The sequence below is a fragment of the Harpia harpyja genome, chromosome 5 (assembly GCF_026419915.1).
Source record: "Harpia harpyja isolate bHarHar1 chromosome 5, bHarHar1 primary haplotype, whole genome shotgun sequence".
NCBI classification, from domain to species: domain Eukaryota; kingdom Metazoa; phylum Chordata; class Aves; order Accipitriformes; family Accipitridae; genus Harpia; species Harpia harpyja.
Window position 1 is genome coordinate 78,422,715 of NC_068944.1, and position 267,984 is coordinate 78,690,698.

At 55.6% G+C, this 267,984-nt stretch overlaps 32 protein-coding genes and 2 pseudogenes across 56 annotated transcripts in view; 18 read left to right on the plus strand and 16 right to left on the minus strand.

Moving 5' to 3' along the window:
- The first annotated feature begins 2,433 nt into the window (after nucleotides 1–2,433).
- Nucleotides 2,434–21,849, plus strand: LOC128142129 (1-phosphatidylinositol 4,5-bisphosphate phosphodiesterase gamma-1-like). The gene is made up of 32 exons (XM_052787851.1): nucleotides 2,434–3,356; nucleotides 9,349–9,498; nucleotides 9,609–9,702; nucleotides 9,787–9,834; nucleotides 10,469–10,553; nucleotides 10,686–10,766; nucleotides 10,858–10,892; nucleotides 11,829–11,901; nucleotides 12,014–12,115; nucleotides 12,195–12,313; nucleotides 12,411–12,496; nucleotides 12,692–12,812; nucleotides 12,912–13,080; nucleotides 13,328–13,447; nucleotides 13,658–13,765; nucleotides 13,868–14,055; nucleotides 14,279–14,479; nucleotides 14,613–14,732; nucleotides 15,043–15,226; nucleotides 15,544–15,621; nucleotides 16,573–16,676; nucleotides 16,896–16,992; nucleotides 17,342–17,408; nucleotides 17,861–18,024; nucleotides 18,147–18,243; nucleotides 18,384–18,608; nucleotides 18,923–19,071; nucleotides 19,646–19,760; nucleotides 19,983–20,144; nucleotides 20,343–20,431; nucleotides 20,553–20,737; nucleotides 20,817–21,849. The coding sequence occupies exons 1-32, from the start codon at nucleotides 3,137–3,139 to the stop codon at nucleotides 20,866–20,868; spliced, it is 3,888 nt and encodes a 1,295-aa protein (XP_052643811.1). The 5' UTR covers nucleotides 2,434–3,136; the 3' UTR covers nucleotides 20,869–21,849.
- Nucleotides 21,850–23,734: 1,885 nt separating this feature from the next.
- LOC128142128 (ubiquitin carboxyl-terminal hydrolase CYLD-like) lies at nucleotides 23,735–38,837 on the plus strand. The gene is made up of 15 exons (XM_052787850.1): nucleotides 23,735–23,820; nucleotides 26,366–26,831; nucleotides 26,911–27,192; nucleotides 27,405–27,474; nucleotides 28,303–28,523; nucleotides 29,550–29,679; nucleotides 31,082–31,220; nucleotides 31,864–31,974; nucleotides 33,284–33,375; nucleotides 34,456–34,522; nucleotides 35,611–35,743; nucleotides 36,066–36,174; nucleotides 36,377–36,495; nucleotides 36,956–37,175; nucleotides 37,630–38,837. The coding sequence occupies exons 2-15, from the start codon at nucleotides 26,370–26,372 to the stop codon at nucleotides 37,812–37,814; spliced, it is 2,340 nt and encodes a 779-aa protein (XP_052643810.1). The 5' UTR covers nucleotides 23,735–23,820; nucleotides 26,366–26,369; the 3' UTR covers nucleotides 37,815–38,837.
- Nucleotides 38,838–40,791: 1,954 nt separating this feature from the next.
- On the minus strand, nucleotides 40,792–47,140 carry NAPRT (nicotinate phosphoribosyltransferase). Its single transcript, XM_052787852.1, is given in 14 exon segments — nucleotides 40,792–41,629; nucleotides 41,804–41,911; nucleotides 42,205–42,362; nucleotides 42,450–42,552; nucleotides 43,866–43,946; nucleotides 44,269–44,353; nucleotides 44,541–44,681; nucleotides 44,907–44,989; nucleotides 44,991–45,101; nucleotides 45,212–45,327; nucleotides 45,405–45,535; nucleotides 45,732–45,814; nucleotides 45,920–46,047; nucleotides 46,918–47,140. Coding segments are annotated over 14 exon segments (1,575 nt in total). The 5' UTR covers nucleotides 47,105–47,140; the 3' UTR covers nucleotides 40,792–41,569.
- Nucleotides 47,141–50,315: 3,175 nt separating this feature from the next.
- Nucleotides 50,316–76,259, minus strand: EEF1D (eukaryotic translation elongation factor 1 delta). Of its 11 annotated transcripts, none has more exons than XM_052787854.1 (10): nucleotides 66,190–67,463; nucleotides 63,376–63,499; nucleotides 62,736–62,768; nucleotides 61,454–61,525; nucleotides 54,930–54,992; nucleotides 53,616–53,712; nucleotides 53,258–53,361; nucleotides 52,105–52,353; nucleotides 51,238–51,432; nucleotides 50,316–50,413 (listed from the first exon to the last, which is right to left on the minus strand). In XM_052787854.1, the coding sequence occupies exons 1-10, from the start codon at nucleotides 67,446–67,448 to the stop codon at nucleotides 50,375–50,377; spliced, it is 2,235 nt and encodes a 744-aa protein (XP_052643814.1). In that variant the 5' UTR covers nucleotides 67,449–67,463; the 3' UTR covers nucleotides 50,316–50,374. The 11 variants fall into 11 exon arrangements, with proteins under 11 accessions (XP_052643814.1, XP_052643813.1, XP_052643816.1 ...); XM_052787853.1 differs by having other exon boundaries at nucleotides 54,930–54,995; XM_052787856.1 differs by lacking the exon at nucleotides 62,736–62,768.
- Nucleotides 76,260–76,598: 339 nt separating this feature from the next.
- On the plus strand, nucleotides 76,599–79,688 carry TIGD5 (tigger transposable element derived 5). Its single transcript, XM_052788320.1, is given in 2 exon segments — nucleotides 76,599–77,689; nucleotides 77,691–79,688. Coding segments are annotated over 2 exon segments (1,830 nt in total). The 5' UTR covers nucleotides 76,599–76,673; the 3' UTR covers nucleotides 78,505–79,688.
- Nucleotides 79,689–83,385: 3,697 nt separating this feature from the next.
- Nucleotides 83,386–85,943, minus strand: PYCR3 (pyrroline-5-carboxylate reductase 3). The gene is made up of 6 exons (XM_052788321.1): nucleotides 85,834–85,943; nucleotides 85,256–85,320; nucleotides 84,795–84,974; nucleotides 84,353–84,565; nucleotides 84,123–84,215; nucleotides 83,386–83,765 (listed from the first exon to the last, which is right to left on the minus strand). Exons 1-6 carry the CDS (start codon nucleotides 85,913–85,915, stop codon nucleotides 83,583–83,585), a joined length of 816 nt encoding a protein of 271 aa, XP_052644281.1. The 5' UTR covers nucleotides 85,916–85,943; the 3' UTR covers nucleotides 83,386–83,582.
- A 404-nt stretch (nucleotides 85,944–86,347) lies between these two features.
- On the plus strand, nucleotides 86,348–87,124 carry LOC128142486 (protein brambleberry-like). The gene is made up of 2 exons (XM_052788605.1): nucleotides 86,348–86,566; nucleotides 86,825–87,124. Exons 1-2 carry the CDS (start codon nucleotides 86,351–86,353, stop codon nucleotides 87,119–87,121), a joined length of 513 nt encoding a protein of 170 aa, XP_052644565.1. The 5' UTR covers nucleotides 86,348–86,350; the 3' UTR covers nucleotides 87,122–87,124.
- Nucleotides 87,125–87,331: 207 nt separating this feature from the next.
- Nucleotides 87,332–90,111, plus strand: LOC128142437 (protein brambleberry-like). The gene is made up of 9 exons (XM_052788514.1): nucleotides 87,332–87,529; nucleotides 87,611–87,718; nucleotides 87,835–88,002; nucleotides 88,081–88,263; nucleotides 88,373–88,472; nucleotides 88,791–88,852; nucleotides 89,091–89,200; nucleotides 89,530–89,612; nucleotides 89,754–90,111. Exons 1-9 carry the CDS (start codon nucleotides 87,505–87,507, stop codon nucleotides 89,863–89,865), a joined length of 951 nt encoding a protein of 316 aa, XP_052644474.1. The 5' UTR covers nucleotides 87,332–87,504; the 3' UTR covers nucleotides 89,866–90,111.
- A 117-nt stretch (nucleotides 90,112–90,228) lies between these two features.
- GFUS (GDP-L-fucose synthase) lies at nucleotides 90,229–95,962 on the minus strand. Of its 4 annotated transcripts, none has more exons than XM_052788511.1 (11): nucleotides 95,550–95,948; nucleotides 93,164–93,325; nucleotides 92,964–93,078; nucleotides 92,622–92,750; nucleotides 92,465–92,538; nucleotides 92,098–92,231; nucleotides 91,877–91,941; nucleotides 91,601–91,739; nucleotides 91,441–91,520; nucleotides 91,123–91,222; nucleotides 90,229–90,659 (listed from the first exon to the last, which is right to left on the minus strand). In XM_052788511.1, exons 2-11 carry the CDS (start codon nucleotides 93,313–93,315, stop codon nucleotides 90,604–90,606), a joined length of 1,044 nt encoding a protein of 347 aa, XP_052644471.1. In that variant the 5' UTR covers nucleotides 93,316–93,325; nucleotides 95,550–95,948; the 3' UTR covers nucleotides 90,229–90,603. The 4 variants fall into 4 exon arrangements, 3 of the variants coding, with proteins under 3 accessions (XP_052644471.1, XP_052644473.1, XP_052644472.1); XM_052788513.1 differs by having other exon boundaries at nucleotides 91,601–91,667; nucleotides 95,550–95,933; XM_052788512.1 differs by lacking the exon at nucleotides 95,550–95,948 and adding an exon at nucleotides 93,490–93,507.
- Nucleotides 95,963–103,942: 7,980 nt separating this feature from the next.
- LOC128141980 (feather keratin 1-like) lies at nucleotides 103,943–104,606 on the minus strand. 2 transcript variants are annotated; one of them, XM_052787477.1, is made up of 2 exons: nucleotides 104,459–104,606; nucleotides 103,943–104,259 (listed from the first exon to the last, which is right to left on the minus strand). In XM_052787477.1, the coding sequence occupies exons 1-2, from the start codon at nucleotides 104,604–104,606 to the stop codon at nucleotides 103,943–103,945; spliced, it is 465 nt and encodes a 154-aa protein (XP_052643437.1). The 2 variants fall into 2 exon arrangements, with proteins under 2 accessions (XP_052643437.1, XP_052643438.1); XM_052787478.1 differs by having other exon boundaries at nucleotides 104,468–104,519.
- Nucleotides 104,607–109,353: 4,747 nt separating this feature from the next.
- On the minus strand, nucleotides 109,354–110,039 carry LOC128142434 (feather keratin 1-like). 2 transcript variants are annotated; one of them, XM_052788508.1, is made up of 2 exons: nucleotides 109,879–110,039; nucleotides 109,354–109,670 (listed from the first exon to the last, which is right to left on the minus strand). In XM_052788508.1, the coding sequence occupies exons 1-2, from the start codon at nucleotides 110,015–110,017 to the stop codon at nucleotides 109,354–109,356; spliced, it is 456 nt and encodes a 151-aa protein (XP_052644468.1). In that variant the 5' UTR covers nucleotides 110,018–110,039. The 2 variants fall into 2 exon arrangements, with proteins under 2 accessions (XP_052644468.1, XP_052644467.1); XM_052788507.1 differs by having other exon boundaries at nucleotides 109,870–110,039.
- Nucleotides 110,040–114,785: 4,746 nt separating this feature from the next.
- On the minus strand, nucleotides 114,786–115,449 carry LOC128142435 (feather keratin 1-like). 2 transcript variants are annotated; one of them, XM_052788509.1, is made up of 2 exons: nucleotides 115,302–115,449; nucleotides 114,786–115,102 (listed from the first exon to the last, which is right to left on the minus strand). In XM_052788509.1, exons 1-2 carry the CDS (start codon nucleotides 115,447–115,449, stop codon nucleotides 114,786–114,788), a joined length of 465 nt encoding a protein of 154 aa, XP_052644469.1. The 2 variants fall into 2 exon arrangements, with proteins under 2 accessions (XP_052644469.1, XP_052644470.1); XM_052788510.1 differs by having other exon boundaries at nucleotides 115,311–115,353.
- Nucleotides 115,450–120,212: 4,763 nt separating this feature from the next.
- On the minus strand, nucleotides 120,213–120,898 carry LOC128142430 (feather keratin 1-like). 2 transcript variants are annotated; one of them, XM_052788501.1, is made up of 2 exons: nucleotides 120,738–120,898; nucleotides 120,213–120,529 (listed from the first exon to the last, which is right to left on the minus strand). In XM_052788501.1, the coding sequence occupies exons 1-2, from the start codon at nucleotides 120,874–120,876 to the stop codon at nucleotides 120,213–120,215; spliced, it is 456 nt and encodes a 151-aa protein (XP_052644461.1). In that variant the 5' UTR covers nucleotides 120,877–120,898. The 2 variants fall into 2 exon arrangements, with proteins under 2 accessions (XP_052644461.1, XP_052644460.1); XM_052788500.1 differs by having other exon boundaries at nucleotides 120,729–120,898.
- A 4,740-nt stretch (nucleotides 120,899–125,638) lies between these two features.
- On the minus strand, nucleotides 125,639–126,324 carry LOC128142431 (feather keratin 1-like). Of its 2 annotated transcripts, none has more exons than XM_052788503.1 (2): nucleotides 126,164–126,324; nucleotides 125,639–125,955 (listed from the first exon to the last, which is right to left on the minus strand). In XM_052788503.1, the coding sequence occupies exons 1-2, from the start codon at nucleotides 126,300–126,302 to the stop codon at nucleotides 125,639–125,641; spliced, it is 456 nt and encodes a 151-aa protein (XP_052644463.1). In that variant the 5' UTR covers nucleotides 126,303–126,324. The 2 variants fall into 2 exon arrangements, with proteins under 2 accessions (XP_052644463.1, XP_052644462.1); XM_052788502.1 differs by having other exon boundaries at nucleotides 126,155–126,324.
- A 4,740-nt stretch (nucleotides 126,325–131,064) lies between these two features.
- LOC128142000 (feather keratin 1-like) lies at nucleotides 131,065–131,774 on the minus strand. The gene is made up of 2 exons (XM_052787541.1): nucleotides 131,605–131,774; nucleotides 131,065–131,405 (listed from the first exon to the last, which is right to left on the minus strand). Exons 1-2 carry the CDS (start codon nucleotides 131,750–131,752, stop codon nucleotides 131,065–131,067), a joined length of 489 nt encoding a protein of 162 aa, XP_052643501.1. The 5' UTR covers nucleotides 131,753–131,774.
- A 4,743-nt stretch (nucleotides 131,775–136,517) lies between these two features.
- LOC128141999 (feather keratin 1-like) lies at nucleotides 136,518–137,203 on the minus strand. Of its 2 annotated transcripts, none has more exons than XM_052787540.1 (2): nucleotides 137,043–137,203; nucleotides 136,518–136,834 (listed from the first exon to the last, which is right to left on the minus strand). In XM_052787540.1, the coding sequence occupies exons 1-2, from the start codon at nucleotides 137,179–137,181 to the stop codon at nucleotides 136,518–136,520; spliced, it is 456 nt and encodes a 151-aa protein (XP_052643500.1). In that variant the 5' UTR covers nucleotides 137,182–137,203. The 2 variants fall into 2 exon arrangements, with proteins under 2 accessions (XP_052643500.1, XP_052643499.1); XM_052787539.1 differs by having other exon boundaries at nucleotides 137,034–137,203.
- A 4,743-nt stretch (nucleotides 137,204–141,946) lies between these two features.
- On the minus strand, nucleotides 141,947–142,632 carry LOC128142003 (feather keratin 1-like). 2 transcript variants are annotated; one of them, XM_052787554.1, is made up of 2 exons: nucleotides 142,472–142,632; nucleotides 141,947–142,263 (listed from the first exon to the last, which is right to left on the minus strand). In XM_052787554.1, the coding sequence occupies exons 1-2, from the start codon at nucleotides 142,608–142,610 to the stop codon at nucleotides 141,947–141,949; spliced, it is 456 nt and encodes a 151-aa protein (XP_052643514.1). In that variant the 5' UTR covers nucleotides 142,611–142,632. The 2 variants fall into 2 exon arrangements, with proteins under 2 accessions (XP_052643514.1, XP_052643512.1); XM_052787552.1 differs by having other exon boundaries at nucleotides 142,463–142,632.
- A 4,743-nt stretch (nucleotides 142,633–147,375) lies between these two features.
- On the minus strand, nucleotides 147,376–148,061 carry LOC128142013 (feather keratin 1-like). 2 transcript variants are annotated; one of them, XM_052787567.1, is made up of 2 exons: nucleotides 147,901–148,061; nucleotides 147,376–147,692 (listed from the first exon to the last, which is right to left on the minus strand). In XM_052787567.1, exons 1-2 carry the CDS (start codon nucleotides 148,037–148,039, stop codon nucleotides 147,376–147,378), a joined length of 456 nt encoding a protein of 151 aa, XP_052643527.1. In that variant the 5' UTR covers nucleotides 148,040–148,061. The 2 variants fall into 2 exon arrangements, with proteins under 2 accessions (XP_052643527.1, XP_052643526.1); XM_052787566.1 differs by having other exon boundaries at nucleotides 147,892–148,061.
- A 4,743-nt stretch (nucleotides 148,062–152,804) lies between these two features.
- LOC128142010 (feather keratin 1-like) lies at nucleotides 152,805–153,490 on the minus strand. Of its 2 annotated transcripts, none has more exons than XM_052787563.1 (2): nucleotides 153,330–153,490; nucleotides 152,805–153,121 (listed from the first exon to the last, which is right to left on the minus strand). In XM_052787563.1, exons 1-2 carry the CDS (start codon nucleotides 153,466–153,468, stop codon nucleotides 152,805–152,807), a joined length of 456 nt encoding a protein of 151 aa, XP_052643523.1. In that variant the 5' UTR covers nucleotides 153,469–153,490. The 2 variants fall into 2 exon arrangements, with proteins under 2 accessions (XP_052643523.1, XP_052643522.1); XM_052787562.1 differs by having other exon boundaries at nucleotides 153,321–153,490.
- A 4,730-nt stretch (nucleotides 153,491–158,220) lies between these two features.
- LOC128142024 (feather keratin 1-like) lies at nucleotides 158,221–158,906 on the minus strand. Of its 2 annotated transcripts, none has more exons than XM_052787593.1 (2): nucleotides 158,746–158,906; nucleotides 158,221–158,537 (listed from the first exon to the last, which is right to left on the minus strand). In XM_052787593.1, exons 1-2 carry the CDS (start codon nucleotides 158,882–158,884, stop codon nucleotides 158,221–158,223), a joined length of 456 nt encoding a protein of 151 aa, XP_052643553.1. In that variant the 5' UTR covers nucleotides 158,885–158,906. The 2 variants fall into 2 exon arrangements, with proteins under 2 accessions (XP_052643553.1, XP_052643552.1); XM_052787592.1 differs by having other exon boundaries at nucleotides 158,737–158,906.
- A 4,729-nt stretch (nucleotides 158,907–163,635) lies between these two features.
- On the minus strand, nucleotides 163,636–164,299 carry LOC128142015 (feather keratin 1-like). Of its 2 annotated transcripts, none has more exons than XM_052787570.1 (2): nucleotides 164,152–164,299; nucleotides 163,636–163,952 (listed from the first exon to the last, which is right to left on the minus strand). In XM_052787570.1, exons 1-2 carry the CDS (start codon nucleotides 164,297–164,299, stop codon nucleotides 163,636–163,638), a joined length of 465 nt encoding a protein of 154 aa, XP_052643530.1. The 2 variants fall into 2 exon arrangements, with proteins under 2 accessions (XP_052643530.1, XP_052643531.1); XM_052787571.1 differs by having other exon boundaries at nucleotides 164,161–164,206.
- A 924-nt stretch (nucleotides 164,300–165,223) lies between these two features.
- Nucleotides 165,224–165,824, plus strand: LOC128142049 (feather keratin 1-like). Its single transcript, XM_052787647.1, has 2 exons — nucleotides 165,224–165,275; nucleotides 165,484–165,824. Exon 2 carries the CDS (start codon nucleotides 165,504–165,506, stop codon nucleotides 165,822–165,824), a length of 321 nt encoding a protein of 106 aa, XP_052643607.1. The 5' UTR covers nucleotides 165,224–165,275; nucleotides 165,484–165,503.
- Nucleotides 165,825–171,947: 6,123 nt separating this feature from the next.
- Nucleotides 171,948–172,277, plus strand: LOC128142243 (feather keratin 1-like). Its single transcript, XM_052788189.1, has one exon. The coding sequence runs from the start codon at nucleotides 171,957–171,959 to the stop codon at nucleotides 172,275–172,277; it is 321 nt and encodes a 106-aa protein (XP_052644149.1). The 5' UTR covers nucleotides 171,948–171,956.
- A 5,370-nt stretch (nucleotides 172,278–177,647) lies between these two features.
- On the plus strand, nucleotides 177,648–177,988 carry LOC128142012 (feather keratin 1-like). Its single transcript, XM_052787565.1, has one exon. The coding sequence runs from the start codon at nucleotides 177,668–177,670 to the stop codon at nucleotides 177,986–177,988; it is 321 nt and encodes a 106-aa protein (XP_052643525.1). The 5' UTR covers nucleotides 177,648–177,667.
- A 5,384-nt stretch (nucleotides 177,989–183,372) lies between these two features.
- On the plus strand, nucleotides 183,373–183,702 carry LOC128142011 (feather keratin 1-like). The gene has a single exon (XM_052787564.1). The coding sequence runs from the start codon at nucleotides 183,382–183,384 to the stop codon at nucleotides 183,700–183,702; it is 321 nt and encodes a 106-aa protein (XP_052643524.1). The 5' UTR covers nucleotides 183,373–183,381.
- Nucleotides 183,703–188,824: 5,122 nt separating this feature from the next.
- Nucleotides 188,825–189,416, plus strand: LOC128142235 (feather keratin 1-like). The gene is made up of 2 exons (XM_052788178.1): nucleotides 188,825–188,876; nucleotides 189,076–189,416. The coding sequence occupies exon 2, from the start codon at nucleotides 189,096–189,098 to the stop codon at nucleotides 189,414–189,416; it is 321 nt and encodes a 106-aa protein (XP_052644138.1). The 5' UTR covers nucleotides 188,825–188,876; nucleotides 189,076–189,095.
- Nucleotides 189,417–194,212: 4,796 nt separating this feature from the next.
- LOC128141740 (feather keratin 1-like) lies at nucleotides 194,213–194,874 on the plus strand (annotated as a pseudogene).
- A 5,120-nt stretch (nucleotides 194,875–199,994) lies between these two features.
- LOC128142023 (feather keratin 1-like) lies at nucleotides 199,995–200,329 on the plus strand. Its single transcript, XM_052787591.1, has one exon. It carries the CDS (start codon nucleotides 200,009–200,011, stop codon nucleotides 200,327–200,329), a length of 321 nt encoding a protein of 106 aa, XP_052643551.1. The 5' UTR covers nucleotides 199,995–200,008.
- A 5,124-nt stretch (nucleotides 200,330–205,453) lies between these two features.
- Nucleotides 205,454–205,783, plus strand: LOC128142006 (feather keratin 1-like). The gene has a single exon (XM_052787558.1). The coding sequence runs from the start codon at nucleotides 205,463–205,465 to the stop codon at nucleotides 205,781–205,783; it is 321 nt and encodes a 106-aa protein (XP_052643518.1). The 5' UTR covers nucleotides 205,454–205,462.
- Nucleotides 205,784–211,164: 5,381 nt separating this feature from the next.
- On the plus strand, nucleotides 211,165–211,494 carry LOC128142007 (feather keratin 1-like). The gene has a single exon (XM_052787559.1). The coding sequence runs from the start codon at nucleotides 211,174–211,176 to the stop codon at nucleotides 211,492–211,494; it is 321 nt and encodes a 106-aa protein (XP_052643519.1). The 5' UTR covers nucleotides 211,165–211,173.
- A 3,938-nt stretch (nucleotides 211,495–215,432) lies between these two features.
- Nucleotides 215,433–215,769, plus strand: LOC128141992 (feather keratin 1-like). The gene has a single exon (XM_052787530.1). It carries the CDS (start codon nucleotides 215,449–215,451, stop codon nucleotides 215,767–215,769), a length of 321 nt encoding a protein of 106 aa, XP_052643490.1. The 5' UTR covers nucleotides 215,433–215,448.
- A 5,375-nt stretch (nucleotides 215,770–221,144) lies between these two features.
- LOC128141991 (feather keratin 1-like) lies at nucleotides 221,145–227,181 on the plus strand. Its single transcript, XM_052787528.1, has 2 exons — nucleotides 221,145–221,430; nucleotides 227,097–227,181. The coding sequence occupies exons 1-2, from the start codon at nucleotides 221,159–221,161 to the stop codon at nucleotides 227,179–227,181; spliced, it is 357 nt and encodes a 118-aa protein (XP_052643488.1). The 5' UTR covers nucleotides 221,145–221,158.
- Nucleotides 227,182–229,585: 2,404 nt separating this feature from the next.
- Nucleotides 229,586–232,889, plus strand: LOC128141741 (feather keratin-like; annotated as a pseudogene).
- A 13,877-nt stretch (nucleotides 232,890–246,766) lies between these two features.
- ARHGAP39 (Rho GTPase activating protein 39) overlaps nucleotides 246,767–267,984 on the plus strand; it is a 148,003-nt gene continuing 126,785 nt past the window's right edge. The window contains exon 1 of the mRNA XM_052787879.1: nucleotides 246,767–246,871. Within this exon, the coding sequence (XP_052643839.1) occupies nucleotides 246,861–246,871 (11 nt within the window). The 5' untranslated portion in view covers nucleotides 246,767–246,860. The remainder of the gene's footprint in view (nucleotides 246,872–267,984) is intronic.

Here is a 267,984-nt window from a genome sequence, read left to right on the forward strand (position 1 = left end):
GCCACTGCCAGGTGGTGCAAAGCTGCTCCCCGGACGTCCAGCCCCGCTGAAGGCATAGAATCCCAGAATCCCAGAATGGTTTGGGTTGGAAAGGACCATTGACGGTCACTTAGTCCAAATCCCCTGCCGTAGACAGGGACATCTCCCACTAGATCAGGTTGCTCAAAGCCCCATCCAACCTGACTCTGAACACTTCCAGTGATGGAACATCCACAGCTTCTCTGGTCAACCTCTCACCACCCTCATCGTAAAGAATTTCTTCCTTACGTCCTATCTAAACCTACCCTCGTGTCGTGGTTTAACCCCAGCCAGCAACTAAACACCACGCAGCCACTCACTCACTCCCCCTTCAGTTTAAAACAATTGCCCCTTGTCTTACCTTTTGAGGCACTGGTAAAAAGCCTCTCTTCATCTCCCTTATGAACCCCCTTTATATATTTAAAGACCACAATAAGGTCTTCCTGCAGCCTTCTCCAGGCTGAACAACCCCAAATCTCTCAGCCCTTCTTCATGGGAGAGGTGTTCCAGCCCTGTGATCACTTTTCGTGGCCCTACTCTGGACCTGCTCCAACAGGTCCATGTGTCTTGTGCTGGAGACCCCAGAGCTGGACACAATGCTCCAGAAGGGTCTCACCAGAGCAGCGTAGAGGGGGAGAATTCCCTCCCTTGACCTGCTGGTCACACTGCTTTTGATGCAGCCCAGGATAGGGTTGACCTTCTGGGCTGTGAGTGCACATTGCTGGCTCTTGTCTAGTTTTTCACCCACCAGTACCCCCAAGTGCTTCTCCACAGGGCTGCTCTCAATCCATCCATCCCCCAGTCCGTATTGACAAGGGGGGTTGCCCCATCCCGGGTGCAGGACCTTGCACTTGGCCTCGTTGAACTTCATGAGGTTCGTATGGGTCAAGTCCTGCTAGGGCTGCCAAAATTTCTGTCCCTGCAGAGGCAACTGGAGAGAGCACCAGCAAAACCCGGTGAGACGGTGCTTTGCTCCAAAGTACCAGTCCCACCATTGTATTTTTGGAGGGGTGAAGGTATAAACTGCTTTAATTTGCAGGCCCTCATATGTGTGAGCATCAAGATGTTTTGACACACCCCATGCCATGACGCTGGGGACCCCAGTAGTTTCCAGTGGGTCCATAGGTGCCACCACCATAGGGTGCTGCTCCTCAGCTCTTGTTGCTGGAATCCAGATGGGTGTGCACACAGACGGAACATTTCTCCTGACCCTAAATCCTCCCTGATACTGGGACATGTCCTTTGCTTGCTGGCCAATGCTGCGCTGCTCCTGCTTTGCTGCAGGGCTCTGGGCTCCTCTGGGATGAGAAGATCAGATATGACTGGCAGAGAGGGAGGGGAAAGGTGGTGTTTCCAGTAAGATGAGTGTTAAAATAAAGGTAAGACTTCTTCTCTGTGGAGGAGAGAAATTAATGGTTCCTATAAGCAGGGAGTGAACCTGCAAGCCAGGAGGACCTTGGCAGCCTCTGGGGAAGGACTAAGGATTTTGGAGGGCTCAAACCAACTCTAAACATGTCCCATATTTAATGAGTAAAATGATTTTTCAGGTATTTTAGGCCTGAAACAGTCTGCACAGCTCCCCACTCACAGCAGATGCTGTGTCCTCTCTCCCACAAGGGCTGGTGGCAAGCCCTGGTTCTGCTGAGCCTCCATCACCAGGACCACTATATGCTCCAGGAGTCTCAGAGCCCCAGCACCACAAGATGCCCTCCTGGTCCAAATCCCCAAAGTGTGGGGCTGGGGAGGAAGCCCCTGCCCACCCCCTGCACCCTTGGTCCCACCTCGCACCCCTGCCTCCCCCAAAACCCCCGCACAAAGCATCTGCCCTGTAGCACTGTCTTTGCCCATCCAGCACCCATCAAAGGGACAAAACAGGGGCTGTGACACCAAGCCCTGTCCCCTGCTGCCTTCCCCCCTCTCTCCGGCTGTGTTTCTTTCCCCCCGCTGCAGTCCCCAGCCTCTTTCTTCCCATATATTTGAGGCAGGACAAAACTCGTAACAGCAGTGACTCCGGTCCTGGTCATTCGTGCGACTTCAGTCCCCGACCAGCGTCGCAGCGGGGACAGCCAGGAGCTAAAGCCACAGCAGCCGCTTTCTTTATCTTTAACCCTTTTTTGCCAAACAACCACTTTTCCACCCAGGCAACCCCATCCCTGTCCCAGGGTGCCCCCCAGCCAGTGTCAGGGCCTGGGGCACCCCACAAAGCTGGTCCCCATCTTGAGTTCCTCTAGATGTCACCCTCAGCCGTCTTTTTCCCTCCCTTGGATTTTCCTTTCTCCAAGATCCTGCTTCTTTTTTTTTTTTTTTTTTTTTTTTTTTTTTTTTTAAATTCCTTTCTGATCTCTTTCCGGCCATGTGTGATTGCAGTTTCCTCTGGGCGTCCATTTCATCAGCCCGAAATTAAGGAGCGGAGGAGAGGGGCGGCGGGCAGCCAGCGGGAGCAACCACCACCCCCCCCCCCATCACCTCCCCCTCCCCACCCACCGCCACCCCCAACCCCGCATCCCCCATCCCACCCCACCCGGGACCTCGCTACTCCCCAGGCTGGCCGAGCACCCCTCGGCACCCCTTTGCCTCACCCCTCTCCCAACCTTGGCCCGGAGGCCGGGGTGGGGGGGACACGGAATCCGTCGCCTCAACGCAGGCACCATCAGTTTTGGGGGTGACTTTGCTTTTTTCTTTTTTTTTTTTTTTTTTTTTTTGGCTGGGTTTTCCCCCCTCCCACGCCACCTTCTTCACCCTCAAAGGTGCCCCCCCCACCCCGCCATCCTGCGGTGACCGGATGGTTTTCGTCCCCTCTGGTTCTGAACCGCAAGGCCATCGCCGCCGGCGTTGCCTATCTTCTCCCACCACCGTTGGATGCCAACGCCGGGGCCGGATTCAGCCTCGGCGAGAAGGTCACGGTACCTCCAGCCCACCCTTTTCCTCCCCGCTGCCGCCAAGCCCGGCTCTGTACCGTGGCCGTGGTGTGGCGGAGGGGACGTCGGCCGTAGAGGAAACCCACGCCCGGGGCGAACAGAGAAAATCCCCGGGGAGGTTTCAGCTCTTTGGTTCGTCCTCTCCTGCATGAGACAACCCCGGCTCTGCGGCTCCGCCGGACGATGGCCGAGCAGTGAAGATGTCCGTGGCCAGGCTCAACAGCGTCAATGGCTTTCTGGAGGACAGCAGGATGGAGGCAGGGGACATGGGCAGGATCCTCCGCTGCCTGGAGATGGGCACCGTCCTCACCTTGTTCTATCAGAAGAAGTCACAGAGGCCGGAGCGAAGGACCTTCCAGGTGAAGTTGGAGACCCGGCAGATCATCTGGAGCCGGACGCCCGAGAAGGTGGAAGGGGACAGTGAGTATCGGTGGCAGCGGCACTGTGGGCTGGGGATGTCCTGGTGGGGAGTCTGGCCATGGTGGGGTGCCTGGCTGTGGTTGGATGTCCTGCCGTGGTGGGGTGACTGGTTGTGGGGTGCCTGGCTATGGTGGGATGTCCTGCCGTGGTGGGGTGACTGGTTGTGGGGTGCCTGGCTATGGTGGGATGTCCTGCCGTGGTGGGGTGACTGGTTGTGGGGTGCCTGGCTGTGGTGGGATGTCCTACTGTGGTGGGGTGACTGGTTGTGGGATGCCTGGCTATGGTGGGATGTCCTACTGTGGTGGGGTGACTGGTTGTGGGGTGCCTGGCCGTGGTGGGATGTCCTGCCATGGTTGGGTGACTGGTTGTGGGGTGCCTGGCTGTGGTTGGATGTCCTACCATGGTGGGGTGACTGGTTGTGGGGTGCCTGGCCGTGGTGGGATGTCCTGCCATGGTTGGGTGACTGGTTGTGGGGTGCCTGGCTGTGGTTGGATGTCCTACCATGGTGGGGTGACTGGTTGTGGGGTGCCTGGCCATGGTGGGATGTCCTGCCGGGGTGGGGTGACTGGTTATGGGGTGCCTGGCTATGGTGGGATGTCCTGTCGTGGTGGGGTGACTGGCTGTAGGGTGACTGGCCATGGTGGGATGTCCTACCATGGTGGGGTGCCTGGCAGTGGGGTGCCTGGCCATGGTGGGGTGCTCTACTATGGTGAGATGCCTGGCTGCAGTGGTATGCCCAGCCACAGTGGGGTGGCTGGCTGTGGTAGGATGCCTGCTGTAATGGGGTGCCTAGACATAGTGGGGTGCCTGGCCACGGTGGAGTGCCCAGCTGTGGTGGAGTGCCTGCCACAGTTGGACGCCTGGCCTTGGTGGGATGCCTGGCCATGATGAGGTGTCTGGTTGTGGTAGGGTGCCCAGCTGTGGTGGGGTGCCTGGAAATAATGGGGTGACTGGCCATGGTGGGGTGCCTGCCTGCAGTGGGGTGCCAGGCCACAGTGGGATGTCTGGCCATGGTGGGTAGCCTGGTCATAGTGGGGTTCTGGCCATATTTGGGTGCCCTACCTCGGTGGGGTCTCTGACCATGGTGGGGTGCCTGGATGCAATGGGGTGCCCTGCCACGGTGGGATGCCCTGCCACGGTGGGATGCCCAGCCGTGGTGGGATGCCCTACCGTGGTGGGGTGCCTGGCCATGGTGGGATGCCCACAGGCACAAATGCAGGAGCTGCTGGGATGAGCAACCCTCACCTCCCCTCCAACCCAGCTCATGTGGTCCATAAGTTGCCGTGGGGCTCAAGCTGCTGCCATGTCATCCCTGGGGTTTTATACCCTCCCTGGCAAGGAGGTAAAGGAGCCCGCCACCACCTTGCCTACTCACAGTGCTTTTAACCCTAAAAACGGAGTGCTCAGGCTTCCAGTGCAGGCAGCAGCATGGGGTGGAACACGGTGGTGGCCCCACGCAGCCCAGGGAGGACTTGGCAGGGTGGGCTCTGCCCCACATGCATTAGTGATGTCAATGCAAAGTTTGGACTGGTGGCATTGGCGTCCGGCACAGGAGATGCTCCCACTGGAGCATCCATAAAAATCACCCTTACTGGTGGATTCACTGGTGGCCAGTAGGCTGTTGGGGCATACTCCCACCGCCAGGCATCAGTGGGGCTCCATGCCTTGGTGCTCGTTACCTGGTTGCTCCTTACCTCAAGGCTTGTACCTCCTCTTTAACTGAGCTAAAAAGAGCCAGTGGATGAAAACACGGGGTTGGGGTGGCATGGAATTATACCATCACCTCATGCCACATCCCCATGTGGGGAGGAACCCAGTTTTGGGGGGGTCATCTCACCCAGACAATGGCAAAGCCTACCCTGGGAGGTTTGGGAGGTGACAGCTGCCTTTTCCCTAGGAGGGCTCAGGGGGTATCCTTAAAATTACCCAATTACCCATCTCAAAAATCACCACCCATCGCTAATTTTGCACGAGGTGGAGCAAAATCCCCAGGAGGATTCAGCTTTTGCTTGGAGGGGCCGACTCAGAGCCAGGCTGCCAGCCATAGAGAGGTTTGAGCCAGGAAGAAGGGTGGCACCTGGAGATAAACATCGGCACGAGCAGGATCCATGCTTGTCCGGACCTGCTGGGTGAGGGAGATGAACTCACCACCAGCCCTTGGGGGGGAGCAGATTTGTGGGAGGAGGAGGAGGAGGGATGAGCGAGGGGAGGAAAGGCCCCCATTTTTGGAGAAGTGGTTTTGGTCCTCACAGGGAAGAGCTCATTCTCCGCTCGCTGAAATAATGCGTTTCTGGATCCTTGGTTTTCTCTGGGAGCACCATGTGCCACCGTGTCGGGCTCCCAATGCCCTGCCTCAGTTTCCCCACCAGTGCCTTGGAATCTGGCTTCTCCCATGTGACTGCCCAAAACCCCCCAATGGGAATGAGTGGGCATCCTCCGAGGCCATCCAGAAGGGGGAAAAAAAAGGAAAATCCCTCTGGAAATAGTACAATCCTGCCACCCAGTCCCACCGCTTGCTTTCCTCAGTCCAGAGTGGGAGCAATCCCTGTCTTGGTGCTGAGCTGGAGCATCTTCACTCCCTGGTCCAGCCCTGCTCCATGCTCACACATCCTCCCGCTCGCCGTGATGTTACGGAAGCGCCGGGATCTCCTATTCATCCCTGGGATCTCACTCCCACCCTGCGCCCGACCTCACGCCTGCCCGGGCCATTTTAAATCCCCCCCTTCAACCAGGCAACCCGCTTGCACAGGGATTAGGAGGGACGACCAACAGCGCTGATGTCTCTGTTACGGACTGGCAGGGCGAGGACGCAGATCCTGGCTCTCCCCTAGACACCCCACACCATGCAGGCTAATTACACGCTTCGTTAAGCAGCCGATGGACACGTGTCCATGCTGATGGGGTCGCCTGTAGCATCACTTCCAAAATTAACCTCATCCTGGAGGGTTTTCCAGCTCATTGCCCTCGGCAGACCCCGGTCCCAAGTGCAAGGATGAAATCTAGCAGAAAACAGCCCAAAAGGGATCTTTGCAAGAAATTAAAAGAAATAGGGGTGCAGGGAGCTTGGCAAACCCAAGAGCATTTCAGAGGAGTGGTTTGCCACGACGACAGCTAATTGGGATCACACCTCCAGCCCTCGCTAACCCCAAATAATTAGAAATAGGACCGTTTGAGGAGGAGAAAATCCAGATGGGGTTTAACACGGCCAGACCAGGAGGAAATCTTTTGTTTCAGGTTTTAAATCAGCTTCACAACACCGCAGGGAGCCCTGAGGGATGCGGTCACCCAATCCCCCCCTGTACAGGAGGGTCTGAGCTGCCACATGTCCTGCAAGAAGGGATGACCGAGGCAAACAGGAGGTGACATGGCTCGTGCCACTGCAGCGCTGCCCAGGGCAGTGGGATTTCCCAGCACAACCATTCCCTCCAGCTGCTTTGCTTTGCTTTTCTCCTAACGCATTAAGAAAACTCCCAGGCTCTCAGCATCCCTAAAAGCCACCAGGCAGAACCTGGTCCTACACCATCTTCCCACCATTTAAAAATCTTCTTTGCACCACGCTGCTTGCTTTGCATTAGAAGAGAAAAGGGATTTTCGCAGCTGGAACCGACTTCCAGAGTGTTTTAATCGCCCAGGACCCCTGAGACAATGTGGGGAGGAGTTTGGAGACATAGTTCTGACATGATCGCTGCAAATCCGCTGCAGATGTGGTTTCCAGGAAGCCGCCGGCTGCATTGCATTGTGCAGCCCCGCGCCGCTCCCTCTTCCCTTGGCTCTTCATGGGGCCGTGACGTTTGCCCTGCGGAGGACTTGGGAGTACCGGTGGATGAAAAGCTGGACATGAGCCGGCAACGTGCAGTCGCAGCCCAGAAAGCCAACCATATCCTGGGCTGCATCCAGAGCAGCGTGGCCAGCAGGTCCAGGGAGGGGATTGTCCCCCTCTACTCTGCTCTGGTGAGACCCCCCTGGAGCACTGCGTCCAGCTCTGGGGTCCCCAGCACGAGACAGACATGGACCTGTTGGAGCGGGTCCAGAGGAGGGACACGGGAATGGTCCGAGGGCTGGAACACGTCTGCTGTGGAGAAAGACAGATTTGGGGTTGTTCAGCCTGGAGAAGAGAAGGCTCCGGGGAGACCTTCTTGCGGCCTTTCAATACTTAAAGGGGACTTTATAAGAAAGATGGCAACAGACTTTTTAATACGGACCATAGCGTTAGGACAAGGGGTAATGGTTTTAAACTCAAAGAGGGGAGATTCAGACTAAATATAAGGAAGAAATTTGTTGCGGTGAGGGTGGTGAAACCAGGTTGCCCAGAGACCAGGTTGCCCAGAGAGGTGGTCGATGCCCCATCCCTGGAAACATTCCAGGTCAGGTTGGACGGGGCTCTGAGCAACCTGATTTAGTTGAAGATGTCCCTGCTTATTGCAGGGGGATTGGACTGGATGACCTTTAAACGTCCCTTCCAACCCAAACTATTCTATGATTCTCTGATTATTGGCAGTGCCCGGAGATCGGGTCCGAGGCCGGATCCTGGAGGCGTTGAACTGGGGGGATGGCTACATTGCGACTTGTTGGTGGAGCCTAGTCAGCCACTGGCTTCTTGCCCCTCTCTGGTGCCCTGTGGATGGGCAGGTTCAGGGATGAGCAGCTGGTTTTTAACCTATAAACCCATTTTTACCCCCAAATATCTGCCTGTTTTTACCAAACAGGGTTTGCTCTGAGCCATGGGGGCTGCATGGAGACAGCAACAGGGTTTCATTTCTTGAGATCTAGTCCCAAAACAAAGCACGTGCAGGGTGCAGACCTCCTGTGTGTCACTTGTGCTAAAATCCCACCCCGATCCATGAAATTTGGCTTGCAGTCATCCAGCGAGAGAAGGCTGGATAAAGCCTCCAGTGTTTTCTGAAGCTTTTCCGCCAAGAAAAACTATTCTGCACCTCTTTTCTTGCTTAATCAGCCCAATTTCTCCCCCATCCCTTATTCCTCCCCGCATTCGGCTTTTCTTTCCCCGCTTTGGATTAGGCTGACGATTTCCATCAAGGCACCAGCACGCCTGCACCCTTCCCCACTGCCGCATCGGAAACGCAGCTGGGCTGGAAATTCTCCGGGAAATGACCGATTTCCTCGGCAGGACAATACCCCGACGTGGAGGTCCGGCTGCCCTCAGCCCTACAAAGCCCTTTCCAGTGCCAGCGACTCAGCCGCAGAGTGCAAAGCTGCCTGGGGGGGTGATACTTGGGGGTGATCCTTGTGGTATCGAGAACAATTTTGGGTGTTATTACTAATATCATCATATTATTATTCTGCTCCTGGTGGGACGAGTCCACTCAGCAAAACCAGGGGTTGGAAATCTATCCCGGCGGCACAGCCGTGAGGAAGACCGCAGTCCGGAAACCCAGCCCTCCCGCCGCCAGCCGGGCTTTATATAGCGAGATAATAAGAGAGCAGCACAGCAGGAAAGAAACGCCCTGTGGTCCAGACTGCTGGGGCTCCAAATTGCCACCTTTGGGCAGATGTCTTCAATTAAAAGATGAGCTCAGCCTACCCCTGAGCAGGGTCTGTCTTGGGGAGGAGAAGGCAGGGGAGAGGTGGCTGGAGATGCGCTGGTTGGGATGGGGCAAGCTAAGCCTGGAGGACACGTGGCACCCACAAAGCCGGGAAGCCAGTGGGCAGCACCGTCGGGATGCCACATTCTGGGGACGCGAGTCCCTGGAGGACACACAGGAGTGGGGTGCCATCACACACCTGGAGGCAGTGCTGCAGGGACACCCTGTCCTGGGGACATGGTTCCCTCGAGGACACATGGCCACAGCACCCACAATACCATCACACACCCGTGGGCAGTGTCGTGGGGATGCCCCATCCTGGAGACATGGCTCCCCAGAGCCACATGGTCTCCTGGCAGTCCCACCTCCTGCATCTTCCCCGAGCCCCACACATGGGTCTGTCGTGGCAGGGTGTCAGAGGACAGTCCCATGTTCCTCTCTTCCCGCAGTCGATATTCGAGAGATCAAGGAGATCCGCCTGGGGAAGAACTCACGGGACTTTGAGCGCTACCCCGAGGATGCTCGCAAGCTCGACTTCACCATGTGCTTCATCATCCTCTACGGGATGGACTTCAGGCTGCGGACGCTCAGCGTGGCTGGTGCGTGGGCTCCCTCTCCGCTCTCTCCCAGCCACCCTTGGGCTCTCACCCCCTCCCCAGCATCCCATCTCCCCTATCCCAACCTCACCACCCTCCTCTCCCTCCTCCAGCTTTCTGCGAGGAGGACATCAACCTGTGGATAACGGGCCTCAACTGGCTGGTGGCGGACACCCAAAAAGCCCAGACCCCGCTGCAGATTGAGAGGTGAGGAAGGACCAGCAGGTCACATTTCTGGTCCCCATCTGGGGGGACCAAACCCTCACCATCTGTCCATCCTTTCCTTCCCAGGTGGCTGCGGAAACAGTTTGATGGGATGGACCGGTCGCGGGAAGGCAGGTGAGCACCAGCACAGCCCCATGCCAGGAAGCAGCCGGTGGGTTCAGCTGGACAGGGCTGTCTCCCCCCATTTGCACCCCAAATCTGGAGGCTGAACCAGGCTGGGGGTGAGGTTTTTGGGGCAAGGTAGTACCAGGTTATATCTGGGGTGCTCTAAGGCATCAAAAATCAGACTCGAGTGCAGGTGCTGTAAGGACCGTGGGGAACCCGATGCCCCCATGCCTGCTGCTGCATTTCCACCAGTGCCAGGAGGGGCTGGGCCATTAATGCAGCCCCTAAATATCTCCCCAAGGCAGGCAAAACCCCAAATCAAGTGAATTTGGACTTAAATGATTATGGGGATGGGCATCATCTCCAGATGGGATGATGGCTTAGAGCCCCTGGCTGGTTCTTGTATGTGCTCCCACTCCCTGACCCTCTGCTCATCGTCATGCCAGACCCCAGGTAATTAGGGGTCCTGTGCCACTGCGGGGGTCCACAGTCCGGTAGGGTTAGAGCCCCATGCCAGAGACCACGCTGGCACCAGGATTTGGGCTGGGACCCTTGGTGGTGTCGGGAGCTGAGACCCATCCAGGGGTTATCCATCCTCTGTGGGGTCTGGCCAGCGCCCTGACACCGGCTCGCCCTCCCGCAGCATCACGGTGAAGGACCTGAAGGCCATGCTGCCCCAGGTGAACTACCGCGTCCCCAACATGAGGTTCCTGCGGGACAAGCTCGTGGTAAGGACCCACCGGCCAGCCCAGCTATGCAAGGAGATGGTCTTCGAGCCCCCACAGCCAGACTGGAGCTGGCCCCAGTGTCACTGGCCCCGGTCAGGTGGCCCCACTCTCATGTAGCACCATCTCCCACAGGAGGTGGAAGCCAGGAATGAGATGACTTTCTCCCACTTCATCCAGTTCTACAAAAACCTGATGTTTGATGCACAGAAGTCGGTAAGAGCCACGGCTTGTCCTCCCAAGCATCTCCCGCCCGGTGTGGCATGTCCCCCACCAGCTAAGCCTGGTCCCCTCCTTTGCCTTGCAGGTCATTGAGCAGCTGGAGCTCTCCTTCCCATTGCGGTGAGTACCCCGGAGCCCCGCGGCTCCCATCCCGGCCAAGCCGCCAAGGGTCGGATCCATCGGGTGGGCAATGCAGCCGGGCTGCGGGGCAGAGCAGGGGATGGGAGCGGGGATGGGAGCAGGGATGGGAGTAGGGATGGGAGAGGGGATGGGAAAGGGGGTGGGAGAGGGATGGGAAAAGGGATGGGAGCAGGGATGGAACCAGGGATTGGAGAGGGGATGGGAGCAGGAATGGGAGTAGGGATGGGAGAGGGGGTGGGAGCAGGGATGAGCAGCGATGGGAGTGGAGATGGGAGTGGGGATGGGAGCGGGGATGAGCAGGGATGGGAGAGTGGATATGAGAGGGGATGGGAGAGGGGATGGGAGTGGGGATGGGAGCAGGGATGGGAGCGGGGGCTGAGAGCAGGGACAGGAACAGGGATGGGAGCAGGGATGAGCAGAGATGGGAGTGGGGATGAGAGCGGAGATGAGCAGGGATGGGAGCAGGGATGGAAGAGGGGATGGGAGAGGGGATGGGAGCAGGAATGGGAGCAGGGATGGGAGAGGAGATGGGAGAGGAGATGGGAGCAGGGATGAGCAGAGGTGGGAGTGGAGATGGGAGCAGGGATGGGTGCCAGTGATGTAGGGGCACGTCACCCTGCCCTCCTTCCCATATCCACGGGCAATGTTGCACACTCCGGCTGTGTGCCCGCCTCTCCCAGGTCACAGGGTGACACTGGGAGTGTTTGCTCTAGCAGCACCCAACAGCTTGAGGTTCTCCTTGCACCCCCGTGGCCTGCACTTTCCGCAAGCCCCTTGCCACCTGGCAAGGAGTGGGGCAGGAATGGGGGCATAGGGAGGTTGAGCTGCAGGTGGACGCTGGCGGCCTCGACTCTCCCATGGGGTCTACCCCTACTCCTGCTCCTGGTCCTCACTGATGGCCGCTCCGTGTCCCAGGAATGTGGACCGCCCCGAGCTGTGCCAAGTCTCCCTCTATGACTTCCAGAAGTTCCTGCTGCACGACCAGAAGGTGGGTGCTCTTAGAGGCCCCTGCGGCATCCTTCTCAGCCCCAACCTAGGGGACCTCCATGGGATGCCCCAGCCCGGTTATCCCCGTAACAACAGCCACGTTTACACCCCAGGAATCCTGGGCCAGCGACGTGGGCATGGTGCGGGACTACATGTGCACCTACCTCAAGGAGGGCTCCAGTGAGGCGGTGGACCCCTCCTTCCAGCTGGATGAGGTGGGTGGCCCCACACAGCACCCACCCAGGGGTGTCTCCCCAGCCCCATCAGGCTCTGACCTCTCTGCTTTCCTCCCAGTTCCTCACGTACCTCTTCTCCAAGGAGAATATGGTGATGGATGCCAAGTATGAGCGCGTGGTGCCTGAGGAGATGAACCACCCCCTGTCCCAGTACTGGATCTCCTCTTCCCACAACACGTAAGGACAGGGTGGGCTCTACCTGGGGACCTCCGTGAGCATCCCATCACCCCAGCTGGGGCAGCACTGGCTGCTGATGGTCCCTCTCTCTCTGCAGGTACCTGACAGGGGACCAGTTCTCCAGCGAGTCCTCCCTGGAGGCGTACGCCCGCTGCCTGCGCATGGGCTGCCGCTGTATCGAGCGTGAGTCCCCACAGCACTTCGCAGAGATGCTGAGCCCCCCCCAGCACCTTGGGTCACATCAGACAGACCGTCCCCTGCACCCATCCCACAGCACTGGGGTGGGGGGTCTTCCATACCCTTTGGGGGCTCAAAAACATGGTCCCCAGTGCACAGTTGGTGACCAGCATGTGTTAACCAAGGTGTCTCCCCCCTCAGTGGACTGCTGGGATGGCCCAGATGATCTCCCCATCATCTACCATGGCCACACGCTCACCTCCAAGATCAAGTTCCTGGATGTGCTGCACACCATCAAAGAGCATGCGTTCGTCACCTCTGAGTAAGCCCCAGCCCCCCAGTGACACCCCAGTTCTGGGCCGGGCAAGCAACATCTCCTTCACCTTCGTCCGAAGCCACCATTCCCACCTGCTTCCTCCAGGTTCCCCATCATCCTTTCTATCGAAGACCACTGCAGCATTGTCCAGCAGAGGAACATGGCCTCCCACTTCAAGAAGGTCTTTGGGGACATGCTGCTCACCAAGCCAGTGGACATCAATGCCGATGAGTTGCCCTCACCCACCCAGCTCAAGAAGAAGATCCTAATTAAGGTGTGGACAAGGACTGTTTTGGGCTGGGAGGGATGGTGATTCTCTCAAATCTTGGGACTCAAGAGTGATATCCCTCTGTGCACAAGTAGGACATCTCTCCAATATTCTTCTGCAAGAGACGGTCAAGGGGAACAGGGGGTGGTGGAAAGGGACCTGCAGAAGCCCGAGCATGGCCTGAGGGCTGGGAGCTCAGTGTGATGGGGACATCATGCCCACCACTGAGCTCCCCTCCCTGGGCTGTCCCCAGCACAAGAAGCTGGTCGAAGGGAACCTGTACGAGGAGGTCTCCACCGCCAGTTACTCGGAGAACGACATCAGCAACTCCATCAAGAACGGCATCCTCTACCTTGAAGACCCCATTGACCACGTAAGGGTCTCCCTGCCGATGGCAGCCAGGTGCCAAGCAGGGTCTGTCAGATGGGGATGAGCATTGGGTTTGGGCTGAGCATGGGGCATGGGCTCACTAGACCATTGCAATGCTGTGGGGGACGGGAGGGGGCAGAAACAGGCATCCCAAAGCCCTGTCCATCCATGCCATCATCCTCCCCACACCAGTGATGCTCTTCCTCCCTCCCAGACCTGGAGCCCCCATTATTTTGTCCTGACGAGCAACAAGATCTACTACTCAGAGGAGACATCCCGCTACCAGTTCAATGAGGATGAAGAGGAGGTGGAGCAGAAGGAGGTGTGTGAGGGTCAGGATGCATCCAGGGAGCAGGGGGATTTAGGGAGGACTTTGTGGGGAAGGCGAGAGAGTGGCAATGCCCGTTTTGGGGTGAACTTGCAGGAGTTCAACAACAACGAGCTGCACTTCACGGAGAAGTGGTTCCACGGGAAGCTGGGAGGTGGCCGCGACGGGCGACAGATCGCCGAGAAGCTGCTGCACGAGTACTGCACCGAGACGGGCGGCAAAGACGGCACCTTCCTGGTGCGCGAGAGCGAGACCTTCGTGGGCGACTACACCCTCTCCTTCTGGTAGGAGCCCCAGCGGGGAGACAGGATCCCACCCTCCCCGAGCCGGTCTGGGCATCCCACCGGGGATTGACCCTCCAGCTGATCCCTGGGCTGGTGGTGGGAATGGCTTTTTTGGGGGGGAAACGCCACATTTTTGTGCAGCACGCAGACCCCCCGAGCGTGGGATGGTGGGGTCGTGGACCTGAATTGACTCACCCCTGCCTTTCCCCCACCACCATGGCAGGAGGTCCAGCCGGGTGCAGCACTGCCGGATCCACTCGAGGCAGGAGGCCGGCGCCACCAAGTTCTACCTGACGGACAACCTGGTCTTCGACAGCCTCTACAGCCTCATCTGCCACTACCGCGAGGTGCCGCTCCGCTGCAACGAGTTCGAGATGCGCCTCACCGACCCTGTCCCCCAACCCAATGCCCACGAGAGCAAAGAGTGAGGATGGTCCCCATCCCCTCGGTCCCTTGGGTCCACCAGCCTCCTCCATCCCCGGCGTCAGGTCTTGGGTGCCCCCCGGGGTGTGGAGATGCTGGTACCAGCCCACCACCTCCATGCTCTGCCCGGCCAGGTGGTACCACGCCAGTTTGACGCGCCTGCAGGCCGAGCACATGCTGATGCGGGTCCCGCGGGACGGAGCCTTCCTAGTGCGCAAGCGCAGTGAACCCAGCTCCTACGCCATCTCCTTCCGGTAAGCGCGGACATCCCGGTTCCCGGAAGCCGGTTGGGCTCGGCCACGGTGCCCACGTTGCCAGCCAAGCTGAGAACTGCCTGGCTGGTGTCTGTTGTGACTCCATCCTGGGTGGCAGGGGTTTGTGCTGAGTCAGCGGGGTGACGTGGTGGGACGCACGATACTGTCCGGTGATGGGAGAGCCACGTCCTCAGGGCGGTCACCCCGGTGGCATCCCTGCTGGGGCAGGGCATCACCTCCTGCCCGTCCCCTTCATGGAGCCAAGGTCCGGCCAGCCCTCACATATCCCCCCTGGCTCTCTTGGCCCCAGGGCAGAGGGGAAGATCAAGCACTGCCGCATCCAGCAGGAAGGTCGGCTTTTCATGCTGGGCAGCTCGGCCGAGTTTGAGAGCCTCGTGGACCTCATCAGCTACTACGAGAAGCACCCGCTCTACCGCAAGATGAAGCTGCGTTACCCCATCAACGAGGAGACCCTGGAGAAGATGGGCACCACCGTGAGTGCTCCCAGGGTTGGGGATGGTGGGGATGGGGACCCAGTGCCATGGGCAACCAAATTCCATCCCCAGCTCCACCATGGTGGGAAGGTCTCCTCCAGCCTCGTGGTGGAAGCCCAACCAGAACTGGCCAAGCTCGTTCCGCAGCCATTGCCCATGGTTATAGCTGCACTGTAATTCCCTTCCAACAAGTTGCAAAGGGATACTAGGTCTCTCTCAACCTCCTCTCGATCCCATGTGGTAGTCCAGCTCCCACCACATCCCCTTGTAGCCCCTGCCCACATCTGGGTGACCCACTCAGGCATTTCTCCTTGCAGGAGCTGGACTATGGAGCTCTGTACGAGGTGCGGACCCCCCACTTCTATGTAGAGGCCAACAAGATGCCAATGGCCAGGGTAAGGGGCTGAGCTGGTGTCCCTGGGAGGTGGAGGGTGGTGGGACATGACAATTCAAGTGCTGGGGCTCCTGGGTGGTTCCACCCCCAGACCCACCACATCCCCCACCACTGACCTGAGAAGTGGTGATGTTTTGCTGCGGTTTTCTGACCCTCAAGTGATGCTGGAGCTGGACCCTTCCCACATCACCATCATTTGGGGACAGTCTGAGCTCCAGTGACAGCATTGTCACAGCATGGGGGGACGGACGGGTCTGGAGAGAGTCCAGTCTGGAGCAAGGACTTGACACAAGTTTGCCCCAAAAGCAGGGAAACCCCCATGGATCCCTTTGCACTGGGGAACCCCCAAAAAGCAGGTTTAGGGTCAGTTCCCAGGTTGTGCAGCCTCCATCCTCAGAGGTTTTTGGGACAGGCTGGTCTCAGAGCTGACCCAATCTCCATCCTTTGAGGTTTTTGGGACTGGGCTGGTCTTGGAACTGACCCTGGAGGAGGTTGGACTGGAGCTCCAAGGTTCCTTCCCTGTGATCCTACAATCCCATGGTCCAGCACTGCTCTGCCTTAAAGGTCCCTTTGCAGCAGAGGAACTCTCAGGCTAAGACCAAACATGGGAAAGCTTAACCCAAAGGGTTTTTTTCCAGAAAGTGTGGTAATATCAGGGGATTAACCCCTTCAGTGCACCAGGAGAAACCATTGGGGGACCCAGAAGAGGAACCCGCTTTGTGCTGAACGGGGTGGTCCTACAGGACCACAGGCACCTCCAGCCCTCTTGTCCCCTCTGACACGTCTCACTGCTGGTGTGAGCAATTTGGGGGCATCATTTGGGGTGTTGGACCTTCAGGAGCCCCCATGCTCCACCATGGGGGCTTGAGGAGCTGGGCTGAGTGGGGCACGCTGTCCACCAGCGTCCCCGGGCACCGGCTGGTGACACGTGTCCCTCTCCCCTGTGGTCCAGTGCACGGTGAAGGCTCTCTACGACTACAAAGCACAGCGGGAGGATGAGCTGTCGTTCTGCAAACAGGCCATCATCCACAACGTCGACAAGCAGGACGGCGGCTGGTGAGGGCGGTTGGGTGGCCCTGGGTGGACATTGCCGTGGGTGGGAGGTGGAGGGGACACCCTGGGTTTTCCCGTGGGTCGTCCCGCGGTGGGTTTTAATTGCCTCCTTTTCTGTCCCCCCACCCTTTCTCCGACTGCTTCCCTACATTGCATGCAGCATGAACACCCCTTTCCCCCCCCAAATCAGTCCGCTTGCCTTGATCCTCTCACCCCTTGCAGGTGGCGGGGGGACTACGGGGGCAAGAAGCAATTGTGGTTCCCGGCCAACTACGTGGAGGAGATCGTCAGCACACAAGCACAGGAGCAGGATGAGGCTGTGAGTGCCATGTCCCCACGCACCCGGGACCGAGGCCACCTGAGATGCCTCCAGCCCCGTTCCAGCCCAGACCCGTATCCAGAGGCTGGAGGATGCTCCTGGTCCCACTCCAGCTTGGACCCTTTTCTGGAAGCTGGAGGATGCTCCCAGCACCATGCCAGCCCAGACCCTTATCCAGAGGCTGGGGGATTCTCAACAGAGAACACATGCCAAGAGGGTGGTTTTTTTCTCTGCTTTTGCTCAGACTTGGCCGATTCAGAGGGCTGGAGGGAGGCTGCCAAATGGAGTGGGCACCAGGCTCGGCCCCGCATGCCTCCCCCACCACCCCCTCTCCCTTCCTCTCTTGCAGTCATCGGAAAACAGCCCCCTGGGGAACTTCTTGAAGGGCTTCATCGATGTGCCATCCTGCCATGTCGGTGAGTGTCCCCACCACGTCCCCGTGGTGGCTGCGGGAGCCCGCCGGGATGGCGTGCACCCAGTGCTGAAGCTCAGTGCCGTGAGCTGAGGCTCCCCAAACTCATCACGCAACTGCCAGCAGGGCTTGTGCTTGGCACAATGTGCCGGGAGCAACATGGGGCTGGGTTCGGAGGGATTTGGCTGATTTGGGGGGAATATGGAGGAATTCAGAGGTCCAAATGATTCAGGGGATGTTTACCCCTGGCTCAAAGGACAATGCATTTCAGTGTGGAAAGCTGAAACCATACATTAGAAAAATGGGATCCTCGCAGGAGGAGGACCCCGATGGCTGGTGGGGTGCCAGGAGGGGCTGGTGGGGGCCCGGGAGCGGGACCGCTGAGGTTTCGTTTGCTCCACAGAGCCATCCTTTGGGAATGTCTTCGAGTAAAGCCCCCCTCTGATGTCCTTATAGTTATCTCCAAAGACGGGAGGAGCTCCAAACCATTTGTCTTCACCATCCATTCCCAGCAGATGTCCCACGCAGCCCAGTCGCTGGATGTGGCCGCGGACACGCAGGAGGAACTCAGCGAGTGGGTGGCCAAGATCCGAGAGGCCACGCAGAACGCCGACGCCAGGGTGAGGGGCACCGGGGTACAGAGGATGGGGGTGGACGGTCCCGTCCCCCAGCGGATGGTCCCCAAAGTCTCCGAAGGAGGAGGCTGGAGGGAGACTTTCAGCTCCTGTTTTCCCTTGTGCAGATGCAAGAGGGGAAGATCATGGAGCGGAGGAAGAAGATTGCGCTGGAGCTCTCCGAGCTGGTTGTGTATTGCCGCCCGGTGCCGTTTGATGAGGACAGTAAGAGCTGGAGAAGGGGGTTGATGGGATGAGCATGGGAAGAGATGGGTTGGGGGGGGAACCAAGCAGTCACAGTGGGCCACTCCCAGGCCACCAGAGAGCCCCATGTCCTCCACTGATGGTCACCTTGGTGCTTTCAGAGATTGGCACGGACAAGGCATGCTACCGGGACATGTCCTCCTTCCCGGAGACCAAGGCGGAGAAGTATGCCAACCGCAGCAAGGGCAAGAAGTTCCTGCAGTACAACCGGCGCCAGCTCAGCCGCATCTACCCCAAAGGGCAACGCCTGGACTCCTCCAACTACGACCCGTTGCCCATGTGGATCTGTGGTAGCCAGCTCGTGGCCCTCAACTTCCAGACGCCTGGTAAATCCTGCTCCTGGGGTGGTTGCTGGGCTCATCCCCACAGGTCACCCCAAAATCCCCATCCCCAGTGGCTCTGCCCTGGCCCCTGTTGCTGGAGGTGGTTTGGATGATCTCTCCAACCTTTGTCCTCATCCTGATGGGGACATCTCCAGGCAATTCTTGGGTGCTCCATGCAAAACCCAGCTGCATCCCTTCTGCAACCAGGGTTGGGGGCTCTTAGCAGGGGATTTGCCAGGGCACGACCTTCTGCCCGAGGACCTCAGGGAGGTCCCTGAGCCCCATGGCTCAGAGCTCCTCCGTCCCCATGGCCACAGACAAGCCGATGCAGCTGAACCAGGCACTCTTCATGCTCGGTGGCCGCAGCGGCTACGTTCTGCAGCCTGACATCATGAGGGATGAGACTTTCGACCCCTTCGACAAGAACAGCCTGAAGGTCGTGGAGCCCATTACGGTCCAGTTGCAGGCAAGTGGGCAAGGACAGCAAGTCCACCTTGAGGTGGTCACCATCAAGATGGCGACTTGCTTCTGCCTCGTTTTTGGGTCAACTGGGGGTGGTTTTTACATGTTTCAGCCACCAATTTGCTCCATGGAGTTTGTTACCCCATGATCTCTTGGATTTGTTGGTCTTTCTCTGCATGTGGCATCATTTTTCTGGGGGGACAACCCCACAATTGCACAGAGCTGAGCCTAACTTGAGTGAGAGCAAGGTGGAGGGTAAAGTAGATAAAACAAGCCCAGAAGCACCTTACTCAACCCTTGGGTAATTTCGGTGTTAGAGCAGGGACAGGTTGGTTCGTAGGCACCTGACTCTTGAGCACGGCATGAATCCAGCAAAAGTTTTTAAAATAATTTCATGGATACAGCTAAAATCAAGCTAAAACCAGTCAAAAATCATAAAGAAGTTGTGGTGTGGCTAATTATAGCCATGAAGCTTTTGGCAAGCCCAAACCAACTGAGCCATGGGGCTGGCTTGAGGAACACTTCCTTGCTGAGCATGGCCAGACCTTACCCTCCTCTTCCTCCTCTTCCTCCCACAGATCCTCGGCGCCCGGCACCTGCCCAAGAACGGGAGGAGCATCGTGTGTCCCTTCGTGGAGGTGGAGGTGTGCGGCTCCGAGTATGACAACAGCAAGAACAAGACGGATGTCGTAGGTGAGGGTCCACATGGGTGACATTCCCACCCAGCCCCAGGGATAGGCAGGGATGCTGGGACAACCGTAACCGTGCCCTTTGGGGTTCTCTTGGACTTGTGGGTGATGGGGCTGGGTTTCGTGAAGAGGACAGGCATCTCCCACCAACGTGCTGGTGCCATGCCCGTGATGTTCATGCGTCTAACCCCGCTCTGACCCTCCCTGCTCTCTCCTTGCCCCATAGCTGACAACGGCTTCAACCCTGTCTGGCTCTTCAAGCAGTTCGTCTTCGACATCAACAACCCTGAGTTTGCCTTCCTCCGCTTTGTGGTGTATGAGGAGGACATGTTCAGCGACCCCAACTTCTTGGCACAAGCCACCTTCCCCGTTAAGGGCCTCAAAACAGGTACGGTCCTTCTACCCGCACCACCATCATCATCATCATCATCAAATCATAGAATCATAGAATGGTTTAGGTTGGAAGAGACGTTTAAAAGTCATCTAGTTCCCTGCAACCCCCCTGCAATCATCATCATCATCATCATCATCATCTCCTCGAGGATCTGGCCATGGGTCTGAGCTTTTGTCATGGTGTTGTGTCCAGGCTACCGGTCGGTGCCATTGAAGAACAGCTACACCGAGGACCTGGAGCTCGCCTCCCTCCTCATCCACATCGAGATCATCAACGCCAAGGCAGGTGGCCCAGGCGGCTTGGGGAACCCCGTGCCTCAGTTTCCCCAGCCAGAGCAAGGGCGAACAGCACCCTGGGGTGTCCTGTCCACCCCACCAGCATCATACCCTTTTGTCGGAGCAGGAGGAAGACGAGGAGAACCTCTACTCATCCATCCAGCAACTACGGGACCGCGCCAGCGAGCTCTCCAGCCAGGTCTCCAGCTACGAGCGCACCAACGGCTGTGACTCCCGCTACCAGCAACGCCTCGACGAGCTACGGGCAGCCCAGGAGCGGCTCATGGAGCTCACCGAAGTCCGCAACCGCAAGTGAGTGTGTCCCCTCCCCGTGACTTTGGGAGGTCCCTCTTGGGAGGGTCCTTAAGGCCACCACCCTGCTCCCCACCAGGTTGATGGAGAAGAAGAAGAGGGACCGGCAGATGGTCACCAAACGCAGCTGAGCTGGATGGACACGAGCCTGCCAACCCGCTGCGGACCTCCCCTGCCACCTCCTCTCCCGCTGCAAAGGGAGGTGGGGTGGCTGGATCTGGACCCCCACACACGCCCGGGGCTGGGTGACAGCAACGTGACAAATTTGGGGACGAAAGGGGACTTCGGGTAGTTCTGCCTGCGATGTTTCTCTGTCGGGGCGAGGCGGGAGGCGGGATGCTCTGGTGTAAATCCCGGGTGCCTCTGGCTTCGTCCCATGTCCCCTGGAGCTCGTGGCCATGTCCCTGTCCCCGCAGGGTGGCCACCCCAGCTCTTCTTCACCCTGCATCCTCCGTGTCCCACCACCCCATGGCAGGGAGGGGGGCGATGAGCCCTGTGACCGATGGGGAAACTGAGGCATGGGTGCCCAGCCGGCACAGGATGGGGCAGGACCGGCCACCTCCATCCTGGGGACAGGACCGGCTGGCAGCAAGGCACCAGGATGGGGACACAGGGGACACTTTGGGGGGGGGGGTAGGGGGGACATTTTGCCCCCCCGCTATAAATATCTGTATTTTCTTCTTTTATCCAGCGTGTACATACGGCACGGGAGCGGGGGGTGGGGGGTGTCTGTACCAGCCACAGTATTAGGGCACAGGGGGGACCCCAAAATGTCCGGAGATGCCCTCGGCATGGGCGTGAGGGAGCGGGGGACCAGGTCTGGGGGTGCCCCATGGGGCCAGGGTGGCCGGTGACAGGGTGCCCTGAGCAGGCACCGGGCAGATGCAGGCACCAAGGTGGCCCCAAAGGGGACAGGGATGTCCCCAAAGTGACGCCAGCGTTAGCACCAAACCCTGGGAATGGGGACGGATCCTGCTGGTAAAGCCCATGGAGGTGGTGCCCAACGGGACGGTGGCTGGGGACATCTCGGGGTGTCCCCCAGGGTCGGGGCGTCCCGGTGGGGGGATCTGTGTATTCTTTGTATGAAAATAAATCTATTTAGCCAATATTTATACCCCGTTGCCGTGGTCTGGTGTCCCCCGCCCCATCCCAGCGCCGATGTCCCTGGGGTGGGTGATGTCCCCAGGGTGGTGGCTTAGTGGTCCCGGATCCGGTGTGTCACCCTTGTCCCTGTGAGGTGTCCCGGCAGCGGTGGGGACACTCTGGCAGCGCGTGGGTCTGTGCTGCGGTGGGCAGGGCCACCCGGGGAGGGGATGTGGGACAAGGGGACATGGGGAGCAGGACGTGGGATACAGGGCACAGGGCATGGGGGACACAGGGTACAGAGGTGCGGTGACACAGGGACAATGGATACAGAGCCGTGGGGATGCAGGACACAGGGTCATGGGGACACAGGGCTCTGGGGACACACAACTGTGGGGACGCAGGGACTATGGGGGGAGACAGCTATGGGGACACAGGGACTATGGGGACATGGGACACTGGGACATAGGGACATGGGACACAGGGCTCCGGGGACACACAGCTGTGGGGACACAGGGACTATGGGGACATGGGACACTGGGCCATGGGGACACAGAGCTATGGGGACATGGGGACACGGGGACACTGGGCCATGGGGACACACAGCTATGGGGACACAGGGACTATGGGGACATGGGACACTGGGCCATGGGGACACACAGCTATGGGGACACAGGGACTATGGGGACATGGGACACTGGGCCATGGGGACACACAGCTATGGGGACACAGGGACTATGGGGACATGGGACACTGGGCTATGGGGACACAGGGCTCTGGGGACACAGGGACCATGGGGATATGGGGACACAGAGCCATGGGGACACACAGCTATGGGGACACAGGGACACCGGGCCATGGGGACACCGGGCCATGGGGACACAGGGACTATGGGGACATGGGACACTGGGCCATGGGGACACCGGGCCATGGGGACACAGAGCTATGGGGATGCAGGGACTATGGGGACATGGGACACTGGGCCATGGGGACACAGGGACTATGGGGACATGGGACACTGGGCTATGGGGACACAGGGCTCTGGGGACACAGGGACCATGGGGATATGGGGACACAGAGCCATGGGGACACACAGCTATGGGGACACAGGGACACAGGGCCATGGGGACACCGGGCCATGGGGACACAGGGACTATGGGGACATGGGACACTGGGCCATGGGGACACTGGGCCATGGGGACACAGAGCTATGAGGATGCAGGGTCTATGGGGACATGGGACACTGGGCCATGGGGACACAGGGACTATGGGGACATGGGGACCCTGGGCCATGGGGACACACAGCTATGGGGACACAGGGACTATGGGGACATGGGACACTGGGCTATGGGGACACACAGCTATGGGGACACAGGGACTATGGGGACATGGGACACTGGGCCATGGGGACACAGGGACTATGGGGACATGGGGACACTGGGCTCTGGGGACACACAGCTATGGGGACACAGGGACTATGGGGACATGGGACACTGGGCTATGGGGACACACAGCTATGGGGACACAGGGACTATGGGGACATGGGACACTGGGCCGTGGGGACACAGGGACTATGGGGACATGGGGACACTGGGCTCTGGGGACACAGGGACTATGGGGATATGGGGACACAGAGCCATGGGGACACACAGCTATGGGGACACAGGGACACTGGGCCATGGGGACACAGGGACTATGGGGACACGGGGACATGGGGACACCGCGGACCGCCCTCCGCCCGCCGGGCCCCGCCGGCCCCGCCTCAGGTCCAGCAGAGGGCGGGGCGTGGCAGCCGCGAGACCCGCCCTCCGGCAGCCCTGCCACCGCCCCCCTCTCCTTCATTGGCTACCTGGCCTATCCCTCCCCCCCCACGCCACTTCCCATTGGCTAGCAAACCGGTGGCTGAGGGGCGGGCCGGAAGTCCGCGCTCCCCGCGGCTCTGTGGTAACGTCCCCTGAGGCGGAAGAGCGGGGCTGTGGCGGCGGCGGCGGCGGGAGACGGTGAGAGCCGGGGGGTCGGGGGGGGGCTCCCCTCCTCGGCCATCGCCCCTCAGCGGGGTCTTCCCCCGCTGACCCCCGGCCCTGGAGCCCCCCCGGTCCCCCTGTGGGCCCCTCTCAGCTCCCCCCCCCCCCCCAGGTACCTCAGGGTCAGGTCCGTGGAGAGCCTTCCTCCAGCCCAGCCTCAATTTACTGCTTTAATTTGGCTTTATTTTTAATTATCCGGCGCTTCCCAGGTTCCCCTCAGCGCAATCCGTCAGGTTTCAGCGCCGTTTGAAACACCACAAGCCCAAATATCGCACACCGGTCTGGGTGTGCTTTTATTTCTGTTAACCTGGGAGGGAATTGTGCATATTCGGTTGTTAAAGAGGTGCTTTATTCTTGGGTTTTGGTGAGGGAAACGGTTTATTCTTGGGTTTTGGTGAGGGAAACGGTTTATTCTTGGGTTTTGGTGAGGGAAATGGTTTATTCTTGGGTTTTGGTGAGGGAAACGGTTTGTTCTGGTTTTCCTCTTTTTGGCAGCATTTAAAGCATGCTGGGGTTTATTGTATTCCTTATGGAGAGAGAACTTTTTTTAAAAAAAAGTAAAATAAATCCAAAGTCCTGAAAACGGAAGATTGAATATGGGGGAGGGGGAGTTGGGACACAGCATCTTATTCTTTAATTCCTTCCTTTTAAAAAATCACAGAATTTCAAGCCTTTGCTCTGCCGGCAGAGTGATAAAATGTCAGCAGAGAGTTGCGTGGATGGGAAATAAGGGAACTGCTGCACGCCACGGGATTTCTTCCACTTCCACCGCCTGCCGTCGCCTCCCAACGCAGTTATTGCAAAGGAGGGGGTCTTGCCCTGGCACGGCTGTGTACCCCCGTAGTGCCCCGTGACTTCAAGGTGGTCATCCCAGAGTGAATCCTGCTGGGTTCCCTCGGCAGAAAGAGGGAAGAGCGCGAGTGTGGTTTGCACCGCTGTGGCAGGGCAGGTTCGGTTGTCGAATCTCTGGCTACGTGGATAACGTGTATCTGCTATACATGTGAAATTAGCTCCAGTGGCAGACCCAAGCAGATGCTACTTTAGGAGACCCATAGCTTTCTGCGGGGGTTATTCCGTTCTGAGACCAGATCTTCAGCCGCAGCAAACGAGCGTTGCCCAAAAGCAGTACAGCAGCATTTGGATCAGGTCTCCGAGCCATCCTTCTGCCCGCAAAGGTTAAAAAATAAGAGTGAAAGGGAGACAGCTCCTGTAGGAAGCTGCCACGATGAGCCCAAACACAAGGAAAGCTCCAGGATCTGATCAGGCACTGGGTGACTTTTTTTTTTTTTCCAACACGAGCAGTGATTTATCTTTTCCTAATACTTTAAAAAATGAGCTCTCTCGATATTAGTCTCCCGTGAAGTCCCCAGTAACGCTGCCTTCCTCCTTGCTGAGCTCTGTGCAGCTTTTCTGTTCAAGCTCTGCCTACGTTTTCCTCCCAACCCACCCGTTTATTGTTCTTGTGAGCAGCTGCATTCGTGCTTCCTGCCACAATGCCCCGAGTGAGTTTCTACTTCCCTTAATTGCATCTGCTCAATTCCTCCTCTCTCCATTTTGAACTTTTAAGAAACTTCTACCAGGTAGCCCATCGTGGAGACATCTTTTTTCCTTCCTTAATTTCCTCCATGGCCTAGAAATGGGCACGTCTCTTATTTTCTCTATATTGGCCAAGTTGGGCCAACCAGTTCTATCCACCTGCAGGAAGAAGTTTCTATATTCATCCCTTTTTTATGTTGTAACAAAAAGTCTGGGTCCTGGCTGTGTGTGGTATCATCAGAAGTGAGATGTGGAGGGGTAAACTGCATGAGAATTTAACTAGAATTTAACTAAAATTTAAGCGCAAAAATGTACTTCTGATTGCAGATATTTGAATTTCTTTTAATGTATTTGTTTTGAAAGGTGGTGATCTTTAGTGCTTCAGCATAGTAATGCAGTAGGTGCTGTGCTTTGCGTATGTTTTGAATATTAACGTGCTTTAACACAACATCGAAGAGCTGTAGTCACAGACTAGAACTCCCTTTTTAGAGGATTTTTAAAAGGCAGAATTTAGCCTTTGCTCCACTCCTGCAATTAAGTATGAAAAGAAAGCAGGAGGTGGAATTTAATGAGGCTGTTCTGGCAGTGCAGCATTGTAGAGAACAGGCCAGACGAGGAGATGCTGCTCTGTGCGACTTCTTATTGGAAGGGTTTAGTAGAGAAGACGGAGCCAGACTCGTCCCATGGATGCATGGTGAGGGGACAAGAGGCAACGGGGACAAGCAGGAACGTGGGAAACCTTGGTTAGATGGAATTTTCTCTTTTTCACCATGAGGGTGATCAAACACTGGAACAAGGGACCAGGGAGGCTGTGGGATCATTCTCGTTGGAGATGCTCAAAACTCAGCTGGGTGGGGTTTTAAGCAACCTGCTTTGAGCATGGGGTTGGGCTCGAGACCTCTTCCAACCTGAATTCTTCTGAGATCTTCTGCGATAACATGCATGTATCTTCGCTGGTGTGACTCTCTCGTTTCTCACAATCCAGGGGAATGACGATGACCAGCCTTCTGCCTTCAGCAGGGGACGGAAACTGCTATTACATCCTGACAGAAGACTGTGCCTATGGCAGCAAGTACTTCCAAGCTGGGAACATGTGCTTCTGCAGCGAGAGAAGTTACCTGCGCAACTTCTCTGATGACAGGCCCCCGGCTTGCTTCTTGAAAGTCATCATGCTGGATGACAGCTCCACCGTCACGATAAATGTAGAAATCCTTCAGCCTGTGCGCGAGGAGGCGGCTGTCTTCCTTCTGGCCATCAGCAGTCACAACGAACGCTTGAACTACTTCTTGGAGAGGCTGGGCCTTGAAGCAGCTCTGCGGGCCGTGCCGGGCCAAAAAGTGATGGTGGAGGTTGACCGGCAACATCTCCCTGGTATCATCCGCTACATCGGGAGCATTTACAAAAACACTTCGGCTGCGCTGTCTCCGTTCTTCTTCGGGGTGGAGTTACAGGTAAAGCGGCCAAGAAATTAAGTTGCTTATTTTCCCTTTGTGTTTGTGTATGTAACGTGCCTTTCTGGTGTGTTTTCAGGGTGAGGGAGAAAACAGAGGGCGTAGCGATGGATCTTATCATGGCACCGAGTATTTTAAGTGTAAGCGGAACTGCGGGATCTTCCTGCCGTTTAGCAGAGTCCAGTTTACTCCCATGCCAGACGACGACTACGTGAAACAGAAGCCAAAACCGGACATGGAGGAGGAGGTTCCTGTGAAAGTGGGAGATGCTGTTAGCTTCTATGTGGATGAGGTCCTCACAAAAGGAATAGCGATGGCAGTTTACAGGGAAGGAACCCAATGGTTCGTTAAAGTTTGTCCGGTAAGAGCAGCCTTTCCGCCTTTTCTTGGTTTTGGGGGATTTTTTGAAAAACTATGTTATGGCGAGACATTAAAGAGAAGTGGAAGGAATGTCCAAAAGGGACATAAGGTTACATGCAAACTTTCCAGGCCTGTTTGAAAAACTGGTTCATATTCCAGGAATGCCCTATGTCTGATAAAGCATTTAGCTGATAGATTTTTTGCTCCTTTCAGGAAGAAGAAGGAACAACTGACATTTTCAGAGAAATCCCTATGGACTCTGTTGTGAAGGAAAGCTTGCAAAGTAGGTTATCATCAGATGTGTCTGCCCTGTGTACGTTCCTGGGGATTTAGCATTTATTTCTTCTCTGCAGGCTACTGATGAGCTGAAAGTCCAACAAAAGCTTCAGCTAGTCCCAACTTAGTTGATCAGGAGGCAGAGAAGGTCCATGGAAAAGTCTCAAGTTCTGGACAAAATTCTTTGCATTAGGCAACTAAAGCTGAGTCTTCCTATTTGTCAGGAAGAAGAGAGAGTGTGATTGCAGTGCAGAAGTAATTCCTAGGGGAATTACTGGTTAAAGAGTCTTTAATTTAGCTGTAGAAGATGGAGCAGGAGCCTCATCCTGATGCCAGACAAACTCAGAGATGCACAGGTGCCAGCAGCGATGGTGTGCCTCATTGGACAGGACAAGAAATTAGTGGAATCTCTCTGTTGCCATCAAAAGACACCGTGCAGCTGTCAGGGCTGGCCCTAGGGGAGCCATCATTAGACTCTTCACCGAATTGATTCATCTCACTAAAGGCAGAAAAATAATTTGGAAGTAACCCCCCTGCTGCCGTTTCAGTAGTCCAGAATGGCTCTGTGAAGGGCTGCGTTAGCTCCAGGGCCAGCGAGAGGCTGGAGCGTGCAGCCTTGAGCGGGGAAGCAAGGAGCAGGATCATCCCCTCTCAGCCTGTTAGACCAGCTTGGCCATATCACTGGGAATTACACCTTGTGTCTCTGTTGCTCAGCTTCATGCTTGGGTGTGTGGTCTGTAATTTCAAAATAGACCTGGTATTAGATGAGATCCAGAGGTGTCTGTCATTAGGTGTTGACTTCCTACCTCACCTGACATTTTGTATTGCCCACTAGGTTTATTTTCACCGTTCGAGTCCGACATGGGCTTGGGACACCCAAACCAAATGAAACGAGAGATAAGCGAGAGTGGTGAGGAGTGCGAAAGTGGGAATTCATCCCTGGAGGTGAACTCCATGGTCCAGATCACCTTGGACAAGGGAAACCAGGTTTCGGGAATCATCCGCTGGTTGGGCTACCTGCCCCAAATTAAGCACAAAATGGCAGGAGTTGAACTGGTAAGGAGCAAAATATTTCCTGCTGTGAGATTGTATATCAGAACAGGCAGGTCTTGGTTGCTCTTCTCTTTTAAGACCTTCAGCTTGTGGCTGTGTATCTCACAGCCTGACCTGGGCCTCTGTCATGGTTTAACCCCAGCCAGCAACTAAGCACCACACAGTTGCTCACCCACTTCCCCCCTCACCCAGTGGGGTGGGGGAGAGAATCGGGAAAAAAAAACCCTAAAGCTCATGGGTTGAGATAAGAACAGTTTAATAGAACAGAAAAGAAGAAACTAATAATAATAACAATAGTAAAATGACAATAATAATAATAAAAGGATTGGAATATACAAGTGATGCACAATGCAATTGCTTGCCACCCACTGACCGATGCCCAGTTAGTCCCTGAGCTGCAATCCCCCCAACCCGCTTCCCCCAGTTTATATACTGGGCATGATGTCACATGGTATAGAATACCCCTTTGGCCAGTTTGGGTCAGCTGCCCTGGCTGTGTTCCCTCCCAACTTCTTGTGTCCCTCCAGCCTTCTTGCTGGCTGGGCATGAGAAGCTGAAAAATCCTTGACTTAGTATAAACACCACTCAGCAACAACTGAAAACATCAGTGTGTTATCAACATTCTTCTCATACTGAACCCAAAACATAGCACTATACCAGCTACTAGAGAGAAAATTAACTCTATCCCAGCCGAAACCAGGACAGCCTCTGATGTGTCAGAGTGTGAACTGTGAGGGCAACGACACAATTATGCCCCTCCTTAGGCTGGGGAGGAGAGCCAGCGGCATGATTATGAGGGTTGGTTTGCTCTCTTCAAGAGCAGTGTTACTGGTATGTGGGATGGAATAATCATGAATCCTACAAGCAGCATCAATAGGTTCAAAACATAACCAGAATAAATGAAAACAGTCAACAAAACGGGACGAAACGTGTATACAGCTCTTAAGATATTAAATGGCCATATGGGGGATCACGGAAATTTTTGTGGAAAGCCTGCTCTCATGCTATTCCTCAATGCTTTTTCCCCAGGATGAAGATAAGGGGGTCACTGCTGGCGAATGGCTGGGCAAATACTACTTCCACTGCGCTCCAAAGCGTGGCCTCTTCGTGAGGCTGCAGTCCTGCCAGCCCGACGTTCGCTTCCAGTGTTCGCGCAACAGTGAGCTGAGCTTCATGGATTTTACTAAGTTCTCTGGGGAGAGGGGAGACGGGGCTGTGCTGGGACAAGGCACGCTACAGAGAAGCTTCATGCACAGTGTCTTAATCAGCAGTTTAATATTCTTCACTTTCTTTGAGCGTTCCCAAAGATGTCAGTTTTAAGGATGCTGAAGTTGCCATGATGGTATTTATAGGGAATGCCCCACAAGTGAGAGAGATGGTAAGCAATTTATTACAGGGATAATGTAGACTAGGACATTGAATATAGGGCAACATATTGTGAGTGGCTCTAAAAATGAGGCCTTGGTGGCACGGATGCGTTGGAGAAGGGGAAGCTGGCAGGAAGTGTTGGGGGGTAACAAGAGGATAGAAGTCCAGAGCAACAGTCTTTGCAAGGCATCATGAATGCTGCAAGCAAGACAGGGCTCTTCTGCCTGTGGTTTTCAGGGCAGAAGAAAAGGTCTTGTGTAACTGAGACTGGAATATGGACAAGTGTTTTAGCTATAGGGTCTGGCATAGCTACTGTACGTTAAATGTAGACCGCACATGTGGCTCTGGAGAATTGGAGCAGGAGCTCAGGCCCATGGCCAAGATGTCAGGTGATAATGGTGTTGCACCTGGGGACTGAGAAATAAGAGGGAGCTTGGAAAGGGAGAGAGGATGAAATAAATTTTAACGTAGAGCTTGTTGCAATGATAAGACATTCACAAGAAGATGTGGGGAAGAACAGGCCAGTATTTTCATTTGAACAGGAAGAAATTCCTCCAGCGCAGAGAAGACAGTGTGAACTAGCCGTTTAGAAACTGTAAATGAGATCACTGTAAACGAGAAGACAGGATTCCTGTAGGGACTGTCCAAAAACTGGGAGAAGGGACAAGACAGAATGTCTTAAGGACATGCTGAAGAGAGGGGATTGAATTACAAGTGGAGAATGCTGAAGAAACCAGGAAGGACCAGATTGAGAAAGCCACCTTTGAGGCTTAAGGACATGACAGGCCAGCGGGATGAGGCTATCAAAGCACAGTTGCCTGTTTGTCCCCTTGCTACTGGGGTCACAGGTCTCTCAACAGAGAGATCCCAAGCTTGCATATAACACAACACCAGCTTGTTTGTAGCTCTTTTGGTCTTCATTATACTTGGCATAACGATGGCAGAGGCGGTATGGATTGCTAGGGCAGGTCTGTGCTGAAGAAGAGATGGTTTGGTTTTGTCTCCTTTTCCAGTAGATGAATTGCTGGAGACAAATCTTCATCTCAGCATGGCTGAGTCCCAGCAGAAGCAGTGCAGAAGAGTGTGGTGTTGACTTCTGAGCAGAGCAGACCTCTGGGGCATTGGGGAAAGGCAGAGCTGACTCAGACGAGGTGGGAAGCTAAAGAGAGTTGCTTTTGTTGCTTCTCTTGCAGGAGGGCAAGAAGTTCTTCCGCAGACTCCAGACAGTTTTCCTCCCCTCAGGAACGAGGCAGCAGTGCGTGTTCTGCGAGGGCGGATGAAGGGGATCCAAGGCCATTGTAATTCCTGCTATATGGACGCAGCTCTCTTCAGGTAAGGACCTGGCTGAGTGGTGCCGTTCCATTAAATGAATGCTTTTTCAGTTGGGCAAAGCCCTAAACCACAGCATTTCCTTGGATTTCTGAGGTGGCTGGAAATTAACCCAGTATAGAGCAGAATGTGTGGAGACGCAGCCTCGATGCTTGCTGCTTTTTGATCTCCTTCCTAATCTGGTAGGTTCTCAGGCCCTGAAGTACCCCTCAGGAGTACCTGAGGTACCTGTGTGTCTGTCATGCAGGGCAGTGAGAGATTGTAGCTCTCTGGACTTGGACCGTGTTGACTCTGTTACTGGAGGTAATGTCTGGAAGTATTTCAAAGAAACCGCCTGGGAGGTCCCAGCTTCACTGTGCAGCACTGTCTGGAGAGGAAAAGACTCGGTGGTGCCCCCCCCATGAGCAGTTTTGGCTGCAAAGTACAAGATTTCATTCTCTCTGAGCTGCTTCCTTGCTTACTACCAGTGTTCATTAAATAAGATGTGGTTTATCTCACTCTGGAAACGCACCGTCACTCACCTTTCTGTAATTGCATGCATGGACTGTTGAAAGCAAAAGCCACCGACTGTCACCAGGCACAACGGTTTGGTTCTAACTATCGCTGCAAACCCATCAGACTTACACCCATCACACTCTTTTCACAGCCTCTTCTCCTGTACGTCCGTGCTGGACTCCATGCTCTTCAAGCCCTTCCCGCTGTGTGACAGGAACGTCCAGAGCATTCTGCGGGATGAGATTGTTAATCCCCTCCGAAAGTGAGTATGCTGTGTGGGAATCCTGGAAGTGGTCCATCTGCCTTCACACCTTCTCTGCTGCCCTACCAGATGGTACCTATCACTGAGGGAAAGGGTTACCTGGAGGGTTTCTCCTGCCAGCCACATCCAAAGGTCTTCATACTGGGTTGCTCTTCCATTTGTTCCTTTCCCTGGATTGTAAGGCTGTCACAACTCCTGCTGCATGTGCATGAGTATATCCTGCTCGGAAGGAAGCCTTGTGAGCTGACTTCTCAGTGAAAGGAAGAAAGGGGGATTCCTGGGGTTCAGACCACCTCTTGGGAGAACCCTGGTGTTGATGAAGCAGTGGCATTGCCTTCATCAGCAGTTAGTCCCAAAGGCAGGGTGCAATGCCAGGCTGGATGAAGGTAGACCGTGGCATGAGAGCTAAATTCTCTGGAATTTATATCAAAGAGACCAGGTTCTTTCCTCATCCTCCCTAGAGGGGTGTGGAGGAGAGGCATGGAGAGCTGATCGAACATGAGATATTAGCATCTTCCTTGAGGGCCAGTGTCCTGGCACTGGCTGCAGAAATACAACCCTGGGGCATTCTGTGATTCTCTCAATCAAAGCAGAGAAGGACTTGGGGATGAAAAGTTGGACATGAGCCAGCAGCGTGCGCTCGCAGCTCAGAAAACCAACTGTATCCTGGGCTGCATCCAAAGCAGCGTAGCCAGCAGGTCCAGGGAGGGGATTCTCCCCCTCTGCTCCGCTCTGGTGAGACCCTCCCCCTGGAGCACTGCGTCCAGCTCTGGGGTCCCCAGTACAAGACAGACATGGACCTGTTGGAGCGGGTCCAGAGGAGGGCCAGGAAAACGATCAGCGTGCTGGAACACCTCTGCTATGGAGAAAGGCTGAGAGAGTTGGGGTTGTTCAGCCTGGAGAAGAGAAGGCTCCGGGGAGACCTTCTTGTGGCCTTTCAATATAGAAAGGGGGCTTCTAAGAAAGACAGAGAATTTTTAGCAGGGCTTGTAGTGACCAGATAAGGGGTAATGGTTTTAAACTGAAAGGTTAGATTTAGATTGGCTGTAAAGAAGAAATTTGTTAAGATGGGGGTGGTGAGACTCTGGACCAGGTTGCCCAGAGAAGTTGTGGATGCCCCATCCCTGGCAGTGTTCAAGGCCAGGTTGGATGGGGCTTTGAGCAACCTGATCTAGTGAAAGATGTCCCTGCCCATGGCAGGGGGGTTGGACTAGATGATCTTTAAAAGTCCCTTCCAACCCAAACCAATCAATGATTCTATGATTTAAATATACTGGAGAGTTCATCTGCGGCTGCTGTTTGTTTCTAGGACTGGCTTCGTCAGGGCTAGGAGTGTGATGCACCTTAGGGAGCAGCTAACTGAAAAGGGCCAGTGTTCAAGTTTTACCAACGCTGAGAAAGGTAACGTGCTCTCTGGGGCCTTCCCCGGGCTGCTTTGCTGTGCGCTGCCTCATCCAGGCAGCAGGCTGACAACTTAATTGTGTGCTTCTTCCAAGCACGTACATTAATATGCCTGCTGTGCTGTTTGTTGATGTAAAAATGCAAATGTAAAACACTTTCAGCTTTTAAAACTCTACAGGCTTTTCAACTGAAATTTGTCCTGAAGTCTGATGGAAGGATGGGAATTGCTGGGTCTCTATCTGATGGCAGCTGTTGCCAGGAGGGGAGAAGAAGATCTGTGTGAACAGAATTTAAACGAGGGAAATTTCCTTGACCTTTATACTTTGAGTTATACCCTGATAAGTCCATCCCTGATGTCCCTGCTAGAATCCAGCTTGATTTGTCATTTTGCCAAGATCAACATGTCTTTGAGTTCTGGCAAGTTATTTGAGGTTCCTCGAAGACCGTAGTCTGATTTAAAATAAGACAGAAAACACCTACAGCTGAAACCCACCAATCTCTGGTTGCAGTCACCACGTTCCCATCCACGCACAACAAGGCCCTATGTAGTTTACAACAAAGAAACGGATTACACCAATGCCAAACATCACTGCAACAACCTCTAAGTACCTGGATACTAAACAAGTGGCATTGATTCTTCCAGAAACAGCAGGTATCTTGTCAGTGAACAGCACTTGTGTTTTGTACTATTGTATATTTATTTTAGCCAGGGATAGTTTAGCTGTTCACTTTCTTGAATTTCCACAGCTGTCCCTGATTTTACTTTGAGTTTATACTTTCGGTGTTAGCAGTAACTGCCAGTTAAGGTCTCTGAGATAATGTTGCTGTGATGGCCTGGCTTGTAAGAGTGCGGTGTCTGAAGGCTGGTTTGCTTTTTTCATGCCCACCTTAGGATTTGTGCATTAACCAAGTGCTCTCAGCTTTTAGCCCAACCGTCCCCTTACCTAGAGTAAAAGAGGAGATTCCGGGTTCACAAAATTGCTGGCTCATGTTTATCTGGCAGCTTTTGCCATCTGGATGCAGTGGGGCAAGGCAGCGTTCCTGGTGTGTTGTGACCCATGCTTTTCTCTCACCTTCCAGATCCTGAGGAATTCCTCAATCTCATAATGCATCAGATCCTGGGAATAGAGCCACTCTTGAAACTGCAGTAAGTTTCCATATCTAAGCAATACAATTTACCCAGGCCAGGCTTGTTAGTTATCCATCTCACTGTCACCGGGTGTTACTTGCACCTTTTCATCGAGGGTTTGGAGGCACAGCTCACTGAGTTGTGTGCAGCTCCTCTCTGCTGTCCATGTGATCCTATTTGTTGTGATCTTGTCCCAGGTGACGCATCCAGGAAAAAAACACTTCTAAACTCTCCCTGGAGGTGCTGCCTTCAGAAAATGATAAAAACCTTGTCTCATCCTTAGGGAGAGCCAGCAGTGGTTTGAGAAGCATAGTGTCCAACTTCAGTGCAGAGCCAGCACTAGCTGACAGCCTTTGGATGCGTTTGGGATGTGTCCGGACTGTCAGGCTGGCTCTGGTCCTGCAGCCTCTCAAACAGGGAGTCCATGGATGCAGTCCCAGTTTTTCAGGACTCTACAAAGAGGATGAGAGGCTGAAGGAAGCCAAAAATAACTGTGCTGTTCAGGAGCATAGAAGGGGATTGTTCGGTTTCTGTGCTCCTTTGTTGAGACGTCAGTCAAGCCATAGATTGTGGAGTAGTCGGAAAGGCTGAGCACAAAGACGACTCTGTACTGCAGCTCCCCTGCAGAGGGTCATCTGAAGGAAATCCTTTCTCTGCTGGCTCAGGGATGTAGGGGTTGTGGGAGATCTTCTGCACACAACTCACCTTTTGAATGCACCAAGTTTTGCTCTGTGGCTTTTGTATATGCAGTTATAAATAGATCTTTCATCTGAGAAGGGAGTTTGCCGATTGTGCCATGGTGCAGTTGATTTAAAAAATATTGAAGTCTCTTAATATTTACATCAATGAGGGGAAATTGAGTTTTGCTTATAGGAGCAGGATGTGGTGCTATGGAGGCCTAATGAGACTGAACGTGGTACTTGTATCCTCTTCTCACGGCACATATTTAGTATTTCTGGGTGGAAAAACTGCTTCGTGTCAGTGTTGCACCAAGCAGCCCTTGGTGCCTTGGGCCCAGAACTCTTGCGGGACAAAACCGGTATGTCCTCTGGGAGCTCAGATGTTTGTGGCACCGTGTAAACAAGCCCCGTGACCACTCCTTGCAGGTCAGGAGGCCAGAAGGAGCAGGACTGTTACTGTTACCAGATATTTATGGACAAACAGGAGGATCTGGTGGTTCCCGACGTGCAGCAGTTAGTGGAACACTCCTTCCTGTCCTCTGATCTGAAGCTAGTGGAGGTGAGCCCAGCTACCTTCCGCCTACGCTGCTATCTGCTGCCTCTTTCTTGCTTCCTCCAATGTACCTGTGCCTGCCAGTGAGTGTGCAGTGGGTCTAGTATGTCCTATATCCAACAATGCAAAGAAGCAGGATACAGCCACAAGAGAGAGGTCTTGGAGAATCTGAGCATGACCTGGGAAGAGGGCTATGCTTTCCCTGTTGCCGTTTTGCCTTGTAAATAACTGGAGCAGAAAGCCTTTACTCCCAGCAGCAATATGGAGAGAAGAGTCTCTGGGGCTTGTCTCTTCTGGCAGGGTGACTCCTTTGCCTTTCTTTTCCCAGATCCCATCTTGCTTCATTATCCAAATGCCGCGGTTTGGGAAGGAATATAAAATGTTCAGCAAAATCATTCCTTCCTTGGAGCTGGATATAACAGATCTGCTGCTTGACAGTAAGTTGTTGGGCAGTGGTAAAGCTGCCAGCTGGGACTGCGAGCAACCAAGTGACAGGTCTTGCCTCTTTGGGTTGTGAGCAGATTTATGGTGGGATCATGGTGTGATTCTTCTTTCCTGAACACCAGTTTTAGCGGGACAAGTTGGATTTCAGGTGAGATCAGGAGAAGACACATCCTCTCACCCCTGTTGCCCCCACAGGTCCCAGGGAGTGCTGCATGTGTGGTGACGTTGCCACCCTGGAGTGTTCGGATTGTTTCAAGGACAAGGTATTCGCAGCTACAGGCTTGAAGCAGTTCTGCAGTTCCTGCTCCAGACAGGTATTCAGTTTCTTTGGCTGCTCACAAAATCTGCCTTGATGGCTGACAGCAGATCGAACCCCCCAAAATACCTGTGTTTCCCCTGCAGCCATTCAGGTTGGGCACAGAGGGTCCCCTTCCTGAGCATCAGTCCCACTGCCCACATCAGCTGCATGAGCGGGGTTAGGTGCTGCACATTATTGAATCCTCTGCTTACATAGAGCCTAAATAAGGACTGATCCTGCACAGACGGAGTGCTGGGCCCTCCACGCTGTCTGGCCTTTCTTGGAGGGTGGCAGACTCCCGTCTCAGCTTCTTGCTGCCAGGCTGTTGACACAATGCCATTCCCTGGCATGCAGAGACCATGGGAGTCAGATCAGTGGGGAACAAACTGGGGGTCTGACCCCTGCACGCTCCTCTTTCTGGCAGGCCAAGTTCAGTTCTGCCCGCTCAGCAGTGCCACCCCATCATCTCTCCTCAGGTTCACTCCCACTACCGACGCAAAACGCACAAGCCAACTAGGCTGCATGTCCCAGAAGAGTTTCACAGCCGGAGCACCCGGGGCAGCCAGCAGGTCCCTCGTGAGAAGATGGAGCTTTTTGCAGTGCTCTGCATCGAGACCAGTCATTACGTCTCCTTTGTGAAATACGGCCCCGAGAACGAACACTGGATGTTCTTCGACAGCATGGCTGACAGGCACGGTGAGGACATGGTGGTGGGCTCGGAGCTTTGATCGCAGCCGGGCGCTGCACGGTGGGCAGCTGTGAGGGTCTGCAACGCTCGTTGCGTAGATGCTGGTCAGTCTATCTTTTCCTCTGAAGCCCCTTACACGATTTAGGCTCTCTCTAGACCCTGTTTCCAACAGTGACCATTTAAGTAGACCCCAGAGAAGAGTATGGCCAGGCCAAGCACGTGTGAGTTCCTCCTAGTGCTTTCATCCTCTGGCTGTGTTCAGACAAGGGACTTGTCGAGCCAGCTGGAACTGGCTGCCATGTGGGCGAGGACCATTCTCCTGTCCTTCCCCACTTTGTTGTTGGCCTCCAGATCTCTCAGCTGAGGCACTATATTGCTGTTGAGCGTGATGGTATCTGCATGAGCTGTAGGTACTCATGCCTTGGGACCTGGTTTGGACTTTTCTCCTTCTTTCTGGGTTAGGTGATGAAAACGGCTTCAACATTCCCACGGTAACGCTGTGCCCTGAAATTGCCAAATACCTAGACTTGCCACTGGCTGTGCTGGCCCTGGAGCAACCTCGAGACATGGATGGAGTGGCCAAGCGGCTCTTCTGCGATGCCTACATGTACATGTACCAGAGCAAGAAGATGGCACTTTACAAATGACACTGCCTTGGGCTGGTGCCGCAGAGGAGCGAGGCGTTGGAAACGTGAGCTTGGATCAACTCTGCAGCTCGTAATCGGTGAAAGCAGCCGAGACTGGGCGCACCGAGCTTACGCTTCTGCCTCTTCTTACCTCTTCCAGTGTCTGGTATCAAGCTGTCCACGTCAGCCTGTCTGGGTTTGTTAAATCCTGTACCTGGCCTTATGGAGCGATAGTTTGTACTTCCACCAGACCTGGACTCTGAATTATTTACACTGAAATTCATTCTCATTTCCTACCTTCCCTTTCCACCCTCCTTCCTCTCCAGGCACTCCGCAGCTCTGCCCTACCTCAAAGTCCTCCCCAACATCCTTTTCTCCTTTCCAGCCCTTCCCTCCAAAGCCGAAGACCAGCATCTAATCCAAACATGGCCAGTTATCCTCAGGTTTGCAAAGAGCACAAGAAAACCACAGCCTCACCCTCTATAAGACATCCTCACGTGGACTTGCGGAATGAGAAAACCAGGAGGTGTGAGCTGCACCAGTGTGGTTAAGAGAGGGGTCAGGACGAGGGTTTTTCTTGAGGTCTGGGATGTGACCCCACACCTAAAGCTGGGTCCCTGAATTGTCTGCACTTCCCTTATCCAGCACTAATACTCTGGTACTTTCACCCACTATCCCTTATTTTCAACCACGAGATTAACTGGGTGTCTTGAGCTGTAAATATGCTTTAAAAATATGTATTTTTGTAAGAACAAAACTGGAAGAAAGATGGAGCAGAGGAACAGCATGTGAGCTCGTTATGCTCCCTCTTTTTTGCAAAGTCTGCACTATTGCTACATGGTTGGGTGGTTTAACCTCACTTTTAGCACTTTCTGTCTCATCTTTGCATCCAATTCCGAGATCTGTGCCAAAGCCCAATAACTATTCCAAGGGCAAAAATGGAAAAAAAAAGAGCACTCTTGGATTTTCTGCTGTGACTGCAGTAAGGTTTAGGGTCTCTGAGTGGGAACTGGTATTCCTTAAATTAAATAACTTAAATTTGCATATTCCTTAAGTTAAATAACTTAAATTTGCAAAGTGGGGGTTCTCTGCCATTAAACACATGCTGTTGTGGGAGCAGGAAGCTGTTAGAGGAGTCAGTGCTATGAACTGTGTTGCCCACATTCCGGATTGCACTGTCAGGACACCAAAACCTTGAGGAATGCATCCAGGAGCCCCAGATGTGCATCTGTAACCTTCCTCCTCTTCTTTTTTCCTCTTTAATGCAGGGTGCAGTAAGTAATATGTAGCCTGTATCTTTATATCAGTCCTGTCGGCTTGGGCCATGCACTACATGTGGTTTAGGATCTTTTTTTGCTGACAGCAGGGTTGTGATGCTAATGGGGACCTCAACAGCTTGATGGCTGTATTTGGCTTTCTGGTGTGTCCCTTATTTCTCTCTGTGGTGGCTACAAAGGATGGCTGGTGTGTAATGACCCCAGATTGTTAATGCACAGTTAATGTTTTGAGAGCATTGCTGTCCAATTCAGCTTCCAAATGTCCTCGCTGAGCCTTTGGGGCTCAACACCAAGTTGACCACAAGGCAGCAATGTGTCTTCATGGTAGAGAAGGCGAACAATGGTTCTGGGCTGCACTCATAAAGTGTTGCCAGTAGGTCAAAGGAGGGGATCCTTCCCATCTGCCTGGAGTACTGGATCCAGATTGAGCTCCCCAGTACAAGAGAGATGAAGACAGTCCAATGAAGGGCCACAAAGATGGTGAAGGGACTGGAGTATCTCTCCCGTGAGAATTGCGACTCTCAGCCTCTGTTCAGCCTGGAGAAGAGAAGGCTTGGGGGAACCTTAGCAATGTCTATAAACACCTGAAGGGAAGGTGCAAAGAGGACGGTGCCGGGATCTTCTCTGTGGTGCCCAGTGACAGGACAAGAGGCCCTGGGCACAAACTGAAACACGGGAGGTTCCCCTGAACATCAGGAAACACTTCTTCACCTTGAGGGTGATGAGGGCTAGCACAGGTTGCCCAGAGAAGTTGTGGAGTCACCATCCATGGAGATAGTCAAAATGGTCCCAGGCAAAGCCAAAGCACCGGCGGTTGAAGAGTCTGTCTAGGGGCAGGAGAGGTGGTGGCAGATCTAGCAACGGATCATCCTGAGGATGGGTTTACCCTGCTCCCGCTCATGAGCTGACTGACTTAGTGATCTCTGGCTGATCCTCTGTGGCCGTGGAGAGGGCTGAGGGGCTGCAGGGTGCTGCTGTCTTGCTGTCTGTTTACTTAAAGTTGTTCTTCATTCCTTCTCTCCTAAGAACTCAGGACAAGTTCTACTCAGGTACGCTGGGGGTTGGGGTCTTGTATCTCTGGTGCTTCTGCTCTAAAAATGTAAGTTTTAATAGCAAACTGCTCTTGGTTTTCCTGGAGTTTTTTCCTCTGTTAAAATGCTAAGAAGTGTGATACAGTGCCCACAGCTGGAGCATTGCAACAGGGACCTCCAGCCTCTTGGATTTTTTTAGAAACAAAAGGCCATCAGTCCATGCTTTGTTAAGCTCTTTTCATTTTTTTATTCCCCATCAATATGTGTTGCAAAGATCTAAACCACTGCTGTTCCTGGGAGGCTGTGCAACACAGCCGCGGGGTTGGTGCCTGGGGATGTGCAGGTGCACCTCACCTGGGATTTCCCTCTTCCTCTCCCTCACCACACCTTTCTGATGGGTGGCTCAGTTCCAGTTCTGTGCATTCTACAGGCTCAGGGGAAAATGATTTACTATCTCCCTGTTACAGATTTGGGCAGGATTAAGAGAAAATACACCTGTCTCAGAGAAGATTCAGTCTGTGCAGGTTTTTTTCCCATTCCATGCAACAACTTTTCTTGACCCTGTTTTGATAAAGTCTTCAAACCACCATTGCTTGGGCATGAGACCTACCCCCAATGGAGCTAACAAAGGGGTTTTCACTGGAATTAGGGTCATTAGGGCCACCCCCAGATCCTCTCATGGGTCAACGCTTTCTTTTTCATTCCAACTTTATTCAGTCATAAACCATGAAGTGAAGTGAAGGGCGTTGAATTAAACATGGTATGGCTGTAGCCATAGTGGCTAAAGGCCTTTATTTTTGTGGGGTTTTTGCTTAGGATGAAGCTAGTTGCGGGGATTAGTGCCACGCTGCTTCTATGAACATAAGGTTAGAGAGCGTAGGCATCAGCCTGGAGCCGGCCTCTGTGCCCCAGGGAATGCCTACAAAATGGAAAGAGATGAAATGTGGCCAGAGAGCCAAAGCCTAAACTAGGAAGGGCAAAGTCCATCTGCCACAGGTGTCCCATAGGACATGGGTTGGGGGATAGGCTCCATGGTAGGCACCTTCTTGTGCATTCAAGACTTGGTCTCTATTGCCACCAAGGAGCTTCAGCATGGGCTGCCACCAGTGAAGGTGCAGGGCTGGCAGGGCCACCGAGGCAGGCAGTGCTGCCACAGCAGAAGGCACAGGGTTGGCAGGGCCACCGAGGCAGACAGGGAAGGACCGTTGCTTCCAGAGGACGCGGGGACAGCTGCCTCCCAGCTCTGCCTGCCCCATCCCTCTGTGCCCAGCTTTGCTACTGGGACCGCAGGGTGCTCTTCCAGTTCCTGCAGGGTCCTCGGATTAGCACCACGCAGCAGCAACGTCATTAGAACCATTAATTCCCAATCAGTCACTTGGTCTTCAAAAGAGCGCGGAAGAAGAGGTGGCCCCAAGCAGGGCTGTGCCCAGTGTGGGCTAGCGCAGTGCGGGGGGCAACGGGGACCACCTCACTGGGTGGCCTGCCGCAGCTCGGTGAGGAGGTTGTGCAGCCTCTCTGTCACGGCCACCTGGCACCGGAGAGAGAAGGGACGGTGAGCGTGCGCTCCCCGGGGGGACTGCAGCCCCATATCCGCGCACCGCTGCAGCTCCGTGGTGGAGCCACGCTGGCTTTGCTCAGGCCACCGGAGCCGGGCAAGGTTCCCAGGTGTGTACCGATGGTGCCTGGCAAGCGGCGGACATACCGGGTAGGGCTGTGGCTCATGGAGTCGGCGGTGAGCGGGGCTGAGCAGGCTGAGGGACACCTGCGCGTGGCTCCTCACTTCTGGCAAGCTGGGCAGCGGCTCACACACCTGCAGGGATGGAGATGCGTGACTATGTCCCATGTGGGGAGCCGGCCACCCAGCCCCAATCCCCAACGAGCCAGCTCCAGGCTGGACTCCAATGCCACCGCGTCCGGGGTGGCACTTGAGTTGTTCGGGCAGGGAACAGCTCAGATGCAAGGAAACACTGGGGTTTAACCCTTTGATCCTGACATTACTGCCAAGACACCACCACCCTGGCTTGGTCCTTCACCCATGGCTTGGTCCTTCACGCAACATGGGAGGAGGACACACCAGCACCAGACGGCAGAGCCACCCCTGACCTGGCCATCTCTGAAGTACGTGCGATGGAGGGGCTCCACAGTGGTGGGAACAACCTTGCCGGTCTCACCAAGCCGCCCCAGGACACGGATCGCCAGCTCCTGTCCTGCGCTGGGCGAGGGCTCCTCCTCCAGGGCCATGAGGTCCATGAAGGGGTGACCTGCAGGGGTGCCAGGTTAAGGGCCAGCGGGGGACAGGGGGATGCAGGTCAACAGGGCAGGACCATGGCAAGGGTCTCCCAACTCACCAGCAGCATCATAGAGCCGATAGATTGTCTTAGTCCCTGGGATTGTCATCTTCTCCTCATCTTCTGTGAGCTTCATGCATGGGGAGCCATTGACCTCCACCAGCTGTAGGAGAAAGAAGTGAAGAGGATGGGCACCTTATTTTTGTCACATGCACAAGCTCATGCTAGTGCTGAAGACCATGCTGAGCTCTGTGTCCTCTATGTGTGGCCCCATGTGCTGGGAAGACCACTGATGCAAACCAACTGAATAAATCATTAAAAAAAAAAAAACAAAAAACCTCAACACCCCCCCCCATAGTTGGACATCCTGCCTCCTCCTGCCTGCAAGCTTCTTGTTACAGTGGTCTCACGAACATTATTTGCAAGGAGCCCATAGCTGGTGGGATTGAGTGCCCCCTCAGCAAATTTGCAGATGACACCAGCCGAGTGGTGCAGTTGATTCCCTTGAGGGAAGGAATGCCATCCAGAAGGACCTTGACAAGCTGGAGAACAGGGCCCTCGTGAAGTTCAAGAAGGCCAAGTGCAAGGTCCTGCACCTGGGTTGGCACAATCCCCAGTATCAACGCAGGCTGGGGATTGAGGGATTGAGAGCAGCCCTGCAAAGGAGGACCTGGGGGTACTGAGGGGTGAAAAATAGGACATGAGCCAGCAATGTGCGCTCACAGCCAAGAAAGCCAACCGTATCCTGGGCTGCATCCAAAGCAGCGTGGCCAGCAGGTCCAGGGAGGGGATTCTCCCCCTCTGCTCCGCTCTGGTGAGACCCCCCTGGAGCACTGCGTCCAGCTCTGGGGTCCCCAGCAAGAGACAGACACGGACCTGTTGGAGCGGGTCCAGAGGAGGGCCAGGAAAATCAGCGTGCTGGAACACCTCTGCTATGAGGAAAGGCTGAGAGAGTTGGGGTTGTTCAGCCTGGAGAAGAGAAGGCTCCGGGGAGACCTTCTTGTGGCCTTTCAATATAGAAAGGGGGCTTCTAAGAAAGACAGAGAATTTTTAGCAAGGCTTGTAGTGACTGGATAAGGGGTAATGGTTTTAAACTGAAAGGTTAGATTTAGATTGGCTGTAAAGAAGAAATTTGTTAAGATGAGGGTGGTGAGGCACTGGACCAGGTTGCCCAGAGAAGTTGTGGATGCCCCATCCCTGGCAGTGTTCAAGGCCAGGTTGGATGGGGCTTTGAGCAACCTGGTCTAGTGAAAGATGTCCTTGTCCATGCATGGCAGGGAGGTTGGACGGGATGATCTTCAAAGGTCCCTTCAGACCCTAACCATTCAATGATTTGATGATATTGGCCTCGCAGTGTTGTCCCTTAGGGCTGGATCCCCCTTTGCTGCGCAGCCCCAGCCATGCAAAGCCTGGGAGAAGCCAAGGAGCCCCGTGCCCCACAAGCCAAGCAGGGCAGAGAGCTGCTGCCACCACTACCTTGTAAACACAGCCCAGCGATGGCTGCAGGGGACATGTCACCAGGTTCGTCCCGACGCCGATCATATCAATCTCGCTCCCCTGGTGCAGCAGAGAAGACAGCGGCCATCAACAGCCCAGCCCTAACGCTCGTTTTTAAGCCCAGGCCAAAACCAGAGCCACAGGGCAGGTCAGAGGATGCTCTGCCCAAAGGTGCCCGGTGTCTGTCTGTCCATCTGTCCCACCCAAAAGCCTTTTTTTTTTTTTTTTAAATTTTTTTTTTTTTTCCCCAGCCTGGAAACTCTTCTCTGTTCTCAGCCAGGGAGAAAGTCCCAGGTGACTCTCACATCCACCCCACACCCCCCAAACCTCAGCAGCGCCAGCAAAAGCCAAGGTAACGTCTCAGACACAACAGCTACCTCACCTCCCGGCTGAACTCCTCCAGGCTCTGCTCGCTGATGTCGTTGCTGACGGCGATGGGGATGGTCTCAAACCAGGGCACCTGGAAGCTGGCGAGGGGCAGGAGAGTGAGCAAGGGAGAGGGCGCAGGGTTTTGGGGGGGGACACCCATGACTCCACAGCATCCCCCCCCCGAGCCACGAGGGCTCCCACCCCAGCAGGAGGAGGTGCTGGGTGCCCAAGGTAGGGAAGCCAGGGACCGGTGGCAGCCAAGCCAGGCTTGGTGGGGGAACTCACTGAGCACCGCAGGCTCGGAGCACTCGGCGGATCTCCTTGGACTGCTGGGCCAGGTCCCCGCTGTCCAGGCGTACCCCGATGGCCCGGTACCCCAGTTGGTGCAGGGCCAGCGCCACGGCACAGAAGTTCGGCAAGCCGCTCCTGGCACGGGCGAGGAGAGGGTTAGCGTCCCTTGTCTGGTGGGACGGGGACCCAGGGCGGATCCGGCAGCGGGTCCAAGCCCTGCGTCAGGCAACAGCAAAGCACGGGAATGCTGCCGGGGGAAACGTCCCTGCTTCAAAGCCACCACGCGAGGAGGGATGCATCCCTCCCCCTCCGCCACGGTGGCAAAGCCGCCCCGGGGGGCGGACGACCTGGTGTTCTCACCTCCTGACGCAGTACGTGTCCAGCAGCCCCTGGAAGTCATGCGGGAAGGAGATGGCGTAGGACACGAAGGCGGCCAGCTCACCCCGGTTCGTTTTCTCAGGGGGGGGTCTGCAGCAGCTCGCACACCCACTGCAGCAACGACTTGGCCAGGGCTGGGAGATCCACCGGCTCTCCTCCTGCCAGCGGCAGCAGCTCCTGCCCAAAGGACATGGGCTTTGCACACCCCGTGGCATCCTCCACGGCGCCGGGAGCACGGCCACGGGCAGAGCATCCCATCCCCATCCCCTGCCCGCGGTAACGCTCACCCGGGGCTGCACCTCCTCCAGCGAGGTGAAGGACATAATGAAGGAGTGGGCGATAGTGCCGCGTACCGGGATGCCGTAGAGCTTCCCCGCCAGGACGTTGCTGGTGCAGTCGAAGCCTGCGAGGAGGGACGGGGGACACATACGGCTGATGGCGCGGCCGCGGTGCCGTGGGGCACCACGGGGCAGCACTCACCCCCAATGTAGGAGTACTTGGAGGCCGAAAGGGCACCGTCCGGCCCCTGAGCGCGACGGAGCCCGATCTCCATCAGCTTCATATCCGGACCGGCAAGGAGTCGGAAGCGGGCGGCGTTCGTGGCCACCAGGCTGGGGGAGGAAGGGACAGGTCACATCAAGCTGGGCTGAGCGTGGAGCCAGCACACAGCTAAGGGTAGGGGGGGCTCCGGGACCCTCTCCGCTCGACCGCAGCCGACGTGCGGGATCGTGGCAGGGACCACCGTGGGACTTGGAGAGTTTGGCACAGTGGAGACCGATGGGGGACCAGAGCAGGATGTGTCCCTACCTGGCGTAGTTGACCAGGCACAGCAACATGGTCTCCAGCAGCTGCACCACCAGCAGCGGCCCCTTCACCTGCAGGAACGGCACCTGTGGGGACAGCCAGGCGGTGACATCCCCGTCCTCCCCAGGGACATGGGAGCCGACAGTCCCGCAGCCCCTCCAAAGCAGGGGAGGGTACCGAGCGCGTCCCACCCTGGCGAAGACGACAGAGCCCTCCGGCACGGCAGAGACGGTCACCTCCGAGGCGTCCAGGGTGGCCAGGTAATCGAAGAAGGCGTCCTCCGTGGTGCTGGGCAGGACGGAGCGCAGGTAGGCGACGTCTGCAAGGGCAGAGCTCAGTGGGCACTGGGGCCGGTGGTCCGCCTGTGACACAGGTCGGGCTGGAGGGACCGAACCCCCCATGCTGGGGACAGGTGACGGCTTGCAGGTGGGGGGCTCCTCACATCACCCTCCACCCCAGAGAGAGAGACGGGGTGAGGTAGGGGCTACCCTAGCCCTGGGAAGGTACCGTGGTCCCCTCTGAGGATCTGTCTGTGGGAGCACTGTCCTGGAGGGTGTCCCCCAAGTTACCCTGAGGGTCCGTCCATGGGAGCACTGTCCTGGAGGGCGTCCCCCAAGTTTCCCAGAGGGCTGGCCATGGGAGCACTGTCTTCCCGGAGCGTGTCCCCGAAGTCCCGAGGGTCTGTCTGTTGGAGCACTGTCCTGGAGGGTGTCCCCCAAGTTTCTCTGAGGGCTGGCCATGGGAACACTGTCTTCCTGGAGCATGTCCCCCAAGTCCCCTCTGAGGGTCCGTCCATGGGAGCACTGTCCTGGAGGGCGTCCCCCAAGTTTCCCTGAGGGTCTGTCCGTGGGAGCACTGTCCTCCTGAAGGGTGTCCCCCAAGTCCCCTCTGAGGGTCTGTCCGTGGGAGCACTGTCCTGGAGGGTGTCCCCCAAGTTACCCTGAGGGTCCGTCCGTGAGAGCACTGTCCTCCTGGAGAGTGTCCCCCAAGTTTCCCTGAGGGCTGGCCATGTCCCCCCCTCCCTCCATCCCCTCTCAGAGATCTCCCTGTCCCCCTTCGGGGGGTTCCCTTGTCCCCCAGGTCCCCCCCAAGGGCTGTCTCTCCCCCCCCCCCCCCCCCCCAAGGTCCCCTCGAAGGACTCCCGGGGGTGCCCTCCCCGCGTCCCCCCCCCCCCTCCACGCACACCCACCGGCGGCGGAGAAGCGGAAGGCACGAAGGCAGCGCAGCCCTTCGGCCAGGCCGGCCCCCAAGGCGAAGGCTCCGCGGAAGGGACCGCGGCGAAAGAAGAGCTCGGCGGCGGCGGGGAGGCGATGCCGCCCGGCCCGCCAGTGCCCGTAGGCCATGGTCAGTTGGTAAAAGTCTGTCAGCGGCGCCATGGCCCCGCCGAACCGCCGCGGGGCAGCCTGGGAGAGGCGGCGGGGGGGGGGGGGGGGGACGGGACACGGACACGGACGGACACGGGGCGGGGAGGAGGCGGGACGGGGCGGGGAGTGGGGGGGGGCTGCAAGGCGGGTGTGAGGGACGCGGGGATGGCGGGACACGGGGAACACGGGACACGCGGGGACGGCAGCACACGGGGGACACAGGACACACGGGGACGGCAGCACACGGGGGACAGGGATGGTGGGACACGGGACACGCGGAGATGGCAGCACACGGGGGGCACGGGGCACGGGACACAGGGATGACGGGACACAGGGGACAAAGGACACACGGGGATGGCAGCACACGGGGGACACAGGACACACAGGGATGGCAGCACACGGGGGACAAAGGACACACAGGGATGACGGGACACAGGGGACACAGGGATGGCAGCACACGGGGGACAAAGGACACACGGGGATGACGGGACACAGGGGACACAGGGATGGCAGCACACGGGGGACAAAGGACACACGGGGATGGCAGCACACGGGGGACAAAGGACACGGGAATGGCAGCACACAGGGGACACAGGACACACGGGGATGGCAGCACACGGGACACGGGGCACAGGACACATGGGGATGGCAGCACACAGGGGACACAGGACACACGGGGATGGCAGCACACGGGGGACAAAGGACACACGGGGATGACGGGACACAGGACACACAGGGATGGCAGCACACGGGGGACAAAGGACACACGGGGATGGCGGGACACGGGGGACAAAGGACACACGGGGATGGCGGGACATGGGGGACAAAGGGCACGGGGATGGCAGCACACAGGGGACAAAGGACACGCGGGGATGGCAGCACACGGGACACAGGGCACAGGGATGGCGGGACACGGGACAAAGGACACATGGGGATGGCAGCACACGGGGGACACAGGACACACGGGGATGGCAGCACACGGGGGACAAAGGACACACGGGGATGGCGGGACACAGGGGACACAGGGATGGCAGCACACGGGGGACAAAGGACACACGGGGATGGCAGCACACGGGGGACAAAGGACACACGGGGATGGCGGGACACAGGGGACACAGGGATGGCAGCACACGGGGGACAAAGGACACACGGGGATGGCAGCACACGGGGGACAAAGGACACACGGGGATGGCAGCACACAGGGGACACGGGGCACAGGTATGGTGGGATACAGGACACACGGGGATGGCAGCACATGGGGCACAGGGATGGTGGGACACAGGACAAAGGACACACGGGGATGGCGACACACAGGGATGGCAGCACACAGGGGACAAAGGACACCAGGGCACACATGGCACCAAGGATGGCACCACACAGGGGCCACATGGCACTGTTATCAATTAATATGTGTAATATGATTGAAAGAACCAGGGAGCTGCTAAAGTCATGTGTACAGCCTGCATCAGTTAATATCTAAACTAGGGAAACAATAACTAGACATGATTTGGGGTTTAGGAACTATTAGACAATGGCACTTTATGTTTATGTCAGAAAAGGTAATGGATTGTGGGCTGGTCAATAAACCTTGAAGAAACACTTGCAACTGCCTAGATTAGGAAAGTAGGTAAAAGGTAATTCTTACAGGGCGATATCGGACCACCGACTCATTGACCACCTACTCAAATGATAATACCTACTCGAAAGAAGACAATGAAGGACGAAGAACAGTCTGCGCACTAATCTACATGAGGGGCGAAGAAGAAAGAACCAATCATTGAGGAAAATAACAATGAATATGTATTAGTTAAGTGTATAAATGTGAGAATTTTTGAGACAAGGGTGTGCTGCCTTGAGACAGGCACCTGTTCACACGCATCAATGAAATTAATTTGAAAATACCTCAACTCTGTGTGTTACTGGCTTGCACACTGGGTAAACAAACCCCATTTGTGGGACAAGAGCACCGGGGATGGCAGCACAAAGGGGACACAGGGACAGCAGCGTACAGGGGACACAGAGGGATGGCAGCATACAGCACACAGTAGCACTCATATGGGACACGGCACAGCCAGCACCAGGCACACATGGCCACAGCTGTGACAGCACCCAGGACACCAGGGACTCTGGGGATGACAACGCATGGGACACCAGGCGCATGGGACACTGGATACCCAGGACACTGGACACACAGGACACCTAGCATCCCCAGTACCAGGCAGATGGCACACTGGGCACATGTGGCAGCAGGCACTTGGGACATTGGTGGCTTAAGGGACACATGGCACAGGGGGAACAGCACACAGGATGACACCAAGACACAGGAGACACAGACCAGAGAAAGGCGAGGGGCGCACAGGACACCAGGCACGTGGTGTACTGGGCACGGGCACGGGTGGTACAAGGGACACACCAACACCGGGGCAAGAGACAGCGTGCACAGCAGGAACCATGTGCAGCAACCCCAAAGGGGACACCAGGCACAGGGCAGCCAGGCCCTAGACATACCTGCACCAGGCACTGCACGTGCAGGGCACCACTTAACACCAGGTTCCCTGGGCACCCGCGCGTCACGCACAGGGCACTGCGCGCAGCCACGAAAGCTGGTGCTGGAGTCATCGTCGTTCGGCTGCTGCGTACTGCCCAGGCCGGGCGCTGCTGCGGCTTCGTCCAGTGCTTGTAGCACAACCCCGGGGCGCTTCCCGTTCGCTCAGTGTTGGCCCTGTGGGACTCGAGCCCGGAGCTCAGGCTCTGGCACTGCGACAGACCACGTGTGCCTACAGTTAGAAATGCCACCTCCCCCTTTCCACAGACCACGCTCAGAACAGGCCTGGCTCCTAACGAACCAAATGATCAGCTGAAATGACCTGTGCAGGACATCAAGAGCAGCAAGGGAAAAAGGGGGAAGAAATTCAGCCCCAAACCTGCAATTTCTGGATGCTTCCCAGTGATTCATCCTGGGGTTTTTTTTGTTTTGTTTTGTTTTTTTTTTGTAGAGACTGACTGGGGTCTCTACCTTGGGAAAGGTGATGGCAAACACCCTTAGCACAGGCTACTCAGACAGGATGCCACCCAGACCTTCAATTCCAACCCAGAAATGCAGGTCACCCCTGTCTCAAGGCCTTTCCTTTTATGAAGGGAACAAGGAAGGGAAATATCCCAAAGTCTCACAACAAATCACTCTGGAGAAGTTGCACTTGGCAGAGAAAAACATCATCCAATCTGCACTCTCAGTCTTGATCTTTATTAATTAACAGTTTCAGAGGGGATACAGTTTTGCTTCTAGATCTTGTTGAAAGCAGCAATATCAACGCTCTGCACCTGAAAGAGAACAAAAGCAGCAGCTAAAGGTCACCAAGGTGCTTTCAGACATTCACCATGAAGAAAGCACTCGCATCGGGGATTTCTTCACAGCATGCACTAGCGATACTCAAACAGATCAAGCATGGCCCAGGTCTCTTAGGCCAGCTCCCCGGCTGTGGTAAGATGACCTTTAAGGACGTATTAACGTTCCTCACGACAGGACATTGTGCTGTGCTAGTTACAGCACAAATCTTTAGACAGTCCAGCCTACGAAGAACATGATACTAAGAGTTTCTAGCAACATTAAAGTTCCTGATTTACCCTAAATATAAGCAAAAGAGTAGGCAAAGAAGAACAATAAAAGCAGGTTATCTGGCCTGCTGCTCTCCCAACAGCAAGACTGGGAGCGTTACTGAGCCTGCGTATCACCTGGCACAGGGCTGGAGCTCCTGCTACCATTTCCATGGAAGGAGGAAGGATGGGGATGGAGACATCTCCTCCAGCCCCAGCCACCAAGGTTAAACACTGCGTGTCTGCTCTGGTGCTGCCCAGAGCAGTGTAAAAGCAGGGGTTCCCCAAAGTAACAGTCAGTGGGAGCTGGATGAGCAGCAAGAGCCTGCAAAATGGCTCTAAAAATGTGTGCGAGGTATCTGGATCAGCCAGCCTTTAAAAAAAAAAAAAAAATTAAAATATTCAAGTGTCTCAGCAGGCAAACACCATCAATTCCATGCGGTTTTCTTTTAAAAATCCAAGTTTGCCAAAATCTGCAAAGGAACATTAGTTACAAATGACCCTGTGGGTCAGGCACCACCCAGCATTACACAGCTCGCCGAAAGACTTACATAGTCTTCAAACTTGGTGATCTCCTCCTCCAGGATGTCTGTCCCAACTTTGTCATCTTCCACTACACACTGGATTTGGAGCTTCTTAATGCCATAGCCTACTGGGACCAGCTTGGAGGCTCCCCACACCAACCCATCCATGTGGATGGACCGAACGCACTCCTCCATCTTTGCCATGTCAGTCTCATCATCCCACTGCAAAAGCATGAAGTATGAACTTTAGTGTTTTTCTAGAGATCACCATTAGCCCCAAGAGGTACCCAGTGACTTAAAATTCAACACTACTCCTTCTCAGTACCTTTCAGCTGATCCAGGCCACCCTTTCTTGGCTACTATTTTCACCAGAATTAGCTGATGGGTCAAGCCAAGCTAAATCTGACTTTGCAGCAATGCCGCACAGCATGTTGTTTCGATTCTACCTACAGGCACTGCACATACAAGGGGGATTCTTCCTGCAGCAACACAACCACTTTAGAGTGCTCACTTTAAAGTGATTGTTACCAAGGGCATCTCTGAGCACTACCCGCAGCCCAGAGTTTTTTGTTCTACCATGACAATTTGACAAAGACAGGTTTATTCCCATCTTCAGGACATTATTATCTGTCCTTTCTTCAAAGAAAAGGGCTAGTCCTGGTCAGGGGAACCTCAGATTACAGCCTGCACTTGCCACAGTGCAAGGAGCAGGGCAGCAGCGCAAGGGCTACAGATCCCAGCTGCAATATCCCACCTCACTCCGACCCCTTGTTTGGAAATCTGCAGGTCCTATCTTCACCAGTCCACCCAGATGTGCAAGTGAGATGATTTACAGCCTCCTGCAGCACAAGACATACAGCCTCAGTCGGGAGCTCCCCCACTTCAGTTACTCACTGGCTTCACATCCAGAAGGATAGAAGACTTGGCAATAAGACCGGGTTTCTTGGCCTTCTTCTCCGCGTACTGACGCAGTCTCTCCTCCCGGACTTTGGCAGCCTCTTGGTCTTCCTCTTCATCATCACTACCAAAAAGGTCAATGTCATCATCATCATCTTCTTCTGCAGCAGCTGGCTCGGCTTTCTTTGCCGGTGAAGCAGATGGGAGCTCCACTTTCTTGGAGGGAACACTGAATGGTTCCACTTTCTTCATTGGGGTGACATGCATTCAAGTTTGCATAAAGGAAAAAGGGGAGAAGATTAACCTGAAGTTGAATCAGAGCAGCACTCAAGAGAAGCTCAGGAACAAAAGTCTGCATTGCTCACAACAGTGAACATGGCTCACACCACGTGATTTGTGTGAAGAATCAGCTATTGGCCATCAAAATAGGACATTTGACCAGCTGGACCTTTGAACTGGCCCAGCATGGCCATACTTCATTCCTAGAGCAAAAAACACCATGTACCCAAGAGCTGATCCTTCTCCTAAGGGCTCAGGATATCTATACCATAAGAGTCTGAGTGGGACAGCAGTTGGGAATGCAACCAAGCGTCTTCCCCTAGCATGAAGAGGGGCCTATGCACTCTGTAGGCTTACTGCAGAGACCACCAGCACCACCGGTAACACGTCTTCCAAGCTACGACAAGAATCGATCAAATCGGTGTCATGCATTCAGCTCCCACAGAGCTTTCTCTTAAATTAAATTGAATACATTCTTATATGGGACATTTGTTAAAAAAAGTGTCACCAATTCGGCTTATCTATTGTAACGAAGTGGCATTTTATTTGATATGTGCTAAGAAACTCACAGCACCATGGGCTAAATGCTAATCAAGTACATCTTAACTCCAACTTGCATAGATCTCCACCAGTTCTCCCTAGCTGAAATCTTTAACGTGGCTTCTTTGCTGGTTTTAGGGCAGAACACTCCTCTCTACATGTACTATTCAGGAAAGATGATGAGGCAGCTGCCAAAACTGCTGAAAAAGCTGCAAACTCATCTTAACTATGAGCATCTCTCCATCCTCAGCAGACAGCCAGGAGACCTCCGAAGTAGCTTGGCACTTTGTGACTATGAAGCATTCAAGAACAGCACTTTGTCAAGGCTCACCTGGGTTGGAGGAACTGGCGAGGGCTGGTGGGAGGTAGATGACTTTTCCAGAGCATTCAGGCGGCTTTCCAACTTGAAGATGGCCATCTGAAGGTCTGCAACAACTGCGAGGAGAGGAGGAGAGGGGGAAAGAACCTTATCTTGTAGGCCCTGCATCAGCTCTCAAGTCAGGACAAATTTGCTTCTGCTCAAAGGGAGCTTTAAAATCACCAGTTGCCTCAGTCAGAGGGAAGCCTGCAAAGCTCTGATCAAGACACTGGCATGTGCTCACCTGGCGACAAAGTCTGTAAGGGATACACCCCACAGAAGCAGGACCCCATCCAGTTTTGCTTTCATGCCAGAAGATTCTCCTACTTACCACTGCGAAGGTTTTGATTTTCTACCTCCAGGTGAGAAATTCTGGAAAGGAGTTCATTTTGGTCACCAGCAGGCCCAGAAGAGGTTGTGCTTGCACTCTGCAACAAGGAAAACCGAGATGAATCAATCTGTCGACCTAGTCCCAAACTCAGTGGTTCAGTGAAGCAAAGCAGAGTCATGCCTTCAGGGAAGAAGAAAATTTAGAGCTAATCTAAGAACAAGGACATTTTCTCTAAAGGCTTTATAAAAAGAATATACTAGCCTTATAGAATGAAGCATGGAACATGTCTGAAGAAATTTCAGTGGGCACTGATGAGCAAAGGATAAAGTCATTCTTTGCAGTCTCAGATCACAGACTGCCACTAAACACACAAAAAGTTTTGAAAGTTTCACACTAAACCCCTTAAATGGGGCAGCTGGTCTTGTCTTACAGACAAAATTGAGGCACAGAGCACAGAAGTGACTCGCCTAACGTCACACAGCGAGTCACTGTGAAAGCTGGAAAGAGATCCCGGCACTTCTATACTCCCACCTTCCCCGGTCCAGCCTTTAATTCCTCTCAAAACAACTTAAACCTACTTTAACACATCCTGAGGGAGCAATTATACTGAGCCAGCTTCAAAAGTATTTAACAGCAAAAAAAGAGCTTTCATTATTTTTAAGGAGACCCTTATCTATAAATTCAAATCAGCAAAGGGAAAGAAAGTAACAGGCCTTCGCGCTTTGCTTTGTGTCATTTATAATTGAATACAACAATAGAGGAAGTAATTTATACTCTCTAAAGTGCACCCTGCATATAATTATAACATGGTTCTTGGCTGCAGTTGACATGCGTCTGAGGTCTCAGCAGTCACTTAAGATGAAGAGCGGGGAATACGGGGGTTAAGATGAACAGAGAGGAATATGGGGCACATAGAAAGCAGGTCTCAGGATGCCCAGCCCGGGAGACACATGGAACTGTGTGAGCTGCTCCTAGCAGGAAGGTCAAAGAGACCCTTCTCCACCCACCCAAAAAGGGGCAGGGGCCAGAGGTCAAAAGCACCATGAACTCAGTCTCCGACGCAGCCTTTGCAGTAGATGCAGGCTCAGGAACGTGAGTGCAGATCTGCAGTCCCCCGACACCAAGCTGGGAGACCTAAATGCCCTGGTAGAAGATCCTATGACATAGGGTGAGCTACGAGCACGTGCCAAAGGACAAATGCTTCTCATCATAAGGAAGGAGAACTTAGTCCATCTCTCCGAGGCAGGGCCGTCCTTGCCCTACAACGTCCTCTCAAATCACACAACCAGATCCATCCATGCGCAGGTGACTTACAGTTGAGCGGCCTGACTGCCTCTTGTGACGGGCAGAAGGAGCTTCTTTACTACGAACTGTCTTCTGCTGCAAAGGGCAAAAGGTTTGGGGGACGTTTGGTTCAAAACGGAAGATAGAAAAGGATTTCACTCATGCTGGAAGAGGCAGTTCAAGTGCAGGAAGCAGATCCACATGCAGGACAAATCGTCAAGCAACGAGATACAGCCTCACACCAACTACACACTGAACAAAGCCTGCACAGAAACATTTATCCATGAACTCTGCCATCTTCTTGTTAAACATCTCAGTGCCAGCAGAAAGGTCACGCAGCTGGGTGGCAAAACTAGACTGAGATGTCTAGAGCATGGTCTCAGTCATCTCCCCATCTGTAAAATCAGAGGTGAAGCAGGTGCATGCATTACTGTGGCACACACCACAGTCTCAGCTGGTTCTCCTGTCATTAGATAAAATCTAATACCTGACAGATGCAGAAACACACATGAAGTTACCAAGACTCTTAGTAAGTCCGCAATTACCACTAATGCATCTCTCCTAGAGAGGAGTAAAGCAACACACCACCCATCTGCACTAACAATTTGATGAGACCCCTGCATGGGCTTCCATCCTCACATGCACCACCAAGAACAGAGGCTGCTAGCCACAATGGGCTAATCACACCAGGCTAGCCCTTAGCCTTATGCACCAAGGACAAAAATTAAAGCTCCGATGAACTCGTTGCCTGACCTCTTCCTGTTCTAGTTACATCATCAGGGCCAAGGTCTAAGTTAATTCAGTGAAAAAGTGAATTCTGGCAATAGTCACATCCACCCCTGCTCCTTGAAAAAGCGCTTCTTGCTTTGACTCAAGATCAAACACAGGAGCTGCGTCACCTGCAAAGACATGCACAGCTGGGTTTTTTTCCATAAGCAGCCTGCTGATTCAGCTAAGCAGCAAGCACCACAGGTATTTGGCAGTTTGAAGCCCTAGTCACATTTTCAAGCCAAATGCTGAGGTGTTTCAGCAGGCTCTGCGCTCGCCCTGACAACTGGCTATCCTGTGCACGACCATGGACATTCAAGACGCTGCAAGATGGTTATGCCTATTCGGTGCTGCAGAACAGCCTGCTTTTAAACCCTGGCTCTCAGGTTTAGTGGAAGCATTTGCCACAGAAGCCAGCTGTGCCTCCACATTTCTCCTCCCTGTTAGTAATAACCCCTCAAAGATGAGAAATCTAAATTGAGGCAGTACCATCTACCTTCACGCTCACCAGCTGCCATCCTGGACTCGCACACAGAATAGGTCAGCACTGCTCCTCCCTGTAGTCCTGCACGAAAAACATCTACAGCTTGGCAGGAGGCCTCCAGCTCAAGAAGAACCTGCCAGCCTTGTGTGGTTATGTCATTTAGGGGAAGAGTTTGAGAAAATCACGGTCATTTTCCCCAAAAAGGCTGTAGCTATGGCTTGCAAGAGCGAGGTGAGAGGACTTTGAAATACTTTGCTCTGCATGAAGCTGTTCTCAACATGGAAGAGCATGGAAAAATGACATTTTGTTATTTCAACAGACCTTTTGAGTAGTAGAAAATACCAGGATACAAATCTAGCTGTATATGCTGTCAAGTGCTGTTTGTAAAGCTTTGTGTAGTACCCAGGGAATTGCACAGAGCAAGGCAGAGCTCTACAATGCACAAATTCCTTCCCTTTGCACCCTTCCTTTGCCAGCAATACCCACAAAATTCATGTGCATAGTTCAGCGTTATGCACCTGGCCAAACAGATTCAGCATATTACATGTGCTAAGCTAATCTTAAACCCAGATTCACTTGCTCCTCCATGCTGTATTTTTCACACCTGTTTAAAAGAAAGGTTTACAACAAGGCAGGGGCTCACAGTGCTCACAGACATGGCACACAGCATTTAAATCAACACCCTGTGCAATTCAGACATTACTTGTTAGTCCTGGGCAACCCCAGGGCAGGGTGAGCCTGAGCACAGCCATCTCTTGCTGGCAAGAAGAGAAGGGTTGCCTGCCCCAAGCTCAAGCAAACAAGAGATTAAAGGTCTTCACAAACCAGGCCAGCCATCGTTTGGGAACCTGTAACCTGTGTAAAGCACAGTATAAGAGGCACAACGCTGAACCAAGTTCTCAATTCTGGCAGGTGGTCAAGCCACACTTTCAAAAATTGTGGAAAAGTTGCCTTTATGAGACTGTGGGCTTTCCTCCAAGGTAAGGATTTTTCAAGCTTTTAGAGATGTGGTCACCAACCTAAGCTACACACTACCTACAGTGTGTTTTTTCCTCTGCACAGCCAAGCACCATTTCCTCTTCTGTCTCAACTATGCCAAGAGGAAGCTTGACACAGTGTTTGTGAATTTTATCAAGGACAGTAATTCAAAATTCCAAAGGTGGGGAGTTCCAGAGCATCAGTTTAGTCACTTCCTGCGCATTGTCTCACAGATGGAGCTCTTAAAACCTTTGTTTTTTCTAAGCTTAAGCCACAGTTTTTGTGCTGAACCCACATTAGTGATACACTGACCTGTGCTGCAACCTATTCAAAGTATTTTGCATAGCAGAAGCACTCAGCAAGCCTGGAACCATACCAAGGACTGCATATAAAGTTAATCATCTAAGCAAATTAAACCCCTGGGACTTCTTGCTTACAAAGGGTAGAAAATAGAACCTAGCCTCAGCCCCAAAGTGCTTTCAACATCTGGCCCTCTCTATAGTTTGACTCTCTAAAACATACCTTAAAAAAAAAAAATCAGAGACGAGAACACTGACTAATGAAGAAAAAGTTGGCCAAGGTTACGTTTTTACATATCAGCTGAAAGAAATCTGTCTGGAAAACTACAGCTAAGAACTCTTCCCTTGGTATATCAGGCCTAACTAACGGACACAGCTGGAAAGCTGGCACTTCCCTTACTACAGGAAGCATCTGGAGGTATCAACCGTTTTCCCTTAATTTGAGTTAACCAGATACAAAGAACAGCACGCAGATTTTACAAGCGCTGTTACAGATCTGATGTGTAGGTTTTCCAGTCTAGAGCTCACAAAGCACTCACAGCTTCATCCTAAAAATAAACTTATTTCACACATGCAGAGATACAACACCCTTCCCTTCAGGTCGGTCTACCTGAGCTCTGGGAACATGGAAAGTTTAGCCATGGTCAGATACACAAAACTGAACTGTGGGGAAATGATGCTGAAGAACTAGAAGAGGCTTTCCGCTGCCTAAGACCAGCAGGATGCATCCTGGCTGGTTTCCTACAGAAGGTGTGACCATTCCCTGCACACAGATGTGTTTCTGAATGTGGCCTCCGAACACTTCAGCAAGATCAGAGGTTTTCTGGGAGCTTTTCTTCTTTGAAACCCACACGCAGGAAACGGACTAATACAGACGCTTTGTAAGAGGGAGCTTGGGTAGAGAAGGGAATAACAGAGCTTCAGACTCCCACACCAGCCACCTACCCAATGACATCCCTTTCATTACAGCCCCCAGGGAGAGTGTAGGAAGTGAGAGTTCAATCACCCGCTGTTGGACTTGCTTATGATCTCAGGCAAGTCAATCATTTCCATGTCTCAGGTCCCCAGCTGTAAGATCTCTCACCACCTGTGGTCTCAGTGCCACCAGCTGCAGTACTGCACATGTTAACAACTTTACATCTAGGAAAGCATTAGCGATCAGGCAGATGTCAACTGGAGAGATTGTTTAAAGCAGAGATGACCATGCAAAGCGGGATGAAAGGTATGTGCAAACAAATGTTTCCAGCATCAGAGCTTTGTACCCTCCTTTGGGAGGTACAAACCACTGCCTCTACCCTTCTAATGCTCATTCACACATTTCAGAACACCACTATCCAGCTGAAGCAGATCTGAAATCAGCCTTGGCTGAATTTCACAGCAGAAGAGACACACTGATCTTCCATCTTCCCATCTTATAAGAGCCAACTCTTCACTTGCTCCCTCTTTAGACTCCTGACAATAACTCCTCTGCATGTTCAGGTGGAAGGAAAGACTAAATCCTGACTGTAAAAACATGCTTCACTATTGTTCTGTAGATCAGACAGTACAAATTTGGCTTTCTGAAACATAAAAACAAAGTTTAAGCATGTTCTAAAGTCAAGCCTGCTTTATGCCATGGCTGTCCAAGACTAATGATGATCCTTCAGAAATGAAGCTACAAAAGCTGATGTTTCAGACTTGTTTCTCAGCAGCTCAAGTCTTTCTAACCCACACACGAATGCAGAAGATCTGACCATGGTTCACCACGTCAGGTTCCAGGACAGAGATGTAGCAATGTGTGGAAAAACTGGAAAGGTGAGCTCTCTGGGATATGGTACAAGCCGGGCTAAGGCACGATCAGTTAAACGGGATTACAAAACAGAAAGGAGGAGGAGTTCACTGTTGCCATGTGCTCTGCTTGTCCAAGCCACTGTGTATTTCGGGAGCAAAGTGGCAGCTCTAGGTTAGATAAATTATGGAGTGCCCCTGACCGCAACGCAGATTAGGGTGCGCAATCCTCCCCCTAACAGAGTCACACAGTAACACAATGCTTTTCCTTCAAGCCTTCAATGGAGAGTCCCAGTCCACTTTTTGTGATGCCCCAGATTCCAGTTTTAAGGCCCTATGGCTAAGTCCTGACCTTAAATCCTCAAGCCCGCCAAGATTTCTTCACAGCAAGAAAAAAAAAAAAAAAATCAGCAGATGAATTGTATTCAGCGCTAACCCCAAAAAGTGCCATAGGGGTGCAAAGGACTTCATATTCTCAAATTTCTGTTCTGGCTTTGGTCTGGTGCTTTGCCAGTTCTCCCAATCTTCCCCATGACAGGACCTGGACAATCCAAACTTACATGCTTCTCACACAAAGAAGCTAACAGGAGTCACAGGCCAGGGCAAGAAACTCCTCATCTTTGGCAAACCACAGACAATTCTGCAAAATGAGAATATGCCTTCAGGGCAAACCAGCAGCACTGCCAGGTGATTTTTATTTAGGTTTCCTGTCCCTACTCACCACATCCAGCCTCTGATCCTGAAGGAGGCAGGTCTTGGAGGAAGCAGCTGATGCTAGACCTTGCCCAGTTTGAAAAGGTCTTTCCAAAGGCATTTAACACTGTGCAAAAAGTTCTCCAAGCCTGTCTGGGATGGGGGCTCATTTCCCCGCATATTTGCCTTACTGAAGTCCAAACTAAAAGTCTTTGACAGGGGCTGATAATCTCTACTGAAAGCCCAAACACATTATTTCAGATCAGAACTTAAATGAGCCAGTTCAGGGAAATATTCTCTATGCTGTTGGCTGAAATAACTAGCATTAGAAAACTTCCAAGTATTTTCTTCCCTAACATGTTTTGGTTTGTTTTTAATATTACTAAGATGTTCCAACTTTCCATTGATTCCCATGCTGTATTCAGGGCTACTGGATCTAACCAAAGCAAATTTAATCCTTTCCCACCATTCTTTTGTCAAATTTGCCCCATTCTTCCTGCATCCAATTCCACATTTCTACTGCAGTACTGAGCATCTTGGATCACTCACATGAGCGGCTGGTGGCAGAAGCTGCTTTTGTACTGTTGAGTTCAACAGGCACAGTGAGACCACCATGGGGAAAGCAATTAGCCTAACTTCTTCTTCACATTCACCTTACATGTATGGGTCCTTTCTGCTTATGTTAAGGAGGAATATGAAATATTCCCCTTGAGAAAGGCTCGATTCCCTGTTATTGTACTGATCTAGCTAGAAACTGAGGTTGCCAAATACCCTAAGAGGGAGTTATGAGGCCAAATCAATATAGATAAAGGATGGATACCCTCAGATGGAAGATATGTGCAGGTGTGTAGCAGTCCCACTCCAGAGGTAAGAAATTGAGGCTGTATTTTGTGAATTTTCTTCACCCATGAAACCAGTCCGCTCATTAATTTAAGATCTCAGCTTCCTCTTTAAAAGTTAAAGAGTTTTAACAGTGCTGTCTGTACATATCAGCACAAAAACACCTCCAGAAAGGATGTTACTGAACTTGTACAGGATGGTGCAGACTTAGAGCTAGTAGCCAAGCTGAATTCCCTAGGTGCAGCAGATGGAAGATACCATTTTTTTGCACATACCCTAACTGAAAGCAAAACAGGAAAGAGAAGGTGGCAGCTCAGCATACCCCAAGAGAGACATACATACTCCCGCTGGCAGCTTGGTGCTTTGCTATCCAGCAAGGTTATTTTAACAGTGACTCCTAACTTGTTAGATAAGACTTGTTGGAACATTCCACCAGGAGAAAAAAGAAATGCACAGTTGAAGAATTTTAACGCAAATCCAGTTAGTTTTAAAAAGCACTGCAGGCTAGCAAGCAGGTAAGCAGCATGCACTCTAGTAGTAACGGTGCTCTTGATTGGATGGAGCTATGCTGGTAGTACACAGCGCTGCACACCTTAGTCTTCTCCTCTAACTTAAAAATAAGAAGCCACACAATCTATGAAGTGGTCACAACGGAGTTCTGTGAGATGCACCACAGCTAAAAATGGTTGCGGGTAGCCAGCTGGTGAGAGAGCTTGGGTACTCACTCCGGCCAGCGATTTCTGGATATTCTCCCTGGCTCTGGCAATGTCGCGTAGGATCGTGCTGGCTCCGTTCTCCTGCAAACAGTGCAGAAAGAACCAAGATTTTTTTTTTAAAAAATATGAAACATTGGAAACTGGTCAGGGAAGTTAAAAAAAAAAAAGGGGGGGGGGTCATAGTCGGGGAGGGTTCCTTCCAATGATTCAGCAAGTATTGCAAAATTAGCTGCAAGAAGGATTGGTTCTAAATCAAGCAGCACCGACTGCAATCCCTGGTCACATCAGGCCACGTGTCCAGAAGATCATCCAGTCAAGAGCTTTTAAATTCTCTATTGTTACCCTGAACGGTTTGGACAGCTGCCAGCCAGGCAGAGGCTTGGATTCGCTTCAGTACTCCTTACAGATCTATCGTTAGGCAGCCCTTTATTTGTAGTATTACCTGTCACTGTATTCAGGCAAGAAGTGACAGCCCTAACTGAAGTCTTCTATCCAGAGAGGTATGACCCAGAGTATGGCAGTAAAAGTGGTTTTTTCCCCCATGCTCCTGCTGCCATGCCTTAGCCTGGATTTGAAGATTCCCTTCGCAGGGCACAAATTCAGTTTCCATGATCCATTCACTCCTTGCCTCTTCCAGACTGCAACCCCCTCCAAGGAAGATGAGAGACATGAAACCACCCACAAGCCCAAAACCCCATGTCAAATAGACCATAGAAGAGCAATAGCCTGGACACATTCACGTGGATACCACTTCCAGGTTGCAGGAAGGCTTTAAGGAGCATGGATCGTTTTCCTCAGCAGAGAAGTGGTTGATAAACTGTTGCAGAATCTCCCCCAGAGCCTTCCCACCACCTCTCAAAGGCAGAACTTCTTCACTGGAAGCTCCTTACGTGGCATGAAATAGTCTAACTGTTCTTCTAAGAGCACTGCAGAGGTTCGCAGTTTAACATCTACTTTAAGCGCTTATCTATAGCTTCTAATTTTTATGCAGGTGTCCTAGGTGCTGTGCCACCTCTATACTAGCATGGGCAACAGGAATGGACAGTGTGCCTAGAAGCTATTCCTTAAGCAAAAAGCTTCCCCTTAAACACTTGCAAGACAGCCATTTAGAACTCTAAGCAGCTTTCTACATAATCAACCAAATGCATAAGCAGTTAACAGCTCTTTACATAGCAGGAAGAGGTTACGATAGCTCTGTACCTTTAAACAGTAATAATTTTGGGCTAATATTTAAGCTTGAACTACTTCAGCTCAGCTGTGCTGCAGCAGCACAATGCTTCCCCCAACTCACCAGTACTGTGATGCAGTCTTCTGTAGGAGCACACTGAATATTTCAGGGGGTACAAAGAAAGGAACATAATTCTGTGGTTTTTGCAGCCATGGTGCCTCTCTTCAAACATCATGCCTTATATACCCATTATATCCCTTGCCAAGGAAAGCTTAGTTGCTACAAAATGGCAGCAAAACCGCCTTTTCCCTTGCTGAAGGGGACAGGTCAATTCTTTGCCCAGCATACCGCCCAGCCCAGTCAACAGAACCACAGCTCTCGGGGCTTACAGCTCAAGCTGTGCACCCATCAGATCACAGCTAGCACCCGTGCCCTGCCATAGCAGCCTGAAAAGATTAAGAGTAGCTGCTGCAACCTATAACTGGTCCGCCTGTTGTCGCAAGGGCATCTGATCTCCTGGTACACTGGGAGAAATTCTTCACAGGCCACAGAAGATGGTCTTTCCAAAGACAAAAGGGGTTATAACTAGGGGGAGGCTTAGAGAGCTCCAGAGAAGACTGTCACACTTGGAAAAAGCAGCATCAAGAGTGGAAATAATACAAAAGTGCACATCCAGGTGGATTGTGTCCTTTTGCCTGCTCTGTACTAGCTCTTAAAGCTCCAGCACTCTGTTAAACCCCATCAGAGAACAAGGATTACCTACCTGCTGGTGTGAAGAGCTGCTAACTGGCCCGTTCATCTGCTCATAGTATCTTCTCTCAGCATCGTCATACTTGTATTTCTCAAACCAGATCTTCTCATGCAAAAAGTAGTCGACTGCCATTTTTCTGCAGAAAGGAAACAAAAAAAACCAAAATGAGTTCCTAAAAGTACTTAAGGTTAGCAGCTTGCAGTGAGCTTGTCAGAAGAGCATTTTCTTCCCCCATAGAGCTGTGCCTGCAGGTCTCTGCTTGGCCGTTTCCCCACCAGTGGAAAGCTTTAAGTAAACAGGATCCTATTAAGAAAGCAGGGCAGTCTAATCACCCACCTGTCTGCCTGGCCTGACCTGCATTTAGTGACAGAACACCAAGTGGGGACAGAATAAATCAGCTGATCTGTACCTTTTTCCACAAAACAGCTTTCAGAGCAGGATTTTCTGGATCATGGTAGACACATGGGAATCTGCTGCTAAGAAAGATGTCTTGTGTATGAAAATCAGAAAGGGAATAATGCTTTTAATTCTTAGGATGCCTGGCCACAGTGAAACCAAAAAGACCGAAGAACACGCAGCTTCAAGCAGCACGTGCCACACTACAGCGTGCCAACAAGGGAGCACTCTGTATGTGACAGGCAACTCCTGACACTACAGCTCTCAAATTTAAACGCATTTCAGTCTTCCTCGAACACAACTCAACTGCGTTGACAGCAACTGTTGGCTGTCTTAGGCTAGTACATGTCTCTATCTGGTCACGCCATGCTTCACTAGGTGCACCACCGAATCCTCCAGGTAAGGAACAGCCCAGCGCAGCACACCGCCTGACACCGACAGCGACCAGCCTCCAGGAATCCAGATACACACACAATTTACAACAGCACCACAGGTAACTGCACACATGCCCTTTTGGAAGCTGCTGCAACTGTTTAGAAATTAAGATCATCAGCAATGCAACACTTGCAAGGGACAGACGCTTATCACTACACAGAGGAACAGCATAAAACATCCTAACACTGCTGCGAAATGGTGTTATTTTTCTTCAGTGCAGCAGCTTCCAAAGGTTGTTTAATTTCTTAACTTGAAGGCAAATGATGGAGCCCTTGCAACAGTAGAAGAGGCTGTGCCCTTATTTCAAGCCAGAGGACAGCTACAGAGCCAACATCAGTTTGAGGAGGTGGTGAGAGCAGAGATAGAGCATCACAACAAAACCACACCATTACCGGGTTCCACCACACAACACGGAGAGAGCAAATAATAGCAACCCGCAAACCCTTTCGTTATCAGCTCAAAACCCCGCAAGCTCTCCAGTAAAACACTTCCACGGAAGCCTTTTTTGTAAAACAAGCACCCTTCTCACCTACACATTCAGAAGAGACCAGAGGCCACCGTACCATACAGGTCCTCTACACCGAAGCCATTCCCAGCACTCAAATCTCCAAGACCCTGCTTGAGCTGCCAACCAGTATTATTAATAGAGAATCCCAGTTACAGAAAAACTTATGCCACATTATTTTACAATGGCACATGGACTTCCCTGGGGAAAGGAGAAAGGCATGACCAAATATCTAGTTCTGTCCAACTAAAGAGAAAATTATCCCAAATAGAACAGGGTGAAAGGCATGTGTGCTCTAAACCTTGTCTGTAACCCCCTATATCACTTGATGTAAGGATCTTAGAACCTTTACAACAAATCCTAACAAACTCAAGGATCAGAAGTAAGGACTGAAGCTCCAAGAGCCTTTTTTCCAAGAGCATCAGTCTGTATCCTAGCACTGCAAAGTAACATCTAAGCACTGGCCTTCAGACAGGCTCCCAGGGCATTACAGCCATCTGTGCAGCAGACTTCAGGGTTCAGCCAGCCACATGTAAAAGCACGTATTTAACACAGAAAGCACAGTATCATACTGCACCTCATTCAGAACTTTAAAAGGAAGTCTTTAAACGTTTCTGGCTGTAAGCTGTTTTATAACTGCACTTTAAACTATGAAGGTCATCTACAATCTGAGAATTAAATCTTCCTGCCCAGCTACATACATGCACATCAAACGAACTGCAATCCAGCTAGCCCTGTCCCAAAATTAACAGCAGCTTCCAGACTGAATAGTCTAACAACCTCCTCCGTCAATGAAACAAATACAGCATGTGCTCCCACTAGACTGATGCCCTAAATTGTATTTCACTGTCATCCCCAAGCCTTCTTCAAGCTGGATACTGGTAGTGATGCTCAAATGTAGTCACCTCTCACATGGAGCTCAACGACTAGCCTACATGCTCTGCGGGAGAATTGGGGATAACTGCTTCTCTGAAGGAGCTTGTGGCATTTTAACAGAAATACACAGCAAATAGCCACCATTTTAACTTCGCAAATTCAGAGACGAAACACTGCATTTTCTGCCACCTCAGAAGGCCTGTTTAAACCATGTGATTACTCTCTCCAACTTCCCACTTTTATGACATTTTGTACGTAATAGGAATACGGAAAGGGGCATGGCCTCAGGTTCCCCCCCATGTAAAGAAGGGGTCAAACCTTAGCTTGCTTACCAGCCCTGACTTTAAATGCTTAACCTCTGGCACCACACAAATACTACCTTTAGCCACCAGTATTCATCAGGAGAAGGGGGTTCCCTGAAGGAGTTTCCCCCAGTTCCCCTGCCCACAAACAGGCTCCCTGGCTCAGGAGCAGCATCTCCCTACAGCGGCATGCACGCTCGGTCCTGCAGACACAAAGGACGCCCGTCTTCTACACATGCAAATTCTTTCAGCTCAATCCTGACCCGGCAGTTTTGCATGTGTGAGTGTTACCCCAGAATAAACTTCTCCTACTTCGTTTCTGGCGCAGGTACGCTTGAAGCGTAAGCAGCTGGTTGGGAGGGTTTTACTACTGCGGGTTCCTGCATCCCCGTACTCTCTCCCGTTCTCGACATTTTCAGAGTCTCGGCTGCATAGTATCGTGACTCAGCACTGTCATATGTCGGCTTATTAAGCCACACAGTTTCGCTGTCCTCATGCAGAAAAAAGCGGGTAGGTGGAGGTTGCTCAGCATCACGGGGAAGCAGAGAGTCGGTGGCGATCTCCACTTGTTTGACGCCCGTTTGCTTTCCAACACTGTGGTTCTTCCTGTCCTCGTGGTGGTGGTTCAATGCTTCGGGGCAGCCACGTTGCTGCTGCCTGACTTTGCCTGATGGATGACCATCAAACATGTTCTCGTAGAAGCTCTTCTCAGCATCATCATAGAGGGGTTTCTCTAACCACACCTCTGACATGAGGGCCTGCAAGCTTGAAATCTGCGGCTTACCATTTACCGTCTGGTGTACAGAGTCAGGCAAACTGGTAACGAAGGAAGCAGCAGAATCAGCAACGGTCTCTGGAGCTAAGCTTGGTGTAGCAGGAGTAGGCAGGGCTGTAGCATAGCCCTCATCCGGCGTTCTCAGCCCAATGTTGCCAGCGTTTGACCACGCAGATGGGATGGTTAGGACATTTGGAGGAACAAAGAATTGAGATTTTTCAACAAACACCTCCTCAGCCTTATCAAAGTCAAACTTGTTGACCCAGACATCCTGAACAACATGGTGACACGCAGACAGACTACCATGGAAGCAGGGCAGGGCTGCTGAAAGCATCCTTGGCTTCGGAACATCTTGGACAGCTTTTGACCTGGCCACTAAAGGGGACTGCTCAGCAGTTACTGCAGCCTCAGGTGCCTCCTGGCTCTGACAATCCACTATTTTTTTTCTGTACACGTTCTCGGCATGATCATACAAAGGCTTGTCAAACCACACATGGTCAGCTAACAAACCAGTCAGAATAGAGTCTAACTTGGAGGTCACATTTTTGGGTTTTGGAGAACGCTTCCGTTTCCTTTGTTTCTTTCCATTCCTTGCTCTCTTCAGGTCTCCCTTGAACTCACTTTCAACAGAGTCATCATTGCAGACTCCATTTACAGCCTCTACCTCCTGGCACTCCTCCGGGGCCGCAGCAGCTAGCATCGCTTCTCTTTCATAATGCAGTCTCTCTGCTTCATCATATTTGTGCTTGTCTACCCACACTTTTTCTACTGGGCAGGGAGGCTTCCTTGTCCTCATCTTCCAAAGAGTGGCAGCATTAAAAGATAAGCATAACAATGTAGTTGCAGCAAAACTAAATAAAGCAAGGGCATGCATCAGACTTTAGTAATTTCTTAAGTAATACAAGAGTGTCACAAGCTATCATGCCATTATTATTCACGTCAAAGAGCCTAAGCATTTAGTTCGATTCTTCCTTTGTTACAAATTTTAATTCCAAGAAATTAAACTGCCTAAACACGTCCAGTTTCTGATGTCAAAATAACCTTCCTCCTAAAACACTTCTGTTGTTCTGACAACTATTCTGCACACTACTATTTAAAAATAAAGGCACTGGCTGAAAGCACCTCACTTTTGAAGACAACTGGCAGGAAAAAACAACAAAGTTTTGTTCAAATCCCTGGTAATGTAGACGATATTTTTCCAAGTTAGTAGATTAGCCCTGAATTACTTGTTAGGTATTCCCAACTAGGCACAGATTTAGGAAGACAGGCTAAAAAAAGATGTCCCAATTCTTGAGTATCTTTACACTTACACATGTTTTGCTACTAGAAAGCCAGCAGAGGGAGCTGACTGAAAAACTATGACTCAGTTTTGGTTTAAAACCCCAGCTGCTGGCAAATTAAAACTGATCAAGAGCTAGAGATCTCATGATTAATTTAATTTACCAAAAAAAAATCTTCTGTTGAAATGAAGAATATTGCATCTACTTTGTGCTTTCCTGCCCTAGTCATACTTTACTACAGAAAAAAAAATCAAGCAGAAAAAAAAAAAATCAAACAGCTCCTAGTATGTGTAGATTATTGGAAGTGGTATAGGAAATACCTTTCCAAGTACAAAATTTACTGTACTGCTCAAATATCTAATGAGTAGGTAACCACCTCTTCGCCAAACACTACATGGTCAGATCCCTAGAGTTAAAAAAAAAAAGGTCCAAAATGAAGTACCTGTAAGCCAGCTCTCTCCCTAGCTACCGAGAGCTGCAAGTTTTATAGCTACAAATTTAACTGTGACAGGTTGCCAAATGAAAGTCACTTACAGCTGAAATATCCTCCAGACTTCAGTCAATGGCTTGCAGTTCCAACTGTTCCTGGAAGATTTTACAAGCCCCAAGTCCGGGGCCTGACAGACCAGTAAAACCAATAAGCTATTATTACAAGTAAACACTTTCGCCTTTTTAAGCTTTCAATTTAAATTTATATAGTTTAAAATATTAAAGTAATGTCATACTGTATTTCCATTATAAAAATTACCAGGAAAAGCAAAAGTAGATCTTGCTTTTTCTTACTGGAGTTGTAAAACTGCTCCTCCACCAGCTGCTGAAAACACTGTGATACAGCTAAAAAAGCATTTAAAAACCCCCTAAACTGAAACTTATTTTGAAGTCTTCATTTTACTTTATGCTCTTCTCTTGCATTTTACACCAGCTATGGAGCAATAAAACACTTCTTACTACAGACAGCTAGAAACAAACCAGTGCTTTGAATAAACATTAATCTACTTGTTACCATCAACATCAAAAACAGCCCAGCTGGAAGCACACACACTGCAAGGTAGGAGCAATGCTACAAGCAAGCAGTAACTTGGGTTTGCTCCTCAGGATAAGCTGTTACTACAGCTTCCACGGCATTATCATCAAGCAGTGAAAAATGACATCACAGATGTCATGCAGACTGAAGCCATGCCAGTGCTGCTAAAGTGCCTGCACAAGTTACTTTGAGGTACAAGGATATGTTCCTGCGATAAAGAAAAAAAAAATCATCAAGGCAGCCTCATACTCCTGATCATTTCAGCTGCTGGACAAATAATTGTAGATATTTTTATATTCTTAAGTAGCAAAAGCATATCCCTTAAAAAAATCATCTTTACAGGAGACGTCGATTTAAACGGGATTCTTGGAGGGTAACATCAAGAGGAGGCAAAGTCTGCTAGAGCAATGCCTGGATTTCAGTCAATTGGCAGACTGGAAAAGGATGAAATGATGCAAAGTAAGTGTGTTGTGCACAAAGGCCCTGCTTTGTAGTGCAGATGTTCTACAATAGCAGCCATCCGGATCTAGTGCAGTAACCTGCCAGCACAAAATCCGTGGGGAAAGCAAAATGCATAACTGAAACTGCATGGGTAGGACAATATGTTTGAATTTTTAGGTTACTTAGGTCTATAAGGACTCCTAAAGAGAACATCAGATTTCTGCATTTGCCCGATATGCTCTGCTTGGCTCTACATTCACATTCATTTGAGTTATCCCAAGGAAAAATCATAGTCTATAGCCTTCAAGTAGATCCTTTATTGAGAATAATTCATTAACCCAATGCAGATGTTGTTATACTCAGAGGTTACAACTTAAACTATTTCAGGAAGAATCTCTCATGGGTGTAACAAGAAACTCGAACGTGACTCAACACAGCTCAAACTGTCACACTTTTAAATATTTAATTTGCATTACAGCCATTAACATTCCATATAGAAAGGGCATGACCATTTGACAAAAACAAAACTAAAATTTGGGGTTTGTTTGTTTTCTTAATTATAGGTGATTTTGCTCAAGTCCTTAAGCAAACAGCATCAAGCACTGGAGTTGCAGCCCCCAGGACGCTCATCTCAAGGGTAAGGTGCATTATTGAGGACTCCAATTATTAGGGGGTTCTCTCAAATCAAAGAACTGTCTTGAATCAAAGTGAGACACAGCTGAATTTAATAAAAGAGCCTATAAAGGTACACTTATTTCCAGTGGAAATCAGATAACTGTGCAATAATCTGTCCAGAAAGAAGTATCAGATCAGAGCCTATATTCCCCTGATTTTCCAGAAAGTAGAAAGTGCAAAAACCACACGACAACTAGAGAGTACTTACTTTTTTAGCTCCTATGATAGCATTAAGAGAAAAGATAAAGTTAGAGAAAGTTTCAAGTTCTAGACATGCAGCAGCTAGTCAGCAAGGACAAAGAATGACAAAAGCCAAATGTATTATCATATAGTTACCTCCCCCCATACATAACACATTTAATTAAACTTGCAGCTGGTTTACTCTCCAGAACTACATTATCTTCATGAACCAACCCCACAGACACTCAGTTACTTTTGGTTTTAAATAACAACCCATAAAGATATACATATCCAAAAGGATCTACCCATCACAACAGGGAACCAGCCAGAAAGGCTCCCAACCTGCCACATCAACACTGTCAGGTGGTGCAAAAGTGAAGCTCAGGTCCCCCAGCTTCAGGTAACTAATCACCAATAGCAAATACTTTAAAGAATTCTGAAAATGTAACAATTATAATGTCAAATAATGAATTCAACATGATTGTAGTTATTTCTACCGAAGTTAGCGATCTGTACAACATTCTATGAACGAGATAGAAATAAAAAACTAGCACCAATGCTCAGCCTACTAATTTTTCAGGAAAAGCATCAACATGACATGTGAAAGCTTGTAGTAGAATTTAAGACTTACACAGATCTGTACCTATGAGGCTACACCTATGAAGCCTGATAAGACACAGCTTCTCATGTCACCAATTCCACATTATATGTAAAAAGGTTATTTCTGCAAGGAAGTAACACAAACCCCAAAGCCAAAGTGACCACAAATGTTCCCCATCAAATCTGGCTCACAGGCATTCAAGTGTTGTTTTTACAAAGATTATTACCAGGGAAAATCTTCATAAAGGGAATTTACCACAACAAGTGGCAATATAATTTTCCAAAAACAAGTCAAAGATACTTGCAGCACCTATTTGTTTCCATGAGGGGCCAAACCTTAGGTTTAGTTACGCTAAAGACCAGATTTTCAATGAAGTAAAGTCTACAAACACAAGCAAAAATTGAAAAAAAAAAAAAGTCACTTCTCTTCTGTGCTCCTAAGTTTTCCCAGAGGAACCTGGGAAAAGGCATATACAAGGATTTTAATTACACAAACCATCGCCTGAGCTGGTGCAGACAGCCTGATGAGATGAGCCCTTTATACCAGACCAGAGCACTACCAGTTCTCCCAGCATATAAATTTACTCCAGACAAGATAAGAGCTCACAATCCTACTTCAGCCAAGTCTGCCAAAGAACAATACAATGATTGAAGGGAGTATACCTGATCTGACAAAGTCTGGAGGGACAAACTTACCTCTTCAAAGGTTTTGGAAGAAATTTAAACTGACTTGGACTTCTTAAGAGCCTGCACCGTACGCCATGCTGCTCGCAGTCAGGTCTGAAGCAACTAAGATTTACCACCGCACCAAACCACAGCCTGTGCAGTTGTTTCAATGCTTTCCGCCTGGTATTCTCAACTGCTCACTTCACCTCCTCAAACAGAAAAGTTTTATAATTAAAAGAACATGCTATAGTTTCATGACCCCTTTCCACTGGCAAAAATCAGAGAACAGAAACTAGAGCTGAATTAGACACCCATCAGTCTGCGCTTAAAGTGAAGCAAGGTGACGTGAACACAGCTACACTCAGAAGGTCTCTCCCTCAAAACACTCCTGAGACCACATTCATCCACTGCCTAGTAACATTTTTCAGAAGTGAAGCAGTTTTTCATTTAACTAGCATTTTTTTAGCACAAAAAGAAATTGTTTGAGACAGAGACAGCAAACTTTATGAAACGTGTTTAAGAAACACAAATCTGTGAGTGGACTAGAAAAATGTAAGAAGGGCTCTTACTGCACACAGCAGAGACCGGCTCCTGTGTACCCAGGACAATTTTGCTTTTCCAGTGACAGTGCAGACAATCTATCAGGTGTTTTACAAAGCATAAAGCTACCAGAAAGGCAAATGCTATTATTGGTATTTATTGACACCAAATAGTCAAATACTCCTGAGTAACAAAAAAAATCACAGGTCAATGTTTAGGCCTCCCATGGACCATCAAAGAGGGCTTACAAAAACATGAAAGAAGAATTTTTAATCAGAGCTTTGAGCTTGCTGTTGTTTTGTCACCACGTCCTGGGTATTTCAAGCCAGAACAAATCCGTGCTGTACTTCCAGCGCTGCAGGGAAATGCATAAAAGTTAAAAATAGGCAATGAAAAGGTCTCCATTGTTGTTCTGTAAACCCAAAATAAGCTTTGGACTTCAGCTATTTGGCTGCATTATCCCCTTAAGTCTGTCTACTTTTTAAAAAGTCAGTAAAACAAAAGCGCACAATACATTACCCTAAGGCTATGGCCAAAAAAAGAAAGTTAAGTCAACTCTGTTTATTGGTTTAATGAAAGCCACTCTTTCTTTTCTGTCCATGAGAAAGTTGCATTTCTCCTGAATTGAGAGGCCTATAAAATAAACATGGGGTTTTGGGGGGAGTCAGGTTACAAATATGTTTGTCACAGCCTCCCAGAGACCTAAATTCCATCAGGCCCTGCACAATTTCTTGCACTGGAACTGAACGGCAATTTCAACCTCAGCTGTGTGCCAGGCTGACCTGTCAGCTCCCAGCAAGGCACAGCAAGTCAGGCAGCACTGTGATTTGAAAGCAGCATTCCCAGAAATAATTTAAGTTTAATGTGGCTTAAAATATTCCTGATAGCCTTGAAAAGTCTCTTCAGATGCGTGAGAGCAGATCTCATCCGTCACTGATTTCTGGAGGGATGCGACAGCTACTTTCTGCAAGCCATAACCAAGAGGGCAGGATTACAGTCACAGTTCGACCAACTCCCTTCTTCAGAAAAGACATCAAAAAATGGGCATCAGGTGGCACCGGGGGACATGGGATGATGGAGACACGGGACAGGTTGCTGTGGTTTGACCCCCAAACCACCCCATGGACACAGCCCCAAAGGCTAGGCAGGAAAGTCCTGATTTCTGCAGGTCTAAGCAGCAATCAAGCCAACACCAGGCGCTCTTCCCCCAGCCCAACACTGACAGGTTCTCACTACAGGAGATTCCATCACGATCCTCCATCTGCATATTTGCTTACATGCCCTGGCACAGCTGATTTTCACCAAGCCAACATGATTATATATTTAGTGCTCCTGTCCTATCGCATGTCACACCACCCTCCCCACCAGAAGCTGCTGAACACTCATCCCAGCAGCAGCCAGAAAAATATATGTCAGAAAACCCAGAAAGGGTCCATTTGATGTCAGGGACAGAGCAGAGAGAGGAGCAAGAAGGTCCACAGGCACCAGGCTGTTCCTTTCTACAGCCTCAGACCAGCATCTGGGCTACACCACACTCAAGACATCTGCACTGCCCAGGCCTTCCTAGGGAAATGCTTCTCCTCTTCCTAAAACTGCTACTGCTGCAGTCCTGCACAAAAGCAAGAGCCCGTTCAGCTAGGAATTTAGGCACCAGTTAAGACACGGCTGCCCCGTACCTACCTGCTCCACAGCAAAGGAAAGGCATCAACCCTGCCCTGCTTCCTGCTTTTTCTTTTTCGTGATTCAGAATTAAAAGAACTGAGACTGATTTCACACCAGAGGGTCTGATGGCCTCTTGCAGCTGAAGGGAGCAAATCCACCCCCTCCTCAACACTGGTGCTGGCACTGAGTCAATACAGGCAGCTAAAGCAAAAGAAAATATTAACGCTTGTGTAGTATTGCTCTTCTGCTGGTTTAACTCCCTAAATTGGCTGTCCCCCAACTCATGAGCAGCAGAGCTGGCAGCTCAAAGCAGCAGGACACAAGAGTCAGGAGCGGGACCACCTTCATCACCTTTGCTATAATACAAAGCTTCACACTAACTTTTAGCCAGGGAAATAACAATGACTCCCAACCTTGATCACCTAAAAACGCGACTCTTCACTCCAAGCAACAACGCTGCCAATTGGTAATGAAGATATAATCAAGGACATGGCAAATCAGCAGTAGGGAAAGACAGGAAAGCAGTAACCTTCACAAGAAAAAGCAAAGTAGTTGAAAACACAGCTTCAGTTAAGAGAAAAAAAGCATACCTGCAAGGTCAGGGAGAAAGAGGGCACACCTAGAAAAGGAGAGGAAAGAATTACAACTATACAGCCAAGCAAAGTTATTTTCTCCTCCATACTGAGCACGACAGGATTGTGAACATCAGATTACAATTAATTCCAAAACATCAATGATCTAGACGTGAAAGAACAAATCCATATTGATTTCGGTGAACACCAGGAGGGGAGGAGGGGAGGAATGACAGGCCAAAGCAGCCTCAGCAACTTTAGCTACCGCTGTAATCCTCCACAAACCCCCAGAGAGCACACTGGCAGCCTCCACACAACCGCTCCTCCCCGGCTCTGCCCATTCCCCAGATATAATTTTGAAATGGATCCCTCCCGAGTGAGCTGTCGTTGAAACAAAAACAAAAAGCAGAAAGAGCAGGACAGGCTGCCGGAGGCACCACCAAGGTTACGGAGGAGTTGGGAACACCACGACATGGAGAGGGAGAGGCAAGATGAGCAGAGCCCAGGTCCACCCACAGAGCAAGGGCAGGACGACGGCAAGGCCTGACATGACAGGGCTCCCAGCTCCAAACCAAGTTTGGAGAGGCAGCTAAGGGTGCTGGGCCACAAACTGGATCAGCCCACTGCTTCAGTTAGAGAGCTGCCAGCTGCTCTGTGCCAGGACAGGGCAGCAGCTCGAGTTTCCCTTTGCAGCAGGTGACTCGACAAGAAACCCTTGCCAAGTTGGGGAATGGGAAGAAGAGCAAACCCCCAAGGCACTTGGAGCTGCTGGGGACAGGGGGTCCCCTAAACACCCCTCCCTACCAGGGCAGGAATAGCACTGATCCCCCCAGACTTGAAAAGGTGAGGCTCCACATAGCAGGGGTATCCCCACAATCAGCACCCCAAAAAGAGAAGGAACCTGCCCCCCTCCCAAAAGGTGCACAGGTTTAGGGAGACCTCCAGCATCAGCCCACCCAGCCCTTACACCCGTAACGGGGTGCCCTTGCAACCACCTACCTAGAGCCTGAGAAGGGGAAGAGACCCCACAAGACAGAGGAAGACTCTACAACCCCCCTTCCCTAAGTCTGGGAGGAGAAATGGGATCTCCCAGATAACAAGGGGCCCTCCGCATCTTCCTTTTTAGGTGTGTGAGGGAAGAAAAGACCCCACAGGGAATGGGAGGGGGCTCCCACAACCCCCTTCCCAGAACAGTTAAGAGGAAAGGGACCTAAGAGGTTGGGGGGGGGCACAGGGGGTGTGCCACCCCGCTATTGCCTGGGACTTTGAGTGGGGAAAAGTAATCCCAAAGACCAAGGGCACCCTAAGCCTTCTCCCTCAGGACTTGGAGGGGGGAGGAAGGAACCCCACAGATAATTAGGGGGGGACCACCCCCATTCCCAAGGTTGGAAAGAGGAAGGGACCACACAGATGATGGGGGAACCCCGCAACCTCCCTTCTGAAACTCTAATAGGGGAACAGACTCTCACATGAGGGTCCCCCACAAATTCCCCCTTCCCGCCCCTGTGAGGTACCCCCAAAACCCCCTTCCCCTGCCCTATGAGCGGGAAAGGACCCCACAGCTAACAGAAAAGTGATCATAACCTCCTTCCTGGAGACTGTGACAGGAGAAAGGGACCCCACGGATCGTGAGGAGCCCCCACAACCCCGGAGCAGGAAAAAACTCCACAGATCATGAGGGGCTCCCCCTCCCCCCCCTCCCCAGGGCTATGAGGGGACCTTAGAGACCCCCAAAACTCCCATTCCCGAGGCCCACGGGGGGGGGTGTGTGTGAAAGAGCTCAAGGAGCGGGGAGCCCAGCCGGTGGAAGGGAGGAGCAGGGCCGAGGGGGACGGCTGCACTCACCGGCAGCGCTGGGCCCGGGCAGGCCGCAGGCGGCTCCGCTCCGCTCGGCCTCCACCAGGCAAAGGGAGACGCCGCGCGGCGCGCGGGGGGTTGTGGGGGCGGCGCGCACCACGCGCGGCGGGGGCGTGGGGGGGGGCGGCGGAAAACGTGTGCGCGGAGGGAGACAACGCGCCGCATTCAGACCGCGGCTCTCCTTCCTTCCCACCCCCCTTCTCCCTCCCCGCGGTGGAACAGCCGAGCAGGGCAAGGCGGGGCGGGGTGGGGGGGGGAGAGAAGCGGAGCAGCGCGTTCCCCCCCCCCTTCTCTCAGAGTGGTACAACCCACAGAGCGGTGAGCGGAGCTGCGAGGAAGAGTCCAAGGGGGCGAAGGGGGGGGGGCGCGCATGCGCGCTGCGTCCCTCCCCGCCTTACCGGCCGGCTCGGAACCGGAGCGGAGACAAAGGCGCGCCGCCCCCCCCCCCCCCCCCCATTCCCGCCCCGGTTATAACGCGCCCCCCCCCCGGTATCGCGCCGTCTCATGGCTGCGGGGGCGGCTTCATGCCCGGGGGGGAGCTGGAACCGGAGACGGGTGGGAGTCCGGGCGATATGGCGGGAGGGCGTCGGGGGGGCGGCGGCAGCGGCAGCGGTAGTAGTAGTAGTAGCGGCGGTAGCGCAGGCGGTGGGGTTTCGGTGAAGATGGCGCTGCGCCGGGCTTACTCCATCAAGGACAAGTTGCAGGCCATCGAGCGGGTGAAGAAGGGCGAACGGCAGGCGTCGGTGTGTCGGGCCTTCGGGGTGCCGGGGGGCACGCTGAGGGGTTGGCTGAAGGACGAGGCCAAGCTGCGGTGGTTCCTGGAGCAGCTGGGGGGTGAGGTGGGCACCCAACGCAAGAAGATGCGGCTGGCCAACGAGGAGGAGATCGACCGCGCCGTCTACGCCTGGTTCCTCGCCCTCCGCCAGCATGGCGTCCCCCTCTCCGGCCCCCTCATCCAAGCCCAAGCCGAGGCCTTCGCCCGGCAGATCTACGGTCCCGAGTGCACCTTCAAGGCCAGCCACGGGTGGTTTTGGCGCTGGCAGAAGCGTCACGGCATCTCCAGCCAGCGTATCTACGGCGAGGGCGGCCTCCCCACCGAAGCCGAGAGGGCTCCCGCCGCCTGCCCCGAGGCCCCGCCGGTGCCGGCTGCCGACGCCGGGGGTTACGGCGACGAGCAGATCTACAACGCCAACGTCACCGGGCTCTACTGGAAGCTGCTGCCGGGGCAGACCGGCGGGACGACGACGGCGGCGCGGCGGCGGCCAGCTCCCCGCGAGCGGGTCACCGTGCTGCTGGCCGCCAATTTGACCGGCTCCCACAAGCTCAAGCCGCTGGTGGTCGGGGGCCTTCGCGATCCCCCCAGCCTCCGCCATCACAACCAGGACAAATTCCCCGCTTGCTACCGCTACAGCCCAGAGGCCAGGCTGGGGCCGGCCCTTCTCCGGGCTTGGTTCTTTGAGGACTTTGTGCCGGGTGTCAAACGTTACCTGCGCCGGAGCTGCCTGCAGCAGAAGGCCGTGCTGCTGCTCAGCTCGCCGCCACCCCCCCTCCGGGACGGGGCCCGAGGATTCCCCCCCACTGCAGACGCCCGACGGCTCCATCCGCGCCCTCTTCCTCTCCAAGGGCCCTGCCGGGAGCGGCTCGGCTGGAGGAGGAGGCCGAATCCCGGCCCCGCTGGAGCAGGGGGTGGTATCCGCCTTCAAGCAGCTCTACAAGCGGGAATTGCTGCGCCTGGCCGTCTCGTGCGCGGCCGGCGGCGGCGGCTCGGGTGGCCCCATGGACTTTGTGCGGTCCTTCCTCCTCAAGGACATGTTGTACCTGGCCGGCCTCTCCTGGGACCTCCTCCCTCCTGGCTCCATCGAGAAGTGCTGGCTGCTGGGGCTGCGCGCCGCTTTCGAGCCCCAGCCCGGGGAGGAAGAGCACGGAGATCCCCCACGCGGGGAGGAAGGCGGTGGGGACAGCAAACTCTTTAGCGACCTGACCCACCTGGCCGCGTTGGCCTACAAGCGCTTGGCTCCCGAGGAGGTGGCCGACTGGTTGCACTTGGATGACGCGGCCCCGGGTACGGAGGAGGACGATGGGGAAGAGGATGCTGAGGAGGAAGGTCCCGGGGGCTGTGGGGGAGAGGAGGATGAGGAAGAGGCAGCTGCCGGAGATGGGGGTGGCAGAAGGGGTGGGGAAGGAGGGGATGCCTTGCTACCCACGGCTCGGGAAGCCATCAAAGGTCTGGAGACAGCGCTGCGCTGGCTGGAGGGTCAGGACCCCCGGCAAGTGGGGCCGCTGAAGCTGGTGCAGCTCCGCTCCCTCATCAGCATGGCCCAGCGGCTGCACCGCGGCGGCAGCCCCCATTCCTAGGGCAGGGTGAACCGCGACCTCTCGGCTACCAACCGCCCCGCTTGGGGTGGGGGGCACGGGGCTGGGGACATCCCGGTTGTCCCAGGGGGCTGGCGGTGGAGGTGCCAGCTCCCCTCACCCCTCCGTCACGGGCAGTCCCTGGTGCTCAGGAGGCTCGAACGCCCTTGGGTTACCACGGCTATGGCGGGGGGGGTTACAATTTAGGGCTAACGGGGGTTTTTGTGCAACAACTCCTCTGTACGTTGCGTATTCGAGGGTTGTTCCTCACCCTAAGTATATTTAGGAGGTGCTATTTTTTTAAATCTCATGAGATTGAGCGGGGGTGGCCCCCTGGTCACCGGCACTGCTAGAAGGGGGTGGATGCCCTCCGTGCTGCCCGGTCCCCCCGACCCCGTGGGGAGAAGGGCTGAGGGAGGGTTCTGCTCGGTGTCACCGCAAGGAGCTGGGACGATGGGGGAAGTTACGCTAAGTAATTCCCCCCATCTCGGAGCGGAGCTGAGGTGGGCACAGCTGGCTGGACAGGGACCACTCCTGGTGTGCCACAAGGCAAACGTTCTGCCCTGAAAGAGGCTGGTGACGCCTTCCCGCTGCCAAAACGGAGTCCTGTTAAACTGGGGAGGTTTGGGGCTGGTTTAAGACAACTTTCTTCATGCACTGGATCAGGACAGGGACAGTTGGGTGGCATCCGAGAAGCTGTGGCTCCCCGGAGAGGGTAACCTCCATCATTCCCATGACAGCCCCACACCCGGGAACGTTAGGACCACGGAGACCTGCTGAAACAGGTATCATCATCTGAGCATCCTCGCGAAGCTGAAGGCTCCAGGGATGGGGGTTGAGGTGTCCCCCCGCCGGGGTTTGCAGGGCGGCTGGGGCTGGAGGACGCATCTCGCGGTGCAGGGGAGACGGCTGCCGGTGTGACGTGCATCGCGAATTGAGATGGGAGCGGGGAGAGCTCCCGGCACTGCCTTGAAATACCAGAGGCATCAGATGTGAATTTAGCAGCTCTTGACCTGATTTGGATGATATTTTAGCCTGCTTAGACAAATTATTGAAACGACGAAAACAAACCCAACTCATCAGTGCTGCTGTGCCCCATGTCAGCAGGCAGCGTGGGTGTTTTTACTTGTCGGGTCTTTGTCTCATAACTTCAGAGTTTATGGAAATTAAATGGATTTTTATTCCCACTTTGGGGTTTCCTTCTGTATAACGGTCATGCGGAGCCATCCTAGCGGGATGGGGGGGTGGCAGAAGCGGGACCTGCGTGCAGTTGTGTCCTCTTGCTGTGGTCTTCTCCATCGTGTTCCCCACCTCTCTGCAGCCCGTTTAACGTGGCAGGGCCAGACAGGCGCCCAAGCTGCTGTGGTTGCTCCCTAAATTGAGTTTTTTACTTTATTAGTAGCATTAACTTGCTGATAAATGAGTTTGCCAAGGAATATAGGGAGCAGCAAGAAAAAAAAAAAAACCACACAAAAAGTCAAATTTGGAGCTGAGGTTTGTCCTTTCAGATCATGAAACTCCACTGCAGAACCAATGTCAAGAAAAGCTTTGGATTAGGGGAGAAGTGCACTTTTTTTTTCCCCCCAAACCCAACTGACCTCGATTTCTGCTGTTTGGATGCTGCCAAGTTCACAGCCAGCATGCTGCGTGGTGTCTCACCCATTTCATGCTTCTCCCTTAGCTTTGGTTTTCTAATGGTATGTATGTGGGGCTTGATGCTGCTGTGCTTGAATGCAGACTTCTATCCACCAACGGGATATAATAATGTAAAATCATGTTTCAATTTATTTTTATAATCTTTTGCACCAAAAAAAAAAAACCATGAAAACATTTTAAAGGTTGGGATGTGGCTCACTTCAAGCAGTAGTTTGTGAATTAAACAAGTCTTCAGTTGGTTGACAAGAATGTTGCCAAGCTCAGAAAGTACCGGGCTGGAGGTCTTTGCTTCTCGTGTAGGTCAGCCTGGGTGCAGTCACTGCACCGTTTGGCCTGGTTTGGGAGGTGAGAACATCGAACCATTGAATGGTTTGGGTTGAAAGGGACCTTCAAAGAACATCTAATCGAACCCTCCTGCCTTGGGCCGGGACATCTTCCACTGATCAGGTTGCTCACAGCCCCATCCAACCTGACCTTGAACACTTCCAAGGACGGGGCATCCACAGCTTCTCTGCGCAATCTGGTCCAGGGTCTCACCACCCTCCTCGTGAAAAATTTCTCCCTTATGTCCAGTCTAAACCTACCCTCTCTCAGTTTAAAACCATTGCTCTGTCTTTCTTATTGAAAGGCCACAAGAAGATCTCCCCGGAGCCTTCTCTTCTCCAGGCTGAACAACCCCAACTCTCTCAGCCTTTCCTCATAGCAGAGGAGTTCCATCCATCGAACCGTATCTGTGTCCCTCCTCTGGACCCGCTCCAACAGGTCCGTGTCTGTCTCTTGCTGGGGACCCCAGAGCTGGACGCAGTGCTCCAGGGGGGTCTCACCAGAGCAGAGCAGAGGGGGAGAATCCCCTCCCTGGACCTGCTGGCCACGCTGCTCTGGATGCAGCCCAGGATACGGTTGGCTTTCTGCGCTGTGAGCGCACATTGCCGGCTCATGTCCTATTTTTCACCCCTCAATACCCCCAGGTCCTCCTTTGCAGGGCTGCTCTCAATCCCTCGATCCCCAGCCTGCGTTGATACTGGGGACTGTGCCAACCCAGGTGCAGGACCTTGCACTTGGCCTCGCTGAACCTCAGGAGGTTTGTGTGAGCCCGTTCCTCCAGCCTGTCCAGGTCCCTCTGGATGGCATCCCTTCCCTCAAGCAAATCAGCTGCACTACTCACCTTTGTGTCATCTGCAAACTTGTCGAGGGGGCACTCAGTCCCACCATGTATGTCATTGATGAAGACATTTAATAGTATTGGTCCCAGTACAGACTCATTGACAACGTTTGTTACTGCTTTCCACTTGGACATTGACTGTAACTCTGGTCATGGCCATCCAGCTGATCCATCTAAGAGTCCATCCATCAAACCCATCTCTCTCCAGTTTAGCGGCAGGAATGTTGCATGGGACCGGATCAGAGACCTTACAGAAGTCCAGGTAGATGACATCCGTAGCTATTCCCTTGTCCACCAATGCAGTCACTCCATCGTAGAAGGCCACGATGTCGTGTGGCACAATTTGCCCTTGGTGAAGCCATGTTGGCTGTCTCTATAATCACCTCCTTACCTTCCATATGTTTCAACGTGTCTTCCAGGAGGATCTGCTCCTTGATCTTACAGGGCAGGGTGAGGTGCCTCTCCTGAAGGCAGGAGTATTAGCAGTAAGGTAGTGGCAATAATTTACTTGCAGTGAGTGCTGGCTTTTTTAATAAAATTAATGGAATTTAAGCTGGTTTTGTTAAAACTAGCGCTTAGCAAAATCGTGAAGGTCATCAGCATCCTGGCTTTGGGACTGAACGTGCCACTTCTCTGAAAGACACCCTGAAAACCCAAAAGCCTTTCGGAGGACACGTGGAGATGGGGAAGGGGCAGGGGCTAGGGTCAGCCACGTCACAAGCGGTGGGGCTGGATTTGGCCATGGCTTTTTGGCCAGATACGTTAAAGAGTGCTGTGGAGGACACAGAAGAGATGGAGATGCCCAAGAATGAAATCATAAGGCTGCATATTTCAGAGATACCGGCAGAATCGCCTTGGAGGGGACCTGGGGACAGGGCAGGGATAAAAGCAGGCAGAAGGACAAAGGAGCTACCAAGTGGCTCCGAAACCTTGAGGACCGCTGTTTCTTTGCACCGTGTAGGTGCCATGAGCCCCTTCCCTGGCTACACAGCGAAGCAGAGAGATGGGCAGGCTCAAGCTCCATCTCCAGCTTTTGTGTAGCTTTGCTAATTAATTAGGTGCCTCGAGAAGGTGCCCAGGGAAGTCATGCCTTGGCATGAACCGGCAGCGCCGTAGGGCTGCCGTGTCTCTCTTGGCTTGGTGCAACTGGCATCTGGGGTGACGGCATCCCTGGGGACAGGGTCAAAACCACGGGAGCTGGAGGCTCAGCATCCAGCTGTTTCACCAGCGATGTTTTGCCCAGAAAAAGCCTTTCATCTTCAAAGCGGTTTGCAAATCATCACTAATTGCATCCGTGCAGGTGCCAGGAGGCAAACAAAGCTTAATTAGGGCATGCAGAAGGCTCAGATCCTCTCCAGATAGGCAAGCTTTGAGTTTCTCTTCCCTTCATGTGCAGCACCCCAGGGCAGAGAGCAGGTCTGGACTTCCATCCCACCGCCTCGCTGCCGGAGAGGGACCTGTCTGCAGGACCGTGGTGCAATACTGGTGCCTGGCTGGGCTGGGAGGTGGAGGTTTTTCAGCTGGTTGACTTCTCGCCCGTGGTTCTGGAATGTGGGTAGCAGCTCCATGTTCATGCCCGCATCTCCGGAGCCGAGCAGAGGAGGAGGCATCGGTGCCCATGTGTAACCCCAACACCGAGCACCCCTGCTTGGCATTGATTTGGGAAATCAAAGCCTTTCTCTGTGCTCGCCCCCAGAGCATCATCCTGCCAGTTCCCCACTTCTCAAGGTCCCTTAGCATCCTCACGGCACCTGCGATGGTCCTTGCTTTCTGCCGCAGCGATGTGGCCGCTCTGCCCAGGCCCGGCAGGCTTCACTTGGGATCACCCTGTCCCCAAAAACCCCATCCTCATCCCTGTCCCCAGTGACATACATCACGGCACAGCGCCAGCGAGCATAGAGCCAGCATGGCATCAGCTGCATCCCTGACGAGCACAGAGCCAGCATGGCATCAGCTCCTTCCCTGCTGGCTCAGGGACCCGTGGCTGTCACCTCCCCGTGGAGGTGACCTCATGCTGGGTGCAGTAGCCCACCCAGGACTGAAGCGACCAGAAAGAGCCAAGCCTGTCATCATGCTGCCCGTGTTTATTTGGTCCCAGCCCTGCAGAAGTAGCACGTGGCACGAACGTGGGTCCACGCCATCTCCCACCTCCAGCCAGAGTCTCCCAGGGGTGTCGGGGTCCCTGAAGGGGTTCGGTCTGATCCCCATTGCCCCTCTTGCCCCGTGGGGGACGGGATGGAGGGGCTCCTCCCCAGCCAGGCCGCTAGTCCTTGGCCATGTCACGAGCCCGGTTGGTGGCCGCCTCCACGGCGTTCATGACGGTGGCCCGTAGCGCGCCCTTCTCCAGCTGGTGCAGCGCGTGGATGGTGGTACCCCCAGGCGTGCAGACATCTCCTCGCAGCTTCGCTGGGTGCTCCCCCGACTCCAGCATCATCTTCGCTGCACCCTACGGGAGACCAGGGTGGGTCAGAGAGAAGGGGACCTCCCAAATCCCGTTATCCTTGCCCAGGGATTGGACGGCAGCATCCTTCCATCGCCCACACCTCGTGGCGGAGGACGAGGTGCCAAAGCATCTCTCCCACCACCGTGCCCTTCGCTGTCTCCTGGTGGCCTCATCTTTGGTTTCAAGAGGGGAAACTGAGGCAAGAGGCCATCCAGTGCCTCCTCCCTCGCTCTGCCACCCTGCTGGGTGCTGCAGAGCCCAGGGCAGCGATGGAGATGGGGTGCCCGAGCCGGGCGGGAGCTGCGGGGCAGGAGAGAGAGGAGCAATGCCGGGTGTCCCCAAGTGACAGCACCGACTTACCAGCAGCGTCTGAGCCGCGATCCTGCTGGCTAAGCTGCCCGGCATGCCCATCTTCACCGCTCCCTCGGCCAAAGCTTCGGCAAACAGGTAGACCTGGGGGAGAAGAGCATCGAGGGTGAGTGCAGCAAAAGGTGGGACCCCAAGCCCCAACTCCGCACGGGTGGGATTTCTGCCGGCATCCTGTGTCCTGCCGGTGAGCCGGTCAGTGCCCACCGAGCACGGGTGCTTACGTAGGCGACCCCGCTGCCGCTGAGGCCGGTGTGGATGTTGATGTAGGATTCGGGGACCTCCTCGCAGAGCCCGCAGGAGGACAGCAGGCTCTTCAGCAGGGCGGCTTCCCCATCACTGGCACCACTGCCCCGGGCGAAGACCATCGCCCCTGCCTGCACCACACACGGCAGGTTGGGCATGAGCCGCAGCACCTTGGTCCCGGCAGGGAGAAGCTGAGGAGAGATGGGGATGGGAGGAGAGGTGCCAGCTCCGGGCAGCACCCAAAGGTGCCCTGAGACACCGGTGGGTATCACCCATTGGGACTGTCGGAGAAGCACGGTCCATGGGGAAGGACCTGGGGATGCAACCCGGGTGGGGACAGAGCTACAGCGGCGTGTCCTTCTCCACGGGCCTGGGTGCAAATGGAAGGAGGAGGAGGAGGAGAAGGAGGAGAAGGCTCACCCGCTGCAGTGTCTGGAGGGTGACGCCAGCCACCAGTGAGACAACGATGTGGTGGGATCCCACAGCAGGACGGATCTCCTGCAGGACGCCCGGCAGGACGTGGGGTTTGGTGGCCAGGAAGACCAGGGTGCTCTCCTGCAGCACCTCCAGGTTGCAGTGCGTGGTCCGGCAGCCCGACTCCTGCCAGCGGGCAGGGGGAGATGTCACAGCCCGGCACCCCCCACTCCCGGCACCCCCCATGGGCAAGGCACGTTTTCATGCAGGGACACAGCTTGGGGACCCGTTCCAGCCACAAAGCCACCGAGGCTTTGCCTGGATTTCACCCAGATCTGAGAAGGATGAGCCAAAGCCCTGCATGGGGGGAAAGGGTGCCCCGAAATCGTGACAAGGGACACCCCAACATGCCTCCCACTGCCGCGGCCACCAAGTGGGGTAGCTTGTCATCCTGCATCCCCACTTACCCGCCAGGCATCCAGATTTTTGTCCGAGGGAGCGCTGGCCAGGATGCTGCTGGCTGGTACCTTCCCTTGGGGAACACGGGGACCGGGGTGAGCAGCCGGGGTGGCCCCAGGGTGGTGGGGACACCCCAGCGCAGCCCGGGCACCTTGATCTCAGCCGGGGTGTGCTCCTCTCCTCCAAAACCAGCCTGATCAGCCTGGGAGACATGGAGCAAAGGGGGCCGGGGCCGGATCCTGCCAGTCCAGCATAAATCCCGCATGGGTCAGCACGGGCACCCCACGGGGACGGCTGTGGGCACCTCGTTGTGCCACAGTGCAGTGACAAGGGAGGTGACCCCAAAAGCAGGGACCATCTCCCAGCTTCTGAGTATGGTCAGGGCTGTCCCCACACTGCGCTATGGGGCAGGGACAACCAAGGACACCCAGGGAGGAGGGACAGGGCTGTGTCCCTGCTATCTGTGGGGCAGGGACCCCCGGGGAGGGCAGGGACCCCGGGGAGGGGGACAGGACAGGGCTGTCCCCTTGTCCCCACATCTCTCTATGGGGCAGGGACCCCCGGCCCGCCCCCCCCTTGCCCGTACCTGCCCGCAGCAGCCCCCGGGCCAGGCCGCCCGCCATCCGCCCGGCACCCACGAATCCCACCCGCAGCTCCGCCGCCTCCATCCCGCCGGCCGCCGCGCGGGCACGCCCCGCCCCCTTCAGGCCACGCCACGCCCACCCCGAACCGCCATTGGCAGAGTTCTGCCCGCCCCTACCCGCCCATTGGCGGCGCCTGGCTATAAGAGGCGGAGCCTGAGAAGAGGGGCGGGGAGCTGCGCATGTGCTACGTGGGGGCGGTGGCGGTGTCCGGGGTGGAGCCGCTCAGCGTCACGCGTGGGGACACCCCCCCCCTTCCCCGTGGAAAAGGGGGGACACGACACGGTCCCCAGCCCTTCCCACCCCCCCGGGACTGGGGTCAACGCCACTGGTACAGCTGGGTGTATTGGGAAGGGGGGGGTGTCCCCCAAACCTCTCCTTGGATTTGGGGGGCTGCTCCCGGCTTCGGGGTGCCACCCACCCCTTTTCTCCCCCGCAGGATCTCCCCCCCCCCCCCCCGCCATGTTGTCCCGGAGTTGCTGGGCTTTGCTGTTTCTCTGTGCTGCTGCTGGGTTTTTTGGGTGGCTGGGCCTCGGCACCCCCCCAGAGGAGTTGGGGACTCCCCCGGAGCTGGGGATCCCCCCCCACATCCCCTTCGAGATGATCACGGGTGACGAGCGGTTCCAGGCTGAAGCCACGAGCTGCGAGCTGTCACCTCTGGACTCCTGCCACTGTCAGGTGTGGCCGTGGGGCTCGTTCCTGGGAAACGGGGGTCCCCAGGACCCCCCCACCCTGGGCAACTGCTTTGCCTGGTGTGGAGTGCCCTGTGCTGGCATGGGATGGTTTGGGGGGGGGGGGGTGAAGGCCAAGTGCTGGGATGGGCTCACACCTTTCTCCTTATTTCACACCCAAAACCAACCCCTCTGTACCCCCACCCTGGCCGTGCCGGGAGCACCCATGGGTGCTGAGCTCTGCTGACACCAGTGCTGCCGCCAGGTCATGGTGCGGCTCCGCTCGCCCTGTGCTGACCTGAGTGAGGAGGAGGAGGAGGACGCAGCCAAGCTGGGGGTGGACTTGGTCAACTGCCCGGCCAGCGCCGAGGGTCTCCGGACGTACCCCTGCATGCCAGACACGGTAAAGTGCCAGGACAGGGCACCCCAAATCCTATTTTCTCCAATTCCACCCCAAATCCAATGCCATTTGCCACCCCCCCAAATCCCAAACTTTGCAGCCGCAGAGCCCGAGCTGCACCCAGCCGCCTCTACTCAGCCCCTCATCCTCATTTTGGGGTAAAACCAGCCCTGTTTAGCCCATTTCCCTTGTGGCAGGTGGGGGTTTCCACTCCTGATCCCCCTCCCGCCCCCTCGCTTCTGAAGGCTTTTCCGAACCCTCTTTCCCCAGCGCCGTGGGATGGAGGTTAAACACTGGGGTCTCGTTTTGGAACGCTGAGGGAGTGCCCATGGGGAGACCCAGCATCCACCTCCTTCGGTGGTGGTGGGCATCGCCATGGGGGGCTGTGGGGCCACCCCCCATCACCAGCACCCCAATATTCACCCCAGGAGGGGCAGGAGGAACGGCTGCGGCAGAGACTGGAGACCCCCATCCACCCCAGCCTGCAACGGCCGGCACTGGGTGAGACCCTCATCACCGGCGGGCAGCACTGGCTGGCCCAGCTCATGGAGGACATCACCCAGCGGATGGGTAAGAGCCACCAGCCGGAATGCTGCTACATCCCCATGTCCCACCTTGGGGACCGACCCAACCTCTTTTGCCTCCCTACAGGGAACGTGAGCAGCCGGGAGGCTGCGGGGCTCCGGGAAAGGCACCGGGTTGTCCTGTCTGACATCCACCACGCACATGAAAAAGATCAGGACGTCTATTCCCAACTAGGTGGGCACGCAGCAAACCCTGTTCCCGTCTCTTTTTTTGCACCAGGACACCTCTGGGTGCAGCTCTCCCAGCGGAGAGTCTCATCCTGATGCCGTATCTGTCTCCTCCATGTGCAGAGAGCGACCTGGCCCTTCTCCTGGCCCAGCTGCGCCGGGTAGAGGAGGTGATGGAGAAGCTGCGGCAGGTCAACCAGAGCTTGGGGCTGATGCTGGTGACCATGGAGGATGCACGGAGCCGGCTGGAGAACCATCTGCAGCACCTCCACGCCGTCATCGACCCAGCCAGTGAGCTGGGGATGGGTGCTGGAGGGTGGATGGGTGCCAGTGGGTGCCAACGCCAGGCTCTTGCTCCCTGTCCCGCAGGCTGGAGCCCAAGTGCCATCTCCACCTGCATCCTACACGGCTCCTACTTTGTGCTGCTGGTCGCACTACTGGTGCCCATGCTGCCCCGTGCCATCCTCCTCCTCTTCTTCCTCGCCTCCAGCGCCCTCGGCGAGCTCCTCGGCATCCCGGCACTCTCCGCTCTCCTGGCCCTTGCTGTGGCAGGTGGGGACGGGGGGGGGGACACCTGACTGGGGACACGCTGCCCTGGGGGTGCTATGGGGGTGGACTGGGGGGGTGCTCTGCCCTCTCCCACCCTCTCGCTTCCCTGCAGGGCAGTGGCTGGTGGCGGCTGCCCGCTGTGGTGCTGGGGGAGCCTGGCTGGTGCTTCCCCGCAAGGACCCCCATCACCGGCTCACCTCTACCCCGGATAGGTAGGAGATGGTTGTGGGGGGAGGATGTGCGTGGTACCCTTGGGAACTGCTAGGACCCAGCCTTGGGCACCCATCCTGGATGTTCCATCCTGCTGCCATCTGGCAGAGGTCCCCAGGGTGGGCTGCTGGTCCCCAAGAGGGGGCAGGACACATCTTGATGGCTTGCCTGCAACTTTTGGGCACCTCGTCCCAGCTCCCTGCCCTATTTCAGCCTTGGAGGAGGGTGTGGGGAGGCTGGAGAGGGGGCTGCCATCATCATGGAGGTGAGGAAGGAGCCACCAAGGCGGTGCAGCTCCAGGTTTCCTTCTTCCCATGCAGGGAGCATGAAATGGAGCTGTTGCAGGAGGAGCGGGAGGGGATGGAGATGAGCTGCCTGGAAGGTGAGAGCTGGCCAGGCAGGGGGACACGGGAGAGATGACCATGAGGTGGGAGGTGTGGTGGCTGTAGGACAGGGGTCTGAAGCCCCAGCATATCCCCATCCTGTGCTGGAGCATGTGCGTTACCCCAGAGTGTCCCCAGGCTATTCTAGGGCATGCGCACCACCTCAGGCTGTCCCCATCCAACACCTGGGGACAGCAGGTCTGGGAGTGTGTCACCACCCGTGCCATGTTCTTGCAGAGCCCTCGTGCCTGGAGCAGCCCCCAGGGATGGCAGGGGACACCCCTTGCTTAGCAGGGTGGGTGTCACCCGTCCACGGTGCCTGGAGGACAAAGCTGAGCTCGTGTGGGGTAAGCCTGAGCTGGGAGGAGATGTCCCCAGGTTGGGCCAGACCTTTCTCCTGGGGGCCAGCTGGGTCTCCCTGAGGGTCAGTTCCTCTAGGGCTGGGGTGTCCTCATCATGACTGCACCTCTGGGTGCTGGACACCCTGGTGAGAGAGGGGCCGGGGCTGGGGACTTGACGCCTAAAGAGGACTTTTGGGTGGAGGGGTATGTCCTCCAAGGATGGCCAAGGCACCCATTCTGTGTGACCCACATGTCCCCTGGGTACAACTCCTGCAGCACAGGACCGTCACTAGGGATGGAGGATGCTCCATCTAAACCCTTTCTTCCCCAACCAGGTGATGCTGGAGCCGGCCCTGGGTACTGGGAGGCGCTGGGAGCCCAAACCCTGCAACCCGAGCCAGTCTCTGGCCAGCAACTTGTGAGTACCAACCACAGAGGACATCCCTTCTCCAGGGACACCAGGGGCTGGCGTCACCTTGGGCTGCAGCCAGTGACCTGCCACTGGGGGGACAGCCCCGTTGGGGGCTTCCTGGGTTGCTGATGGGTCTCTCCTCTGTAGGTCCTTGCTGTCCCCACGGTCCCCATGCCAGGGGCTCACCAAGGCTGGGCAGCGATGCCGGAAGAAAGCCATCCCCGGGCAGGACTTCTGCCATGTCCACAGCACCGGTTGAGCCTCGTGCAGCAGCCTGGCCGTGGACGCATCCCCCCCATGTTTGACCCTCTACCCCCTCCCAGAGGGGTTTTAAATCCTTTTTTTGGCTCTTCCAGATCCTGGTGGAGAACACGTGGTGGTGCTCAGGACCCTAAGGGTGCTGTTCAACGTGGGTACGGGACCGTGCTGCAGGGCAGATGATCCTCACCCCACCAGTTTTATGCTATTTGTATATATTTTAATAAATGTCATATTTACAGCTCTAGCCTTCCCCGTTCTGGTTCCCCCCACCCCCATCCTGATGCTGGGGCAGGGGTGGCTTTGCTGGGGTCTTCAGGACCATCCCCACGCACCGAAAGCAACAGCAAATGCCTGGCTGCCATTCCTGTACCAGAGGAACCCTGATCACCTTCCCTTTATTACAGCCTAATTACAGGTAATTAGCCTCTTGGACATGGCCAAGGAAGTGGTGGTGACTCCAGTTGGCTGCTACCACCTGGTCTGGGGTCCCAGTGACTTTGGGGTGCCCCGACCTTCCTCCCCCCTGCCCTGGGCGTCCTGCACCGCTCCCAGCAGCAGGCAGGAACACAGGGTCTGCTCGCTGGGCTCTGGCCCCCTTTTACTTTGGAAATGTCACTGTCACAACCCCCCCCGCCCCCCCCAAGCCCCGTTCTTCTGCCCCACCAAAGGACAACCCTGAGTTGAAGAGGATGATGCCGGTGCCAGGTGATGCCGGTCCCAGTGTCGCGTTGGCCCATCACTTCCTGGCGTTGGCATAGTTGGTGCTGAACCAGGTGCAGGTCTCCTTCACGGCTGGGGAAGGAGAAGATGGGATGGGTTTTGGGATTGGGAATGCAGTTTGTTCATTGAATCGTCGAATGGTTTGGGTTGGAAGGGACCTTTAAAGGTCATCTAGTCCAACCCCCCTGCCATGAGCAGGGACATCTTCAACTAAATCAGGTTGCTCAGAGCCCCGTCCAACCTGACCTGGAATGTTTCCAGGGATGGGGCATCAACCACCTCTCTGGGCAACCTGGGCCAGTGTTTCACCACCCTCATTGTAACAAATTTCTTCCTTGGATCTAGTCTGAATCTCCCCTCTTTTAGTTTAAAACCATTACCCCTTGTCCTATCACTACAGGCCCTACTAAAAAGTCTGTTGCCATCTTTCTTATAAAGCACCCTTTAGGTACTGAAACGATGGACCGCCCTGATGCCACCAAGGCTAATTGCAGTGGGTAGGACCTCTGTTTCGTGGACCCCCCCCCCACCTCACCTTGCCTGAAGGGTGTGAACTGGAAGCTGGGCAGGTAGCGCCGTAGCTTGGCGTTGCTGGCCGTCTTCTTGAACTGCCCATCTGCTTTGGTGGTGTCAAACTGGGGTGGGAGGGATTAAGGGAAACCAAAGAGGGGGGAAAACCAGGTCTCGCTTGGCCCCACCATGTCCTGGCTGGGGCAGCGGGTGGGATGCTCAAGGTGCTACTCTGGACCATGCCATCTCCCCTGGAGCTCTACAGCTACTGGTGGCAAGTGGGGTGCCCCCCATGCTGCAGCAGCCCTGCAAACGAGGGGGGCTAGCTTGCAGTGAAGGATACAACAAGCTCTCCCCTGAAATCCATGGCTTCCACAATTGCCTCTGCTGCCTCTCTGATGGAGACTTCATCTTCTTCTCCCACTGTGGAGAAGGGCATGATTGTGGCTGTTCCCCCATCCTCTTGAAAAGGGGCTGGAGGGTGGGGGGCGGACAGGGCTTACCTGACAAAATGATGGGCTCCACCTCATCATATTCCCGCAGGACCCAAAGGAAGAGCCGGGCCAGGTCCTGCGGAGGGGCAGATGGCTCTTGGGGGGTGGCTGCTGTCCCCCAGCCCTCCCATCGCAAGGGGACCCAACCCTGAGGATGGCCAATGCTGCCCAGGACAACCCAGGTGGGCTCAGACCTTACTGGGGTCCAGGCACCAGCCCTTCCCAGACCCATACCCTGCCCTCCCCAGGCCATGGGAGGCGAGTGCTCCCCGAGGCCACGCATACCAGGGAGTAGATGAACTGTCTCCTGGGCTTGCCTGTGCCCCAGACGGTCAGAGCAGAGCCAGTCTCTGCAAGAGGAAGGAGAGCATGTCCATAAACATCGGAGCCACCTCCATCCATCTTGGCTACCCTGCAGAGCAGCTCATGGAGCAAGCAAGGGGAAAAAAAAAACCTGAAACCAACCCTCCCCAAAAAAAAGCCATAAGAAGTCTTGCCACACTCACGTTTGGCCAGGTAGACCTTGTGGATGAGTCCTGGCAAGACGTGGCCATCCTCGATGTTGAAGTTGTCGTGTGGCCCGAAGACATTGGTGGGGATGACAGCGGTGAAGCGGCAGCCGTGCTGCTCGAAGTAGCCCCTGAGTGAGAGCGGTGGGGGGGGGGTGCGGGTGGGTTGTCCATCAGCTACAGTCATCCACCCCTCTGGTACAGAGCTGTCCCCAGAAGACCCCAGCCAGCAGCATCTCCATCTGCTGAGCCCAGGTATCTCCCCAGCTCTGTTTAATTCTTGGGAGTCCCAGGGGATTCCCCTTGCCCTGATAATCAGTGGGTGCTCGAAGCCTGCAAGGGCTCTCCCATGTCCCCCCCGCACCTATTCTGGATGTCGATCATCCTCTTGGCGTAGGAGTAGCCAAAATTGGAGCTGTGAGGTGGCCCGTTGTGAATCTGGACACAAAAGAGCAGAGAGTTAAGAGTTAAGCAGGGCAGGGACCCCTCCCTGGACTGTGCACGGGGACGGAGATGCTCACCATAGTCTCGTCGATGGGGTACGTCGTCTTGTCTGGGAAGATGCAGGTGGAGAGGCAGGAGACCACCTTCTGCACTCCCGTCTCGTAGGCCAAGTGTAGGACGTTGTCGTTGATATGGATGTTTCTCCTCTGGAGATGAAGAGATTTGTCAGATCTGTGGGGTGGGGACCCCCAAAACCCTCATTAATAACTCATTAATAACTCTAGAAACCAGACGAGCTCTGGTTTGGCCCTGGGAGCAGAGCAAGCCAAGTCCCTGTGTCCCCATGTCCCGGCTTGGGGAGAGCATGGGGTTGTAGCATCCTCAGGGACCCCGATACCGCCCGTTTGCTGGGCGCTCACCCAAAAATCCAGGTTGTAGCGGATGTTTTTGAAGAGGCCCCCAACCATGGCAGCCAGATGGATGACGTGGGTGGGCTTGTGCTGCTCGAACAGGGCTTTGGTCTCCGCGGCATTCCTGGGATGGGAAATTTTGGGGTTGAGCGGTGTCGAGGGAGCAGACCGGGGGGGTTCCCAAGCAAAAACCCACGCCGTCAACTCACATCAAGTCGGCGTCTCTGGAGGACACGAAGATCCACTCCTCATCCGGCCGCCCCTCTCCATCAGCCACCACCTTCTCGATGGCTTTCCCCACCAAGCCAGTGCCACCCGTCACCAGGATGCGCTTGGGCACCAGCCCCGCCGCCTCCGTCATGGCCAAAACCCTGCGGGGAATGGGGGGGCTAAGCTGAGGTCACCTCAGGGTGCACCCCGCTACGGACCACCGAGCTCACCCCCACCCTGGCATAGGCACCCACGAGCATCAGCCATGAATATCAGCCACGCGCCAGGTCAATGGGATCATTTTTTTGGGGGTGGGGGGGTTTACCCGCTTCCACCAGCAAAAGAGAAAAGGAAAGTGGAAGCGGTGTGTTTGGCGGTGACGTGGCCAGGCCAGCAGAAACTTGTAATTGCTAACTAATGAAACTGGCCGGTGGCCCGTGGGCTCCCAGTTTGCAGGTGGCACCTGGGCTGGGGCCAGACCCTGCCACGCGGCACTGCACGGCACTGCAAGGCCTCCAGAAATGGAGGCTCACCCCACACCTTCACCGAGTCCCAGGTCTGCACCCCAAATCTCCCCCTGCACCCCAGGTTTGCACCCCAGATCTCCTCCTGCACCCCGAGTCCCAGGTCTGCACCCCAAATCTCCCCCTGCACCCCAGGTTTGCACCCCAGATCTCCTCCTGCACCCCGAGTCCCAGGTCTGCACCCCAAATCTCCCCCTGCACCCCAGGTTTGCACCCCAGATCTCCTCCTGTTCCCCGAGTCCCAGGTCTGCACCCCAAATCTCCCCCTGCACCCCAGGTTTGCACCCCAGATCTCCTCCTGCACCCCGAGTCCCAGGTCTGCACCCCAAATCTCCCCCTGCACCCCAGGTTTGCACCCCAGATCTCCTCCTGCTCCCCGAGTCCCAGGTCTGCACCCCAAATCTCCCCCTGCACCCCAGGTTTGCACCCCAGACCTCCTCCTGCACCCCGAGTCCCAGGTCTGCACCCCAAATCTCCCCCTGCACCCCAGGTTTGCACCCCAGACCTCCTCCTGCACCCCGAGTCCCAGGTCTGCACCCCAAATCTCCCCCTGCACCCCAGGTTTGCACCCCAAATCCCAGGTCTGCACCCCAAATCTCTCCCTGCACCCCAGACCTCCTCCTGCACCCCGAGTCCCAGGTCAGCACCCCAAATCTCCCCCTGCACCCCAGGTTTGCACCCCAGATCTCCTGCACCCCGAGTCCCAGGTCTGCACCCCAAATCTCCCCCTGCACCCCAGACCTCCTCCTGCACCCCAAATCCTAGGTCAGCACCCCAAATCTCCCCCCGCACCCCAGGTTTACACCCCAGATCTCCTCTTGCACCCCAAATCCCAGGTCTGCACCCCAAATGTCCCCCTGCACCCCAGGTTTGCACCCCAAATCCCAGGTCTGCACCCCAAATCTCTCCCTGCACCCCAGACCTCCTCCTGCACCCCGAGTCCCAGGTCAGCACCCCAAATCTCTCCCTGCACCCCAGACCTCCTCCTGCACCCCGAGTCCCAGGTCAGTACCCCAGATCTCCCCCTGCACCCCAGGTTTGCACCCCAGATCTCCTGCACCCCGAGTCCCAGGTCTGCACCCCAAATCTCCCCCTGCACCCCAGGTTTGCACCCCAAATCCCAGGTCAGCACCCCAAATCTCCCCCTGCACCCCAGGTTTACACCCCAGCTCTCCTCCTGCACCCCAAATCCCAGGTCTGCACCCCAAATGTCCCCCTGCACCCCAGGTTTGCACCCCAAATCCCAGGTCTGCACCCCAAATCTCTCCCTGCAACCCAGACCTCCTCCTGCACCCCGAGTCCCAGGTCAGCACCCCAAATCTCTCCCTGCACCCCAGACCTCCTCCTGCACCCCGAGTCCCAGGTCTGCACCCCAAATCTCCCCCTGCACCCCAGGTTTGCACCCCAAATCCCAGGTCAGCACCCCAAATCTCCCCCTGCACCCCAGGTTTACACCCCAGCTCTCCTCCTGCACCCCAAATCCCAGGTCTACACCCCAAATCTACCCCTGCACCCCAGATCTCCTCCTGCACCCCAGATCCCAGGTCTGCACCCAGGTCTGCACCCCATGCCTCCCCCTAAACCCCGAGTCCGAGGTCTGTACCCCACATCTCCCCTGCACCCCAAACCCCAGCCCTGCACCCCACTCCTCCCTGCTCCCCCCCCCCCATTCCACCCCACCTCCACCACCTCCCACCGCGGGGGCCCCCCTAGTCGCCTCATACCCCCCCGAGGCTCTCCCCTCCGTACTGTCCCCCTCCCACCCCACTCCCCCCCCCCTCGAGCACCCTTGCGTGGGGGGAGGCTGTCCCCCCAAACGCTCTCTGATGGAGCTGGGGCGAGGGGGGGGGTCCCGTCTCACCCCGACACGGGGTTCGGCTCGGCTCGGCGGGGTTCGGCTCGGCTCGGCGGGGTTCGGCTCAGCTCGGCTCGGCCCGGCGGCGCTCGGCTCAGCGGGGCTCGGCTGGATTCGGCTCAGCCCGGCGGGGCTCGGCTGGATTCGGCTCGGCCCGGCGGGGTTCGGCTCAGCTCGGCTCGGCCCGGCGGCGCTCGGCTCAGCGGGGCTCGGCTGGATTCGGCTCAGCCCGGCGGGGCTCGGCTCGGCTCGGCTGCGTTCGGCCGCGCTTCCTGCCGCCCCGCCGCCATCACAGGGCGCCGCCGCTCGGCTCCTCGGGAAATGGAGTCCGCGGTCACCGGCACCGGGAGCTGCCGCAGCGCCCGGGGGACACCGGCACCATCACCCGTCACTTGCATAGCGGTGCTGGTGCAAGCCCAGGCGCTCGGATGCCTGCAGACAGCAGGCAGCGGTGCAGGGGAAGGGGGTGCACAGGTTCCCTCCCCTCCTCCCTCACACAAAGGGCTCGTCAAAAGGGGATTTTGGTGAGAAAAGGCTTAATCATCTTTAATGTGCTTAAACTGAGATTAAAAATGAGCAGAGCTTTGCAGTGGGTGAGGGGTGGTTTCAAAGACACACCCCCCACCCCCCCCAGCTGGCTTTTCCTTTGGGATTTCTGTGAGGCAAAGGGGATCGCACCGCTCAAAATTAAAATGTTGAAAAATGGGATTAAGGGAGACCCACCCAGGAATTCCCCACTTTTCCCCCAAAAGAGATATGTCGAGAAGCAGTAGGATATCACGGATTTTTCACTCCCTCTTCTCCCTCCTCCTTTCTCCTGGTTGAGACCTGGAATGGGAACATGCCCTTTTCCTTTGGGAAAGTCTGAAGAAAAGCTGAATCCTTGGGGACACCCTTCCAGGAGGGGGACATTTTTTCCCGCTGCACATTGAAATACATCACCTTGTGCTCATGTGTCCAGCCGCGTCCCATGGAAATGCCCAACCCCTCTCCCAGCTGGGTGAGTCCCAGCATGTTCCCAGGGCCTTCCCAACTCCAAAATTCCACTCCCATGAGCGACTCCAGTCCTGGTTCCATTTCCTCGCCCCATGATACAGGATGCCCTGGCTGATCTCACATGTGGAGCCAGGGATGAAGCACTGAAGCGCCTTATCCATGCCAGCTAATCCCACGTCTGCCCTGCAAACAGCATCACCTCTTTCATCTTCTGTGAGACACCAAGGTTTGGCAAGAAGAAACCTCCTGTTGATGTTTCCTGCATGTCCCACTCCACCTGCACCGGCTCAAGGCGGGGGATGAATCACAACTACCCCACATCCAGGTGCATCTGCGCTTCCAGCTTGCCGCATGGTAAAATTATAGAATAGAATGGTTTAGGTTGGAAAAAACATTTAAAGATCATCTAGTCCAACGCCCCTGCCGTGGGCAGGGACATCTCCCACTAGATCAGGTTGCTCAAAGCCCCATCCAACATGACCTTGAACACTTCCAGGCATGGGGCATCCATTAGACAAGCCAGGGAAACGCAAAAGGCCAAGGAAGATTTTCCATGTGCTGGTGGGAGGATAAGAGCTTCCTGCTGCATCCTGCGAACCTCGGAGACTAATTAGGGGTAACCCCTGTTTCGGCCGAGGAATCGCTGGGAGGTCGCGCAGCCAGAGCTGCTGGGGCAGCAGCTGAATAACCATGGTGCTGGATTTAAATATGGTAATTCCAAAGCTAATTACCAAAGCAATGTTAGAGCATGAGGGAAGATCGCAGGGGAGAGGTGTAAACTTGCGGTGACCGCGTGGGGTAGAGCAGGGCTCTTTTGTTAATGAAATAACTAGCAGGATCTTGTGAGTTAAGGATGAAAGCTTGGAGGACACCCATTTCAACTGGGCAAGTCTTCTGTGTGACACAAACCAGCAGACAGCCCAGGACCTTGCAGCAGGCAGGATAAAGCTTGGGTGGCTTGGTCAGATCCCATCGCCGTCAGAGAACCGCTGCTTCATCTGACGCGTTGTTTCCATAACGAAACTTCCTTGTGGGTGACCTCTTTCTCTTGAACTGGCCTGGTTTCGGCTCCAGCCCCACTCCTTGCTCCGCCCTCCCCATTCCTCTGAGGAAAGTGGGGCAGATGGGTACGAGCTGCCTGGATGCAGCCCATCCCGGCATGGAAGCCAGCTCACGATGATGCTGTATGGCTGCGGCCAAGCTCCAGGAGTGCAGGTGAGACGCACCAGCTCTAAGCATCCCTTTCCCACTTGGCTTTCAGTTTTGTGGCTCTTTTTTATGCTTTTAGGTAGACAGCACACCAGAAGTGAGCCCCTTTCCAGGGGATGTCCTGCAGTACAGCCTGTGCCTCCCTCCTTGCGTGATTACAGCCAGCTGAAGTCCATTTTGTCCCAAGGAGCCCAGGTCCCACCAGTTTCCATAGGGGTTGGGGGTTGCTCCCACCAACGTGCAGCCCCTTGGCAATGAGAGAGTTTCCAAAAGCATGAGATAGTCTTGCAGAGCCACAGAGGAGGGAGGCTGGGATGGGAATGGGAGCAACAGCCACGGCTTTTCCTAGACCCCTTTGCTCTTGCTAATGATGGGTGGTTTCTCATCATAGGAAATATGAACCAGGAGCAGTTTGAATGGAAAACTTCTGACTTGGGGTGGGACAGGAACGAATCGGACTCCTCGCAGACTCCTGGTTCGTGGGATTGGGAAGAGCTGCTGCGCAGTAATGTCCTTGCCGTCATCGCTTTGCATTTGGCCCTGCTGAGTCCAGTCCTCTTGAAGGAGGGAGACAAGGGAAAAGGCCATGCATGGCTGCAAGCTGCGACCGCTCCACGATGGGGTTTGGTGCTGATCTGAGATGGGTGTCCTGGCTGGGTGGCTGAGAGTCCCATTGGGAATCAGACACTGGGACAAGTGCCACCTGTTTCATGTGCATCTCTGGAGCGTGCCCTCCAGCATGTCCCTCCTACTGCATGCCTGGCTTGGGGTCTTCTAAGGATGGGATGCAGAGAACTGGGCTGGGGGCAACCAAAGGGACCTGGCTTCCCCAGGTTGGATGGGAGAGAGGCATGTGCTGGTCCGTCCACCCTCTGGGCGGAGGGCAATGTGGCTATGAGTCTCCTCCCAGTGCTCCCTTGAACCCGTCTGAGCTGACTCTGCCCAAAATGAGCGGCTCTGGAGCAAGTTTGGGCTGAGACACGCTCTGAAGCATGAGACAGACATCCCGCCGGGCCTGGGTGCTCAGGCACGTCGCAGGGCTGCGGGGAGGGGAGATCCTGCACCCGTTTCAGTCCAAAGGTTGATGTCAAGCTGGCTGAACTCCAAGGTGAACAACTATCGCTCATAAAAGCAGGTATTACTTGAGTTTGTATTCTATTGATTAGACATTACTTTAAGATGAGCTGAGGTAAGCCCCTCAAGGCTAACAAAGCATGTCTGCAGGGGAAATGCGCTATTTACACTAAATCACCAGATAAAAAGGCCAAACGGATCCAAACCCATTCCCCCTCTCCTTGCCCGGCTCTGAGGCAGGTGATGTTTGGTTTTGATTTTAGGAAAGGGCTTTGTTCCTAGGCAAAAGCTTCCTCCTTGAAACGAGGCCGACTCCAGCTGTGCACAGAGCTCTCCGGCACTCTGGACTCCAGCTGCTCTAGAGACGGTCTCTTAATTTGCTTTTGATGAATATTTCAGTGCTGCCAATAGCCCTGGAGACTGCAACTTCATGTCTCAGCCCAGAGCTCACCTGTTTTGCAGGACCCTTTTTACAGAGAGTGAAAAATAAAAACACGAAAGGCGAAGAAAGAGTGACTGGCACTGGTGATAAGTGATTTGGGGGGAACCACAGATCTTTGGTACCTAAAGATGTGGGTTTGAGTGCCTGAGTTGGGAGACAGAGAGGTAGGAGGGTGGCACAAGGGAATATGCCCACCCCGGCAGCTCCTTGGCCGTGCAGCCCTGCAGGAGCCCCCTCTTCACAGCAAAGCAGCGTCACAGGCTTGTTCCTGTACCTGGTCCTCAGTGCCCCATGCTGTGCCTCAGGGACCCCACACTGAGGAGGATGGTGACCTCATACTGGGGGCTTTCTGTGTGACCTCAGAGCAGAGGGATGGTGGCTTGCGGTCTCTTGCCACAGGTGGTCCAGGGACCCTGCAGCAGGGACGATGGTAGTCCGGAGACCCCCTGCATGGGTCACTGTGGGACCCTGCAGTGAAGAGGAGATGGCGGCCTGGGGTTTCCCCCCAAGGGATCAGTTGGGGACCCTGTAGCAAGGTGACACCATGCTGTAGGGACTCCCACGTAGGTGGAATGGGGACCATGCAGCCAGGCGGACAGTACAACAAGCACCCACCCTCGGGTCAGCTGGGGACCCCCCAGCAAGGGGCTGGTGACCTGGGCACAGGTTGCCGACGGTCCTCGCAGCAAGAGGGGATGAGTACAAGGGACTGTGTGTGGGTGGCCCTGGGATCGCACCGTGAGAGAAGGTGGTGTCATGGAGACAGCCAGGCAGTTGGGCTGGGGACCACAGCAAGGAGGGCACCGTGATGGGACCCAGGGTGTCCCTGGCACCCTGCAGCACGGACAAGAAGTGCAGGGTCTTTTGACATTATTTATTGATCGCAGCTCTTTTTGGGGGGGGGGGGGTGTTATTTAATCAGGGCATTTTCCCGCCCTCTTACCCCTCAGAGTCCCCTAACTACTTTCTTGTGAGGTGTTCGGTTTGGTTTTCGGTGGCATTTCTACTCATTCATTCCCTCGTTCACCCCCCACCCCTCCCAGCAGTTGTTTTGGGGGCCATTTGGTGAAAATTATCCATTTATTGTACCGGAGTTGTTGTTTCTGGGGTCCTGACAGGAGCCTTCCGGAAGCTTCCAGGGGCTTCTCCGGCAGCTGGAGGCTGTCAGCCGCCCCCGATTGTCAGGTTGTTAGCCGCCCCCTGATTGGCAGGTTGTTAGCTGCCCCTTGACTGTCAGGATGTTAGCTGCCTCCTGGTTGGCTGGTCGCTGAGGGGGGGGGTTGAGGGAGTGCCTGGCTGCGCTGAGGGAAGGCTGCGCTGAGGGAAGGCTGCGGCTGCCGGGCTGAGGCTGGTGAGCTCTGGGAGAGCTGGTGAGGCTGGTGAGAGGCCCAAGGGAGTGGGAGCAGCAGACGGGGAGGCTGGTGAGTGACTGCCTTTGGTGTCTTAATTTAGGGTGAGCACCGAGGGGTGAGGCCACTTCCCTGGGCAGTGGGGCCGGAGTGGGACTGGGTGTAGCGGAGTGGGAATGGGAGGCGTGTGTGCTGCATGAGGCTGTGCACCTGAGAACCTCGAGGTGTTTGCATGCTGAAGGGTTGATGAAGCACAATAGATTAGACTTGATTAGACTTGAAGAGGACTAGACTAGACTAGAGTAGAATAGTCCAGTTGGAAGGGACCTACAAGGAACATCTAGTTCAACTGCCAGACCGCTTCAGGGCTGAACAAAAGTTAAAGCATGTTATTAAGGGCACTGTCCTCAGGTGCTCCTCATATGACATGCCTTCCAGCCTTTCCACCAGCTTTCTTGACCTCCTCGGGACGCATTCGCAGACCTTAACATCCTTCTTCAATTGTGGGGCCCAGAAATGCACAAAATATTCAAGGTGAGGCCACACCAACGCTGAACACAGTGGGACGATCACCTCTTTTGACCAGCTGGATCTACTGTGTTTGATGCGCCCCAAAATGCAGTTTGCCCTCTTAGCTGCCAGGTCACAATGCTGACTCATATTGAGCCTGCTGTCAGCCAGCACCCCTAGATCCCTTTCTACAGGGCTGCTCTCCAGCCACACCTTTCCCAGCCCGTACTTGTGTGCAGAATTGGTCCGTCCTAGGTGCAGAATGCGGCATTTGTTCTTGTTAAATTTCATCGTGTTCATCATTGCCCAATGCTCCACTGTATGTAGATCCCTCTGCTAGGCCTCTTGTCCCTCAAGAGAGTCAACAGCACCTCCCAGTTTGGTATTGTCAGCGAATTTGCTAATGGTGCAATCAACTCCTGCATCCAGACAACTGATAAAAATCTGGAAGAGAACTGGCCCTAGAATGGAGCCCTGAGGAACACCGCTGGTGGCCGGTCGCCAGCCAGATGTAGCCCCGCTCACTGCAACCCTTTGAGCCCTGCCCTTCAGCCAGTTCTTCCCCCAGCGCGCCGCCTACCTGCTCATCTCACGGTCAGACAACTTGTCCGGAAGGATGCCGTGGTGTGGGACAGTATCGAAAGTCTTACTAAAACCCAGAAAAACTACATGCACCACCTTGCCTTCATCCACAAGGCAGGTGACCTTATCATAGAAGGGTATCAAATTAGTCAGGCAGGACTTACCCTTTGTGAAACTGTGTTGACTGTGCCTGATGACTGCATTGTCCTTTATATGACTTTCGGAAGCACCCAGTGGGATCTTCTCCCTAATTTTTCCAGGTACGGAGGTTAGACTGACAGGTCTGCAGTTTCCTGGGTCTATGCTCATGCCCTTTTAATAAATCTGAATAAGGTTGGCCAGCATCCAGTCAGCAAGGAGCTGCCCAGACTCCCAAGAGCTGCCCACATTCAGTGAAGGCGTCTTGAGGGTTGTTCACTGTGCGAGCAGTGCTTGTTGGCGAGGAAGATGAGGTGAGGTGGGAAGGGTATGTGCGCTTCTGTGTTGATGGGTGCTGGAGTGCCTGGCAGGCAAGAGGCACGCTGGGCCAATGCAGGGCTGGGCTGGGGGTGCCAGTGAGTGAGGTGGACTCACGGCTGCCCCCGAGAAAAGGGGGTTGTGTGACTGGCTGGGCAAAAGTCCGTGGGGAAAGATGGTTGGAAGCCACAAATGCTGAGGGAGCGACCGGCTTTCCTTGCGCTGGACATAGCGGAATCTCCTGGAGTTCAGCAAGGGGAGATGCAAAGTGCTGTTTCTGGGGAGGAGTCAGCCCAGGTAGCCAGAATGTCTGGGGGCCAGCTGGATAGAAAGCAGCTTAGCAGAGAAGGACCTTGTGGTCCTGGTAAAGGACAAATGGGCCGTGAGGAGGGAAAGCACCCTTGCTGCAAAATGGGGCCACCAGTCTCCAAGGTGACATTAGGAGAAGCACTGCCAGAAGGTAGGGGGAGGTGACCCTTCCTGTCTCGTCAGCACTGTTGAGGTCCCACGTGAGGTGCTGTGTGCAGTTCTGGGCTCCCCAGAGGAAGAAGGACATGGAGTTAGTTGAGCGAGAGCGGTGCAGGCCAGCAAGATGCTGAAGGGGCTGGAGCGTCCTTCCTATGAGGAGAGGCTGCGAGAGCTGGGACTGTTGAGCCAGGAGATAAGGAAGCGCAGGGAGGATGCCCTAAAAGCGCCTAAATGCCGGACGGGAGGGAATGAAGTCGAGGGAGCCCGGCTCTTTGAAGTAGTGCGCGCTAGTGGGACAAGAGGCTGTGGGCACAAGTGAAAACGGGTGGAATTGCATGGGCAAAGGCGGCAAGCCTTTTTCAGTGCGAGGGTGGTCAAAGAGTGGAAGAGGTGATGGAATCTCTTTCCACGGAGGTACTGAAACCCCTCCAGGCTATGGTCCCGGACAACCTGCTCTAGCTGGCCCTGCTTGAGCTGGGGGGGTTGAAGCACACACTCTCCAAAGTTCTTGCGAAACTAAACGATTCTGTGATTCTCTTTGCACGGAGAGCCAGAGAGTCATGCTGGGGAAGAGAGTTAGTCAAGCGTGTGCTGTCACGGGGAGACTTTGTCAGAGACGTGCGCTGCGGACTCTTGTTGCGCCAAACGTTTGAGGCCGTGATGGGCTTGTGTCCCATTCTGGAAGTCCCCCAGGTGCCAGACTGTGTAGCTAGTGGTAGTGGTGGTGACCACTTCCTAGGAGAGTTCTTGTGGCCCTTTTGCAGCCAGCCTGCTGGCCTCTTGAGGCCTGGCTTTGTGCTGGGTGAGGTTGGAAGAGCCATGGGAGAAGAAAGGAAGAGGAGGCGTCTCAGGCTGGGTTGCAGGAGAACTTTATTGAGAGACAAAAAAAAAGAGCGAAAAGTCAGGAGCGGCAAACGGAAGGGAGCCAGTCTCAGGGGCGAGGAGGGCGAGCGTGAGCCGAGGTCCCTTGTGTGAGCCAGGTCTCGTCAGAGCAGCCAGATCTTCCTGCCCCGCAGTGGGAGCAGCACGCTGGAGTTCGCCCGGTGGTCTTTGGCTTGTGAGAAGTTGGTTGCAGCGGAGCCGCATGGCCGAAGGGGCGATGCAAAGAGGGAAGTGGGAGAAGAGGAGGAGGTACGTGAGCCGTGTTTCCAGGCAGGCCAGGCTGGCCCGCTTCCCTGCTTGCTTTGTGCCTGGAGAGGAAGAGCCGTGGATGGCGGGCCCCCGTGGCAGCAACATCCCGGAGGTGTGTCCTCAATCCATGCCGTGGCTTCGAGGGTGTGGGTGGCTGGTGTCAGGGGTGGTGGCGAGGGCCCTTAGCAGGGGTAGCAGCCTCTTGCGCCGCCGAAGCAGCCCAGGCCTCCGAAGCCGAAGCCACCGGAGGAGACGGGCACTCCCTGGGAGCTGAGGATGTTGCCCACGGCAGCCGATGAGGAGGATCCGACGGCGGTGTTCTGGGGGAAGGAGCTGAGGATGGGTCCTGGCAGGGTGACCACCACGGTAGAAGGCTGGATGACGACGCGGGAGTCCTCGCACTGCCTGACACAGGGCTCGTTGCAGCTGTTAGCCAGCGGGGTGGGTCCGCAGGGGCGGCAGAAGTCGTAGCAGGCCATGTCTGTGGTGTGGAGGGGCCCTGGAAGAGAGGGTGTTGAGGAAGCGGAGGGGCGTGGGGATGCGAGGGGCGGTGTTGCAGGAGGGCGAGGGAGTGGGGAGGCCCGTTGTGGGTCTGGGGGAAGCGTGGCGGTCAGGGCTGCTGAGGCTGGGGGCAGAGCGTGGTGGAAGAGACGGTGCAGGTGGGGCAGGAGAAGGAGGGGAAGGGGGTTGAGGCTCACCTTGTTGACCGTGGAGGAGAAGGCGTCGGGAGAAGTGTGTGAGAGAGAGAGGTGCTGGGCTGCTTTTATGCCGGTCCTTGAGCGCCCGAGGGGGTGGGGCAGCCTTTGCGCATGACAGCATTTTGCAGCAAGCATGCTGCCTTTGCATGCCACAGCTTCACGAGTAATGAGGCGAGGAGTGTTTTCCTTCCCGCAACGCTCCCTTTTCATGTCCTCCTCTTGAGGATGTGTGCGTCTGACCCTGGCAGCGGCAGCAGCTTTTAAGTGAAAGTAGGTCTTTGGGAGGATTTGCGTGGAAGGTGTGTGTCAGGGCATTGGGCAGACGCGGCCAAAGGGTAGGAGAGGTGGGGTGTCATCAGTGAGGTCATCCCGTGGCAGTCGTGTGGTTTGCGGGTGCGTTGTGAAGAGTGGGCCCCGTTTCCTCAGAGCCCTGGCAGGCTGGTCTGGTCTTTGGAGGTGTGCCAGGCGTGAGACGCTGCCCCTTCCATCGCGTTTGGTCCCCGTCTGCCTTGCTCCCCGCTCGCTAAGGCTGTCTTTGGGCCTGGCCTTTCCCATTGGGTGTGCTCTGTGGGAGTCTCGGTGCCCCTCTTGCTGGTAGGGCTGTGGCTGGGAGAAGGGAGGCTGCCTGTGTGGGCTCGTGGCCCCTTGGTGCCGTCGCTGGGGCTGGGGCTGGGGCTGGCAGTGCAAGGGGGCAGAGGAGGTCTGTTTGCAAGAGCAGGCCGTTGTCCTGGCAGCCCTGGTTCAGAGCTGGCAAGCCCTGTGCTGTGGGGAGCCCTGCCAGGCTCCCCAAAGGCTTGTGTTGGCCCCTCCGTAGCGCTCCCCTTAGCTGGGGCCGGCAAGTTTGCAGCCTGGGCTCTGGCGTGACACAGTGCTTGGGCAGTGGCGTGATGCGCCCAAGGAAGTGCAGCGAAGCTGGTGAAGGCTGTAGAGAAGAAGACTTCCGAGGAGCGGCTGAGGGAGCTGGGGGCGTTTAGTCTGGAGAAAAGGAGGCCTCGGAGAGACGTTATCGCTCTCTACAGCTACCTGAAAGGAGGTTGTAGCGAGGTGGGTGTCAGTCTCTTTTCCCTAGTAACAAGCGATAGGACGAGAGGAAAGGGCCTGGGGTTGTGCCAGGGAAGGTGTCACGACCCAGACTGGACAGACCAGGGAGTCGTGTTTAATTCGAAATTCCCTCCGGCTAAATTAAGGTGAAACGCCACCAAACGATCATTTAAAGATTTTATTCATGACAGAAGCAAAGTGAACTGGGGAGGCGTGGTAGTAGGTGGCAGGGTTTCTCACAGCAGGAATTGGCATAAGACTACTTCTGTAAACCGTGTAACCATATACATCAATTCAGGGAATAAGGAGATCCCTCGCGTTGAGTCACGAGGTTCCGAGCAGACCCCCTTGCTTTCCAGACTCCTCCTCAGGGAAGGGCCCAGGGACGGCTGGATCCACTCTGAGTCTCAGACTTGGTCCACGGTTTATATCTTGAAACGGATGAGGTGTAGGGATTGTGGAATGGAAAAGGAAAGAGAGAAGAAGACAGAGAGAGAAAAAGGAAGAGAGAAAGATTTCAGCGGTCCTGGGTCCAGCGTTGGTTCAGTGAGCCGAGGGGTCCAGTCCCGGTGGGCTTGCGCACCCGGGGCTTCAGTTTGTGTCCTTTTATCATCCTTGGCCCTCCTTCGGGCGGGCACCCAAAGTCGTCAGGTTAACGAGCAGTTTGTGAGCCTTTGGGCTTGGGGGTCCTTTGGGGAGTAACTTCTCCTTCCCTGCAGACACTGCCATTGTTTGATGTTTGTATCAGAACAGCTTAGCAGAACAGGGAGCTGCGCACCCTCCAGCACGCCCTCCCCCTCCTGTTGCTGATGTCTGAGCTGATGGGCTTTTCACCTTGGTTCCTTGCTGTGCAGGGTTTGTCTTTAAGCAGAACTTGCCCCACCACAATGTTTGAGACATTAACTCTTTCAGTCTTTCGCAGATGGTTTAGACTGGCTATTAGGAACAACTTCTTTCCGGAAGGGTTATCAAGCACTGGAACCGGTGGTGGAGTCACCATCCCGGGAGGTTTTGAAAAGCCATGTGGACGTGGCTCTTAGGGATCTGGTTTAGTGGTGGACTTGGTAAATGTCAGGTCAGTGGTTGACTCGATACCGTTAAGGGTCTTTTCCAAACTGAGTGAGTGTGTGATTGTCTGTGGGGCCCCCTGGAAGGGCAGGTGGGTTTCTGGAGAGCCCGTGAATGCGGCGAGAGGCAGAGGGGGAGTGGGAGCGGCAGGCAGGGGAGGTGGTGAGCCAGGGCCTTTGGGGTCTGTAGTTGGGGTGAGCGCCGAGGGGTGAGGCCGTTTCTCTGCAGGGCGTGTGACGGGCAGAAAGAGAATTTGGAGATCGCCAAGGGGAGTTGGAGGCGAGCACGCAGCACGCGTCTGCAGAGCCGAGGCCCTGGAGGTGGTGGACGCGTGCTGAAGGGTTGATGAATGGCAAGGCCTGCCCCGGTTGAGCGGAGGTGAGTGTTTTGCAGGCAGTTTGTCCGGCGAGCAGTGCTCGTTGCTGAGGAAGAGGAAGGGAGGTAGGAAGGAGTGCTGTGCGCCTGGGTGTAGGTAAGTCCACGGGGCGTGACGGGTTGCACCCAGGAATGGCGAGGGAGCTGGCCGATGTCCTTGGGAGGCCCCTCTCCATCCTCTTTGGTAGGTCATGGTGCCTGGGAGCAGTTCCTGATGTCTGGAAGGGAGCTCACAGCCCTCCTATCCTGGGGAATATGAGGAAGGAAGATCTGGGAAAGCAGAGGCTGGTAAGCCTGACGGTGTTCCCAGGGGAGGTGATGGAGAAGATCCTCCCGGAAAGCACTGTTGAGCCCAAGAAGGACAAGAAGGTGATGGGGGAGTGGTCGGCGTGGATTTACGAAGGGGAAATGGTGCTTGACCGACTTCTGTGTCTTCTCTGTGGAAGTGACTAGCTTTGCGGACGAGGAGAGAGCCGTGGCTGGTGTTTACCTGGACTTTTTAGTGACGCCTTTGATGATTTCTCCCCTTGCATGGTCCTAGACCAGCTGAGAAAGTATGGGTTTTGTAAGTGGACGACAGTGAGGCGGACTGCAAAGTGGCTGACGGTCTTTGCCCAGAGGGTTGTGCTCAGTGGACCAAAGTGCAGACGGAGGCAAGTCTCAAGTGGTGTAGCCAAGGGCTCTGGTCTCGGGCCCGCACTGTTCAATGTCCTCATCAATGACCTGGGCACTGGGACGGAGTGTCCCCTCTGGAAGGTGGCAGATGATGCAAAATCCGGCGGAGTAGCTGAGGCACCGGCTGGCTGTGGCACGATTCACAGGGCCCTGGAGAGGCTGGAGAGCAGGGCAGGGAGGAATCTCCTGAGGTTGAATAGGGGGAAATGCAAAGTCCTGCATCTGAGGAGGAATAGCGCTGGGCCCCAGGCCATGCTGGGGTCTGACAGCTTTGCTGACCGTGATCTTGTGGTGCTGGTGGAGAACAAGCTGCCCGCGAGGCAGCAATGCACCCTTGCGTCAAGAGAGGCCAAGAGTCTCCAGGGCGGTGTTGGGCAGAGCGTTGCCAGCAGGTGAGTGGAGGCGATCATGCTCTCTCTTCGGCGCTGGTGAGGCCCCGTGTGGAGTCCTGTGTCCAGCGGAGGGCTCCCCGGTGGAAGAAGGACATGGCCTTAGCGGGGCGAGTCGCGTGGAGGCAGGGCCACCAAGACGCTGAAGGGACTGGAGCACCTTTGCTCTGAGGAGAAGTGGAGAGAGCTGGGAGGCTTTTCAGCCAGCAGGCAAGGCCACGCAGGGGACATGTCATCAACGTGTCTAAATCCCGGATCGGGGGGCCAGCGAGGACAGGGGAGTCAGACTCTTCTCATCGGTGCCCAAGGCCAGGGCGAATCGAGAAAGCTCGACAAGACGTGCCATTTCCTTGGCAGAGAAGGCAGCCCTTTTTCAGTGTGAGGGTGGTGAAACAGTGGAAGCGGTTGCGCAGAGAGGTGTTGGCGTCTCCGTCCTTGGAGATACTGAAAACCTGAGTGGACGTGGTCGTGGACAGCCTGCTGGAGCTGACCCCGCTTGAGCAGGCTGGTTTGGACTAGCTGATGTCCAGAGGTTCCTGGCGCACTAAATGGTTCTGTGTGCTGTGCTTCCGCTTGGTGTGTTGCCCAGAGGGTCGTGCTGGGGAAGAGGGTTGGTGTAGTGCGTGCTGCCCTAGGGAGCTTGCGTCAGAGGCATGGGTGGAAGTGCGTTAGCGTGTCCAAGCCTTTGTTTGGGCAAGTGAAGGGCTTGTGTCAGGGGCTGGGAGCCCCGCTGTGGCAGTCTGCGTGGATGTTGCTGGGGACACGGTTCCTAAGAGAGGTCTTGTAGGCCCTTTGCAGCCAGCCCGCTGGCCTCTTGAGGCCTGGCTTTGTGCTGGGTGAGGTTGGAAGAGCCATGGGAGAAGAAAGGAAGAGGAGGCGTCTCAGGCTGGGATGCAGGAGAACTTTATTGAGAGACAAAAAAAAAGAGCGAAAAGTCAGGAGCGGCAAACGGAAGGGAGCCGGTCTCAGGGGCGAGGAGGGCGAGCGTGAGCCGAGGTCCCTTGTGTGAGCCAGGTCTCGTCAGAGCAGCCAGATCTTCCTGCCCCGCAGTGGGAGCAGCACGCTGGAGTTCGCCCGGTGGTCTTTGGCTTGTGAGAAGTTGGTTGCAGCGGAGCCGCACGGCCGAAGGGGCGATGCAAAGAGGGAAGTGGGAGAAGAGGAGGAGGTACGTGAGCCGTGTTTCCAGGCAGGCCAGGCTGGCCCGCTTCCCTGCTTGCTTTGTGCCTGGAGAGGAAGAGCCGTGGATGGCGGGCCCCCGTGGCAGCAACATCCCGGAGGTGTGTCCTCAATCCATGCCGTGGCTTCGAGGGTGTGGGTGGCTGGTGTCAGGGGTGGTGGCGAGGGCCCTTAGCAGGGGTAGCAGCCTCTTGCGCCGCCGAAGCAGCCCAGGCCTCCGAAGCCGAAGCCACCGGAGGAGACGGGCACTCCCTGGGAGCTGAGGATGTTGCCCACGGCAGCTGATGAGGAGGATCCGACGGCGGTGTTCTGGGGGAAGGAGCTGAGGATGGGTCCTGGCAGGGTGACCACCACGGTAGAAGGCTGGATGACGACGCGGGAGTCCTCGCACTGCCTGACACAGGGCTCGTTGCAGCTGTTAGCCAGCGGGGTGGGTCCGCAGGGGCGGCAGAAGTCGTAGCAGGCCATGTCTGTGGTGTGGAGGGGCCCTGGAAGAGAGGGTGTTGAGGAAGCGGAGGGGCGTGGGGATGCGAGGGGCGGTGTTGCAGGAGGGCGAGGGAGTGGGGAGGCCCGTTGTGGGTCTGGGGGGAGTGTGGCGGTCAGGGCTGCTGAGGCTGGGGGCAGAGCGTGGTGGAAGAGACGGTGCAGGTGGGGCAGGAGAAGGAGGGGAAGGGGGTTGAGGCTCACCTTGTTGACCGTGGAGGAGAAGGCGTCGGGAGAAGTGTGTGAGGGAGAGAGGTGCTGGGCTGCTTTTATGCCGGTCCTTGAGCGCCCGAGGGGGTGGGGCAGCCTTTGCGCATGACAGCATTTTGCAGCAAGCATGCTGCCTTTGCATGCCACAGCTTCACGAGTAATGAGGCGAGGAGTGTTTTCCTTCCCGCAACGCTCCCTTTTCATGTCCTCCTCTTGAGGATGTGTGCGTCTGACCCTGGCAGCGGCGGCAGCTTTTAAGTGAAAGTAGGTCTTTGGGAGGATTTGCGTGGAAGGTGTGTGTCAGGGCATTGGGCAGACGCGGCCAAAGGGTAGGAGAGGTGGGGTGTCATCAGTGAGGTCATCCCGTGGCAGTCGTGTGGTGTGGTTTGCGGGTGCGTTGTGAAGAGTGGGCCCCGTTTCCTCAGAGCCCTGGCAGGCTGGTCTGGTCTTTGGAGGTGTGCCAGGCGTGAGACGCTGCCCCTTCCATCGCGTTTGGTCCCCGTCTGCCTTGCTCCCCGCTCGCTAAGGCTGTCTTCAGGCCTGGCCTTTCCCATTGGGTGTGCTCTGTGGGAGTCTCGGTGCCCCTCTTGCTGGTAGGGCTGTGGCTGGGAGAAGGGAGGCTGCCTGTGTGGGCTCGTGGCCCCTTGGTGCCGTCGCTGGGGCTGGGGCTGGGGCTGGCAGTGCAAGGGGGCAGAGGAGGTCTGTTTGCAAGAGCAGGCCGTTGTCCTGGCAGCCCTGGTTCAGAGCTGGCAAGCCCTGTGCTGTGGGGAGCCCTGCCAGGCTCCCCAAAGGCTTGTGTTGGCCCCTCCGTAGCGCTCCCCTTAGCTGGGGCCGGCAAGTTTGCAGCCTGGGCTCTGGCGTGACACAGTGCTTGGGCAGTGGCGTGATGCGCCCAAGGAAGTGCAGCGAAGCTGGTGAAGGCTGTAGAGAAGAAGACTTCCGAGGAGCGGCTGAGGGAGCTGGGGGCGTTTAGTCTGGAGAAAAGGAGGCCTCGGAGAGACGTTATCGCTCTCTACAGCTACCTGAAAGGAGGTTGTAGCGAGGTGGGTGTCAGTCTCTTTTCCCTAGTAACAAGCGATAGGACGAGAGGAAAGGGCCTGGGGTTGTGCCAGGGAAGGTGTCACGACCCAGACTGGACAGACCAGGGAGTCGTGTTTAATTCGAAATTCCCTCCGGCTAAATTAAGGTGAAACGCCACCAAACGATCATTTAAAGATTTTATTCATGACAGAAGCAAAGTGAACTGGGGAGGCGTGGTAGTAGGTGGCAGGGTTTCTCACAGCAGGAATTGGCATAAGACTACTTCTGTAAACCGTGTAACCATATACATCAATTCAGGGAATAAGGAGATCCCTCGCGTTGAGTCACGAGGTTCCGAGCAGACCCCCTTGCTTTCCAGACTCCTCCTCAGGGAAGGGCCCAGGGACGGCTGGATCCACTCTGAGTCTCAGACTTGGTCCACGGTTTATATCTTGAAACGGATGAGGTGTAGGGATTGTGGAATGGAAAAGGAAAGAGAGAAGAAGACAGAGAGAGAAAAAGGAAGAGAGAAAGATTTCAGCGGTCCTGGGTCCAGCGTTGGTTCAGTGAGCCGAGGGGTCCAGTCCCGGTGGGCTTGCGCACCCGGGGCTTCAGTTTGTGTCCTTTTATCATCCTTGGCCCTCCTTCGGGCGGGCACCCAAAGTCGTCAGGTTAACGAGCAGTTTGTGAGCCTTTGGGCTTGGGGGTCCTTTGGGGAGTAACTTCTCCTTCCCTGCAGACACTGCCATTGTTTGATGTTTGTATCAGAACAGCTTAGCAGAACAGGGAGCTGCGCACCCTCCAGCACGCCCTCCCCCTCCTGTTGCTGATGTCTGAGCTGATGGGCTTTTCACCTTGGTTCCTTGCTGTGCAGGGTTTGTCTTTAAGCAGAACTTGCCCCACCACAATGTTTGAGACATTAACTCTTTCAGTCTTTCGCAGATGGTTTAGACTATTGGCTATTAGGAACAGCTTCTTTCCGGAAGGGTTATCAAGCACTGGAACCGGCTGCCCAGGGAAGTGGTGGAGTCACCATCCCGGGAGGTTTTGAAAAGCCATGTGGACGTGGCTCTTAGGGATCTGGTGTAGTGGTGGACTTGGTAAATGTCAGGTCAGTGGTTGACTCGATACCGTTAAGGGTCTTTTCCAAACTGAGTGAGTGTGTGATTGTCTGTGGGGCCCCCTGGAAGGGCAGGTGGGTTTCTGGAGAGCCCGTGAATGCGGCGAGAGGCAGAGGGGGAGTGGGAGCGGCAGGCAGGGGAGGTGGTGAGCCAGGGCCTTTGGGGTCTGTAGTTGGGGTGAGCGCCGAGGGGTGAGGCCGTTTCTCTGCAGGGCGTGTGACGGGCAGAAGGAGAATTTGGAGATCGCCAAGGGGAGTTGGAGGCGAGCACGCAGCACGCGTCTGCAGAGCCGAGGCCCTGGTGGTGGTGGACGCGTGCCGAAGGGTTGATGAATGGCAAGGCCTGCCCCGGTTGAGCGGAGGTGAGTGTTTTGCAGGCAGTTTGTCCGGCGAGCAGTGCTCGTTGCTGAGGAAGAGGAAGGGAGGTAGGAAGGAGTGCTGTGCGCCTGGGTGTAGGTAAGTCCACGGGGCGTGACGGGTTGCACCCAGGAATGGCGAGGGAGCTGGCCGATGTCCTTGGGAGGCCCCTCTCCATCCTCTTTGGTAGGTCATGGTGCCTGGGAGCAGTTCCTGATGTCTGGAAGGGAGCTCACAGCCCTCCTATCCTGGGGAATATGAGGAAGGAAGATCTGGGAAAGCAGAGGCTGGTAAGCCTGACGGTGTTCCCAGGGGAGGTGATGGAGAAGATCCTCCCGGAAAGCACTGTTGAGCCCAAGAAGGACAAGAAGGTGATGGGGGAGTGGTCGGCGTGGATTTACGAAGGGGAAATGGTGCTTGACCGACTTCTGTGTCTTCTCTGTGGAAGTGACTAGCTTTGTGGACGAGGAGAGAGCCGTGGCTGGTGTTTACCTGGACTTTTTAGTGACGCCTTTGATGATTTCTCCCCTTGCATGGTCCTAGACCAGCTGAGAAAGTATGGGTTTTGTAAGTGGACGACAGTGAGGCGGACTGCAAAGTGGCTGACGGTCTTTGCCCAGAGGGTTGTGCTCAGTGGACCAAAGTGCAGACGGAGGCAAGTCTCAAGTGGTGTAGCCAAGGGCTCTGGTCTCGGGCCCGCACTGTTCAATGTCCTCATCAATGACCTGGGCACTGGGACGGAGTGTCCCCTCTGGAAGGTGGCAGATGATGCAAAATCCGGCGGAGTAGCTGAGGCACCGGCTGGCTGTGGCACGATTCACAGGGCCCTGGAGTGGCTGGAGAGCAGGGCAGGGAGGAATCTCCTGAGGTTGAATAGGGGGAAATGCAAAGTCCTGCATCTGAGGAGGAATAGCGCTGGGCCCCAGGCCATGCTGGGGTCTGACAGCTTTGCTGACCGTGATCTTGTGGTGCTGGTGGAGAACAAGCTGCCCGCGAGGCAGCAATGCACCCTTGCGTCAAGAGAGGCCAAGAGTCTCCAGGGCGGTGTTGGGCAGAGCGTTGCCAGCAGGTGAGTGGAGGCGATCATGCTCTCTCTTCGGCGCTGGTGAGGCCCCGTGTGGAGTCCTGTGTCCAGCGGAGGGCTCCCCGGTGGAAGAAGGACATGGCCTTAGCGGGGCGAGTCGCGTGGAGGCAGGGCCACCAAGACGCTGAAGGGACTGGAGCACCTTTGCTCTGAGGAGAAGTGGAGAGAGCTGGGAGGCTTTTCAGCCAGCAGGCAAGGCCACGCAGGGGACATGTCATCAACGTGTCTAAATCCCGGATCGGGGGGCCAGCGAGGACAGGGGAGTCAGACTCTTCTCATCGGTGCCCAAGGCCAGGGCGAATCGAGAAAGCTCGACAAGACGTGCCATTTCCTTGGCAGAGAAGGCAGCCCTTTTTCAGTGTGAGGGTGGTGAAACAGTGGAAGCGGTTGCGCAGAGAGGTGTTGGCGTCTCCGTCCTTGGAGATACTGAAAACCTGAGTGGACGTGGTCGTGGACAGCCTGCTGGAGCTGACCCCGCTTGAGCAGGCTGGTTTGGACTAGCTGATGTCCAGAGGTTCCTGGCGCACTAAATGGTTCTGTGTGCTGTGCTTCCGCTTGGTGTGTTGCCCAGAGGGTCGTGCTGGGGAAGAGGGTTGGTGTAGTGCGTGCTGCCCTAGGGAGCTTGCGTCAGAGGCATGGGTGGAAGTGCGTTAGCGTGTCCAAGCCTTTGTTTGGGCAAGTGAAGGGCTTGTGTCAGGGGCTGGGAGCCCCGCTGTGGCAGTCTGCGTGGATGTTGCTGGGGACACGGTTCCTAAGAGAGGTCTTGTAGGCCCTTTGCAGCCAGCCCGCTGGCCTCTTGAGGCCTGGCTTTGTGCTGGGTGAGGTTGGAAGAGCCATGGGAGAAGAAAGGAAGAGGAGGCGTCTCAGGCTGGGATGCAGGAGAACTTTATTGAGAGACAAAAAAAAAGAGCGAAAAGTCAGGAGCGGCAAATGGAAGGGAGCCGGTCTCAGGGGCGAGGAGGGCGAGCGTGAGCCGAGGTCCCTTGTGTGAGCCAGGTCTCGTCAGAGCAGCCAGATCTTCCTGCCCCGCAGTGGGAGCAGCACGCTGGAGTTCGCCCGGTGGTCTTTGGCTTGTGAGAAGTTGGTTGCAGCGGAGCCGCATGGCCGAAGGGGCGATGCAAAGAGGGAAGTGGGAGAAGAGGAGGAGGTACGTGAGCCGTGTTTCCAGGCAGGCCAGGCTGGCCCGCTTCCCTGCTTGCTTTGTGCCTGGAGAGGAAGAGCCGTGGATGGCGGGCCCCCGTGGCAGCAACATCCCGGAGGTGTGTCCTCAATCCATGCCGTGGCTTCGAGGGTGTGGGTGGCTGGTGTCAGGGGTGGTGGCGAGGGCCCTTAGCAGGGGTAGCAGCCTCTTGCGCCGCCGAAGCAGCCCAGGCCTCCGAAGCCAAAGCCACCGGAGGAGACGGGCACTCCCTGGGAGCTGAGGATGTTGCCCACGGCAGCCGATGAGGAGGATCCGACGGCGGTGTTCTGGGGGAAGGAGCTGAGGATGGGTCCTGGCAGGGTGACCACCACGGTAGAAGGCTGGATGACGACGCGGGAGTCCTCGCACTGCCTGACACAGGGCTCGTTGCAGCTGTTAGCCAGCGGGGTGGGTCCGCAGGGGCGGCAGAGGTCGTAGCAGGCCATGTCTGTGGTGTGGAGGGGCCCTGGAAGAGAGGGTGTTGAGGAAGCGGAGGGGCGTGGGGATGCGAGGGGCGGTGTTGCAGGAGGGCGAGGGAGTGGGGAGGCCTGTTGTGGGTCTGGGGGGAGTGTGGCGGTCAGGGCTGCTGAGGCTGGGGGCAGAGCGTGGTGGAAGAGACGGTGCAGGTGGGGCAGGAGAAGGAGGGGAAGGGGGTTGAGGCTCACCTTGTTGACCGTGGAGGAGAAGGCGTCGGGAGAAGTGTGTGAGGGAGAGAGGTGCTGGGCTGCTTTTATGCCGGTCCTTGAGCGCCCGAGGGGGTGGGGCAGCCTTTGCGCATGACAGCATTTTGCAGCAAGCATGCTGCCTTTGCATGCCACAGCTTCACGAGTAATGAGGCGAGGCGTGTTTTCCTTCCCGCAACGCTCCCTTTTCATGTCCTCCTCTTGAGGATGTGTGCGTCTGACCCTGGCAGTGGCGGCAGCTTTTAAGTGAAAGTAGGTCTTTGGGAGGATTTGCGTGGAAGGTGTGTGTCAGGGCATTGGGCAGACGCGGCCAAAGGGTAGGAGAGGTGGGGTGTCATCAGTGAGGTCATCCCGTGGCAGTCGTGTGGTTTGCGGGTGGGTTGTGAAGAGTGGGCCCCGTTTCCTCAGAGCCCTGGCAGGCTGGTCTGGTCTTTGGAGGTGTGCCAGGCGTGAGACGCTGCCCCTTCCATTGCGTTTGGTCCCTCTCTGCCTTGCTCCCCGCTCGCTAAGGCTGTCTTCAGGCCTGGCCTTTCTCATTGGGTGTGCTCTGTGGGAGTCTCGGTGCCCCTCTTGCTGGTAGGGCTGCGGCTGGGAGAAGGGAGGCTGCCTGTGTGGGCTCGTGGCCCCTTGGTGCCGTCGCTGGGGCTGGGGCTGGGGCTGGCAGTGCAAGGGGGCAGAGGAGGTCTGTTTGCAAGAGCAGGCCGTTGTCCTGGCAGCCCTGGTTCAGAGCTGGCAAGCCCTGTGCTGTGGGGAGCCCTGCCAGGCTCCCCAAAGGCTTGTGTTGGCCCCTCCGTAGCGCTCCCCTTAGCTGGGGCCGGCAAGTTTGCAGCCTGGGCTCTGGCGTGACACAGTGCTTGGGCAGTGGCGTGATGCGCCCAAGGAAGTGCAGCGAAGCTGGTGAAGGCTGTAGAGAAGAAGACTTCCGAGGAGCGGCTGAGGGAGCTGGGGGCGTTTAGTCTGGAGAAAAGGAGGCCTCGGAGAGACGTTATCGCTCTCTACAGCTACCTGAAAGGAGGTTGTAGCGAGGTGGGTGTCAGTCTCTTTTCCCTAGTAACAAGCGATAGGACGAGAGGAAAGGGCCTGGGGTTGTGCCAGGGAAGGTGTCACGACCCAGACTGGACAGACCAGGGAGTCGTGTTTAATTCGAAATTCCCTCCGGCTAAATTAAGGTGAAACGCCACCAAACGATCGTTTAAAGATTTTATTCATGACAGAAGCAAAGTGAACTGGGGAGGCGTGGTAGTAGGTGGCAGGGTTTCTCACAGCAGGAATTGGCATAAGACTACTTCTGTAAACCGTGTAACCATATACATCAATTCAGGGAATAAGGAGATCCCTCGCGTTGAGTCACGAGGTTCCGAGCAGACCCCCTTGCTTTCCAGACTCCTCCTCAGGGAAGGGCCCAGGGACGGCTGGATCCACTCTGAGTCTCAGACTTGGTCCACGGTTTATATCTTGAAACGGATGAGGTGTAGGGATTGTGGAATGGAAAAGGAAAGAGAGAAGAAGACAGAGAGAGAAAAAGGAAGAGAGAAAGATTTCAGCGGTCCTGGGTCCAGCGTTGGTTCAGTGAGCCGAGGGGTCCAGTCCCGGTGGGCTTGCGCACCCGGGGCTTCAGTTTGTGTCCTTTTATCATCCTTGGCCCTCCTTCGGGCGGGCACCCAAAGTCGTCAGGTTAACGAGCAGTTTGTGAGCCTTTGGGCTTGGGGGTCCTTTGGGGAGTAACTTCTCCTTCCCTGCAGACACTGCCATTGTTTGATGTTTGTATCAGAACAGCTTAGCAGAACAGGGAGCTGCGCACCCTCCAGCACGCCCTCCCCCTCCTGTTGCTGATGTCTGAGCTGATGGGCTTTTCACCTTGGTTCCTTGCTGTGCAGGGTTTGTCTTTAAGCAGAACTTGCCCCACCACAATGTTTGAGACATTAACTCTTTCAGTCTTTCGCAGATGGTTTAGACTATTGGCTATTAGGAACAGCTTCTTTCCGGAAGGGTTATCAAGCACTGGAACCGGCTGCCCAGGGAAGTGGTGGAGTCACCATCCCGGGAGGTTTTGAAAAGCCATGTGGACGTGGCTCTTAGGGATCTGGTGTAGTGGTGGACTTGGTAAATGTCAGGTCAGTGGTTGACTCGATACCATTAAGGGTCTTTTCCAAACTGAGTGAGTGTGTGATTGTCTGTGGGGCCCCCTGGAAGGGCAGGTGGGTTTCTGGAGAGCCCGTGAATGCGGCGAGAGGCAGAGGGGGAGTGGGAGCGGCAGGCAGGGGAGGTGGTGAGCCAGGGCCTTTGGGGTCTGTAGTTGGGGTGAGCGCCGAGGGGTGAGGCCGTTTCTCTGCAGGGCGTGTGACGGGCAGAAGGAGAATTTGGAGATCGCCAAGGGGAGTTGGAGGCGAGCACGCAGCACGCGTCTGCAGAGCCGAGGCCCTGGTGGTGGTGGACGCGTGCCGAAGGGTTGATGAATGGCAAGGCCTGCCCCGGTTGAGCGGAGGTGAGTGTTTTGCAGGCAGTTTGTCCGGCGAGCAGTGCTCGTTGCTGAGGAAGAGGAAGGGAGGTAGGAAGGAGTGCTGTGCGCCTGGGTGTAGGTAAGTCCACGGGGCGTGACGGGTTGCACCCAGGAATGGCGAGGGAGCTGGCCGATGTCCTTGGGAGGCCCCTCTCCATCCTCTTTGGTAGGTCATGGTGCCTGGGAGCAGTTCCTGATGTCTGGAAGGGAGCTCACAGCCCTCCTATCCTGGGGAATATGAGGAAGGAAGATCTGGGAAAGCAGAGGCTGGTAAGCCTGACGGTGTTCCCAGGGGAGGTGATGGAGAAGATCCTCCCGGAAAGCACTGTTGAGCCCAAGAAGGACAAGAAGGTGATGGGGGAGTGGTCGGCGTGGATTTACGAAGGGGAAATGGTGCTTGACCGACTTCTGTGTCTTCTCTGTGGAAGTGACTAGCTTTGTGGACGAGGAGAGAGCCGTGGCTGGTGTTTACCTGGACTTTTTAGTGACGCCTTTGATGATTTCTCCCCTTGCATGGTCCTAGACCAGCTGAGAAAGTATGGGTTTTGTAAGTGGACGACAGTGAGGCGGACTGCAAAGTGGCTGACGGTCTTTGCCCAGAGGGTTGTGCTCAGTGGACCAAAGTGCAGACGGAGGCAAGTCTCAAGTGGTGTAGCCAAGGGCTCTGGTCTCGGGCCCGCACTGTTCAATGTCCTCATCAATGACCTGGGCACTGGGACGGAGTGTCCCCTCTGGAAGGTGGCAGATGATGCAAAATCCGGCGGAGTAGCTGAGGCACCGGCTGGCTGTGGCACGATTCACAGGGCCCTGGAGTGGCTGGAGAGCAGGGCAGGGAGGAATCTCCTGAGGTTGAATAGGGGGAAATGCAAAGTCCTGCATCTGAGGAGGAATAGCGCTGGGCCCCAGGCCATGCTGGGGTCTGACAGCTTTGCTGACCGTGATCTTGTGGTGCTGGTGGAGAACAAGCTGCCCGCGAGGCAGCAATGCACCCTTGCGTCAAGAGAGGCCAAGAGTCTCCAGGGCGGTGTTGGGCAGAGCGTTGCCAGCAGGTGAGTGGAGGCGATCATGCTCTCTCTTCGGCGCTGGTGAGGCCCCGTGTGGAGTCCTGTGTCCAGCGGAGGGCTCCCCGGTGGAAGAAGGACATGGCCTTAGCGGGGCGAGTCGCGTGGAGGCAGGGCCACCAAGACGCTGAAGGGACTGGAGCACCTTTGCTCTGAGGAGAAGTGGAGAGAGCTGGGAGGCTTTTCAGCCAGCAGGCAAGGCCACGCAGGGGACATGTCATCAACGTGTCTAAATCCCGGATCGGGGGGCCAGCGAGGACAGGGGAGTCAGACTCTTCTCATCGGTGCCCAAGGCCAGGGCGAATCGAGAAAGCTCGACAAGACGTGCCATTTCCTTGGCAGAGAAGGCAGCCCTTTTTCAGTGTGAGGGTGGTGAAACAGTGGAAGCGGTTGCGCAGAGAGGTGTTGGCGTCTCCGTCCTTGGAGATACTGAAAACCTGAGTGGACGTGGTCGTGGACAGCCTGCTGGAGCTGACCCCGCTTGAGCAGGCTGGTTTGGACTAGCTGATGTCCAGAGGTTCCTGGCGCACTAAATGGTTCTGTGTGCTGTGCTTCCGCTTGGTGTGTTGCCCAGAGGGTCGTGCTGGGGAAGAGGGTTGGTGTAGTGCGTGCTGCCCTAGGGAGCTTGCGTCAGAGGCATGGGTGGAAGTGCGTTAGCGTGTCCAAGCCTTTGTTTGGGCAAGTGAAGGGCTTGTGTCAGGGGCTGGGAGCCCCGCTGTGGCAGTCTGCGTGGATGTTGCTGGGGACACGGTTCCTAAGAGAGGTCTTGTAGGCCCTTTGCAGCCAGCCCGCTGGCCTCTTGAGGCCTGGCTTTGTGCTGGGTGAGGTTGGAAGAGCCATGGGAGAAGAAAGGAAGAGGAGGCGTCTCAGGCTGGGATGCAGGAGAACTTTATTGAGAGACAAAAAAAAAGAGCGAAAAGTCAGGAGCGGCAAACGGAAGGGAGCCGGTCTCAGGGGCGAGGAGGGCGAGCGTGAGCCGAGGTCCCTTGTGTGAGCCAGGTCTCGTCAGAGCAGCCAGATCTTCCTGCCCCGCAGTGGGAGCAGCACGCTGGAGTTCGCCCGGTGGTCTTTGGCTTGTGAGAAGTTGGTTGCAGCGGAGCCGCACGGCCGAAGGGGCGATGCAAAGAGGGAAGTGGGAGAAGAGGAGGAGGTACGTGAGCCGTGTTTCCAGGCAGGCCAGGCTGGCCCGCTTCCCTGCTTGCTTTGTGCCTGGAGAGGAAGAGCCGTGGATGGCGGGCCCCCGTGGCAGCAACATCCCGGAGGTGTGTCCTCAATCCATGCCGTGGCTTCGAGGGTGTGGGTGGCTGGTGTCAGGGGTGGTGGCGAGGGCCCTTAGCAGGGGTAGCAGCCTCTTGCGCCGCCGAAGCAGCCCAGGCCTCCGAAGCCGAAGCCACCGGAGGAGACGGGCACTCCCTGGGAGCTGAGGATGTTGCCCACGGCAGCCGATGAGGAGGATCCGACGGCGGTGTTCTGGGGGAAGGAGCTGAGGATGGGTCCTGGCAGGGTGACCACCACGGTAGAAGGCTGGATGACGACGCGGGAGTCCTCGCACTGCCTGACACAGGGCTCGTTGCAGCTGTTAGCCAGCGGGGTGGGTCCGCAGGGGCGGCAGAGGTCGTAGCAGGCCATGTCTGTGGTGTGGAGGGGCCCTGGAAGAGAGGGTGTTGAGGAAGCGGAGGGGCGTGGGGATGCGAGGGGCGGTGTTGCAGGAGGGCGAGGGAGTGGGGAGGCCTGTTGTGGGTCTGGGGGGAGTGTGGCGGTCAGGGCTGCTGAGGCTGGGGGCAGAGCGTGGTGGAAGAGACGGTGCAGGTGGGGCAGGAGAAGGAGGGGAAGGGGGTTGAGGCTCACCTTGTTGACCGTGGAGGAGAAGGCGTCGGGAGAAGTGTGTGAGGGAGAGAGGTGCTGGGCTGCTTTTATGCCGGTCCTTGAGCGCCCGAGGGGGTGGGGCAGCCTTTGCGCATGACAGCATTTTGCAGCAAGCATGCTGCCTTTGCATGCCACAGCTTCACGAGTAATGAGGCGAGGAGTGTTTTCCTTCCCGCAACGCTCCCTTTTCATGTCCTCCTCTTGAGGATGTGTGCGTCTGACCCTGGCAGCGGCGGCAGCTTTTAAGTGAAAGTAGGTCTTTGGGAGGATTTGCGTGGAAGGTGTGTGTCAGGGCATTGGGCAGACGCGGCCAAAGGGTAGGAGAGGTGGGGTGTCATCAGTGAGGTCATCCCGTGGCAGTCGTGTGGTGTGGTTTGCGGGTGCGTTGTGAAGAGTGGGCCCCGTTTCCTCAGAGCCCTGGCAGGCTGGTCTGGTCTTTGGAGGTGTGCCAGGCGTGAGACGCTGCCCCTTCCATCGCGTTTGGTCCCCATCTGCCTTGCTCCCCGCTCGCTAAGGCTGTCTTCAGGCCTGGCCTTTCCCATTGGGTGTGCTCTGTGGGAGTCTCGGTGCCCCTCTTGCTGGTAGGGCTGTGGCTGGGAGAAGGGAGGCTGCCTGTGTGGGCTCGTGGCCCCTTGGTGCCGTCGCTGGGGCTGGGGCTGGCAGTGCAAGGGGGCAGAGGAGGTCTGTTTGCAAGAGCAGGCCGTTGTCCTGGCAGCCCTGGTTCAGAGCTGGCAAGCCCTGTGCTGTGGGGAGCCCTGCCAGGCTCCCCAAAGGCTTGTGTTGGCCCCTCCGTAGCGCTCCCCTTAGCTGGGGCCGGCAAGTTTGCAGCCTGGGCTCTGGCGTGACACAGTGCTTGGGCAGTGGCGTGATGCGCCCAAGGAAGTGCAGCGAAGCTGGTGAAGGCTGTAGAGAAGAAGACTTCCGAGGAGCGGCTGAGGGAGCTGGGGGCGTTTAGTCTGGAGAAAAGGAGGCCTCGGAGAGACGTTATCGCTCTCTACAGCTACCTGAAAGGAGGTTGTAGCGAGGTGGGTGTCAGTCTCTTTTCCCTAGTAACAAGCGATAGGACGAGAGGAAAGGGCCTGGGGTTGTGCCAGGGAAGGTGTCACGACCCAGACTGGACAGACCAGGGAGTCGTGTTTAATTCGAAATTCCCTCCGGCTAAATTAAGGTGAAACGCCACCAAACGATCATTTAAAGATTTTATTCATGACAGAAGCAAAGTGAACTGGGGAGGCGTGGTAGTAGGTGGCAGGGTTTCTCACAGCAGGAATTGGCATAAGACTACTTCTGTAAACCGTGTAACCATATACATCAATTCAGGGAATAAGGAGATCCCTCGCGTTGAGTCACGAGGTTCCGAGCAGACCCCCTTGCTTTCCAGACTCCTCCTCAGGGAAGGGCCCAGGGACGGCTGGATCCACTCTGAGTCTCAGACTTGGTCCACGGTTTATATCTTGAAACGGATGAGGTGTAGGGATTGTGGAATGGAAAAGGAAAGAGAGAAGAAGACAGAGAGAGAAAAAGGAAGAGAGAAAGATTTCAGCGGTCCTGGGTCCAGCGTTGGTTCAGTGAGCCGAGGGGTCCAGTCCCGGTGGGCTTGCGCACCCGGGGCTTCAGTTTGTGTCCTTTTATCATCCTTGGCCCTCCTTCGGGCGGGCACCCAAAGTCGTCAGGTTAACGAGCAGTTTGTGAGCCTTTGGGCTTGGGGGTCCTTTGGGGAGTAACTTCTCCTTCCCTGCAGACACTGCCATTGTTTGATGTTTGTATCAGAACAGCTTAGCAGAACAGGGAGCTGCGCACCCTCCAGCACGCCCTCCCCCTCCTGTTGCTGATGTCTGAGCTGATGGGCTTTTCACCTTGGTTCCTTGCTGTGCAGGGTTTGTCTTTAAGCAGAACTTGCCCCACCACAATGTTTGAGACATTAACTCTTTCAGTCTTTCGCAGATGGTTTAGACTATTGGCTATTAGGAACAGCTTCTTTCCGGAAGGGTTATCAAGCACTGGAACCGGCTGCCCAGGGAAGTGGTGGAGTCACCATCCCGGGAGGTTTTGAAAAGCCATGTGGACGTGGCTCTTAGGGATCTGGTGTAGTGGTGGACTTGGTAAATGTCAGGTCAGTGGTTGACTCGATACCATTAAGGGTCTTTTCCAAACTGAGTGAGTGTGTGATTGTCTGTGGGGCCCCCTGGAAGGGCAGGTGGGTTTCTGGAGAGCCCGTGAATGCGGCGAGAGGCAGAGGGGGAGTGGGAGCGGCAGGCAGGGGAGGTGGTGAGCCAGGGCCTTTGGGGTCTGTAGTTGGGGTGAGCGCCGAGGGGTGAGGCCGTTTCTCTGCAGGGCGTGTGACGGGCAGAAGGAGAATTTGGAGATCGCCAAGGGGAGTTGGAGGCGAGCACGCAGCACGCGTCTGCAGAGCCGAGGCCCTGGTGGTGGTGGACGCGTGCCGAAGGGTTGATGAATGGCAAGGCCTGCCCCGGTTGAGCGGAGGTGAGTGTTTTGCAGGCAGTTTGTCCGGCGAGCAGTGCTCGTTGCTGAGGAAGAGGAAGGGAGGTAGGAAGGAGTGCTGTGCGCCTGGGTGTAGGTAAGTCCACGGGGCGTGACGGGTTGCACCCAGGAATGGCGAGGGAGCTGGCCGATGTCCTTGGGAGGCCCCTCTCCATCCTCTTTGGTAGGTCATGGTGCCTGGGAGCAGTTCCTGATGTCTGGAAGGGAGCTCACAGCCCTCCTATCCTGGGGAATATGAGGAAGGAAGATCTGGGAAAGCAGAGGCTGGTAAGCCTGACGGTGTTCCCAGGGGAGGTGATGGAGAAGATCCTCCCGGAAAGCACTGTTGAGCCCAAGAAGGACAAGAAGGTGATGGGGGAGTGGTCGGCGTGGATTTACGAAGGGGAAATGGTGCTTGACCGACTTCTGTGTCTTCTCTGTGGAAGTGACTAGCTTTGCGGACGAGGAGAGAGCCGTGGCTGGTGTTTACCTGGACTTTTTAGTGACGCCTTTGATGATTTCTCCCCTTGCATGGTCCTAGACCAGCTGAGAAAGTATGGGTTTTGTAAGTGGACGACAGTGAGGCGGACTGCAAAGTGGCTGACGGTCTTTGCCCAGAGGGTTGTGCTCAGTGGACCAAAGTGCAGACGGAGGCAAGTCTCAAGTGGTGTAGCCAAGGGCTCTGGTCTCGGGCCCGCACTGTTCAATGTCCTCATCAATGACCTGGGCACTGGGACGGAGTGTCCCCTCTGGAAGGTGGCAGATGATGCAAAATCCGGCGGAGTAGCTGAGGCACCGGCTGGCTGTGGCACGATTCACAGGGCCCTGGAGTGGCTGGAGAGCAGGGCAGGGAGGAATCTCCTGAGGTTGAATAGGGGGAAATGCAAAGTCCTGCATCTGAGGAGGAATAGCGCTGGGCCCCAGGCCATGCTGGGGTCTGACAGCTTTGCTGACCGTGATCTTGTGGTGCTGGTGGAGAACAAGCTGCCCGCGAGGCAGCAATGCACCCTTGCGTCAAGAGAGGCCAAGAGTCTCCAGGGCGGTGTTGGGCAGAGCGTTGCCAGCAGGTGAGTGGAGGCGATCATGCTCTCTCTTCGGCGCTGGTGAGGCCCCGTGTGGAGTCCTGTGTCCAGCGGAGGGCTCCCCGGTGGAAGAAGGACATGGCCTTAGCGGGGCGAGTCGCGTGGAGGCAGGGCCACCAAGACGCTGAAGGGACTGGAGCACCTTTGCTCTGAGGAGAAGTGGAGAGAGCTGGGAGGCTTTTCAGCCAGCAGGCAAGGCCACGCAGGGGACATGTCATCAACGTGTCTAAATCCCGGATCGGGGGGCCAGCGAGGACAGGGGAGTCAGACTCTTCTCATCGGTGCCCAAGGCCAGGGCGAATCGAGAAAGCTCGACAAGACGTGCCATTTCCTTGGCAGAGAAGGCAGCCCTTTTTCAGTGTGAGGGTGGTGAAACAGTGGAAGCGGTTGCGCAGAGAGGTGTTGGCGTCTCCGTCCTTGGAGATACTGAAAACCTGAGTGGACGTGGTTGTGGACAGCCTGCTGGAGCTGACCCCGCTTGAGCAGGCTGGTTTGGACTAGCTGATGTCCAGAGGTTCCTGGCGCACTAAATGGTTCTGTGTGCTGTGCTTCCGCTTGGTGTGTTGCCCAGAGGGTCGTGCTGGGGAAGAGGGTTGGTGTAGTGCGTGCTGCCCTAGGGAGCTTGCGTCAGAGGCATGGGTGGAAGTGCGTTAGCGTGTCCAAGCCTTTGTTTGGGCAAGTGAAGGGCTTGTGTCAGGGGCTGGGAGCCCCGCTGTGGCAGTCTGCGTGGATGTTGCTGGGGACACGGTTCCTAAGAGAGGTCTTGTAGGCCCTTTGCAGCCAGCCCGCTGGCCTCTTGAGGCCTGGCTTTGTGCTGGGTGAGGTTGGAAGAGCCATGGGAGAAGAAAGGAAGAGGAGGCGTCTCAGGCTGGGATGCAGGAGAACTTTATTGAGAGACAAAAAAAAAGAGCGAAAAGTCAGGAGCGGCAAACGGAAGGGAGCCGGTCTCAGGGGCGAGGAGGGCGAGCGTGAGCCGAGGTCCCTTGTGTGAGCCAGGTCTCGTCAGAGCAGCCAGATCTTCCTGCCCCGCAGTGGGAGCAGCACGCTGGAGTTCGCCCGGTGGTCTTTGGCTTGTGAGAAGTTGGTTGCAGCGGAGCCGCACGGCCGAAGGGGCGATGCAAAGAGGGAAGTGGGAGAAGAGGAGGAGGTACGTGAGCCGTGTTTCCAGGCAGGCCAGGCTGGCCCGCTTCCCTGCTTGCTTTGTGCCTGGAGAGGAAGAGCCGTGGATGGCGGGCCCCCGTGGCAGCAACATCCCGGAGGTGTGTCCTCAATCCATGCCGTGGCTTCGAGGGTGTGGGTGGCTGGTGTCAGGGGTGGTGGCGAGGGCCCTTAGCAGGGGTAGCAGCCTCTTGCGCCGCCGAAGCAGCCCAGGCCTCCGAAGCCGAAGCCACCGGAGGAGACGGGCACTCCCTGGGAGCTGAGGATGTTGCCCACGGCAGCCGATGAGGAGGATCCGACGGCGGTGTTCTGGGGGAAGGAGCTGAGGATGGGTCCTGGCAGGGTGACCACCACGGTAGAAGGCTGGATGACGACGCGGGAGTCCTCGCACTGCCTGACACAGGGCTCGTTGCAGCTGTTAGCCAGCGGGGTGGGTCCGCAGGGGCGGCAGAGGTCGTAGCAGGCCATGTCTGTGGTGTGGAGGGGCCCTGGAAGAGAGGGTGTTGAGGAAGCGGAGGGGCGTGGGGATGCGAGGGGCGGTGTTGCAGGAGGGCGAGGGAGTGGGGAGGCCTGTTGTGGGTCTGGGGGGAGTGTGGCGGTCAGGGCTGCTGAGGCTGGGGGCAGAGCGTGGTGGAAGAGACGGTGCAGGTGGGGCAGGAGAAGGAGGGGAAGGGGGTTGAGGCTCACCTTGTTGACCGTGGAGGAGAAGGCGTCGGGAGAAGTGTGTGAGGGAGAGAGGTGCTGGGCTGCTTTTATGCCGGTCCTTGAGCGCCCGAGGGGGTGGGGCAGCCTTTGCGCATGACAGCATTTTGCAGCAAGCATGCTGCCTTTGCATGCCACAGCTTCACGAGTAATGAGGCGAGGAGTGTTTTCCTTCCCGCAACGCTCCCTTTTCATGTCCTCCTCTTGAGGATGTGTGCGTCTGACCCTGGCAGCGGCGGCAGCTTTTAAGTGAAAGTAGGTCTTTGGGAGGATTTGCGTGGAAGGTGTGTGTCAGGGCATTGGGCAGACGCGGCCAAAGGGTAGGAGAGGTGGGGTGTCATCAGTGAGGTCATCCCGTGGCAGTCGTGTGGTGTGGTTTGCGGGTGCGTTGTGAAGAGTGGGCCCCGTTTCCTCAGAGCCCTGGCAGGCTGGTCTGGTCTTTGGAGGTGTGCCAGGCGTGAGACGCTGCCCCTTCCATCGCGTTTGGTCCCCATCTGCCTTGCTCCCCGCTCGCTAAGGCTGTCTTCAGGCCTGGCCTTTCCCATTGGGTGTGCTCTGTGGGAGTCTCGGTGCCCCTCTTGCTGGTAGGGCTGTGGCTGGGAGAAGGGAGGCTGCCTGTGTGGGCTCGTGGCCCCTTGGTGCCGTCGCTGGGGCTGGGGCTGGCAGTGCAAGGGGGCAGAGGAGGTCTGTTTGCAAGAGCAGGCCGTTGTCCTGGCAGCCCTGGTTCAGAGCTGGCAAGCCCTGTGCTGTGGGGAGCCCTGCCAGGCTCCCCAAAGGCTTGTGTTGGCCCCTCCGTAGCGCTCCCCTTAGCTGGGGCCGGCAAGTTTGCAGCCTGGGCTCTGGCGTGACACAGTGCTTGGGCAGTGGCGTGATGCGCCCAAGGAAGTGCAGCGAAGCTGGTGAAGGCTGTAGAGAAGAAGACTTCCGAGGAGCGGCTGAGGGAGCTGGGGGCGTTTAGTCTGGAGAAAAGGAGGCCTCGGAGAGACGTTATCGCTCTCTACAGCTACCTGAAAGGAGGTTGTAGCGAGGTGGGTGTCAGTCTCTTTTCCCTAGTAACAAGCGATAGGACGAGAGGAAAGGGCCTGGGGTTGTGCCAGGGAAGGTGTCACGACCCAGACTGGACAGACCAGGGAGTCGTGTTTAATTCGAAATTCCCTCCGGCTAAATTAAGGTGAAACGCCACCAAACGATCATTTAAAGATTTTATTCATGACAGAAGCAAAGTGAACTGGGGAGGCGTGGTAGTAGGTGGCAGGGTTTCTCACAGCAGGAATTGGCATAAGACTACTTCTGTAAACCGTGTAACCATATACATCAATTCAGGGAATAAGGAGATCCCTCGCGTTGAGTCACGAGGTTCCGAGCAGACCCCCTTGCTTTCCAGACTCCTCCTCAGGGAAGGGCCCAGGGACGGCTGGATCCACTCTGAGTCTCAGACTTGGTCCACGGTTTATATCTTGAAACGGATGAGGTGTAGGGATTGTGGAATGGAAAAGGAAAGAGAGAAGAAGACAGAGAGAGAAAAAGGAAGAGAGAAAGATTTCAGCGGTCCTGGGTCCAGCGTTGGTTCAGTGAGCCGAGGGGTCCAGTCCCGGTGGGCTTGCGCACCCGGGGCTTCAGTTTGTGTCCTTTTATCATCCTTGGCCCTCCTTCGGGCGGGCACCCAAAGTCGTCAGGTTAACGAGCAGTTTGTGAGCCTTTGGGCTTGGGGGTCCTTTGGGGAGTAACTTCTCCTTCCCTGCAGACACTGCCATTGTTTGATGTTTGTATCAGAACAGCTTAGCAGAACAGGGAGCTGCGCACCCTCCAGCACGCCCTCCCCCTCCTGTTGCTGATGTCTGAGCTGATGGGCTTTTCACCTTGGTTCCTTGCTGTGCAGGGTTTGTCTTTAAGCAGAACTTGCCCCACCACAATGTTTGAGACATTAACTCTTTCAGTCTTTCGCAGATGGTTTAGACTATTGGCTATTAGGAACAGCTTCTTTCCGGAAGGGTTATCAAGCACTGGAACCGGCTGCCCAGGGAAGTGGTGGAGTCACCATCCCGGGAGGTTTTGAAAAGCCATGTGGACGTGGCTCTTAGGGATCTGGTGTAGTGGTGGACTTGGTAAATGTCAGGTCAGTGGTTGACTCGATACCATTAAGGGTCTTTTCCAAACTGAGTGAGTGTGTGATTGTCTGTGGGGCCCCCTGGAAGGGCAGGTGGGTTTCTGGAGAGCCCGTGAATGCGGCGAGAGGCAGAGGGGGAGTGGGAGCGGCAGGCAGGGGAGGTGGTGAGCCAGGGCCTTTGGGGTCTGTAGTTGGGGTGAGCGCCGAGGGGTGAGGCCGTTTCTCTGCAGGGCGTGTGACGGGCAGAAGGAGAATTTGGAGATCGCCAAGGGGAGTTGGAGGCGAGCACGCAGCACGCGTCTGCAGAGCCGAGGCCCTGGTGGTGGTGGACGCGTGCCGAAGGGTTGATGAATGGCAAGGCCTGCCCCGGTTGAGCGGAGGTGAGTGTTTTGCAGGCAGTTTGTCCGGCGAGCAGTGCTCGTTGCTGAGGAAGAGGAAGGGAGGTAGGAAGGAGTGCTGTGCGCCTGGGTGTAGGTAAGTCCACGGGGCGTGACGGGTTGCACCCAGGAATGGCGAGGGAGCTGGCCGATGTCCTTGGGAGGCCCCTCTCCATCCTCTTTGGTAGGTCATGGTGCCTGGGAGCAGTTCCTGATGTCTGGAAGGGAGCTCACAGCCCTCCTATCCTGGGGAATATGAGGAAGGAAGATCTGGGAAAGCAGAGGCTGGTAAGCCTGACGGTGTTCCTAGGGGAGGTGATGGAGAAGATCCTCCCGGAAAGCACTGTTGAGCCCAAGAAGGACAAGAAGGTGATGGGGGAGTGGTCGGCGTGGATTTACGAAGGGGAAATGGTGCTTGACCGACTTCTGTGTCTTCTCTGTGGAAGTGACTAGCTTTGCGGACGAGGAGAGAGCCGTGGCTGGTGTTTACCTGGACTTTTTAGTGACGCCTTTGATGATTTCTCCCCTTGCATGGTCCTAGACCAGCTGAGAAAGTATGGGTTTTGTAAGTGGACGACAGTGAGGCGGACTGCAAAGTGGCTGACGGTCTTTGCCCAGAGGGTTGTGCTCAGTGGACCAAAGTGCAGACGGAGGCAAGTCTCAAGTGGTGTAGCCAAGGGCTCTGGTCTCGGGCCCGCACTGTTCAATGTCCTCATCAATGACCTGGGCACTGGGACGGAGTGTCCCCTCTGGAAGGTGGCAGATGATGCAAAATCCGGCGGAGTAGCTGAGGCACCGGCTGGCTGTGGCACGATTCACAGGGCCCTGGAGTGGCTGGAGAGCAGGGCAGGGAGGAATCTCCTGAGGTTGAATAGGGGGAAATGCAAAGTCCTGCATCTGAGGAGGAATAGCGCTGGGCCCCAGGCCATGCTGGGGTCTGACAGCTTTGCTGACCGTGATCTTGTGGTGCTGGTGGAGAACAAGCTGCCCGCGAGGCAGCAATGCACCCTTGCGTCAAGAGAGGCCAAGAGTCTCCAGGGCGGTGTTGGGCAGAGCGTTGCCAGCAGGTGAGTGGAGGCGATCATGCTCTCTCTTCGGCGCTGGTGAGGCCCCGTGTGGAGTCCTGTGTCCAGCGGAGGGCTCCCCGGTGGAAGAAGGACATGGCCTTAGCGGGGCGAGTCGCGTGGAGGCAGGGCCACCAAGACGCTGAAGGGACTGGAGCACCTTTGCTCTGAGGAGAAGTGGAGAGAGCTGGGAGGCTTTTCAGCCAGCAGGCAAGGCCACGCAGGGGACATGTCATCAACGTGTCTAAATCCCGGATCGGGGGGCCAGCGAGGACAGGGGAGTCAGACTCTTCTCATCGGTGCCCAAGGCCAGGGCGAATCGAGAAAGCTCGACAAGACGTGCCATTTCCTTGGCAGAGAAGGCAGCCCTTTTTCAGTGTGAGGGTGGTGAAACAGTGGAAGCGGTTGCGCAGAGAGGTGTTGGCGTCTCCGTCCTTGGAGATACTGAAAACCTGAGTGGACGTGGTTGTGGACAGCCTGCTGGAGCTGACCCCGCTTGAGCAGGCTGGTTTGGACTAGCTGATGTCCAGAGGTTCCTGGCGCACTAAATGGTTCTGTGTGCTGTGCTTCCGCTTGGTGTGTTGCCCAGAGGGTCGTGCTGGGGAAGAGGGTTGGTGTAGTGCGTGCTGCCCTAGGGAGCTTGCGTCAGAGGCATGGGTGGAAGTGCGTTAGCGTGTCCAAGCCTTTGTTTGGGCAAGTGAAGGGCTTGTGTCAGGGGCTGGGAGCCCCGCTGTGGCAGTCTGCGTGGATGTTGCTGGGGACACGGTTCCTAAGAGAGGTCTTGTAGGCCCTTTGCAGCCAGCCCGCTGGCCTCTTGAGGCCTGGCTTTGTGCTGGGTGAGGTTGGAAGAGCCATGGGAGAAGAAAGGAAGAGGAGGCGTCTCAGGCTGGGATGCAGGAGAACTTTATTGAGAGACAAAAAAAAAGAGCGAAAAGTCAGGAGCGGCAAACGGAAGGGAGCCGGTCTCAGGGGCGAGGAGGGCGAGCGTGAGCCGAGGTCCCTTGTGTGAGCCAGGTCTCGTCAGAGCAGCCAGATCTTCCTGCCCCGCAGTGGGAGCAGCACGCTGGAGTTCGCCCGGTGGTCTTTGGCTTGTGAGAAGTTGGTTGCAGCGGAGCCGCACGGCCGAAGGGGCGATGCAAAGAGGGAAGTGGGAGAAGAGGAGGAGGTACGTGAGCCGTGTTTCCAGGCAGGCCAGGCTGGCCCGCTTCCCTGCTTGCTTTGTGCCTGGAGAGGAAGAGCCGTGGATGGCGGGCCCCCGTGGCAGCAACATCCCGGAGGTGTGTCCTCAATCCATGCCGTGGCTTCGAGGGTGTGGGTGGCTGGTGTCAGGGGTGGTGGCGAGGGCCCTTAGCAGGGGTAGCAGCCTCTTCTGCCGCCGAAGCAGCCCAGGCCTCCGAAGCCGTAGCCGCCCAGGCCTCCGAAGCCGAAGCCACCGGAGGAGACGGGCACTCCCTGGGAGCTGAGGATGTTGCCCACGGCAGCCGATGAGGAGGATCCGACGGCGGTGTTCTGGGGGAAGGAGCTGAGGATGGGTCCTGGCAGGGTGACCACCACGGTAGAAGGCTGGATGACGACGCGGGAGTCCTCGCACTGCCTGACACAGGGCTCGTTGCAGCTGTTAGCCAGCGGGGTGGGTCCGCAGGGGCGGCAGAGGTCGTAGCAGGCCATGTCTGTGGTGTGGAGGGGCCCTGGAAGAGAGGGTGTTGAGGAAGCGGAGGGGCGTGGGGATGCGAGGGGCGGTGTTGCAGGAGGGCGAGGGAGTGGGGAGGCCTGTTGTGGGTCTGGGGGGAGTGTGGCGGTCAGGGCTGCTGAGGCTGGGGGCAGAGCGTGGTGGAAGAGACGGTGCAGGTGGGGCAGGAGAAGGAGGGGAAGGGGGTTGAGGCTCACCTTGTTGACCGTGGAGGAGAAGGCGTCGGGAGAAGTGTGTGAGGGAGAGAGGTGCTGGGCTGCTTTTATGCCGGTCCTTGAGCGCCCGAGGGGGTGGGGCAGCCTTTGCGCATGACAGCATTTTGCAGCAAGCATGCTGCCTTTGCATGCCACAGCTTCACGAGTAATGAGGCGAGGAGTGTTTTCCTTCCCGCAACGCTCCCTTTTCATGTCCTCCTCTTGAGGATGTGTGCGTCTGACCCTGGCAGCGGCGGCAGCTTTTAAGTGAAAGTAGGTCTTTGGGAGGATTTGCGTGGAAGGTGTGTGTCAGGGCATTGGGCAGACGCGGCCAAAGGGTAGGAGAGGTGGGGTGTCATCAGTGAGGTCATCCCGTGGCAGTCGTGTGGTGTGGTTTGCGGGTGCGTTGTGAAGAGTGGGCCCCGTTTCCTCAGAGCCCTGGCAGGCTGGTCTGGTCTTTGGAGGTGTGCCAGGCGTGAGACGCTGCCCCTTCCATCGCGTTTGGTCCCCGTCTGCCTTGCTCCCCGCTCGCTAAGGCTGTCTTCAGGCCTGGCCTTTCCCATTGGGTGTGCTCTGTGGGAGTCTCGGTGCCCCTCTTGCTGGTAGGGCTGTGGCTGGGAGAAGGGAGGCTGCCTGTGTGGGCTCGTGGCCCCTTGGTGCCGTCGCTGGGGCTGGGGCTGGGGCTGGCAGTGCAAGGGGGCAGAGGAGGTCTGTTTGCAAGAGCAGGCCGTTGTCCTGGCAGCCCTGGTTCAGAGCTGGCAAGCCCTGTGCTGTGGGGAGCCCTGCCAGGCTCCCCAAAGGCTTGTGTTGGCCCCTCCGTAGCGCTCCCCTTAGCTGGGGCCGGCAAGTTTGCAGCCTGGGCTCTGGCGTGACACAGTGCTTGGGCAGTGGCGTGATGCGCCCAAGGAAGTGCAGCGAAGCTGGTGAAGGCTGTAGAGAAGAAGACTTCCGAGGAGCGGCTGAGGGAGCTGGGGGCGTTTAGTCTGGAGAAAAGGAGGCCTCGGAGAGACGTTATCGCTCTCTACAGCTACCTGAAAGGAGGTTGTAGCGAGGTGGGTGTCAGTCTCTTTTCCCTAGTAACAAGCGATAGGACGAGAGGAAAGGGCCTGGGGTTGTGCCAGGGAAGGTGTCACGACCCAGACTGGACAGACCAGGGAGTCGTGTTTAATTCGAAATTCCCTCCGGCTAAATTAAGGTGAAACGCCACCAAACGATCGTTTAAAGATTTTATTCATGACAGAAGCAAAGTGAACTGGGGAGGCGTGGTAGTAGGTGGCAGGGTTTCTCACAGCAGGAATTGGCATAAGACTACTTCTGTAAACCGTGTAACCATATACATCAATTCAGGGAATAAGGAGATCCCTCGCGTTGAGTCACGAGGTTCCGAGCAGACCCCCTTGCTTTCCAGACTCCTCCTCAGGGAAGGGCCCAGGGACGGCTGGATCCACTCTGAGTCTCAGACTTGGTCCACGGTTTATATCTTGAAACGGATGAGGTGTAGGGATTGTGGAATGGAAAAGGAAAGAGAGAAGAAGACAGAGAGAGAAAAAGGAAGAGAGAAAGATTTCAGCGGTCCTGGGTCCAGCGTTGGTTCAGTGAGCCGAGGGGTCCAGTCCCGGTGGGCTTGCGCACCCGGGGCTTCAGTTTGTGTCCTTTTATCATCCTTGGCCCTCCTTCGGGCGGGCACCCAAAGTCGTCAGGTTAACGAGCAGTTTGTGAGCCTTTGGGCTTGGGGGTCCTTTGGGGAGTAACTTCTCCTTCCCTGCAGACACTGCCATTGTTTGATGTTTGTATCAGAACAGCTTAGCAGAACAGGGAGCTGCGCACCCTCCAGCACGCCCTCCCCCTCCTGTTGCTGATGTCTGAGCTGATGGGCTTTTCACCTTGGTTCCTTGCTGTGCAGGGTTTGTCTTTAAGCAGAACTTGCCCCACCACAATGTTTGAGACATTAACTCTTTCAGTCTTTCGCAGATGGTTTAGACTGGCTATTAGGAACAGCTTCTTTCCGGAAGGGTTATCAAGCACTGGAACCGGCTGCCCAGGGAAGTGGTGGAGTCACCATCCCGGGAGGTTTTGAAAAGCCATGTGGACGTGGCTCTTAGGGATCTGGTGTAGTGGTGGACTTGGTAAATGTCAGGTCAGTGGTTGACTCGATACCATTAAGGGTCTTTTCCAAACTGAGTGAGTGTGTGATTGTCTGTGGGGCCCCCTGGAAGGGCAGGTGGGTTTCTGGAGAGCCCGTGAATGCGGCGAGAGGCAGAGGGGGAGTGGGAGCGGCAGGCAGGGGAGGTGGTGAGCCAGGGCCTTTGGGGTCTGTAGTTGGGGTGAGCGCCGAGGGGTGAGGCCGTTTCTCTGCAGGGCGTGTGACGGGCAGAAGGAGAATTTGGAGATCGCCAAGGGGAGTTGGAGGCGAGCACGCAGCACGCGTCTGCAGAGCCGAGGCCCTGGTGGTGGTGGACGCGTGCCGAAGGGTTGATGAATGGCAAGGCCTGCCCCGGTTGAGCGGAGGTGAGTGTTTTGCAGGCAGTTTGTCCGGCGAGCAGTGCTCGTTGCTGAGGAAGAGGAAGGGAGGTAGGAAGGAGTGCTGTGCGCCTGGGTGTAGGTAAGTCCACGGGGCGTGACGGGTTGCACCCAGGAATGGCGAGGGAGCTGGCCGATGTCCTTGGGAGGCCCCTCTCCATCCTCTTTGGTAGGTCATGGTGCCTGGGAGCAGTTCCTGATGTCTGGAAGGGAGCTCACAGCCCTCCTATCCTGGGGAATATGAGGAAGGAAGATCTGGGAAAGCAGAGGCTGGTAAGCCTGACGGTGTTCCCAGGGGAGGTGATGGAGAAGATCCTCCCGGAAAGCACTGTTGAGCCCAAGAAGGACAAGAAGGTGATGGGGGAGTGGTCGGCGTGGATTTACGAAGGGGAAATGGTGCTTGACCGACTTCTGTGTCTTCTCTGTGGAAGTGACTAGCTTTGCGGACGAGGAGAGAGCCGTGGCTGGTGTTTACCTGGACTTTTTAGTGACGCCTTTGATGATTTCTCCCCTTGCATGGTCCTAGACCAGCTGAGAAAGTATGGGTTTTGTAAGTGGACGACAGTGAGGCGGACTGCAAAGTGGCTGACGGTCTTTGCCCAGAGGGTTGTGCTCAGTGGACCAAAGTGCAGACGGAGGCAAGTCTCAAGTGGTGTAGCCAAGGGCTCTGGTCTCGGGCCCGCACTGTTCAATGTCCTCATCAATGACCTGGGCACTGGGACGGAGTGTCCCCTCTGGAAGGTGGCAGATGATGCAAAATCCGGCGGAGTAGCTGAGGCACCGGCTGGCTGTGGCACGATTCACAGGGCCCTGGAGTGGCTGGAGAGCAGGGCAGGGAGGAATCTCCTGAGGTTGAATAGGGGGAAATGCAAAGTCCTGCATCTGAGGAGGAATAGCGCTGGGCCCCAGGCCATGCTGGGGTCTGACAGCTTTGCTGACCGTGATCTTGTGGTGCTGGTGGAGAACAAGCTGCCCGCGAGGCAGCAATGCACCCTTGCGTCAAGAGAGGCCAAGAGTCTCCAGGGCGGTGTTGGGCAGAGCGTTGCCAGCAGGTGAGTGGAGGCGATCATGCTCTCTCTTCGGCGCTGGTGAGGCCCCGTGTGGAGTCCTGTGTCCAGCGGAGGGCTCCCCGGTGGAAGAAGGACATGGCCTTAGCGGGGCGAGTCGCGTGGAGGCAGGGCCACCAAGACGCTGAAGGGACTGGAGCACCTTTGCTCTGAGGAGAAGTGGAGAGAGCTGGGAGGCTTTTCAGCCAGCAGGCAAGGCCACGCAGGGGACATGTCATCAACGTGTCTAAATCCCGGATCGGGGGGCCAGCGAGGACAGGGGAGTCAGACTCTTCTCATCGGTGCCCAAGGCCAGGGCGAATCGAGAAAGCTCGACAAGACGTGCCATTTCCTTGGCAGAGAAGGCAGCCCTTTTTCAGTGTGAGGGTGGTGAAACAGTGGAAGCGGTTGCGCAGAGAGGTGTTGGCGTCTCCGTCCTTGGAGATACTGAAAACCTGAGTGGACGTGGTCGTGGACAGCCTGCTGGAGCTGACCCCGCTTGAGCAGGCTGGTTTGGACTAGCTGATGTCCAGAGGTTCCTGGCGCACTAAATGGTTCTGTGTGCTGTGCTTCCGCTTGGTGTGTTGCCCAGAGGGTCGTGCTGGGGAAGAGGGTTGGTGTAGTGCGTGCTGCCCTAGGGAGCTTGCGTCAGAGGCATGGGTGGAAGTGCGTTAGCGTGTCCAAGCCTTTGTTTGGGCAAGTGAAGGGCTTGTGTCAGGGGCTGGGAGCCCCGCTGTGGCAGTCTGCGTGGATGTTGCTGGGGACACGGTTCCTAAGAGAGGTCTTGTAGGCCCTTTGCAGCCAGCCCGCTGGCCTCTTGAGGCCTGGCTTTGTGCTGGGTGAGGTTGGAAGAGCCATGGGAGAAGAAAGGAAGAGGAGGCGTCTCAGGCTGGGATGCAGGAGAACTTTATTGAGAGACAAAAAAAAAGAGCGAAAAGTCAGGAGCGGCAAACGGAAGGGAGCCGGTCTCAGGGGCGAGGAGGGCGAGCGTGAGCCGAGGTCCCTTGTGTGAGCCAGGTCTCATCAGAGCAGCCAGATCTTCCTGCCCCGCAGTGGGAGCAGCACGCTGGAGTTCGCCCGGTGGTCTTTGGCTTGTGAGAAGTTGGTTGCAGCGGAGCCGCACGGCCGAAGGGGCGATGCAAAGAGGGAAGTGGGAGAAGAGGAGGAGGTACGTGAGCCGTGTTTCCAGGCAGGCCAGGCTGGCCCGCTTCCCTGCTTGCTTTGTGCCTGGAGAGGAAGAGCCGTGGATGGCGGGCCCCCGTGGCAGCAACATCCCGGAGGTGTGTCCTCAATCCATGCCGTGGCTTCGAGGGTGTGGGTGGCTGGTGTCAGGGGTGGTGGCGAGGGCCCTTAGCAGGGGTAGCAGCCTCTTGCGCCGCCGAAGCAGCCCAGGCCTCCGAAGCCGAAGCCACCGGAGGAGACGGGCACTCCCTGGGAGCTGAGGATGTTGCCCACGGCAGCCGATGAGGAGGATCCGACGGCGGTGTTCTGGGGGAAGGAGCTGAGGATGGGTCCTGGCAGGGTGACCACCACGGTAGAAGGCTGGATGACGACGCGGGAGTCCTCGCACTGCCTGACACAGGGCTCGTTGCAGCTGTTAGCCAGCGGGGTGGGTCCGCAGGGGCGGCAGAGGTCGTAGCAGGCCATGTCTGTGGTGTGGAGGGGCCCTGGAAGAGAGGGTGTTGAGGAAGCGGAGGGGCGTGGGGATGCGAGGGGCGGTGTTGCAGGAGGGCGAGGGAGTGGGGAGGCCCGTTGTGGGTCTGGGGGGAGTGTGGCGGTCAGGGCTGCTGAGGCTGGGGGCAGAGCGTGGTGGAAGAGACGGTGCAGGTGGGGCAGGAGAAGGAGGGGAAGGGGGTTGAGGCTCACCTTGTTGACCGTGGAGGAGAAGGCGTCGGGAGAAGTGTGTGAGGGAGAGAGGTGCTGGGCTGCTTTTATGCCGGTCCTTGAGCGCCCGAGGGGGTGGGGCAGCCTTTGCGCATGACAGCATTTTGCAGCAAGCATGCTGCCTTTGCATGCCACAGCTTCACGAGTAATGAGGCGAGGAGTGTTTTCCTTCCCGCAACGCTCCCTTTTCATGTCCTCCTCTTGAGGATGTGTGCGTCTGACCCTGGCAGCGGCGGCAGCTTTTAAGTGAAAGTAGGTCTTTGGGAGGATTTGCGTGGAAGGTGTGTGTCAGGGCATTGGGCAGACGCGGCCAAAGGGTAGGAGAGGTGGGGTGTCATCAGTGAGGTCATCCCGTGGCAGTCGTGTGGTGTGGTTTGCGGGTGCGTTGTGAAGAGTGGGCCCCGTTTCCTCAGAGCCCTGGCAGGCTGGTCTGGTCTTTGGAGGTGTGCCAGGCGTGAGACGCTGCCCCTTCCATCGCGTTTGGTCCCCGTCTGCCTTGCTCCCCGCTCGCTAAGGCTGTCTTCAGGCCTGGCCTTTCCCATTGGGTGTGCTCTGTGGGAGTCTCGGTGCCCCTCTTGCTGGTAGGGCTGTGGCTGGGAGAAGGGAGGCTGCCTGTGTGGGCTCGTGGCCCCTTGGTGCCGTCGCTGGGGCTGGGGCTGGGGCTGGCAGTGCAAGGGGGCAGAGGAGGTCTGTTTGCAAGAGCAGGCCGTTGTCCTGGCAGCCCTGGTTCAGAGCTGGCAAGCCCTGTGCTGTGGGGAGCCCTGCCAGGCTCCCCAAAGGCTTGTGTTGGCCCCTCCGTAGCGCTCCCCTTAGCTGGGGCCGGCAAGTTTGCAGCCTGGGCTCTGGCGTGACACAGTGCTTGGGCAGTGGCGTGATGCGCCCAAGGAAGTGCAGCGAAGCTGGTGAAGGCTGTAGAGAAGAAGACTTCCGAGGAGCGGCTGAGGGAGCTGGGGGCGTTTAGTCTGGAGAAAAGGAGGCCTCGGAGAGACGTTATCGCTCTCTACAGCTACCTGAAAGGAGGTTGTAGCGAGGTGGGTGTCAGTCTCTTTTCCCTAGTAACAAGCGATAGGACGAGAGGAAAGGGCCTGGGGTTGTGCCAGGGAAGGTGTCACGACCCAGACTGGACAGACCAGGGAGTCGTGTTTAATTCGAAATTCCCTCCGGCTAAATTAAGGTGAAACGCCACCAAACAATCATTTAAAGATTTTATTCATGACAGAAGCAAAGTGAACTGGGGAGGCGTGGTAGTAGGTGGCAGGGTTTCTCACAGCAGGAATTGGCATAAGACTACTTCTGTAAACCGTGTAACCATATACATCAATTCAGGGAATAAGGAGATCCCTCGCGTTGAGTCACGAGGTTCCGAGCAGACCCCCTTGCTTTCCAGACTCCTCCTCAGGGAAGGGCCCAGGGACGGCTGGATCCACTCTGAGTCTCAGACTTGGTCCACGGTTTATATCTTGAAACGGATGAGGTGTAGGGATTGTGGAATGGAAAAGGAAAGAGAGAAGAAGACAGAGAGAGAAAAAGGAAGAGAGAAAGATTTCAGCGGTCCTGGGTCCAGCGTTGGTTCAGTGAGCCGAGGGGTCCAGTCCCGGTGGGCTTGCGCACCCGGGGCTTCAGTTTGTGTCCTTTTATCATCCTTGGCCCTCCTTCGGGCGGGCACCCAAAGTCGTCAGGTTAACGAGCAGTTTGTGAGCCTTTGGGCTTGGGGGTCCTTTGGGGAGTAACTTCTCCTTCCCTGCAGACACTGCCATTGTTTGATGTTTGTATCAGAACAGCTTAGCAGAACAGGGAGCTGCGCACCCTCCAGCACGCCCTCCCCCTCCTGTTGCTGATGTCTGAGCTGATGGGCTTTTCACCTTGGTTCCTTGCTGTGCAGGGTTTGTCTTTAAGCAGAACTTGCCCCACCACAATGTTTGAGACATTAACTCTTTCAGTCTTTCGCAGATGGTTTAGACTGGCTATTAGGAACAACTTCTTTCCGGAAGGGTTATCAAGCACTGGAACCGGCTGCCCAGGGAAGTGGTGGAGTCACCATCCCGGGAAGTTTTGAAAAGCCGTGTGGACGTGGCTCTTAGGGATCTGGTTTAGTGGTGGACTTGGTAAATGTCAGGTCAGTGGTTGACTCGATACCATTAAGGGTCTTTTCCAAACTGAGTGAGTGTGTGATTGTCTGTGGGGCCCCCTGGAAGGGCAGGTGGGTTTCTGGAGAGCCCGTGAATGCGGCGAGAGGCAGAGGGGGAGTGGGAGCGGCAGGCAGGGGAGGTGGTGAGCCAGGGCCTTTGGGGTCTGTAGTTGGGGTGAGCGCCGAGGGGTGAGGCCGTTTCTCTGCAGGGCGTGTGACGGGCAGAAGGAGAATTTGGAGATCGCCAAGGGGAGTTGGAGGCGAGCACGCAGCACGCATCTGCAGAGCCGAGGCCCTGGTGGTGGTGGACGCGTGCCGAAGGGTTGATGAATGGCAAGGCCTGCCCCGGTTGAGCGGAGGTGAGTGTTTTGCAGGCAGTTTGTCCGGCGAGCAGTGCTCGTTGCTGAGGAAGAGGAAGGGAGGTAGGAAGGAGTGCTGTGCGCCTGGGTGTAGGTAAGTCCACGGGGCGTGACGGGTTGCACCCAGGAATGGCGAGGGAGCTGGCCGATGTCCTTGGGAGGCCCCTCTCCATCCTCTTTGGTAGGTCATGGTGCCTGGGAGCAGTTCCTGATGTCTGGAAGGGAGCTCACAGCCCTCCTATCCTGGGGAATATGAGGAAGGAAGATCTGGGAAAGCAGAGGCTGGTAAGCCTGACGGTGTTCCCAGGGGAGGTGATGGAGAAGATCCTCCCGGAAAGCACTGTTGAGCCCAAGAAGGACAAGAAGGTGATGGGGGAGTGGTCGGCGTGGATTTACGAAGGGGAAATGGTGCTTGACCGACTTCTGTGTCTTCTCTGTGGAAGTGACTAGCTTTGCGGACGAGGAGAGAGCCGTGGCTGGTGTTTACCTGGACTTTTTAGTGACGCCTTTGATGATTTCTCCCCTTGCATGGTCCTAGACCAGCTGAGAAAGTATGGGTTTTGTAAGTGGACGACAGTGAGGCGGACTGCAAAGTGGCTGACGGTCTTTGCCCAGAGGGTTGTGCTCAGTGGACCAAAGTGCAGACGGAGGCAAGTCTCAAGTGGTGTAGCCAAGGGCTCTGGTCTCGGGCCCGCACTGTTCAATGTCCTCATCAATGACCTGGGCACTGGGACGGAGTGTCCCCTCTGGAAGGTGGCAGATGATGCAAAATCCGGCGGAGTAGCTGAGGCACCGGCTGGCTGTGGCACGATTCACAGGGCCCTGGAGTGGCTGGAGAGCAGGGCAGGGAGGAATCTCCTGAGGTTGAATAGGGGGAAATGCAAAGTCCTGCATCTGAGGAGGAATAGCGCTGGGCCCCAGGCCATGCTGGGGTCTGACAGCTTTGCTGACCGTGATCTTGTGGTGCTGGTGGAGAACAAGCTGCCCGCGAGGCAGCAATGCACCCTTGCGTCAAGAGAGGCCAAGAGTCTCCAGGGCGGTGTTGGGCAGAGCGTTGCCAGCAGGTGAGTGGAGGCGATCATGCTCTCTCTTCGGCGCTGGTGAGGCCCCGTGTGGAGTCCTGTGTCCAGCGGAGGGCTCCCCGGTGGAAGAAGGACATGGCCTTAGCGGGGCGAGTCGCGTGGAGGCAGGGCCACCAAGACGCTGAAGGGACTGGAGCACCTTTGCTCTGAGGAGAAGTGGAGAGAGCTGGGAGGCTTTTCAGCCAGCAGGCAAGGCCACGCAGGGGACATGTCATCAACGTGTCTAAATCCCGGATCGGGGGGCCAGCGAGGACAGGGGAGTCAGACTCTTCTCATCGGTGCCCAAGGCCAGGGCGAATCGAGAAAGCTCGACAAGACGTGCCATTTCCTTGGCAGAGAAGGCAGCCCTTTTTCAGTGTGAGGGTGGTGAAACAGTGGAAGCGGTTGCGCAGAGAGGTGTTGGCGTCTCCGTCCTTGGAGATACTGAAAACCTGAGTGGACGTGGTCGTGGACAGCCTGCTGGAGCTGACCCCGCTTGAGCAGGCTGGTTTGGACTAGCTGATGTCCAGAGGTTCCTGGCGCACTAAATGGTTCTGTGTGCTGTGCTTCCGCTTGGTGTGTTGCCCAGAGGGTCGTGCTGGGGAAGAGGGTTGGTGTAGTGCGTGCTGCCCTAGGGAGCTTGCGTCAGAGGCATGGGTGGAAGTGCGTTAGCGTGTCCAAGCCTTTGTTTGGGCAAGTGAAGGGCTTGTGTCAGGGGCTGGGAGCCCCGCTGTGGCAGTCTGCGTGGATGTTGCTGGGGACACGGTTCCTAAGAGAGGTCTTGTAGGCCCTTTGCAGCCAGCCCGCTGGCCTCTTGAGGCCTGGCTTTGTGCTGGGTGAGGTTGGAAGAGCCATGGGAGAAGAAAGGAAGAGGAGGCGTCTCAGGCTGGGATGCAGGAGAACTTTATTGAGAGACAAAAAAAAAGAGCGAAAAGTCAGGAGCGGCAAACGGAAGGGAGCCGGTCTCAGGGGCGAGGAGGGCGAGCGTGAGCCGAGGTCCCTTGTGTGAGCCAGGTCTCGTCAGAGCAGCCAGATCTTCCTGCCCCGCAGTGGGAGCAGCACGCTGGAGTTCGCCCGGTGGTCTTTGGCTTGTGAGAAGTTGGTTGCAGCGGAGCCGCACGGCCGAAGGGGCGATGCAAAGAGGGAAGTGGGAGAAGAGGAGGAGGTACGTGAGCCGTGTTTCCAGGCAGGCCAGGCTGGCCCGCTTCCCTGCTTGCTTTGTGCCTGGAGAGGAAGAGCCGTGGATGGCGGGCCCCCGTGGCAGCAACATCCCGGAGGTGTGTCCTCAATCCATGCCGTGGCTTCGAGGGTGTGGGTGGCTGGTGTCAGGGGTGGTGGCGAGGGCCCTTAGCAGGGGTAGCAGCCTCTTGCGCCGCCGAAGCAGCCCAGGCCTCCGAAGCCGAAGCCACCGGAGGAGACGGGCACTCCCTGGGAGCTGAGGATGTTGCCCACGGCAGCCGATGAGGAGGATCCGACGGCGGTGTTCTGGGGGAAGGAGCTGAGGATGGGTCCTGGCAGGGTGACCACCACGGTAGAAGGCTGGATGACGACGCGGGAGTCCTCGCACTGCCTGACACAGGGCTCGTTGCAGCTGTTAGCCAGCGGGGTGGGTCCGCAGGGGCGGCAGAGGTCGTAGCAGGCCATGTCTGTGGTGTGGAGGGGCCCTGGAAGAGAGGGTGTTGAGGAAGCGGAGGGGCGTGGGGATGCGAGGGGCGGTGTTGCAGGAGGGCGAGGGAGTGGGGAGGCCCGTTGTGGGTCTGGGGGGAGTGTGGCGGTCAGGGCTGCTGAGGCTGGGGGCAGAGCGTGGTGGAAGAGACGGTGCAGGTGGGGCAGGAGAAGGAGGGGAAGGGGGTTGAGGCTCACCTTGTTGACCGTGGAGGAGAAGGCGTCGGGAGAAGTGTGTGAGGGAGAGAGGTGCTGGGCTGCTTTTATGCCGGTCCTTGAGCGCCCGAGGGGGTGGGGCAGCCTTTGCGCATGACAGCATTTTGCAGCAAGCATGCTGCCTTTGCATGCCACAGCTTCACGAGTAATGAGGCGAGGAGTGTTTTCCTTCCCGCAACGCTCCCTTTTCATGTCCTCCTCTTGAGGATGTGTGCGTCTGACCCTGGCAGCGGCGGCAGCTTTTAAGTGAAAGTAGGTCTTTGGGAGGATTTGCGTGGAAGGTGTGTGTCAGGGCATTGGGCAGACGCGGCCAAAGGGTAGGAGAGGTGGGGTGTCATCAGTGAGGTCATCCCGTGGCAGTCGTGTGGTGTGGTTTGCGGGTGCGTTGTGAAGAGTGGGCCCCGTTTCCTCAGAGCCCTGGCAGGCTGGTCTGGTCTTTGGAGGTGTGCCAGGCGTGAGACGCTGCCCCTTCCATCGCGTTTGGTCCCCGTCTGCCTTGCTCCCCGCTCGCTAAGGCTGTCTTCAGGCCTGGCCTTTCCCATTGGGTGTGCTCTGTGGGAGTCTCGGTGCCCCTCTTGCTGGTAGGGCTGTGGCTGGGAGAAGGGAGGCTGCCTGTGTGGGCTCGTGGCCCCTTGGTGCCGTCGCTGGGGCTGGGGCTGGGGCTGGCAGTGCAAGGGGGCAGAGGAGGTCTGTTTGCAAGAGCAGGCCGTTGTCCTGGCAGCCCTGGTTCAGAGCTGGCAAGCCCTGTGCTGTGGGGAGCCCTGCCAGGCTCCCCAAAGGCTTGTGTTGGCCCCTCCGTAGCGCTCCCCTTAGCTGGGGCCGGCAAGTTTGCAGCCTGGGCTCTGGCGTGACACAGTGCTTGGGCAGTGGCGTGATGCGCCCAAGGAAGTGCAGCGAAGCTGGTGAAGGCTGTAGAGAAGAAGACTTCCGAGGAGCGGCTGAGGGAGCTGGGGGCGTTTAGTCTGGAGAAAAGGAGGCCTCGGAGAGACGTTATCGCTCTCTACAGCTACCTGAAAGGAGGTTGTAGCGAGGTGGGTGTCAGTCTCTTTTCCCTAGTAACAAGCGATAGGACGAGAGGAAAGGGCCTGGGGTTGTGCCAGGGAAGGTGTCACGACCCAGACTGGACAGACCAGGGAGTCGTGTTTAATTCGAAATTCCCTCCGGCTAAATTAAGGTGAAACGCCACCAAACGATCATTTAAAGATTTTATTCATGACAGAAGCAAAGTGAACTGGGGAGGCGTGGTAGTAGGTGGCAGGGTTTCTCACAGCAGGAATTGGCATAAGACTACTTCTGTAAACCGTGTAACCATATACATCAATTCAGGGAATAAGGAGATCCCTCGCGTTGAGTCACGAGGTTCCGAGCAGACCCCCTTGCTTTCCAGACTCCTCCTCAGGGAAGGGCCCAGGGACGGCTGGATCCACTCTGAGTCTCAGACTTGGTCCACGGTTTATATCTTGAAACGGATGAGGTGTAGGGATTGTGGAATGGAAAAGGAAAGAGAGAAGAAGACAGAGAGAGAAAAAGGAAGAGAGAAAGATTTCAGCGGTCCTGGGTCCAGCGTTGGTTCAGTGAGCCGAGGGGTCCAGTCCCGGTGGGCTTGCGCACCCGGGGCTTCAGTTTGTGTCCTTTTATCATCCTTGGCCCTCCTTCGGGCGGGCACCCAAAGTCGTCAGGTTAACGAGCAGTTTGTGAGCCTTTGGGCTTGGGGGTCCTTTGGGGAGTAACTTCTCCTTCCCTGCAGACACTGCCATTGTTTGATGTTTGTATCAGAACAGCTTAGCAGAACAGGGAGCTGCGCACCCTCCAGCACGCCCTCCCCCTCCTGTTGCTGATGTCTGAGCTGATGGGCTTTTCACCTTGGTTCCTTGCTGTGCAGGGTTTGTCTTTAAGCAGAACTTGCCCCACCACAATGTTTGAGACATTAACTCTTTCAGTCTTTCACAGATGGTTTAGACTGGCTATTAGGAACAACTTCTTTCCGGAAGGGTTATCAAGCACTGGAACCGGCTGCCCAGGGAAGTGGTGGAGTCACCATCCCGGGAAGTTTTGAAAAGCCGTGTGGACGTGGCTCTTAGGGATCTGGTTTAGTGGTGGACTTGGTAAATGTCAGGTCAGTGGTTGACTCGATACCATTAAGGGTCTTTTCCAAACTGAGTGAGTGTGTGATTGTCTGTGGGGCCCCCTGGAAGGGCAGGTGGGTTTCTGGAGAGCCCGTGAATGCGGCGAGAGGCAGAGGGGGAGTGGGAGCGGCAGGCAGGGGAGGTGGTGAGCCAGGGCCTTTGGGGTCTGTAGTTGGGGTGAGCGCCGAGGGGTGAGGCCGTTTCTCTGCAGGGCGTGTGACGGGCAGAAGGAGAATTTGGAGATCGCCAAGGGGAGTTGGAGGCGAGCACGCAGCACGCATCTGCAGAGCCGAGGCCCTGGTGGTGGTGGACGCGTGCCGAAGGGTTGATGAATGGCAAGGCCTGCCCCGGTTGAGCGGAGGTGAGTGTTTTGCAGGCAGTTTGTCCGGCGAGCAGTGCTCGTTGCTGAGGAAGAGGAAGGGAGGTAGGAAGGAGTGCTGTGCGCCTGGGTGTAGGTAAGTCCACGGGGCGTGACGGGTTGCACCCAGGAATGGCGAGGGAGCTGGCCGATGTCCTTGGGAGGCCCCTCTCCATCCTCTTTGGTAGGTCATGGTGCCTGGGAGCAGTTCCTGATGTCTGGAAGGGAGCTCACAGCCCTCCTATCCTGGGGAATATGAGGAAGGAAGATCTGGGAAAGCAGAGGCTGGTAAGCCTGACGGTGTTCCCAGGGGAGGTGATGGAGAAGATCCTCCCGGAAAGCACTGTTGAGCCCAAGAAGGACAAGAAGGTGATGGGGGAGTGGTCGGCGTGGATTTACGAAGGGGAAATGGTGCTTGACCGACTTCTGTGTCTTCTCTGTGGAAGTGACTAGCTTTGCGGACGAGGAGAGAGCCGTGGCTGGTGTTTACCTGGACTTTTTAGTGACGCCTTTGATGATTTCTCCCCTTGCATGGTCCTAGACCAGCTGAGAAAGTATGGGTTTTGTAAGTGGACGACAGTGAGGCGGACTGCAAAGTGGCTGACGGTCTTTGCCCAGAGGGTTGTGCTCAGTGGACCAAAGTGCAGACGGAGGCAAGTCTCAAGTGGTGTAGCCAAGGGCTCTGGTCTCGGGCCCGCACTGTTCAATGTCCTCATCAATGACCTGGGCACTGGGACGGAGTGTCCCCTCTGGAAGGTGGCAGATGATGCAAAATCCGGCGGAGTAGCTGAGGCACCGGCTGGCTGTGGCACGATTCACAGGGCCCTGGAGTGGCTGGAGAGCAGGGCAGGGAGGAATCTCCTGAGGTTGAATAGGGGGAAATGCAAAGTCCTGCATCTGAGGAGGAATAGCGCTGGGCCCCAGGCCATGCTGGGGTCTGACAGCTTTGCTGACCGTGATCTTGTGGTGCTGGTGGAGAACAAGCTGCCCGCGAGGCAGCAATGCACCCTTGCGTCAAGAGAGGCCAAGAGTCTCCAGGGCGGTGTTGGGCAGAGCGTTGCCAGCAGGTGAGTGGAGGCGATCATGCTCTCTCTTCGGCGCTGGTGAGGCCCCGTGTGGAGTCCTGTGTCCAGCGGAGGGCTCCCCGGTGGAAGAAGGACATGGCCTTAGCGGGGCGAGTCGCGTGGAGGCAGGGCCACCAAGACGCTGAAGGGACTGGAGCACCTTTGCTCTGAGGAGAAGTGGAGAGAGCTGGGAGGCTTTTCAGCCAGCAGGCAAGGCCACGCAGGGGACATGTCATCAACGTGTCTAAATCCCGGATCGGGGGGCCAGCGAGGACAGGGGAGTCAGACTCTTCTCATCGGTGCCCAAGGCCAGGGCGAATCGAGAAAGCTCGACAAGACGTGCCATTTCCTTGGCAGAGAAGGCAGCCCTTTTTCAGTGTGAGGGTGGTGAAACAGTGGAAGCGGTTGCGCAGAGAGGTGTTGGCGTCTCCGTCCTTGGAGATACTGAAAACCTGAGTGGACGTGGTCGTGGACAGCCTGCTGGAGCTGACCCCGCTTGAGCAGGCTGGTTTGGACTAGCTGATGTCCAGAGGTTCCTGGCGCACTAAATGGTTCTGTGTGCTGTGCTTCCGCTTGGTGTGTTGCCCAGAGGGTCGTGCTGGGGAAGAGGGTTGGTGTAGTGCGTGCTGCCCTAGGGAGCTTGCGTCAGAGGCATGGGTGGAAGTGCGTTAGCGTGTCCAAGCCTTTGTTTGGGCAAGTGAAGGGCTTGTGTCAGGGGCTGGGAGCCCCGCTGTGGCAGTCTGCGTGGATGTTGCTGGGGACACGGTTCCTAAGAGAGGTCTTGTAGGCCCTTTGCAGCCAGCCCGCTGGCCTCTTGAGGCCTGGCTTTGTGCTGGGTGAGGTTGGAAGAGCCATGGGAGAAGAAAGGAAGAGGAGGCGTCTCAGGCTGGGATGCAGGAGAACTTTATTGAGAGACAAAAAAAAAGAGCGAAAAGTCAGGAGCGGCAAACGGAAGGGAGCCGGTCTCAGGGGCGAGGAGGGCGAGCGTGAGCCGAGGTCCCTTGTGTGAGCCAGGTCTCGTCAGAGCAGCCAGATCTTCCTGCCCCGCAGTGGGAGCAGCACGCTGGAGTTCGCCCGGTGGTCTTTGGCTTGTGAGAAGTTGGTTGCAGCGGAGCCGCACGGCCGAAGGGGCGATGCAAAGAGGGAAGTGGGAGAAGAGGAGGAGGTACGTGAGCCGTGTTTCCAGGCAGGCCAGGCTGGCCCGCTTCCCTGCTTGCTTTGTGCCTGGAGAGGAAGAGCCGTGGATGGCGGGCCCCCGTGGCAGCAACATCCCGGAGGTGTGTCCTCAATCCATGCCGTGGCTTCGAGGGTGTGGGTGGCTGGTGTCAGGGGTGGTGGCGAGGGCCCTTAGCAGGGGTAGCAGCCTCTTGCGCCGCCGAAGCAGCCCAGGCCTCCGAAGCCGAAGCCACCGGAGGAGACGGGCACTCCCTGGGAGCTGAGGATGTTGCCCACGGCAGCCGATGAGGAGGATCCGACGGCGGTGTTCTGGGGGAAGGAGCTGAGGATGGGTCCTGGCAGGGTGACCACCACGGTAGAAGGCTGGATGACGACGCGGGAGTCCTCGCACTGCCTGACACAGGGCTCGTTGCAGCTGTTAGCCAGCGGGGTGGGTCCGCAGGGGCGGCAGAGGTCGTAGCAGGCCATGTCTGTGGTGTGGAGGGGCCCTGGAAGAGAGGGTGTTGAGGAAGCGGAGGGGCGTGGGGATGCGAGGGGCGGTGTTGCAGGAGGGCGAGGGAGTGGGGAGGCCCGTTGTGGGTCTGGGGGGAGCGTGGCGGTCAGGGCTGCTGAGGCTGGGGGCAGAGCGTGGTGGAAGAGACGGTGCAGGTGGGGCAGGAGAAGGAGGGGAAGGGGGTTGAGGCTCACCTTGTTGACCGTGGAGGAGAAGGCGTCGGGAGAAGTGTGTGAGGGAGAGAGGTGCTGGGCTGCTTTTATGCCGGTCCTTGAGCGCCCGAGGGGGTGGGGCAGCCTTTGCGCATGACAGCATTTTGCAGCAAGCATGCTGCCTTTGCATGCCACAGCTTCACGAGTAATGAGGCGAGGAGTGTTTTCCTTCCCGCAACGCTCCCTTTTCATGTCCTCCTCTTGAGGATGTGTGCGTCTGACCCTGGCAGCGGCGGCAGCTTTTAAGTGAAAGTAGGTCTTTGGGAGGATTTGCGTGGAAGGTGTGTGTCAGGGCATTGGGCAGACGCGGCCAAAGGGTAGGAGAGGTGGGGTGTCATCAGTGAGGTCATCCCGTGGCAGTCGTGTGGTGTGGTTTGCGGGTGCGTTGTGAAGAGTGGGCCCCGTTTCCTCAGAGCCCTGGCAGGCTGGTCTGGTCTTTGGAGGTGTGCCAGGCGTGAGACGCTGCCCCTTCCATCGCGTTTGGTCCCCGTCTGCCTTGCTCCCCGCTCGCTAAGGCTGTCTTCAGGCCTGGCCTTTCCCATTGGGTGTGCTCTGTGGGAGTCTCGGTGCCCCTCTTGCTGGTAGGGCTGTGGCTGGGAGAAGGGAGGCTGCCTGTGTGGGCTCGTGGCCCCTTGGTGCCGTCGCTGGGGCTGGGGCTGGGGCTGGCAGTGCAAGGGGGCAGAGGAGGTCTGTTTGCAAGAGCAGGCCGTTGTCCTGGCAGCCCTGGTTCAGAGCTGGCAAGCCCTGTGCTGTGGGGAGCCCTGCCAGGCTCCCCAAAGGCTTGTGTTGGCCCCTCCGTAGCGCTCCCCTTAGCTGGGGCCGGCAAGTTTGCAGCCTGGGCTCTGGCGTGACACAGTGCTTGGGCAGTGGCGTGATGCGCCCAAGGAAGTGCAGCGAAGCTGGTGAAGGCTGTAGAGAAGAAGACTTCCGAGGAGCGGCTGAGGGAGCTGGGGGCGTTTAGTCTGGAGAAAAGGAGGCCTCGGAGAGACGTTATCGCTCTCTACAGCTACCTGAAAGGAGGTTGTAGCGAGGTGGGTGTCAGTCTCTTTTCCCTAGTAACAAGCGATAGGACGAGAGGAAAGGGCCTGGGGTTGTGCCAGGGAAGGTGTCACGACCCAGACTGGACAGACCAGGGAGTCGTGTTTAATTCGAAATTCCCTCCGGCTAAATTAAGGTGAAACGCCACCAAACGATCATTTAAAGATTTTATTCATGACAGAAGCAAAGTGAACTGGGGAGGCGTGGTAGTAGGTGGCAGGGTTTCTCACAGCAGGAATTGGCATAAGACTACTTCTGTAAACCGTGTAACCATATACATCAATTCAGGGAATAAGGAGATCCCTCGCGTTGAGTCACGAGGTTCCGAGCAGACCCCCTTGCTTTCCAGACTCCTCCTCAGGGAAGGGCCCAGGGACGGCTGGATCCACTCTGAGTCTCAGACTTGGTCCACGGTTTATATCTTGAAACGGATGAGGTGTAGGGATTGTGGAATGGAAAAGGAAAGAGAGAAGAAGACAGAGAGAGAAAAAGGAAGAGAGAAAGATTTCAGCGGTCCTGGGTCCAGCGTTGGTTCAGTGAGCCGAGGGGTCCAGTCCCGGTGGGCTTGCGCACCCAGGGCTTCAGTTTGTGTCCTTTTATCATCCTTGGCCCTCCTTCGGGCGGGCACCCAAAGTCGTCAGGTTAACGAGCAGTTTGTGAGCCTTTGGGCTTGGGGGTCCTTTGGGGAGTAACTTCTCCTTCCCTGCAGACACTGCCATTGTTTGATGTTTGTATCAGAACAGCTTAGCAGAACAGGGAGCTGCGCACCCTCCAGCACGCCCTCCCCCTCCTGTTGCTGATGTCTGAGCTGATGGGCTTTTCACCTTGGTTCCTTGCTGTGCAGGGTTTGTCTTTAAGCAGAACTTGCCCCACCACAATGTTTGAGACATTAACTCTTTCAGTCTTTCACAGATGGTTTAGACTGGCTATTAGGAACAACTTCTTTCCGGAAGGGTTATCAAGCACTGGAACCGGCTGCCCAGGGAAGTGGTGGAGTCACCATCCCGGGAAGTTTTGAAAAGCCGTGTGGACGTGGCTCTTAGGGATCTGGTTTAGTGGTGGACTTGGTAAATGTCAGGTCAGTGGTTGACTCGATACCATTAAGGGTCTTTTCCAAACTGAGTGAGTGTGTGATTGTCTGTGGGGCCCCCTGGAAGGGCAGGTGGGTTTCTGGAGAGCCCGTGAATGCGGCGAGAGGCAGAGGGGGAGTGGGAGCGGCAGGCAGGGGAGGTGGTGAGCCAGGGCCTTTGGGGTCTGTAGTTGGGGTGAGCGCCGAGGGGTGAGGCCGTTTCTCTGCAGGGCGTGTGACGGGCAGAAGGAGAATTTGGAGATCGCCAAGGGGAGTTGGAGGCGAGCACGCAGCACGCATCTGCAGAGCCGAGGCCCTGGTGGTGGTGGACGCGTGCCGAAGGGTTGATGAATGGCAAGGCCTGCCCCGGTTGAGCGGAGGTGAGTGTTTTGCAGGCAGTTTGTCCGGCGAGCAGTGCTCGTTGCTGAGGAAGAGGAAGGGAGGTAGGAAGGAGTGCTGTGCGCCTGGGTGTAGGTAAGTCCACGGGGCGTGACGGGTTGCACCCAGGAATGGCGAGGGAGCTGGCCGATGTCCTTGGGAGGCCCCTCTCCATCCTCTTTGGTAGGTCATGGTGCCTGGGAGCAGTTCCTGATGTCTGGAAGGGAGCTCACAGCCCTCCTATCCTGGGGAATATGAGGAAGGAAGATCTGGGAAAGCAGAGGCTGGTAAGCCTGACGGTGTTCCCAGGGGAGGTGATGGAGAAGATCCTCCCGGAAAGCACTGTTGAGCCCAAGAAGGACAAGAAGGTGATGGGGGAGTGGTCGGCGTGGATTTACGAAGGGGAAATGGTGCTTGACCGACTTCTGTGTCTTCTCTGTGGAAGTGACTAGCTTTGCGGACGAGGAGAGAGCCGTGGCTGGTGTTTACCTGGACTTTTTAGTGACGCCTTTGATGATTTCTCCCCTTGCATGGTCCTAGACCAGCTGAGAAAGTATGGGTTTTGTAAGTGGACGACAGTGAGGCGGACTGCAAAGTGGCTGACGGTCTTTGCCCAGAGGGTTGTGCTCAGTGGACCAAAGTGCAGACGGAGGCAAGTCTCAAGTGGTGTAGCCAAGGGCTCTGGTCTCGGGCCCGCACTGTTCAATGTCCTCATCAATGACCTGGGCACTGGGACGGAGTGTCCCCTCTGGAAGGTGGCAGATGATGCAAAATCCGGCGGAGTAGCTGAGGCACCGGCTGGCTGTGGCACGATTCACAGGGCCCTGGAGTGGCTGGAGAGCAGGGCAGGGAGGAATCTCCTGAGGTTGAATAGGGGGAAATGCAAAGTCCTGCATCTGAGGAGGAATAGCGCTGGGCCCCAGGCCATGCTGGGGTCTGACAGCTTTGCTGACCGTGATCTTGTGGTGCTGGTGGAGAACAAGCTGCCCGCGAGGCAGCAATGCACCCTTGCGTCAAGAGAGGCCAAGAGTCTCCAGGGCGGTGTTGGGCAGAGCGTTGCCAGCAGGTGAGTGGAGGCGATCATGCTCTCTCTTCGGCGCTGGTGAGGCCCCGTGTGGAGTCCTGTGTCCAGCGGAGGGCTCCCCGGTGGAAGAAGGACATGGCCTTAGCGGGGCGAGTCGCGTGGAGGCAGGGCCACCAAGACGCTGAAGGGACTGGAGCACCTTTGCTCTGAGGAGAAGTGGAGAGAGCTGGGAGGCTTTTCAGCCAGCAGGCAAGGCCACGCAGGGGACATGTCATCAACGTGTCTAAATCCCGGATCGGGGGGCCAGCGAGGACAGGGGAGTCAGACTCTTCTCATCGGTGCCCAAGGCCAGGGCGAATCGAGAAAGCTCGACAAGACGTGCCATTTCCTTGGCAGAGAAGGCAGCCCTTTTTCAGTGTGAGGGTGGTGAAACAGTGGAAGCGGTTGCGCAGAGAGGTGTTGGCGTCTCCGTCCTTGGAGATACTGAAAACCTGAGTGGACGTGGTCGTGGACAGCCTGCTGGAGCTGACCCCGCTTGAGCAGGCTGGTTTGGACTAGCTGATGTCCAGAGGTTCCTGGCGCACTAAATGGTTCTGTGTGCTGTGCTTCCGCTTGGTGTGTTGCCCAGAGGGTCGTGCTGGGGAAGAGGGTTGGTGTAGTGCGTGCTGCCCTAGGGAGCTTGCGTCAGAGGCATGGGTGGAAGTGCGTTAGCGTGTCCAAGCCTTTGTTTGGGCAAGTGAAGGGCTTGTGTCAGGGGCTGGGAGCCCCGCTGTGGCAGTCTGCGTGGATGTTGCTGGGGACACGGTTCCTAAGAGAGGTCTTGTAGGCCCTTTGCAGCCAGCCCGCTGGCCTCTTGAGGCCTGGCTTTGTGCTGGGTGAGGTTGGAAGAGCCATGGGAGAAGAAAGGAAGAGGAGGCGTCTCAGGCTGGGATGCAGGAGAACTTTATTGAGAGACAAAAAAAAAGAGCGAAAAGTCAGGAGCGGCAAACGGAAGGGAGCCGGTCTCAGGGGCGAGGAGGGCGAGCGTGAGCCGAGGTCCCTTGTGTGAGCCAGGTCTCGTCAGAGCAGCCAGATCTTCCTGCCCCGCAGTGGGAGCAGCACGCTGGAGTTCGCCCGGTGGTCTTTGGCTTGTGAGAAGTTGGTTGCAGCGGAGCCGCACGGCCGAAGGGGCGATGCAAAGAGGGAAGTGGGAGAAGAGGAGGAGGTACGTGAGCCGTGTTTCCAGGCAGGCCAGGCTGGCCCGCTTCCCTGCTTGCTTTGTGCCTGGAGAGGAAGAGCCGTGGATGGCGGGCCCCCGTGGCAGCAACATCCCGGAGGTGTGTCCTCAATCCATGCCGTGGCTTCGAGGGTGTGGGTGGCTGGTGTCAGGGGTGGTGGCGAGGGCCCTTAGCAGGGGTAGCAGCCTCTTGCGCCGCCGAAGCAGCCCAGGCCTCCGAAGCCGAAGCCACCGGAGGAGACGGGCACTCCCTGGGAGCTGAGGATGTTGCCCACGGCAGCCGATGAGGAGGATCCGACGGCGGTGTTCTGGGGGAAGGAGCTGAGGATGGGTCCTGGCAGGGTGACCACCACGGTAGAAGGCTGGATGACGACGCGGGAGTCCTCGCACTGCCTGACACAGGGCTCGTTGCAGCTGTTAGCCAGCGGGGTGGGTCCGCAGGGGCGGCAGAGGTCGTAGCAGGCCATGTCTGTGGTGTGGAGGGGCCCTGGAAGAGAGGGTGTTGAGGAAGCGGAGGGGCGTGGGGATGCGAGGGGCGGTGCTGCAGGAGGGCGAGGGAGTGGGGAGGCCCGTTGTGGGTCTGGGGGGAGTGTGGCGGTCAGGGCTGCTGAGGCTGGGGGCAGAGCGTGGTGGAAGAGACGGTGCAGGTGGGGCAGGAGAAGGAGGGGAAGGGGGTTGAGGCTCACCTTGTTGACCGTGGAGGAGAAGGCGTCGGGAGAAGTGTGTGAGGGAGAGAGGTGCTGGGCTGCTTTTATGCCGGTCCTTGAGCGCCCGAGGGGGTGGGGCAGCCTTTGCGCATGACAGCATTTTGCAGCAAGCATGCTGCCTTTGCATGCCACAGCTTCACGAGTAATGAGGCGAGGAGTGTTTTCCTTCCCGCAACGCTCCCTTTTCATGTCCTCCTCTTGAGGATGTGTGCGTCTGACCCTGGCAGCGGCGGCAGCTTTTAAGTGAAAGTAGGTCTTTGGGAGGATTTGCGTGGAAGGTGTGTGTCAGGGCATTGGGCAGACGCGGCCAAAGGGTAGGAGAGGTGGGGTGTCATCAGTGAGGTCATCCCGTGGCAGTCGTGTGGTGTGGTTTGCGGGTGCGTTGTGAAGAGTGGGCCCCGTTTCCTCGGAGCCCTGGCAGGCTGGTCTGGTCTTTGGAGGTGTGCCAGGCGTGAGACGCTGCCCCTTCCATCGCGTTTGGTCCCCGTCTGCCTTGCTCCCCGCTCGCTAAGGCTGTCTTTGGGCCTGGCCTTTCCCATTGGGTGTGCTCTGTGGGAGTCTCGGTGCCCCTCTTGCTGGTAGGGCTGTGGCTGGGAGAAGGGAGGCTGCCTGTGTGGGCTCGTGGCCCCTTGGTGCCGTCGCTGGGGCTGGGGCTGGGGCTGGCAGTGCAAGGGGGCAGAGGAGGTCTGTTTGCAAGAGCAGGCCGTTGTCCTGGCAGCCCTGGTTCAGAGCTGGCAAGCCCTGTGCTGTGGGGAGCCCTGCCAGGCTCCCCAAAGGCTTGTGTTGGCCCCTCCGTAGCGCTCCCCTTAGCTGGGGCCGGCAAGTTTGCAGCCTGGGCTCTGGCGTGACACAGTGCTTGGGCAGTGGCGTGATGCGCCCAAGGAAGTGCAGCGAAGCTGGTGAAGGCTGTAGAGAAGAAGACTTCCGAGGAGCGGCTGAGGGAGCTGGGGGCGTTTAGTCTGGAGAAAAGGAGGCTTCGGAGAGACGTTATCGCTCTCTACAGCTACCTGAAAGGAGGTTGTAGCGAGGTGGGTGTCAGTCTCTTTTCCCTAGTAACAAGCGATAGGACGAGAGGAAAGGGCCTGGGGTTGTGCCAGGGAAGGTGTCACGACCCAGACTGGACAGACCAGGGAGTCGTGTTTAATTCAAAATTCCCTCCGGCTAAATTAAGGTGAAACGCCACCAAACGATCATTTAAAGATTTTATTCATGACAGAAGCAAAGTGAACTGGGGAGGCGTGGTAGTAGGTGGCAGGGTTTCTCACAGCAGGAATTGGCATAAGACTACTTCTGTAAACCGTGTAACCATATACATCAATTCAGGGAATAAGGAGATCCCTCGCGTTGAGTCACGAGGTTCCGAGCAGACCCCCTTGCTTTCCAGACTCCTCCTCAGGGAAGGGCCCAGGGACGGCTGGATCCACTCTGAGTCTCAGACTTGGTCCACGGTTTATATCTTGAAACGGATGAGGTGTAGGGATTGTGGAATGGAAAAGGAAAGAGAGAAGAAGACAGAGAGAGAAAAAGGAAGAGAGAAAGATTTCAGCGGTCCTGGGTCCAGCGTTGGTTCAGTGAGCCGAGGGGTCCAGTCCCGGTGGGCTTGCGCACCCGGGGCTTCAGTTTGTGTCCTTTTATCATCCTTGGCCCTCCTTCGGGCGGGCACCCAAAGTCGTCAGGTTAACGAGCAGTTTGTGAGCCTTTGGGCTTGGGGGTCCTTTGGGGAGTAACTTCTCCTTCCCTGCAGACACTGCCATTGTTTGATGTTTGTATCAGAACAGCTTAGCAGAACAGGGAGCTGCGCACCCTCCAGCACGCCCTCCCCCTCCTGTTGCTGATGTCTGAGCTGATGGGCTTTTCACCTTGGTTCCTTGCTGTGCAGGGTTTGTCTTTAAGCAGAACTTGCCCCACCACAATGTTTGAGACATTAACTCTTTCAGTCTTTCACAGATGGTTTAGACTGGCTATTAGGAACAACTTCTTTCCGGAAGGGTTATCAAGCACTGGAACCGGTGGTGGAGTCACCATCCCGGGAGGTTTTGAAAAGCCATGTGGACGTGGCTCTTAGGGATCTGGTTTAGTGGTGGACTTGGTAAATGTCAGGTCAGTGGTTGACTCGATATCGTTAAGGGTCTTTTCCAAACTGAGTGAGTGTGTGATTGTCTGTGGGGCCCCCTGGAAGGGCAGGTGGGTTTCTGGAGAGCCCGTGAATGCGGCGAGAGGCAGAGGGGGAGTGGGAGCGGCAGGCAGGGGAGGTGGTGAGCCAGGGCCTTTGGGGTCTGTAGTTGGGGTGAGCGCCGAGGGGTGAGGCCCTTTCTCTGCAGGGCGTGTGACAGGCAGAAAGAGAATTTGGAGATCGCCAAGGGGAGTTGGAGGCGAGCACGCAGCACGCGTCTGCAGAGCCGAGGCCCTGGTGGTGGTGGACGCGTGCTGAAGGGTTGATGAATGGCAAGGCCTGCCCCGGTTGAGCGGAGGTGAGTGTTTTGCAGGCAGTTTGTCCGGCGAGCAGTGCTCGTTGCTGAGGAAGAGGAAGGGAGGTAGGAAGGAGTGCTGTGCGCCTGGGTGTAGGTAAGTCCACGGGGCGTGACGGGTTGCACCCAGGAATGGCGAGGGAGCTGGCCGATGTCCTTGGGAGGCCCCTCTCCATCCTCTTTGGTAGGTCATGGTGCCTGGGAGCAGTTCCTGATGTCTGGAAGGGAGCTCACAGCCCTCCTATCCTGGGGAATATGAGGAAGGAAGATCTGGGAAAGCAGAGGCTGGTAAGCCTGACGGTGTTCCCAGGGGAGGTGATGGAGAAGATCCTCCCGGAAAGCACTGTTGAGCCCAAGAAGGACAAGAAGGTGATGGGGGAGTGGTCGGCGTGGATTTACGAAGGGGAAATGGTGCTTGACCGACTTCTGTGTCTTCTCTGTGGAAGTGACTAGCTTTGCGGACGAGGAGAGAGCCGTGGCTGGTGTTTACCTGGACTTTTTAGTGACGCCTTTGATGATTTCTCCCCTTGCATGGTCCTAGACCAGCTGAGAAAGTATGGGTTTTGTAAGTGGACGACAGTGAGGCGGACTGCAAAGTGGCTGACGGTCTTTGCCCAGAGGGTTGTGCTCAGTGGACCAAAGTGCAGACGGAGGCAAGTCTCAAGTGGTGTAGCCAAGGGCTCTGGTCTCGGGCCCGCACTGTTCAATGTCCTCATCAATGACCTGGGCACTGGGACGGAGTGTCCCCTCTGGAAGGTGGCAGATGATGCAAAATCCGGCGGAGTAGCTGAGGCACCGGCTGGCTGTGGCACGATTCACAGTGCCCTGGAGTGGCTGGAGAGCAGGGCAGGGAGGAATCTCCTGAGGTTGAATAGGGGGAAATGCAAAGTCCTGCATCTGAGGAGGAATAGCGCTGGGCCCCAGGCCATGCTGGGGTCTGACAGCTTTGCTGACCGTGATCTTGTGGTGCTGGTGGAGAACAAGCTGCCCGCGAGGCAGCAATGCACCCTTGCGTCAAGAGAGGCCAAGAGTCTCCAGGGCGGTGTTGGGCAGAGCGTTGCCAGCAGGTGAGTGGAGGCGATCATGCTCTCTCTTCGGCGCTGGTGAGGCCCCGTGTGGAGTCCTGTGTCCAGCGGAGGGCTCCCCGGTGGAAGAAGGACATGGCCTTAGCGGGGCGAGTCGCGTGGAGGCAGGGCCACCAAGACGCTGAAGGGACTGGAGCACCTTTGCTCTGAGGAGAAGTGGAGAGAGCTGGGAGGCTTTTCAGCCAGCAGGCAAGGCCACGCAGGGGACATGTCATCAACGTGTCTAAATCCCGGATCGGGGGGCCAGTGAGGACAGGGGAGTCAGACTCTTCTCATCGGTGCCCAAGGCCAGGGCGAATCGAGAAAGCTCGACAAGACGTGCCATTTCCTTGGCAGGGAAGGCAGCCCTTTTTCAGTGTGAGGGTGGTGAAACAGTGGAAGCGGTTGCGCAGAGAGGTGTTGGCGTCTCCGTCCTTGGAGATACTGAAAACCTGAGTGGACGTGGTCGTGGACAGCCTGCTGGAGCTGACCCCGCTTGAGCAGGCTGGTTTGGACTAGCTGATATCCAGAGGTTCCTGGCGCACTAAATGGTTCTGTGTGCTGTGCTTCCGCTTGGTGTGTTGCCCAGAGGGTCGTGCTGGGGAAGAGGGTTGGTGTAGTGCGTGCTGCCCTAGGGAGCTTGCGTCAGAGGCATGGGTGGAAGTGCGTTAGCGTGTCCAAGCCTTTGTTTGGGCAAGTGAAGGGCTTGTGTCAGGGGCTGGGAGCCCCGCTGTGGCAGTCTGCGTGGATGTTGCTGGGGACACGGTTCCTAAGAGAGGTCTTGTAGGCCCTTTGCAGCCAGCCCGCTGGCCTCTTGAGGCCTGGCTTTGTGCTGGGTGAGGTTGGAAGAGCCATGGGAGAAGAAAGGAAGAGGAGGCGTCTCAGGCTGGGATGCAGGAGAACTTTATTGAGAGACAAAAAAAAAGAGCGAAAAGTCAGGAGCGGCAAACGGAAGGGAGCCGGTCTCAGGGGCGAGGAGGGCGAGCGTGAGCCGAGGTCCCTTGTGTGAGCCAGGTCTCGTCAGAGCAGCCAGATCTTCCTGCCCCGCAGTGGGAGCAGCACGCTGGAGTTCGCCCGGTGGTCTTTGGCTTGTGAGAAGTTGGTTGCAGCGGAGCCGCACGGCCGAAGGGGCGATGCAAAGAGGGAAGTGGGAGAAGAGGAGGAGGTACGTGAGCCGTGTTTCCAGGCAGGCCAGGCTGGCCCGCTTCCCTGCTTGCTTTGTGCCTGGAGAGGAAGAGCCGTGGATGGCGGGCCCCCGTGGCAGCAACATCCCGGAGGTGTGTCCTCAATCCATGCCGTGGCTTCGAGGGTGTGGGTGGCTGGTGTCAGGGGTGGTGGCGAGGGCCCTTAGCAGGGGTAGCAGCCTCTTGCGCCGCCGAAGCAGCCCAGGCCTCCGAAGCCGAAGCCACCGGAGGAGACGGGCACTCCCTGGGAGCTGAGGATGTTGCCCACGGCAGCCGATGAGGAGGATCCGACGGCGGTGTTCTGGGGGAAGGAGCTGAGGATGGGTCCTGGCAGGGTGACCACCACGGTAGAAGGCTGGATGACGACGCGGGAGTCCTCGCACTGCCTGACACAGGGCTCGTTGCAGCTGTTAGCCAGCGGGGTGGGTCCGCAGGGGCGGCAGAAGTCGTAGCAGGCCATGTCTGTGGTGTGGAGGGGCCCTGGAAGAGAGGGTGTTGAGGAAGCGGAGGGGCGTGGGGATGCGAGGGGCGGTGTTGCAGGAGGGCGAGGGAGTGGGGAGGCCCGTTGTGGGTCTGGGGGAAGCGTGGCAGTCAGGGCTGCTGAGGCTGGGGGCAGAGCGTGGTGGAAGAGACGGTGCAGGTGGGGCAGGAGAAGGAGGGGAAGGGGGTTGAGGCTCACCTTGTTGACCGTGGAGGAGAAGGCGTCGGGAGAAGTGTGTGAGGGAGAGAGGTGCTGGGCTGCTTTTATGCCGGTCCTTGAGCGCCCGAGGGGGTGGGGCAGCCTTTGCGCATGACAGCATTTTGCAGCAAGCATGCTGCCTTTGCATGCCACAGCTTCACGAGTAATGAGGCGAGGAGTGTTTTCCTTCCCGCAACGCTCCCTTTTCATGTCCTCCTCTTGAGGATGTGTGCGTCTGACCCTGGCAGCGGCGGCAGCTTTTAAGTGAAAGTAGGTCTTTGGGAGGATTTGCGTGGAAGGTGTGTGTCAGGGCATTGGGCAGACGCGGCCAAAGGGTAGGAGAGGTGGGGTGTCATCAGTGAGGTCATCCCGTGGCAGTCGTGTGGTGTGGTTTGCGGGTGCGTTGTGAAGAGTGGGCCCCGTTTCCTCGGAGCCCTGGCAGGCTGGTCTGGTCTTTGGAGGTGTGCCAGGCGTGAGACGCTGCCCCTTCCATCGCGTTTGGTCCCCGTCTGCCTTGCTCCCCGCTCGCTAAGGCTGTCTTTGGGCCTGGCCTTTCCCATTGGGTGTGCTCTGTGGGAGTCTCGGTGCCCCTCTTGCTGGTAGGGCTGTGGCTGGGAGAAGGGAGGCTGCCTGTGTGGGCTCGTGGCCCCTTGGTGCCGTCGCTGGGGCTGGGGCTGGGGCTGGCAGTGCAAGGGGGCAGAGGAGGTCTGTTTGCAAGAGCAGGCCGTTGTCCTGGCAGCCCTGGTTCAGAGCTGGCAAGCCCTGTGCTGTGGGGAGCCCTGCCAGGCTCCCCAAAGGCTTGTGTTGGCCCCTCCGTAGCGCTCCCCTTAGCTGGGGCCGGCAAGTTTGCAGCCTGGGCTCTGGCGTGACACAGTGCTTGGGCAGTGGCGTGATGCGCCCAAGGAAGTGCAGCGAAGCTGGTGAAGGCTGTAGAGAAGAAGACTTCCGAGGAGCGGCTGAGGGAGCTGGGGGCGTTTAGTCTGGAGAAAAGGAGGCCTCGGAGAGACGTTATCGCTCTCTACAGCTACCTGAAAGGAGGTTGTAGCGAGGTGGGTGTCAGTCTCTTTTCCCTAGTAACAAGCGATAGGACGAGAGGAAAGGGCCTGGGGTTGTGCCAGGGAAGGTGTCACGACCCAGACTGGACAGACCAGGGAGTCGTGTTTAATTCGAAATTCCCTCCGGCTAAATTAAGGTGAAACGCCACCAAACGATCATTTAAAGATTTTATTCATGACAGAAGCAAAGTGAACTGGGGAGGCGTGGTAGTAGGTGGCAGGGTTTCTCACAGCAGGAATTGGCATAAGACTACTTCTGTAAACCGTGTAACCATATACATCAATTCAGGGAATAAGGAGATCCCTCGCGTTGAGTCACGAGGTTCCGAGCAGACCCCCTTGCTTTCCAGACTCCTCCTCAGGGAAGGGCCCAGGGACGGCTGGATCCACTCTGAGTCTCAGACTTGGTCCACGGTTTATATCTTGAAACGGATGAGGTGTAGGGATTGTGGAATGGAAAAGGAAAGAGAGAAGAAGACAGAGAGAGAAAAAGGAAGAGAGAAAGATTTCAGCGGTCCTGGGTCCAGCGTTGGTTCAGTGAGCCGAGGGGTCCAGTCCCGGTGGGCTTGCGCACCCGGGGCTTCAGTTTGTGTCCTTTTATCATCCTTGGCCCTCCTTCGGGCGGGCACCCAAAGTCGTCAGGTTAACGAGCAGTTTGTGAGCCTTTGGGCTTGGGGGTCCTTTGGGGAGTAACTTCTCCTTCCCTGCAGACACTGCCATTGTTTGATGTTTGTATCAGAACAGCTTAGCAGAACAGGGAGCTGCGCACCCTCCAGCACGCCCTCCCCCTCCTGTTGCTGATGTCTGAGCTGATGGGCTTTTCACCTTGGTTCCTTGCTGTGCAGGGTTTGTCTTTAAGCAGAACTTGCCCCACCACAATGTTTGAGACATTAACTCTTTCAGTCTTTCGCAGATGGTTTAGACTGGCTATTAGGAACAACTTCTTTCCGGAAGGGTTATCAAGCACTGGAACCGGTGGTGGAGTCACCATCCCGGGAGGTTTTGAAAAGCCATGTGGACGTGGCTCTTAGGGATCTGGTTTAGTGGTGGACTTGGTAAATGTCAGGTCAGTGGTTGACTCGATACCGTTAAGGGTCTTTTCCAAACTGAGTGAGTGTGTGATTGTCTGTGGGGCCCCCTGGAAGGGCAGGTGGGTTTCTGGAGAGCCCGTGAATGCGGCGAGAGGCAGAGGGGGAGTGGGAGCGGCAGGCAGGGGAGGTGGTGAGCCAGGGCCTTTGGGGTCTGTAGTTGGGGTGAGCGCCGAGGGGTGAGGCCCTTTCTCTGCAGGGCGTGTGACGGGCAGAAAGAGAATTTGGAGATCGCCAAGGGGAGTTGGAGGCGAGCACGCAGCACGCGTCTGCAGAGCCGAGGCCCTGGTGGTGGTGGACGCGTGCTGAAGGGTTGATGAATGGCAAGGCCTGCCCCGGTTGAGCGGAGGTGAGTGTTTTGCAGGCAGTTTGTCCGGCGAGCAGTGCTCGTTGCTGAGGAAGAGGAAGGGAGGTAGGAAGGAGTGCTGTGCGCCTGGGTGTAGGTAAGTCCACGGGGCGTGACGGGTTGCACCCAGGAATGGCGAGGGAGCTGGCCGATGTCCTTGGGAGGCCCCTCTCCATCCTCTTTGGTAGGTCATGGTGCCTGGGAGCAGTTCCTGATGTCTGGAAGGGAGCTCACAGCCCTCCTATCCTGGGGAATATGAGGAAGGAAGATCTGGGAAAGCGGAGGCTGGTAAGCCTGACGGTGTTCCCAGGGGAGGTGATGGAGAAGATCCTCCCGGAAAGCACTGTTGAGCCCAAGAAGGACAAGAAGGTGATGGGGGAGTGGTCGGCGTGGATTTACGAAGGGGAAATGGTGCTTGACCGACTTCTGTGTCTTCTCTGTGGAAGTGACTAGCTTTGCGGACGAGGAGAGAGCCGTGGCTGGTGTTTACCTGGACTTTTTAGTGACGCCTTTGATGATTTCTCCCCTTGCATGGTCCTAGACCAGCTGAGAAAGTATGGGTTTTGTAAGTGGACGACAGTGAGGTGGACTGCAAAGTGGCTGACGGTCTTTGCCCAGAGGGTTGTGCTCAGTGGACCAAAGTGCAGACGGAGGCAAGTCTCAAGTGGTGTAGCCAAGGGCTCTGGTCTCGGGCCCGCACTGTTCAATGTCCTCATCAATGACCTGGGCACTGGGACGGAGTGTCCCCTCTGGAAGGTGGCAGATGATGCAAAATCCGGCGGAGTAGCTGAGGCACCGGCTGGCTGTGGCACGATTCACAGGGCCCTGGAGAGGCTGGAGAGCAGGGCAGGGAGGAATCTCCTGAGGTTGAATAGGGGGAAATGCAAAGTCCTGCATCTGGGGAGGAATAGCGCTGGGCCCCAGGCCATGCTGGGGTCTGACAGCTTTGCTGAGCCCGATCTTGTGGTGCTGGTGGAGAACAAGCTGCCCGCGAGGCAGCAATGCACCCTTGCGTCAAGAGAGGCCAAGAGTCTCCAGGGCGGTGTTGGGCAGAGCGTTGCCAGCAGGTGAGTGGAGGCGATCATGCTCTCTCTTCGGCGCTGGTGAGGCCCCGTGTGGAGTCCTGTGTCCAGCGGAGGGCTCCCCGGTGGAAGAAGGACATGGCCTTAGCGGGGCGAGTCGCGTGGAGGCAGGGCCACCAAGACGCTGAAGGGACTGGAGCACCTTTGCTCTGAGGAGAAGTGGAGAGAGCTGGGAGGCTTTTCAGCCAGCAGGCAAGGCCACGCAGGGGACATGTCATCAATGTGTCTAAATCCCAGATCGGGGGGCCAGTGAGGACAGGGGAGTCAGACTCTTCTCATCGGTGCCCAAGGCCAGGGCGAATCGAGAAAGCTCGACAAGACGTGCCATTTCCTTGGCAGAGAAGGCAGCCCTTTTTCAGTGTGAGGGTGGTGAAACAGTGGAAGCGGTTGCGCAGAGAGGTGTTGGCGTCTCCGTCCTTGGAGATACTGAAAACCTGAGTGGACGTGGTCGTGGACAGCCTGCTGGAGCTGACCCCGCTTGAGCAGGCTGGTTTGGACTAGCTGATGTCCAGAGGTTCCTGGCGCACTAAATGGTTCTGTGTGCTGTGCTTCCGCTTGGTGTGTTGCCCAGAGGGTCGTGCTGGGGAAGAGGGTTGGTGTAGTGCGTGCTGCCCTAGGGAGCTTGCGTCAGAGGCATGGGTGGAAGTGCGTTAGCGTGTCCAAGCCTTTGTTTGGGCAAGTGAAGGGCTTGTGTCAGGGGCTGGGAGCCCCGCTGTGGCAGTCTGCGTGGATGTTGCTGGGGACACGGTTCCTAAGAGAGGTCTTGTAGGCCCTTTGCAGCCAGCCCGCTGGCCTCTTGAGGCCTGGCTTTGTGCTGGGTGAGGTTGGAAGAGCCATGGGAGAAGAAAGGAAGAGGAGGCGTCTCAGGCTGGGATGCAGGAGAACTTTATTGAGAGACAAAAAAAAAGAGCAAAAAGTCAGGAGCGGCAAACGGAAGGGAGCCGGTCTCAGGGGCGAGGAGGGCGAGCGTGAGCCGAGGTCCCTTGTGTGAGCCAGGTCTCGTCAGAGCAGCCAGATCTTCCTGCCCCGCAGTGGGAGCAGCACGCTGGAGTTCGCCGGTGGTCTTTGGCTTGTGAGAAGTTGGTTGCAGCGGAGCCGCACGGCCGAAGGGGCGATGCAAAGAGGGAAGTGGGAGAAGAGGAGGAGGTACGTGAGCCGTGTTTCCAGGCAGGCCAGGCTGGCCCGCTTCCCTGCTTGCTTTGTGCCTGGAGAGGAAGAGCCGTGGATGGCGGGCCCATGTGGCAGCAACATCCCGGAGGTGTGTCCTCAATCCATGCCGTGGCTTCGAGGGTGTGGGTGGCTGGTGTCAGGGGTGGTGGCGAGGGCCCTTAGCAGGGGTAGCAGCCTCTTGCGCCGCCGAAGCAGCCCAGGCCTCCGAAGCCGAAGCCACCGGAGGAGACGGGCACTCCCTGGGAGCTGAGGATGTTGCCCACGGCAGCCGATGAGGAGGATCCGACGGCGGTGTTCTGGGGGAAGGAGCTGAGGATGGGTCCTGGCAGGGTGACCACCACGGTAGAAGGCTGGATGACGACGCGGGAGTCCTGGCACTGCTGGACACAGGGCTCGTTGCAGCTGTTAGCCAGCGGGGTGGGTCCGCAGGGGTGGCAGAGGTCGTAGCAGGCCATGTCTGTGGTGTGGAGGGGCCCTGGAAGAGAGGGTGTTGAGGAAGCGGAGGGGCGTGGGGATGCGAGGGGCAGTGTTGCAGGAGGGCGAGGGAGTGGGGAGGCCCGTTGTGGGTCTGGGGGGAGTGTGGCGGTCAGGGCTGCTGAGGCTGGGGGCAGAGCGTGGTGGAAGAGACGGTGCAGGTGGGGCAGGAGAAGGAGGGGAAGGGGGTTGAGGCTCACCTTGTTGACCGTGGAGGAGAAGGCGTCGGGAGAAGTGTGTGAGAGAGAGAGGTGCTGGGCTGCTTTTATGCCGGTCCTTGAGCGCCCGAGGGGGTGGGGCAGCCTTTGCGTATGACAGCATTTTGCAGCAAGCATGCTGCCTTTGCATGCCACAGCTTCACGAGTAATGAGGCGAGGAGTGTTTTCCTTCCCGCAACGCTCCCTTTTCATGTCCTCCTCTTGAGGATGTGTGCGTCTGACCCTGGCAGCGGCGGCAGCTTTTAAGTGAAAGTAGGTCTTTGGGAGGATTTGCGTGGAAAGTGTGTGTCAGGGCACTGGGCAGATGCAGCCAGAGGGTAGGAGACGTGGGGTGTCATCAGTGACATCATCCCGTGGCAGTCGTGTGGTGTGTACCCTCTCCATCCAATAAAGGACAGATATTCTGCTTGGCTCTCTTTGTATTGTTAACATATTTGTAAAAAAATTTTTTGTTGTCTCTTAGAATAGTGGCCAGATTGTGTTCTGGCTGAGCTTTTCCCTTTCTAAGTTCCTCTCTCCATAACATAACAAGGAGCCTGTACTCATCCTGAGTTGGCTGCACAATGAGAAAGGCCAGGCCTAAAGACAGCCTTAGCGAGCGGGGAGCAAGGCAGACGGGGACCAAACGCGATGGAAGGGGCAGCGTCTCACGCCTGGCACACCTCCAAAGACCAGACCAGCCTGCCAGGGCTCCGAGGAAACGGGGCCCACTCTTCACAACGCACCCGCAAACCACACCGCACGACTGCCACGGGATGACCTCACTGATGACACCCCCACCACTCCTACCCTTTGGTCGCAACCTCTGCCCGCCTTGACACATGCCATCAACGCCAAGCCTTTGAATTCTAATAGCCACACTTAAAAGCTTCCGCCAGGGTCAGATGGACACATCCTCAAGAGGAGGACGTGAAATTGGAGAATTGCGGCAAGGGAAACACACCCCACCTCATTACTTGCATGGATGGGCCACGCAAGAGCTGCTTGCTGCAAAATGACATCATGCACAAAGGCTGACCCACCCCCTCAGGCGCTCAAGGACCAGCATAAAAGCAGCCCAGCACCTCTATCCCTCACACACTTCTCCCGACGCCTTCTCCTCCACGGTCAACAAGGTGAGCCTCAACCCCCTTCCCCTCCTTCTCCTGCCCCACCTGCACCGTCTCTTCCACCACGCTCTGCCCCCAGCCTCAGCAGCCCTGACCGCCACACTCCCCCCAGACCCACAACGGGCCTCCCCACTCCCTCGCCCTCCTGCAACACCGCCCCTCGCATCCCCACGCCCCTCCGCTTCCTCAACACCCTCTCTTCCAGGGCCCCTCCACACCACAGACATGGCCTGCTACGACCTCTGCCGCCCCTGCGGACCCACCCCGCTGGCTAACAGCTGCAACGAGCCCTGTGTCCAGCAGTGCCAGGACTCCCGCGTCGTCATCCAGCCTCCCGCCGTGGTGGTCACCCTGCCAGGACCCATCCTCAGCTCCTTCCCCCAGAACACCGCCGTCGGATCCTCCTCATCGGCCGCCGTGGGCAACATCCTCAGCTCCCAGGGAGTGCCCGTCTCCTCCGGTGGCTTCGGCTTCGGAGGCCTGGGCGGCTACGGCTTCGGAGGCCTGGGCTGCTTCGGCGGCAGAAGAGGCTGCTACCCCTGCTAAGGGCCCCTGACGCCAACCGCCCACACCTGGAAGCCATGGCATGGATTGTCGATGCACCTCCAGGATGTTGCTCGCACGTGGGCTCAGTAACAACGGCTCCTCCTCTCAAGGCACAAAGCAAGCACCTTCTCACAAGCCAAAAAGACCACCGGGGACCTCCAGTGTGCTGCTCACCCCGTGGGGCGGGAAGATCTTGGTGCTCTGCCGAGATCTGTCTCACACAAGGGACCTCGGCTCATGGTCGCCCTACTTGCACCTCAGAGCGGCTCCCTTCCACTTGCCGCTCCCGACTTTTCACTCTTTTTTTTTTTGGTCTTCAATAAAGTTCTGCTGCATCCCAGCCTGAGACGCCTCCTCTTCCTTTCTTCTCCCATGGCTCTTCCAACCCCACCAAGCACAAAGCCAGGCCTCCAGAGTCCATCGGGCTGGCTGCAAAAGGGCCACAAGAACTCTCCTAGGAAGCGGTCACCACCACTACCACTAGCTACACAGTCTGGCACCTGGGGGACTTCCAGAATGGGACACAAGCCCATCACGGCCTCAAACGTTTGACGCAACAACAGTCTGCAGCGCACGTCTCTGACAACGTTTCCCCGTGACAGCACACGCTTGGCTAACTCTCTTCCCCAGCATGACTCTCTGGCTCTCCATGCAAAGAGAATCACAGAATCGTTTAGTTTCGCAAGAACTTTGGAGAGTGTGTGCTTCAACCCCCCCAGCTCAAGCAGGGCCAGCTAGAGCAGGTTGTCCGGGACCATAGCCTGGAGGGGTTTCAGTACCTCCGTGGAAAGAGATTCCATCACCTCTTCCACTCTTTGACCACCCTCGCACTGAAAAAGGCTTGCCGCCTTTGCCCATGCAATTCCACCCGTTTTCACTTGTGCCCACAGCCTCTTGTCCCACTAGCGCGCACTACTTCAAAGAGCCGGGCTCCCTCGACTTCATTCCCTCCCGTCCGGCATTTAGGCGCTTTTAAGGCATCCTCCCTCCGCTTCCTTATCTCCTGGCTCAACAGTCCCAGCTCTCGCAGCCTCTCCTCATAGGAAGGACGCTCCAGCCCCTTCAGCATCTTGCTGGCCTGCACCGCTCTCGCTCAACTAACTCCATGTCCTTCTTCCTCTGGGGAGCCCAGAACTGCACACAGCACCTCACGTGGGACCTCAACAGTGCTGACGAGACAGGAAGGGTCACCTCCCCCTACCTTCTGGCAGTGCTTCTCCTAATGTCACCTTGGAGACTGGTGGCCCCATTTTGCAGCAAGGGTGCTTTCCCTCCTCACGGCCCATTTGTCCTTTACCAGGACCACAAGGTCCTTCTCTGCTAAGCTGCTTTCTATCCAGCTGGCCCCCAGACATTCTGGCTACCTGGGCTGACTCCTCCCCAGAAACAGCACTTTGCATCTCCCCTTGCTGAACTCCAGGAGATTCCGCTATGTCCAGCGCAAGGAAAGCCGGTCGCTCCCTCAGCATTTGTGGCTTCCAACCATCTTTCCCCACGGACTTTTGCCCAGCCAGTCACACAACCCCCTTTTCTCGGGGGCAGCCGTGAGTCCACCTCACTCACTGGCACCCCCAGCCCAGCCCTGCATTGGCCCAGCGTGCCTCTTGCCTGCCAGGCACTCCAGCACCCATCAACACAGAAGCGCACATACCCTTCCCACCTCACCTCATCTTCCTCGCCAACAAGCACTGCTCGCACAGTGAACAACCCTCAAGACACCTTCACTGAACGTGGGCAGCTCTTGGGAGTCTGGGCAGCTCCTTGCTGACTGGATGCTGGCCAACCTTATTCCGATCTATTAAAAGGGCACGAGCGTAGACCCAGGAAACTGCAGACCTGTCAGTCTAACCTCCGTACCTGGAAAAACTAGGGAGAAGATCCCACTGGGTGCTTCCGAAAGGCATTTAAAGGACAATGCAGTCATCAGGCACAGTCAACACAGTTTCACAAAGGGAAAGTCCCGCCTGACTAATCTGATATCCTTCTATGATAAGGTCACCTGCCTTGTGGATGAAGGCAAGGTGGTGCATGTAGTTTTTCTGGGTTTTAGTAAGACTTTCGATACTGTCCCACACCACGGCATCCTTCCGGACAAGTTGTCTGACCGTGAGATGAGCAGGTAGGCGGCGCGCTGGGGGAAGAACTGGCTGAAGGGCAGGGCTCAAAGGGTTGCAGTGAGCGGGGCTACATCTGGCTGGCGACCGGCCACCAGCGGTGTTCCTCAGGGCTCCATTCTAGGGCCAGTTCTCTTCCAGATTTTTATCAGTTGTCTGGATGCAGGAGTTGATTGCACCATTAGCAAATTCGCTGACAATACCAAACTGGGAGGTGCTGTTGACTCTCTTGAGGGACAAGAGGCCTAGCAGAGGGATCTACATACAGTGGAGCATTGGGCAATGATGAACGCGATGAAATTTAACAAGAACAAATGCCGCATTCTGCACCTAGGACGGACCAATTCTGCACACAAGTACGGGCTGGGAGAGGCGTGGCTGGAGAGCAGCCCTGCAGAAAGGGAGCTGGGGGTGCTGCCTGGCAGCAGGCTCAATACTTCTGCCCCAGCAGCCAAGAGGGCAAACCGCGTTCTGGGCTGCATGTGACTCTTCACTCAACTCCTGCTCAGATGGGGGCTAACCCAGCTTTTGCTTAAGCCTTACGTATGCTGGGAGCAGCGTCATTAGGTCAAAGAGAGAGCACCACTTGGGTAGGACAAGTGGCCAGAAAATTGCTATCGGGCCATTACGCAGCCATTATCACCTCTACACTACTGTCTCCTGCAGCCGTTATCTTTTGCCTAGCACTTTAGTCAGAATCCACTAACTCATGGAAATGGTAGAGACCAAACCTCCAATCTGGAAGGCACAAAACATCAGCTTACCCAAAAAGCTTTTGAAGCAGATCCACCAGCAGCTGGACTGCTGAGGCTTTCGTGCTTCCTCGTGGGATACAAGGAATGCCCGCACCGAGATACAGGAGGAAGGAAGGAGGAGCACTCTTACCGTCAGCTAGGTAATTACATTTTTGCTCACGGGTGCATGGTATCAAGACTTACGGGTTATAAGTTATGAAACCTTCTGCCTTGAACGGTGAAGAAGTGAATTCACGCCATAGACTAGTCTGGCCAAAAGGGGACTGAGCCCATCTTTGTTGTGTTGGATAATTGTTTGTCTTAATGACCTCGAGAAATACAGCTTAAATCACAGACTACGTTGTCCGGCAAAGGTGACAGATCCAAATGGACCGTGACACCGGCAATGAGGTCAGCATCACCAGCATCTAGTTTCCCAGATCCACCATTTTGATCTTCTTCAAGACATAAGGGCTATGAGCTCTCTTCCAGACATCACGAAGTGATCCCAGGCACCATGACCTTTCCAAGCTAATGGACAGCCACCCTGGAGAATCTTGGCTTCTTTTGCCGCAAGGGTGCACTGCTGCCTCGCAGGCAGCTCGTTCTCCACCAGCACCACAAGATCGGGCTCAGTAAAGCTGGCGGCCCCCAGCACGTCCTTGGGCCCGGCGCGATTCCTCCCCAGATGCAGGACTTTGCATCTCCTCCTGGTCACCTTCAGGAGATTCCTCTCTGACCTGATCGCCAGCCTCTCCAGCTCTCTCGGTAAAGCAACACAACCTTCCAGCGCCTCAGCCTCTCTTCCAGGTTTTGCATCATCTGCCAACTCGCTGATGGGGCACTCCGTCGCACTGCCCGGGACATTGCTGAGGGTGTTGAAGAGTGGTGGCCCCACAGCCTATGACCACGCAATGGGAGAAAGCGTGAAAGGCTTTACAAGAAGGTTGAGAGAAACGCCAGCCACAGCTCTCTCCTCGACCACAAAGCTAGTCACTTCAACATAGACGACACGCACAATTTCCCCTTCGTAAATTCATGCCGACCACTCCCCATCGCCGCCTTGTCCTTCCTGGGATTGGCAGTGCTTTCCGGGAAGACTTCCTACATCACCTTCCACAGGAACAACACCAGGCTCACCAGCCACTCCTTACCCGGACCTTCCGTCCTGATCTTCTTCAAGATAGGAAGGCAATGAGCTCTCTTCCAGACATCATAACCGCGCCCAGGGGCTACGACCTTCCCGAGATAATTGAGAGGGGCCTCACAAGGACATCGCCAAGCTCCTTCCGCATTTGTGGCTACGACCCCTCAGGCCCCACGGACACGCGTCCACCCAGGCGCACAGCAATCACTCCTACCACCCTTCCTCTTCCTCAGCAACAAACACTGCTCACCTGACAAGCAGCCTGCAAAACACTCACCTCCGCTCAACTGGGGCAGGCCTTGCCAGTCATCAACCCTTCTGCATGCGTCCACCACCTCCAGGGCCTCGGCTCTCCTGCCACGTGCTGCATACTTGCCTCCAATGCCCTCGACTATGTCTAAATCCTCCTTCTGCCCATCACACGCCCTGCAGAGAAATGGCCTCACCCCTCGGCGCTCACCCCAACTACAGACCCCAAAGGCCCTGGCTCACCACCTCGCTTGCCTGCCGCTCCCACTCCCGCTCGGCCTCTTGCCGCATTCACGGGCTATCCAGAAACTCACCTGCCCTTCCAGGGGGCCAATCACACACTCACTCAGTTTGGAAAAGACCCTTAACGGTATCGAGTCAACCACTGACCTAACATTTACCAAGTCCACCACTAAACCAGATCCCCAAGAGCCACGTCCACATGGCTTTTCAAAACCTCCCGGGATGGTGACTCCACCACTTCCCTGGGCAGCCGGTTCCAGTGCTTATTAACCCTTTCGGGGAAGAAGTTGTTCCTGATATCCAACCTAAACCATCCCTGGCACAACCCGAGGCCCTCTCCTCTCGTCCTATCGCTTGTTACTAGGGAAAAGAGACTGACACCCACCTCGCTACAACCTCCTTTCAGGTAGTTGTAGAGAGCGATAAGGTCTCCCCGAGGCCTCCTTTCCTCTAGACTAAACACCCCCAGCTCCCTCAGCCGCTCCTCGGGAGTCTTCTTCTCTACAGCCTTCACCAGTTTCGCTTCACTTCCTTGGGCGCATCACGCCACTGCCCAAGCTCTGTGTCACGCCAGAGCCCAGGCTGCAAACTTGCCGGCCCCAGCTAAGGGGAGCGCTACGGAGGGGCCAACACAAGCCTTTGGGGAGCCTGGCAGGGCTCCCCACAGCACAGGGCTTGCCAGCTCTGAACCAGGGCTGCCAGGACAACGGCCTGCTCTTGCCAACAGACCTCCTCTGCCCCCTTGCACTGCCAGCCCCAGCCCCAGCCCCAGCGACGGCACCAAGGGGCCACGAGCCCACACAGGCAGCCTCCCTTCTCCCAGCCACAACCCTACCAGCAAGAGGGGCACCGAGACTCCCACAGAGCACACCCAATGGGAAAGGCCAGGCCTAAAGACAGCCTTAGCGAGCGGGGAGCAAGGCAGAGAGGGACCAAACGCGATGGAAGGGGCAGCGTCTCACGCCTGGCACACCTCCAAAGACCAGACCAGCCTGCCAGGGCTCCGAGGAAACGGGGCCCACTCTTCACAACCCACCCGAAAACCACACCGCACGACTGCCACGGGATGACCTCAATGACGACACCCCACCTCTACTGCCCTTTGGTCGCATCCTCTGCCTGCCTTGACACGTGCCATCAACGCCAAGCCTTTGCATTCTAATAACCGCACTTAAAAGCTTCCGCCAGGGTCAGATGGACACATCCTCAAGAGGAGGACGTGAAATTGGAGAATTGCGGCAAGGGAAACACACCCCGCCTCATTACTTGCATGGATGGGCCACGCAAGAGCTGCTTGCTGCAAAATGACATCATGCACAAAGGCTGACTCACCCCTCGGGCACTTGAGGCACCAGCATAAAAGCCAGACCAGCACCTCTCTCCCTCACACACTCCTCCCGACGCCTTCTCCTCCACGGTCAACAAGGTGAGCCTCAACCCCCTTCCCCTCCTTCTCCTGCCCCACCTGCACCGTCTCTTCCACCACGCTCTGCCCCCAGCCTCAGCAGCCCTGACCGCCACACTCCCCCCAGACCCACAACGGGCCTCCCCACTCCCTCGCCCTCCTGCAACACCGCCCCTCGCATCCCCACGCCCCTCCGCTTCCTCAACACCCTCTCTTCCAGGGCCCCTCCACACCACAGACATGGCCTGCTACGACCTCTGCCGCCCCTGCGGACCCACCCCGCTGGCTAACAGCTGCAACGAGCCCTGTGTCCAGCAGTGCCAGGACTCCCGCGTCGTCATCCAGCCTTCTACCGTGGTGGTCACCCTGCCAGGACCCATCCTCAGCTCCTTCCCCCAGAGCACCACCGTCGGATCCTCCTCATCGGCTGCCGTGGGCAACGTCCTCAGCTCCCAGGGAGTGCCCGTCTCCTCCGGTGGCTTCGGCTTCGGAGGCCTGGGCGGCTACGGCTTCGGAGGCCTGGGCTGCTTCGGCGGCAGAAGAGGCTGCTACCCCTGCTAAGGGCCCCTGACGCCAACCGCCCACACCCTGGAAGCCACGGCATGGATTGACGATGCACCTCCAGGATGTTGCTCGCACGTGGGCTCAGTAACAACGGCTCCTCCTCTCAAGGCACAAAGCAAGCACCTTCTCACAAGCCAAAGACCACCGGGGACCTCCAGCGTGCTGCTCACCCCGTGGGGCGGGAAGATCTTGGTGCTCTGCCGAGATCTGTCTCACACAAGGGACCTCGGCTCATGGTCGCCCTACTTGCACCTCAGAGCGGCTCCCTTCCACTTGCCGCTCCCGACTTTTCACTCTTTTTTTCTCTCAATAAAGTTCTCCTGCAACCCAGCCTGAGACGCCTCCTCTTCCTTTCTTCTCCCATGGCTCTTCCAACCTCACCCAGCACAATGCCAGGCCTCCAGAGGCCATCGGGCTGGCTGCAAAAGGGCCACTAGAACTCTCCTAGGAAGCGGTCACCACCACTACCACTAGCTACACGGTCTGGCACCTGGGGGACTTCCAGAATGGGACACAAGCCCATCACGGCCTCAAACGTTTGGCGCAACAGGAGTCCGCAGCGCACGTCTCTGACAAAGTCTCCCCGTGACAGCACACGCTTGACTAACTCTCTTCCCCAGCATGACTCTCTGGCTCTCCATGCAAAGAGAATCACAGAATCGTTTAGTTTCGCAAGAACTTTGGAGAGTGTGTGCTTCAACCCCCGCAGCTCAAGCAGGGCCAGCTAGAGCAGGTTGTCCGGGACCATAGCCTGGAGGGGTTTCAGTACCTCCGTGGAAAGAGATTCCATCACCTCTTCCACTCTTTGACCACCCTCGCACTGAAAAAGGCTTGCCGCCTTTGCCCATGCAATTCCACCCGTTTTCACTTGTGCCCACAGCCTCTTGTCCCACTAGCGCGCACTACTTCAAAGAGCCGGGCTCCCTCGACTTCATTCCCTCCCGTCCGGCATTTAGGCGCTTTTAGGGCATCCTCCCTGCGCTTCCTTATCTCCTGGCTCAACAGTCCCAGCTCTCGCAGCCTCTCCTCATAGGAAGGACGCTCCAGCCCCTTCAGCATCTTGCTGGCCTGCACCGCTCTCGCTCAACTAACTCCATGTCCTTCTTCCTCTGGGGAGCCCAGAACTGCACACAGCACCTCACGTGGGACCTCAACAGTGCTGACGAGACAGGAAGGGTCACCTCCCCCTACCTTCTGGCAGTGCTTCTCCTAATGTCACCTTGGAGACTGGTGGCCCCATTTTGCAGCAAGGGTGCTTTCCCTCCTCACGGCCCATTTGTCCTTTACCAGGACCACAAGGTCCTTCTCTGCTAAGCTGCTTTCTATCCAGCTGGCCCCCAGACATTCTGGCTACCTGGGCTGACTCCTCCCCAGAAACAGCACTTTGCATCTCCCCTTGCTGAACTCCAGGAGATTCCGCTATGTCCAGCGCAAGGAAAGCCGGTCGCTCCCTCAGCATTTGTGGCTTCCAACCATCTTTCCCCACGGACTTTTGCCCAGCCAGTCACACAACCCCCTTTTCTCGGGGGCAGCCGTGAGTCCACCTCACTCACTGGCACCCCCAGCCCAGCCCTGCATTGGCCCAGCGTGCCTCTTGCCTGCCAGGCACTCCAGCACCCATCAACACAGAAGCGCACATACCCTTCCCACCTCACCTCATCTTCCTCGCCAACAAGCACTGCTCGCACAGTGAACAACCCTCAAGACACCTTCACTGAACGTGGGCAGCTCTTGGGAGTCTGGGCAGCTCCTTGCTGACTGGATGCTGGCCAACCTTATTCCGATCTATTAAAAGGGCACGAGCGTAGACCCAGGAAACTGCAGACCTGTCAGTCTAACCTCCGTACCTGGAAAAACTAGGGAGAAGATCCCACTGGGTGCTTCCGAAAGGCATTTAAAGGACAATGCAGTCATCAGGCACAGTCAACACAGTTTCACAAAGGGAAAGTCCCGCCTGACTAATCTGATATCCTTCTATGATAAGGTCACCTGCCTTGTGGATGAAGGCAAGGTGGTGCATGTAGTTTTTCTGGGTTTTAGTAAGACTTTCGATACTGTCCCACACCACGGCATCCTTCCGGACAAGTTGTCTGACCGTGAGATGAGCAGGTAGGCGGCGCGCTGGGGGAAGAACTGGCTGAAGGGCAGGGCTCAAAGGGTTGCAGTGAGCGGGGCTACATCTGGCTGGCGACCGGCCACCAGCGGTGTTCCTCAGGGCTCCATTCTAGGGCCAGTTCTCTTCCAGATTTTTATCAGTTGTCTGGATGCAGGAGTTGATTGCACCATTAGCAAATTCGCTGACAATACCAAACTGGGAGGTGCTGTTGACTCTCCTGAGGGACAAGAGGCCTAGCAGAGGGATCTACATACAGTGGAGCATTGGGCAATGATGAACGCGATGAAATTTAACAAGAACAAATGCCGCATTCTGCACCTAGGACGGACCAATTCTGCACACAAGTACGGGCTGGGAGAGGCGTGGCTGGAGAGCAGCCCTGCAGAAAGGGAGCTGGGGGTGCTGCCTGGCAGCAGGCTCAATACTTCTGCCCCAGCAGCCAAGAGGGCAAACCGCGTTCTGGGCTGCATGTGACTCTTCACTCAACTCCTGCTCAGATGGGGGCTAACCCAGCTTTTGCTTAAGCCTTACGTATGCTGGGAGCAGCGTCATTAGGTCAAAGAGAGAGCACCACTTGGGTAGGACAAGTGGCCAGAAAATTGCTATCGGGCCATTACGCAGCCATTATCACCTCTACACTACTGTCTCCTGCAGCCGTTATCTTTTGCCTAGCACTTTAGTCAGAATCCACTAACTCATGGAAATGGTAGAGACCAAACCTCCAATCTGGAAGGCACAAAACATCAGCTTACCCAAAAAGCTTTTGAAGCAGATCCACCAGCAGTTGGACTGCTGAGGCTTTCGTGCTTCCTCGTGGGATACAAGGAATGCCCGCACCGAGATACAGGAGGAAGGAAGGAGGAGCACTCTTACCGTCAGCTAGGTAATTACATTTTTGCTCACGGGTGCATGGTATCAAGACTTACGGGTTATAAGTTATGAAACCTTCTGCCTTGAACGGTGAAGAAGTGAATTCACACCAAAGACTAGTCTGGCCAAAAGGGGACTGAGCCCATCTTTGTTGTGTTGGATAATAGTTTGTCTTAATGACCTCGAGAAATACAGCTTAAATCACAGACTACGTTGTCCGGCAAAGGTGACAGATCCAAATGGACCGTGACACCGGGAATGAGGTCAGCATCACCAGCATCTAGTTTCCCAGATCCACCATTTTGATTTTCTTCAAGACAAAAGGGCTATGAGCTCTCTTCCAGACATCAGGAAGTGATCCCAGGCACCATGACCTTTCCAAGCTAATGGACAGTAGCCTCCCAAGCACATCAGCCAGCTCCGTCGGCATTCCTCGATTCAACCTACAAACACCCCGCCTCACAGCACACCTGCCTACCTACCTTCCTCTTCCTCAGCAACAAACACTGCTCACCTGACAAGCAGCCTGCAAAACACTCACCTCCGCTCAACTGGGGCAGGCCTTGCCAGTCATCAACCCTTCTGCATGCGTCCACCACCTCCAGGGCCTCGGCTCTCCTGCCACGTGCTGCATACTTGCCTCCAATGCCCTCGACTATGTCTAAATCCTCCTTCTGCCCATCACACGCCCTGCAGAGAAATGGCCTCACCCCTCGGCGCTCACCCCAACTACAGACCCCAAAGGCCCTGGCTCACCACCTCCCTTGCCTGCCGCTCCCACTCCCCCTCGGCCTCTCGCCGCATTCACGGGCTATCCAGAAACTCACCTGCCCTTCCAGGGGGCCAATCACACACTCACTCAGTTTGGAAAAGACCCTTAACGGTATCGAGTCAACCACTGACCTAACATTTACCAAGTCCACCACTAAACCAGATCCCCAAGAGCCACGTCCACATGGCTTTTCAAAACCTCCCGGGATGGTGACTCCACCACTTCCCTGGGCAGCCGGTTCCAGTGCTTATTAACCCTTTCGGGGAAGAAGTTGTTCCTGATATCCAATCTAAACCATCCCTGGCACAACCCGAGGCCCTCTCCTCTCGTCCTATCGCTTGTTACTAGGGAAAAGAGACTGACACCCACCTCGCTACAACCTCCTTTCAGGTAGTTGTAGAGAGCGATAAGGTCTCCCCGAGGCCTCCTTTCCTCTAGACTAAACACCCCCAGCTCCCTCAGCCGCTCCTCGGAAGTCTTCTTCTCTACAGCCTTCACCAGCTTCGCTTCACTTCCTTGGGCGCATCACGCCACAGCCCAAGCTCTGTGTCACGCCAGAGCCCAGGCTGCAAACTTGCCGGCCCCAGCTAAGGGGAGCGCTACGGAGGGGCCAACACAAGCCTTTGGGGAGCCTGGCAGGGCTCCCCACAGCACAGGGCTTGCCAGCTCTGAACCAGGGCTGCCAGGACAACGGCCTGCTCTTGCAAACAGACCTCCTCTGCCCCCTTGCACTGCCAGCCCCAGCCCCAGCCCCAGCGACGGCACCAAGGGGCCACGAGCCCACACAGGCAGCCTCCCTTCTCCCAGCCACAACCCTACCAGCAAGAGGGGCACCGAGACTCCCACAGAGCACACCCAATGGGAAAGGCCAGGCCTAAAGACAGCCTTAGCGAGCGGGGAGCAAGGCAGAGAGGGACCAAACGCGATGGAAGGGGCAGCGTCTCACGCCTGGCACACCTCCAAAGACCAGACCAGCCTGCCAGGGCTCCGAGGAAACGGGGCCCACTCTTCACAACCCACCCGAAAACCACACCGCACGACTGCCACGGGATGACCTCAATGACGACACCCCACCTCTACTGCCCTTTGGTCGCATCCTCTGCCTGCCTTGACACGTGCCATCAACGCCAAGCCTTTGCATTCTAATAACCGCACTTAAAAGCTTCCGCCAGGGTCAGATGGACACATCCTCAAGAGGAGGACGTGAAATTGGAGAATTGCGGCAAGGGAAACACACCCCGCCTCATTACTTGCATGGATGGGCCACGCAAGAGCTGCTTGCTGCAAAATGACATCATGCACAAAGGCTGACTCACCCCTCGGGCACTTGAGGCACCAGCATAAAAGCCAGACCAGCACCTCTCTCCCTCACACACTCCTCCCGACGCCTTCTCCTCCACGGTCAACAAGGTGAGCCTCAACCCCCTTCCCCTCCTTCTCCTGCCCCACCTGCACCGTCTCTTCCACCACGCTCTGCCCCCAGCCTCAGCAGCCCTGACCGCCACACTCCCCCCAGACCCACAACGGGCCTCCCCACTCCCTCGCCCTCCTGCAACACCGCCCCTCGCATCCCCACGCCCCTCCGCTTCCTCAACACCCTCTCTTCCAGGGCCCCTCCACACCACAGACATGGCCTGCTACGACCTCTGCCGCCCCTGCGGACCCACCCCGCTGGCTAACAGCTGCAACGAGCCCTGTGTCCAGCAGTGCCAGGACTCCCGCGTCGTCATCCAGCCTCCCGCCGTGCTGGTCACCCTGCCAGGACCCATCCTCAGCTCCTTCCCCCAGAACACCGCCGTTGGATCCTCCTCATCGGCTGCCGTGGGCAACGTCCTCAGCTCCCAGGGAGTGCCTGTCTCCTCCGGTGGCTTCGGCTTCGGAGGCCTGGGCGGCTACGGCTTCGGAGGCCTGGGCTGCTTCGGCGGCAGAAGAGGCTGCTACCCCTGCTAAGGGCCCCTGACGCTAACCGCCCACACCCTGGAAGCCACGGCATGGATTGACGATGCACCTCCAGGATGTTGCTCGCACGTGGGCTCAGTAACAACGGCTCCTCCTCTCAAGGCACAAAGCAAGCACCTTCTCACAAGCCAAAGACCACCGGGGACCTCCAGCGTGCTGCTCACCCCGTGGGGCGGGAAGATCTTGGTGCTCTGCCGAGATCTGTCTCACACAAGGGACCTCGGCTCATGGTCGCCTTACTTGCCCCTTAGACCTGCTCCTTTCTATTTGCCGCTCCCGACTTTTCACTCTTTTTTTTTGTCTTCAATAAAGTTCTCCTGCAACCCAGCCTGAGACGCCTCCTCTTCCTTTCTTCTCCCATGGCTCTTCCAACCTCACCCAGCACAATGCCAGGCCTCCAGAGGCCATCGGGCTGGCTGCAAAAGGGCCACTAGAACTCTCCTAGGAAGCGGTCACCACCACTACCACTAGCTACACAGTCTGGCACCTGGGGGACTTCCAGAATGGGACACAAGCCCATCACGGCCTCAAACGTTTGGCGCAACAAGAGTCCGCAGCGCACGTCTCTGACAAAGTCTCCCCGTGACAGCACACGCTTGACTAACTCTCTTCCCCAGCATGACTCTCTGGCTCTCCATGCAAAGAGAATCACAGAATCGTTTAGTTTCGCAAGAACTTTGGAGAGTGTGTGCTTCAACCCCCACAGCTCAAGCAGGGCCAGCTAGAGCAGGTTGTCCGGGACCATAGCCTGGAGGGGTTTCAGTACCTCCGTGGAAAGAGATTCCATCACCTCTTCCACTCTTTGACCACCCTCGCACTGAAAAAGGCTTGCCGCCTTTGCCCATGCAATTCCACCCGTTTTCACTTGTGCCCACAGCCTCTTGTCCCACTAGCGCGCACTACTTCAAAGAGCCGGGCTCCCTCGACTTCATTCCCTCCCGTCCGGCATTTAGGCGCTTTTAGGGCATCCTCCCTCCGCTTCCTTATCTCCTGGCTCAACAGTCCCAGCTCTCGCAGCCTCTCCTCATAGGAAGGACGCTCCAGCCCCTTCAGCATCTTGCTGGCCTGCACCGCTCTCGCTCAACTAACTCCATGTCCTTCTTCCTCTGGGGAGCCCAGAACTGCACACAGCACCTCACGTGGGACCTCAACAGCGCTGACGAGACAGGAAGGGTCACCTCCCCCTACCTTCTGGCAGTGCTTCTCCTAATGTCACCTTGGAGACTGGTGGCCCCATTTTGCAGCAAGGGTGCTTTCCCTCCTCACGGCCCATTTGTCCTTTACCAGGACCACAAGGTCCTTCTCTGCTAAGCTGCTTTCTATCCAGCTGGCCCCCAGACATTCTGGCTACCTGGGCTGACTCCTCCCCAGAAACAGCACTTTGCATCTCCCCTTGCTGAACTCCAGGAGATTCCGCTATGTCCAGCGCAAGGAAAGCCGGTCGCTCCCTCAGCATTTGTGGCTTCCAACCATCTTTCCCCACGGACTTTTGCCCAGCCAGTCACACAACCCCCTTTTCTCGGGGGCAGCCGTGAGTCCACCTCACTCACTGGCACCCCCAGCCCAGCCCTGCATTGGCCCAGCGTGCCTCTTGCCTGCCAGGCACTCCAGCACCCATCAACACAGAAGTGCACATACCCTTCCCACCTCACCTCATCTTCCTCGCCAACAAGCACTGCTCGCACAGTGAACAACCCTCAAGACACCTTCACTGAACGTGGGCAGCTCTTGGGAGTCTGGGCAGCTCCTTGCTGACTGGATGCTGGCCAACCTTATTCCGATCTATTAAAAGGGCACGAGCGTAGACCCAGGAAACTGCAGACCTGTCAGTCTAACCTCCGTACCTGGAAAAACTAGGGAGAAGATCCCACTGGGTGCTTCCGAAAGGCATTTAAAGGACAATGCAGTCATCAGGCACAGTCAACACAGTTTCACAAAGGGAAAGTCCCGCCTGACTAATCTGATATCCTTCTATGATAAGGTCACCTGCCTTGTGGATGAAGGCAAGGTGGTGCATGTAGTTTTTCTGGGTTTTAGTAAGACTTTCGATACTGTCCCACACCACGGCATCCTTCCAGACAAGTTGTCTGACCGTGAGATGAGCAGGTAGGCGGCGCGCTGGGGGAAGAACTGGCTGAAGGGCAGGGCTCAAAGGGTTGCAGTGAGCGGGGCTACATCTGGCTGGCGACCGGCCACCAGCGGTGTTCCTCAGGGCTCCATTCTAGGGCCAGTTCTCTTCCAGATTTTTATCAGTTGTCTGGATGCAGGAGTTGATTGCACCATTAGCAAATTCGCTGACAATACCAAACTGGGAGGTGCTGTTGACTCTCTTGAGGGACAAGAGGCCTAGCAGAGGGATCTACATACAGTGGAGCATTGGGCAATGATGAACGCGATGAAATTTAACAAGAACAAATGCCGCATTCTGCACCTAGGACGGACCAATTCTGCACACAAGTATGGGCTGGGAGAGGCGTGGCTGGAGAGCAGCCCTGCAGAAAGGGAGCTGGGGGTGCTGCCTGGCAGCAGGCTCAATACGTCTGCCCCAGCAGCCAAGAGGGCAAACCGCGTTCTGGGCTGCATGTGACTCTTCACTCAACTCCTGCTCAGATGGGGGCTAACCCAGCTTTTGCTTAAGCCTTACGTATGCTGGGAGCAGCGTCATTAGGTCAAAGAGAGAGCACCACTTGGGTAGGACAAGTGGCCAGAAAATTGCTATCGGGCCATTACGCAGCCATTATCACCTCTACACTACTGTCTCCTGCAGCCGTTATCTTTTGCCTAGCACTTTAGTCAGAATCCACTAACTCATGGAAATGGTAGAGACCAAACCTCCAATCTGGAAGGCACAAAACATCAGCTTACCCAAAAAGCTTTTGAAGCAGATCCACCAGCAGCTGGACTGCTGAGGCTTTCGTGCTTCCTCGTGGCATACAAGGAATGCCCGCACCGAGATACAGGAGGAAGGAAGGAGGAGCACTCTTACCGTCAGCTAGGTAATTACATTTTTGCTCACGGGTGCATGGTATCAAGACTTACGGGTTATAAGTTATGAAACCTTCTGCCTTGAACGGTGAAGAAGTGAATTCACACCAAAGACTAGTCTGGCCAAAAGGGGACTGAGCCCATCTTTGTTGTGTTGGATAATAGTTTGTCTTAATGACCTCGAGAAATACAGCTTAAATCACAGACTACGTTGTCCGGCAAAGGTGACAGATCCAAATGGACCGTGACACCGGGAATGAGGTCAGCATCACCAGCATCTAGTTTCCCAGATCCACCATTTTGATTTTCTTCAAGACATAAGGGCTATGAGCTCTCTTCCAGACATCAGGAAGTGATCCCAGGCACCATGACCTTTCCAAGCTAATGGACAGTAGCCTCCCAAGCACATCAGCCAGCTCCGTCGGCATTCCTCGATTCAACCTACAAACACCCCGCCTCACAGCACACCTGCCTACCTACCTTCCTCTTCCTCAGCAACAAACACTGCTCACCTGACAAGCAGCCTGCAAAACACTCACCTCCGCTCAACTGGGGCAGGCCTTGCCAGTCATCAACCCTTCTGCATGCGTCCACCACCTCCAGGGCCTCGGCTCTCCTGCCACGTGCTGCATACTTGCCTCCAATGCCCTCGACTATGTCTAAATCCTCCTTCTGCCCATCACACGCCCTGCAGAGAAATGGCCTCACCCCTCGGCGCTCACCCCAACTACAGACCCCAAAGGCCCTGGCTCACCACCTCGCTTGCCTGCCGCTCCCACTCCCCCTCGGCCTCTCGCCGCATTCACGGGCTATCCAGAAACTCACCTGCCCTTCCAGGGGGCCAATCACACACTCACTCAGTTTGGAAAAGACCCTTAACGGTATCGAGTCAACCACTGACCTAACATTTACCAAGTCCACCACTAAACCAGATCCCCAAGAGCCACGTCCACATGGCTTTTCAAAACCTCCCGGGATGGTGACTCCACCACTTCCCTGGGCAGCCGGTTCCAGTGCTTGATAACCCTTTCGGGGAAGAAGTTGTTCCTGATATCCAATCTAAACCATCCCTGGCACAACCCGAGGCCCTCTCCTCTCGTCCTATCGCTTGTTACTAGGGAAAAGAGACTGACACCCACCTCGCTACAACCTCCTTTCAGGTAGTTGTAGAGAGCGATAAGGTCTCCCCGAGGCCTCCTTTCCTCTAGACTAAACACCCCCAGCTCCCTCAGCCGCTCCTCGGAAGTCTTCTTCTCTACAGCCTTCACCAGCTTCGCTGCACTTCCTTGGGCGCATCACGCCACAGCCCAAGCTCTGTGTCACGCCAGAGCCCAGGCTGCAAACTTGCCGGCCACAGCTAAGGGGAACGCTACGGAGGGGCCAACACAAGCCTTTGGGGAGCCTGGCAGGGCTCCCCACAGCACAGGGCTTGCCAGCTCTGAACCAGGGCTGCCAGGACAACGGCCTGCTCTTGCAAACAGACCTCCTCTGCCCCCTTGCACTGCCAGCCCCAGCCCCAGCCCCAGCGACGGCACCAAGGGGCCACGAGCCCACACAGGCAGCCTCCCTTCTCCCAGCCACAACCCTACCAGCAAGAGGGGCACCGAGACTCCCACAGAGCACACCCAATGGGAAAGGCCAGGCCTAAAGACAGCCTTAGCGAGCGGGGAGCAAGGCAGAGAGGGACCAAACGCGATGGAAGGGGCAGCGTCTCACGCCTGGCACACCTCCAAAGACCAGACCAGCCTGCCAGGGCTCCGAGGAAACGGGGCCCACTCTTCACAACCCACCCGAAAACCACACCGCACGACTGCCACGGGATGACCTCAATGACGACACCCCACCTCTACTGCCCTTTGGTCGCATCCTCTGCCTGCCTTGACACGTGCCATCAACGCCAAGCCTTTGCATTCTAATAACCGCACTTAAAAGCTTCCGCCAGGGTCAGATGGACACATCCTCAAGAGGAGGACGTGAAATTGGAGAATTGCGGCAAGGGAAACACACCCCGCCTCATTACTTGCATGGATGGGCCACGCAAGAGCTGCTTGCTGCAAAATGACATCATGCACAAAGGCTGACTCACCCCTCGGGCACTTGAGGCACCAGCATAAAAGCCAGACCAGCACCTCTCTCCCTCACACACTCCTCCCGACGCCTTCTCCTCCACGGTCAACAAGGTGAGCCTCAACCCCCTTCCCCTCCTTCTCCTGCCCCACCTGCACCGTCTCTTCCACCACGCTCTGCCCCCAGCCTCAGCAGCCCTGACCGCCACACTCCCCCCAGACCCACAACGGGCCTCCCCACTCCCTCGCCCTCCTGCAACACCGCCCCTCGCATCCCCACGCCCCTCCGCTTCCTCAACACCCTCTCTTCCAGGGCCCCTCCACACCACAGACATGGCCTGCTACGACCTCTGCCGCCCCTGCGGACCCACCCCGCTGGCTAACAGCTGCAACGAGCCCTGTGTCCAGCAGTGCCAGGACTCCCGCGTCGTCATCCAGCCTCCCGCCGTGCTGGTCACCCTGCCAGGACCCATCCTCAGCTCCTTCCCCCAGAACACCGCCGTTGGATCCTCCTCATCGGCTGCCGTGGGCAACGTCCTCAGCTCCCAGGGAGTGCCTGTCTCCTCCGGTGGCTTCGGCTTCGGAGGCCTGGGCGGCTACGGCTTCGGAGGCCTGGGCTGCTTCGGCGGCAGAAGAGGCTGCTACCCCTGCTAAGGGCCCCTGACGCTAACCGCCCACACCCTGGAAGCCACGGCATGGATTGACGATGCACCTCCAGGATGTTGCTCGCACGTGGGCTCAGTAACAACGGCTCCTCCTCTCAAGGCACAAAGCAAGCACCTTCTCACAAGCCAAAGACCACCGGGGACCTCCAGCGTGCTGCTCACCCCGTGGGGCGGGAAGATCTTGGTGCTCTGCCGAGATCTGTCTCACACAAGGGACCTCGGCTCATGGTCGCCTTACTTGCCCCTTAGACCTGCTCCTTTCTATTTGCCGCTCCCGACTTTTCACTCTTTTTTTTTGTCTTCAATAAAGTTCTCCTGCAACCCAGCCTGAGACGCCTCCTCTTCCTTTCTTCTCCCATGGCTCTTCCAACCTCACCCAGCACAATGCCAGGCCTCCAGAGGCCATCGGGCTGGCTGCAAAAGGGCCACTAGAACTCTCCTAGGAAGCGGTCACCACCACTACCACTAGCTACACAGTCTGGCACCTGGGGGACTTCCAGAATGGGACACAAGCCCATCACGGCCTCAAACGTTTGGCGCAACAAGAGTCCGCAGCGCACGTCTCTGACAAAGTCTCCCCGTGACAGCACACGCTTGACTAACTCTCTTCCCCAGCATGACTCTCTGGCTCTCCATGCAAAGAGAATCACAGAATCGTTTAGTTTCGCAAGAACTTTGGAGAGTGTGTGCTTCAACCCCCACAGCTCAAGCAGGGCCAGCTAGAGCAGGTTGTCCGGGACCATAGCCTGGAGGGGTTTCAGTACCTCCGTGGAAAGAGATTCCATCACCTCTTCCACTCTTTGACCACCCTCGCACTGAAAAAGGCTTGCCGCCTTTGCCCATGCAATTCCACCCGTTTTCACTTGTGCCCACAGCCTCTTGTCCCACTAGCGCGCACTACTTCAAAGAGCCGGGCTCCCTCGACTTCATTCCCTCCCGTCCGGCATTTAGGCGCTTTTAGGGCATCCTCCCTCCGCTTCCTTATCTCCTGGCTCAACAGTCCCAGCTCTCGCAGCCTCTCCTCATAGGAAGGACGCTCCAGCCCCTTCAGCATCTTGCTGGCCTGCACCGCTCTCGCTCAACTAACTCCATGTCCTTCTTCCTCTGGGGAGCCCAGAACTGCACACAGCACCTCACGTGGGACCTCAACAGCGCTGACGAGACAGGAAGGGTCACCTCCCCCTACCTTCTGGCAGTGCTTCTCCTAATGTCACCTTGGAGACTGGTGGCCCCATTTTGCAGCAAGGGTGCTTTCCCTCCTCACGGCCCATTTGTCCTTTACCAGGACCACAAGGTCCTTCTCTGCTAAGCTGCTTTCTATCCAGCTGGCCCCCAGACATTCTGGCTACCTGGGCTGACTCCTCCCCAGAAACAGCACTTTGCATCTCCCCTTGCTGAACTCCAGGAGATTCCGCTATGTCCAGCGCAAGGAAAGCCGGTCGCTCCCTCAGCATTTGTGGCTTCCAACCATCTTTCCCCACGGACTTTTGCCCAGCCAGTCACACAACCCCCTTTTCTCGGGGGCAGCCGTGAGTCCACCTCACTCACTGGCACCCCCAGCCCAGCCCTGCATTGGCCCAGCGTGCCTCTTGCCTGCCAGGCACTCCAGCACCCATCAACACAGAAGCGCACATACCCTTCCCACCTCACCTCATCTTCCTCGCCAACAAGCACTGCTCGCACAGTGAACAACCCTCAAGACGCCTTCACTGAACGTGGGCAGCTCTTGGGAGTCTGGGCAGCTCCTTGCTGACTGGATGCTGGCCAACCTTATTCCGATCTATTAAAAGGGCACGAGCGTAGACCCAGGAAACTGCAGACCTGTCAGTCTAACCTCCGTACCTGGAAAAACTAGGGAGAAGATCCCACTGGGTGCTTCCGAAAGGCATTTAAAGGACAATGCAGTCATCAGGCACAGTCAACACAGTTTCACAAAGGGAAAGTCCCGCCTGACTAATCTGATATCCTTCTATGATAAGGTCACCTGCCTTGTGGATGAAGGCAAGGTGGTGCATGTAGTTTTTCTGGGTTTTAGTAAGACTTTCGATACTGTCCCACACCACGGCATCCTTCCGGACAAGTTGTCTGACCGTGAGATGAGCAGGTAGGCGGCGCGCTGGGGGAAGAACTGGCTGAAGGGCAGGGCTCAAAGGGTTGCAGTGAGCGGGGCTACATCTGGCTGGCGACCAGCCACCAGCGGTGTTCCTCAGGGCTCCATTCTAGGGCCAGTTCTCTTCCAGATTTTTATCAGTTGTCTGGATGCAGGAGTTGATTGCACCATTAGCAAATTTGCTGACAATACCAAACTGGGAGGTGCTGTTGACTCTCCTGAGGGACAAGAGGCCTAGCAGAGGGATCTACATACAGTGGAGCATTGGGCAATGATGAACGCGATGAAATTTAACAAGAACAAATGCCGCATTCTGCACCTAGGACGGACCAATTCTGCACACAAGTACGGGCTGGGAGAGGCGTGGCTGGAGAGCAGCCCTGCAGAAAGGGAGCTGGGGGTGCTGCCTGGCAGCAGGCTCAATACTTCTGCCCCAGCAGCCAAGAGGGCAAACCGCGTTCTGGGCTGCATGTGACTCTTCACTCAACTCCTGCTCAGATGGGGGCTAACCCAGCTTTTGCTTAAGCCTTACGTATGCTGGGAGCAGCGTCATTAGGTCAAAGAGAGAGCACCACTTGGGTAGGACAAGTGGCCAGAAAATTGCTATCGGGCCATTACGCAGCCATTATCACCTCTACACTACTGTCTCCTGCAGCCGTTATCTTTTGCCTAGCACTTTAGTCAGAATCCACTAACTCATGGAAATGGTAGAGACCAAACCTCCAATCTGGAAGGCACAAAACATCAGCTTACCCAAAAAGCTTTTGAAGCAGATCCACCAGCAGTTGGACTGCTGAGGCTTTCGTGCTTCCTCGTGGGATACAAGGAATGCCCGCACCGAGATACAGGAGGAAGGAAGGAGGACCACTCTTACCGTCAGCTAGGTAATTACATTTTTGCTCACGGGTGCATGGTATCAAGACTTACGGGTTATAAGTTATGAAACCTTCTGCCTTGAACGGTGAAGAAGTGAATTCACACCAAAGACTAGTCTGGCCAAAAGGGGACTGAGCCCATCTTTGTTGTGTTGGATAATTGTTTGTCTTAATGACCTCGAGAAATACAGCTTAAATCACAGACTACGTTGTCCGGCAAAGGTGACAGATCCAAATGGACCGTGACACCGGCAATGAGGTCAGCATCACCAGCATCTAGTTTCCCAGATCCACCATTTTGATTTTCTTCAAGACATAAGGGCTATGAGCTCTCTTCCAGACATCAGGAAGTGATCCCAGGCACCATGACCTTTCCAAGCTAATGGACAGTAGCCTCCCAAGCACATCAGCCAGCTCCGTCGGCATTCCTCGATTCAACCTACAAACACCCCGCCTCACAGCACACCTGCCTACCTACCTTCCTCTTCATGAGCAACAAACACTGCTCACCTGACAAGCAGCCTGCAAAACACTCACCTCCGCTCAACTGGGGCAGGCCTTGCCAGTCATCAACCCTTCTGCATGCGTCCACCACCTCCAGGGCCTCGGCTCTCCTGCCACGTGCTGCATACTTGCCTCCAATGCCCTCGACTATGTCTAAATCCTCCTTCTGCCCATCACACGCCCTGCAGAGAAATGGCCTCACCCCTCGGCGCTCACCCCAACTACAGACCCCAAAGGCCCTGGCTCACCACCTCGCTTGCCTGCCGCTCCCACTCCCCCTCGGCCTCTCGCCGCATTCACGGGCTATCCAGAAACTCACCTGCCCTTCCAGGGGGCCAATCACACACTCACTCAGTTTGGAAAAGACCCTAAATGGTATCGAGTCAACCACTGACCTAACATTTACCAAGTCCACCACTAAACCAGATCCCCAAGAGCCACGTCCACATGGCTTTTCAAAACCTCCCGGGATGGTGACTCCACCACTTCCCTGGGCAGCCGGTTCCAGTGCTTATTAACCCTTTCGGGGAAGAAGTTGTTCCTGATATCCAATCTAAACCATCCCTGGCACAACCCAAGGCCCTCTCCTCTCGTCCTATCGCTTGTTACTAGGGAAAAGAGACTGACACCCACCTCGCTACAACCTCCTTTCAGGTAGTTGTAGAGAGCGATAAGGTCTCCCCGAGGCCTCCTTTCCTCTAGACTAAACACCCCCAGCTCCCTCAGCCGCGCCTCGGAAGTCTTCTTCTCTACAGCCTTCACCAGCTTCGCTTCACTTCCTTGGGCGCATCACGCCACTGCCCAAGCTCTGTGTCACGCCAGAGCCCAGGCTGCAAACTTGCCGGCCCCAGCTAAGGGGAGCGCTACGGAGGGGCCAACACAAGCCTTTGGGGAGCCTGGCAGGGCTCCCCACAGCACAGGGCTTGCCAGCTCTGAACCAGGGCTGCCAGGACAACGGCCTGCTCTTGCAAACAGACCTCCTCTGCCCCCTTGCACTGCCAGCCCCAGCCCCAGCCCCAGCGACGGCACCAAGGGGCCACGAGCCCACACAGGCAGCCTCCCTTCTCCCAGCCACAACCCTACCAGCAAGAGGGGCACCGAGACTCCCACAGAGCACACCCAATGGGAAAGGCCAGGCCCAAAGACAGCCTTAGCGAGCAGGGAGCAAGGCAGAGAGGGACCAAACGCGATGGAAGGGGCAGCGTCTCACGCCTGGCACACCTCCAAAGACCAGACCAGCCTGCCAGGGCTCCGAGGAAACGGGGCCCACTCTTCACAACCCACCCGAAAACCACACCGCACGACTGCCACGGGATGACCTCAATGACGACACCCCACCTCTACTGCCCTTTGGTCGCATCCTCTGCCTGCCTTGACACGTGCCATCAACGCCAAGCCTTTGCATTCTAATAACCGCACTTAAAAGCTTCCGCCAGGGTCAGATGGACACATCCTCAAGAGGAGGACGTGAAATTGGAGAATTGCGGCAAGGGAAACACACCCCGCCTCATTACTTGCATGGATGGGCCACGCAAGAGCTGCTTGCTGCAAAATGACATCATGCACAAAGGCTGACTCACCCCTCGGGCACTTGAGGCACCAGCATAAAAGCCAGACCAGCACCTCTCTCCCTCACACACTCCTCCCGACGCCTTCTCCTCCACGGTCAACAAGGTGAGCCTCAACCCCCTTCCCCTCCTTCTCCTGCCCCACCTGCACCGTCTCTTCCACCACGCTCTGCCCCCAGCCTCAGCAGCCCTGACCGCCACACTCCCCCCAGACCCACAACGGGCCTCCCCACTCCCTCGCCCTCCTGCAACACCGCCCCTCGCATCCCCACGCCCCTCCGCTTCCTCAACACCCTCTCTTCCAGGGCCCCTCCACACCACAGACATGGCCTGCTACGACCTCTGCCGCCCCTGCGGACCCACCCCGCTGGCTAACAGCTGCAACGAGCCCTGTGTCCAGCAGTGCCAGGACTCCCGCGTCGTCATCCAGCCTTCTACCGTGGTGGTCACCCTGCCAGGACCCATCCTCAGCTCCTTCCCCCAGAACACCGCCGTCGGATCCTCCTCATCGGCTGCCGTGGGCAACGTCCTCAGCTCCCAGGGAGTGCCCGTCTCCTCCAGTGGCTTCGGCTTCGGAGGCCTGGGCGGCTACGGCTTCGGAGGCCTGGGCTGCTTCGGCGGCAGAAGAGGCTGCTACCCCTGCTAAGGGCCCCTGACGCCAACCGCCCACACCCTGGAAGCCACGGCATGGATTGACGATGCACCTCCAGGATGTTGCTCGCACGTGGGCTCAGTAACAACGGCTCCTCCTCTCAAGGCACAAAGCAAGCACCTTCTCACAAGCCAAAGACCACCGGGGACCTCCAGCGTGCTGCTCACCCCGTGGGGCGGGAAGATCTTGGTGCTCTGCCGAGATCTGTCTCACACAAGGGACCTCGGCTCATGGTCGCCCTACTTGCCCCTTAGACCTGCTCCTTTCTATTTGCCGCTCCTGACTTTTCACTCTTTTTTTTTGTCTTCAATAAAGTTCTCCTGCAACCCAGCCTGAGACGCCTCCTCTTCCTTTCTTCTCCCATGGCTCTTCCAACCTCACCCAGCACAATGCCAGGCCTCCAGAGGCCATCGGGCTGGCTGCAAAAGGGCCACTAGAACTCTCCTAGGAAGCGGTCACCACCACTACCACTAGCTACACAGTCTGGCACCTGGGGGACTTCCAGAATGGGACACAAGCCCATCACGGCCTCAAACGTTTGGCGCAACAAGAGTCCGCAGCGCACGTCTCTGACAAAGTCTCCCCGTGACAGCACACGCTTGACTAACTCTCTTCCCCAGCATGACTCTCTGGCTCTCCGTGCAAAGAGAATCACAGAATCGTTTAGTTTCGCAAGAACTTTGGAGAGTGTGTGCTTCAACCCCCGCAGCTCAAGCAGGGCCAGCTAGAGCAGGTTGTCCGGGACCATAGCCTGGAGGGGTTTCAGTACCTCCGTGGAAAGAGATTCCATCACCTCTTCCACTCTTTGACCACCCTCGCACTGAAAAAGGCTTGCCGCCTTTGCCCATGCAATTCCACCCGTTTTCACTTGTGCCCACAGCCTCTTGTCCCACTAGCGCGCACTACTTCAAAGAGCCGGGCTCCCTCGACTTCATTCCCTCCCGTCCGGCATTTAGGCGCTTTTAGGGCATCCTCCCTGCGCTTCCTTATCTCCTGGCTCAACAGTCCCAGCTCTCGCAGCCTCTCCTCATAGGAAGGACGCTCCAGCCCCTTCAGCATCTTGCTGGCCTGCACCGCTCTCGCTCAACTAACTCCATGTCCTTCTTCCTCTGGGGAGCCCAGAACTGCACACAGCACCTCACGTGGGACCTCAACAGTGCTGACGAGACAGGAAGGGTCACCTCCCCCTACCTTCTGGCAGTGCTTCTCCTAATGTCACCTTGGAGACTGGTGGCCCCATTTTGCAGCAAGGGTGCTTTCCCTCCTCACGGCCCATTTGTCCTTTACCAGGACCACAAGGTCCTTCTCTGCTAAGCTGCTTTCTATCCAGCTGGCCCCCAGACATTCTGGCTACCTGGGCTGACTCCTCCCCAGAAACAGCACTTTGCATCTCCCCTTGCTGAACTCCAGGAGATTCCGCTATGTCCAGCGCAAGGAAAGCCGGTCGCTCCCTCAGCATTTGTGGCTTCCAACCATCTTTCCCCACGGACTTTTGCCCAGCCAGTCACACAACCCCCTTTTCTCGGGGGCAGCCGTGAGTCCACCTCACTCACTGGCACCCCCAGCCCAGCCCTGCATTGGCCCAGCGTGCCTCTTGCCTGCCAGGCACTCCAGCACCCATCAACACAGAAGCGCACATACCCTTCCCACCTCACCTCATCTTCCTCGCCAACAAGCACTGCTCGCACAGTGAACAACCCTCAAGACACCTTCACTGAACGTGGGCAGCTCTTGGGAGTCTGGGCAGCTCCTTGCTGACTGGATGCTGGCCAACCTTATTCCGATCTATTAAAAGGGCACGAGCGTAGACCCAGGAAACTGCAGACCTGTCAGTCTAACCTCCGTACCTGGAAAAACTAGGGAGAAGATCCCACTGGGTGCTTCCGAAAGGCATTTAAAGGACAATGCAGTCATCAGGCACAGTCAACACAGTTTCACAAAGGGAAAGTCCCGCCTGACTAATCTGATATCCTTCTATGATAAGGTCACCTGCCTTGTGGATGAAGGCAAGGTGGTGCATGTAGTTTTTCTGGGTTTTAGTAAGACTTTCGATACTGTCCCACACCACGGCATCCTTCCAGACAAGTTGTCTGACCGTGAGATGAGCAGGTAGGCGGCGCGCTGGGGGAAGAACTGGCTGAAGGGCAGGGCTCAAAGGGTTGCAGTGAGCGGGGCTACATCTGGCGGACCAATTCTGCACACAAGTACGGGCTGGGAGAGGCGTGGCTGGAGAGCAGCCCTGCAGAAAGGGAGCTGGGGGTGCTGCCTGGCAGCAGGCTCAATACTTCTGCCCCAGCAGCCAAGAGGGCAAACCGCGTTCTGGGCTGCATGTGACTCTTCACTCAACTCCTGCTCAGATGGGGGCTAACCCAGCTTTTGCTTAAGCCTTACGTATGCTGGGAGCAGCGTCATTAGGTCAAAGAGAGAGCACCACTTGGGTAGGACAAGTGGCCAGAAAATTGCTATCGGGCCGTTACGCAGCCATTATCACCTCTACACTACTGTCTCCTGCAGCCATTATCTTTTGCCTAGCACTTTAGTCAGAATCCACTAACTCATGGAAATGGTAGAGACCAAACCTCCAATCTGGAAGGCACAAAACATCAGCTTACCCAAAAAGCTTTTGAAGCAGATCCACCAGCAGTCGGACTGCTGAGGCTTTCGTGCTTCCTCGTGGGATACAAGGAATGCCCGCACCGAGATACAGGAGGAAGGAAGGAGGACCACTCTTACCGTCAGCTAGGTAATTACATTTTTGCTCACGGGTGCATGGTATCAAGACTTACGGGTTATAAGTTATGAAACCTTCTGCCTTGAACGGTGAAGAAGTGAATTCACGCCATAGACTAGTCTGGCCTAAAGGGGACTGAGCCCATCTTTGTTGTGTTGGGTAATAGTTTGTCTTAATGACCTCGAGAAATACAGCTTAAATCACAGACTACGTTGTCCGGCAAAGGTGACAGATCCAAATGGACCGTGACACCGGCAATGAGGTCAGCATCACCAGCATCTAGTTTCCCAGATCCATCATTTTGATTTTCTTCAAGACATAAGGGCTATGAGCTCTCTTCCAGACATCAGGAAGTGATCCCAGGCACCATGACCTTTCCAAGCTAATGGACAGTAGCCTCCCAAGCACATCAGCCAGCTCCGTCGGCATTCCTCGATTCAACCTACAAACACCCCGCCTCACAGCACACCTGCCTACCTCCCTTCCTCTTCATGAGCAACAAACACTGCTCACCTGACAAGCAGCCTGCAAAACACTCACCTCCGCTCAACTGGGGCAGGCCTTGCCAGTCATCAACCCTTCTGCATGCGTCCACCACCTCCAGGGCCTCGGCTCTCCTGCCACGTGCTGCATACTTGCCTCCAATGCCCTCGACTATGTCTAAATCCTCCTTCTGCCCATCACACGCCCTGCAGAGAAATGGCCTCACCCCTCGGCGCTCACCCCAACTACAGACCCCAAAGGCCCTGGCTCACCACCTCGCTTGCCTGCCGCTCCCACTCCCCCTCGGCCTCTCGCCGCATTCACGGGCTATCCAGAAACTCACCTGCCCTTCCAGGGGGCCAATCACACACTCACTCAGTTTGGAAAAGACCCTTAACGGTATCGAGTCAACCACTGACCTAACATTTACCAAGTCCACCACTAAACCAGATCCCCAAGAGCCACGTCCACATGGCTTTTCAAAACCTCCCGGGATGGTGACTCCACCACTTCCCTGGGCAGCCGGTTCCAGTGCTTGATAACCCTTTCGGGGAAGAAGTTGTTCCTGATATCCAATCTAAACCATCCCTGGCACAACCCGAGGCCCTCTCCTCTCGTCCTATCGCTTGTTACTAGGGAAAAGAGACTGACACCCACCTCGCTACAACCTCCTTTCAGGTAGTTGTAGAGAGCGATAAGGTCTCCCCGAGGCCTCCTTTCCTCTAGACTAAACACCCCCAGCTCCCTCAGCCGCTCCTCGGAAGTCTTCTTCTCTACAGCCTTCACCAGCTTCGCTTCACTTCCTTGGGCGCATCACGCCACAGCCCAAGCTCTGTGTCACGCCAGAGCCCAGGCTGCAAACTTGCCGGCCCCAGCTAAGGGGAGCGCTACGGAGGGGCCAACACAAGCCTTTGGGGAGCCTGGCAGGGCTCCCCACAGCACAGGGCTTGCCAGCTCTGAACCAGGGCTGCCAGGACAACGGCCTGCTCTTGCCAACAGACCTCCTCTGCCCCCTTGCACTGCCAGCCCCAGCCCCAGCCCCAGCGACGGCACCAAGGGGCCACGAGCCCACACAGGCAGCCTCCCTTCTCCCAGCCACAACCCTACCAGCAAGAGGGGCACCGAGACTCCCACAGAGCACACCCAATGGGAAAGGCCAGGCCCAAAGACAGCCTTAGCGAGCGGGGAGCAAGGCAGAGAGGGACCAAACGCGATGGAAGGGGCAGCGTCTCACGCCTGGCACACCTCCAAAGACCAGACCAGCCTGCCAGGGCTCCGAGGAAACGGGGCCCACTCTTCACAACCCACCCGAAAACCACACCGCACGACTGCCACGGGATGACCTCAATGACGACACCCCACCTCTACTGCCCTTTGGTCGCATCCTCTGCCTGCCTTGACACGTGCCATCAATGCCAAGCCTTTGCATTCTAATAACCGCACTTAAAAGCTTCTGCCAGGGTCAGATGGACACATCCTCAAGAGGAGGACGTGAAATTGGAGAATTGCGGCAAGGGAAACACACCCCGCCTCATTACTTGCATGGATGGGCCACGCAAGAGCTGCTTGCTGCAAAATGACATCATGCACAAAGGCTGACTCACCCCTCGGGCACTTGAGGCACCAGCATAAAAGCCAGACCAGCACCTCTCTCCCTCACACACTTCTCCCGACGCCTTCTCCTCCACGGTCAACAAGGTGAGCCTCAACCCCCTTCCCCTCCTTCTCCTGCCCCACCTGCACCGTCTCTTCCACCACGCTCTGCCCCCAGCCTCAGCAGCCCTGACCGCCACACTCCCCCCAGACCCACAACGGGCCTCCCCACTCCCTCGCCCTCCTGCAACACCGCCCCTCGCATCCCCACGCCCCTCCGCTTCCTCAACACCCTCTCTTCCAGGGCCCCTCCACACCACAGACATGGCCTGCTACGACCTCTGCCGCCCCTGCGGACCCACCCCGCTGGCTAACAGCTGCAACGAGCCCTGTGTCCAGCAGTGCCAGGACTCCCGCGTCGTCATCCAGCCTTCTACCGTGGTGGTCACCCTGCCAGGACCCATCCTCAGCTCCTTCCCCCAGAACACCGCCGTCGGATCCTCCTCATCGGCTGCCGTGGGCAACGTCCTCAGCTCCCAGGGAGTGCCCGTCTCCTCCGGTGGCTTCGGCTTCGGAGGCCTGGGCGGCTACGGCTTCGGAGGCCTGGGCTGCTTCGGCGGCAGAAGAGGCTGCTACCCCTGCTAAGGGCCCCTGACGCCAACCGCCCACACCCTGGAAGCCACGGCATGGATTGACGATGCACCTCCAGGATGTTGCTCGCACGTGGGCTCAGTAACAACGGCTCCTCCTCTCAAGGCACAAAGCAAGCACCTTCTCACAAGCCAAAGACCACCGGGGACCTCCAGCGTGCTGCTCACCCCGTGGGGCGGGAAGATCTTGGTGCTCTGCCGAGATCTGTCTCACACAAGGGACCTCGGCTCATGGTCGCCCTACTTGCACCTCAGAGCGGCTCCCTTCCACTTGCCGCTCCCGACTTTTCACTCTTTTTTTCTCTCAATAAAGTTCTCCTGCAACCCAGCCTGAGACGCCTCCTCTTCCTTTCTTCTCCCATGGCTCTTCCAACCTCACCCAGCACAATGCCAGGCCTCCAGAGGCCATCGGGCTGGCTGCAAAAGGGCCACTAGAACTCTCCTAGGAAGCGGTCACCACCACTACCACTAGCTACACAGTCTGGCACCTGGGGGACTTCCAGAATGGGACACAAGCCCATCACGGCCTCAAACGTTTGGCGCAACAAGAGTCCGCAGCGCACGTCTCTGACAAAGTCTCCCCGTGACAGCACACGCTTGACTAACTCTCTTCCCCAGCATGACTCTCTGGCTCTCCGTGCAAAGAGAATCACAGAATCGTTTAGTTTCGCAAGAACTTTGGAGAGTGTGTGCTTCAACCCCCGCAGCTCAAGCAGGGCCAGCTAGAGCAGGTTGTCCGGGACCATAGCCTGGAGGGGTTTCAGTACCTCCGTGGAAAGAGATTCCATCACCTCTTCCACTCTTTGACCACCCTCGCACTGAAAAAGGCTTGCCGCCTTTGCCCATGCAATTCCACCCGTTTTCACTTGTGCCCACAGCCTCTTGTCCCACTAGCGCGCACTACTTCAAAGAGCCGGGCTCCCTCGACTTCATTCCCTCCCGTCCGGCATTTAGGCGCTTTTAGGGCATCCTCCCTCCGCTTCCTTATCTCCTGGCTCAACAGTCCCAGCTCTCGCAGCCTCTCCTCATAGGAAGGACGCTCCAGCCCCTTCAGCATCTTGCTGGCCTGCACCGCTCTCGCTCAACTAACTCCATGTCCTTCTTCCTCTGGGGAGCCCAGAACTGCACACGGCACCTCACGTGGGACCTCAACAGTGCTGACGAGACAGGAAGGGTCACCTCCCCCTACCTTCTGGCAGTGCTTCTCCTAATGTCACCTTGGAGACTGGTGGCCCCATTTTGCAGCAAGGGTGCTTTCCCTCCTCACGGCCCATTTGTCCTTTACCAGGACCACAAGGTCCTTCTCTGCTAAGCTGCTTTCTATCCAGCTGGCCCCCAGACATTCTGGCTACCTGGGCTGACTCCTCCCCAGAAACAGCACTTTGCATCTCCCCTTGCTGAACTCCAGGAGATTCCGCTATGTCCAGTGCAAGGAAAGCCGGTCGCTCCCTCAGCATTTGTGGCTTCCAACCATCTTTCCCCACGGACTTTTGCCCAGCCAGTCACACAACCCCCTTTTCTCGGGGGCAGCCGTGAGTCCACCTCACTCACTGGCACCCCCAGCCCAGCCCTGCATTGGCCCAGCGTGCCTCTTGCCTGCCAGGCACTCCAGCACCCATCAACACAGAAGCGCACATACCCTTCCCACCTCACCTCATCTTCCTCGCCAACAAGCACTGCTCGCACAGTGAACAACCCTCAAGACGCCTTCACTGAACGTGGGCAGCTCTTGGGAGTCTGGGCAGCTCCTTGCTGACTGGATGCTGGCCAACCTTATTCCGATCTATTAAAAGGGCACGAGCGTAGACCCAGGAAACTGCAGACCTGTCAGTCTAACCTCCGTACCTGGAAAAACTAGGGAGAAGATCCCACTGGGTGCTTCCGAAAGGCATTTAAAGGACAATGCAGTCATCAGGCACAGTCAACACAGTTTCACAAAGGGAAAGTCCCGCCTGACTAATCTGATATCCTTCTATGATAAGGTCACCTGCCTTGTGGATGAAGGCAAGGTGGTGCATGTAGTTTTTCTGGGTTTTAGTAAGACTTTCGATACTGTCCCACACCACGGCATCCTTCCAGACAAGTTGTCTGACCGTGAGATGAGCAGGTAGGCGGCGCGCTGGGGGAAGAACTGGCTGAAGGGCAGGGCTCAAAGGGTTGCAGTGAGCGGGGCTACATCTGGCGGACCAATTCTGCACACAAGTACGGGCTGGGAGAGGCGTGGCTGGAGAGCAGCCCTGCAGAAAGGGAGCTGGGGGTGCTGCCTGGCAGCAGGCTCAATACTTCTGCCCCAGCAGCCAAGAGGGCAAACCGCGTTCTGGGCTGCATGTGACTCTTCACTCAACTCCTGCTCAGATGGGGGCTAACCCAGCTTTTGCTTAAGCCTTACGTATGCTGGGAGCAGCGTCATTAGGTCAAAGAGAGAGCACCACTTGGGTAGGACAAGTGGCCAGAAAATTGCTATCGGGCCGTTACGCAGCCATTATCACCTCTACACTACTGTCTCCTGCAGCCATTATCTTTTGCCTAGCACTTTAGTCAGAATCCACTAACTCATGGAAATGGTAGAGACCAAACCTCCAATCTGGAAGGCACAAAACATCAGCTTACCCAAAAAGCTTTTGAAGCAGATCCACCAGCAGTCGGACTGCTGAGGCTTTCGTGCTTCCTCGTGGGATACAAGGAATGCCCGCACCGAGATACAGGAGGAAGGAAGGAGGACCACTCTTACCGTCAGCTAGGTAATTACATTTTTGCTCACGGGTGCATGGTATCAAGACTTACGGGTTATAAGTTATGAAACCTTCTGCCTTGAACGGTGAAGAAGTGAATTCACGCCATAGACTAGTCTGGCCTAAAGGGGACTGAGCCCATCTTTGTTGTGTTGGGTAATAGTTTGTCTTAATGACCTCGAGAAATACAGCTTAAATCACAGACTACGTTGTCCGGCAAAGGTGACAGATCCAAATGGACCGTGACACCGGCAATGAGGTCAGCATCACCAGCATCTAGTTTCCCAGATCCATCATTTTGATTTTCTTCAAGACATAAGGGCTATGAGCTCTCTTCCAGACATCAGGAAGTGATCCCAGGCACCATGACCTTTCCAAGCTAATGGACAGTAGCCTCCCAAGCACATCAGCCAGCTCCGTCGGCATTCCTCGATTCAACCTACAAACACCCCGCCTCACAGCACACCTGCCTACCTCCCTTCCTCTTCATGAGCAACAAACACTGCTCACCTGACAAGCAGCCTGCAAAACACTCACCTCCGCTCAACTGGGGCAGGCCTTGCCAGTCATCAACCCTTCTGCATGCGTCCACCACCTCCAGGGCCTCGGCTCTCCTGCCACGTGCTGCATACTTGCCTCCAATGCCCTCGACTATGTCTAAATCCTCCTTCTGCCCATCACACGCCCTGCAGAGAAATGGCCTCACCCCTCGGCGCTCACCCCAACTACAGACCCCAAAGGCCCTGGCTCACCACCTCGCTTGCCTGCCGCTCCCACTCCCCCTCGGCCTCTCGCCGCATTCACGGGCTATCCAGAAACTCACCTGCCCTTCCAGGGGGCCAATCACACACTCACTCAGTTTGGAAAAGACCCTAAATGGTATCGAGTCAACCACTGACCTAACATTTACCAAGTCCACCACTAAACCAGATCCCCAAGAGCCACGTCCACATGGCTTTTCAAAACCTCCCGGGATGGTGACTCCACCACTTCCCTGGGCAGCCGGTTCCAGTGCTTGATAACCCTTTCGGGGAAGAAGTTGTTCCTGATATCCAATCTAAACCATCCCTGGCACAACCCGAGGCCCTCTCCTCTCGTCCTATCGCTTGTTACTAGGGAAAAGAGACTGACACCCACCTCGCTACAACCTCCTTTCAGGTAGTTGTAGAGAGCGATAAGGTCTCCCCGAGGCCTCCTTTCCTCTAGACTAAACACCCCCAGCTCCCTCAGCCGCTCCTCGGAAGTCTTCTTCTCTACAGCCTTCACCAGCTTCGCTTCACTTCCTTGGGCGCATCACGCCACAGCCCAAGCTCTGTGTCACGCCAGAGCCCAGGCTGCAAACTTGCCGGCCCCAGCTAAGGGGAGCGCTACGGAGGGGCCAACACAAGCCTTTGGGGAGCCTGGCAGGGCTCCCCACAGCACAGGGCTTGCCAGCTCTGAACCAGGGCTGCCAGGACAACGGCCTGCTCTTGCCAACAGACCTCCTCTGCCCCCTTGCACTGCCAGCCCCAGCCCCAGCCCCAGCGACGGCACCAAGGGGCCACGAGCCCACACAGGCAGCCTCCCTTCTCCCAGCCACAACCCTACCAGCAAGAGGGGCACCGAGACTCCCACAGAGCACACCCAGTGGGAAAGGCCAGGCCTAAAGACAGCCTTAGCGAGCGGGGAGCAAGGCAGAGAGGGACCAAACGCGATGGAAGGGGCAGCGTCTCACGCCTGGCACACCTCCAAAGACCAGACCAGCCTGCCAGGGCTCCGAGGAAACGGGGCCCACTCTTCACAACCCACCCGAAAACCACACCGCACGACTGCCACGGGATGACCTCAATGACGACACCCCACCTCTACTGCCCTTTGGTCGCATCCTCTGCCTGCCTTGACACGTGCCATCAATGCCAAGCCTTTGCATTCTAATAACCGCACTTAAAAGCTTCCGCCAGGGTCAGATGGACACATCCTCAAGAGGAGGACGTGAAATTGGAGAATTGCGGCAAGGGAAACACACCCCGCCTCATTACTTGCATGGATGGGCCACGCAAGAGCTGCTTGCTGCAAAATGACATCATGCACAAAGGCTGACTCACCCCTCGGGCACTTGAGGCACCAGCATAAAAGCCAGACCAGCACCTCTCTCCCTCACACACTCCTCCCGACGCCTTCTCCTCCACGGTCAACAAGGTGAGCCTCAACCCCCTTCCCCTCCTTCTCCTGCCCCACCTGCACCGTCTCTTCCACCACGCTCTGCCCCCAGCCTCAGCAGCCCTGACCGCCACACTCCCCCCAGACCCACAACGGGCCTCCCCACTCCCTCGCCCTCCTGCAGCACCGCCCCTCGCATCCCCACGCCCCTCCGCTTCCTCAACACCCTCTCTTCCAGGGCCCCTCCACACCACAGACATGGCCTGCTACGACCTCTGCCGCCCCTGCGGACCCACCCCGCTGGCTAACAGCTGCAACGAGCCCTGTGTCCAGCAGTGCCAGGACTCCCGCGTCGTCATCCAGCCTCCCGCCGTGCTGGTCACCCTGCCAGGACCCATCCTCAGCTCCTTCCCCCAGAACACCGCCGTCGGATCCTCCTCATCGGCTGCCGTGGGCAACGTCCTCAGCTCCCAGGGAGTGCCCGTCTCCTCCGGTGGCTTCGGCTTCGGAGGCCTGGGCGGCTACGGCTTCGGAGGCCTGGGCTGCTTCGGCGGCAGAAGAGGCTGCTACCCCTGCTAAGGGCCCCTGACGCCAACCGCCCACACCCTGGAAGCCACGGCATGGATTGTCGATGCACCTCCAGGATGTTGCTCGCACGTGGGCTCAGTAACAACGGCTCCTCCTCTCAAGGCACAAAGCAAGCACCTTCTCACAAGCCAAAGACCACCGGGGACCTCCAGCGTGCTGCTCACCCCGTGGGGCGGGAAGATCTTGGTGCTCTGCCGAGATCTGTCTCACACAAGGGACCTCGGCTCATGGTCGCCCTACTTGCACCTCAGAGCGGCTCCCTTCCACTTGCCGCTCCCGACTTTTCACTCTTTTTTTCTCTCAATAAAGTTCTCCTGCAACCCAGCCTGAGACGCCTCCTCTTCCTTTCTTCTCCCATGGCTCTTCCAACCTCACCCAGCACAATGCCAGGCCTCCAGAGGCCATCGGGCTGGCTGCAAAAGGGCCACTAGAACTCTCTTAGGAAGCGGTCACCACCACTACCACTAGCTACACGGTCTGGCACCTGGGGGACTTCCAGAATGGGACACAAGCCCATCACGGCCTCAAACGTTTGGCGCAACAAGAGTCCGCAGCGCACGTCTCTGACAAAGTCTCCCCGTGACAGCACACGCTTGACTAACTCTCTTCCCCAGCATGACTCTCTGGCTCTCCGTGCAAAGAGAATCACAGAATCGTTTAGTTTCGCAAGAACTTTGGAGAGTGTGTGCTTCAACCCCCGCAGCTCAAGCAGGGCCAGCTAGAGCAGGTTGTCCGGGACCATAGCCTGGAGGGGTTTCAGTACCTCCGTGGAAAGAGATTCCATCACCTCTTCCACTCTTTGACCACCCTCGCACTGAAAAAGGCTTGCCGCCTTTGCCCATGCAATTCCACCCGTTTTCACTTGTGCCCACAGCCTCTTGTCCCACTAGCGCGCACTACTTCAAAGAGCCGGGCTCCCTCGACTTCATTCCCTCCCGTCCAGCATTTAGGCGCTTTTAGGGCATCCTCCCTCCGCTTCCTTATCTCCTGGCTCAACAGTCCCAGCTCTCGCAGCCTCTCCTCATAGGAAGGACGCTCCAGCCCCTTCAGCATCTTGCTGGCCTGCACCGCTCTCGCTCAACTAACTCCATGTCCTTCTTCCTCTGGGGAGCCCAGAACTGCACACAGCACCTCACGTGGGACCTCAACAGTGCTGACGAGACAGGAAGGGTCACCTCCCCCTACCTTCTGGCAGTGCTTCTCCTAATGTCACCTTGGAGACTGGTGGCCCCATTTTGCAGCAAGGGTGCTTTCCCTCCTCACGGCCCATTTGTCCTTTACCAGGACCACAAGGTCCTTCTCTGCTAAGCTGCTTTCTATCCAGCTGGCCCCCAGACATTCTGGCTACCTGGGCTGACTCCTCCCCAGAAACAGCACTTTGCATCTCCCCTTGCTGAACTCCAGGAGATTCCGCTATGTCCAGCGCAAGGAAAGCCGGTCGCTCCCTCAGCATTTGTGGCTTCCAACCATCTTTCCCCACGGACTTTTGCCCAGCCAGTCACACAACCCCCTTTTCTCGGGGGCAGCCGTGAGTCCACCTCACTCACTGGCACCCCCAGCCCAGCCCTGCATTGGCCCAGCGTGCCTCTTGCCTGCCAGGCACTCCAGCACCCATCAACACAGAAGCGCACATACCCTTCCCACCTCACCTCATCTTCCTCGCCAACAAGCACTGCTCGCACAGTGAACAACCCTCAAGACACCTTCACTGAACGTGGGCAGCTCTTGGGAGTCTGGGCAGCTCCTTGCTGACTGGATGCTGGCCAACCTTATTCCGATCTATTAAAAGGGCACGAGCGTAGACCCAGGAAACTGCAGACCTGTCAGTCTAACCTCCGTACCTGGAAAAACTAGGGAGAAGATCCCACTGGGTGCTTCCGAAAGGCATTTAAAGGACAATGCAGTCATCAGGCACAGTCAACACAGTTTCACAAAGGGAAAGTCCCGCCTGACTAATCTGATATCCTTCTATGATAAGGTCACCTGCCTTGTGGATGAAGGCAAGGTGGTGCATGTAGTTTTTCTGGGTTTTAGTAAGACTTTCGATACTGTCCCACACCACGGCATCCTTCCAGACAAGTTGTCTGACCGTGAGATGAGCAGGTAGGCGGCGCGCTGGGGGAAGAACTGGCTGAAGGGCAGGGCTCAAAGGGTTGCAGTGAGCGGGGCTACATCTGGCGGACCAATTCTGCACACAAGTACGGGCTGGGAGAGGCGTGGCTGGAGAGCAGCCCTGCAGAAAGGGAGCTGGGGGTGCTGCCTGGCAGCAGGCTCAATACTTCTGCCCCAGCAGCCAAGAGGGCAAACCGCGTTCTGGGCTGCATGTGACTCTTCACTCAACTCCTGCTCAGATGGGGGCTAACCCAGCTTTTGCTTAAGCCTTACGTATGCTGGGAGCAGCGTCATTAGGTCAAAGAGAGAGCACCACTTGGGTAGGACAAGTGGCCAGAAAATTGCTATCGGGCCGTTACGCAGCCATTATCACCTCTACACTACTGTCTCCTGCAGCCATTATCTTTTGCCTAGCACTTTAGTCAGAATCCACTAACTCATGGAAATGGTAGAGACCAAACCTCCAATCTGGAAGGCACAAAACATCAGCTTACCCAAAAAGCTTTTGAAGCAGATCCACCAGCAGTCGGACTGCTGAGGCTTTCGTGCTTCCTCGTGGGATACAAGGAATGCCCGCACCGAGATACAGGAGGAAGGAAGGAGGACCACTCTTACCGTCAGCTAGGTAATTACATTTTTGCTCACGGGTGCATGGTATCAAGACTTACGGGTTATAAGTTATGAAACCTTCTGCCTTGAACGGTGAAGAAGTGAATTCACGCCATAGACTAGTCTGGCCTAAAGGGGACTGAGCCCATCTTTGTTGTGTTGGGTAATAGTTTGTCTTAATGACCTCGAGAAATACAGCTTAAATCACAGACTACGTTGTCCGGCAAAGGTGACAGATCCAAATGGACCGTGACACCGGCAATGAGGTCAGCATCACCAGCATCTAGTTTCCCAGATCCATCATTTTGATTTTCTTCAAGACATAAGGGCTATGAGCTCTCTTCCAGACATCAGGAAGTGATCCCAGGCACCATGACCTTTCCAAGCTAATGGACAGTAGCCTCCCAAGCACATCAGCCAGCTCCGTCGGCATTCCTCGATTCAACCTACAAACACCCCGCCTCACAGCACACCTGCCTACCTCCCTTCCTCTTCATGAGCAACAAACACTGCTCACCTGACAAGCAGCCTGCAAAACACTCACCTCCGCTCAACTGGGGCAGGCCTTGCCAGTCATCAACCCTTCTGCATGCGTCCACCACCTCCAGGGCCTCGGCTCTCCTGCCACGTGCTGCATACTTGCCTCCAATGCCCTCGACTATGTCTAAATCCTCCTTCTGCCCATCACACGCCCTGCAGAGAAATGGCCTCACCCCTCGGCGCTCACCCCAACTACAGACCCCAAAGGCCCTGGCTCACCACCTCCCCTGCCTGCCGCTCCCACTCCCCCTCGGCCTCTCGCCGCATTCACGGGCTATCCAGAAACTCACCTGCCCTTCCAGGGGGCCAATCACACACTCACTCAGTTTGGAAAAGACCCTAAATGGTATCGAGTCAACCACTGACCTAACATTTACCAAGTCCACCACTAAACCAGATCCCCAAGAGCCACGTCCACATGGCTTTTCAAAACCTCCCGGGATGGTGACTCCACCACTTCCCTGGGCAGCCGGTTCCAGTGCTTGATAACCCTTTCGGGGAAGAAGTTGTTCCTGATATCCAATCTAAACCATCCCTGGCACAACCCGAGGCCCTCTCCTCTCGTCCTATCGCTCGTTGCTAGGGAAAAGAGACTGACACCCACCTCGCTACAACCTCCTTTCAGGTAGTTGTAGAGAGCGATAAGGTCTCTCCGAGGCCTCTTTCCTCTAGACTAAACACCCCCAGCTCCCTCAGCCGCTCCTCGGAAGTCTTCTTCTCTACAGCCTTCACCAGCTTCGCTGCACTTCCTTGGGCGCATCACGCCACTGCCCAAGCTCTGTGTCACGCCAGAGCCCAGGCTGCAAACTTGCCGGCCCCAGCTAAGGGGAGCGCTACGGAGGGGCCAACACAAGCCTTTGGGGAGCCTGGCAGGGCTCCCCACAGCACAGGGCTTGCCAGCTCTGAACCAGGGCTGCCAGGACAACGGCCTGCTCTTGCCAACAGACCTCCTCTGCCCCCTTGCACTGCCAGCCCCAGCCCCAGCCCCAGCGACGGCACCAAGGGGCCACGAGCCCACACAGGCAGCCTCCCTTCTCCCAGCCACAACCCTACCAGCAAGAGGGGCACCGAGACTCCCACAGAGCACACCCAGTGGGAAAGGCCAGGCCTAAAGACAGCCTTAGCGAGCGGGGAGCAAGGCAGAGAGGGACCAAACGCGATGGAAGGGGCAGCGTCTCACGCCTGGCACACCTCCAAAGACCAGACCAGCCTGCCAGGGCTCCGAGGAAACGGGGCCCACTCTTCACAACCCACCCGAAAACCACACCGCACGACTGCCACGGGATGACCTCAATGACGACACCCCACCTCTACTGCCCTTTGGTCGCATCCTCTGCCTGCCTTGACACGTGCCATCAACGCCAAGCCTTTGCATTCTAATAACCGCACTTAAAAGCTTCCGCCAGGGTCAGATGGACACATCCTCAAGAGGAGGACGTGAAATTGGAGAATTGCGGCAAGGGAAACACACCCCGCCTCATTACTTGCATGGATGGGCCACGCAAGAGCTGCTTGCTGCAAAATGACATCATGCACAAAGGCTGACTCACCCCTCGGGCACTTGAGGCACCAGCATAAAAGCCAGACCAGCACCTCTCTCCCTCACACACTCCTCCCGACGCCTTCTCCTCCACGGTCAACAAGGTGAGCCTCAACCCCCTTCCCCTCCTTCTCCTGCCCCACCTGCACCGTCTCTTCCACCACGCTCTGCCCCCAGCCTCAGCAGCCCTGACCGCCACACTCCCCCCAGACCCACAACGGGCCTCCCCACTCCCTCGCCCTCCTGCAACACCGCCCCTCGCATCCCCACGCCCCTCCGCTTCCTCAACACCCTCTCTTCCAGGGCCCCTCCACACCACAGACATGGCCTGCTACGACCTCTGCCGCCCCTGCGGACCCACCCCGCTGGCTAACAGCTGCAACGAGCCCTGTGTCCAGCAGTGCCAGGACTCCCGCGTCGTCATCCAGCCTCCCGCCGTGCTGGTCACCCTGCCAGGACCCATCCTCAGCTCCTTCCCCCAGAACACCGCCGTCGGATCCTCCTCATCGGCTGCCGTGGGCAACGTCCTCAGCTCCCAGGGAGTGCCCGTCTCCTCCGGTGGCTTCGGCTTCGGAGGCCTGGGCGGCTACGGCTTCGGAGGCCTGGGCTGCTTCGGCGGCAGAAGAGGCTGCTACCCCTGCTAAGGGCCCCTGACGCCAACCGCCCACACCCTGGAAGCCACGGCATGGATTGTCGATGCACCTCCAGGATGTTGCTCGCACGTGGGCTCAGTAACAACGGCTCCTCCTCTCAAGGCACAAAGCAAGCACCTTCTCACAAGCCAAAGACCACCGGGGACCTCCAGCGTGCTGCTCACCCCGTGGGGCGGGAAGATCTTGGTGCTCTGCCGAGATCTGTCTCACACAAGGGACCTCGGCTCATGGTCGCCCTACTTGCACCTCAGAGCGGCTCCCTTCCACTTGCCGCTCCCGACTTTTCACTCTTTTTTTCTCTCAATAAAGTTCTCCTGCAACCCAGCCTGAGACGCCTCCTCTTCCTTTCTTCTCCCATGGCTCTTCCAACCTCACCCAGCACAATGCCAGGCCTCCAGAGGCCATCGGGCTGGCTGCAAAAGGGCCACTAGAACTCTCCTAGGAAGCGGTCACCACCACTACCACTAGCTACACAGTCTGGCACCTGGGGGACTTCCAGAATGGGACACAAGCCCATCACGGCCTCAAACGTTTGGCGCAACAAGAGTCCGCAGCGCACGTCTCTGACAAAGTCTCCCCGTGACAGCACACGCTTGACTAACTCTCTTCCCCAGCATGACTCTCTGGCTCTCCGTGCAAAGAGAATCACAGAATCGTTTAGTTTCGCAAGAACTTTGGAGAGTGTGTGCTTCAACCCCCGCAGCTCAAGCAGGGCCAGCTAGAGCAGGTTGTCCGGGACCATAGCCTGGAGGGGTTTCAGTACCTCCGTGGAAAGAGATTCCATCACCTCTTCCACTCTTTGACCACCCTCGCACTGAAAAAGGCTTGCCGCCTTTGCCCATGCAATTCCACCCGTTTTCACTTGTGCCCACAGCCTCTTGTCCCACTAGCGCGCACTACTTCAAAGAGCCGGGCTCCCTCGACTTCATTCCCTCCCGTCCGGCATTTAGGCGCTTTTAGGGCATCCTCCCTCCGCTTCCTTATCTCCTGGCTCAACAGTCCCAGCTCTCGCAGCCTCTCCTCATAGGAAGGACGCTCCAGCCCCTTCAGCATCTTGCTGGCCTGCACCGCTCTCGCTCAACTAACTCCATGTCCTTCTTCCTCTGGGGAGCCCAGAACTGCACACGGCACCTCACGTGGGACCTCAACAGTGCTGACGAGACAGGAAGGGTCACCTCCCCCTACCTTCTGGCAGTGCTTCTCCTAATGTCACCTTGGAGACTGGTGGCCCCATTTTGCAGCAAGGGTGCTTTCCCTCCTCACGGCCCATTTGTCCTTTACCAGGACCACAAGGTCCTTCTCTGCTAAGCTGCTTTCTATCCAGCTGGCCCCCAGACATTCTGGCTACCTGGGCTGACTCCTCCCCAGAAACAGCACTTTGCATCTCCCCTTGCTGAACTCCAGGAGATTCCGCTATGTCCAGCACAAGGAAAGCCGGTCGCTCCCTCAGCATTTGTGGCTTCCAACCATCTTTCCCCACGGACTTTTGCCCAGCCAGTCACACAACCCCCTTTTCTCGGGGGCAGCCGTGAGTCCACCTCACTCACTGGCACCCCCAGCCCAGCCCTGCATTGGCCCAGCGTGCCTCTTGCCTGCCAGGCACTCCAGCACCCATCAACACAGAAGCGCACATACCCTTCCCACCTCACCTCATCTTCCTCGCCAACAAGCACTGCTCGCACAGTGAACAACCCTCAAGACGCCTTCACTGAACGTGGGCAGCTCTTGGGAGTCTGGGCAGCTCCTTGCTGACTGGATGCTGGCCAACCTTATTCCGATCTATTAAAAGGGCACGAGCGTAGACCCAGGAAACTGCAGACCTGTCAGTCTAACCTCCGTACCTGGAAAAACTAGGGAGAAGATCCCACTGGGTGCTTCCGAAAGGCATTTAAAGGACAATGCAGTCATCAGGCACAGTCAACACAGTTTCACAAAGGGAAAGTCCCGCCTGACTAATCTGATATCCTTCTATGATAAGGTCACCTGCCTTGTGGATGAAGGCAAGGTGGTGCATGTAGTTTTTCTGGGTTTTAGTAAGACTTTCGATACTGTCCCACACCACGGCATCCTTCCGGACAAGTTGTCTGACCGTGAGATGAGCAGGTAGGCGGCGCGCTGGGGGAAGAACTGGCTGAAGGGCAGGGCTCAAAGGGTTGCAGTGAGCGGGGCTACATCTGGCTGGCGACCGGCCACCAGCGGTGTTCCTCAGGGCTCCATTCTAGGGCCAGTTCTCTTCCAGATTTTTATCAGTTGTCTGGATGCAGGAGTTGATTGCACCATTAGCAAATTTGCTGACAATACCAAACTGGGAGGTGCTGTTGACTCTCCTGAGGGACAAGAGGCCTAGCAGAGGGATCTACATACAGTGGAGCATTGGGCAATGATGAACGCGATGAAATTTAACAAGAACAAATGCCGCATTCTGCACCTAGGACGGACCAATTCTGCACACAAGTACGGGCTGGGAGAGGCGTGGCTGGAGAGCAGCCCTGCAGAAAGGGAGCTGGGGGTGCTGCCTGGCAGCAGGCTCAATACTTCTGCCCCAGCAGCCAAGAGGGCAAACCGCGTTCTGGGCTGCATGTGACTCTTCACTCAACTCCTGCTCAGATGGGGGCTAACCCAGCTTTTGCTTAAGCCTTACGTATGCTGGGAGCAGCGTCATTAGGTCAAAGAGAGAGCACCACTTGGGTAGGACAAGTGGCCAGAAAATTGCTATCGGGCCATTACGCAGCCATTATCACCTCTACACTACTGTCTCCTGCAGCCGTTATCTTTTGCCTAGCACTTTAGTCAGAATTCACTAACTCATGGAAATGGTAGAGACCAAACCTCCAATCTGGAAGGCACAAAACATCAGCTTACCCAAAAAGCTTTTGAAGCAGATCCACCAGCAGTTGGACTGCTGAGGCTTTCGTGCTTCCTCGTGGGATACAAGGAATGCCCGCACCGAGATACAGGAGGAAGGAAGGAGGACCACTCTTACCGTCAGCTAGGTAATTACATTTTTGCTCACGGGTGCATGGTATCAAGACTTACGGGTTATAAGTTATGAAACCTTCTGCCTTGAACGGTGAAGAAGTGAATTCACACCAAAGACTAGTCTGGCCAAAAGGGGACTGAGCCCATCTTTGTTGTGTTGGATAATAGTTTGTCTTAATGACCTCGAGAAATACAGCTTAAATCACAGACTACGTTGTCCGGCAAAGGTGACAGATCCAAATGGACCGTGACACCGGGAATGAGGTCAGCATCACCAGCATCTAGTTTCCCAGATCCACCATTTTGATTTTCTTCAAGACATAAGGGCTATGAGCTCTCTTCCAGACATCACGAAGTGATCCCAGGCACCATGACCTTTCCAAGCTAATGGACAGTAGCCTCCCAAGCACATCAGCCAGCTCCGTCGGCATTCCTCGATTCAACCTACAAACACCCCGCCTCACAGCACACCTGCCTACCTCCCTTCCTCTTCATGAGCAACAAACACTGCTCACCTGACAAGCAGCCTGCAAAACACTCACCTCCGCTCAACTGGGGCAGGCCTTGCCAGTCATCAACCCTTCTGCATGCGTCCACCACCTCCAGGGCCTCGGCTCTCCTGCCACGTGCTGCATACTTGCCTCCAATGCCCTCGACTATGTCTAAATCCTCCTTCTGCCCATCACACGCCCTGCAGAGAAATGGCCTCACCCCTCGGCGCTCACCCCAACTACAGACCCCAAAGGCCCTGGCTCACCACCTCGCTTGCCTGCCGCTCCCACTCCCCCTCGGCCTCTCGCCGCATTCACGGGCTATCCAGAAACTCACCTGCCCTTCCAGGGGGCCAATCACACACTCACTCAGTTTGGAAAAGACCCTAAACGGTATCGAGTCAACCACTGACCTAACATTTACCAAGTCCACCACTAAACCAGATCCCCAAGAGCCACGTCCACATGGCTTTTCAAAACCTCCCGGGATGGTGACTCCACCACTTCCCTGGGCAGCCGGTTCCAGTGCTTGATAACCCTTTCGGGGAAGAAGTTGTTCCTGATATCCAATCTAAACCATCCCTGGCACAACCCGAGGCCCTCTCCTCTCGTCCTATCGCTTGTTACTAGGGAAAAGAGACTGACACCCACCTCGCTACAACCTCCTTTCAGGTAGTTGTAGAGAGCGATAAGGTCTCCCCGAGGCCTCCTTTCCTCTAGACTAAACACCCCCAGCTCCCTCAGCCGCTCCTCGGAAGTCTTCTTCTCTACAGCCTTCACCAGCTTCGCTTCACTTCCTTGGGCGCATCACGCCACAGCCCAAGCTCTGTGTCACGCCAGAGCCCAGGCTGCAAACTTGCCGGCCCCAGCTAAGGGGAGCGCTACGGAGGGGCCAACACAAGCCTTTGGGGAGCCTGGCAGGGCTCCCCACAGCACAGGGCTTGCCAGCTCTGAACCAGGGCTGCCAGGACAACGGCCTGCTCTTGCCAACAGACCTCCTCTGCCCCCTTGCACTGCCAGCCCCAGCCCCAGCCCCAGCGACGGCACCAAGGGGCCACGAGCCCACACAGGCAGCCTCCCTTCTCCCAGCCACAACCCTACCAGCAAGAGGGGCACCGAGACTCCCACAGAGCACACCCAGTGGGAAAGGCCAGGCCTGAAGACAGCCTTAGCGAGCGGGGAGCAAGGCAGAGAGGGACCAAACGCGATGGAAGGGGCAGCGTCTCACGCCTGGCACACCTCCAAAGACCAGACCAGCCTGCCAGGGCTCCGAGGAAACGGGGCCCACTCTTCACAACCCACCCGAAAACCACACCGCACGACTGCCACGGGATGACCTCAATGACGACACCCCACCTCTACTGCCCTTTGGTCGCATCCTCTGCCTGCCTTGACACGTGCCATCAATGCCAAGCCTTTGCATTCTAATAACCGCACTTAAAAGCTTCCGCCAGGGTCAGATGGACACATCCTCAAGAGGAGGACGTGAAATTGGAGAATTGCGGCAAGGGAAACACACCCCGCCTCATTACTTGCATGGATGGGCCACGCAAGAGCTGCTTGCTGCAAAATGACATCATGCACAAAGGCTGACTCACCCCTCGGGCACTTGAGGCACCAGCATAAAAGCCAGACCAGCACCTCTCTCCCTCACACACTCCTCCCGACGCCTTCTCCTCCACGGTCAACAAGGTGAGCCTCAACCCCCTTCCCCTCCTTCTCCTGCCCCACCTGCACCGTCTCTTCCACCACGCTCTGCCCCCAGCCTCAGCAGCCCTGACCGCCACACTCCCCCCAGACCCACAACGGGCCTCCCCACTCCCTCGCCCTCCTGCAACACCGCCCCTCGCATCCCCACGCCCCTCCGCTTCCTCAACACCCTCTCTTCCAGGGCCCCTCCACACCACAGACATGGCCTGCTACGACCTCTGCCGCCCCTGCGGACCCACCCCGCTGGCTAACAGCTGCAACGAGCCCTGTGTCCAGCAGTGCCAGGACTCCCGCGTCGTCATCCAGCCTTCTACCGTGGTGGTCACCCTGCCAGGACCCATCCTCAGCTCCTTCCCCCAGAGCACCACCGTCGGATCCTCCTCATCGGCTGCCGTGGGCAACGTCCTCAGCTCCCAGGGAGTGCCCGTCTCCTCCGGTGGCTTCGGCTTCGGAGGCCTGGGCGGCTACGGCTTCGGAGGCCTGGGCTGCTTCGGCGGCAGAAGAGGCTGCTACCCCTGCTAAGGGCCCCTGACGCCAACCGCCCACACCCTGGAAGCCACGGCATGGATTGACGATGCACCTCCAGGATGTTGCTCGCACGTGGGCTCAGTAACAACGGCTCCTCCTCTCAAGGCACAAAGCAAGCACCTTCTCACAAGCCAAAGACCACCGGGGACCTCCAGCGTGCTGCTCACCCCGTGGGGCGGGAAGATCTTGGTGCTCTGCCGAGATCTGTCTCACACAAGGGACCTCGGATTACAGTCGCCCTACTTGCCCCTTAGACCTGCTCCTTTCTATTTGCCGCTCCTGACTTTTCACTCTTTTTTTTTGTCTTCAATAAAGTTCTCCTGCAACCCAGCCTGAGACGCCTCCTCTTCCTTTCTTCTCCCATGGCTCTTCCAACCTCACCCAGCACAAAGCCAGGCCAAAGAGGCCATCGGGCTGGGTGCAAAAGGCATACAAGACCTCTCCTAGGAAGTACGTCCCCAGCAGCAACATCACCACACACCGCCACGGCGGGCCTTCCAGCCCATGACACAACCCTTTCAGTTACCCAGACAAGGGCTTGGACACGCTAATGCACTTCTACCCGTGCCTCTGACACAAGCTCCCTGTGGCAGCACACGCTACACCAACCCTCTTCCCCACCACGACCCTCTGAGCAACACACCAGGCAGAAGCACAATCATCTAGTTCAACACAAACTGCTCAAGGAGGGTCAGCTCCAGCAGGCTGTCCACAACCACGTCCACTCAGGCTTTCTGTATCTCCAAGGACAGAGACTCCAACACCTCTCTGTGCAACCCGTTCCACTGCTTTACCACCCTCACACTGAAAAAGGGCTGCCTTCTCTGCCAAGGGAATGGCACGTCTTTGTCAGCTTTCTCCATTCACCCTTGACCCGGCCGTGGGCACCCATGAGAAGAGTCTGACTCCCCTGTCCACATTGCCCCGCCACCCACGATTTACACACGCTGATGACATCTCCCCTGCGCGGCCTTCCCTCCTGGCTGAAAAGCCTCCCAGCTCTCTCCACTTCTCCTCAGAGCACAGATGCTCCAGTCCCTTCAGCGTCTTGGTGGCCCTGCCTCCACTCGACTCGCCCCACTAAGGCCATGTCCCTCTTCCACCGGGGAGCCCTCAACTGGATACAGGACTCCACACGGGGCCTCACCAGCACCGAAGAGAGAGCAAGATCACCTCCCACGACCTGCTGAAAACGCTCTCCCAAAACCACCCTGGAGAATCTTGGCTTCTTTTGCCGCAAGGGTGCACTGCTGCCTCGCAGGCAGCTCGTTCTCCACCAGCACCACAAGATCGGGCTCAGTAAAGCTGGCAGCCCCCAGCACGTCCTTGGGCCCGGCGCGATTCCTCCCCAGATGCAGGACTTTGCATCTCCTCCTGGTCACCTTCAGGAGATTCCTCTCTGACCTGATCGCCAGCCTCTCCAGCTCTCTCGGTAAAGCAACACAACCTTCCAGCGCCTCAGCCTCTCTTCCAGGTTTTGCATCATCTGCCAACTCGCTGATGGGGCACTCCGTCGCACTGCCCGGGACATTGCTGAGGGTGTTGAAGAGTGGTGGCCCCACAGCCTATGACCACGCAATGGGAGAAAGCGTCAAAGGCTTTACAAGAAGGTTGAGAGAAACGCCAGCCACAGCTCTCTCCTCGACCACAAAGCTAGTCACTTCAACATAGACGACACGCACAATTTCCCCTTCGTAAATTCATGCCGACCACTCCCCATCGCCGCCTTGTCCTTCCTGGGATTGGCAGTGCTTTCCGGGAAGACTTCCTACATCACCTTCCACAGGAACAACACCAGGCTCACCAGCCACTCCTTACCCGGACCTTCCGTCCTGATCTTCTTCAAGATAGGAAGGCAATGAGCTCTCTTCCAGACATCATAACCGCGCCCAGGGGCTACGACCTTCCCGAGATAATTGAGAGGGGCCTCACAAGGACATCGCCAAGCTCCTTCCGCATTTGTGGCTACGACCACTCAGGCCCCACGGACACGCGTCCACCCAGGCGCACAGCAATCACTCCTACCACCCTTCCTCTTCCTCAGCAACAAACACTGCTCACCTGACAAGCAGCCTGCAAAACACTCACCTCCGCTCAACTGGGGCAGGCCTTGCCAGTCATCAACCCTTCTGCATGCGTCCACCACCTCCAGGGCCTCGGCTCTCCTGCCACGTGCTGCATACTTGCCTCCAATGCCCTCGACTATGTCTAAATCCTCCTTCTGCCCATCACACGCCCTGCAGAGAAATGGCCTCACCCCTCGGCGCTCACCCCAACTACAGACCCCAAAGGCCCTGGCTCACCACCTCCCCTGCCTGCCGCTCCCACTACCCCTCGGCCTCTCGCCGCATTCACGGGCTATCCAGAAACTCACCTGCCCTTCCAGGGGGCCAATCACACACTCACTCAGTTTGGAAAAGACCCTTAACGGTATCGAGTCAACCACTGACCTAACATTTACCAAGTCCACCACTAAACCAGATCCCCAAGAGCCACGTCCACATGGCTTTTCAAAACCTCCCGGGATGGTGACTCCACCACTTCCCTGGGCAGCCGGTTCCAGTGCTTATTAACCCTTTCGGGGAAGAAGTTGTTCCTGATATCCAATCTAAACCATCCCTGGCACAACCCGAGGCCCTCTCCTCTCGTCCTATCGCTTGTTACTAGGGAAAAGAGACTGACACCCACCTCGCTACAACCTCCTTTCAGGTAGTTGTAGAGAGCGATAAGGTCTCCCCGAGGCCTCCTTTCCTCTAGACTAAACACCCCCAGCTCCCTCAGCCGCTCCTCGGAAGTCTTCTTCTCTACAGCCTTCACCAGCTTCGCTTCACTTCCTTGGGCGCATCACGCCACAGCCCAAGCTCTGTGTCACGCCAGAGCCCAGGCTGCAAACTTGCCGGCCCCAGCTAAGGGGAGCGCTACGGAGGGGCCAACACAAGCCTTTGGGGAGCCTGGCAGGGCTCCCCACAGCACAGGGCTTGCCAGCTCTGAACCAGGGCTGCCAGGACAACGGCCTGCTCTTGCCAACAGACCTCCTCTGCCCCCTTGCACTGCCAGCCCCAGCCCCAGCCCCAGCGACGGCACCAAGGGGCCACGAGCCCACACAGGCAGCCTCCCTTCTCCCAGCCACAACCCTACCAGCAAGAGGGGCACCGAGACTCCCACAGAGCACACCCAGTGGGAAAGGCCAGGCCTAAAGACAGCCTTAGCGAGCGGGGAGCAAGGCAGAGAGGGACCAAACGCGATGGAAGGGGCAGCGTCTCACGCCTGGCACACCTCCAAAGACCAGACCAGCCTGCCAGGGCTCCGAGGAAACGGGGCCCACTCTTCACAACGCACCCGCAAACCACACCGCACGACTGCCACGGGATGACCTCAATGACGACACCCCACCTCTACTGCCCTTTGGTCGCATCCTCTGCCTGCCTTGACACGTGCCATCAATGCCAAGCCTTTGCATTCTAATAACCGCACTTAAAAGCTTCCGCCAGGGTCAGATGGACACATCCTCAAGAGGAGGACGTGAAATTGGAGAATTGCGGCAAGGGAAACACACCCCGCCTCATTACTTGCATGGATGGGCCATGCAAGAGCTGCTTGCTGCAAAATGACATCATGCACAAAGGCTGACTCACCCCTCAGGCACTTGAGGCACCAGCATAAAAGCCAGACCAGCACCTCTCTCCCTCACACACTCCTCCCGACGCCTTCTCCTCCACGGTCAACAAGGTGAGCCTCAACCCCCTTCCCCTCCTTCTCCTGCCCCACCTGCACCGTCTCTTCCACCACGCTCTGCCCCCAGCCTCAGCAGCCCTGACCGCCACACTCCCCCCAGACCCACAACGGGCCTCCCCACTCCCTCGCCCTCCTGCAACACCGCCCCTCGCATCCCCACGCCCCTCCGCTTCCTCAACACCCTCTCTTCCAGGGCCCCTCCACACCACAGACATGGCCTGCTACGACCTCTGCCGCCCCTGCGGACCCACCCCGCTGGCTAACAGCTGCAACGAGCCCTGTGTCCAGCAGTGCCAGGACTCCCGCGTCGTCATCCAGCCTCCCGCCGTGCTGGTCACCCTGCCAGGACCCATCCTCAGCTCCTTCCCCCAGAGCACCACCGTCGGATCCTCCTCATCGGCTGCCGTGGGCAACGTCCTCAGCTCCCAGGGAGTGCCCGTCTCCTCCGGTGGCTTCGGCTTCGGAGGCCTGGGCGGCTACGGCTTCGGAGGCCTGGGCTGCTTCGGCGGCAGAAGAGGCTGCTACCCCTGCTAAGGGCCCCTGACGCCAACCGCCCACACCCTGGAAGCCACGGCATGGATTGACGATGCACCTCCAGGATGTTGCTCGCACGTGGGCTCAGTAACAACGGCTCCTCCTCTCAAGGCACAAAGCAAGCACCTTCTCACAAGCCAAAGACCACCGGGGACCTCCAGCGTGCTGCTCACCCCGTGGGGCGGGAAGATCTTGGTGCTCTGCCGAGATCTGTCTCACACAAGGGACCTCGGCTCATGGTCGCCCTACTTGCACCTCAGAGCGGCTCCCTTCCACTTGCCGCTCCCGACTTTTCACTCTTTTTTTCTCTCAATAAAGTTCTCCTGCAACCCAGCCTGAGACGCCTCCTCTTCCTTTCTTCTCCCATGGCTCTTCCAACCTCACCCAGCACAATGCCAGGCCTCCAGAGGCCATCGGGCTGGCTGCAAAAGGGCCACTAGAACTCTCCTAGGAAGCGGTCACCACCACTACCACTAGCTACACAGTCTGGCACCTGGGGGACTTCCAGAATGGGACACAAGCCCATCACGGCCTCAAACGTTTGGCGCAACAAGAGTCCGCAGCGCATGTCTCTGACAAAGTCTCCCCGTGACAGCACACGCTTGACTAACTCTCTTCCCCAGCATGACTCTCTGGCTCTCCGTGCAAAGAGAATCACAGAATCGTTTAGTTTCGCAAGAACTTTGGAGAGTGTGTGCTTCAACCCCCGCAGCTCAAGCAGGGCCAGCTAGAGCAGGTTGTCCGGGACCATAGCCTGGAGGGGTTTCAGTACCTCCGTGGAAAGAGATTCCATCACCTCTTCCACTCTTTGACCACCCTCGCACTGAAAAAGGCTTGCCGCCTTTGCCCATGCAATTCCACCCGTTTTCACTTGTGCCCACAGCCTCTTGTCCCACTAGCGCGCACTACTTCAAAGAGCTGGGCTCCCTCGACTTCATTCCCTCCCGTCCGGCATTTAGGCGCTTTTAGGGCATCCTCCCTCCGCTTCCTTATCTCCTGGCTCAACAGTCCCAGCTCTCGCAGCCTCTCCTCATAGGAAGGACGCTCCAGCCCCTTCAGCATCTTGCTGGCCTGCACCGCTCTCGCTCAACTAACTCCATGTCCTTCTTCCTCTGGGGAGCCCAGAACTGCACACGGCACCTCACGTGGGACCTCAACAGTGCTGACGAGACAGGAAGGGTCACCTCCCCCTACCTTCTGGCAGTGCTTCTCCTAATGTCACCTTGGAGACTGGTGGCCCCATTTTGCAGCAAGGGTGCTTTCCCTCCTCACGGCCCATTTGTCCTTTACCAGGACCACAAGGTCCTTCTCTGCTAAGCTGCTTTCTATCCAGCTGGCCCCCAGACATTCTGGCTACCTGGGCTGACTCCTCCCCAGAAACAGCACTTTGCATCTCCCCTTGCTGAACTCCAGGAGATTCCGCTATGTCCAGCGCAAGGAAAGCCGGTCGTTCCCTCAGCATTTGTGGCTTCCAACCATCTTTCCCCACGGACTTTTGCCCAGCCAGTCACACAACCCCCTTTTCTCGGGGGCAGCCGTGAGTCCACCTCACTCACTGGCACCCCCAGCCCAGCCCTGCATTGGCCCAGCGTGCCTCTTGCCTGCCAGGCACTCCAGCACCCATCAACACAGAAGCGCACATACCCTTCCCACCTCACCTCATCTTCCTCGCCAACAAGCACTGCTCGCACAGTGAACAACCCTCAAGACACCTTCACTGAACGTGGGCAGCTCTTGGGAGTCTGGGCAGCTCCTTGCTGACTGGATGCTGGCCAACCTTATTCCGATCTATTAAAAGGGCACGAGCGTAGACCCAGGAAACTGCAGACCTGTCAGTCTAACCTCCGTACCTGGAAAAACTAGGGAGAAGATCCCACTGGGTGCTTCCGAAAGGCATTTAAAGGACAATGCAGTCATCAGGCACAGTCAACACAGTTTCACAAAGGGAAAGTCCCGCCTGACTAATCTGATATCCTTCTATGATAAGGTCACCTGCCTTGTGGATGAAGGCAAGGTGGTGCATGTAGTTTTTCTGGGTTTTAGTAAGACTTTCGATACTGTCCCACACCACGGCATCCTTCCGGACAAGTTGTCTGACCGTGAGATGAGCAGGTAGGCGGTGCGCTGGGGGAAGAACTGGCTGAAGGGCAGGGCTCAAAGGGTTGCAGTGAGCGGGGCTACATCTGGCTGGCGACCGGCCACCAGCGGTGTTCCTCAGGGCTCCATTCTAGGGCCAGTTCTCTTCCAGATTTTTATCAGTTGTCTGGATGCAGGAGTTGATTGCACCATTAGCAAATTTGCTGACAATACCAAACTGGGAGGTGCTGTTGACTCTCCTGAGGGACAAGAGGCCTAGCAGAGGGATCTACATACAGTGGAGCATTGGGCAATGATGAACGCGATGAAATTTAACAAGAACAAATGCCGCATTCTGCACCTAGGACGGACCAATTCTGCACACAAGTACGGGCTGGGAGAGGCGTGGCTGGAGAGCAGCCCTGCAGAAAGGGAGCTGGGGGTGCTGCCTGGCAGCAGGCTCAATACGTCTGCCCCAGCAGCCAAGAGGGCAAACCGCGTTCTGGGCTGCATGTGACTCTTCACTCAACTCCTGCTCAGATGGGGGCTAACCCAGCTTTTGCTTAAGCCTTACGTATGCTGGGAGCAGCGTCATTAGGTCAAAGAGAGAGCACCACTTGGGTAGGACAAGTGGCCAGAAAATTGCTATCGGGCCATTACGCAGCCATTATCACCTCTACACTACTGTCTCCTGCAGCCGTTATCTTTTGCCTAGCACTTTAGTCAGAATCCACTAACTCATGGAAATGGTAGAGACCAAACCTCCAATCTGGAAGGCACAAAACATCAGCTTACCCAAAAAGCTTTTGAAGCAGATCCACCAGCAGTTGGACTGCTGAGGCTTTCGTGCTTCCTCGTGGGATACAAGGAATGCCCGCACCGAGATACAGGAGGAAGGAAGGAGGACCACTCTTACCGTCAGCTAGGTAATTACATTTTTGCTCACGGGTGCATGGTATCAAGACTTACGGGTTATAAGTTATGAAACCTTCTGCCTTGAACGGTGAAGAAGTGAATTCACACCAAAGACTAGTCTGGCCAAAAGGGGACTGAGCCCATCTTTGTTGTGTTGGATAATAGTTTGTCTTAATGACCTCGAGAAATACAGCTTAAATCACAGACTACGTTGTCCGGCAAAGGTGACAGATCCAAATGGACCGTGACACCGGCAATGAGGTCAGCATCACCAGCATCTAGTTTCCCAGATCCATCATTTTGATCTTCTTCAAGACATAAGGGCTATGAGCTCTCTTCCAGACATCAGGAAGTGATCCCAGGCACCATGACCTTTCCAAGCTAATGGACAGTAGCCTCCCAAGCACATCAGCCAGCTCCGTCGGCATTCCTCGATTCAACCTACAAACACCCCGCCTCACAGCACACCTGCCTACCTCCCTTCCTCTTCATGAGCAACAAACACTGCTCACCTGACAAGCAGCCTGCAAAACACTCACCTCCGCTCAACTGGGGCAGGCCTTGCCAGTCATCAACCCTTCTGCATGCGTCCACCACCTCCAGGGCCTCGGCTCTCCTGCCACGTGCTGCATACTTGCCTCCAATGCCCTCGACTATGTCTAAATCCTCCTTCTGCCCATCACACGCCCTGCAGAGAAATGGCCTCACCCCTCGGCGCTCACCCCAACTACAGACCCCAAAGGCCCTGGCTCACCACCTCCCCTGCCTGCCGCTCCCACTACCCCTCGGCCTCTTGCCGCATTCACGGTCTATCCAGAAACTCACCTGCCCTTCCAGGGGGCCAATCACACACTCACTCAGTTTGGAAAAGACCCTAAATGGTATCGAGTCAACCACTGACCTAACATTTACCAAGTCCACCACTAAACCAGATCCCCAAGAGCCACGTCCACATGGCTTTTCAAAACCTCCCGGGATGGTGACTCCACCACTTCCCTGGGCAGCCGGTTCCAGTGCTTGATAACCCTTTCGGGGAAGAAGTTGTTCCTGATATCCAATCTAAACCATCCCTGGCACAACCCGAGGCCCTCTCCTCTCGTCCTATCGCTCGTTGCTAGGGAAAAGAGACTGACACCCACCTCGCTACAACCTCCTTTCAGGTAGTTGTAGAGAGCGATAAGGTCTCTCCGAGGCCTCTTTCCTCTAGACTAAACACCCCCAGCTCCCTCAGCCGCTCCTCGGAAGTCTTCTTCTCTACAGCCTTCACCAGCTTCGCTTCACTTCCTTGGGCGCATCACGCCACTGCCCAAGCTCTGTGTCACGCCAGAGCCCAGGCTGCAAACTTGCCGGCCCCAGCTAAGGGGAGCGCTACGGAGGGGCCAACACAAGCCTTTGGGGAGCCTGGCAGGGCTCCCCACAGCACAGGGCTTGCCAGCTCTGAACCAGGGCTGCCAGGACAACGGCCTGCTCTTGCAAACAGACCTCCTCTGCCCCCTTGCACTGCCAGCCCCAGCCCCAGCCCCAGGGACGGCACCAAGGGGCCACGAGCCCACACAGGCAGCCTCCCTTCTCCCAGCCACAACCCTACCAGCAAGAGGGGCACCGAGACTCCCACAGAGCTCACCCAATGGGAAAGGCCAGGCCTAAAGACAGCCTTAGCGAGCGGGGAGCAAGGCAGAGAGGGACCAAACGCGATGGAAGGGGCAGCGTCTCACGCCTGGCACACCTCCAAAGACCAGACCAGCCTGCCAGGGCTCCGAGGAAACGGGGCCCACTCTTCACAACCCACCCGAAAACCACACCGCACGACTGCCACGGGATGACCTCAATGACGACACCCCACCTCTACTGCCCTTTGGTCGCATCCTCTGCCTGCCTTGACACGTGCCATCAATGCCAAGCCTTTGCATTCTAATAACCGCACTTAAAAGCTTCTGCCAGGGTCATATGGACACATCCTCAAGAGGAGGACGTGAAATTGGAGAATTGCGGCAAGGGAAACACACCCCGCCTCATTACTTGCATGGATGGGCCATGCAAGAGCTGCTTGCTGCAAAATGACATCATGCACAAAGGCTGACTCACCCCTCGGGCACTTGAGGCACCAGCATAAAAGCCAGACCAGCACCTCTCTCCCTCACACACTCCTCCCGACGCCTTCTCCTCCACGGTCAACAAGGTGAGCCTCAACCCCCTTCCCCTCCTTCTCCTGCCCCACCTGCACCGTCTCTTCCACCACGCTCTGCCCCCAGCCTCAGCAGCCCTGACCGCCACACTCCCCCCAGACCCACAACGGGCCTCCCCACTCCCTCGCCCTCCTGCAGCACCGCCCCTCGCATCCCCACGCCCCTCCGCTTCCTCAACACCCTCTCTTCCAGGGCCCCTCCACACCACAGACATGGCCTGCTACGACCTCTGCCGCCCCTGCGGACCCACCCCGCTGGCTAACAGCTGCAACGAGCCCTGTGTCCAGCAGTGCCAGGACTCCCGCGTCGTCATCCAGCCTCCCGCCGTGCTGGTCACCCTGCCAGGACCCATCCTCAGCTCCTTCCCCCAGAACACCGCCGTCGGATCCTCCTCATCGGCTGCCGTGGGCAACGTCCTCAGCTCCCAGGGAGTGCCCGTCTCCTCCAGTGGCTTCGGCTTCGGAGGCCTGGGCGGCTACGGCTTCGGAGGCCTGGGCTGCTTCGGCGGCAGAAGAGGCTGCTACCCCTGCTAAGGGCCCCTGACGCCAACCGCCCACACCCTGGAAGCCACGGCATGGATTGTCGATGCACCTCCAGGATGTTGCTCGCACGTGGGCTCAGTAACAACGGCTCCTCCTCTCAAGGCACAAAGCAAGCACCTTCTCACAAGCCAAAGACCACCGGGGACCTCCAGCGTGCTGCTCACCCCGTGGGGCGGGAAGATCTTGGTGCTCTGCCGAGATCTGTCTCACACAAGGGACCTCGGCTCATGGTCGCCCTACTTGCACCTCAGAGCGGCTCCCTTCCACTTGCCGCTCCCGACTTTTCACTCTTTTTTTCTCTCAATAAAGTTCTCCTGCAACCCAGCCTGAGACGCCTCCTCTTCCTTTCTTCTCCCATGGCTCTTCCAACCTCACCCAGCACAATGCCAGGCCTCCAGAGGCCATCGGGCTGGCTGCAAAAGGGCCACTAGAACTCTCCTAGGAAGCGGTCACCACCACTACCACTAGCTACACGGTCTGGCACCTGGGGGACTTCCAGAATGGGACACAAGCCCATCACGGCCTCAAACGTTTGGCGCAACAAGAGTCCGCAGCGCATGTCTCTGACAAAGTCTCCCCGTGACAGCACACGCTTGACTAACTCTCTTCCCCAGCATGACTCTCTGGCTCTCCGTGCAAAGAGAATCACAGAATCGTTTAGTTTCGCAAGAACTTTGGAGAGTGTGTGCTTCAACCCCCGCAGCTCAAGCAGGGCCAGCTAGAGCAGGTTGTCCGGGACCATAGCCTGGAGGGGTTTCAGTACCTCCGTGGAAAGAGATTCCATCACCTCTTCCACTCTTTGACCACCCTCGCACTGAAAAAGGCTTGCCGCCTTTGCCCATGCAATTCCACCCGTTTTCACTTGTGCCCACAGCCTCTTGTCCCACTAGCGCGCACTACTTCAAAGAGCCGGGCTCCCTCGACTTCATTCCCTCCCGTCCGGCATTTAGGCGCTTTTAGGGCATCCTCCCTCCGCTTCCTTATCTCCTGGCTCAACAGTCCCAGCTCTCGCAGCCTCTCCTCATAGGAAGGACGCTCCAGCCCCTTCAGCATCTTGCTGGCCTGCACCGCTCTCGCTCAACTAACTCCATGTCCTTCTTCCTCTGGGGAGCCCAGAACTGCACACGGCACCTCACGTGGGACCTCAACAGTGCTGACGAGACAGGAAGGGTCACCTCCCCCTACCTTCTGGCAGTGCTTCTCCTAATGTCACCTTGGAGACTGGTGGCCCCATTTTGCAGCAAGGGTGCTTTCCCTCCTCACGGCCCATTTGTCCTTTACCAGGACCACAAGGTCCTTCTCTGCTAAGCTGCTTTCTATCCAGCTGGCCCCCAGACATTCTGGCTACCTGGGCTGACTCCTCCCCAGAAACAGCACTTTGCATCTCCCCTTGCTGAACTCCAGGAGATTCCAGCGCAAGGAAAGCCGGTCGCTCCCTCAGCATTTGTGGCTTCCAACCATCTTTCCCCACGGACTTTTGCCCAGCCAGTCACACAACCCCCTTTTCTCGGGGGCAGCCGTGAGTCCACCTCACTCACTGGCACCCCCAGCCCAGCCCTGCATTGGCCCAGCGTGCCTCTTGCCTGCCAGGCACTCCAGCACCCATCAACACAGAAGCGCACATACCCTTCCCACCTCACCTCATCTTCCTCGCCAACAAGCACTGCTCGCACAGTGAACAACCCTCAAGACACCTTCACTGAACGTGGGCAGCTCTTGGGAGTCTGGGCAGCTCCTTGCTGACTGGATGCTGGCCAACCTTATTCCGATCTATTAAAAGGGCACGAGCGTAGACCCAGGAAACTGCAGACCTGTCAGTCTAACCTCCGTACCTGGAAAAACTAGGGAGAAGATCCCACTGGGTGCTTCCGAAAGGCATTTAAAGGACAATACAGTCATCAGGCACAGTCAACACAGTTTCACAAAGGGAAAGTCCCGCCTGACTAATCTGATATCCTTCTATGATAAGGTCACCTGCCTTGTGGATGAAGGCAAGGTGGTGCATGTAGTTTTTCTGGGTTTTAGTAAGACTTTCGATACTGTCCCACACCACGGCATCCTTCCGGACAAGTTGTCTGACCGTGAGATGAGCAGGTAGGCGGCGCGCTGGGGGAAGAACTGGCTGAAGGGCAGGGCTCAAAGGGTTGCAGTGAGCGGGGCTACATCTGGCTGGCGACCGGCCACCAGCGGTGTTCCTCAGGGCTCCATTCTAGGGCCAGTTCTCTTCCAGATTTTTATCAGTTGTCTGGATGCAGGAGTTGATTGCACCATTAGCAAATTTGCTGACAATACCAAACTGGGAGGTGCTGTTGACTCTCCTGAGGGACAAGAGGCCTAGCAGAGGGATCTACATACAGTGGAGCATTGGGCAATGATGAACGCGATGAAATTTAACAAGAACAAATGCCGCATTCTGCACCTAGGACGGACCAATTCTGCACACAAGTACGGGCTGGGAGAGGCGTGGCTGGAGAGCAGCCCTGCAGAAAGGGAGCTGGGGGTGCTGCCTGGCAGCAGGCTCAATACGTCTGCCCCAGCAGCCAAGAGGGCAAACCGCGTTCTGGGCTGCATGTGACTCTTCACTCAACTCCTGCTCAGATGGGGGCTAACCCAGCTTTTGCTTAAGCCTTACGTATGCTGGGAGCAGCGTCATTAGGTCAAAGAGAGAGCACCACTTGGGTAGGACAAGTGGCCAGAAAATTGCTATCGGACCCTTACGCAGCCATTATCACCTCTACACTACTGTCTCCTGCAGCCATTATCTTTTGCCTAGCACTTTAGTCAGAATCCACTAACTCATGGAAATGGTAGAGACCAAACCTCCAATCTGGAAGGCACAAAACATCAGCTTACCCAAAAAGCTTTTGAAGCAGATCCACCAGCAGCTGGACTGCTGAGGCTTTCGTGCTTCCTCGTGGGATACAAGGAATGCCCGCACCGAGATACAGGAGGAAGGAAGGAGGACCACTCTTACCGTCAGCTAGGTAATTACATTTTTGCTCACGGGTGCATGGTATCAAGACTTACGGGTTATAAGTTATGAAACCTTCTGCCTTGAACGGTGAAGAAGTGAATTCACGCCATAGACTAGTCTGGCCAAAAGGGGACTGAGCCCATCTTTGTTGTGTTGGATAATAGTTTGTCTTAATGACCTCGAGAAATACAGCTTAAATCACAGACTACGTTGTCCGGCAAAGGTGACAGATCCAAATGGACCGTGACACCGGGAATGAGGTCAGCATCACCAGCATCTAGTTTCCCAGATCCACCATTTTGATTTTCTTCAAGACATAAGGGCTATGAGCTCTCTTCCAGACATCAGGAAGTGATCCCAGGCACCATGACCTTTCCAAGCTAATGGACAGTAGCCTCCCAAGCACATCAGCCAGCTCCGTCGGCATTCCTCGATTCAACCTACAAACACCCCGCCTCACAGCACACCTGCCTACCTACCTTCCTCTTCATGAGCAACAAACACTGCTCACCTGACAAGCAGCCTGCAAAACACTCACCTCCGCTCAACTGGGGCAGGCCTTGCCAGTCATCAACCCTTCTGCATGCGTCCACCACCACCAGGGCCTCGGCTCTCCTGCCACGTGCTGCATACTTGCCTCCAATGCCCTCGACTATGTCTAAATCCTCCTTCTGCCCATCACACGCCCTGCAGAGAAATGGCCTCACCCCTCGGCGCTCACCCCAACTACAGACCCCAAAGGCCCTGGCTCACCACCTCCCCTGCCTGCCGCTCCCACTACCCCTCGGCCTCTCGCCGCATTCACGGGCTATCCAGAAACTCACCTGCCCTTCCAGGGGGCCAATCACACACTCACTCAGTTTGGAAAAGACCCTTAACGGTATCGAGTCAACCACTGACCTAACATTTACCAAGTCCACCACTAAACCAGATCCCCAAGAGCCACGTCCACATGGCTTTTCAAAACCTCCCGGGATGGTGACTCCACCACTTCCCTGGGCAGCCGGTTCCAGTGCTTATTAACCCTTTCGGGGAAGAAGTTGTTCCTGATATCCAATCTAAACCATCCCTGGCACAACCCGAGGCCCTCTCCTCTCGTCCTATCGCTTGTTACTAGGGAAAAGAGACTGACACCCACCTCGCTACAACCTCCTTTCAGGTAGTTGTAGAGAGCGATAAGGTCTCCCCGAGGCCTCCTTTCCTCTAGACTAAACACCCCCAGCTCCCTCAGCCGCTCCTCGGAAGTCTTCTTCTCTACAGCCTTCACCAGCTTTGCTTCACTTCCTTGGGCGCATCACGCCACAGCCCAAGCTCTGTGTCACGCCAGAGCCCAGGCTGCAAACTTGCCGGCCCCAGCTAAGGGGAGCGCTACGGAGGGGCCAACACAAGCCTTTGGGGAGCCTGGCAGGGCTCCCCACAGCACAGGGCTTGCCAGCTCTGAACCAGGGCTGCCAGGACAACGGCCTGCTCTTGCCAACAGACCTCCTCTGCCCCCTTGCACTGCCAGCCCCAGCCCCAGCCCCAGCGACGGCACCAAGGGGCCACGAGCCCACACAGGCAGCCTCCCTTCTCCCAGCCACAACCCTACCAGCAAGAGGGGCACCGAGACTCCCACAGAGCACACCCAATGGGAAAGGCCAGGCCCAAAGACAGCCTTAGCGAGCGGGGAGCAAGGCAGAGAGGGACCAAATGCGATGGAAGGGGCAGCGTCTCACGCCTGGCACACCTCCAAAGACCAGACCAGCCTGCCAGGGCTCCGAGGAAACGGGGCCCACTCTTCACAACCCACCCGAAAACCACACCGCACGACTGCCACGGGATGACCTCAATGACGACACCCCACCTCTACTGCCCTTTGGTCGCATCCTCTGCCTGCCTTGACACGTGCCATCAATGCCAAGCCTTTGCATTCTAATAACCGCACTTAAAAGCTTCCGCCAGGGTCATATGGACACATCCTCAAGAGGAGGACGTGAAATTGGAGAATTGCGGCAAGGGAAACACACCCCGCCTCATTACTTGCATGGATGGGCCACGCAAGAGCTGCTTGCTGCAAAATGACATCATGCACAAAGGCTGACTCACCCCTCGGGCACTTGAGGCACCAGCATAAAAGCCAGACCAGCACCTCTCTCCCTCACACACTTCTCCCGACGCCTTCTCCTCCACGGTCAACAAGGTGAGCCTCAACCCCCTTCCCCTCCTTCTCCTGCCCCACCTGCACCGTCTCTTCCACCACGCTCTGCCCCCAGCCTCAGCAGCCCTGACCGCCACACTCCCCCCAGACCCACAACGGGCCTCCCCACTCCCTCGCCCTCCTGCAACACCGCCCCTCGCATCCCCACGCCCCTCCGCTTCCTCAACACCCTCTCTTCCAGGGCCCCTCCACACCACAGACATGGCCTGCTACGACCTCTGCCGCCCCTGCGGACCCACCCCGCTGGCTAACAGCTGCAACGAGCCCTGTGTCCAGCAGTGCCAGGACTCCCGCGTCGTCATCCAGCCTCCCGCCGTGCTGGTCACCCTGCCAGGACCCATCCTCAGCTCCTTCCCCCAGAGCACCACCGTCGGATCCTCCTCATCGGCTGCCGTGGGCAACGTCCTCAGCTCCCAGGGAGTGCCCGTCTCCTCCGGTGGCTTCGGCTTCGGAGGCCTGGGCGGCTACGGCTTCGGAGGCCTGGGCTGCTTCGGCGGCAGAAGAGGCTGCTACCCCTGCTAAGGGCCCCTGACGCCAACCGCCCACACCCTGGAAGCCACGGCATGGATTGACGATGCACCTCCAGGATGTTGCTCGCACGTGGGCTCAGTAACAACGGCTCTTCCTCTCAAGGCACAAAGCAAGCACCTTCTCACAAGCCAAAGACCACCGGGGACCTCCAGCGTGCTGCTCACCCCGTGGGGCGGGAAGATCTTGGTGCTCTGCCGAGATCTGTCTCACACAAGGGACCTCGGATTACAGTCGCCCTACTTGCCCCTTAGACCTGCTCCTTTCTATTTGCCGCTCCTGACTTTTCACTCTTTTTTTTTGTCTTCAATAAAGTTCTCCTGCAACCCAGCCTGAGACGCCTCCTCTTCCTTTCTTCTCCCATGGCTCTTCCAACCTCACCCAGCACAATGCCAGGCCTCCAGAGGCCATCGGGCTGGCTGCAAAAGGGCCACTAGAACTCTCCTAGGAAGCGGTCACCACCACTACCACTAGCTACACAGTCTGGCACCTGGGGGACTTCCAGAATGGGACACAAGCCCATCACGGCCTCAAACGTTTGGCGCAACAAGAGTCCGCAGCGCACGTCTCTGACAAAGTCTCCCCGTGACAGCACACGCTTGACTAACTCTCTTCCCCAGCATGACTCTCTGGCTCTCCGTGCAAAGAGAATCACAGAATCGTTTAGTTTCGCAAGAACTTTGGAGAGTGTGTGCTTCAACCCCCGCAGCTCAAGCAGGGCCAGCTAGAGCAGGTTGTCCGGGACCATAGCCTGGAGGGGTTTCAGTACCTCCGTGGAAAGAGATTCCATCACCTCTTCCACTCTTTGACCACCCTCGCACTGAAAAAGGCTTGCCGCCTTTGCCCATGCAATTCCACCCGTTTTCACTTGTGCCCACAGCCTCTTGTCCCACTAGCGCGCACTACTTCAAAGAGCCGGGCTCCCTCGACTTCATTCCCTCCCGTCCGGCATTTAGGCGCTTTTAGGGCATCCTCCCTGCGCCTCCTTATCTCCTGGCTCAACAGTCCCAGCTCTCGCAGCCTCTCCTCATAGGAAGGACGCTCCAGCCCCTTCAGCATCTTGCTGGCCTGCACCGCTCTCGCTCAACTAACTCCATGTCCTTCTTCCTCTGGGGAGCCCAGAACTGCACACAGCACCTCACGTGGGACCTCAACAGTGCTGACGAGACAGGAAGGGTCACCTCCCCCTACCTTCTGGCAGTGCTTCTCCTAATGTCACCTTGGAGACTGGTGGCCCCATTTTGCAGCAAGGGTGCTTTCCCTCCTCACGGCCCATTTGTCCTTTACCAGGACCACAAGGTCCTTCTCTGCTAAGCTGCTTTCTATCCAGCTGGCCCCCAGACATTCTGGCTACCTGGGCTGACTCCTCCCCAGAAACAGCACTTTGCATCTCCCCTTGCTGAACTCCAGGAGATTCCGCTATGTCCAGCGCAAGGAAAGCCGGTCGCTCCCTCAGCATTTGTGGCTTCCAACCATCTTTCCCCACGGACTTTTGCCCAGCCAGTCACACAACCCCCTTTTCTCGGGGGCAGCCGTGAGTCCACCTCACTCACTGGCACCCCCAGCCCAGCCCTGCATTGGCCCAGCGTGCCTCTTGCCTGCCAGGCACTCCAGCACCCATCAACACAGAAGCGCACATACCCTTCCCACCTCACCTCATCTTCCTCGCCAACAAGCACTGCTCGCACAGTGAACAACCCTCAAGACGCCTTCACTGAACGTGGGCAGCTCTTGGGAGTCTGGGCAGCTCCTTGCTGACTGGATGCTGGCCAACCTTATTCCGATCTATTAAAAGGGCACGAGCGTAGACCCAGGAAACTGCAGACCTGTCAGTCTAACCTCCGTACCTGGAAAAACTAGGGAGAAGATCCCACTGGGTGCTTCCGAAAGGCATTTAAAGGACAATGCAGTCATCAGGCACAGTCAACACAGTTTCACAAAGGGAAAGTCCCGCCTGACTAATCTGATATCCTTCTATGATAAGGTCACCTGCCTTGTGGATGAAGGCAAGGTGGTGCATGTAGTTTTTCTGGGTTTTAGTAAGACTTTCGATACTGTCCCACACCACGGCATCCTTCCGGACAAGTTGTCTGACCGTGAGATGAGCAGGTAGGCGGCGCGCTGGGGGAAGAACTGGCTGAAGGGCAGGGCTCAAAGGGTTGCAGTGAGCGGGGCTACATCTGGCTGGCGACCGGCCACCAGCGGTGTTCCTCAGGGCTCCATTCTAGGGCCAGTTCTCTTCCAGATTTTTATCAGTTGTCTGGATGCAGGAGTTGATTGCACCATTAGCAAATTTGCTGACAATACCAAACTGGGAGGTGCTGTTGACTCTCCTGAGGGACAAGAGGCCTAGCAGAGGGATCTACATACAGTGGAGCATTGGGCAATGATGAACGCGATGAAATTTAACAAGAACAAATGCCGCATTCTGCACCTAGGACGGACCAATTCTGCACACAAGTACGGGCTGGGAGAGGCGTGGCTGGAGAGCAGCCCTGCAGAAAGGGAGCTGGGGGTGCTGCCTGGCAGCAGGCTCAATACTTCTGCCCCAGCAGCCAAGAGGGCAAACCGCGTTCTGGGCTGCATGTGACTCTTCACTCAACTCCTGCTCAGATGGGGGCTAACCCAGCTTTTGCTTAAGCCTTACGTATGCTGGGAGCAGCGTCATTAGGTCAAAGAGAGAGCACCACTTGGGTAGGACAAGTGGCCAGAAAATTGCTATCGGGCCATTACGCAGCCATTATCACCTCTACACTACTGTCTCCTGCAGCCGTTATCTTTTGCCTAGCACTTTAGTCAGAATCCACTAACTCATGGAAATGGTAGAGACCAAACCTCCAATCTGGAAGGCACAAAACATCAGCTTACCCAAAAAGCTTTTGAAGCAGATCCACCAGCAGTTGGACTGCTGAGGCTTTCGTGCTTCCTCGTGGGATACAAGGAATGCCCGCACCGAGATACAGGAGGAAGGAAGGAGGACCACTCTTACCGTCAGCTAGGTAATTACATTTTTGCTCACGGGTGCATGGTATCAAGACTTACGGGTTATAAGTTATGAAACCTTCTGCCTTGAACGGTGAAGAAGTGAATTCACGCCATAGACTAGTCTGGCCTAAAGGGGACTGAGCCCATCTTTGTTGTGTTGGGTAATAGTTTGTCTTAATGACCTCGAGAAATACAGCTTAAATCACAGACTACGTTGTCCGGCAAAGGTGACAGATCCAAATGGACCGTGACACCGGCAATGAGGTCAGCATCACCAGCATCTAGTTTCCCAGATCCATCATTTTGATCTTCTTCAAGACAAAAGGGCTATGAGCTCTCTTCCAGACATCAGGAAGTGATCCCAGGCACCATGACCTTTCCAAGCTAATGGACAGTAGCCTCCCAAGCACATCAGCCAGCTCCGTCGGCATTCCTCGATTCAACCTACAAACACCCCGCCTCACAGCACACCTGCCTACCTCCCTTCCTCTTCATGAGCAACAAACACTGCTCACCTGACAAGCAGCCTGCAAAACACTCACCTCCGCTCAACTGGGGCAGGCCTTGCCAGTCATCAACCCTTCTGCATGCGTCCACCACCTCCAGGGCCTCGGCTCTCCTGCCACGTGCTGCATACTTGCCTCCAATGCCCTCGACTATGTCTAAATCCTCCTTCTGCCCATCACACGCCCTGCAGAGAAATGGCCTCACCCCTCGGCGCTCACCCCAACTACAGACCCCAAAGGCCCTGGCTCACCACCTCGCTTGCCTGCCGCTCCCACTCCCCCTCGGCCTCTCGCCGCATTCACGGGCTATCCAGAAACTCACCTGCCCTTCCAGGGGGCCAATCACACACTCACTCAGTTTGGAAAAGACCCTTAACGGTATCGAGTCAACCACTGACCTAACATTTACCAAGTCCACCACTAAACCAGATCCCCAAGAGCCACGTCCACATGGCTTTTCAAAACCTCCCGGGATGGTGACTCCACCACTTCCCTGGGCAGCCGGTTCCAGTGCTTGATAACCCTTTCGGGGAAGAAGTTGTTCCTGATATCCAATCTAAACCATCCCTGGCACAACCCGAGGCCCTCTCCTCTCGTCCTATCGCTTGTTACTAGGGAAAAGAGACTGACACCCACCTCGCTACAACCTCCTTTCAGGTAGTTGTAGAGAGCAATAAGGTCTCCCCGAGGCCTCATTTCCTCTAGACTAAACACCCCCAGCTCCCTCAGCCGCTCCTCAGAAGTCTTTTTCTCTACAGCCTTCACCAGCTTTGCTTCACTTCCTTGGGCGCATCACGCCACAGCCCAAGCTCTGTGTCACGCCAGAGCCCAGGCTGCAAACTTGCCGGCCCCAGCTAAGGGGAGCGCTACGGAGGGGCCAACACAAGCCTTTGGGGAGCCTGGCAGGGCTCCCCACAGCACAGGGCTTGCCAGCTCTGAACCAGGGCTGCCAGGACAACGGCCTGCTCTTGCAAACAGACCTCCTCTGCCCCCTTGCACTGCCAGCCCCAGCCCCAGCCCCAGGGACGGCACCAAGGGGCCACGAGCCCACACAGGCAGCCTCCCTTCTCCCAGCCACAACCCTACCAGCAAGAGGGGCACCGAGACTCCCACAGAGCACACCCAATGGGAAAGGCCAGGCCTAAAGACAGCCTTAGCGAGCGGGGAGCAAGGCAGAGAGGGACCAAACGCGATGGAAGGGGCAGCGTCTCACGCCTGGCACACCTCCAAAGACCAGACCAGCCTGCCAGGGCTCCGAGGAAACAGGGCCCACTCTTCACAATGCACCCACAAACCACACCACACGACTGCCACGCGATGACCTCACTGACAACACCCCACCACTCCTACAATTTTGCAGTGTCTGCAGAATGCGATGGCACATGCCATCAACGCCAAGCCTTTGAATTCTAATAGCCACACTTAAAAGCTTCTGCCAGGGTCAGATGGACACATCCTCAAGAGGAGGACGTGAAATTGGAGAATTGCGGCAAGGGAAACACACCCCACCCCATTATTTGCGAGGCTGCGGAATGAAAGAGCTAGTTGCTGCAAAATGCTGTCATGCACAAATACTGTCTCGCCCCCTCAGGCGCTCAAGGACCAGCATAAAAGCCAGACCAGCACCTCTCTCCCTCACACACTTCTCCCGACGTCTTCTCCTCCACGGTCAACAAGGTGAGCCTCAACCCCCTTCCCCTCCTTCTCCTGCCCCACCTGCACCGTCTCTTCCACCACGCTCTGCCCCCAGCCTCAGCAGCCCTGACCGCCACACTCCCCCCAGACCCACAACGGGCCTCCCCACTCCCTCGCCCTCCTGCAGCACCGCCCCTCGCATCCCCACGCCCCTCCGCTTCCTCAACACCCTCTCTTCCAGGGCCCCTCCACACCACAGACATGGCCTGCTACGACCTCTGCCGCCCCTGCGGACCCACCCCGCTGGCTAACAGCTGCAACGAGCCCTGTGTCCAGCAGTGCCAGGACTCCCGCGTCGTCATCCAGCCTTCTACCGTGGTGGTCACCCTGCCAGGACCCATCCTCAGCTCCTTCCCCCAGAGCACCGCCGTCGGATCCTCCTCATCGGCTGCCGTGGGCAACATCCTCAGCTCCCAGGGAGTGCCCGTCTCCTCCGGTGGCTTCGGAGGCCTGGGCGGCTACGGCTTCGGAGGCCTGGGCTGCTTCGGCGGCAGAAGAGGCTGCTACCCCTGCTGAGGGCCCCTGACGCCAACCGCCCACACCCTGGAAGCCACGGCATGGATTGACGATGCACCTCCGGGCTGTTGCTCACATATGGGTCTGCAGTCCACAGCTCCTCCTCTGAAGGCACCAAGCAAGGAAGCAGGAAATGGCCAAGCACATGCTGCCTGGAAATATGGCCTTTGTACCTCCTCCTCTTCTCCATCTTCCTTCTTTACATCGCCCTTTCTGCTATGTCCAATACTCTCTGCTGCAACCACCTTCCCACAAGCCAAAGACCATCAGGGAACTCCCGTCAGCTAATCCCACTGCGGGGCAGAAAGACCTCAGGATGGTCTTGCAAAATCTAGTGCATGCAAGGGATCTCAGCTCATGGTTGCCCTACTTGCACCTCAGACCGGCTCCCTTCCACTTGACGCTCCTGCCTTTTCACTCTGTTTTTCTCTCAATAAAGTTCAACTGCATCCCAGCCTGAGACGCCTCCTCCTCCTTTCTTCTCCCAAGGGTCATCCAAATTCACCCAGCACAAAGCTAGGCCTCAAGAGTGTGTCTGGTTGGATAGGCAGTGGTCTGGTGCTCAGCCTCCTTCAAGCCTGGCAAATCCATACTATCCCAATACAGACATGGGGATTTTTTGAGACGGCTATGCATGAGTGCCCTAAGGTGCCAAGACCTCTTCTGGGAAAATATTTCAGCACCAACAACACAGGTTGGTGTATTTTTTCCTTCCAGCACATGACTCAAGCCCTTCACTTGCCCAAACAAAGGCTTGGGTACAGTAATGCTCATTTGGCCATGCCTCTGATGCAATCTCCCCATCAGCACACTCTTAACCAACTCTCTTCCCCAGCACCACTCTCCAGCCCTAACAAGAAATAGTCTCAGTGAAGCAGAAAGGAAAGCTAGAATATGCAAAACATGAAGGAGGAAAGGAAGGAGGAAAGGAAGGAGGAAAGGAAGGAGGAAAGGAAGGAGAGACAATGTTTGATTTCCTAACAGGGGTTCAGCATTGGCCTCTGTGTCCCCATTCCATAACCTGAAAGGCACTGACAAAAAGGGCTCAGCTCCCTTCCCCACAGGGACTATCACTGCCCGAGGCATCTCCCCTGTCCTGTGCAGAGGCAAAGGCAGAGAAAGGGCTGCAGAACGCATCGGATCCCTCATCCAACCACCTTCCCACTCCACAACTATTCATCTGCACCAGCCTTTAGGCGTGCCACACATTTCTCTGAAGGAAAAGAGTTTGCAACAGGCAGCAAGGGAATCCTTGAGAAAACACAACACCCTCTTCTGCTCACTACCTCAGACAGAAAGCTGCATAGAGCCAGACTTGCAGCCCTTCAAATGCACACCACCTTTTGCCAAGACCTTCCTCACTAAAGGCGACTCCATGCACCAGGAACGAGGGTATGCAGGAAACCTCATGGCCACAACCATGCTCAGGCAGGAAAGTAGGCACAAGGGCCCCAGCACAAACAAGCACTGCTCACCTGAGGAACAAACTGCAAAACATCCACAAGCCACATTTAGGCAGACCACACACCAGCCAGCGACTCATCTGTCCCACTGAACTTCTCCAAATAGACGAGTTGCTACTTCACACAACAGGCAGTCCCCTGCATGGCTGTCCTGCAGAGCCCGTATGCATCTGTCGCATCACTCCAGTCACACGAGTTGTCCCACCAGTCTCAGGTCATCCCGTGATGCCATAGTTCTGTGACCTGGCATAGACCTCTTGCTTCTCCTGCTTACTTCGCAGGCTGTGCACTTTTGCCTACAGGCACCTCAAGTCAATTCTCTTCTGACCCCATCTTTGACTTTCCAAAGAGTTCTCTTCCTCCCATCACCTCAGCCCATGCACTGATGACCCCAGCCTCTGCTTCATCACTTACCTGCCAGCTACAGACATCATTCCCAACAGAACCAGCTTATAGCCCTCCTTACCCGGTTTTACAGTGCTATGGAATGGCTGAGGTTGGAAGGGACCTCTGGAGCTCATCTGGTCTGACCCCTCTGCTCAAGCAGGGCCGCCTACAGCTGGTTGCCCAGGACTGTGTCCAGACAGCTTCTGAATGCCCCCAAGAATGGAGTCTCCACAGCCTCTCCGGGCAACCTGTGCCACTGCTCGTCACCCTCACAGTAAAACACTGTTTCCTGAGGTTCACAGGGAACCTCCTGTGTTTCGGCTTGTGCTTATGGCCTCTGGTCCTGGCACTGGGCACCACTGGAGAGACCCTGGCTCTCTCCTCTATGCCCCCTCCCTTCAGGTACTTGAGAGACATTGATGAGGTCCCCCTGAGCCTTCTCTTCTCCAGGCTGAGCAGTCCCAGCTCTCTCAGCCCTTCCTCAGACGAGAGATGCTCCAGTCCCTTCAGCATTCTCGTGGCCCAACGCTGGACTCTCTCTAGCACATCCATGTCTCTCTTGTACTGGGGAGCCCATCATGGACACGGTGCTCCAGGTGTGGCCTCACCAGTGCTGAGATCTGCTGGCAATGCTCCTCCCAATGCAGCCAAGGGCACCGTTAGCTTGCTTTGCTGCAACGGGGCATCACTGCCTCGTGTTCAACTCGGTGTCCACCAGGACCCCCAGAGCCTTTTCTGCAGACCTGCTTTCCAGCCGGGTGACCCCCAGCATGTCCTGCTGCCTGGGGTTGTTCCTCCCCAGTACAGCACTTTGCACTTCCCCTTCTTGAACTGCATGAGATTCCCATCAGCCCATTTCTCCAGACTGGTGAGGTCCCTCTGGACGGCAGCGTGACCCTCTGGTGTATCAACCACTCTTCCCAGCTCGGTGTCATCTGCAAACCTGCTGAGGGTACGCTCTGCCCTATCATCCAGATCATTAATGAAGATGTTAAACAGGAGTACTGTGCTCAGCTCTGGGGGCCCCAGCATGAGGAAGACATGGACCTGCTCAAGAGTGGATCCAGAGAAGGCCACGAAGATGATCAGGGGCTGGAGCACCTTCCCTTTAAGGACAGGCTGAGAGAGCTGGGGTTCAGCCTGGAGAAGAGCGGGCTCTGGGGAGACCTTATAGCAGCCTTCCAGCGCCTAAAGGGGTCCTACAGGAAAGATGGGGAGGGACTCTTTATCAAGGATTGTAGTGATAGGACAAGGGGTAACAGTTTTAAACTGAAAGAGGGTAGGTTTAGGTTTGATATTAGGAAGAAATTCTTTACTGTGAGGGTGGTGAGGAAGAGGGTGCCCAGAGAAGTTGTGGATACCCTCTCCCCGGAAGCGTTCAAGGCCAGGTTGGATGGGGCTTTGAGCAACCTGTTCTAGCAGAAGGTGTCCTGCCCATGACAGGGGGTTTGGCACTGAACGATCCTTAAGGTCCCTTCCAACCCAAACCATTCTATGATTCTATGATTTGACACAGAATTGACGCCTGGGGTACACCTCTAATTACTGGCCTCAGAATAGACCCCAGGTCGAGGCGTTCAGCTGGTTTTCAATCCACCTTACTGAGGCCACATTTTATCAGCTTCTCTATGAAGATCTTATGAGACAGTGCCAAAAGCCTTACTGATGTCTAGGCAAACAATATCTACTGCTCTCCCCTCATCTACCAAGCCAGTCATTTCATCACAGAAGGTTATCAGGTTGGTTAAGCATGACTTCCCCTTAGTGAAGCCACGCTGACTACTCGTGGTGACTTTCTTGTCCTTCATTTGCCTGGCAATGATTTCCAGGATTAGCTGCTCCACCACCTTCCCAGGGATCCAGGTGCGGCTGACTGGCCTACAGTTCCTTGGGTCCTCCTTCCTGCCCTTCTTCAAGAAAGGAGCAATTATTTGCTTTCCTCCAGTCCTCAGGCACCTCCCCCACTCCCCAGGATCCTTCAAACATTATTGAGAGTGGCCTCATAATGACATCAGCCAGCGACATCAGCACTCGTGGGTACTTCTCATCACGGCCCATGGATTTATGTATGTCTGTTTTGCTCAAGTATTGTTGTCGTGGTTTAACCCCAGCCAGCAACTAAACACCACGCAGCCACTCACTCACTCCCCCCCACCCAGTGGGATGGAGGAGAAAATCGGGAAAAGAAGCAAAACCCGTGGGTTGAGATAAGAACGGTTTAATAGAACAGAAAAGAAGAAACTAATAATGATAATGATAACACTAATAAAATGACAACAGCAATAATGAAAGGATTGGAATGTTCAAATGATGCGCAGTGCAACTGCTCACCACCCGCCGACCAACACCCAGCCAGTCCCTGAGCGGCGATTCCCCGCCCCCACTTCCCAGTTCCTATACTAGATGGGACGTCCCATGGTATGGAATACCCTGTTGGCCAGTTTGGGTCAGGTGCCCTGGCTGTGTCCTGTGCCAATTTCTTGTGCCCCTCCAGCTTTCTCGCTGGCTGGGCATGAGAAGCTGAAAAATCCTTGACTTTAGTCTAAACACTACTGAGCAACAACTGAAAACATCAGTGTTATCAACATTCTTCACATACTGAACTCAAAACATAGCACCGTACCAGCTACTAGGAAGACAGTTAACTCTATCCCAGCTGAAACCAGGACAATTGTCTAACCTCATCCCCTTTTACCCAGGGTAAGGCTTCCTTGCTCCTGACTTGCCCCCTGGTCTCTAGGGCCTGATGCGGAGGTGAAGGCAGTGCTCAGTACCTCCACCTTTTCCATGACCTGTGGCAGCAGGGTCCCTGCCCCAGTCAGCACCTTCCCTAGTCCCCCTAATTCTGCACTTAGAGAAGCCCTTCTTGTTGCCTTTGACATCCCTCAGTGTTTGTAAGCCTGTGGATAAAAGTGCTCTCTTACCTCATTGTGTCACACGCATCCCATCTCTCCCCAAAGAGCGCCGGTCAGCTCCCGCCACACAGCCGAGCCCAGACGGGCTCTCTCTGACAAGCAGGATCAGCTCTAACAGCACAATCCCAGTGCCCTGGCTGCCACACGTCCCACCAACGAGGCCACGGCCACCCCAGCACCGAGGCTGGTGGCACGGCATTGCCACAGCAGCCCCACATGGCACAGGGACCGGCTCTGGGCCCCCCGGCATCCCACGTCAGTCCCCACCTCAGCGCCATGGCCGCAGCCTTCCCTCACCACAGCCAGGCTCTCCCTCAGCCCCCCCCCTCAGCGACCAGCCAACCAGGAGGCAGCTAACATCCTGACAGTCAAGGGGCAGCTAACAACCTGCCAATCAGGGGGCGGCTAACAACCTGACAATCGGGGGTGGCTGACAGGCTCCAGCTGCCGGAGAAGCCCCTGGAAGCTTCCGGAAGGCTCCTGTCAGGACCCCAGAAACAACAACTCCGGTACAATAAATGGATAATTTTCACCAAATGGCCCCCAAAACAACTGCTGGGAGGGGTGGGGGGTGAACGAGGGAATGAATGAGTAGAAATGCCGCCAAAAACCAAACCGAACACCTCACAAGAAAGTAGTTAGGGGACTCTGAGGGGTAAGAGGGCGGGAAAATGCCCTGATTAAATAACACCCTCCAAAAAAACAACAGCGATCAATAAATACCTCAACAGACCCTGCAAGCAACTGCTGGGGAAGGAAAAATAACTGGCCGAAGATACAAAACCCCCACGTGTCCTCCCGCTTTAAGTAAATATTTAAAACCCCACCGGAATAAATACCAACAAGCAAACCACCCTGAAAAGCCCTACTGGGGGAAAAAAGCTGCCAAAACAAGATGAATAAACACCTGGTTAGAAAGCCCTGCCTAAACGAATCATTAAGATCAACCATTGAGCCCACAAAAAACTGCCAAAAATAGAGGAGAAAGAGAGGAAAGAATCAATTAAAAAAAATGAGGAAAAAAATGGCAAGGAAACACCAAACACAACCTGTGAAAAAAGGAGGGGGAGACGACACAAAGACAAAATGCTGCTAAAAAATGCTGATAACAGCAACAACAAAACCCAAAACGCTCAAAAGCAAACATCTGTCCTGCTGGGTGCTACAGACCCCTCAGCACAGATGTCCTGCACCCATCGCATGTCTCATCCACAGGGTCCTTGGACCCACTATGTGGGGTCTCATCATCTTTCTTCCTCACTGAGGCATCCCAAAGCCACTGCCCCCACCACTTTCGGCATCCACATCACCTTTCTTCTGTGCTGCAAGGTCATTGGGACACGCATGCAGGGTCACCTGTCATAGTCTCCCCTTGCTGTGGTCCCCAGCCCAACCACCCTGCAGTCCTCATGAAACCATCTTCCCTCGCTGTGGGGTCCCAGGGCCACCCCCACAGGGTCCTATATCCCTGTCCCCACCTTGAGGTAAGGTTCTGGGGCAACCAATGTGGGGTGCCCAGGTCACCACCCCCCTTGACCATAGGGTCCCCAACTGACCCATGTGGGAGGTCCGTGGGCCACTTTACCCCTATCTGTATGTTCCCCACTCGATCTACGTGGGGTTTCCCAAAATACTGCCCCACCTTTTTGTGGAGTCCAGCACCCACCTCAGCTGAATCTGGGATGCCTTGCATTTATCAGACCTTTCCACTGCCCACATGGCCACAACAACCTCAGGCTTGCAGCCCCATGCAGCATGCTCACCTCCAGTTCCCCTCTGCAACATCCCCTTGTGCAGCAAACACGGTGATGGTGGCAGTGAGTCACAAGGCACCGGGGATTGTGCAGTTTTCTCAGCTGCCCCTTACTCTGAGCAGACATAACCCAAGATCCTGAGCATGCTGTGAGGGTCATCACATCTTTGAACATCTTTGAGGCCCCTTGGTGGACCATATGGACAGCAGGACACCCTGGACCTCCCCAGCCCCTCTCCCTTGTCCCACCATGGGCACATCTTTTTGCAGTTTGCATCCCACCTTGGTTTGGGCTTGGGGTAAGCAAGCTGGGTCCAGAAGAGGTAAAGCCCATCGGGATAAAGCCAGGATCTGGGTGCGGGGACACACAGACATGAATTGACCGCACTGGGCTACATTTAGCTCTGACGGGGTAGATCTGGGCACCACGAGGATGCTCCTTCTGAACCCTCCTCAGCAGGGAGCAGCAGTCCTGTTGGCCAGGTTAGAGACGGAGAAAGCTGTCCCTGTGCTTGCCTTCAAGGGCATGCCCACATCTTCATGTCCCTGCAGCCCCTGGCTGATCCCAGAGCCTCCCTCTCCCAGGGCATGCAGAACATTTCGCCACTGCGTGTGACAAGGAGATGTGGATAAATGTAATTGGGGTGGAGCAACAGGGGAGGGGGGGTTGATGCTGCTGCAGCTTTTGCAAACGTACCTTGATGGAAGGGTGTGTTTATTTTTTTCATTGCTTCTCTTGTTTAATCATTGGGGGTTTGAGAGATGTTTCAAGCTTAAAAATATTAAAACATAATAGTCTTCTGTTTCCATGGCAACAGAGACAGCAGGTATTCACGGGCTTGAGATGTTGGCATCTTGCATTCGTCACAAGGTTTAAAAGACAGAGCAATTTGCTTCAAGGTTCCCTGGAAGCACCACACAGAGAGAAGGGAGGCTGTGGCCTGGAAGGGACAAGCAGGGGCCAAAGCCCAGTCCCAGGGCTCGGGGCTGTGAGCTTGGGGGAGCTGCAGCTTGCAGGGAGCTGGGGTTCTGGCACTGGTTTCCATGCCTTCTGCCCGTGTAGGTGGCTGTGACTGATGGCCTGGGCACTGGGGGGAGGCAGGGATCTCTGGGATATCATGTAGGAGAACAGGACCGTCCTGGGACTGACGGCACCTCACTGCCATTCTGCCCCGCAAAGGCAGTGCCGGGCATTGCAGCTACGTGGGGACAGTCATGTCCCTGCAGTTACTTTCCCCCTCCCCAGGAAGGCTGATCTCCAAAGTCATCCTGCAGACGTGCCAGGGCCATCCAGCCCGAATACCAGGAGCAGGCAGGTACAGACTGCCGGAGCTTGGCCCACCTCTCTTGCTTATGCACATTCATAGACTCATAGAATTGTAGAATATTTGGGGATGGAAGGGACCTTTAAAGGTCATCTAGTCCAACCCCCCCTGCAATGAGCAGGGACGTCTTCAACATCTTCAATGTTGATTACCAGTGACTGGGTGGGTGCTTCTCCCATGAGACCCACTGCTCTGGCCGTCCCAAGCAATGCTGAGGCACCATCCCAGATGTCCCTCTGCAGAAACCCTGAGCACAGGGCTGGGAGTGTAAGCAGGACCCCCAAGCCTCATCTTCTCCCCAGATGTGTCCTAGTTTCTCAGCTATTGTACATGCCTCTGGCCTTCCCCTCCCTCCCTCCCCCTCACTTTCTGGGCCCACCACCGTCCTGTACCGGTGTTTCAAATCCTCTTGCCTCAGGTAATGAGCACATCTTGGGCAGTGTCTCCATGCCACCCAGCATGCTGGGTGCTTTACAGCCAGTCTGAACCAACGGCTCCATGCTTCCCATCTCCATCGCATCAGATTTTGGTGTCCTCAGCTAGGCTGCTTGCCTGCCCTACCCAGTGCAGGCAGCCTTGTGCTCTTCAGAGCTCATCGCTTTACCTGCAAGCCCCAGGGATGTATTGATGCATCTGTTCTTCCTTGGTAATTCAACTTTTTGTGGAGAACGAACAAGGGGTTTTTTGTAAGTAAAATTCTACAAACTGCGATTCCCTGGGCACCTAAAGTGTGTTTGATCATGTTCAGGTGACACTGCAGGGACCGAAGGTACGTTATTTAAGTAATTACAGGAGAGCTTTAAAATTCAACACAGTCCTCACTGTTCAAAACGTGTCCAGATACTCACATTTCCCTTGGATGACATGCAGGTCACCTGCATCTTTCATTGTGACTGTGTCCCCAGGCGTGTGCTGTTTGCTGCAAAGCTCCAGCATCTGGAGTCATGGGAAGACAATAAATCTCCTGCTTTCAGCTTGCAAAATAAAGACAGATAAAAAGTGGTAATCAAAACTTACAAAATAGGACCCATATTTTCTTACTTTTTAGACAAAACCCCACTATTTGAGGAAGAGGGGCAAAACGTTTTACGACGAGGGTGGTGAAACACTGGACCAGGTTTGCCCAGAGAGGTGGTCGATGCCCCATCCCTGGAAACATTCCAGGTCAGGTTGGACGGGGCTCTGAGCAACCTGATCTAGTTGAAGATGTCCCTGCTCATGGCAGGGGAGTGGTCTAGATGACCTTTAAAGGTCCCTTCCAACCCAAGCCATCCTGCGATTCTATGAATATCTGATGACTGTCCATGTTCAGTCTTTCTGCTTCATAATCAGACACCCTTCTTTAGAAACCTCTTTCATTCCTTAATGGGTCAAGGGTGTACCTGTGTGTGTCCAGGCTGTTTGTACGTGCGTCAGTAGCACATTGCTCTCCATTGCATTGACCCCCGAGCTGCTCAATCATCTCTGTTTCCAGTGTGACATCCCCCCAGCCCACTCTGGGGGACCCAGTTTCCCAGGTTGGACATGGTCTGTGGACTGGGGTGGCCTCTACTGGCCTTAGCAGAAGGTGACTCCCAGCACCGCCCCTTCTCTGCCAGGACCTTGCACGGAGCACAATCAATCTCCTGCCATGCACGGTCGCTCTGCAAACACACAGCAAGGCCAGCAGTGCTGGGTAGACACAGCAAAGTGTGCCGCAGGGCTTTGGACCTGCTCCAGCACTGGAAAGCTGGCTCTTTGGAACCGCAGCAGTGTTGGTGCGCAGGGTGCAGAACGACCTCGACTGCAGGCTGGTCCAGTTCAACATCTTCATTAATCATCTGGGTGATGGGGCAGAGCGTACCCTCAGCAGGTTTGCAGATGACACCGAGCTGGGAAGAGTGGTTGATACACCAGAGGGTCACGCTGCCGTCCAGAGGGACCTCACCAGTCTGGAGAAATGGGCTGATGGGAATCTCATGCAGTTCAAGAAGGGGAAGTGCAAAGTGCTGTACTGGGGAGGAACAACCCCAGGCAGCAGGACATGCTGGGGGTCACCCGGCTGGAAAGCAGGTCTGCAGAAAAGGCTCTGGGGGTCCTGGTGGACACCGAGTTGAACGCGAGGCAGTGATGCCCCATTGCAGCAAAGCAAGCTAACGGTGTCCTTGACTGCATTGGGAGGAGCATTGCCAGCAGATCTCAGCACTGGTGAGGCCACACCTGGAGCACCGTGTCCATGATGGGCTCCCCAGTACAAGAGAGACATGGACGTGCTAGAGAGAGTCCAGCGTTGGGCCACGAGAATGCTGAAGGGACTGGAACATCTCTCGTCTGAGGAAGGGCTGAGAGAGCTGGGACTGCTCAGCCTGGAGAAGAGAAGGCTCAGGGGGACCTCATCAATGTCTCTCAAGTACCTGAAGGGAGGGGGCATAGAGGAGAGAGCCAGGGTCTCTCCAGTGGTGCCCAGTGCCAGGACCAGAGGCCATAAGCACAAGCCGAAACACAGGAGGTTCCCTGTGAACCTCAGGAAACAGTGTTTTACTGTGAGGGTGACGAGCAGTGGCACAGGTTGCCCGGAGAGGCTGTGGAGACTCCATTCTTGGGGGCATTCAGAAGCTGTCTGGACACAGTCGCGGGCAACCAGCTGTAGGCGGCCCTGCTTGAGCAGAGGAGTCAGACCAGATGAGCTCCAGAGGTCCCTTCCAACCTCAACCATTCTGTGATCCTTTGAGTTCTTAGCAAGTGGCTGCTGGGAGCACAGCACGTCCCCTGAGTGGCCATCTCCAACTCTGGCTGCTCCCTCTTGGTTGTCTATTGCCCACGTTTGGGTGTGGGACACAGAGGTCCCCTCTCCAGCTGGAGGTAGGTGGCAGGGGAAAAGAAGCAGCAAGAAGAGCCAAAAGGGAAATTTCTGATCACCCCACAGACTCACCTCATGGATCAGCTACGGGGATGCTGGTGAAGCCCCTTCCCCGATGCCTGCGAGACCCATCAGAAAGCGTGAGACGGGCTTGTTGGAAAAAGAGTTGAAGCAGAAACGATGTTCTCCGTGAGACCTGCCATGGGAAAGATCTGCTGAGCCATGCTAGGCAGAGAAACCTGCTCGAAGCCAGGGGAGCAAGGTGGGCTCAGGGAGACTCAGTTTGTGGCCATCCAGCTCCTAAGTGCAATGCGAGTTTTGAGCTGGTACCCAGAGCAACGAGTGGCACAGTGACACAATTCCGTCCCTCCAAACCATTTACCTTCTCCATCCTTTTTCTAACAAAGCACGGCTGTAGAGATCAAACTAAATCAAAAGTAGGTTGTGCACCACGCCACGGGTCAGCAGTCCTGGAGCAGGGGTCAACCCTGGCTGGGGACAACCGGACTAAACCCTCTGCCCGTCCCTGCCCTTTAGGCCTGGGCTTTCCCTGCTGCCTCGTTAGGAAGAAAACCAACATTGCAGATGGGCTTGTGAGATCATCATCTACATCATGGTGGTGTTATCCTTCTCCAGGGATGCAAGCGGGAACACGGAGAAGAGCAGCTCCACCACCGACATGACTAACAGACACCAGCTCGTGTCTGCCGGGAGTCCCTGTCCCCTCCGGAGCACGGATCAGCCTACCCTGGAACAAGTGACGGACGGGGTTAGTCGGGGACACGCGCCTTCACGTCACCAGGTCCTAGATCAATGCTGCAGCTGACGCACCGGTTGCTGCTCGCATGCTGCGGCCGGTCAGAGGAGAAGACATCCCTGCCCGCACCAAGCTCTGCTCTGCTGTCCCAAGGTTTTGGGTGGGGGTCACGGGGCTGCACTTGACCCTCAGCTCCAAAGGGGTTGGGGACAAGGGTCCTGGTCAACTTTGTGGCCCAGGAATGGAAGGAATGACGTTGGGTGGGGAGAAGCCCTAAATCCTGCTGGCCTTCATGTGTGGTTTCCTTGCACGGTCTGCCAAGCCCATGCTGGTCCTCCAAGGAACAGCAGGGGCTGCCTCTCCCCTGCAAACTGGTGGGGACTGGGGCAGAGCCTGGGGTAACTGGAGCTCACCCAGTCACTGCTGAGGTCAGTCCGTGCTTCGGTGCCCAGACCCCACCGTGTTGCCAAAGTGCTGGAGGTGGGAGATGGAGCCCGGGCCCCCAGGAGCCAGGGGTGATGCCTCAAGGTTTGGATGTGGAGTGAGCGTTGGCGGCACCCCTGGGTGCTAAAGCCCTCGCAGACATCCTAACTTCTACTGCAGCAGACAGCCCACGCAGGAGGTGACGTGAGGAGGACTTCCCTGCGCACAGTGGTGTGCTGATGGGGTGCTTGGACACAAGGTGACCCCGCTGAAGCAAGGGACGGTCCCCTCCAGTAAAGCTGTCATCTGAGGGCAGAGCCCCGTCTTGGACGTACCATAAAAGTGCTCCATGGTCCGTCCCATCACACACACGTTCATGTTGAGCTCATCCAGGCACATGGTCCAGGGGTGGTTTTAATCCAGCTCCTACACCAGATCTCTTCTGAGGTTGCGGTGAAGAGCACGTGGACCAAATCACCTTGGTTTCCAGCAGCCTCTGTGCGGGATCCCATCTCTCCTTGGCGTAAGCGAAGATGATGGCAATGGTCTTTCTTGGATCAGGGTGCCCAGGGGGAAGGAGGTAACTGCTCTTTTATTCTGTATAAATCAGATGAAATTGAAAAAATCTAGTAGCAATAGCCCCAAACTAAATGTTTGGGGGGAAAAAAAAATCCAGAACCGCAACGTCAGTCTGAATCAGCAGGAGAAAGAAGCCACCAGGGAAACACCAAAATGGGGATAACTCACCATTTCCCAGGCTCTGACCTGCACTGTGCACATCTCAAAGGAGCTTGGGGGAGAAAACGTGACGTTCTCGGGCGTTTCTGCTCCAAAAAGCCACCGGTTGAACGTCAACAAGCTGTTACGGCTGTGGCAAAGAACATTAGATGAGCAGCCAGGAGCCCCGGGCACCCCTGCGCCGAAGACGCCGGCGCCAACACCATCCTGGTGAGACAACCAGGAGGACAGTCGGCCAAATTCCTTCGAGTTTGCAAGTTACGCTGGGGCTTGAAAGGTAATAAAAGGTTTTGTGGGTGGTTTTGTACCGTGACCGAACTTGCCCCCTCCTGACAAATTGAAACCAATGAACTGCTTCTCCCAATTCCTTTAGTCGTGCCGTCCCCAGAAGAGTTGGGCATGGGGCAGAAGCTCCTCCAAGTTCTCCTGGTGTCCTCAGCTCGGGTGTCAACCCCGGCCCGGTGTCCCCCGTTGAATGTGCGTGTGTGTCCGTCCCCCCCCCACCATTTTGGGCTTCATCCTTGGGGTGCTCAGGCCGTTGGGGTGCCCCCCCCCATGAAGCGGGGAGAAGCGCCGAGGGGCATGGCGGTGAGGAAACTCCCGTCTGATGGAGCAGAAGGGACGAGACGATGGGAAGCGAGGTGAAACCAGGACGGTGAGAGGAAGAGTTTGGAGCGGAGGGGACAAATTGCAGCGGGGGGACACCCCCCACCCCCCCCAAGTTGGGGAGGCCGTGCAGGCTGGCATGGCCCCAAGGGGCTGGTCCCCCCCCTCCCTGGTCTGGGGTCCCAATCCATCCCAGTGACCCTAGGGAGGGACTGGGTACACGGACACGGGTGGAGGTCGAGGGGGGGGGGGGGGGGCGTGGGGACACAGGTAATGGCGGGTGTGGGGCGCGGGAGTTTACGCATGCGCGCAGCGGGGGTAGATGTAAGGCGCAGGCGTGCCCCTCCTTGCGCGCGTGCGCGCTGCCGAACTACCGCTCCCAGCAGCCCTCGACGCTCGCCCCGCCCCTCCGCCCTCCCCCCCTTTTTTTTCAGGGGAGGAGGCGTGGCTTGAAAAGGGGAGGGACGCGTCTTGAGGCGGAGGTTGAGCGGGAGGGGCGTGGCGGAGCCGTGAGGCTCCTCCCCCTTCGCCTCTCCCTATTGGCGGCGCCGCCGTTGTCGCTGGTGACGGCGGGACGCGGCGGGGCCGCGGCGCGAGCCCCGGTCCTCAGTCAGCGGCGGGGCGGCCGTGAGGGGGGCAAACCGTACGGGGGGGGGGGGGGGAAAGGTTGGTCGGTCGGTCGGTCGCCCACCCGGTAGCCCACCGGGGTCATGGGAGGCCGAACCGGGGCCGAGGCCGCCGCCGAGCGGTAGGGCCGCCGGGAATATGGCGGAGAGGTGAGAACCGGCACCGCGGGGTGGGGTTTTGGGGCGGGGGGGGAGCCGTCTGAGGGGGCCTGAGGGCTGAGGGGGGGGGGGGTGGGGCTGCTCCCCCTCTCTTAAGGGGGCCAGACCCCCTCTCAGCGCCCCCGGGGGGGCCTTTGGCCCCCCCGGGGGCGCTGAGAGGGGGTCTGGCCCCCCTTTTTATTAGGGGGGGGTGTCTTCCCTCTCCCCCCACTCCCTGTAGAGCTATGTAGGGGTTATGGGGGTGCCCCCACCTCTTTAAGGTGCCCTGAGGGGTGTTTGCCCGCCCCCCCCCCCACCTTGGGGTGTATCTGTGCCCCTTTTTGGGGAGGGGGTGTTTTTTCCCCTCTTTTTCTGGTCCTTTGGGGGGGGGCTGTTAGCACCACCTCGATTTATTTGGGGGGGGGCATCCCCACCTGCTCTGCGTGGTGTAGGTTTGGATTCTAACCCCACCCCGCTCTCTGTGGGTGCGTGGGGTGGGGGTGAATCCCCACCCCACTCTGCACCCCCCCCTCCCCGACTTTTGGTGCATGGGGTGGGGGCTGGATGCACCCACCTGGTTCCCTGTGGTTGCAGTAGGGAGATGGAGGGGCTCGATCCTACCCTGTTCCCTACGGAGGGGCTGGATCCCACCCTGCTCCCCGTGGGGGGGTTATGGAGGGGCTGGATCCCAGCCTGCTCCCCGTGGGGGGGTTATGGAGGGGCTGGATCCCACCCTGCTCCCCGTGGGGGGGTTATGGAGGGGCTGGATCCCACCCTGCTCCCCGTGGGGGGGTTATGGAGGGGCTCGATCCCACCCTGCTCCCTGTAGAGGGGTTATGGATTGGGCTGGATCCCAGCCTGCTCCCTGTGATGGGGGGTTATGGGGGGGGGGGGCGCTGGATCCAACCCCATCCTGCTCCCTGTGGATGCTCTGTGGGGGGGGTTATGGATTGGACTGGATCCCACCCCCTGGGATGCAGCCAGGGGAAGTATTTTTACGGAGGTGTGAGGTGTGGCAGGGCGCAGGGGGGGTGCGTGGGGGGGACACACACAGGGTGGCATGCGAGTGGGTGTGTATGCAGGGATGCGCTGGGGATGGGGTGCGGGCAGGGATCGGGGTACCTGCAGGGGGTGGGGGGGCTGCAGCGGGGTGCACAGCGGTTTGGGGGGGGAATGCACTGGTCTTGAAGGGGGGAGAAATGGCTGAATTGTGGTGTTCGTGCTGGAATGGGGGTTATTTATTTCACATGTGTGGTGGATGGTGAGCCGCTGGTTGGGGGTTTTTTGTTTTTTTTTTTTTCTCTCTGCGCTGCTCTGCTGCTTCCCCAGACCTGCATTCTCCAGCTGCAAAAACTGCAGGATGGGATTTTTTTTTTTTTTTTTTTTTCCCCTTCCTTCCTTGGCGATAGCAGTTTAATCAACCCTTGAGTGACCTCTACAGATAAACCCGCAGCTGCTGTGCTCCAGTACCTCACCTGGCACATGCAGCTGGGTGGGCTTAAGGGAGGTGGGAGAAAAACCCAAAATGTTTTTAAAAGAAAAGTAATGAAATTGGGGAGCTCGATGTGAGCTCTCGGGTACCTACAAGCAGCAGGTGGCTTGGACTGGGGTGTGCCTCTGGCTGAGTGTATCTGGACCGGTCTTAAGCAAGATGTGACACTGTGTTTCATGCTGTCAGGCCGGCGTCTGTGGCCGTGCCGTTGCTGCTACCATCCATGGATGGTTGGTTGATCTCCTCCATGAAGTGTCTGCCCAGGCAGTAGCTGCAGCTGAATGTTAATATACCACATGATCGTTAAAAACAGCGTGATTGCACCTTGCTGCAAATCTGTTTCCTTCATTTGCAGCGACGTTGGGAGCTGATTTCTTTGGTGCTAGGGGGAACCAACACCCTCGTGATTCCATCATCTGGCTGCTGCAAACTGTCTCGCTGCTGACTTTGGGAGGGGGCGTGGGGGAACGAGACTGACAGTATTTGGTGCTTGTGGATGTGAATTAGTCTGTGGATGCGAGATGTTGGCTTATGCTTGCAAGATGTGATCTTATGTTGGTTAATAAATGCCTCTTGTAGTTCTGTTACTGAGTATTGTTCCGTGCCGTACACCTCTATTTTTTTTGGAAGGGAGAAGCTATGTATTTCTTCCCCATCGCTTAGGATGGGTGCAAGAGGGAGGGCTCAAGGCATCTAGCGGTGTTACCCTTCTTCCAGTCAAAGAGAAGCACAGACATCTCCCACAGCATTTTGTAGATCCTCACCCATCAGCAACCAGTAACTTCTTTTTGGTGTGTCTTGGCCGGTACGTACACTCAGCTGATCAGGAGCTATCTTCCCAGCCTAAAATTCGGATTAATCGAACTCTGCGCTGGAGTTTGAATCGCTGATGGCAGCGCACCTCATTCCACCAGTACCTGGGAGGGCTTTCAAGTCTAAATGACTCTTTAATGTTAATCCCAACGACTTGAGTTATGCTAATACCCCTGGGACAGATAATTTCAGTGCTCTTCCTTTGGGAAGAAAGGCATATGTCGAGGCCCTCAATCTCTAGGGAAGTCTTTGCTCTGATGCTAAAGGAGCCGCTGACGGGGAATTTCCCACCAAAATCTACGGTTGCTGTATTCTTCCTGCTGCAGATCAAGACAAATCAAGGTCTAGCCTGTCTGCGAGCCAGATGTCTTCATGGAGCTCCCTTCCAAAGGAGCCGGAGATGGGCTCAAAGGAGCTTTTTCAAACGAGGCTGCTAGCAAGATTTGTCAGTGGCTTAAAAAGAGGGGAGGGAGCGAACTTGCTGTCCTCCTGGTAAAATTAATATTGCTGATACAAAGGTGCCTGAGAAGTGCTCGCAGCTGAATTTCTGTGATTTATTGTTAACTTCATTTGAGGAGCCTGTAACTGTAATTCCTGGGTATACTCTACATGGCTTAAATTAGGTCATTAACTATCCTAATAAGAGAAGCAGAAATGCCTTAGTCTCCTGTAACCTGCAGCTCTGACGGAGAGGGAGAGTGAGAGAGAGAGAGGAGATGCAGCCAGTTGGCCAAGAGCCCAGAGCTTCATAGCTTGCAGCTGAATAAAAGGTGGGTGAATAGATGCAGGAGGATAAATGTGGTTAAATTGGGTGCCAGCTGTGTCTCTGCTGGGAGGGTCCTGCCGCTGCGTGCCGTGGGACTTGCTGCTGGGGTGTTGCGTTGGGGTGGTGGGAGTAAGGAGGGGTCAGAGGATCATAGAATCATTTAGGTTGGAAAAAGACCCTTAAGATCATCGAGTCCAACCGTAAAAGGTTGGAAGGAGAGGGAGACTGCTGAAGTCTGGGTTGTTGAAGGTTGTCCAAATCCTGACCGACGTTGCATTTCGCAAAGGATTTTTCTGATACCCGTGACGATGAGTGTGTGGTTGGTGGGTGCGTGGGTTTTATTTTGGTTTTGGGGATTATCTTTTTTTTGCTGCTGCCATCCTGTTGGAACAGGAGCCGCTTTCTACCCTGGTTGCAACCACCGAGTGGTTTTTATGGTTAGTCCTAGACAGCTGCTGCAGCTGTTAAGTTTAACAGTGATGCTAGGCGTACTCTGGACCAGCTTTACGAAGATTAATGAAGGTATGTTTAGGTACGCTAACGAACCTGGCAACATAAGAGCAGCGAGATGATACAGGTTGTGTGGATGACAGGGCCAGCTTTTTATTCTGATTTAAAAGTAAATCCCTTCTGCCTCATTCTTCCTAGCCTATACTGGGCATTGTGGATGCGTGATTGTGGGTTATAACTACATGAGTGGTAAGAGAGCATCTTCTTGAAGCAGGAATATAGGACCTAGACCTGATGGTTGAGAGAGCTTCTCCAACCCATCAACTAGCTGTAGGGTTTACAGACATTTTAGATAATGTAGTTGAATCCCAGATCCTGTCCAAAATAATAATAATTAAAAAAAAAAAAAGGTATTTTATGGAATGCCTGGCTTCTGAAAAATGGGGAAATAACAGCTGCGCATGCGTCATCGGTCTGACATCAGACCTCCTGGGCATGTGTTGTCAAACAGCCCTGCGCAAGAGCAGAGCCACTTGGGAGCGCGGTGCCGCTGATTGTAGATCTGGTGCGTGTTTGTTTTGCTTGCCTGTTTACAGAGCTGCTCCTCCACCTCTTTAATATTAAAAAACTGGTAAAATCTGGGACAATCCCAGCAGCCTGTCTGTATCTAACTCTGTCTTTAGAGCTGGGGCTTTCAGCAGTTGAAAGCTGCCTGATTGCTTGTAGTTGTGATATCTACAACTCATCTCTCAGTTAGGACTCTTGAGTCTCCAAAATCCTTAAGCCAGTTCTGGCAATGTCGTAGAATCATAGACTGCTTTGGGTTGGAAGGGACCTTAAAGATCATCTCGTTCCAACCCCCCTGCCATGGGCAGGGACACCTTCCACTAGACCAGGTTGCTCAAAGCCCCATCCAACCTAGCCTCGAACGCTTCCAGGGAGGGATAAGGGATGTCCAGGTTGCGTGTTGGGTGCTTCCTGACAGACTGAACTTTGCTGTGAAACCTTTTTTTCTAGAGAAATGATGGAGTCTTGTTTGTTGAAATATTTCAGCTTAGACTGGACAAAGCATGAATAAATCTTGTCATGTGGACCAATGTGACCCTTCTTTAGCAGGAAGGTGGAGGGGGCCTGTTGCATCATGAGGGTCCTCTCTAAGGATAAGCCTGATGCTCTCGGGCAGAGTTCCAGGGAAGGAGTTATCTTGACTTTGTGCTTGTTTAAAGCTTTGTGAGGAGCTGTCCTGGAGGATTAGGTGAATCCACAATTTTGTACCTCGATTTGAAGGTGACCTACTTTGGTCTTGATCAAGTCCTTAAGCTGCATGCCATCAGCTCCTGCCACCACGTGGGGGTTGTCATCTGGGAAATGTTTGTGGGGTTGAAGGCTTGAGCTGTAGAAACGTGCAGCGTGTTGGTGTAGACAACTTCCACACACACACAAAGTAACTACTTTAGATAGTGAACTAGGAGCAGCTTCCTGAATCCCTCTTCCAGCAATAATGTCCTGTTGTGGCTTCTCCTTCTTCAGGCCAACTGACCTGACCATTATTTCTCCTGGGTCAGTCTGCTCTGACTCCTCAATCTGCATTTAGGCTGGTGAAGCTGAAGGTCCAGGGCGAGTTTTTCTGGGTAGGTTTCTAGGTAAACTATAATCTAGATAGCAGACATTGTGTCTCATGAGTAGGTATCTTGGTTTAAGACCGGTTCAGGCAAGGCTCAAGTCCTCAAACCATTCTGGCAATCATATTAAGACCAAAGACTTGTGGTGTGTTGTTCCTCTTCTGAAAGATGAAAGTTTTAGCAACTCATCTCTAGTAACTTGTGAATATACATGATTTAAAAAAACCAACCAAACAAAAACCCTACCCAACAACCTTTAAACAAAAACCCACAAACCGAAACAAAACCACTAAACACAACCGAGAAGTCTCTAGGGACTGGGCTGATTCCAGGAGTTAAATTTATGTATAATCCGGTGGGGCTGCAAGTTCCCTGACGGTGCGGCAGAGCCGTGGAGGGGTCTGGCTCTTGCGGGGGTGGATCATAAATCATCAGGTGTAGGATTTTTAGGCTTGACTGTAGCCACTGCCAGTGTACAGCAGCGTTTTTATGGCATGCCTATTTGGACATGTTTGCCCCAGATAATAAATATCAGTAAGAACTTCATTTTGGCTGCTGATTAAGATCACTACAAATGTTACGATGACCTCTTCCCTCCAGTACCTCTAAAAAATAATTTCTTGTTCCTGTCTTCAGCAGCCATGCTCTCCCTCCTGCATTTTTGCTTCAGTGATTATTTCCTTACATGCTCTAGATAACGCATTGAACCTAGACCTTTCCTCTTCCTCCTCTGTCTCTTCTCAAAAATAAACATTTCTGCTGTAATACTTTTTTTCACTTTGCAACTAATCCAGGCTGGCTATTTTTAATTCCAGTTGCCAAGAAGCAAGCAAGGGATAAATGTACTCCAGGTGCTGAGGGGAAGAAGTGGAGCACTCTCTAGATAGCATCTGTACTGTGCCCTTGGAATTAGTCGTTACTCCTTAAATTGCTCATAGGAACCCCCAAAGCTGGTTTTCTCGGTTTACCAGCTCCTGCCTAGCAGTGAAAGAACCACATTGTGCTGTTACAATGGGAGGTGCCTCGTTTCTCAAATTCTTCAGCCCTCACTGTTCCTCTGGCCTTAATAGATCTGGTGATTGCATTTATTTTCTTCCTCTTGCTGCTGGGACTGCTCCTGCCCTTTAAGCATTCTCACAAACAGCTCCGCAAGAGGCAGTCCTGATGGATGCCCAATTTTTAGGGAGCCAAATACGTCGCTCTGACTTCTAGTACTGTCCCAGCTGATTGGCAGGCAACTGGCTATCCTCATCTCTGCACTCTCAAATGAAGGAAAAAAAAGACTGTTTTCAAATTGTTAAAGTATTTTTAAACAATAAATGGGAAGGAGATGGAAATGGACAGAGAGGGCTCATTAACTGTGACGTGTAGTAACCCAGTGGTGTAATTCAGAGAGCAGAAACCACTCTTCCTGCAGTGAAAGATGTGGAAATTTTTGATGTTGATTAACATCTCATAAAACTTGCAGCAAATGAGGCCTGAAATAGACTGTCAGAGGGAGAAGGCTTTGCTTATTGTATTTTACAGACAGCATGATCCTAGAAGGTTTTGTTCCTGGAATGAACATTGATGGGAAGTTATGTTTCTGGTATGGAGCAGAGCTTTTTGACTTCTGGCTAGTGTTAAAGTTTGCTTGTTAGTGCTGACTTTCTAAAACACAGTTTGATGGGGAAGAAAGCCCTTGCTGGAAGGGAGGGAGGGGTGTAAGGAACAGGGGGTTAGTGGTAGCTGGGCTGGAATGTGGCATAGAGGAAGGATGCCTGGGGGCTGGCCGGTGTCACGGCCACCGGTGACTTAGCCAGCCTTGGATCAGTTGATACCTGACCTAAAGGTGGCTTGCAGGTCGCTCTTCTCTTATAGTGCTGTGCGTAAGGGCTGGGGGGTAATAAATTAGGGTAAAAACCTCAGCAAATGTTGGATTAAAATGTAGCGTTGCATGCCAAAACTTAGGATTTCTGACCTCACTGTAGGATGCGCATATTCTGCATCCGTGTATATAGAATCATAGAGTGGTTTGGGTTGGAAGGGACCTTAAAGACCATCTAGTTCCAACCCCCCTGCCATGGGCAGGGACACCTTCCACTAGACCAGGTTGCTCAAAGCCCCATCCAACCTGGCCTTGAACACTTTCCAGGGATGGGGCATCCACAACCTCTCTGGGCGACCTGCTCCAGTGCCTCACCACCCTCAATGTAGAGAATTTCTTCCTTATATCTAATCTAAATCTGTCCTCTTTCAGTTTAAAATCATCGCCCCTTGTCCTATCACTACACACCCTTGCAAAAAGTCCCTCTCTGGCTTTCTTGTAGGCCTCCTTTAGGTGCTGGAAGGCTGCTATGTGGTCTCCCTGGAGCCTTTTCTTCTCCAGGCTGAACAACCCCAACACTGTTCCCATTCTACAGATGGGAAGAGAAGAGACCTCGATGTGTCAAAAGTCGTGCAATAAAATAACACTGGAGTCTGGGATCTCAGCTCTCTGGGCCGTGACTGGTTTTGACTGTGCAGTCTCCTTCCTCTTTACCACTGAGAAGTATAGAAAAATCTCTGAATTGAAGCTAGGTGCCTTCCTTATGGTGTAGCCCCTACAGAAAACACATGTGTCTGGTCCATTTGTGCTCGTCAGATGCACGCGGTTTCTGGGCTGCCTCTTCCCGAGGTGATGACATTTCTCTGTCTGCCTCGTTGCATTTTTATTGATCTTCCCTCTCTGCTCTGCGCTCTGCTTGAATGTAAATGACTTCCACGGGCAACGTGTTTGGAAACCCAAGCTTTTTACCATCCAGAAACATTACTTACTCTACGAATTGAAGCTATAGTATTATGATTTTTATTGATCTTTCTGTAGCGCTTCTTGCAAGCCTGAGAGCACTTCACACACACAGTTGGGAGAGATCATTGCATTAGATGGAAAAGTGCAGTCGCTTATTGACTGCAATGTGGCAGTTTCCTTTCTAGAAGAGAAGGATGGACAATAGGGTGTGTTTAAATAACGGTGGAATTTAGGTTGCTAGAGTCAACCCACGGTCTGTCTGGGATGTTTAGACAAATAGTCCCTCTTTGAAGTCTAAATCCTTTAAAAGACTACAAATGAAACAGCAACACGCTGTCCCTGGCAGCGTGCTAGGATGCAGAGTTACACGTGGACTCAAAAGGGAAAATGCTGCTTCTTGAAGAGCCTGTCTTGCTTCCTTTTGGTATGCTAGGGTTGGGTTTTTTTGGTGTCCGTCTGTTAAATTACTCACACTGAGGAACGCATCTCAAGCTGGCCAAGCAGCACACTGAGCACACACGCAACGCTATGCAGGATATACGGGTGTATCATCGGTTTTTATTGGTAATTAAGCTGTTTCTTAAGTACTTTCTGAATCCTGTTGGTGACCTGAAGTTGGCTTTCTGGATGCTGTTGTTCTGCTTCATAAGCTTCTTTGCTCCCTTTAATCTAACGTGTGCATCTGTGAATCCACGTCCCCTCAAAGGCAGGGACAGGAGAAATCCTGTAGAGCCTTCTCCGTGTGCTTGGTGCACTGCGGCGGCTGAGGCTTTAAAAAAAAAATATATAACAAAAACACAAACGCCTCTTACTCTGGCAACATTTAATGTGGTCAGGAACATTTGGGAAGAATTAGGGAAAAAAAAAAAACAAACCAAAAACAAACCATCAGTCAGAAAAATCACTGTTTGGAGCAGAGGAGTTGAGGGATTTGTGTGCATGCATCTCTGACCAGATCAGCAGGCTCTCGGCGAGCCTTGTGGTTTTCATCCACTTCCCAGAAAAGAAGTGGGATTTGGGTGAAATGAGCACGGAGGAGGTTGTTTGCTGAGACTGCTGGACTCTGATTTCCTTGCTTTGCATCCGCTTGACTAAGCATGACCTCTGCTACTTGCTGCTTGGGGTTTTTTGGGAGTTGAGATCATGTTTCAGCCCTCGCTGGGGTTAAATCCAGTGGTTGTACGGAGAAGGGAGCAGGTTGGCTCCCTGCAGTCCCTGGCAGCCTGCTCTGCTGTGGGTATTGCAAAAAGGGAGCGTGGGGAGGAGAACAAGAGGTTGCTCAAGTCGCAGTAGCTACCTCGGGCTTCTGGTGGTTGTCTCTCAAGGACTTCTGCAGCGCTGGCAGCTCAACACCTAAAGGAGCCATGCACACGGCAAGCTTTCTTTTTAATGCAGTTTTGCTTTCTAAGGTAGGAAGGAGACTGAGGTCGGAGCGATTTGAGACCCGTCCCCTTTGTGACATCCCCGGTGGGTTTCTTGCCTTTCTCCTTCATGGCAATAGATCTCAATGCTTACTTGAAAGGCGATGCTTCCTCTGCCTCTCCAGTTCCGAAGAAGCCTTCCCTTCAACTTTTTGACCTCTACCTACGGCCTGCTCTGGGAGATAAGAGCGGGCATGTCTCGGTATGCCATTCTACATCCAGGATTAGTATCAAAGCACTGGGATTGTTAGAGCTCAGGTTTTTGTTATTTGTGTTTGGTTTTTTCCTCTGCATGGCTTTGGGGAGAGCAGGAAGGTGCTTCTTTCCTTCCTTGCACTAGGCAGGACTTGCCATTTAGAATCACAGAATGGTTTGGGTTGAAAGGGACCTTCAAAGACCATCTAGTCCAACCCCCTTGCCATGAGCAGGGACATCTTCAACTAGATCAGGTTGCTCAGAGCTCTGTCCAACCTGACCTGGAATGTTTCCAGGGATGGGGCATCAACCACCTCTCTGGGCAAACCTGGTCCAGTGTTTCACCACCCTCATCGTAACAAATTTCTTCCTTAGATCTGGTCTGAATCTCCCCTCTTTGAGTTTAAAACTGTTAACCCTTTGTCCTATCATTACAAGCCCTGCTAAAAAGTCTGTCCCCTTCTTTCTTATAACCCCCTTATAATTATTGAAAGGCGACAATTTAGAGGGATCTGCATCCAGAGTTACACACTGGGACTGGACGAGCAGCGGCCACCGAAGGTCTGTTTCTGGAGAAGGCTGCAGGCAGATGTTTGCTCTCTGTGTGCTCCCAGCTGGCTCGATGATGCTCCAGCTCAGATGCAGAAGTGGCACAGCACGGACAGTGAGGTGCTGGGCCTCCCTGGGGCTTCCTGATGCAGGCTGTGCCGTGCGTGGATGGGAAACTCGGCTCGCTGGATCGCAGCAGGCTCAGCTGGGGTGGAGGGCTCGCATTGCTGCCTTGCAGTCTCCTGCGCGGATGATGCGAGGACCGGAGGAGCTTGCGTCATGATGAGTGTGTTCCTAATTGAGAGTGGCTTGATGAAATTGAGCAGTGGGGTAGCAAAAGCATACAGGAAGCTCTTTATTTTTATTTTTTTAATTCCAGATTAAAAGGACTTTCACTACACCCCCTGCCCCACCCAAGGCTGCAGAGAGCGTTCGGTTCCCTACTTCCACCTTCTGTGCCATTTTCAAGAGATGCTGTTGAATCTGTCAGAGCTCCCAACAGCACTGCTGTAAGGCTGTAAGGAAAAATTGCAAATGAATACATCAACACTGCTTTCATTTAGAAGCCTTTTCTTTTCCCCTTCTAGTTCTGCATATCTAACATCTTCTGAATGTCACCTTGAGGAATCTGTATTGTAGTGTGGCTGTTCAGTGCAGTGGATTGTATGTGTGGAAGTAGGTGGAGCACGTGCTTGAAAAATGTCCCCGTGTCCATGTCCCCGTGTCTGTCCCCCCATCCCGTCCATCCCTGTCCCCCCATACCCCCCCCCCAAAAAAACCAACAGTGGTTTAGAGAACACTTTAGCACATTTTCTCTTAGACATTTCTTTTTTTTTTTTTTTCTTTAAATAGGAAGTTCTCTAGGTTTTTGTTCAAGGTAAGTAATGTGCCTAGAACTTCAAACCATGACAAGTGCCTCTGCAGTCATTATTTTTCTGTCAAACTTGAGCTTGCCTAAGCAATGCACCTTTCTTCTTCAGTTGGAAGGGAGAACTTGCATGGACAGGGTTTGTAATCACAAACAGAAGTGGGAATAAGTTCTTTAAGAAGAGAAGACTTGCTCTGAATGTATTGATCAGGGTTTGAAAGCCACCTGGATTGAGAAGGCACAATGCCTGCCTTACTCAAAATATGTTCTAACATGGGATGGGCTTCCAAGGTGAGGCAAGACTCCTGACAAAAGGAGCTTTTTTATGAATTGTCTTAACAGTGTCAAAAAGTAGGTTCTTGTACCGGAGGATGACAACAGTCAACCTTGTTCTGAGGCATGACTTTACTCCTTAAAGCAGAGCACAGAATGAGGTTGAGGAGGGCTTGTGTGGAGAAGGCTATAGGAGGAACATAGAATAATGCAGTGGGGGGAAACCAGGGCTTGTTTTGTCATCTCCACAATCCCCCAAGTTGTCATCTGAAAAGATGACACTCCAAACAGGAGACTAATACAAACCCTTGGTAGAAACCAAGCTTGGTGCGCAGGAGGAACAGGTTTGGCAGCAGAACTCTCTGTCTGGTGCTTCTCTACGTAGGAAGTATCTGATCCAGACCTGTAAGCCACAGGTTACATTTGTCTTGCCATGGCTGCCTCATTTCATGTGGCCAGTGCTGATAGGAATGTGAACATTCGTGTCTATTTAACGGGAATCTGTTGAAAGTTGCTCTGAGAATGGATCAAAGACGGTTAGAGGTAGTGCTCCAAAACTTGAAGGAAAGTTTGGCTGGAGTTTCTAGCCAGTGGCTATCCATTTCAGATGCCGTGCTCTTGTAAATGGTCTTGCTTGATCTTACCTGAATAGGGATGAGCTTTCCATCCGCTCTTGCCCATGCAGCACTGCGGGTGTTATTTGACCGTTCCTCAAGCGTGTTACTTTAGTGAATCAACGTGTCTTGTAAGCAAATGGAGGAGTCTGTAGCCATTTGAATCTTGAGGTGCCTATCCTTTTAGCAATAGGGAAAATATAAAAAACTGTATATGTACTTTTGGATACTCCTGACATATGTCTCTCCATCTGCACTTAGAGCACGCGGATAATGCGGCTAAAAACACACTTGCAGATAACACTGTATAAATTTTCCCCCTATGCAGTGCAAATATCTTTCATTAAGCCTTTTAAATAGGGAGAAAGCAACCTTTTTGGGGTATGGTTTTGCAGGAATACTTACATATAAAACAAGTCTACTCGGGCACTGCAACTAAGTCTTGTGTCTCATAGTATAACCCCATGCTTCAAAGCACCTTCCTAGTGGCTGATAACAAGGCAAGCCTTCAGAATGGAAGCATGCTTGCTTTGCATTAGCGTGTAGAACTGCAAACATTATGCATAGCTGCCTGTACAGTCAAAACCAAAGCAAAAATACTTCATTTTGGCACCCTGGGGTTAGGTGCTAGGTTCAAAGCTAAACAGACTGAACTTAAGAGTAATCCCTCTCTGTTTCAGATCCCACTGCCAAGACTCGAGTTCTGATTCCCTTCTTTGTTCCCTTTCACAGAAATGAAAGGTGCAAAATACCTAAACACAGAAAACTGAGGCTAGAGCAGTGTATTTAATATGCTAGTGCCATGAATAGACGTCCTGGAGTTGGTTTCATTCTGGAGAACTTGTGAGCTTGGAAAAGGGACCTACAGAGGCTACTGGGGAAGGCTGCAAATCTGCACATTGAAGTAATTAAAGGTTATCAATGATTCATGTGTCTCCCTCCACCCACATAAGCGTGATCCGAGTGCTTGCTTTCTTTTTCATAATGCATTTCAGACTATCCTGTATGGTAGAAATCATTTAACCCTCAGGATTATCTTGGCATTTTCAGCTCCCATCTCAAGGTGGGCCTTTGGCTTTAGTGTCTGCGTGGCAGGAAAGCGGCTGTCACGTAACTACTTTCGTCTTGTCTCCAGTCATTCAACTCAATTTCACATGGCTACTTGGATCTCGCCTAGCAGCAGAACCTTTTTTTTTTTTTTTTTAAACAAAATGCTGTCTTAGCTCTAGAATATTTTTTTTTCCCCTTGATTCTTCAGTATATTGACAACTTAAAGTCAGCGCTCAAAGTGCTGACCTACCGTTCTGAATACAGGCACAGGATTTATCCCAAAGTGATGAGAGACTTGTGTGTGTTAATCCCGAGGACGTAGCACTGAAATAAGAATATCTGGGGTAAGTTCCAGTTCAGTCTCACTGTGCTGATTGTTTTACAGATAGAGATCAAATGATTTTTAGCCAGACATTTGAAAGGCTGGAAGTTTTCTGGTAATCTGTTGATTGAAATTACCAGAAGAGGCATTGATACCATGCCAAGATACCAAAACTGAAATTAATGTCTCCCAGGTATGTTAGTGTGCTCCTCCAGTGCATTGGTATGATTATGTCACACAGATTGCTCCGATTGCAGTATATCGTGGCTAAACCCTAGAAAACAAAACTGCCTCAGTTGGGATTTGTTGCAGAATTGCATCACGGAAGCCTTAAAACCCTGAAGTTTGGTAACCTGAAAGCCGGCCACCAGCCTTAGATGGAGCGCAGTCCCTGCCCCCTGAAATGGGGAATAAAGTGGGGGTTTGGGGCAGTATCAGTTGCCCTGCTTTTTAGCTGCAGATTCCCACACCTCTCCCTGGGACAGTAGGTATGAGGGACCGGGAACATTGTATGGTGTCAGTGCTGAGCCACGTTGGGGATTGACTTCAGCTGGGAATGTGGACTGGCATGAAAACTGCTTTATCTGTTTGAGGGAAGTGTCTGAGTTGTAATGCCCTAGGCTTGGGCTCAGGTGTGAATTCAGGAGGGAAAGAATCTGAAATAGGATTGTTTATACCAAGTTGGAGCAGAGGTTTACTAGCCCAGTATCCTGTCTACTGACAGGAGACCCTGTCTTCATCTTCTGTGGTCCTGGGAGATGGGTACGTAGCAATCACAGCTCTGGGTCCGTGACTTTATGTAGCTGCAAAGGGTTTTGTGAGCGATGGTAGAGCTTTTAACGGGACTCGACTCTGGCAGGATGGCGTAAAGAAAAGGCTAGCATTTTTGGTGATCCTAGTGTCCTCTTAACAAAGCTCTAGTACATCTCATGACTGTGTTGGGAGCACATGAACTTAAATATCTTCGAGGTGAATATCTCCTAATGGTTTTAATATCTGGATCTTAAATATTGCTAAGTATCCTTTATTTTCCCATTCCCTAAGTGATATTTTAATCCTACAGTTTGCTGAAATATAATTGCCATGCTCTTCTGTGAGTAGACTCTTGGAAGATCTTTATCCTGGAGCTATGCAAAGGCTGGTTATCTCCTGTTTTTTAAAGGCAGTCTTTGTGGGAGGCAAAGGCACAGGTCCCTCCAGAAGGTCGAAGGAGACCTTCCCTTCCTCATTAGCTCTCCAGTGTGGACACAAACTAGCAGCTGTAATGAAGTTATGGACAAGGTAACTTGGTCCATAGCATTCAAAAGTATATCCAGAGAGTGTTTCATACTATTAAGTATCCCAGCCATGTTATAAAATGAACCCCTTTGTCAGGAAGGCAAGGAATTGGCTGCTGGAAGATGAGATCCAATTAACTGCAGTGATCAATGGCAATCAATTAAAAACTGCACTCCCTGGACTATGACACTCTAAGAACATACGTCCATGTTACCCTTTAAGGCAAGACATGGCTATTTGAGCTAGTTTTTATGATACTACCTTTTAGCTTAACTAGGTTTAGCTTAGTAAGAACTTAAGGGTACATGAAATTTTAAACCTGTTTTGACTCAAGCCACATCCTTGCCGAGTGACCTACCCGTTTCAGGGTTGTGTAATCATATTTTCTTTCTAATACATCCCTAAGAGGTGTTTAGACTGGGAATAGAAAGGCACAAATGACCAAGAGGGCTACAAAAACCTGCAAAGGTCTGTTAAAGAACAGGGCTCAGCAAGTAGAAGGTAAGAAAGGAATGAGCAATAAATTACTTAAGCCCTATGTAGGTAATAAGTAGTAGGAACAAGGTGGTGTGTCAGGAAGACAGGTTTGCTTGGCAAAGTAGAAATGTGGGGGAAAACCAGCATAACCGTAGTGTTAATACAGAGGGACATAAACTAGCAAGAAGAAAAATGGATGTGAAGGAGGGAGAGGATGCTCCAGGCTACGCGTCAAAGTTGCGTGCAGTGAGAGGAAGGCAGAGGCTTTTTGATAGTGATAAGGAATGAATTGGAGTGCAGGCTCAGGAAACACAGTGAAGTTCCAAGTGGTTGCAATGAGGACATAGACAGCACTTAGGTTCCTAAATGGCTGCTGGGTTCCTAAATGATATTTGTATTTAATGCATTGCCTTTACCTCTTTAATGCAACTCTGAGAGAAGTCATTTGGGTACAATGGTGAAAACAGGGAACATAAAAATATCCCAGCAAAATTTAATTCAGGGAGAATATAGGTTTAATGTCTCTTCTGGGCATTTTTTTAGCCATTCTTGCCCTGGAAAGTCATGCAATGAGGAATGCCTTCAAGGTATTTGGTTAGGCAGTGCAGAAATAAATGAGCTTAAGAATTGCAGCCCTGGAGATTTGCCTGAAGTGGTAGGATCTAGAGTCGACTGGACAAACTTTGTAAGCAAGGGTCTTGTATGGGTCTTTTGGAGTAGTGGCAAATATTTGCTGTAGTAACATAAATGTAGAATACCCCTTTTTTGCATCAGTAAGGTATGCACCAGAAACTGCTGAAGCACAAACAGCATATACGTCAGCATGAGCACTGTCAAAACTAGAAGGGTGAACAGAGGTGGTATAGGGGGAAAAATTATTGAAAAATAATTTTGTCTGCCCCAGAGGTCTGCAGACAGGCTCCATCTGAAGCCTGGCGTGGGTAGGTGGATGACTGGAGTTAACTGTGACTTGGAATAATTTGGTACAAAGTGCCATTGAAACAGTTTAGCAAATGCTCTTTGCATCTGCTCATGCAGTCAGTCTTAGGAAAGATAACATCCTCTTAGCTTGGAAATAACGCAAAAGATGATTGCTTTATAAGCAAAAACTAAGGCAGTGGAAGACTTCAGGTGGGCATTAGAAGGTTTCCATATGTCACATGTGAAGAAGAGCTGTCTGAGCGGGGAGTAGTACAGGTTAACAAATCGGTATCGCTGCCAGCCGCCTTCTGTGCAGTTGCAGTTTTCTACTCAAGGGAGTGGAAGTAACATGGCCAACTCTACTCCATTTCTTGGGGTGAAATACCCAGGGTTACTCCTGTGCGCTCATCTCCGCTTTGCTGTGTGGCGGGTATTTTGCTGGAAGTAGCTGTGCTCTCGGCACTTCCCTTGCTCTTTCATCTGAGCTGCTATTAACGATACAGTTGGCATTAGTATTTGAGGATCTTGTAACTCTTGCTCTGTCTGCTTCATAGAACCAAAAACTGAAAGGGAAGACTTGAGGTTGGGAAGAGTATTGACATTCATGCTGAACAACTGAGAGAAGTGAACTGTGAATTAACAAGCAAGATGCCAAAGAGAGAGGCTGATCATAGTGAAGTACAGAAAGATGGTCTGAGGATGCCCCAGAACAGAGGCAGATGTTTCTGATCCTTCTCAATGAATGGAAGTTTGTGTTGTAGACGAACGCTTTGCCTAGAAATGTTTTATATGCATTCAAAGCTGGAAGTGAGGTTTTTAGAAAGCAATGAAGTGATGGTATCCAACCACCGCAAAAAAACTCAGTGCTAGTATTCAGTGATAAAAATTGGATGCTAGCTGTGGTTGGGGGGTATTATTTTAAAGACAGTATTAAGCAATGTGTATGAAGTGGTGGAGTTACCATCCCTCGAGGTATTTAAAAGGCACGTAGATGTGGCACTTGGGGACATGGTTTTGTGGTGGACTTGGCCGCATTAGGTTTACGGTTGGACTCAATCTTAAAGGTCTTTTCCAACTTAAATGATTCTATGATTCTATTGAATGCTTGGAAGTGATGCACACCACTGTCCGATTTATTGCCTTTTTTTTTTTTTGTCAGCATTGACTAAAGGGTTTGCAAGGATGAACAAGGATGGGAAAAATAAAGGGCTGTAATGCAAAGGGAATTATTTGAAGGTTAAGTATCTCTGTTGCTTTAGAAAAGCCATCAGACTAAACCTACAGTGATTGCGCCGTTGCAAAGGCAAAATGAATAAAACAAATAGACAAAGTAGAACTCATTACGAGTTGGGCTCTGCGCTTGCTACCTTGGCTGTAGATCCTGGTCGATATCAGTGGGGGAGGAAGATTAAAACAAAGCTCTCCTGATGTTGCTTGTAGCTGAAGCTATATGCTACTTTCTTCCCTTGAAAGTTTCTTCTCCTGAAGACTAAATGCTGCCTTTCATAGCAGAGCTGTTGAGACACTTGGAGTATTTTTGGCTAGGAAAGATAATGAAGTCTTAATGCAGCAATCCATTTGATACAGAAGATCAAAAGACACAAAGAACTTGAATTAAAATCCAAGTGTGGCAGGACACAGAAATAGAAATGACAAAGTGTGGGGGATCTCATCTCCTAGCCACCTTCTTCCAAGCACTCCTTTTGTTCTAGGGGCTGGGAGATGAGATGGCAGGGCAGCTCAAAGTGCATCCCTTAAATGAGAAAAGAGGTGGGGAGGGTTCTGAGGAGCCTCTGTATGTTTAAAAAAAAAAATTTTAAAAATCCAGTGTATTGGTACTTTGAAAACTCTTCTCATACTTTTAGTCACCTAAAGCTTAGAAACCTAGTAGATTTCCAGGGAGAGGAAAGACGTGTTTAGAATCATAGAGTGGTTTGGGTTGGAAGGGACCTTAAAGACCATCTAGTTCCAACCCCCCTGCCATGGGCAGGGACACCTTCCACTAGACCAGGTTGCTCAAAGCCCCATCCAACCTGGGCTTGAACACTGCCAGGGATGGGGCATCCACAGCCTCTCTGGGTGACCTGGTCCAGTGCCTCACCACCCTCACAGTGAAGAACTTCTTCCTTACATCTAATCTACATCTACCCTCTTTCAGTTTAAAACTGTTACCCCTCGTCCTATCACTACACTCCCTGATCAAGAGTCCCTCCCCATCTTTCTTGTACGCCCCTTTAGGTACTGGCAGGCTGCTATAAGGTCTCCCCAGAGCCTTCTCTTCTCCAGGCTGAACCCCAACCCTCTCAGCCTGTCTTCAAAGGAGAGGTGTTCAAGCCCCCTGATCATCTTCATGGCCCTCCTCTGGACCTGCTCCAACAGGTCCATGTCTTTCCTGTACTGGGGACCCCAGGCCTGAAGGCAATATTCTAAGTGGGGTCTCACCAGAGCGGAGCAGAGGGGGAGAATCCCCTCCCTTGACCTGCTGGTCACGCTTGTTTTGATGCAGCCCAGGATCTGGTTGGCTTTCTGGGCTGCAAATGCACGTTGCTGGGTTGTGTTGAGCTTCTCATCAACTAACACCCCCAAGTCCTTTTCCTCAGGGCTGCTCTCAATCCACTCATTGCCCAGCCTGTATTTGTGCTTAGGGTTGCCCCGACCCATGTGCAGGACCTTGCACTTGGCCTTGTTGAACTTCATGAGGTGTACTTGTGGGTGTCCAGCTTGCTGAGGTGACTGCTAACATGAGATGTGGAATGGAGGAAAAGGAGACACTTGCATCATGATATATCGCTTGAATTGCCTTGTTGGTGGAGCCTGACCTGCACCCTCTGACTGGTGCTTTTATGGTTCCTGGGGAGGTGAGCCCAAGTTTGCCTTCTTAAGCCGTGCTACTTGATGATTGCAAAAAACTCTCTCTTCCTTAAGCTTAGATCAGCTCTCAAATTGGAGGAAAGAGCTCCAGTTTAGCTGTACTATTATTCCGGCTTCTAACTGTTTAATCCACTGTATTAAAGTATATTTCTAAGGGATGCCTTTTCTTCATATTCCTTGAGATAAATGGAGTACAGATGTTGTTAAATGCAAACTCTTCCAAATTGGTCTACCAGTTTTGTGTGATGCACTTACTGCCCTCGCTGTTTTAGGTTCACTTATTGTTCACAAATTTTCTTTTATCTGCTAAAAAGAAGAAAAAGCCTTAAACTGCCGCATAGGGTGAAAATGTTTGGAGCAGATTTTTACATCCGACGCAGGAACTCTTATGTCAGCTGGAGAAGGAGAAAGAAGAGTAATTGAAAATATTCAATACTTCATGAGCCACAGTCCAAGAAAATTTCTAATGCAGCTGTAATATGATTTGGTTTTTAGAGCTCTCTGTATTGATTTGTCATTTAAAAACTGTCGTGCTCTGTGTCCATTGTACAAGGAGGGAGGAAAAAGAAAATGCTTTATAAATAAATTTCTGAGGACATATAGAGTGCACTTGGTGTAATGGCTGGACCATAGTAGAGTTGCTTATTGGCTCTCGCATTGTGCTTCGGCTGTTAATGGTGTGTAAATTTTATTTCTATTTAAAGCCACTGTGGGACTTAATTTTTCATGTTTCAAGTGCAAAGAGAAAAATGGGCAGCAGGATCTCTTTGGGGACCCTGCTTTAGGATGCATCTCAGTAGATGTCTACCTGTCTCCCCACCTCAAATTCTAGCCTGGCCCAATTATCGGGGAACAAGCACGTTTTATACTGAGCATATGTCTCACACTTGCCTCTGGTTATGGCACTCGGTACTAGTGCCATTTATCAGCCTAAGTAACAATAAATTATAAATGTGCTAGGAAAAAAAAACCTTGATGTTTGAGAAATTTTCTTCTTCTTCTCTACTCATCATCTTGCCTCATTTTTAGCTGCAATTTAGGCCGTGTGACCATGGCTTTTAGGAACACGGGTCATTGACTTTCAGATTGGCAGGCAAGCTTCCTTCCAGCTCTGATGTTGCTCTGAGCAATTAGTGTCTGGAAAGGCTGATTTAAGCAGAGTGGGCATGTTGGGTGAAGCGATCACCGGTACCAAGTGCAGTGAAGGTATTGCTTAGAGCTATGTAGAAGGCGCCCTCGACCTGTGCTCAGTGTGTCTGGCAGTTCCCATTACTCCTTTGAAATTTGTTGCCCAGCCAGCTGAAATAGTCTTTTCTCCAGACTGGAGATCTTGTGTTCAGATGAGGTAGGATTGCCAGGTTATCTGTGTTTGGGCAGGGCTATTCTACACGCTTGGAATGCCACACCATCCGGCAATCTTGGCTTGAACTTGTAAGCAGGGACTTGCTTGGCTCTTGATGAGTTTCTACTCTTTTCAGCACATGTGTTTGGGTTTATGGTATCTCACTTCTGGTGGTCTTGAAGGTTGGGACTAGTTTTCCTTTCCCTTAAAACACTGGGCTGTGTTGAAATCTTGAGTCTGTGCCTGCCATGGGGTAGAGGGCACAGCCAAAAAGTTCAGAGCAGTGTGCTTGGAGAAGACCAACAGAGCAGTCTGTGGTGTTTAGCAAAGGTGCAGGGCCTGGGAGCTCCAGCTTCTGAAGGCCAATGCAGCTGATGCCATTTAGTAGCTTATTACTGCCTGGCAATGAAGCCTTCATTGCCTTCCCTTCTGGGATTGCAGGTAAAATGCCATTTTCCCCTTTTTCAGGGCACATGTGTTGTGTTAAGCAGTGCTGGGGGGCATAAAAGTTCTGTTTGGGGCAGACTGCGGAGACGCAAAAATATCCTCTTATACCTGTATCAGTGGGTACCGGCAGCCTGTTCACTGCATATGCACTCTGCTCACTTAAATGTGTCTTTGGGGGGCTGTTTCTCCCCTAAATCAGGCCAAGGAGTCCATCTCCTTGTAGGAGACAGAAGTAGACATCAGCTGGTACAGAGCTCACTTTGGAAGGATGCCTCTTGGAGGGGGACCTGTAAGAAGTGCATCCTTTGGACTGTGGTCTGAGCAGTATCCTGCCTGGCAGCTGTCCTGGCAGCTGTCAACATCCATGCGATATTGATGAGCCAAAAAGGAAAGCCTCATCACCCAACATAAAGCCAGTCCCCTAAACCAACAGAAAGACTCTTCATTGATTAACATTGATCTGTCTTAGGCAGCAGTGCCACCGCATCAAGACCAGATCTCCCTTCAGATGTGCTAATGCTTCTGCTTCTGGCTCCTCATCAACTTTTGGGTCCCCCTGGCATGTAACTTTATCATCAAGTTCT

Coding starts and splice junctions, on each gene's coding strand:
- LOC128142129 (XM_052787851.1), top strand. CDS start 3,137: ATGTCCGTGGCCAGGCTCAACAGCGTCAATGGCTTTCTGGAGGACAGC. Junction 12,497..12,691: donor GGGCTGCCGCTGTATCGAGC/GTGAGTCCCCAC, acceptor CTCCCCCCTCAG/TGGACTGCTGGGATGGCCCA. Junction 19,072..19,645: donor CCATTACGGTCCAGTTGCAG/GCAAGTGGGCAA, acceptor TTCCTCCCACAG/ATCCTCGGCGCCCGGCACCT.
- LOC128142128 (XM_052787850.1), top strand. CDS start 26,370: ATGACGATGACCAGCCTTCTGCCTTCAGCAGGGGACGGAAACTGCTAT. Junction 36,496..36,955: donor GCAGTTCCTGCTCCAGACAG/GTATTCAGTTTC, acceptor ATCTCTCCTCAG/GTTCACTCCCACTACCGACG. Junction 37,176..37,629: donor CAGCATGGCTGACAGGCACG/GTGAGGACATGG, acceptor TTTCTGGGTTAG/GTGATGAAAACGGCTTCAAC.
- EEF1D (XM_052787853.1), bottom strand. CDS start 67,448: ATGAGGACAAGGAAGCCTCCCTGCCCAGTAGAAAAAGTGTGGGTAGAC. Junction 54,996..61,453: donor TCCAGAAATCGCTGGCCGGA/GTGAGTACCCAA, acceptor TGCCCTTTGCAG/CAGAAGACAGTTCGTAGTAA. Junction 52,354..53,257: donor CGCCAGTTCCTCCAACCCAG/GTGAGCCTTGAC, acceptor ACCCCAATGAAG/AAAGTGGAACCATTCAGTGT.
- PYCR3 (XM_052788321.1), bottom strand. CDS start 85,915: ATGGAGGCGGCGGAGCTGCGGGTGGGATTCGTGGGTGCCGGGCGGATG. Junction 84,216..84,352: donor GCGGCAGCGGGGTCGCCTAC/GTAAGCACCCGT, acceptor CTTCTCCCCCAG/GTCTACCTGTTTGCCGAAGC. Junction 83,766..84,122: donor TCGCGGCTCAGACGCTGCTG/GTAAGTCGGTGC, acceptor GGTCTCCCGTAG/GGTGCAGCGAAGATGATGCT.
- LOC128142486 (XM_052788605.1), top strand. CDS start 86,351: ATGTTGTCCCGGAGTTGCTGGGCTTTGCTGTTTCTCTGTGCTGCTGCT. Junction 86,567..86,824: donor TGGACTCCTGCCACTGTCAG/GTGTGGCCGTGG, acceptor TGCTGCCGCCAG/GTCATGGTGCGGCTCCGCTC.
- LOC128142437 (XM_052788514.1), top strand. CDS start 87,505: ATGGAGGACATCACCCAGCGGATGG. Junction 88,853..89,090: donor GGAGATGAGCTGCCTGGAAG/GTGAGAGCTGGC, acceptor ATGTTCTTGCAG/AGCCCTCGTGCCTGGAGCAG. Junction 89,201..89,529: donor CAAAGCTGAGCTCGTGTGGG/GTAAGCCTGAGC, acceptor TTCCCCAACCAG/GTGATGCTGGAGCCGGCCCT.
- GFUS (XM_052788511.1), bottom strand. CDS start 93,315: ATGACGGAGGCGGCGGGGCTGGTGCCCAAGCGCATCCTGGTGACGGGT. Junction 92,539..92,621: donor ACCCCATCGACGAGACTATG/GTGAGCATCTCC, acceptor TTTTGTGTCCAG/ATTCACAACGGGCCACCTCA. Junction 91,740..91,876: donor GACAGTTCATCTACTCCCTG/GTATGCGTGGCC, acceptor GGCCATCCTCAG/GGTTGGGTCCCCTTGCGATG.
- LOC128141980 (XM_052787477.1), bottom strand. CDS start 104,606: ATGCAAAGGCAGCATGCTTGCTGCAAAATGCTGTCATGCGCAAAGGCT. Junction 104,260..104,458: donor TCTCCTCCACGGTCAACAAG/GTGAGCCTCAAC, acceptor CCTCTCTTCCAG/GGCCCCTCCACACCACAGAC.
- LOC128142434 (XM_052788507.1), bottom strand. CDS start 110,017: ATGCAAAGGCAGCATGCTTGCTGCAAAATGCTGTCATGCGCAAAGGCT. Junction 109,671..109,869: donor TCTCCTCCACGGTCAACAAG/GTGAGCCTCAAC, acceptor CCTCTCTTCCAG/GGCCCCTCCACACCACAGAC.
- LOC128142435 (XM_052788509.1), bottom strand. CDS start 115,449: ATGCAAAGGCAGCATGCTTGCTGCAAAATGCTGTCATGCGCAAAGGCT. Junction 115,103..115,301: donor TCTCCTCCACGGTCAACAAG/GTGAGCCTCAAC, acceptor CCTCTCTTCCAG/GGCCCCTCCACACCACAGAC.
- LOC128142430 (XM_052788500.1), bottom strand. CDS start 120,876: ATGCAAAGGCAGCATGCTTGCTGCAAAATGCTGTCATGCGCAAAGGCT. Junction 120,530..120,728: donor TCTCCTCCACGGTCAACAAG/GTGAGCCTCAAC, acceptor CCTCTCTTCCAG/GGCCCCTCCACACCACAGAC.
- LOC128142431 (XM_052788502.1), bottom strand. CDS start 126,302: ATGCAAAGGCAGCATGCTTGCTGCAAAATGCTGTCATGCGCAAAGGCT. Junction 125,956..126,154: donor TCTCCTCCACGGTCAACAAG/GTGAGCCTCAAC, acceptor CCTCTCTTCCAG/GGCCCCTCCACACCACAGAC.
- LOC128142000 (XM_052787541.1), bottom strand. CDS start 131,752: ATGCAAAGGCAGCATGCTTGCTGCAAAATGCTGTCATGCGCAAAGGCT. Junction 131,406..131,604: donor TCTCCTCCACGGTCAACAAG/GTGAGCCTCAAC, acceptor CCTCTCTTCCAG/GGCCCCTCCACACCACAGAC.
- LOC128141999 (XM_052787539.1), bottom strand. CDS start 137,181: ATGCAAAGGCAGCATGCTTGCTGCAAAATGCTGTCATGCGCAAAGGCT. Junction 136,835..137,033: donor TCTCCTCCACGGTCAACAAG/GTGAGCCTCAAC, acceptor CCTCTCTTCCAG/GGCCCCTCCACACCACAGAC.
- LOC128142003 (XM_052787552.1), bottom strand. CDS start 142,610: ATGCAAAGGCAGCATGCTTGCTGCAAAATGCTGTCATGCGCAAAGGCT. Junction 142,264..142,462: donor TCTCCTCCACGGTCAACAAG/GTGAGCCTCAAC, acceptor CCTCTCTTCCAG/GGCCCCTCCACACCACAGAC.
- LOC128142013 (XM_052787566.1), bottom strand. CDS start 148,039: ATGCAAAGGCAGCATGCTTGCTGCAAAATGCTGTCATGCGCAAAGGCT. Junction 147,693..147,891: donor TCTCCTCCACGGTCAACAAG/GTGAGCCTCAAC, acceptor CCTCTCTTCCAG/GGCCCCTCCACACCACAGAC.
- LOC128142010 (XM_052787562.1), bottom strand. CDS start 153,468: ATGCAAAGGCAGCATGCTTGCTGCAAAATGCTGTCATGCGCAAAGGCT. Junction 153,122..153,320: donor TCTCCTCCACGGTCAACAAG/GTGAGCCTCAAC, acceptor CCTCTCTTCCAG/GGCCCCTCCACACCACAGAC.
- LOC128142024 (XM_052787592.1), bottom strand. CDS start 158,884: ATGCAAAGGCAGCATGCTTGCTGCAAAATGCTGTCATGCGCAAAGGCT. Junction 158,538..158,736: donor TCTCCTCCACGGTCAACAAG/GTGAGCCTCAAC, acceptor CCTCTCTTCCAG/GGCCCCTCCACACCACAGAC.
- LOC128142015 (XM_052787570.1), bottom strand. CDS start 164,299: ATGCAAAGGCAGCATGCTTGCTGCAAAATGCTGTCATACGCAAAGGCT. Junction 163,953..164,151: donor TCTCCTCCACGGTCAACAAG/GTGAGCCTCAAC, acceptor CCTCTCTTCCAG/GGCCCCTCCACACCACAGAC.
- LOC128142049 (XM_052787647.1), top strand. CDS start 165,504: ATGGCCTGCTACGACCTCTGCCGCCCCTGCGGACCCACCCCGCTGGCT.
- LOC128142243 (XM_052788189.1), top strand. CDS start 171,957: ATGGCCTGCTACGACCTCTGCCGCCCCTGCGGACCCACCCCGCTGGCT.
- LOC128142012 (XM_052787565.1), top strand. CDS start 177,668: ATGGCCTGCTACGACCTCTGCCGCCCCTGCGGACCCACCCCGCTGGCT.
- LOC128142011 (XM_052787564.1), top strand. CDS start 183,382: ATGGCCTGCTACGACCTCTGCCGCCCCTGCGGACCCACCCCGCTGGCT.
- LOC128142235 (XM_052788178.1), top strand. CDS start 189,096: ATGGCCTGCTACGACCTCTGCCGCCCCTGCGGACCCACCCCGCTGGCT.
- LOC128142023 (XM_052787591.1), top strand. CDS start 200,009: ATGGCCTGCTACGACCTCTGCCGCCCCTGCGGACCCACCCCGCTGGCT.
- LOC128142006 (XM_052787558.1), top strand. CDS start 205,463: ATGGCCTGCTACGACCTCTGCCGCCCCTGCGGACCCACCCCGCTGGCT.
- LOC128142007 (XM_052787559.1), top strand. CDS start 211,174: ATGGCCTGCTACGACCTCTGCCGCCCCTGCGGACCCACCCCGCTGGCT.
- LOC128141992 (XM_052787530.1), top strand. CDS start 215,449: ATGGCCTGCTACGACCTCTGCCGCCCCTGCGGACCCACCCCGCTGGCT.
- LOC128141991 (XM_052787528.1), top strand. CDS start 221,159: ATGGCCTGCTACGACCTCTGCCGCCCCTGCGGACCCACCCCGCTGGCT. Junction 221,431..227,096: donor GGCCTGGGCGGCTACGGCTT/CGGAGGCCTGGG, acceptor CGTCTCCTCCGG/TGGCTTCGGCTTCGGAGGCC.